Below are 288,358 nucleotides of genomic sequence, written 5' to 3' on the forward strand. Positions count from 1 at the left end.
AGACCATCCAGGATGAATACCGTCAGAGCCCCAGGAAGAGAGACCATTGGCATAGGAACAGGAAGACCCATCCAATTTTTGGTCTGAGTTGATTTAAAAATAAATCTTAAAAATTAATAACAAGCTTCCTTATCTGAATTTAAAGTTATAAGAATTACTGAAAAAAAATTAATACAAACTTTTATTGACTAAGTAAAATTCAAGGAAATCTGGGCTTAGGTAAGATTCTTATTATGAAACTCTAATTTATGCTGAAGTTCATCTACTTGAATGGAGATATCAAATTGATTAACTGGGAAAAGATCAGAACACCCTTCTTTTTTGACACTTTTTGGATATTTAATTCATTATTTAATCAAATTAACATCACAATATCAAGCTATTTTTAACTGCACAAAAGAAATTGGACGTACCTGAACATTAATTTTGTGCAATTTAAAAAATATTATATACAGAATATATAAATAGTGAGCAAAGAGCTACACTAAAGATTTTTTAATTAATCATTTTTTTTTCAGAAATCTGTCTTAGAAATGCAAACAGAGAGGCTAGTTTGTCGTTATGCCCAATGGACTCAAAAAGGTCACTGCCATCTGATGTCACTATGCTTCCTCTTTTGTGTTGTCCATGAACATAACTCCAGTGGTTGCTTAGGGTACTGAGAGGTTGACTTCCTTGATATGTTTAGAGTAACTTAAAATTATAAAGTCACACCACTATAATTTCTTGGACAAAGGGTATTAATATTCTGTGAAATTATGTATGAATTATTGTCTTCCTATTTTTCAATCTTTGAAATGATTTTCTTTAATTCTACCTGTTATTTATAAATGTTGAATACTATTCTTTTTCTTTAATTTATTTCTGATAAACGGTTAATGAGTTATATATACTTGTAGTAGACTTTTCCTAAAGCAGAGTTAAAGAGGCTGCTGACAGTACTATGAAACTATTTTTAAAAATGATACCTTATCTGACAGGAGCCTAAAGATGGCTAAGCATAATGGTTTGCTTTTATCTCATTTGTTTCTTTACAAGTGCTATAAACTTGATATATTTGTCTAAGAGTTGTACAGATTCTAACTGTATGTTTTCTGTATTGTGATAAATTGGGATTGCACCATTTAATTGGATCCAAAGTAGTTTAATTTATACACTCTGTTTGTACATTCCAATTTAATTCAGCTTTTTGGGTTCCAAATGATTGTCACACCCCTAATATGTCAATGCAGATATTAAAAACTCCTGAAGAGCATCTGTGCATTTCAACCAATCAATATGTTATTAATTAGCTTTATAGGCTGTGATCCTCACAACTTTCAAGTAGTTGTAGATGATAATGGAACCATCTAATGTCAGAATTTTTTTCTATATTCCACACTCTGTGCAATATACCACAAACTGTTTCTAAAAACATTAACAGATTCTGTTAAAAATCATTCAAAGTACAGGTTTCTCAATGCCCAAGATAATCAGAGAAGCCAAACTCACTGACTAAATGGTGATAATGAGTGGTGCTGACAATTTCAGCAATTATACATTTAATACAACAGCTTGAAATAACCAAAGCTAGTAGATATGTGTGCATTTTACAATTGGATATTTCAAGTGAACAAACATATTTCATTCTTGGTCACATAGCTGAATTGTACAATATGCTAAAGAATTGAAGGATAATTCCAATCTAATCATCACTTTTTGGTTTTCTTACTATAGCTCTTTTCTTTTCTGAAAAGTCTTCATATTGTGTAATATGATTTATTTTTAAAAATTTGTTTCTGCATTCTGAATAATAAAGACAAGACTTTCAGAAAGAATTCTAAAGTGTGTAGTTCTTTGGGCATACCTCACTTTGGAGCACTGCAGAACAAAAAGATTGACAGGTTCTTACATTCTGTGCCATGGCTATGATGCTCTGCATAGTCTTCTTCCCCTCCACCACCACACCATAGTTGACTTTTACCACTATGGATAGAAAATGTCTCAAATGTCTAATATAGAAATTTATTTTTTCATGTTTTAACAGCTTTAAGATATGAATCAACTATAATATAGAGCATATGTTCAAAGTATACATTTAAGTTTTTGAGAATCTGCAATTTTATGTTAATGCTGCTATGTTTAATATGTTCCACAAAGTTCATGTGCCAAAAGTGAATCATTGATGCAAGGATGTTAAGAAGTGGACCATAGGAGGTACTTAGGCCACAAGAGGTCCACACTCAGGCATGGGTGACCTTTATCATAGGAGTAGTTTTCACAGGGGAGGAGAATTCATTCTCTTCCTCTCTTTTCCACTCTCATTTTGACCTTCTGTCACAGGTTGAGGCATCAAGAAAGTTCTGGCCAGATGACAGTGCCTTAATCTTGGACTTTGCAGATTCCATAACAATGAACAAATAAATTTCTGTTCATTATAAATCAGCTGGTCTGAGACATCTTGTTATAGATGCACAGACTAGACTAAGACAACCTCCATTATCATAAGAGCATTCCAGGTGCTTCATATCCTCACTATTCAATATCTTCAGTTTTTTCAGTTTTAGAAATTTAAGTTGGTATATAGTGGTATCCAGTGCTTTTAATTTCCACTTATCTAAGTGCTGATGATCTGAAGAAATTTTCATGTGCATTTTTGCTATTCGAATTTTGGTACATGTCTGGGTCAATTATATGCTTCACCTTTTTTGTTTTTCTCTCTTAGAAATTGTCCCTCATTGCCTGATGTATGTGCTATTTTATATATTTTTTCCTGGATTTGTAGTTGAATCAAAGAGAGAATAAATCCAGTTTTTTTTTTAGTACCTCCTAGCCAGAAAATAAATTTGTATACACACAATTAAATGTTTTGTCTTCAATGAATGCATGTATATTTTGGCCACTTAGAAGTCATTTAGACCTAGGCATTTCAATGTTGTTTTTCTCCCTCCTTATGCCCTTCTATATATTATATTTTATTTTTATTCTATTTAATTTTCCCACACTTAAAATAACAATAAGTGATTTCATCTGGGCTTCCTACGTGTATTTTGAGTGATTTATTAGACTTATTGTTCTGTCACTAGGGGAGTCATGGGCTTTCATCTCTTATATTGCTATGGATATTATAGTGGTTTTTTGGTTTGTTTATTTTGTTGTTTGTTTGTTTGTTTTTTACTGTATCTTCACAATTTACCAAGATGCCAGCTTTGGTTTTCAAAACTGAACTATCATTAGCATCTGTTTCAAGCTGTTGATTATCTTCCTTAATTGCTGCAGTGAAACAGACTGATGCTTTCCAGAGTTGAATGTAATCCCATATGGACCAACCAAGTGATTAGTGTTAGTAATTGCCACCTATGGCCATCTCCTCATATGCTTCCCAACAAAGGAAGACAGTTGTGTTATGAATCTCCACATTTCCATTATCACCATATATCATTGTAAATCATGTTTTAAACTTCAGGAATGTATGAAGAGGTTGCTGTGTAATACCCTTGAAATTAACTCATAACTTTAGACTCAGACTACATAAACTATCACAAATAGAAGAAATTGAGCTAAAAATGGTAGAAAACAAACAAACGAATAGACAAACTACTGTAAGCTTTCCAATCACAAATGGCCCAGGGTTTTAAGTCATGTTCTCCATAATCCTACATATGTAGTATGCCTCAACCTAAGCATTTCTATTTTGAGTCTGGTTCCTGGGTAACTAACAATTTACCTATCATTAGATAAAATAAAATTTTCATTTTTCATTCTTGCTTTTGTTGAATCACAGATTTGGTTTTTATCATAATCTTACTACCCCAGAATTTACAAACAAAAATGACACACATTCACTTTAAAACAGTAAACTTGTAATACTTTCTTTAAATAATCATATATTTGTTCCAATGCACCACCAGTTTATGTTGGAACAAAGATAAACCAAGAAAGTCCTATTTTATCAGGTCACTCTATGGTAGTGAAGGTGAAATATGTATATATGGATATGGCTTACTGAACAACTTTATTTGGTCTGTATTCTATATTTTGCCATTTTCTGTCTCTCCAAAGGACTCATGCAAGAGGTCACAGAAGATTATAATATATCAGGTAGTAAAGTTAAAAAGGATCAGAAATGACTCAACTATAATAATAATTGTTATTTTTTTCTTGTTTATTAATTTTATCCCCATAATGGATAAATATTCAGAAGAATAAGTTGAATGTTCTGTTTGATATGTGGATGTTAACACACAATGTGGTGGAGGAGAATAGAAGTTCAATGGTTTAGTCAAAGGAGAATGACAGAAAGTGACTGGGGACAGGAACAGGAAAGACTGTGGAAAAAATCTGACACAACTTTCCTATGTCCCTGTGTGAATACACCACAATGAATTTTCTCATCATAGGCAACCACAAGACTGGAATCCCAACTAGAATAAGATATATTCCCTTTTTATATAAATACATCAAAATATACTCTACTGTCATATATATCTAAAAAGAACAAATAAAAACAAACAAAATACCAATAGAATACCACTTTGGTTTCTGAGTTTCATGCATTTTGATGTTTTAGACATGGTAGTACATTGGAAAAAATATATGTGGTTCTTTTTGTTTAAGTGAATTTCATCTAGTTTATACCAGAGAATCAACTCATGACCTGAAAAGACTATCTGCTAGAGAAGCTGGAATCAAAATGTTCAGCCCAAAGAAAGGATGGTGGGATCATATTATAAAATGTCATTGCCCACATGGGAAGAGTATAAAATAATTACATTGTGAAAGAGTTGGCAAAATTAAACATATTTTTAAGTATGAGATAAAAATTACCTTGTGCTCAATTCTGTCACCAAATATCTGGTGATATTTTCTGAAAGTACCCATACTCTGGAGGCTGAACACATTCAGTAGCTATATCTATATCTATGGTAGTGATTCTCAAAGAATGGTCAGTCAGTAGAAGCCTAGAAGCCTCTTTATTACCTGAGAACTTGTTAGAGATGCAAGTATCACTCCTGACCCTCTTACTTTGAATCTTGCTCCCAAATCTACTATATCAGAACCTCTTGTATGGGGCTCAGATATCTTTAAAAAATTCTCCAAGTGATTCTGAACAGAAGTTTGGGAACCCCTGCTATAAATAATCACACATTATTACTTTAAATACTTTAGTACTCTGAGACTGCTAAAAAATGAACTACTTGTAAAAATATTACTTAGTAACCACTTCTATTCAAATACTAGTCTAATGCATCTGTGAAACTGATGCCATATTCAAAACTTGTATCAAAACAATTTAAGGATCAAAGCAATTTAAAAATTGATGTAGAAACAAGTATAATAGTGAAAATTTTTGCATTCAAAATAGTACATATGCTATATATGTTCTAAGTGATGAAAATACATTAAAAATTTATTCAGTGATGGTGACCTATGTTAACTGTTCTATTTTTTTTTATTTTATGATAATAGCTTACACCAAAGTCACTTGAACAAGCTGTTCATCTTTTCTCTACCTATCTATCTGCAAGGCATAATTCATACTTCTTTCACTGTTTGTAGAACAAGATTCTCAAAGAATCTTATTTATTTTGCTATGATGAAATGAGTACAGTTGATTACAGTATCAGCTGCATTTCATAAGCTGAGAAGTAATAGCTATACAAACTGGAACTCAGTACAATTCACCTCTCTTGGTGTGTGGCATGAACAGGACTCTATCTACAAAGACAAGAAGAACTAAATTATATTTGAGGGACTTTAAGAATTTATCACTGTAAATTACTCATGGCAGCTGTCTAGTCATTTTCAAAGAATTGTGCAATATCTGAGTTTTCTCTTTCAATGTGCCCCTGTGATCTGCTATATAGATAACACAAGGCCCACTCAAAAAATCACTCATAGTGGCCCAAAGAAGCATTTCAAAAACAGTAGTACTTTATTTTCTTCTTTATCCCATTACCTCACCAATTCTGGAAAATATTACTGTGGATGCTTACATCACAGGTACTTAGATTTATGTCATATTCCATAGTGGACAGAATCTGGAGAACAGGACTCAGCTTCAGAAGGTGTCCAGGTGAGGTGAAGTGTTGTAGATGAGGCATCGAAAATATCTCATGCAGATGAAACTTTTTCAAATTAGATAAACTTGGTAAAAGTTACACTCATTCTGTGTTTAGGAACATTAACTTAACCTCTCTTAGTCTCAGTTTCTTCATCTGTAAAGTAACAGAATAATGCCTACTTTAAATGCCTGTTGTGAGATTTAGTGTTTATGTTCATTTTCTTCTTTCCAATAACACTCAATACCTCCTGTGGCAATTTGACCTGGTTGTCAATAAAAGCAGTTTAGTTGCAAGGCAATGAAGTACATTTTCTTTAGACATTGTTTCCTCAAGACAATTGTATTTATTTCTGATTCTCTGACTTTGCTATTCCTGCAATTCTTCAGTTTTAATAAGTCTTTGTTGTATTCTTTAGTACTATCCTCATAGAATAGAAGCTAACTTTTAACATCCCTTCAGTATTAAATATTTAATGATGTTTGAATAACAACTGCTTAAGGAGGTTTTAAATCATTCTGTAAATATACTGATATAAATCATAGAGGTTTAGACCTCTGCTAGACACTGAGAAAAACAAGGAATTAAATCCAGTACAACCTAAGTAAAATTGTATAGGAGATACTATATGGTAAGGAGGGCAAAGAATATATTTTCATTTATTTCCCTGGAGTGAGAAAATTTTTATGCTAATTACTAGTCAATGATCATAAAGTGCACTGGAAATATGTAAGTGCTGTATATAGTCCTTATAATGATGGAATCTTTATGACTCTTTCTAATTACATGATCATTTAACAACATTTGAAAACCCTTTATACTAATTGCTTCTTTTAGTCATTTACTTTGCAGGGTGACTGCTCCCATTCTAAAAGACAAATATTCCCATTCTCTGAGCACTCACCCCATTGCCAGTTCATGCCCCTTGGTTTTCACATTTGATTTTGACTCAAATATTCTTGAAACTACTAAAGCATACATATTGCATCAAGTGTGACATCTATATAATGTCAGTAGATTGAATTCTTCCTTTAATCTTTTGAGTGATGAATTAACTTTGTCTAAATTTGATTTTATGCATAAATCTCTAATATTCCAAATTTGTATTTTTATAATTAATCTCATACACACTTGATTTTGGCCAAGGGCCACATTTCCTGCCTCCTTTTCCTCTAAAGATACAAGTTCAATTCTATGTATGGGTTGGCAGAACATTTCATGTGCAGCTGCCTAAATACTGCTATAGCAACATAAAAAAAGATAACTTGTGCTCATGTGAACTCTCATGGATTGGAAAAAAATAAATGTTTGGCAAAACATCAAATACTTGTCAAGATTTGTTAGTTTTCTACTCTGGTATATATGAAAATCATGGACAGTTGGTTTCTTTTATCTTATCCACATATAGAGGTCCAAATTAGCTGCTATGATTCATACTGACCTTTAACATCACTTTGTAGGCATATTCTCTTGGTGTTCAATATCATGTCTGAACTGAACAACAATCAATTTAGCACTGAGCAGAGGAAAAAAAAATGGAGGGAAGCGAAGAGTGTGTTGTAGGAATGCATATGGCTTGTTATCTTTGTTGCTTTTTTTAAAAAAATAAGCCATAAGTACATAGTGTATCAAACTAAACAATAATTTATAACTAGCAATGACTGATAGCTGGTTATCAATACCATTCAGCCCATGGGATCAAAATATAAACCGAAAATACATGCCCCCATTGACTTACTACCTTCAACAGTGCCCCATTTGTCAACAGTTACCACCCAGTTACTATTCGAATTTTATATTATCCAGTGTATTACTACACTGCTCATGTTACACTCTCTTAATCTAACCATTTCACGTGTGAACATTGCTGCATTAATACAGGAGTTTTGAGGGAACATCTCATATCGAAATCGTAACTATCATGTTTAAACCCTTTTTAGAAGTGATTCAAAATTAGAACATGCTTTTCATAAATTTATTTTTGTGATCCCATACATTCCTAAAATTTAGTACTTAATGCTAACATTTATAGTTGTTCTCTAAATCAAATGTCAAAACAAATATGGATTTGCCTAAGCAAGGCATGTATAACTGGATATAGGTAGTACTTTGTATCCTCAGGTTCTGCATTATTGAATTCAACCAACTGTGGGTGGAGAATATTTTTTATAAATGGCATGTATGCTTAACATGGGAAGAATTTTTTCTTGTAATTATTCTCTAAACACTAGAATGTAACATCTATTCATATAGCATTTGCATCATATTAGGTATTATAAGTAATTAAGAGGTGATTTAAAGCATCTGGGAGGATATCCATATGTTTCATTCAAATCCTAGAGCATTTTATATAAGTAAAATTTGAGCATCTATGGATCTTGTAGTCACTGAGGAGGGTGGGTGTTCTGGAACTGATCCACCATGAAAACAAAGGACAAGTATACACATTTTGAGAATATATTAACATTCACAATATGTTCATATATGTGACCCCAATTACTGTGAACATTTGTACAGAGACAGACTGCCTGGCCCCTTGTGAACCAGAGTGCTCACAGCTTAAAGCACAACTCAATTACTATAACAAAGGACATTAAGAGAAGAAGACACCCTTCAGTTTTGTGAATACACAGATATCTACAAGACGGTCCCTAAGATATAAATAAACCAGACAAGTGCTATGAATTTTTTATCTTGTGATTTTAGCTATTTAGGGAATATTGAAGTGCATGAAAAGGTTGGATAAAGGGAAGAGAGAAGTATGGTCTGATCATGGTCTTACCTTTCCTCACTGCCAGCAGCCAGACCAAATTCTCTTTTGACCTTGCCACAAACCCTGGATTCATCCCTGTGTTCTTGTTCTTCAATCCAGAGAAGAATGGAAAAAAAAGTTTTTAGACCATAGAAAAGAAAAATGCACGTGGATAATAATGGTTTGAGAAATGTTCAGTACCTTCTAGGGTGTGAAAGACCGGAGGAGGCCTCTTATGAAGGACAGGGGCATGACGATGGGGTTGTACTGGGCAGGGAGGCATCGTAATGGGATACTGAAGTTCATTAAGGTGTGTTAAGTACCAGGCATCATGCTGAGTGCTTCACCTCACTAACCTCATTCACTCCCTACAACCTTCCACGGGTTAGATAATTATTTCAGGAATATGAGAATGTGTATTTATATAGATCATAGCATTTGGGGAGAATATGAGTAAGAAACGGATCTAAATTTGCAAAGCTCTTATTAATGAGGGCAACAAGTATGTGTTCTCCTATGATACCACTTAGAAGCAAAGAATATCCGAAGTTTAAGGAGTAAAATAAAGGGTTAATTAAATAAAGATAAATACAATTAGACCTTGCTGAATATGAGGAGAAGTCTGAGGGTAATATAAACCAAAGAGTCAGAAAGAGATAAGAAAATGTGAAAAGACATTGTATGTTTTGAGAACAGGAAGAATGCTAAGTAAAGAAAATGTCTCATAGTATATGGGGACAGGTAGTAGAGGTCTTTGTATGCTTACAAGGTCCTTCTGAATTTTACCCCCATGTACTCTGGGGCCTTAGGAATATTGTCTCTTCTGCTTGAAATCCATCTTGTGTGTCTCCTAACTCTCAAGTGTCAGTTTCACATGCTGAGATCTGTTCTGACTGCCCGGCTTCACCAGCACATGGGCATACTCCACTAGCACGCTCTTCTTCCTCATTTTGTACCTCCAGGAATTTGTAATTTCTTGTTCAGTGGCAGTGTACAAGTAACGGAAATGAAGATTCACGAAGGCATAGAAATTTAACTCTGACATAGTTCTGACATGTAGTCTTACCTCAATATATATTATAGGAATAAATAAAGGAACAAATTCCATGTCAAAAATCTTGCGATTGAAACTCTATATAAGCATTGAGTTGTCTAATCAGAAGAGTGGCAGATGTAATTTGGAAATATAATGTTGTAAGCACTTAGTTTATGTCATAGTCGTGCCAAAATCAAAAGAAAAGAGTGTATTATTAAATAAGTTGATAAAAACTAATTCGTCAAAAGGAAAAAGATTGAGCTTATACCTTGCTTTTCACACCAGATGGATTAAAAATCTGATTGTGAAAAGTATTACTATTCTTTGTGGAATAATACCATGGTGTTTTATATCATGAAGGGCTTACTAAACCAGTTTCAAAACAAACTATTAAACACCCAAATTATAATGATAAAAGTCAGTGTACAATCATCCCTCAACATCCATGGGGAATTATTTTTCTAGGATACCACCATTCTCTTATACAAAGGTGTAGTTTGGCATATGGCCTATGCATGCCCTCCCTATACTTTAAATTATATCTGGATTTCTTATACCTAATACAACATAATGCTACGTAAAAAGTTACTATATTGTATTGTTTAGAGGAAAATGGAAAGAAAAAAAGAAAATGACTGAGTTCATTTTAGACATGATTTTTTGAAATATTTTCCATCTGTTACTGGTTGAATCTGAGTATGCAGAATTCATGAATATGGAAGGCAGACTGTGCTTGATTGTATCAAAAGTAAAGTCTTCTCTGCAACAGGACAGTATAGCAAGGAAATGCCAGTGACTCTATGAAAAAGTGGATACATACATGCAAATTAAAATATCTAATATCTAAAATACAAAGCCAACTCCTATTAATTAACAAGAAGTGGAGCTCAATTGATAAATGGACCAAATTCAAATGATTGAAGAGAATATGAAGGTCATTCCAAGTTACTTTTCTATCAACAAATACTTAGTAATTCATTAACTCCAATTATTACCTTTCAGGTTGTTTGTAACAAAGATTGATATGCCAAGTACTGATACAGATGAGGGGAAAGTGAGCGTTCTGGGCTCCCAGGTGCTTAGGTGGAATGGTATAGGCATTTTAAGGAGAACGTTGGTGTGCTGGCAGTTCATCAATTTATTTTCCTACTTTCTCATTTTTCTCCTAGTAATAGAATTATACATTCATACTTAGTCCTGTGGTTTTGCAGTGACTTCCATTAAATAGGAGAACCTATATTAGGGAAAAATGGAAATAAATAAATATATATATATGTATTTCCATTTTCCCCGAATATTATTATATATATAATCTTTTATCATATATTATATATATATATATATATATATAAAATCTCTCCACAACCTAAAACCAGAGCTAATGCCTAGGTCTGCAGATTCTTCCTCAATAAGATCTGGAATATGTCTACTTTTTTTCTCTAGGACCACAAACACTACCTCAATTTAGTTTTTTACCTATTAAATTGTTATAACAGTCTCCACTAGTACTCCTACTTCCCATCTGTTCTCTTTCCCAAACCCCAGCCCAATCAATTCAGCTTAAAATCTGTTTCTATAATGATTTTCTAAGATGTGGATCTGGCCATGACCTTTTTCTGCATAAAATTCTTCAAAGGATTTTCATAAGCCCCATGAAAAAATGAAACTTCTCCCTAAACACAGGAGTAGATGCTTCTCTGCCCCTTCCTCCCCCACTGCCCACAGGCACACTTTGATCTCCAGGCTGGAGGCTGCATTGTTCCTGAGAATCATCCCTTCACTTCTAACCCAAATCAGATACCTCAGGTTCTAGAATCTACATTTCTCAACTCCAGTAATGTTCCAGTTTAGAGAGTGTCAGTGTATGCATTGATGTACGTTTAGGATAATAGAATACAAAGAGAAAGTGTCAATGTCCCCTGCAGATATCTGGCATTCAACAGACAATGGGCATGGATTGATTAGTGACTATAATATCACTTAGGGATCTCTGCTTCAGTGCTCCAATCACCTGAAATCATTGGTCATGTTTTTATGCAAATATTATAACATCCTGATTTCCTAAAATCACTAAAATCTTACCTGGCCTCATTGAAAGCTTTGACAATCCTTCTAAAACTTTTATTAAGTATTTTATTTTCCCTATTGAACAATGGTTTACCCCAAATCTCTAAAGTGCCTTATGTTTTCATGACCCTTGATGGAAACATCTACAAAGAGACTCGGTAATGAAACTTGAGATGATTGTGGTTATACAACAAGCTTGAAATTACACAACACCTGCTATCTGAATTATGAAGGAATAAATGATTCACATCACCAAATCGTAGTTTTTACATCTATAACACAGCATTGGTAATATTAGTAGTAGTCGCTTAAATTACAGGATTTAGTTAGAATTAAACGACACAAATTCTTTAATATAGTGTTTATGGGAAGTGCTCAGTAAAGTCTATTATTGTTATTGATATTTTTATTATTTTCATTTGTATTTCTAGAGGTCACTATTCAAATTCAGGGACCAAATAAAATTCTTTAATTTGTTCTTTCTAGATATGCATGACAGTAGAGTGTATTTTGACATATTATGTATACATGGAATATAACTTAATTAGGATCCCATTCTTGTGATTGCACATGATATAGGACAGACAGCAGAATGAAATGAACATTAATTTTCCTATGTTCATATACGAATAAACCATCAGTGAAGCTACACACCATGTACAACCAAATCAATTTTAACCCAAATTGCTTGATATCTTAAGCTCTTACTACTTGCTATCTGAATTTTAGGAATCAAATGGAGATATTAAAATAATATTCTTTATAATTAAAGGAAACTATCTGAAATTATTGTCAAAACATTGAAATGGAATTGATATGGATAATGGTGGTAAAATTTATGCACAATTACAGTGCTTGATTATAGTTGAGAATATTACAAAACAAAAAAAGTCTTGATATTAGGCTTTTTCAACTGGTGAATAACACACTTAGTCCTTCTTGAATACAATAAACTTTACAAAGCATGTATGTAAAATTTTGGAAGAATAAATTAATCTAGACAAACATAATGAGATTTCAGAAAAATAGAATATAGATTGCCAGTCTTCCCCCACACACAAATAAAAACTTGTTTGAGGTGATTCTCTTATACTTTGTTTTAATTTGCTAGATTATAATCACAGAATAGAATCCACATTAGGTAACTGGAATCATTTGAGAACAAATTAGATCATAAATGTCACATTAATAATCTATATGAGAAAGTGCCATTTGTTCTCAAGCAAAGAAGTTATACAACTTCCTAAAGCTGAAATCAAAATCTGAGCACTCTTTTCAAACTCTGTACAGTGTATCTTTTCATTGTGTTCATGTGTAAAAGGATTTTCAGAATACTTCACTTTTTTTCCTTTGAGTAGATTATAGAAAACAATTTATGAATGGTTCAATCCAAACACTTTTTGCTAAATAACACTTCCATATATTTTATAGCAATAATTTGAAGTATGAAGTTTGAGAGAGGTGCTTAGATAATGGCACTCTTACATTTATCATTTCTTTTTATGGTCTGAGTGCTAACATTAGTTAATTCAAGGCATTTTTACAACATGTTATCTGAAGATGCTGGACTCTGTGTGTGTGTGTGTGTGTGTGTGTATGTGTGTTTGTACTTGTTCATGAATACTGGTGTGTGTGTGTGTGTCTCTCTCTCTCCCTTCTTCTTCTCCTACCTCTCCCTATTCTGCTAAACTATTTGCCAGTGCTTTTTAATTAATTTTGAGACAGGGTCTCCTAAGTTGCCTAGGCTGGCCTCCAACTTATGATTCCTCTGTGTCAACATCCCAAGTAGCACAGCTAATGGAACCAGAGTGTGCAAATGCTCCTGGATTTGCACACTACTCTTCCTGAAGCTATAGGAGCATTTGGTATAACATGCTATGGTTTTAGTAAACTCATAGTTTGCAGATCTTAACTGAATTAAGAAGTTGTTATGTTGATGTCATAGAAAAGATATGGGTTATTGGCCCAAGTCTGCCAGACCACAGAACTTGCTAGTGATGGACACTTACTAACCCTAGAACAGTGTTTCTCAGAGTCTGTCTGTCTGCAAGCAGGCTCCAATCTTCGAGGAGAGCTGACTATGGCATGTCTTCCCAGAAATCTGTCCACTGTTAGCATGTGGAAAGCTTGAAATTGGCTCTGTGGAAGTGTTCATGCTGTGGGAATAGGTCAGTGTGGTGAACGAGGGCCTACTAACCGGGAGGCCACTTAATTCTCATGCCTCTGGCAATGACCATCCTGGTTGCAGGCCATCAAGTAGCCAAAGATAAATTATTTCTCTATTCTTTTGAATATATCTACAAAATATTCCTACAACATTTACCATGTTACTAAAGCTAAAACCAAGGATTTTAAAAGGATATGCAATTATTTATAATTTTAAACTGATGTACTACAAGTTTACTAAGAATTTTAATGCACTATTCTTTGAATTCTTGTTGTCATACAATAATTAGCAAGGTTTTAATGCTCTTGGTATGTGTGTGTGTGTGCGTGCGTGTGTGTGTGTGTGTGTGTGTGTGTGTGTGTGTTTATGTTTGGAGTTCCTGAGATTTTAAGGATTTTCTATCAGTATGCTGTAAACATAATTTCAATATGCTCCTTAAAATAATTTTGTTTTTGCTTTTCAAATTGCAAGTTACAATTAGTTAAATGTAAGCATTAAATTTTTGGTATCTTAATGGTCTTTAGTTTATTATTCCATGGTTATTTTTTTTAAGAGAGAGTGAGAGAGGAGGAGAGAGAGAGAGAGAGAGAGAGAGAGAGAGAGAGAGAGAGAGAGAGAGAGAGAGAATTTTTAATATTTATTTTTTAGTTCTCGGCAGACACAACATCTTTGTTGGTATGTGGTGCTGAGGATCGAACCCGGGCCGCAAGCATGCCAGACGAGTGAGCTACCGCTTGAGCCACATCCCCAGCCCTCCATGGTTATTAACTCATGTACACCATTAGTGTTTTAGGCTTAAACTTGTATGAACCATTTTATTTTATACATAATTATTAATTTAATTTTTTGAAAAAAATTGAGAATACTTTAAAAATAAAAAATTGTAAATAAATCATAAAAATGAATCTTTTGATATATGTATGCATTTATGAAATCATCAGATGGAGATGTGTTTGGCAAAGGACACAGTTTTATGTATGAAGATGATCAAATATTAGATTTTAATGCATATGTGAATAGATATTATAATATGGATCTATGTACCTGTATTTCTAAGGTTATTGCAAACAGAATCATGCTACTCCAAATCTACAGTGTAAAACCATCAGCAACACTAAATTATTTACTCTGCTAAACAATGAGAAACGGTGGTCTGTGTTCTGAATTATCTTTTTTGCATTATCTGATAGAATAAGAGGTAAAATAGCTCTAAGCGTGTATTAAGAGGATCATTATAAGAGCTGATGATTCATTATTGAAGAAAAATAATGACATAAAAAGAACTTTACCTGAATTAGAAGAAGGAAAGTCTCCAGAGGGTAGCTAAATCATTTCAGGTAATATGAAATAAATATCTTTTTTTTTAAGAAAAATGTTTTTTCACAAATTTCATGATAGAAATATAGTTGTATTTAGAAAGTGCATTAATAGATGCACATTGTCTCAAATGTAAGGGAGGAATCTGAGCTAGACAATTTTAAATGCTAGTTTAAAGGTTTTGTGCTCTGGTTATAGAGAAATTAACAAGATACCATGGATCACCTTTGGCTTAATTTCTTGAATACAACGATAGATAGTAGCTACTAGGGATTTAATAATTCCTGTCAGATGTTTTGCTTGTTGATTATGTCAAAATTCTAACAAGTGAAATGGAAACAAATGTTTTCATTAAATCCTGTGGCTATGATAATTTGTTGAATTTATATATATATATATATATATATATATATATATATATATATATTCACTTAAATTAAGTTAAAACTTTTAAAGAGACACAGTATTTGTATATATGTTGAGGTACACCATAGTAATTAAATACAAGTATATAATATATATTACTCATATGAGGGCAATAAACATTTCAACTCTGATAAATTCTAAATGACCAAATAATTAAAGCTGTCCTGAAAATTTTAAACACTACAAAATGATTAAATTTCATCAATTCATTCTAATTTTTTTAAATTAATTGCAAGCATGGTCAATAACACATTTTAGGACACCTAGTATGTATTTTCTTTGTATTCTTGGTACAGGGACCCACTGAAGATGTTTAAGTTTTGATCCCTGGTGACTAATTTAATGGGAGGTTTTCCTATATTATCTACTTCCTCACAAAGGTACTTAACAGCAGAGAGCTTTTCCCTGGCTGGAGTCCAGTGGAAGGAGAAATCAGAGACTTGAAGCCTAAGTAGACCCCACTATCTGCTGCTCACAGGGACCACAAGGAAAGATTTAGAAAAGACAGGATGGTGCCATCAGTGAAGACAGGCATCCATGTGGCAGCCAGCGATGATGAGGACCTCAGGTCTGCCTCCCAGGGGACTGAACCCAACCAGCCACCTGAATGATCTGAGAAATGGACTTTCCCAGGGAACCTGCAGTAAGTAAAGGTCCAACAATTTGATTTGGGCTTGTGAGACCCTAAACACAGACCCCACCCAAGTCCTGCAGAATTATAACCCTCAGAAGCAATGAGGTGGTAAATCTGCTGTGTTGGAGCCTCCAGGTTGGCAGACATTTAGGAATCACCATTGTTGCAATAAGATAGGTTCCGTACAGCACCTGGACAGCAGCAGGATCAGGTGCCCAGCTGGGAGGGTGAATAGGAATTGCAGAGGAAAGCAGAGAAATATTATTGCAATTATTTTCCTTTTTCAACTGGATGCATTGCTTCTGAATTCCCCGTGACACTGCAGCAACTGCAAAGCTAAAAATAAAACCAATTCAAAACTCTTAATTCAGTATGGAAAAGCGCCCTGTGTTTTTGATTCATCTATCATACTCCTCTGCCACCTGGCTCAGCCTGAACCTGGGCTGTGAAGTGCAACTTTGATATTCACAATTTTCTGTTGCCATGAAATATGTTAGAGGAGATGTTGAAAAATTATATGTTTTTTAATGCTGCCAGTTTCTGACAATTTTCCTTCCAACTCTGATCTCACTCCCAGTTGCTCCCTTAGCAGGGCTCCTCTTGATATTTTAAGTGATTTGGTTTTCCTTTGAGTAAATACTTGAATTAATATTTACGCAATTAGATTATGATGTTTCTTATAAGATAAATGTAAGAAATTTATTCATTTAAATATTTTATTAATTTTATTATTAATTTTATAATAAAAAAGTGCTATGTCTGAAGCACACATAGGGATGTCACTAGTTGGCTAACTTCTCCGAAAACTCTTCTTCACTTCCTTCCTTTGCTTTCAAACATCTGCCATAAATCTTCTGTATCTCTTCACATATATCCCTCCCTGATTTCCTTCGCCTGCCATGTTTCAGTTTAGTGTGCTCATTTAAATGAAAGTCACCTGTCCTTGTCACTAAATGGTACCCCATCTTAAGAATTTAAAGACCTCCAAGTAGCATATCAGAAAGGTTAATGACAAATGAAATGGTGCATTTCCGTGTTACTGTGGACTTCATTAAAATTTAGTATTCATTATTGGTCTTCTCTAAGATCCCGGGTTCCACAGAATCATTTGATTCTGCCCTTGTAGTTCTGTTAATAATTCAAAAACTTTGTCTTAAACATCTTCTATCAGCATCTTTCAGCATGGGACTAATGAATTAACACCACACAAATATCAAAGAAGGGAACCTCTGATAGAGGCAGAGGTGAATCTTGTCTCTCTTCCAAACAGCTTCAGGAGAGGAGGCAGTCTCCATTTGTGCCAGGAGACATGGCTGCTGTTGCCTAGGTCTGCTCTCTTCAGTAAAAGGACTTAAGTGGCTTGTGTGTCGTAATAGCTGTTGTCATCACCTTCTATTATTAATACATGGTCATTATAAAAAAAAAAAACCTGAAACATGGAAAATTAAAAGTAAAAAATTTAAAAAGTATGTGTTACCTTTTACCCATTTTGGATTAGTTGTCTCTAGTAGTTATACACAAATAAGAATGTATTGCATGTACATGGATTTTCCCTTTTCTTTTGTTCCACAATATATACTGCATAGTTTCTCTTTTCTTTCATGAGCCTTACAAGTTAGAATTTGTAATGACTATCATATAGTTATGGCACAAGGTACTTAACCATCTATGATTCAGTTCACCATGAGCAAAGATGTGCTATTATCATATATAACAACTTTAAATATTCAGTCTTGTGGGATGGGGTGTAGCTCAGTGGTCGTGTGTTTGCCTAGCATGTGGGAGGTATTTGTCTCATCCCCAGAATCACACAAAAAAAGTAAAAATAATAATCTTTACCTATATATAAATGTGTCTCTCCTTCTTGGCAGAATTCTAGAAGTGATATTATTAAGCAGGAGTTTATGAAGCTTCTAGAAGTTCTTTATACACACACTCAAACTCTGAGAACAGTATGAGTATTTCTCCAGCAATTAAAAATAACCTTCAATTTTCCAATTTGGTAAGTGAAATAGTACTTTCTTATTTCAATTTCATTGCTTTGATTTCTAATGAAGCTGTGCTTTGAATCTATGATAAATTATCTTGAAATTAGTTGATGATAATATCTCTGTACTTTCCTGATGGATTGATTAAAGTGATAAAACTCATTTTCTCTGACATAGGCCCTTATGATTCCCAAATCCCTCCAGTTCACTAGTATGGACTACACTTCGCTTTATGTGACTCTTTCCTTGGAACTATACCTCTGTTTTCTTTAAAGTATGAATCCTGGCAGTTTTTGTCATATAGGGTAGCAATAAGTTTTATGGGATCTCCTTAAGGCATTTTTTTTTTTAATTAGAAAGCTTACTAATGTCCAGGGCCATTACAATGACTTAGAAATGTTAGTGACTTTGTGACAAATAAATAAAAAGAGGAAGTGGAGAAAGTGGTCCAAATCTCTTTGCAAGTTAACTGTTTGCAAAACATACCTTTCATCATTTTGGTACACTTATAAAATTTCAGGCATCTTGGGCAGGGTTCATGCAAATGAGGGGGATCTGAAGTGTAAATTTTTCTAGTGTTGTGGTAAATCTGCCTCTACCTCACTGTCTCGGGACTACTGCAAATGAGGGTGGCTGGAACATTGGGGAGTTATGGAAAACAGGGAAGAAATTAATTGATTAGCATATTCAGAGATATTCTCTCTGAAGAGGTGACATTTCAGATGGGAAATGAAGAATGAAGAGTAAAGATACAGAAAACTTTCACCCATAAGAAGAAATCATACCAGGAAAGGACACCCATCAATCATAAACTTGATGACTCAAAGAAGATCAATGTCAGTTGAAAAAATCGAAATGGTAGATGTAAAGCCAAAAGGACACCGTGTCCTTGCAGGCAAAGTGAGAACCACAGATCGTGTTCAGGTAACTCATCATGTAGTGTCACGCGAGGGAGTAATGTGATGGGATGTTCATTTTATAATGACAACTCTGAGGGGCTGGGGAGGTAGCTCAGTGGTCAAGTGTGTGCTGGTTAGCTGGGAAGGCCAAGCTTTGATCCTCAGCAACACACACACACACACACACACACACACACACACACACGCACAAATAAAAATGAAATGAAAACACCTAATGGTACTCTGCTTGTACCATTAGGAATGATGTTAGGAAAAAGCAAGCCAGGGCTACAATTATTGCAAGAGTCCAGTTGAAATTAATGATATCTTGGAGATATGCTCAGGAGGCTTACAGGCTCATGTATTTTTTTTTTTAAAACCAAGTTCTCAACATTCTCAATGTGTACCTATAATTGCACATTTTCATCATATCAGAGGCTGGAATAGAATGAAGGGCATGTTAGGTATGTTTTCTAACATTATAGACTTACATTTTAGTGAGAAGGAAAAGTAACCAAGCAAGTCCAACCATTGTGAGAATTAAAAAAGATGTGTGATTTATTGTATTAAGGAAACAGAAGGAGTTCACTGTAGGGATTAACTAAGAAAGTCTGTTCCTTGAGATGGGTCCAGAAGGCATCTGTAGAAAGGAAACACGCACAGACAGGTGAAAGGAGCAGCTATGGGTCTCAGGAGTGTTCCAGACACAGGAGGCATGTGCTGCGCCCCTAGTCAAAGTTCCTGGGTATACTCTAACAGTGAAGTGAAGACTCCACTGAGACCAAAGGGCAGGCACTGAGGTATGAAGCAGGCAGATGGCAAGTGACACGGGGATTTTAAACCATTGTTATGGTTCGGATCTGGAATAACCCACAAAGCTCTTGTGTTAAAGGCTGTGAAGCCATGTCCAGAGGTGAGCCTTGGAGGAAGTGATAAATGACAAGGGCTCTAACTCATCAGTGGAGGACCCATTGGATGGATTAATCATTTTTAATGAACTGCTGTGAGGAGGTGGGAACTGCAGGCAAGAGAGGCATTGTTGGAGGAAGTAGGTCATTGAAGGCAAGCCCTGGAGGACTGTACCTTGTCCCCTGCCTCTTGCTCTCTGCTTCCTGGCTGCGGTGAGCTGACCCTCTCTTCTCCACCGTGAACCTCCACCATGATGCTCTGCTTCACCTAAGACCCACTCAAAGCAATTGAACCAACCAATCATAGATGGAAATCCTTGAAACTCTGCATTAAAGTAAACCTTTCTTCCTCTGACTTGTTTTGCCCAGGTATTTATCACAATGATAACAGCCACTGTAAGGGATTTGCTCTGAACATAATTGGAGCCACTCAAAGGGATTGTTACCTGAAATCTGTCCTTGTCGGTGTATGAATTGAATTCCAGATGTCCTTTAGTTGAATGAATAAAGGCTGTGTCTTTATTTCCACTAACCTGAGAAGAAAATTTAGAAGATCACTGTTGTATTTGAAAACCTTGGAACTTTGTCATGAAAATAAATCACTTACATTTTTACATCACTTTGTAGTTGTCACAAACATCTCTCAACATTAAATTTATGCTTGTCACCACCTCATACATGTGATTGTTATTTAACATGTGGTACTGGTTTTTGTTTAAGGTGTTAAAATAATTGTTTGTTATCTCACAAGTCAGCATATTTATTTATTTATGCAGTACTGGGGATTAAATATAGGGCCTTGTACATGCTAGGCAAATATTCTATCACTGAGCTACCTCCCCAGGCCCCAAGTTAGGCTAAGAAAAACACAATAGTTTGGAAGACATACTTTAACAGTTTTCTTTGTAATAGAAATATTTTATGTACTTAAAAGTTTTATTTTGAGAAGGGTCTCAGAGGCTTCTCCAGGCCATTTACAGTATGAGATAAACAAGTCAGATGCACTATGAGCCTCTGCTTTGTTTCAAACAGTGGAGTCACCAGCAGATCTAAGAATTTGTAAACTGATTTTGTTTCTATGTGGAGTGTAGATTGTAACCAAAAGGGAGGAAATGGTGAGTGACGGAAATTAGGAAGTTGATTGAGCTTAGGAAAATGCCAGAGGAAATACCCAGTTGCACAGATTGGAGATCCTAAAAGTGAATGAGGAACAGGGAGGAAGAGATAGGACTCAAGATGATTCAAGGTTTGACATTTATTCAATATAGAAATACACACAACTTTGTCTGGGAAGAAATCCGTGGAGAGAAAATTTCAAAACTTGTGAAAAATTCCTTAGTACCTTTCCTTTGAAATAGTGAGTGTGAAATTGTATTCACTATCTGACCGAAGATGTCAAGTAGAAATTAATTATAAACAAGTGACAGAGTTAAACCCATAAAAATATCTTGAAGAAAAACAAACAGGTCAGGTATAGATAGGTTTGTTAGATACAACACCAAAATCACAAGCAGAGAAGAAAGGCATAAGTATTTTGTCAACTTTTAAATTTTTTATTTTGAAGGCACCTTTAGCAAAGTGAAGTAGTAAGTCAGAGGCTGGGAAAAATATTTGAAAATTATGTATGTGATAAGGATCTATCAGAATTCAAAAATAATACAAATAAGCTCTAAAAATTTAGCACACTGTTTGAATATATTCATCACAGAAGTTCTACAAATAACCAAATAAGCACAGGGAAAGATGCAAATCAAAGTCCCAATAGGGACAACAACATACTCACAAGAATCACTAAAAAAAGACAGGAAATAGCACTTGTTGGTAAGATTGTAGAAAAATTAAATCCTTGTACAGTGTTGGTGGGAATGTAAAATGGTGCAGCCACTTTGAAAAATAGTTTGGGAGAGTCTTAAAATGTTAACATAGATTTAACATATGTTCCAAAATTTCCACTCCTAGGCACATATCCAAAAGAAATGAGAACATGTGTCCCTACAAAGATTCGTTTGTGAGTATTCAGAGCAGCACAATCCATAATGACCACAAACTGGGGAAAAATGTCCATCAATTGGTGAATCGATAAACAAAATATAGTATGCACAAAAATAGAATTATTTTTATAATAAAACATGAGTTGAGGTGTAGTGGTACATGCCTGTAATCCCAGCAATCTGGAGGCTGAAGCAGGATGATCCCAAGTTCAAGCCTAGCCTGGGAAATTTAATAAGACCACATCTCAGAAGGAAAAAGAAAACAATAAAGGCCCAGGCATAGTGGTGGTGCACACTTGTAATCCCAGTGGCTTGGAAGGCTGAGGCAGGAGAAGCATGAGTTCAAAGCCAGCCTCAGAAAAAGCAAGGGGCTAAGCAACTCAGTGAGACCCTGTCTCAAAATAAAAATACAAAATAGGGCTGGGGATGTGGCTCAGTGGTGAGTGTCTCTGAATCAATCTCCAGTACCCACCTCCCGCCCCCCCCAATAAAAAGGCTGGGAATGTGGCTCACTGGTAGAATGCCTTGGTCTCAATCCCTTGAATCATACACACACATAAAGAAATTTTAAAAACAATGAAATATTGACACATGGTAAGCTACGATGATAAATAAAAGAAACTACTCAAAAAAAGACCATATATTGTCTAATTCTGTTTATATGAAATGTCCTTAACAATGTAAATCATGGAAAAAGAAGGTAAATTAGTTGTTGCTTTGACTTCATGTGAGAAGTTGGCATGATTTGCAATTGGACTTGGGACGTTCTTTGTCGAAGGTCATGGAAAGTTTCTAAAATCAGTTGGTAGTGAGAAAGTCAAAGCTCTAAATGGGTGATTCGATTCTTCAGAATCCAGTCTGAATAATGGAATCAGAATGTGCAGGTTCAAACAGAGGGGATCTAATAGGTGACGATGGTGAAAGGAGACCTGGAAGAAACAGTTCCCTGCTGGTGGAGCTTAGATAAAATGAGATGGATTCTGAGGACTCAGTTCCTAGGACAACTGAATTTCTAGGGGGTTGTAATGGGTTAACAAATGTAAAACCTGAGGGTCTGGCAAAGAGTTGATTACAGTGAATTTCATGCCACTGACATGAAATGTAAATGTGTGACACAAGCCACATCACATTCTAAAGAGGGAGTCATGTTTTCATTTACCAAGACTCTGCCTTAGATTTAATTTGCTGACGCCACATTCCAGCCTACTACTGGAGATAGTATTTCTTCTACTCTCCTGTGACCATACATATGCAGATACACACACACACACACACACACACACACACACACAGTATTTTTATATCATCATTTATTCATTGCATATATAATATACAACATTATATATAAATATATATAAATATATTATACATACACACACACATACCGTGTGTGTGTGTGTGTGTGTGTGTGTGTGTGTGTGCGCATAACAGAGCTCTTTTGGGGCCTAACACTTTTCACCTAACATGTGGGATTTGCAGTACAAGGGGAGAGTTGCTAGAAAGACATGTAGGATTCAGCTTCATGTAATTTACTAAATCATCAAGTGCCTACCCGCTATAGATTAGTTTGTTTGCTTTTGTAATTTTCACTTATTACTGTGAAGAATATGTCATTAGTGGAAAGAATGATTTATGATGATAAGAGGCAAAGCAATTAATATGCATACATAGGATAAAGTAAATATTTGAGGCATTCTTGCTATCTCAATCAAGCTTAAGGAAATGAGCTATAATAGCCTTTTAATCAGTCTTGTCCATGACTTGACTATTGCTAAACGATACATTGCAACAAAAATGTCCAAGTATTTGCTTTAGAGCTTCCACAAAATATCGAGTCTAACTGTTGCCATATAGTTGAAGAGAGTGATTTTTATATTTTCTAATCTGTCTCATTTCTTATTATGAGAGATCTGACAAATGAGAGAAGGCTGCTACATGGTTGAATCTGTTCAAAGGATTTTATAAGAGAGACTGTGGAAGTCTTTGTATTCAGAAATATTAAGGTCAGCAATTTAAAATCTTTTGTGTCAGTTTGTAGAGTGACGGGCTAGCTTTTGAAAGGGGAGTAGTAAAATTTTCTTTCATTTGGAAGCTGTTTTACTTATTGGTGCCAAATTCAGTTGGTTTTAAAAGTTCTCCGTGAGAGGACAAGTTAATTACCGTGAAGAATTTCCCTGACAATTGAGGATGGTTGAATGGGAGATACCTGCTTCTAATTTTGATATCCATACCTGTTCCATTTCCCTTATCCTTACATATTGTTTTATTCAAGACCCCAAATGGAATCCTCTGTGCAGGATGATGGCAGGCCACCAAGGTGTATCTGTAGGAACAGAGAACATATTCCTCTGTTTTCTGGCAGTATGGGGGAACTGATCTTGGCCTCCATCTGCATTTGGTTGCCTCTGCTGAGTGAAGCAGCCTGTCAAGGATGGCATCTTCTACCAGAATCAGGCCAATCCAACAATGAGTTTCCACAGGGGATGAAGGCCAGAGGGCTCACCACTCTGTGGAGAATCCTAAATTGTCCACAGGTCCACTGGATCCCTCAATGAACTGCCTCTCAGCTTGGCTTCTCAGTCAGACCATCCTGCTTCCTGCCCCTCTGCTGAGCTTGAGGGTGTTGATCCGGAACACACCTCCACAATGAATGTCCTGAATGGTCATCTTCACTCAAACTCAGCTTCCCTAAATCCCAGCCTACAACACTCAGCTGTGTACTGTAGCACACACATTAACTTTCAGAGCTTTTGCCTTTTATTTTTTAAGTAAACATTTCCCTGAATAAATGCATACAGAAAAGTAAACCAGCTGAGGAATTCCACCACTGTTTTCCACGATGGGTGTACTAACCTACATTTGCACCAACCATGTGTCAGCATTCCCTTTTTTCTACATCTTCTTTAACTATGTTACCTTTTACTTCTTTCATGGCAGCTATTCAAGTAGGAAAAGTAGATAAGCTCATTGTCATTTTAATTTGTATTTCCCTGATGAGTGGCAGCACTGAGCTTTTTTTTTTCTTTTTTTTTTCATATAGTTTTTGGTCACTTGTATGGTGAGAAATATCCACATTCAAGTATTTTGTGTATTTTTACATTGGGTCATGTTTTTACTTGCTATTGAGTTGAGTTCCTTATATAATTAGGAGTTTAGGCCCTTAACAGATGTATTGTTTGGAAATATTTTCGTCCCAAGAATTATTTCTTAGACGGATGTTTTCTTTTAGTATTTTCTGGCACTATGTTTCAGTCTTTAATCCTATTTTTTTTTTTTTGTTAAATTGTGTGTGTCTTAAGAGATGGGTATCTGATTTTAGCCCTCTTGTCAATATCCAGATCTCCCAACGCCATTTAAGAGACTCTTCTTTTCCCATTGTGTGTACTTGGCCCCTTGGCTCACAATCAGCTGGCTGGAAATGCATGCACGTATTTCTGGATTTCTGTTCTGTTCCATTGTTCTGTATGTCTGTTTCACAGTACCCTGCCATTTTGGTTGATATAGCTTTGTAGTGCATTTTGAAGTCAGGTAGTATGATGATTCCAGCTTCGTTCTTTCAGTTTGGAGGTTCCCTGACATATTAAAATAGAACTACCACATGACCCAGGAAGTCCCACTCTTTGGTCTATATCAAAATGAAATGAAATCAATATGTTGAAGAGACGTCTGGATTCCCATGTTTACAGCAGGTCTAGTTACACCAGCCAAGTATCCTTCATGAAAAACTTACATATTCATCAGTGAATGAACTGATAAAAATGTGGTCTATGCATGCAATGTGATCCTATTTGTCTTTAAAAAAGAACAAAATCCTGTCATTTGTGACAACATAGATGAACTGGAGGACATTATTTAAGATAAAGGAGCTACATACATAAATCTGGGGTGACTAGAGGAGAGCAGAGAGAGGGAAATGTTCTTCAAAGGACATAGTTAGGAGAAATAGGTTCAAGAAATCTATGGTACAACACAGTGACGGCAGTTAATGGCAATATATATCCTATTTTTGAAAAAAATGATAAGAATTCTTACCATAATCTAGATAGATTTACCATTAATATATATATATATATATATATATATATATATATATATATATATATATATATATATTCTATACTCCACCTGCTAGTGGAGCTTAGATAAAATGAGATTGATTCTGAGGACTGAAAAATATATATATATATATTCTATACCTTGGTTATTGTGAACTGAGCTACTGTAAAGATTGATGTGGCTGCACACTGTAATATGCTGACTGCATGGTGATTTTAATTTGCATTGTACCAACAGCCATAAAGTGGACCATCATTTTGTGAAGTGCCTATGCAAAGGTTTTATAATCATATTTAAATTATGCTATACAATTTTTTTCTGTCTGATTTTAAGAATCAAATATTGTTCATTAAATTCTTTATTGATTGTTTCTAAAATACCTCCTCCTACATTGTGGCTTACAGTTTGACTCGGTGGTGACTTTGGTTGTGTGACCAATTGTTAACTTGAATGTATCCATTATTTTTCCCATCATGGTTAGTACTTTCTGTATTCCAATTAAGAAAATTTTGTAATCTAAAGAACATAAAAGTATTCTCCCAGGTTTTCTTCTATTTTTTTAAATTATTTAACCTTAGCACTTAAATCAATATGCCTTTGCTGTTGTTTTTGTTGTTGGTGTTGGTGGTAGGGTGTGTGTGTGTGTGTGTGTGTATGTGTGTGTGTGTGTGTGTGTGTGTATGTGTGTATGTGTTTATGTGTGAAGTTGAGTAATGTTTCTTTTTCAGTAATGTCATCAATCCATTAGTATATGAGAGTGAGTCTGTTTCCAGTTTCTTTCTGCTGTTTGATTAGTGTGGCTGTCACTCACAGTCACACTTCAACTATTTTTTTTGTAAAAAAGATATCTTATAAAGAAGACTCAGTGTAATATCCTATACATATTATAAAGACTCGGTATAATATCTATCATACTCCAAAAATATGATATCATACAAAGAAGACTTAGTATTATAAAGAAGTCACCCAGGAACAGCAGAATTCAGGTTAATATTACATTTCTATTTCATAAGTTTCATTCACTACCGATTATGAATACTATTTTTGGATGCGATCCTATGACTCCCTTGAGGAACCCCTTTGTATCCCTTTCACGTGCCTCTCCCTGTGCTCACAAATTGTTGTTTGGAAGGTCCTGTTTGGGTACAGCCAGTTGTCAGAAGTCCTTCAGGCTCCTCCACAGGTGCACTTTAGACAGGCGCCTGCCTGACTATAGACCTGTGACGTCCCTTCCCTTAGAACATTGTACAAAATTTGTCTTGGTTGATCATTTTTCTGCCTCTTTGAGATGTACATTTTTAAAGGGATCTTGCCAGTTTTATTACCCAGAGATCCTTCCTAAACACCTGGGAGCTATCCCCTTGTGCCGCAGTCCAGCTGCCGCAAAATAACCCTGGGGTGACGAGGAACTTGTGTACATGGACACAGCAGGAGTGGGAGCCCTTTATTGTAGGACAGGAAGGGTATATATACTCCACATAGCTTATCTTAATTAACATAAACTAGATACAGCAGTCAACCAATAAGGAATCTCCACACTTAATGGCTCACTGGCGTTACTTCACAAACCACTCCCCCTGGCAAAATGCCAGGCGCCATCCTGACTTGTTTACAGACTCTAACACCCTTGAAATAGAACCCATGGAAAATGGGGCCTCTCGCCCTAGTCTCTGTGGCAGAAAGGCAGGAACCCAACTTCTCTGGTACTTTGCCTCATATTGTAAAAGTTACTACTTCTCATGAAGATAGAAGAGAGTTTTATTTTCTTTTGAGTATAGCTAATCTGCAAATCTAGATCCTTCCACCCCATCTCTTAAAAATGTTCCAGTTCTGTTGCCCTTCATTTCAATGGTGTTGAGCTCAGGCTGAGTTCTGGTCTCTCTCCCCTACTGCCAATAGCCTTGAATAGACTGTCCTGCCTGTTTAACTGTCTGATGCAATTTTGCTTTGTAAGAGTGTTTCATAATAACAAATTTGCATATAAGCTGTATTTTCCATATTACTTCTCTATGCATGCTCTAAAATTCATCTTCCACATGGCTTGCAATTGGGTAGGAAAAGTTTTTTTTTTAATAACTGATTTTAAATATTTTTGGCTTACCAAGAACACAAAGGAAACTATGTCTCTCTGAGTCTTTGCCCTTTTATTCCTGGAGATGTTAAGCTTCTTGCACATATTAACTCATATAACTTCCCTGGAGCATGAGTCATTGAGCTGCTTCAGCATCAGTACCCTTAAGGAAACCAGATCTCAGCTCCGGAGAAGCAGCAGAGAGCATATTGTGAAGTATTTGGGGAATATTTTCTCCAGGGTTTTCCTTTTTGCATGCCAGGAATTTTAAAAGGAATAGATCAACATAGTGTTACAAGCTTTTTTTTTTTTTTTCTTCAAGGAAGAACATTGTAAAACAACTAACCACAAGTGTTATACCATTTGCTTCATAAAGGGAAGAACATTTTAAAGTCCTAAATTAGGGAGGGTGTTATCTGAGAGTTAGGATAGTTCTTTAATCTGATTAAATTTAAATTCATGGAGATAATCTTTTCATAGTTATGATTAGTTTAGAATGCATAATCACATGTGAACTTTGGAATGAGAACTGTCAAAGCCATGCTGGAAGGGATTATGAGAAAGGAAGTGATGGGATATGGGCCATTTCAAGAAGTATACCTTTCAGCTTTCAAGTCAGAGAACAATGACCATTAGAATTACTCAGATATGAATCAGGTGGCCCTTAATTTGTTCCATTGGCTCAACAGTATGTGAATTTTGCACTAATCAGAAAAGGTCATTTCCTCTCAGAAGATCTAAGCCCAGAGGTTAATCCACACAAATGGCTATGGTAATTTCTTAGGTAGCAATTCAAACTGGAAATGATCCCAGTGTCCCTTGAGAAGTGAATATATGAACAAATAGAATATTTATGCACACAGTCAGCCATAAAAAGAATGACTACTAACTCAACAGCATTGATAACTGTCAAAACTATTATGGTGATTAAAAGAAAACAGACTAGCCAGGCACAGTGGTGCACACCTGTAATCCCAGTGATTCAGGAGGCTGAGGCAGGAGGATTGCAAGTTCAAAGCCAGTCTCCGAAAAAGAGAGGCACTAAGAAACTCAGTGAGACCCTGTCTCTTAATAAAATGCAAAATAGGGATGGAGATGTGGCTCAGTGGTTGGGTGCCCCTGAGTTCAATTCCTGGTACTGCCCCCCCCCAAAAAAAACAGATAAGAAAAAAAAAAGATCATGCACAATATAATTTCACTTACACAAAATTGTAGAATGCAAACTATTATATAACTCCGTAGCTTCCTGAACGGGACATGAACAGGGGACAAGAGGGAGGGATTCTGTTAAGATGAACACTAATGCAATCAATTTCTATCTACCTATGTTCTAGCTACCCTATAAATTATGAAATCCTGTTGTTTAATTATCATTCATATTAAAATAACTTCTAATATCTATTATGGTTTTCTTTAAATACATAATTTATTTAGTAGTATTTGTAATTATGGGGATCTTTTCTGAATATCTTCTCTTCATTCCTTAATTTAATAGTATTGTGGTCAGAAGATACACTCTATGTTCTCATTACATTGGGCTTTATTTTATGACCAAATATCCTCTATCATATGTGAACTTGAAATAATACATACGTATTTTTCAGTTGTTTTGTCTAATCTTTTATGTTGTTTTGGACTTTATTGGTTTTTTAGTTATTAAAATGTCTACCTATTGTTATGAACTTCTCTTTTTCTAAATGCAGACTTTTGGGGTTTATGTCATATATTCTAAAATTCTGATCAATATGCATTTTTTAAGTTTTATTTATGAACTAATGCTTTTATCTTCATAAAACATAATTTTACCTCTGATAAGTTGTATTCCTTCAAAGTCCGCACTGCTTGATATTAATATGACTATACAAGCTTTGAAAGCAGAACATTTGCAGATCTTTTTCCATATTGTTAAATTAGATCTATATCTGTTTTTATTCTTAGTATGTATCTTTTATACAAAGCATGTAGTTGATTCTTGCTTTTTCAAAAGCAAGGCTAAGGGCTGGGGATGTGGCTCAAGCAGTAGTGCGCTAGCCTGGCACGCGTACGGCCCGGGTTCGATCCTCAGCACCACATACCAACAAAGATGTTGTGTCCGCCGAGAACTAGAAAATGAATATTAAAAATTCTCTCTCTCTCTCTCTCTCCCCTCTCTCTTCTCCTCTCCTCTCTCACTCTCTCTTAGAAAAAAAATCAAAAGCAAGGCTAAAATATCTTTTTTTGAATATTTTTTTCTTTATTGAAATTATGATATAATTCAGTTTATATCAATTATTCTTGTATTTTTTATGTATTGATCTTTTTTTTTTCCTTCTGTTGCTCAGTTTCTACTTTCCAATGCTGTAGTTGGATTTTTAAAATTTAATTTCTTTCTTCTTTGGTATTTTTGGTCACATCTACCTTTATCACTGTCAAAGTTTGTGCAAGTTTAATTATATTCAACATTAACTTATCAGATTACACAATTTCAAAATTTAATCACTTCACACTTTACACATGGCCCTAGATGATTTTCATTTCCCACATTATTCATGGTGTTCCTTTTCTTTTAAGAGTGGAACCATGACTGCTTTCAACTCATAGTGCTTTTGAATGATTTAAATGACATTTGATGCATTCTCTAACATGTATCATTATCTGCAGCAAATTTTTTTTCTGATATAGTCTACTTCACTTTTACAAGAAATGGAATTCTTCATTTCATTTTGTACATAGGTATCATGGGTTAGAAACTTTGGAATAAATAACACAATGGTATCAAATATCTATACCCCGATATTAAGAATAATTTGCAGAGATTTGTTTGTTTAATTTTCATCATGATGTTTATGCTGGATTTAGGTCTCACTGCTTCAATGCTTAGAATTGAAAGGATTATTATCAATTGCTCAGAATGTGTATTCAAATTATTTTCAGGACTGCACCTCTTTTTCTTTTGGTTTTATTGTTCAAAAAACTGTATTTTAGGTCTATGCTAGAGGCAAGTCAGAAGTAAGTCTTCATATTTTTTGTGTGGAAGGCATATTAAGAGAAGACATTTTCTGTTTTCTCAAGAAGTTCCTTACGTAAGTAAATACCACCAACATGTTAAACTAAATTCAGATTGTTTAACCTTGCAGTAAAGTGTATAATGAGAATATAAATTTATTGGTGATAAAGTTAAGGAAGGGGAATAATTTGTATTTTGAATGTATTAGTTTATATTCTCTTATCCTAAATTAGGTTTTTAAAGCTATAAATTTTCATAACCACTCATCGGTTAGAGTTTTGATAAAACAATTTATTGGAAATTGTTTAACATTACATTGATTTAACTTAATTTGCTTAATTTTACATTTCCCAAGAATTCTAGTAAAATATATACTTAGAAATTCTTTAGAAGCTGAGTTGGGTGTGGTGACACAAGCCTGTAATTCCAGTGACCTTGGATACTGAGGCAGGAGGATCATGAATTCAAGGCCAGCTTCAGTAACTTATTTAGGCCCTAAGCAACTTAGTATGACTCTACCTCAATATAAAAAAATTAAAATATCTGGGGAGGTGACTCAGTGATTAAGCATCTCTGGGTTTAATCCCTGGTACAAATCAATCATCAATCAATCAATCAATATTCTTTTTAAGTTGAAACAGGGATGGCAACTCTTCCACAGGAATCACTGAATAAGAGGTTCACACTGTTAGGCATGCTGCTTCTCCTTTTCTTTATCATATATGATCTTGATATATACACATTGGTGTGTTTTTGTAGACTGTGACACAGAGTATCATTTTCTGTGTTTCTGTTGCAGGTAGTTAATGATTATTGTCTGGCAGATTAATCTTGATAAAAAAAATAAGAAAAGTTCTCTGTACATTTACAATGTATAGATCTTCTGCACCATACATGGATAGTCAAACGTTATTCCATGCCTATTTTCAGAAAGTTAAAGCATTTACATGGACAAATAAAATTTAAAATAGTTCATCCAGAGTTGAAATATACAGCTCTAATGTAAAAATCTCAGTTCTTTCTCTTAAATAGTGAACTGTCTGGATTCTTCTGAATTGTTCATTTTACCATGTTCATTAGGTTCAGGTTAACATAGGTTTCTCCTACTACTGGATTTCTGTATACCATTACACCATAATATTGCAAGTGTAGTTTCAGGATATGATTTACAGGATGCATCAAACCCAGTTTTTCTTTAATACAATGTTTAACAGGGATACTCAACTTCTCTCAGATGATCTTAGCTCATCGCTGAGGTCAAAGGAAGAAAATCCCATATAAAATGTCAAATAACACAGAGAGCAAAAATATCAGTAGACACACAAAGATTATTATATCCCATGTTGCTTAAACGGGCAGGCAGCCTTGTAAAATGCTCAGGAACTGCTTAGTATTGCCCTCTAAGTTGTTTTTTCTAAAAAAAGTTTATATTTTATGCTTATTTTACAGTTCAAAAGAGCTGGATTTATTGGCTTGCTGAATACAGTGCATATTTTAGTTTCCTTTGCTCAACTTTACATTTTCCATCAGGCATTAAATTTAACAAATCTAAGTTAGCAGTTCTCAATTGACTGCAGACAATTGTCAACCCAACACTTTTCTGAGATGCTCAGAGGTTGCAGCGCATACTGTAGAATCATGACCCAGTGGCTATGTTACTCAGAATGTGCTTCTGTTGTTTCTAAATGATGTCCAATCAAAGAATGAAATCATTTTACTTTAGCTTTAAGTATAAAAGTTTGCAAAACACAAAAAACATTTTGAAATTGAAGGTTCAATAATATTAAGGATACCTGCCAAAATACTCAAAGAAATATATGAATAAATCTTATATAGCTCTGTTGTGTGAATGCCTGCATTATATCCTGTTGTTCCACATGAAAGTAATTGGTATACTACACAAAACAGCATGTACTTTATAAAGAGCAGGGATCTTAAAAAGTGAGAAATACAGCTTTAAAGCAAGCTTGACAAATAAAAATAGGGAGATTTCATATTCAAGTTATGAAGCACCCAGAGAAACATGTTCGTGTAAGATCTTTCCAACATAATGCAAAGCTTTATCTGTATAGTTATCAAAAATACTTAATAAAATCAAGTAAAGGTTCATGGATTCCACTAGATTTAACATCTTTTCTAGGACTAAAAATGATGTTCTCTTTAGGGATCTTTCAAAAAATCACTGTGTACATAAAGACCCTGACTCTCAGTGACCAGTTTCAGTCTAAAAGGGTGTTTATTTTTTCCTGAACTACAAGAAAATAAATTACCTACAAACTTTAAAAAGGTAAAAATCCTTCATTTTGCAAAATATTTCATTACTTGCTATTTTAGCTTGATTACATTCTGGGGAAAACCCATCCACAAGTATCCATGGGTATATTCTGTCAGTGAGATAGAAATGAGAAGTGAATTTCCCATGGATGTTCTGTACTTCTTCAGTGTTTTAACAAATACAACACAAGATACCTGAGTCAGGACTGACTCTTGCCATTCACCTTCAGTGTCATGGCAGAATGAAGTCATACTTATGCACACAGGTGTGATATGCTGGTAGCTACATTCACTCATGCACTTAAATGAGATGATATTTGACATCCAACTTCTTTTCGTTTATTAGTAATTCTGGTGATCCTTAATATGTTAAGAAATTTTATAGTGGATAACTTTATTAGAACATGTAAAATAATGCATTGACATTCAGTATCCACAGGCTGCAGAAATAAAACTGATCCTTAATACTAAATACTAAATACTAAAAATATTTTAGCTTAATTTCTATTTCTTTGTGCATGTATTATTTCTTATTTTAATATAATTATTGTCTTTCAGAAAGGTATTTTCTGTAGTTTACAAAATATTTTTTCTTATAGACAATATCCTCACCTCACATATTCTCAAATGGTTTCAAGCTATTCAATATTATATTTCCATATTTCAATTTACCTATCTAATGAATCTATAGTTTACAATATAAAAACAAATAAATGTACAAGCACTAGAAGTTTAAAATAATATCTTTTTTTTATCCCTTTATCATCATCCCTAGCCTTGGCAGGAAATATGTACGAGAAACCTAAACAGGCATCAAGCTTATGTTTATGCTTAGAAGATTAAAAAAGAGAAAGTTTTACTTCTTATATAATTCACAAGTTCTTACCATGTCCTTGAATGTAAAGTGTAATGTAACATCACACAATGTAACTTCAGTTTCTCTGTGGGTATTGTCTGTAAATCAAGGCAACATTCTTTGAGAAGGAAGAGAAAAGCTGTGCACAGCATTTTTTTTAAAGTGAAAAGGACTTATCAAGGATATTTCCTGTCAAATGCATCTCCAAAGAGAGTGGAGGATCAGTGCAGTGAAATGCCCTGTTATTTTAGTAGAAATGTATTTCTCCTGGGTGGGTCTGGTCTCCTCTTGTGAAGCTTCTAGGCAGTTTCCTGTCCTTTGTCTCAATGCTCTGCCTATGCAATAGGTGGGCTCTGATGACTTTAGATTATCACTCTCCTCCAAAACTTACTTTATTAACATAGTTGTCACACAACGCTTTACTTCTCTCAAGAAATTATGGATATTTAGAATGTCAGTCACTGAAATTCCTGAGAGGCCATATTTTTCTTATAAAGTCTCACATATTGAACTTCTGTAGATTTGAGAAAGAATTTTATAGACCTGATGTTTTCAAATTTTCATAGAATCTCTGAACATAGAGAGTTTGCAAATATTCAGATATATAAAAACAAGCACTTAAGCATAAAAGGCATTGCACAGATATAGCAGAACTTAAAATGTACTATTAAGCCTGGAACAGTCGGATAATGATGAGTATCCATATAAGCTTTACTAATGAGGCTGTCTGGATACCTCACAACAATTCTTAGGATCAAATCGGCTAAAAGGACACATTCAGAATAAGATGCTCTGTTTTTAAAGGGGCTTTTGAGGATCAGTCGTAGTATAGCAGGTTATCAGAAAATGTTGTCTTTGGATCTCTCTCTCTGATAAACAAAATAAAAATAAGAAAAAAAAAGTATAAAAGACTGCATTTTCATCCTCGAATTAGCCAAATTCAGTGTATTCATAACTGATTTTTTTTTTGTAATTAACTGGAACTAAAATTCTCTCTCATCTTTGAATTACCCTTCCTTGGCCCTATATTCTCGTCCAGAAACTTCCTCATCTGTACATCATCCTATGCAATACAAATACTGTGGACATATGTAGTCAGAAGGCACAATAATATATCTGTATTTCAACAAGGCTGGGGTTACTTGCTCATTTCAGCAAAGGAGGACACACAAAGCAGAATGCTTCCGCTTCTTAGTAAAATGGTATTAGAAAGACTGATATTATTGGAACTTGTCTTAGTGACTTGGGGAAAGATTCGAGAGAGCAGGGTTTTGATTTGAATTAGATGCTGTCAGGAAGTGAGGATAATTTGCTCATTGAATATCTTAAATCTTTTCTATAAGGCAGAATGACAGGAAGATAAAGCCACTGAGTACATTATATGCATTGATCATTTAAATAAGTGTTAAGAGATAATGTAAGCTTTTCCAGTGAAAGATATGTAAAGATATTAACAGCATTAATTACATACAAAATTGTAATTACATCTTATCTTTTGCCAGCCTTTGAAACAGATAAAATAAGCCCCTTTTTCATTTTATTGTTAAAAGCCTACTTGATCATTTTGAACTTTTGCTTATATATAATGATTTAAATTTCTTTAAAATGTTTTAATATAAAAATTCTTCTCTAATTGACTCTATTATAAGAGTTTCCACAACAAATAACTGAATGCTTACTTATCAATAACTTAAACCATTAAGGCTCATATTGTTTTCTTAATGAGTACATGAAAAATAAATAGACCACTTAAGAATACTTTATGATGACTGATAGAGCAGCCATAGTGCCACAGTTAATAGTATCTAAAGAAAATTTTTCATTTTAAAGCAATATATGAATTTTTACTAAGTGAATGTGTTACCAAATCAATTAAATATTCTGTCACTCACATCAAAGAAAAAAAGTACTAATATTTATTATGTTCTTTACTAAGCTTTATTTTGAAAACTACTTGGTTTATAAGAAAATTGATTATTGTCAATTCATATTTCATCAGTGAATTTGTCTATACCTAAAAAATAAAGTCTTAGAATTTTACAACAAAAAGTCCACTGTCTTAAGGAAAAAAGAAATAGTGATTAACAGCTCTTTGGAAATCACCATAGAAACTGCTTCCAAGTCAGCATTGTATGCATCCTCTCTGCCATGTGCAAGTCTTTTACTGGGTTTTATTTAATTACCTATTTTGATTTATCTTGGGAACTAAGATAATACTGACTCTAATATTCTATTTCCATTGTAATTAAAGATTCCATTAGTGAATCATTAAATACAAGAAAAAGGGATTTCTTCTCAGCAAAAACTATGTTGGCCTTCAGGTTGAAATTTCATAAAAACATTTTTTTTTTTAGAACTGCCTTCTCTATGCACAATAGGTTCACTGGATTTATTTCTCATTTTAGTTTCTTTGCATCTGGAACATTCCTTAGCTTTTCCTTCTGCTTCTTGATCTTGACATTTTTATTTTTTCAAATGCAGGCTCATTGTTCTGCGTAACATTCCCCAATTTGGGTTCATCCTATGTATCCCCCTGATGATAAACAGGCCACCCTAACCTGTCAGGCATAGCACAAATGTGATGTGGTATGTTTCTCAGTCCATCTTATCAGGGGCCATTTGGCAATAGATTTCTCTGATCCTAGAGACTGGCTCATTAATTGATCAAGATATGACTTTCAGATTTCTCCACTGTAAAGATAATTTTCTCTTTGTAATTAATAAATATCTTTTGAGAACCAATGATGCAAACCTAGAACCCCAGCTACTTGGGAGATTGAGACAGGAGGATTGCAAGTTCAAGCCAGCCTGGGCAACTCAGACTTTTTTCCAAAATCTAAAAGGGTTGAGGATGTAGCTCAGTGACTTCCAGACCTAGTATCCCCTGCCAAAAAATTGCATGTGGAAAGAAATCTTGAATGTATGTAAATAATTTGTTCATCACCAAACACTGCACACATTTTTTAATATCCCTTTATGTCTTCTCAGCTTCACTGTATCCTTAGTATTTACAGGATGGCACACTGGCATACTAATAAAAGGTAGTATTTTTATGAATCCATTCTTTTAGTTTTTCATTCATTTATAATGGGGTAGACATGGATTTTTTTTTACTTAATATTTTATAATTCATACTATTTGGGGAGTCAAATTGCAGAAGACAACTTTAAGTATTTCAGAATTTCTGATAAATAAATGATTTTCCTTATGGAGTGCTGTGACAGGTTGATCCCTGGATAGTTTTAGTATTAATGTATGAAGGATTTCACTTGTTCATCTCCATGGTAGAAAAATTGGACAGAGGCACCTGCTGGCATATCAGCAAAGGAAACTGCTGGTGATCAGGAGGAAGGAAATCCCATAAAATATCCCATAAAATACAGGGTCTCCCACTCAAGGACATTCTAATACCAGCATACAGAATGAAGTCTGTGAGAATAAACTTTCTTAACAATAATGTTATTACAGGGACTACTGTGGTTTGGCGATACAGGAACCATGTATAAAGAAGCATGTCAAGCAGGTGTGGAGTAAGAATGTCTGCCTAACACAGTTTGCATGACCAGGATATCTGGCAAGAACAACTTAGAGGGGGCAAAGTTTATTCTGGCCAATGGTTTCAGAGGTTTAGCCCATGGACAGATTCCATAGCTCGGGGGCCCGAGATAATACAGAAAACCATGGTAGAAAGATGTGGTGGAAGGAAGTAGCTCAGGACATGACAGCCAGGAGGCTGTCATTGTTCAATTGCAACCTCAGGACATAACAATTATCATAAGGAAACTATCTCTTACCTCTGTCTGGGAGGTGTATTGGTTTTTAAGTCAGTGTGTTCAACACTGAGTGTTCATTTAAAATCATACCTTCTAATTCTAGCACTCATCAGTCACTTCATTCTTCCATTCTTAAGCTTTATAATTGGCCAAATTTTGTATCAGAAGTTCTTGTCAGATTTGTATATACAAATATATAGTATGTTATAAATATAGTACAGATATTTGCTCTGTTATGATGGTGAACTAATACTTAGAAGTTAACAAATGTTTGCATACATAAACATGACCATAGTGGTATGTTTCTATGCATGTACACACTGTGCAATGATTGAATCAGGGTGATTTGTGCGTTTGTCACTTCAAATATTTATCCTTACTTAGTGGTGAATAGCTCAAAATACTAAGTATTCAAAGTATGCAAATAAATTTGTAAAATTAGTATGAGTTAATTAGCAATGAAATAAGACTTTTAAAAAAGAAAAAAAAAATTTTCTCATCTGGACACACTAAAGCTGGAAGGACCATCTTTTTAAGGATATTCTCTTCTCTCACCACATATTGACATTGGGAAAAACAATGAGACTCAATTCCTTATGCAGCCTACCTATAATGGCCAATTCATGCTCGTTAGTAGGTAAAATTATAGTATCATGACAGTAAGCTTCAAATTATGAGTGCTCATAATAATGTTTAGAAAATTGGACTTTGCCAGATTCAAGATCCTGTCTGTCACTTAGTGCTTGTGGACCAGTGACCAGTACATCAAATCTCTTTGAGGTTCAGTGTCCTCTTGGATGAAATACTGATAATAACATGTGTTCTTAGAAAATATTTGTAATAAAAGTGAAACATGATTCATCTAATTAGGATTCTTATATTTCAGTTAAGGAGTGATTATGAAATTTAAGCCTATTGTGAGCTAATTATACGTAACAAAAGTACCAAAGCATCTTGCATTTTCAGAATATGAAATCCTATCATTTAAAAAGTGTGCACACTATTTCACTTATTATCTTCATTTTGTTGGCTAGATATGTGTCTAAGTTTTCAGACTAAGGAAAGTAGAATATGCAGTTTTCAGGCTTATATGAGCATACTTTTTCTTTGACCTCTTGAACATGCTCATAAGCAGGGGCACATTTTACTGTGCCACCACAAACTAGGAGACTGTGTCCTATTTATCTGTTTATTACTTAGAATTAGGGAATGCCTTTAGGTGGAAAGGATATGTGCCCATCATAAAATGCTGGCCATGTTAACAATCTTTAAGAAAAGTTAGAAGGATCCACACTCAATAGAAACCCTATTTTGATAATTAAGAAGAAGTACAATAATCTTTACTTTGAACAAGAAATGAGAGAATCCTTCTACTACCAAACTATGAGACGGCAAACACAACTCATCCACCTTCATGAAATTTATAAAACAGGACATCTCAGATCACCTCCAAATGCTTTAGGTCCTCTCTGGTGACTGATGGGTCACCTGAAAGCTGATTGACTTGATTCTAAGCTGACTATACTTTCTGGCTACAGAACATATCCACAAAATAATATTAAGGGGCTCAGATGTGGGAAGAGACTACTTGGAAGAGAAAAAAAAAACTATTATGATTTTTGCTACATAATGTCCTTCTTTTATTTTATTCCTTCTGCCCAATCTAAATTAACTTCTCTTCTGTTAAGAGAAAAGACAAAACAAAACAAAACAGGGATTCACTTTGATCTTCAATATCCAAAGATGAAATCAGTCAAAACATACTTACAAGAAATAATATAACACAGAGCCTGTATTTAGCTATCTTGCTTTAATTTAAATTGCTGGGACATCCTGTCCACTTTTAATAATGCCACAAGATTTGATGAATGTACATAGTTTGTTTTTGCTGGAATGAAAATAATGCACTTTTAACAATATTTGTCAGATGGATCACTAAACTTAATAAATCAAACTGTGTGGTGCACAGTGGGTATAGCTTGATGTAAAGGAGGATCATAGTAGGCCTCCAGTCAAGGGAAACCATCCTTTAGAGATGGTAGTCAAACAAGGCACTGAACAGGGCTACAGTGTGGGGCTGCCACACTCCTCCTTGTTCTCTGTGTTCATGTAAATTATGTATGTTTTCTTTCTATGTGGCATCATATATAATTTCAACCAATCTGTCTTTCAGCCCACCAAGACTTTCTTGTCCTATGTGTAATGTAATATATGGATGTTCTTTCTATTAGATTTTTAGCTTCAAAAATTAAATTTTTCTTTACTAAGTATACAGTTTGGTTGTTTTGCAAAATATTTTATCATTGATAATCTTCTTTTCATTACTCCTGTTTTAATTTATTTTTATTTCTTTGAATATTATATATATTGCTTTATAGTTCTGGTAATCACCATGTTTTTTGTTCTTGGTGATTCTGTAGACTGCCTCCTTCGTGATGGTTTACCTTTGGTGTTTGTTGCTGTTGGATCAATCATTTCTATTTTATTTTAAATTATCTGTGGGCGCTAGGGGTGACGCTTCCTTAAATGCCTCAAACCATGTACCTTATACCCTCTACAGACCCAGTCATGGGATGTGATGGCTGTGTCTGTGGCCAATGTCAGTGGTTTTCTTTATTGACAGCTCAGCTTCATTTATAGGCTTCAGATTTTTCTATTGTTTTATGTTCCTCTATTTGATTCTTTTTTCTTTTTTACATTCTGAAATTGATTTTTGGTTCTTCCTTTTAATTTTTTACATTCTTTTAAGTCAAGAATTTAGGAGAAGTCTATGAACGTGCCCAATGTGTGACCCTCTGGCCTGCCACATTGCTGCCATATTGTCCATTCTTAGGATAATTCACCACCCCAAATAGACAACCGGAAATTGAGCATATGGATAAAATGCCAGGTTATTATTTTGAAACAAAAATTTAATGTTATTTTCCCGATTGGGATTTTTTAAATGAAGAACAGGAAAACAGTCTTTATAAAGAAACTAAATCCTTATTAAATTGCTGAATATACTTTTGTAATGGGTTTCATTTCCTTTCTTATCTACCCAAACCAGAACACTGTTTCCTGAAGGCCTATGATAACAGAAATATAGCAGGAAATGCCTAAATATTTTTTTCTTTTTTTCATTTCTACCATTTACATCACAAATTTCCTTGGATTAGACACCATTACTCTAGGTTTCAATTTTCTCCACTAAGAAAAAACAGTGCCACTTTTGCAGATACAGTGACTAACTGGTGCAATTCACAAGTCCATAAGAAAATTGATATCACATATTACAACAGGAATTCCTGGAACTTCAAGTTGCATGTATATGGAAAATTTTATTACGTTAATTTTTATAAAAACAAAGTACTTAGAATAAAACACAAAACTTTCATTACAACAATTCTCATTTTCTGCTTGACGTTGTCAAGATGTTTAAATGGGAAGTCAGGTAGGCATCACCTCAGAATTGAGAATGGCTACAACAGACGTCAACACTGCTCTCCCCATGTCAGGAGTTATCAGAAACTTGGGAAATTATTTTCTTCTATAAAATCTTGAACTAAGACAATGTTTTTCTCAATTTTAAAAAAAATCAATAAAACACACATCCTGGTTGATGTTCATTGATGTCTTTCTCAATTAAAAAAAAAAAAACAACTCTACAAAACACACATCTGGGTTGATGTTCACCATGTACACACCTCTACATCTCTGTGGTTCTGAACCTGCAATTCATTTCCTGTGGCTGCTTCAAAAATCTCAACTTTTTATTTGATTGGAACATAATGCTTGACCTGAACAACAATGATCTCTTTCTATTCTGACATACATTCCAACTTAGCCTAGAAATTCCTGTCTCATTTCCAATGCTAAGTAGAACTAGATTTTCAGGATGCATTCCGTGGTCAATTAAATTAGCATTTTTGAGGCTCTTTTGTGTCAATTTATTTGCCTCTAAAGCAAGCAGAATCATTGAAAAATATGGGTTAAATTATTTTTAAATTCTTAATATAATTATGGTGCAATCTCATAAATATGCAATAATAATTTCACTGAAAGCTATTCTGTATGTTTTACCTATATGAATTATAGATTTCTTTACATAATGAGAAAGAAATTCTGAAGCCTGAGTTAAGAGAAGCTTTACTAATGTGAAATGTATTTTTTTCCAATGAATCCAGGTAATCTCATTGTAGTGATTGGATCTGAAAGCCATAATTACCTTGAAAACTAACTAACTAACTAACTAAATAAATAAAGTTAAAATGCTAAAAACAATTTAATTTACAACTAAACATTTAGCCTCAAATTATGTGCATGTATATATGCATGTGCTCTCTTTTTCTCTCTCTCCATGTGTATATATACACACACATATGTATATATATAGTATATATGTGTATGTGTACATACTCAGATACAGACATATGTGTGTCTATAATTATAATTTGTATAATTTAGGGTTCTCATCATATATATGATGTTTTTAAAAAATCTGATAACTTAAAATACTGGTAATATACCACTTATAGTATATTCCTCATCTTGACATATAAAAACTATGTTTATACTCACAAAAATACAGCATGAAGCAGTAGGGTTGTAAATCATATAATTTGTGCTTATAAAAATATAAGTAAGCCTTTAGCATAATTACATTAAATGATGAAATTAAAATTCATCAATCAATGGATTTGAATGAGTGTATGTAGTCTTTCTTAACCTTCTCATTAGTTATATAGTTATTAATGTATGTGTTTATGTCTGATCATCTGAACAACAAATAGCCAATAACTATTAGTTGAGAAGATAATTTATTAGCTAATAATATTCTAGTGAGCAGAACATCACTGACAAACAGTAATCTCTAGTAAATATTATTAATTTGTTCCCCAGAGTTTCTTCATTATAAAAGGCTAAGATGTGTTAGATCTTGCAAGATATTGAAAGTGATTCTGAGTGGTCAAAACAAGAGAGTGTTGCATTTAGTGTGTTTATTATGTGAAGTCAATACTACTGTATTTTATTACTTAGAAGTGTATAAATTAATTATACATATACCACTATACCTGGAAAAAAATGATGAGCACTCTAGAATCTCACTTTATCTACCTCAGATGTCTGGAAGGTTCCTACATTCTGTGTGTGACTGCCTTTTGATGATCTTCTTTATTTGGATGTGCTAGTGTTCTGCCACAAGGCTGGGCTCCTCTGCATCCCTTTAACTCCCATTAGTGGTCACCATGACTGGATTTCTCTTTATCACTGCTTGTCTCTATTGACATCCTAAATCTTATAAATCATTGAATTAGTTTGATTTAGTCACTAATCTTAAAGACTTGTAACAGCTTTTCGAGACTATTAAAATTACTTATGACTTAATTATTACTTTCTTTTAAAAAATATTTTTGCAATTTAGGGTTCTTATTGAATGTATTTTTCCCTTAGTGCACATTTCAACAAACAGAAATTATCTGTGTTCATCATATAACAATAAATATAATCAACCTTTTCACATAATTTCCATAATTCCCCATATTAAAACTTTACATTTTTTCAGTAATTCACAGATTATACAGTATGTTTTGTTAATCATCTCAAAAGCATCTGAAGTACACAAGATTATCATTAACTCAATTGTAATCATGAACATAAAATATAGAGAGTGAGAATGGAATTTAGGACTCAGTAAAATCAAGCTCCAATTGAACCTCTGACTGATGTTACAACCACATACCAGGGGTAATTCCTTACATGCCACACTGATACCCCAGAAGCTGAAGGCCAGTGACATTCCACAATAAATAATTTACATTCCACATTCTGTGTTAACAGTGAACTCACAGCTATACAAAGAAATAAAATGTGGCAATTATACAGATGGTTTAGCTAAATGTTCATCCCCTAGCCACAAAAATCTTTCTTTTAATATAAATCAAATTAGATTGTTTAAAAAATTAGGTTTTTTTTGTCAGTATAGATTTTCTTGTCTTATTGCTTAAGAGTCATTTGGCAAATGACAATAACATAATAGCATTAGGCAGATGATGTTAGACTCATTTGTACTTCTCAATGTCTATCTCTCTCTCACAAGCACACACACACACACACACACACACACACACACACACACACACTGTGGCACTGCTTTTTTTAAACATAAATTCTGAGCATAGAAGATAGCATAACTATGACAAATCATTAGAATGTCACCCACATTGAGTCCTGTCCTTTGCCTTAAAAATCCTCCCCTGATTTGGCTTTACTATGCTTGCCCAACCTCAGCCTTAGATCCCTCACATTTTTCTCAAGAGCTTAGGCCACTTATGTGAAAAAAAAAAAAAGATCAATTACATTCAAATTACAAATGCTACCCTTTATTATATCAAGTTGGCTAATATTTTTGTATTAGCTTTCTTTGCTAATTTTGTATACATCATCACATATATAGACAATATGTAGTATTAATAACTTAAAAAAACTGGCAGTATATGTAAGATCAAATAAACACAGACTAATAAAATAAATTGGCTCATATATTAATTATCATAAAAATTCAACCTGTTTCCAGCCATCTCTGACCAGAAAGAATTAAGAGTCAGTGGAGGCTTTAATCAACTTTAATTAAATTAGATTGATTGTAAATAAACCTTCAAATTGTGTTAAAAAGAAATTAAGGTAATTAAAACAGTTTGTAAGTCAATAGATATCTAGAACTTAACATTGAAAATTTGAAGGTTAATATTTATAAATAATAGTTACAATTTTTTTAAATTTTGAAATTGTTTGGCCTCTTGAAGATTATTTAACTCCTTTTAATGTCCTTTAGATTTTGTATTTAAATATAAATGCTAATACCCCATCAACATTTGCATTTTTGGGAGCTTATAGGTCATATCACAAATACTGCTCATCTCTTGTATAAGTATCCTTTTTCCATGAGAATAATTACCTTGGCCTGCTCATGTCCCATATAGTAAATGTAATTGTGCATGAACTTAAAATAATTTAAAACATTTTCAGAGGGCAAAGTGAGAAGACAGGGGTCATCATGTGAATGTCATTTCTTCCTGTAATTTATATTCATCTGACCTCAACTGCCTTGCAGCAGCTTCATGGCAAAGAAGAAAGATTGCCAGGTCCATCTGGCAATTGCTGATATAATAATCTGCTCACTGCCTTCACAAGCCTAGTTTTATTCCTTAACATTTCCTCGCTGATTTTGGTCTATAGTTAGGGTTAACTGATCTTGGAATACTGCTTTAAAGGAGAAACTGAACTGTGAATCAGTACCATAATTTAGGCTTGACCTGTGCAACTCTGCTTTCTTAAAAAGATTTAATTTCTATACTTTAAAATTATGCAAAAAAATAATTTAGAATAGGCACCTTGGTGTATTTTATTGAAATGGACAGTAAAAAATATAATGTGATTAATTTTTAAGGAAGTTAAATTGTTCAAAATGCACATTACATATTACATTGCAAACTATGAATTTCTTCTTCTTCTTTTTTTTTGGTGCCATGGTATGGCTAATTGGAAAACATTATTATTTTTTTTTTACTCCCTGCACTATTGTCTGAATTTGATGTTATTAAGCCATTGCTTCCCAAGGTTTTGATATGAGGAAATCACTTCTTGCATCTATATTTAGTAATAGGTTGTAGCATAAAGTCTTGTCATGTCATGATTTCATGTTCTGTTCATTCACACTGTATCTATATTCATGATGTTTCTTTATATGAAATAATTTAATAAGCAGCTTGGTAAATATTTAACAACTGGAGATCCAGAAAAAGAGAAATGGCTTGCTCCCTGTCACAGTTGTCTAAACATTCCCACCATGGCTGACATCAGCCTAACAAAATAATACCACTGGAAGTGGACTTGAAGAGAGATGCACATAATTCTGTCTCGGGAGTTGATTCTCACTATTTCCAGTACAATGCTGAATTTAAATGACTAAATAATGAATGTTTACTGAAAAGATTATTGGAAAATCTCTTAATTACTTTTATGATTGATGTCGTCAATCAAGTGATCCAGTCTTTGTTTTTAACACAGAGCTTATCTTTCAAATATTATGTTAGATAATCATATGTAGTATTATATTTCAGAAGAAAAAATAAAGCTAAACAAATGCACCACACCACTCCAATTAACCTTAGAGTTCTTCATATAAATTTACCTATATGAAGGACTTTTCTTTCAGCTACCTCAAGAGTAATTCCTAAAAATAATATTAAACTAACTTCAATACTGTATTGATACTATATATATATATATATATATATATATATATATATATATATATATATAAAATACTTGCATATATGTAATAGTTTTCAACCATCATTTCCATTTGAACTTTTCCCAATCTGTAACTGGTAAATGCAAAAAAAAAAAAAGTAAAATATGTATATTTTAAAAGGAGAGAAGGCATGGTGCATGATGTTATATTCCTCTTCTAAAATATATACAAACCTTCATTTAGTGACAAGTGGAACAAGTAGCAGTTTTGACATCATAATCCAAATGTACAATAAACTATTTTTTTCTTCTTTCAAACAACAAGGGGATTGTTACAAAACTCTTTTCTCATCACTTTGCTGATTTAACATATGTATAATTCCTGGACCACACTCTGATTTTATTGGATTGGATAAATGTACCATTTTTTTTATTTGAAAACTTCACACATGTAAATAAAGGTTATCAGCAGTGTCTTTAACTCTGTTATGGATCTGTTTTATATATATACGCATATTAATACAGCAAGAAGCTTATCTATCTAGTGAATAAACAATATCTAAAAACTTTTACTCAAAGGACTGTTTACATATAATCAAATTTATTGAATAATTTATTTTTATGAAGCTGAAGGCCACTTTCACAAACGTCATTTCTAAATGTGGACTGCAAGTCTACAGAATCCTACATAGTTTCTTTTGTGTAATCAACATAGTAATATTCAGGGTTCCAGTGTCTGCTTTTCAGAAAGAAGCACTTTTAGAACACAATTTCCTACACAGTGTTCACTACCTGTAGATTTATTAGGAAGTGGACAATGGATTATTTTTCAAATGAGAAGGTAAGAAAAAAAAATAAATCCATTCTCACTTGGTTATATGCACATTGAACTAGTATTAATCTAGGAAAAATAAGTAGAAATATTATTTTGGTTAAAAAATTCTTCTTATTTTGAGACATTTATCTCAAAGTTAAACACATGTGGTTACTTGCAATTGCCCTCTTCACTTTGGCACATCTAAACCACCAGAGAAATGATATATCATTTAGTTCTTAAGGGACACATTTGCATCATAATTTAAAGATGGACTTGCAATTGATAACACTATATTGTTTAAAATATATTTAAAAATTCAGTCTTTTACTCAAAATGTTACAGCAACACAGGTTGAGAAACTGATTCTTGAAAGTCTTTGGAGCATATAGAACTCATGACCTTGGAAAATAAATCTTGCATCAAAGAAAATCTTCATTCTCTCTGAAGTCTGTCTAAAATACAATATGTTGTTTTGTTTTGTACATTCGAATGGCTCAGAAGAACAATTTGTATGTCCTTTTGCTGTGCTCCTCTTTGAGATGTGAACTGGAACAGGGCTCAATTGCTATACTATTAATTCTCCATTTCTATGCTTCATCTCTTGTAGCTCTGACTGGAGAAAAACCAGTAGGTTCTGATGAGTTCAATACTACGAGGCAGTAAAGATGAACCTGAATTTAGTGGAGATTGGTGCTCCAAAATAAACATAACACCATGTGTCAAATAAAAAACAAAAGGTATTCTCCTGTACAAATCAGAAGAGATAATAAAAATCAACAAATAGACAGCAACTTTTAAAAAAATCATACCTACATAAGCATCTCAAAACAATTGCAAACTTGAAGAATTATCTACCTTATTCTTATCTGAAACACTTCACAATTTATTGACTCAACCATGGTTTATGTTGCCTTATGTCAAATTTTAGTGACTATTATTTGAGGGTTTTCATTTGATAAGGATATTCTGAGAATTTGTATATTGCTAAATAAAATATTTTTTTTTTGCTAACCAACAGCAATAAAATTCTCTTGAATTCTATCTTATAGCAAGCTAGAAATCATCGCTGTGAATTAAATTTGTCCCAGGTTTTGATAAGCAAGGAGTTCCAGGATTTCTCAATGGCACGTCACGATCTACTCCTCTCACTGGCAGTACCATGAAGGTACACGCAGGACATTGCTGGCTCACTGACAACACGGGCCACCACTTACTCATAGAGGTTAGGTGCCTCTGCAGGTATATGAGAGTTGCTATCTATTTCACAAACCACTGAGCATTTCTTTTTATCAAAAAAAAAGAAAAAAAGAAAAGAAAACCTTCAAATGCTCAGAGTCTGTGGTCAGTGCAGTTCCTTGGATAAGTCTAAGGAAGATATGCTTCACCAAGGAGGAAATCTAAGCAGTTAAAAATGGAGAAATATTTACAACCATTTTTTTTTTCTCCAGCTAGTGGAGTTCTTGCTTTCTGAATGTAGTGGTTTTGTTCTTTTTCTTCAGTACATTTCAAGTAAAGGTTCCAAGGCTATGAGTACAAACTCTCTTGGCCAGTTCCATACATGTCCGCGAGGCGTTTAAAGCGAGGTCCCCAGTCACTTAGGTAGTCATAATTCTGATCAGAGTTTGAGCTGATGGAATCCAAAGAGCTGAGTGACTCAGCGACTGAGCCATTCCCTTCGAAGGCATAGGTCTGCAGAGAATCATAGGGGGGAGCCCCTGGGTCAACATCAGCTTCTTTCAGTCTCTCCCAAATAAATTCCCGAAAAATCACATTATCTGGGATGCTCTTAAAAGTCGGTCGACTCAAGAACTGGATTTCTGGAGTCACATCCCTACGGGTCTTGGTGTCACGGATGACGTTGAGGTTCCTCAGTGCAGCCATGTCAAAAGCCTCTGTGTCTTCCTCTCCCCCGCCCTCGTCATCGTACCTGACGATGTTTTCTCTAATATCTCTCTCTTCGTCAAAAATCAGGGGCTCTTTTTTCCGCCTTCTCATGGTTACGATAAGAAGGATCAGCACTGCAAGGAGGAGACAGCAAAGTGAGAATTTCAGCCAACTGCACGACTGTCCCTCATCAGGGTGACATCGGGCCGTGATGGTGACACAGATTGCTTGCCTTCACGGGGAAATGAATTGGCCTCTTACTTACCTGGGAATTCACAGTGGCTGATGTGCTAAAATTGCTAAAATGGCTTTAAAATAGAACACTTTCAGACATCAAGAAGCCCTTTTGCACACCTGTTCAGGATTGATGTCTTGCTCCAGCCTCTAAAGTGTTTGATAGAACAAATTGAAGGGCCAGCTCAGGATAAATACAATAATTTCAAAGCCATGCAACATGAAGGGATTTTTTTTTCTGAACTTGTTAATTGCTGGAAAGGCACAGTGACATTCATAAATGTTTTGTGTCTAATTTAACAACTGTAATTTCAGGAGGAAATGGATTATAGTATTTGGTCAGGTTCTTTGAAGACATGCCTAGTCCTTGTCTATGAAATTCAGCTATTAAATAAAATCCAGCATGTCAGGCCATATACAAAGATTAAAAGCTTCCCTATAATAAATTGAATTCCACTTTCATGTATGAAATTCTAAAGTTGGACTTACTTTGTGCATTATACCTAGAGACAGAATAGAGGTTGTAGATTTTCAGCATCAGCCAAACATGGGTTTAGGAAATAAATTGTCCCTTCTCCCTTCGATGTTGAACAGTTTTGTTCTTGTGTAAAAATTCATATTATATTAAATCATGAAGCATGTGGTTGTGCTGGAAAGCAAAGAAAATAACTCCACTGGATGTTCTTTTACCTTAAACAAACTGAATATGGACCATATTTTTCATGGGCATAAAATAATCATGGAAGCATTCTCTGGCTACAATTGATTAAATGCTTCCTGAACTAAGAATATGTTAGGTTTTATGCCTCTTTGAATTAATTTAGAATTAGGTGTAAAAACATGTTCTTGAACTTTTGAATTCAAAAATTACTTTAAAAAAGTATTTAATTATATTTAATTATCTAAAAATAAAGTATTTTATAACAATTTTTGTTGCATTAGTCTAAGTATTATTTGCAAGGTCTAGAAAGCCCAAAATCTACACTAAGTAGATTATTATTTGGAGTACATTTTTGAAGGGGGGCTTGAAGATCTAGGGGTGTGGCTCAATGGCATAGAACTTGCCTCTCGCATGTGCAAGGCTCTGGGTTCAAATCCCAAGTGTACTAAATATAAAAACTAATAAAAAGGGTGCTTGGAACATTTGTGCTTAAAGTAGTTTATAAAATTTACACTTTAGCATTAAGAATGCATTTGAAAATAAAAATATAAAACCAAGAAAGACATGCATGCAATCCAGCAAAGCTACATACCGTAACCAGGTAGGAAGCACACTTTAGCCCCCACCTCATCCTCTAGTACAGTCTACATGCACAAGTGAAAAAGCTAAGTACTTTCTAAATTTTCAGTAAAATCATTCACATCAACTAAAATCACGTATTTTCCTAAGTGTTTATTTGCTACTTGCTTTTCCAGCAACAGCAATGTGACCGATGAAGTTTTTATTGGAGTTCTTTGGAAATACTTGTAAACAACTATCATTTTTTCAGGTACCACTTTCCTTTCCTTTCCCATTTGACCTTGGACTACTGTTCATAAATTCTGCACTTTGTAGACAGCAGCATACAATTCAGCAGTTGAAAAGCATTTCCGAGCTTGAGCTTTCAGGGCCCGCCTCTTAGGACACATGTGTGTCTGTTCTCTTCTGGGCTCTATTTACCACATTTGAAGCCTCTCAGCGGGCTTCACAAAAGGGGAGATATACAGTTCAAAAGCTACTGCTTGATTCTCTTACTGTTCCCAAAAGATGCCTGGCTCTCACCTACATTCCTACTGTGTGCATTGGCCCTTTTTGTCTACTGAGAATTAGCATGTCTACCACTCCAGGGCCCTGTGGTTCTCCAGGTCTGTACCAGAATCCTGGAGCACAAGGAGCTTTGGCCTTGGTGTCATGCAGGCCTCGGGTAAAAGCTGAGCTTTGCACATGTCAGCTGGGGCAAGTAACTAAGACTAACTGATCTTAGCAATCTGTCATGGCTAACTTCAATTTTTATGGGGTGGATGAGGGAGAGAAGAAGACTTTGAAAGAATATTAGCAGAAGAAGAAGAGTTCCAAGTACTTTCCAAGTGTGCAACACGACAGTTCTCATTCTCATCATCTGGCCTGTCAGGAGCATTAATTTAAACTTCCAGGAAAATGGCAGGTGGAAATACTGTGTTTTCATGGAAGGAAAAACACAGAACAAGCTTAGATAATAGGCAAAGTAGGAGGTGTAACAATCCTGTGGGTAGGCATGTGTACTAAAGGCCAGTGGGAGACAGAAGAGCTGGTGAGGTGGGAAAGGAAGGTGGGCATGCAGGACATGCCCTTCGTCCTTGCTACAATTCCCTGGGGTATTTTCCCACTTGCTTGTTTTCTTAGACACAGGAAACAACCTGTCTGTAGTCAATGTTGGTCTGTAATTCCTATAACACTATAGAAAGTGTTAGTAATCTCATAGATGATAATTGACAGACAAAGCCCCCAATGACCACAACCAGAGCACAAATGGAAATTGTCACTCAAAGAAAAACAGGTCAGTAAGTGTTAATACGGATGCATGAGCAAAATTATTGTTTGAGATTTATATGCCACTTTAGTTTCTGAAACTTTTCACATGGTCCCCTCAGAATAAATGTAATTACAATCGAAAGAAAGTAAGACTCCGTGAGAATTTCTGGTGAGAAACCAGAGTGAAGCAGGGGAGCGAGAGGGGAGTGTCAGCAGAGGCAGAGCTGAGTGGAGAGGGGAGGCAGGTGAGAATGAGAACCCTGCTGCACAACCAGACAGCAAAACTGTGGGTGAATGTGGTAGCTAAAGGGTGAAAGAGTGGCTGAGCCTAAGCCCGAGGCAGTGCACAGAGAGGATAAGAGTTCAGGGACAAGGGACGCTCTTTAAATGTAGATCCACATCCAAACAGGCAGAAATTCCAAAATTCTCTGTCCTTTAATATTGTTACAGTTACTCTTGTCATCATATGTATTCATCAATTATTCACGTCTTGTCTATACTAATAAACTTGCCCACTGCCACTCAAGACTGTAGCTGGAGAGAAGCCATGGGGCATCAGCCATTGTGCAGGATGCCCTAAGATGTTAATACTTTTCAACATTTTCCTTATTCCCCATCTGACTGGAAGCTAAGAACAAATGTGAACTGTTTGGGAAGGTTAGATAGTTAAACATGTCAATGACTTTGGAGAATATTAATTTCTAACTACTTGAGCACATATAAAAATAAAATTTAACTTTTATAAAGAACAAGTATTAACTGCTTTTCAGGGACTATGGAGATAATCCCTGTATTAAGAAGAATATTTTCTGCCTATGTAAGCACAAGATTATACATGTTAAGAGTTTTATCAGTAATCTTTTTTTTTTTTATGTTATGGACCACATTTCTGAGTGGAGACAGAAGAAAAGAGTTAAGTCTAGCTTAAATCTAGCCATGTGAAACATATTGTGTTGGATGTTCATGAATTGATACTTCCATTTAAATGAACTGTATTAAACCATTTATAAGAATCACTAAAATTAATGACATAATGTTGCATGCAAAATCAGATGTAATACATCTCCTAGTGACCTTTACAGTTCAATTGGTTAAACAGTAATCAAATAATAAGAATAAACTTTAGAACTGTGATAATTATTTGAAAACAAGAAAATATGACCTTATAGTAAATGAATAAATAAATAAATAAAATACAAACAAGGCACTGTTTTTACAGATATACAGAAGGCTCCTGACATTAAGTTGAATATTTTATGTGCTAAAAAATATATTTTAACGCAGGTGTGGTAATGCATGCCATAATAACAGCATCTCAGGAGGCTGAGGAAGGAGGATCCCAAGTTCAAAGACAGCCTTAGCAGTATAGCAAGACCTTAAATAACCCTGACTCAAAATATAAAATTAAAAAAATGTTCTGAGGTTAAGTACCCCTGAGTTCAATCCCTGGTATAAATAAACAAATAAATAGTAATCTTAAAAAAATAATCCTTTAATTTATATGGCAATTTAAAATACACTAGGATGATATGTATAAGAAAGTGTTTATTTCTGTCCAGGATGCTCAGAAAAAGTGTCATGGAAGGAATGGCACTGGAACTATATGTACTTTTTTCCCTTTGGTCTCAGTAACAATCATACTTCTTATTAGCCATAAAAGAGTTGTCTAAATGATCACTGGTGGACATGGTAGTCACCAATAACATGTGGCTAGTCAGTACTTGAGGTGTGACTGTTCTGATGTGAGATGTTTACTAGGTATAAAATATACATGCAGGTTGAAGACTTGAGTTTTTTACAAAGTAAAATATTGATAATTTTCATGGATTTATGTTAAGTGACAGTAGTTGGGAGATACTATATTAAAAAAACACCAAAGGCTGAATGTTCTCTCTGATAAGTGGATGTTGATCCATAATAGGGAGCAGGGAAGCATGGGACAAATGGAGGAATTTTGATTGGGCAAAAGGGAGGGAGGGTAGGGAGAGTGCATGGGGCGGGGAATGATGGTGGAATGAGGTGGACATCATTACCCTAGGTACATGTATGACTGCCCATATGGTGTGATGCTAATAGAAATGTGAAGTTGTGCTGCAATTGTGCACAATGAATCAAAATGCATTCTGCTGTCACATATACCTAATTAAAGTAAATAAATAAATTTTTAAAAATATATATTGACAGCATTTATTTCAACTGTTTTACTTTTACTAAAGAACTTATTTGAAAATTTAAAATTAGACATGTTGTTCATATTGATGACTCACAATAAATTTAATTTAGATGGCTAATCTAAACAAAATAATTCAGAAATACTGGAAAAATATTAATTGCTTATGGTCCTAAGGTATTCTCTAAATTTTTATTGCCAATTGAAAATTTTAAAAATTCAGGAAAATGACTATTATCACTGTAGTTATTACTTCACCTAAAACATATACTTGAAAAATTAACCTAATTTAAATGAAAAATCTGCATAGTTTGTGAACAAGTTCAATAATTTATTGTAAAAAAATCATCCACATCAATGTGCAAGGAGAGTTTAGCCTTTCAATAATTTCTATTCTTTTTCTTTTTTGGGTACCAGGAATTGAACTCAGGGGCACGCCACCACTGAGCCACATCCCCAGCCCTATTTTGTATTTTATTAGAGACAGGGCCTCACTGAGTTGCTTAGTGCCTTGCTAAATTGCTGAGGCTGGTTTGAACCTAAGACCCTCCTGCCTCCACCTCCCAGGCTGCTGGAATTACAGGCGTGTGCCACCATGCCTAGCCTCTATTCTTTTTTAATTCTCCATTCTCCTTTGATTCTGTTAATTTATATACAACTTACTAAAAATCTGTCATACTTTTGTCATTGGGCGTTAATTAAATTTTAATAATTTGATTAACCTCTTTATGAAGTGAATTTTATTGGCAGTAATCAGAAACCACCATGAGGAAGAAAGGATACACTGCCACTCTCTTCTTTATCAATTCAAATCTTCTCTGTTCTCCCCACTTGTACTCTGCATCCTCAACAAAAACAGAGACCACTGACTGGTGACAATTTTCCTGAGATATTCAAACCAATAATTGTATTTCCTCTATACTCAGTTGTATTCATTTTTTATTAGTTTCAACGTTAGCTTCTTCCATAGCCCTACTTTCTTCTATCCTGATTGCTCTTAAGCCAGAACAATTTGGGTTTTCCTTGCTTTTTCCTGGAGATTCTGGTGACCCCTGCCTTTCCGATTTTACCAAGTCCAAAGGGTGTCACCCAACTTGGACTCATTCAATAGAACATAAGAGGGCTCCTTACACACTGTATAAAAGAAAAAAACAAAGAGAGGTTTTATTCTCTCCTCCTCAACCACAGTTGAATTGGAGGAATATCCTCAAATTCTATACTTGCTTTCTTCCTCTATGAGCCCAATGAAACCCAAGATCCTACCATGTCTCTGATGTCTCACTCCCATCTTTCTAGATAGCTATATTTAAAATCAACTACTCACAATTTTTACTTATAGTGAATATATAGGAACTTACAAAATGTAATAAATTTTAAAATATTGTGATTAGTGTTTTTTTTATTATTTATTACTATCACCTCTTTAATTAATGAAATTTTCTGCCCAAATTGCTCTCACACTTTTCAAAGCTTCTAGGTTGAAACTCATTAAGCTACCTCTAATTTGCTTCATATCTTGTATTCTTTTATCAAACAAGGGAATAACAAAACAGAAATTGCCAATTCATCCTTAACTTCATTTCCTCCTTATTTTCAACACTTGCTCATTGCATATTCCAGTCTCCAGCGCTTACATATTGTGGCCCATGAAATATGACTGGAATCCCTTCTCTAAGCCACTGCCCTTGCCTATCACTTAAGAGCTTTCAATTCCTGAAATTCCATTGATTGTGTGTTGTATTTATAGTGTTTAAACATATGGTAAGTACTATTTTTTTATGAAATAAATAATTATTCATATAATGCGAACTTGTACAATGTAGTTTCTGTTCATTTGGACCTTGTAAATGGGTGCACAGAAATAAACGCAGACTGTACTATCAACTTACATATAACTCCAATGACCCTACTTAATCAGATATTACTCTGTTCTATCTACTAGGTAGTAGAATAATGAATAATAGAGATACTGGGTCTTCTCTTGAGGGTCTTAACATATAAATCAGAGGCTGTAAAATAACAATTATGATAAGTGATACCCATGGGCTCATTAAAAGCTATGTTGCCTCCTAAGTGCCCTATGCTCCTGCTTGGAGAATATACTGTTGAGAGAAAGGGGAAGCCGGGTGGGAATCACTACTGCCAAGGTGCATTTTAATTTGTAAACACATATGTTTACAAACTGTGATAAGTACCACAAAAGAAACAGGTGTTAGGACAGAGAACTGTGAGTGTGAAGATTGCCTAATATAATCAGGTGGTGAGGACATTACTCTCCAGAACACAGTGATGCAGGGGCTTATGGATGAAGGGATGCAGGAAGAAAGTTTCAGGAAAAGGATGTTTTGTTTGAAAATAATGGAAATAAAGGCTGTGCAGCTCTTCTTACCGAGCAAGTGAATGACTAGAGAGTCTGATGCTCAGAGTGGCAAGCAGGTGGTAGATCATGCCCTGCTTTGTGGACCATGAGAAACAGTGGGGTTGTATTTAAGCATACTTGGTGATTTGGAAGTGTTTCAGGCAAAGAAATAAACCAGTTTGTTTTAAAAAGTGAAATGAGGCAGGTGTGATGGTGCATGCCTATAATCCCAGTAGCTCAGGAGGCTGAGGCAGGAGGATCTAGAATTCAAAGCCAGCCTCAACAAACATGAGGTGCTAAGCAACTCAATGTAACTCTGTCTGTAAATAAAGTACAAAATATGGCTGAGGATGTGGCTCAGTGGTCAAGTGTCCCTGAGTTCAATCTCTGGTACCTCCACCCCACCCCCCAAAAAGGGAAATGATACGGCATTGGTTATTATAAGGAAAATATGTCATCAGAAGTGACATCTGAAGCAAGTTCTGAAGGAGGAGTAGTCCATCTATACACTGTAAAATCAGAGATTCATGCAGAATCTCAAGAACAAGAGGCCAACATTTTAACTTGCACTTTTGAACCCATACTACCACTTCCATTCACAAAGAATAAATAAAAATGTGTAACTAAAATAGTTCAAATGAGTGATTGAGGCAAATTAAATATCAACTATAGCATTTTAAACTAATAAGAAAGAATCCTTGATATCTCCACTGAAATATTTCCATTATTTTTAGTTATAAGTTTCTGATTTTTTTTTCTTAAGCACACATACATTCCCCTGGCTATTAGCTGAAAATATAGTTTAAATACGTTTAACCTATAAAATAGCTATTTTCCAAAAATGTTAAAGAGACAGACTGAATCTCAGGAAAATTTCATAAATATGTAGAATATTAGGAAAAAAAGAAAATCCAGATCCATTGGAAATGTACCTATGAATAGTGATGAAAATGAAATCAAATGTTCTTTCCCATTACTGAGTACTTTCAAATCACTTATGGTTTATCCAGCAAGCATGTGTGGAATACCTTGTATATGTCAGATCTGCAATTTATGAAATGCCATGTGTAATGACAAAATAATGCTCAACCTTTGCCTTCAAAAGCAGGAGCCCAGTGGAGAGGACAGAAGAGGTGACAAGCCAATAAAGCAGTTAAATCATGGCTTGATGGATGCCGCTTGGCTGTGATGGATTCTCAAAGATGGCCAAACCCCAGTGCAATGGGGCTCTCCAGAGAGGCACCCAAGCTGAACTCAGAAGCCAAGAAAGTGAGTTTGAATACAAAGGAAAATTAAAACCCACTATGGATTCTGTATGGATGCTGGAGACAGGCAGGAGAAACAGAAGGAGCACAGCAGACTGGGGCATGGAAGAAAGCAGAGTGAGTTTGAGAAAACGCGATGTACATTCAGTTTGTCTAAAGTACACTGGGAGTGGAGAGAAATAAGTTTGAGCTGGGAGGGAGCAGTTTGCTTTTCAAGGGTCTGTGATTTCAGCACTTAGATGATGAGGAGTCATGGAAGTATTCTCTTAAAGCTGGGATGTGTCACAATCACATTTGCTTTTAGGAAGCTTTGTCTTCAGTTCTGATGGACTGCATCTGGCCGAGGGTGGGGAGGTCACTATAATTCAGGAGGGAAAAGATGGAACCTAGACAAAATCAGGTGCATCATCGGAGGAAAGAAATGAACTGACTCAAAAACTAACAAAGTAAAATCGAGGACTGATTAACTACGGAGATGGGGCAGAGAGAAGAGGGAATGCAGACAGAGTCCACTCAGAAAAACACAAAAATAGGTACCAACTAGGGAAAAGAAGCAGGAATGTAGGGAGAATATTCAGGATTTGATATTTCTATTGAGATTTCTATTTTCAGCTACCCCAAAGAACATGCCCATACATAGGTAGAGCCATTGCAAAAAGATCTGTGTAAAGGAGTCCATTCTGCCTGTGTCTCAAGTCAGGGTAACGATTAGTTAAACTGAAATAATATTTTATTTCCCATAAACAAGTATCACAAAGTTTTTCTTCTTTAAATGTGAGAGAATGAGTTCATTTGGGCTTAAGTTAAGAGAAATAAAAACGTTCTAAGGATGAGGACTATTTTATGCACAAGGTGATGCATATTGCATTGAGGTGGTGTTAAAATATAACCTCAGATTTTACGTGGACATTTCTAAGAGTGTTTTCTCAAGGTCAGAGGTCATTGGAAGATACTATAAATTAGGTAGAATTAACCAGGGATCCCTATGTGAAACATATCAAAGATATTATTGCCTCTAATTTGGCAGTGTCCAGGCTTGTGATACCTGGAGACCTGTAAGTATCTTCCAGAGATACACAGATCTTTCATATATGAAAACATTAAAAAAAGTCCCTAATCAAGAACATTTAGAAGGTAGTCTTGCCTGGTTTTGGGTTCTGACTCTGATACTCATTGACCCTGTAACTTTGTATACATTTCCTCTAAGCTATACTTTTCCCATTGAAAAACTGTGTATAATAATAATCATTGCCTAGTAACATTTTATGAGAGTTAAATTAGATACTGCTTGTAAAGTACTTAGGTTAATGCCTAGCTCATAGCATTCAGCTTATGAAATGTCTTTCGTTTTTCATTCATTCTCCCTCACGTTTGTTGGAATGAGGAATGCATTCGGTGCCCATTATTATCTCAAGAATGACCATGTGCATTAAATTCTCTCATTAGAGATTATGATGTAGATCAATATTTCGCATAGAGCTGCCACTGTTTTTCTCAGTAATATTATTTTATATTAGTAATGTTGACCACTAACAAAATAAGGAAAATACTTCACTGTTGAACAAAATCACAAACAAAAGTAATAACCAGAGGCCAAATATAGTTTAGCATTCAGTGGGTGAGGGAATAAAACTGACAAAGAGGCTTGAAAGCTAAATGTAAAGGTACCCACAGAAGACACACTGGAGGAGCTTGAACTCCATCCAGAGAACTGTGATTTTTACAAACTCCTCATTAAGCCTGAGTTTATGAAGCCAGGCTGGTTTAACTAATCCCAAAGCGTCTGATGAGCAAAGAGCTTCAAGAAATGCTCCAAGACTTCAATTACCTGGAACTTAAGCTCCAAATAGGGGAAAATCCCAAACTTCATTTAGTAAATTCAGTGGCACAAAGAGGCTTCTTTGTGCACAGTAAGAAACTAGCTGTAATATTCTCCAAATAGATGTGTGATATTTAACACTGAAACCTGTTTTAATCTGAAGCAGTTGAAATTCTTTCTCTTAATTTCTTAAAAAGTTACCAAGTTAATAATTTTATGTGTCAGTCATTCATAGAAAATTTTTCTTTAAAGCGCTTTTAGCCTCGTGGAAAAATAACTGTATATATATCAACAAATAAAAATGTAACTATGATAAAAATACATAAATAAATTGGTATTGTTGTTACTCATGTGACATGCTTCTTATTCAAGCTTTAGAATATCAGAGCATCTTGTCAGATATTGATGATAATTTTTTGCATTCAGAACATTTGATGACTTCATCATGAAATTTGAATCTGGTGATTTTGTCCCACATTCAAGTTGTACTCAATATAGACAAAGGAAACCCACATTCTATTGTTTTTTTAATCATCTCTTTCATTTAGAGAACTGAAGAGCAAATAAATTAGAGAGAGGTCAGAGTAAGGGAGTATTGGGGCAGGAAAGATGGTGGAATGAGATGGACATCATTACCCTAGATACATGTATAACTGTGCATATGGTGTAACTCTACACTGTGCACAACCAGAGAAATGAAATGTTGTGCTCCATTTGTGTACAATGAATTTATATGCATTCTGCTGTAATATATATACCTAATTAGAAAGCTTGCTGTAAAGAAAGATACTATCTTTATTTTCTTGGTGTAAACTCTGTCCAACCTCAGTATGTGGACAAAAAGTAACTGTTATAATCACACACTGAGTATAAATCTCAAAGAATTTCCAGACCCAAGTTCCAGAGAGTTTTCTGTGTTAGAGTCCTGGGGCTGCTGAAGCTTAAATAAACCTACTGCCCAATAAATAAATAAATAAGAAAGGAAGGAAGGAAGGAAGGAAGGAAGGAAGGAAGGAAGGAAGGAAGGAAGGAAGGAAGGAAGGAAGGAAGGAAGGAAGGAAGGAAGAAAGAGAAGTCAGAGAAAAATTCAGCCACAAAGTTAGAAAAATAGAGATGGACATGAAGACTGACAAGTCTAACTTCAAATAACATGCATTTCAAATCTCAAGAAAGAAAAGTCTATATTTGAGTAACAATTTTTGTATTTTCAGGGTTTATCTCCTTGGTGGTTTAATCCAAAAGCAGTGATTGAGAATAAGGAGACCTAGCATCTTATCCCATCATAGCCCTAACCTTGTTATATGAAATCTTGCAAATTCTCATCCTCATTATCCCTCAATTGCCCCCTATGTAAAATGCAGAAGTTTGGGCTGGAATCAATTTCAAGGATTCTTTCTAGTGCTAACATTCAGTATATCACCCTTGTCAGGCTACAGTCACGTTAATTTGTCACATAACTGAATCCAAACCTGACATGTAATAAAGTGTGTTTTTTAAAGTCTCCAAAAATGGTTTTTATATTTTCATCCTTAATTGAACTTGATGATCTAATTCTTCCTCACCATTCCCAATTCCTCCCCTTTATTTTTTTTCTTGGAACATTTGTTCAGAAATTTGAGTTACCAATCCTAAGACCTAGTGTCTAGAAATAAGATTCACACCACCTTTTCAAGTGTTGTAAAGAATGAGCCATTTGTACCCTAGAAATCAAGTGGCTGCCAGGCTGTGTACTCTATCTATACCCCCCTGAGGATACACAATTTCACTGGCTTCAGAGCCTGTTATATCAAAATCCAGACCATAATAGTGAAGACAGAGCCAAAAGAGTGCACAAGCCATGATTATTTGTTCCCACCAAGTTATGAGTATAAAGTGATTATGATTCTGAGCTGGCATTTGAAGAGACTGCTCATTGTACTGCATTACTACAGAAATGGAAAACCCTATTTCAAAACTGCTTTTCAGCAGAATAAGGCTCTGCTTTAACTTATATTTCATAGACTTGTAGAAATGAAAAAAAAAGCCAAAATTTAAAGTTTGATCCTTAAAAGTAGAAAAGGGCTTTCTAATTGCCTAACCCTTAAGTAATATGCTCGAATTTAACAGAAAGCTGAGCCACACTTGCCTACATTTTGAAGAAACCTCCCAATCCTATGTGTATGCCTATAGACACTAACACATATACAATATATCTAGGACTAAAATATAATAAAATTCTATTTTAGATATTTTTAGTAATAGCTCAATGATTCTCAACTAACTAAAATTTTCAAGCAACCTCAATTGCAAGAAACCACAAAGTCTTGTGTGAAAATATTTACTGAAAGTGCAGCAAGCTTCATCAGAGAGATAGCCTTTTAAAAAATCAAAAGTTGGGCTGGGGTTGTGGCTCAGTGGCAGAGCACTGGCTTAGCACTGGGTTTGATCCTTGGCACCACATAAAAGTAAACAAATAAAATAAAGGTATTGTATCCATTTATAACTAAAAGGAAAAAAATCAAAAGTCAATTCTCTACTTGTGAAAATTAATTTGGGGGCACGCAGCTTTATCTTATTCCTTTTAAGTGCAGTGGATCGTATGCTGTTTCTAACAAACTGGTTCAGTTTAAACAGCACTCCATGCACCATGTATATCCTCTTTTTTTTTTCTGACTGCACTTCAAGCTAAAGACATTGCCATTTTAACTATGACAGGGATTTAAAAAATATTCTTATGCAGTTATTCAGCTACTATAAGTAAATATGCAATTTACATCTTTATTATTACATTTTAGAACCCAGTAGAGCAATAAAAAATAGTCTGCAATGGCTTCGTTTTTTTTTTTTTTTTTTTTGCTGTTGTTTTCAAATTTACTTCAATGACTTATATTCTAATCAACTTTAACTGGGAATTACTTGCCATTTCTAATGAATTTCTAAAAGTTTTGCCACCTGTGTGAAACTCTGTGAAAAAAAACAAACTAATTATTTTCTTCCAGATTTTTTGTTTAGCTGAAGTTATTAAAGATAATAACTGCCATTTTTGTGAGACTGTTTGCAATGTATTAGTAACTAGGTCTTAGTTCGGTTAATAGAGTGAGGATGTTTGCTTCATCAATAATACTTAAAATAGATTGAATATTCACTGTGCTGTAGACACTCTATTCTTTACATGAATCATCTCATTTAGTCTCCACAACAACCTTGTGAGACTAGTTCTATTATGTCCTGCTTTTTGAATGGGAACCTTGCTACAGGGGAAGTAACATGGAGAAATCCCATATGATGGAGGAAAAAAATAGAAACTGGTTTTGCCTAACTCCACAAACATAGGTTTTTTTTTTTTTTTGCATTACACAATGCTGACTTCCATTATAAATGACGCTTTTGAAAAAACAGGCTATAAATGGATTTAGTAATTGTATTAAAACCCAAGAAAACACAAAGCACAATTTCGGGTGCAATGTTAAATGTTTGTTATCTTTGTTGTACGAAGTGATGTTGTAAAGAAGAGCTGTGTTGGAATGAACCCATTATACAATGGCCATGTTGGAAGTCTCCCAATTTTTAAAAGGATGCTGCACAATCTTTTATGCAACTGAAATTTTAATGTGAGTTATAAATCTAATTAAACCCAATAATAAAATATTCATGAAAAAGTACAATTAAATATGCTAATAATTCTTATAATATTTGAATTGCTGAAATATCAATCTTTTAAAAATTTGCAAACAATTTAACAAAGCCTCTTGGAATACCTTTAAAAAAGTAGCCTATAAGGACATAATTTCTAAAATAAGCATATTACAAAAACAATATAGAAATGTTCCTCTTGGTCTCCGTGTTTCTTCTGTGGAGTATTCTAAAGCATGTAAGTGGGATAAGGTGAATTTAAAACAAAAATCTTGAAAAATATCCATTTTAAGCATGAGGCATATATCTCCACTGTGGTTTTGAAAATGCAATTGATTTTTTCCCTGCATTATGCTTTAAACACACGGTGTCCAGTGCGGCCAGCTAGGGAGTTTCACTGAGTGAGTGAAACCCATCTGGTAGAGTGTTAGAATATGTGCTTGAGTGGACACTCTGAAGGGACAGAAAGGAGCAGAGCAACGCCCTGGCGTCGTGTCACTGCTGTGGCAGAGCAGGCACCGCGCAGAGCACCCACCTAGCAAGGTCAGGACGCAGGCCAGGATGGCCACCAGGGCCCCCGTGCTGAGGCCAGCAGGCAGGACGTAGGCCTCGGCGTTGCAGGTCTGGGCTACGCCATCGGAGTCGCAGTCACAGACGCGGATGGTGAGCGTGTTGGTGCTGCTGAGAGACGGGGACCCACTGTCCACGATGAAGATGGGCAGGTAGTACACCGACTGCTCTTGTCTCCGGAAGCCGTTCCTTCTGGTGAGGATGGAGGCCGTGTTGTCTAGGGAAAACAAGGTCAGACAGAGGTCAGGTGGCAGGTGAGACTGAGGCTCCCGGTGGAGTCCTTCTTCCCTAACCTTCGGTCCCTCTGCCTGTGTCAGTCCTCAAGTAGGGCAAGCTCCTGATTTCAGACCATTGCTCAAAGACTCTCTGAATTCGTTTGGACAGAGAGACATCCTTCCAGTATAACACCTTTAAGACATTGATGTTATCCCACACATATTCTGTTATTCTACACAATGAAAATCTACATACCATTGTGCAACATCTCAAACCATGTATTTTTAGAGTCGAGGTGGAAACCTCAACAGGTTAAATATTTTTTTTCAGCAGCATCATGAGGCATGACTGAAATTTCCAATCCATCCTTTCTTCACAAGTTCCAAGCTCAATATAGAAAAAAGTAAAATAAGCTACTGTGGCTTTATTAAAATTCAGTATAGAATAGTTCTTTGCTTCACACAGAATGTTTTCTAGGAAATACATCAGGTCATTCTATCCTTAGGGGAGCATCATGCCCTGCTCACCCAAACTGAGAAAGCTGCGACATCACTAGGGGACATTATAGGATGGGACCACTGTCACATAGCCATCATGGATATGGCCCACCACCAACTAAAATGTCAGCACACAGCACAGGACTACACATGGATATTCAGTAGGGAAATTATTGTACTGTTTTCTTTTTAAAATATTCATAGATACTTCTACCTCCTTAAACTGCATGTAATAAAATATGTTGTCAGTGATAACTTAAGTCATTTTTGTTTAATTTATATTCAGTATTCCATTTCATCTAAACATTATAGTAATTATAAATATTTAAAAAGTCATCAATATGTTTATATGACATGCTGTGATTTCTATATCAGAAATGGATTTTTTAATTTGTTAGCAATTTCTCCAGATAAATTGTCTTAATTAACTAATTATAGAATTTATGGGATTCTCAGAATTTATAGTGACTAATAAAAATTTAAAGCAAAAGAAGGGAAATCAGGACCATAGTTTTATCCAGTGTGTATATATATGTGTGTGTGTGTGTGTGTGCGTGTATACATATATATACACACACATAAATATATATTCACATATGTATGAAAGTATATAGACTATGTATATAAAGAATATATAGAGAAACATGTAAAAGGATGTACATATACAGTGTTATGTGTTTATCTGAGTGCTATATATATATTCTTCTAAAAAGTTAAATATATGTTTATCCAATGCTAACAGAAACCAATTAACAATAGTTGGGTTAGGTAAAGTGGCAGTCATCTATAATCCCAGCTACTTAAGAGGGTAAGAAAGGAAGATTGCAAGCTTGAGGCTAGCCTGTATAACTTAGCAAGACCTTGAATCAAAAATGCACACATACATAAATAAATAAAAAGAACTTAGGGTTGTAACTCGGTGGTAAAGTGCCTGGGATGAACCCTTAGTACTGCATGATTAGGTGCAAACACACACACACACACACACACACACACACACACACACACATTAATAATATTCAAGTGAAAGAGCAAGCTGATATCCTTTCTGTCTCAAACAGCACAAAACAATAGGCCCACCTTAAATTTCATAAAAGATATTTACTACAATTATAGATGATAAAGAAATAAAAAATATTTGATTATTATATTCTCTCTGGTGGTTTTTTATATAAACAAATCTATCATTTTAAAAGATATGGCCATAATTTTGAGACCATATATTTTTTTTTAAATAAATGTCTCAAAATAGAAACAAAAATTAAAAGGGCCGTGGGTATAGCTTGTCCCTGGGTGTTAAATCTCCAGTATTAGGAAACAAACAAACAAACAAACAAGAAAAAATTTTGATATGGTATTCCCTGAAAAGCTGAGGGATTTATATTGCAATGTCCTTATACACTTAACATATTAACACACAGGTCTTATTATAAATTTGACTCAGATGGTATTTGTGTTTAGCATTTGATACAGAAAAGTTTTACAAAGTTGTCGATTCGTAATCTGACACATCAAAATCACACAGGCACACATGCAGACGCACACATGCACACACAGACACAATTGATTAAGAAGCACAAGCTGAAATTTCTACCATGGGAGAAGAGAACCTATGTTCAGCATGCTCCCCAAGATGGAAAAGAACGTAAGGGCTGATTTCCTCTCCACTTGGATGTCTTTCTTTGTGATACAGGCTGCGGGATTCTGGGCTTGATGTAGTTAATGTGGGGACACTTTCAACTGTGTGGCATGATGTCCCATAAATCCAGTTATGTTTGTGTTTGAGCTCCACAGAATCTTGGTGGCATTGGATGGTGACACATGGGGGACGTGTTGGGGATGTGTTCACATTCTCCTTGTGGAGGCTGTGTTTTTCCCCATCTGCCTTTGTACTGGAAGGCTCCAAACCTGAGAATGAGGCTTTCCAATGATGATTAAGTCAGAGAGTTTGGGATTACAGAGAATGCTCTTTCCTTTACGACTAAAGGGAAATGGAGTGTTCTCATGAAATTGAGATTGGTGTCTGGAAAATTATTATTTTCAGATTGAATTTTTGAGGCTAAGTTTGGATTTTCTGCAGAAAAGGTTGTGGCTTGTTGCAAAAGTTCTCATAATATCCATCTTTTGAAAGTAAATCCTTCCAGTTTGACTAGCAAACCTGTTTCTTATATTTTCCCTCAGAAACCCAAGATATAAATATGTAATTAGATACCAGATAAGCATAATCACATGCCTCCTTTAAAAGTTCCTATAGTTGTCAAAATATATTATTAAGCAAAAGTCAGGTATTTGTAAAATATTTTTAAAATAACACTTATGAAATGGCTAAGAGTGGTGACCTCTGAAGCAAGGAAACATGATTTGTCATGGTAAGTTCTCTAATTTTTTTATGCTTTATGTGACTAGCATAATGAACATATTATTATCATTTTCATGGAACATCTTTATATTTATGTGAAAAAAAGAATAACAGACGTTATTGAAGAAAGCATTAAATCAAAATTGATCTGGGTGGAAATGTGCAAGGTCTGATTATTTTCCCCCGACTCAATTTGTATCTATGCTGCATAGTCCTTGTTAAGGCAGTAGGCTGGCCCTCAGTATATTAGATCATTTGGATAAAAGCATGATATACAAATAAGGAAGCACATGTCTACAAGAAAAGAAAGAAAAATAGATCTCACTTTTCCCCCTTGGCTTTAGGACCAAAATGATTTAAATAGCAGCTTCTCCCTTGTGGCAGCAGATCTATAGATAAAAATTACTGCAGGAGCTCATTGCCCTTTAATTAATGTCCTTGCTGTTAAAAAAAAAAAAATCCATGAATGCATTCCTGCGGGAGAAAAAAATCACTTGCTTAGTGAGTCTGCCACTACCTCTGCTAGCGACAATCACACCTTACCTTTGTTATCCTTCAGCGAAAAGTTGTGGTTATTTGTGGCATCCGTGGTTAAGCTGAAGTAAAACTGGTGTCCGTTGGATGGCTCGTCCTTGTCCACGGCACTGATCTTCTGGATAACCTAGAAATAGACAACGGAGGGCAGGGAAGCACACTGGTGTGCTCTGCTACATTTGTTGAGGCAGGACAGAGCAGTTTTCCAGATCCTAATAAATGTCATCTTCCCGAATGAGCTGGGGGAACCAGCAGATGTACCTGTGTGAACCCAATGTATAAAGGGCCCTGAAAGACAAACCACAGCCCTTTCCAAGTGCGTGTGGGAACTGCTTTTCCTAAACCTCAGCAATGAGCCGCACCAATTGATTAGACATCCCAGTAAACATCACAACGATGTGGACACAGAACATTGACTGTGACTGAACCGCACTCCACTCTCAGAACTTCAAGGTTCTTAAACTCTGCCGTGTCATGTGGGGGACAGCCCAATCTGGCTTAATATGCTACATTTCTCCTTAGAGGAGCTGAAGCCCTTAACCATTGAGCGGGGCTTTTTATAAAGTTTACCTTTTCTTCCTGAGGAACTACGGTCACCCAATTAAACCAGAATTTGAATGTTCCTTTCCTATTAGTTTATGCTGCACATCAAAGCATTAGTTTGGCCGAAACATGCGGATGATGTGTTATCTTAAAGCTGGGAGATTTCAAAGGCGCTGCTGCTGGGTGTTCCTACAGAAACCATAAACAAGAAGCACAGTCCTCGAGCCTCTTACCTGCCCTGGCTGGGCATTTTCACAGACGGTGGTTTCGTAGTCCATGGCGAATTCGGGGGCGTTGTCATTGATGTCTAGTATAGTGATGGCCACGTAGCCTCTTCCTACCTGGGATGGATTCTCTAGTAAATGAGAAAATTGTGTCACCATTTATTCTAAAAGAAAAGCTGCTATTCCCCTGCTAATTTTCTCAGGGAATGTCCACAGAAAACGAGCAAAAACACTTAACATTAAAAATCAGGCAAAAATATTTGCATCTCTGAAGCATAAGACTCCAATGAAATTTATACTTGTAATTCTACATTCTTTAAAGGGAGCCACAGATAATCTGATCCAAATATGTATGTGTTAATTTATGTATATGTATGTGTATATATATATATACCTTCAGGCATATATGCATATATGAATACATGCAAATGGGTGTGTGCATATATGTATGTGGTAATCTACGTATGTACACAATGTATATTTATATGGGGTGTATATATGTGCTTGCGTGTGTGTGTGTGTGTGTGTATGTGTGTAGTCACCAAAAAGGAAAATGTTGAAAGAAGAATGAAGAGAAAACCATGAAATTTGATCTTCTTTGAACCTAGAGATTATCTTTAATTGACTATAAATTTATATCACATACATAGTACAAAATGTGCATATGCATTAGCTAATATATATATAATATGGATATAGTTTTTAAATTTTTTTTCTGATCAGGAACTAAAATTAGTTAGTTGTCAAAATATTCAAATGTAGGTTTCTTGGTGTACAGATCAATTTACTATTATGGTAAGTTACTTCTCCAATTCCCTACCAGCATGAATGAAAAGTATGAACTGTGACCCCAAAGCAAGAGGACCTTTAAAGTTCATTCAGGCCCATTATCTTATGGTGCTGTCTTTTCACTAAATTTTTAAATATTAGAAAATATATGTCATTAATATTTTACATATTTGTAAGTATTAGCAAATGTCCCTAGTGAACACAAATGTTTTACAGCTTGAAAGTTTTGAATTTTCTCATTTTTGGTCAACTTGCTTAAGTAACTATGATGATTCAAGCTTGTGATGTAGTCTTCAGCAACCTGTCCTCCACCCTCATTCTCCTCTATCCTCAGTTAATTTTAGACATTACAACTTACGGCTCTCCATTGCAAGAACTGTGATGTTATGAATTGCATTTGTCTCTCGATCCAAAGATTTGGCAGTAGTAATAACTCCACTGTTGGCATCAATATTAAAGTATCTCTCCAAATCTGTGTTTCTGTCAATTGAATACCTAATTGGAAATTAAAAGCAAATAAGTAAATAAATAACATTTATGTTTGATGATACTTTGCTAAAATTATTTCATTAATTTCATAACTGATCACTAAATCCTGCTGACTCCATGATCATGCTACTTCATGTTAGTAACATAAATCTATGTCATCTTTAAAATTTCTCTCACATAGCCCTTGGCTCATGTCTTGTGTGTCTGTAATATTTTTGCTTTTCTAGCACAGAGTTTAAAACACACACCACAACTTCATGTACAATCACAAGATTGGGATCCTAATTAGAATAATTCATACTCCAGGTATGTATAATATGTCAAAATACAATCTACTGTCATGTATATCTAAAAAGAACAAATACAAAAATTAAAAAAAAATAATATCACAATATAATTATTTTCACAGTGGCTTTGGGTATATGGTTATAATTTTGAATTCATTATTTCTATTATTATGCTCTTGAAAAATATTGAAAAGAGATAGTGGCACTGGCCATGGCTCTAGGTCCCTCTGGAATACAACATATATAGACAACTTGCCATTTGCATATACTTATTAACATCTTTTCTTTTTAATAACAATAACCTGATCATAATTTATTTTATGTCTCTTGCCAGGGGTCTTGATCGGGGTGCCAAAGGCATTTCTAAGTAGAACCCCTAAAATTGCATCTGCAACCTAAATATTAATGAAAACCTACTGTTTCACTTGTATTCTTATTCCATGTTATTTTTTCCCTAAAAAAATAATGGTTGTCTCTATTCAACATCATTCTTGATAATCTAGCCAGAGAAATTAGAAGAAAGAAATTAAAGGGATACAAATAGATAAAGAAGAACTCAAACTATCACAATTTGCTGATGACATAATTCTATATCAAGAGAATCCAAAAAATTCCACCAGAAAACTTCTAGAATCAATAAACAAATTCAGCAAAGTAGTAGGATATAAAATCATCACCTATACATTAAATGTATTCCTATACATCAGTGATGAATCCACTGAAAGAGAAATTAGGAAAACCACCCCATTCACAAGAGCCTCAAAAAATATAAATATAATATCTGGGAATCAATCTAATAAAAGAGGTGAAAGACCTCTGCAATGAAAACTACAGAACACTAAAGAAAGAAATTGAAGAAAACCTCAGAAGATGGAAAGGTCTCCCATGTTCCTGGATAGGCAGAATTAATATTTTCAAAATAGCCATACTACCAAAAGTGTTTTACAGATTTAGTGCAATTCCTATTAAAATATTGAAGACATTTTTCATAGAAATAGAAAAATCAATCATAAAATGTATTTTAAAAAAGAAGAAACCCAGAATAGCCAAAGCAATCCGTAGCAAGAAAAGTGAAGCAGGAGGCATCACATAGCAGATCTTAAACTACAGAGGTATAGTAAGAAAAACACCATGGTATTGGCACCAAAATAGACTTGTAGACCAACTGTACAGAATAGAGGACACAGAGACAAACCCACATAAATATGGTTATGTCATACTAGACAAAGGTGCCAAAAACATTCACTGGAGAAAATATAGCCTGTTCAACAAATAGTGCTTGCAAAACTAGAAATCCATATTTAGCAAAATGACATTAAACCTCTACCTCTCACCCTGCACAAAAATCTACTCTAAATGGACCAAAGACTTAGGCACTAGAACAGAGACCCTGCACCTAATAGAAGTAAAAGTAGGCCCAAATCTTCACCATGTTCACCTAGGATCTGACTTCCTTAACAAGACTCCTAACGTGCAAGAAGTAAAATCAAGAATCAATAAATGTGATGAATTCAAATTAAAAAGCTTCTTCTCAGCAAAGGAAGCAATCAATAATGTGAGAAAAGAGACTACTGATTGGGAGAAAATCTTTACCATGTGCACCTCCAATAAAGCATTAATCTCTAGGATATATAAAAAACTCAAACAATTTAAAACCAAAAAAACAAATAACCCCATCAATGAATGGGCTAAGAAAATGAACAGACACTTCACAGAAGAAGAAATATAATCAATCAACAAATATATGAAAAAAAGTGTTCATCATCTCTAGTAGTTAAACAAATGCAAGTCAAAACACCAGTAAGCTTTCAACTCACTCCTTTCAGAATGGCAATCATCAAGAATACAGGCAACAATAAATGTTGGTGAGGATGTGGGGAAAAAGTACACTCATACGTTGCTGTGGGACTGCAAATTGGTACAACCACTATGGAAAGCAGTATGGAGATTCCTCAGAAAACTTGGAATGGAACAACCATTTGACTCAGCTATCCCACTCCTTGGTTTATACCCAAAGGACTTAAAATCAGCATACTACAGTGACACAGCCACATCAATATTTATAGCAGCTCAGTTCACAATAGCTAAACTATGGAACCAACCTAGATGTCTTTCAATAGATGAAAGGATAAATAAAATGTGGTATATATATTCAATGGAATATTACTCAGCTTTAAAGAAGAATTAAGTTATGGCATTTGCCCATAAATGGATGGAGTTGGAGAACATCATGCCAAGTGAAATAAGCCAATCCCCAAAAAACAAAGGCCAAATGTTTTCTCTAATATCTGGATGCTAATTCACAATAAGGCAGGGAGCACTAGAGAATAAAAGTGTTACCTTAGATTAGGTAGAGGGAAGTGAAGGGAGGGGAGGGGAGGTGATGTGGGGATAGGCAGGATAGTAGAATGAACAGACATATTGCTGTATGTATATATGTGACTGCATGACCAATATGATTTGCAACATATATACTCAGAAAAATGAGAAATTATGTCTCTATATAATATATCTATGTATGATATATCAAATGCATAAATGCATTCTACTGTAATGTATAACTAATTAAAACAAATAAAAAATTTAAAAAATATAATAATCATTTTCACAGTCCCCCAACAGTCTTTCTAGTTGGGAAAGACAAAAGTTCTCATTTCAAGACAATTAATTAAATAAACAAACTAAGAAAAAAAAAAACAGAAAAACACACATAGTGTAGGCATGATGATTAACAACTGACTCAACTACACCCTGAGCTGTCATTGTCTGGGTCTCCTTGACTCCTATGACATGTTCCTCTACCACAATTCAGGCATAGATTCTTAAGAGCATACCCATAGCTCGAGAGCTTTTACCATGCAGTACTATTGAAGCTGAAACTCAAGCATGTGGCTCCCTATTCCTGCTCCTGCCACTCCAGTACCCTGCCTCCTGCATCCTGATAAAGACGACATATTTTTAATACCAACACTTCTCCTTCAATCCCTCACTTCTTTCTCATTAGGTCACATATCCCTGGTCCTCATCACTATCACTCCCATGTATGTGTATGTACTTCCTGCAGTCAAAATTGCTGGATTAAAACAGGAAAGGCTATTTAACATCTCTTTTTTTTCTTTTTTATAGAGTCAGGAATTTGGGAGTGTGTTGGTAGGGCCACTTTCAGCTCTTGGTTTCTCAGGAGGTTGCAGTCAAATGTTGGTGGGCCTGCAGCCATCCAATGCCTGGCTATGCCTGGAAGATTCATTCCAAAGTCTCATTCACCTGGATGCAATGTGAATAGTAGGGAGGACACATGCACTAAGCAATCTTTCCAAAGTTCATTACTGATTCATGCTTTTTTGAAGCTAGGCTACCTAGAGTTATAGATTCCTACATCACTTCAAACAATTTGGAAAACGAATAGCACAAGCTACATTATGACTTTATCATTAATATTAAAGTAACAAGAAAAAAATTTGAGAGGGGTGTACAGTTCTGAGAATTTTACCACATGCATGGATCATGCAGTCACCACTTATCTTGCATCATCACCACAGTGTGGTGTCAATCACCACAAGGCTCCCTTGTGTTGTCTCTTTGTAGGTACATACCATCCCATTGGTATTCCATGGAGAACACCCATCACTATAATCTCATCCTTTTGAGAATATTGTATAATGCAATCATAGAAAGAAACCTTTTAGGACTGACTTCTCAGTGTAAAGATTGAGGTTCAAGAACATTGTGCCCATGGTTTGTGTTATTTATTTAAATGTCCATGCATTTTTAATGCTGGGCAGTAGTCCGTCAAATGAATGCATGCCAGCATGTTTACTCATTCATATACTGAAATATATTTGGGTTGGTATCAATGTGCAAACACAGCTACTGTAAGCATTCATGTGCAAGTTTTGTTTCAACACATTTTCTTTTCCCTAGGCATAGGATCACTGGGTCCTGTGTTTATAGGTAACTGCCAAAATGTTTTCCAACATACCTCTCTAATCTGCATTCATCCATCAGAAACTGATGAGAGTTCTAGTTATTCATCTCACCACATGGTACTTTGTAATTTACAATTTCTTAATGATAAATTACATTGACCACATTTTCTTGTGATTATCTGCCATATGCAAGCGCTCTTTGGGGAAATGTATGTTCAAATAGGTTGCCCATTATTAACCGGGTTATTTTTTTCTATTGTACAAAGTTTTGAGAGCTGTTTATGCATACTTAATTAATACAAGACCTTTGCTAGCAGTGTGATATACTTTCCCCAATAAATTGCTTTTCATTTTCTTAGAAATACTTTAATCCTGATAAAGTCATATATATTGATTTATTTATATAATGTGTATTGATATTTATTATATATTACATATATATCAATATGTATGATCATACAATATGCATATTACATACATTATTACATGTATTATGTCTATATACCTTTTCCTCCTCATTCCCCTTTTCCCTTTTCTTATTCCTCTTCCTTCCAAGGATGGTGCTCTGGTTGCCATGTTTAAGAGCTTTATGTCTACCCCTGTGTTATGAATATATTTTTTTCTTTCAATATTTGAATTATTTTTCAGTTTACATTAGAAATACAACCCATTGTGAGTTAAGTTTTGTGTAAGATGTAAAGTTAGGCCATATGCACATATGCTTATCCAGTTGTCATGTCATATCCTCAAACTCCATCATCTTCCCCTAAATTTCTCTGCACATTTGTCAAAAATCCAACTGATCATATTTATGTGTGTTACTTTCTAGAGTATCGATTTTGTCCCATTGATTGATATGTGCACCACCTCAATTTGCAGATACCACGGTTTTTTGGTTATTGGAGCTAGAATGAATCTTGAAATCTGATACACTGATTTTCCTGCCATTATGCATGATTTCTGGAATTATCTGAATATTCCAGATTCTTTGAATTTTCTGTGAACTTTAGGTTCAGTTTGTCTACAGTTATATCAATAACTTCTGGAATTTTGATCAACATTTACTTTATTAAGATTTTTAAAATTTTTCTTCGGATTGTTTTTTGTAGAACACAATGATATCTTTGGAATAAAGGTAGTTTTACTTCTTCCTTCTGTTGTTATGACATTTAATTCATGTCCTTCCCTTATTGTGCAGGAAAGCACTTCCCATATGATGACTATAAGGCTGAGTGGGCATTCTTGTTTCTGAATTGTGGGGGAAATATCACTTTTTTAAGCATTGATTCTAATATTAGGCATAAGTTATTTAGATGGTTTTTATTGTGATAAAGATATTTTATTATATTCCTAGTAACTAACATATTTTTGGGGGGAGATGGGGGTGTTAATGAGCATTAAACTCAAGGGCACTTGACCACTGAGCCACATCCCCAGCCCTATTTTGCATTTTATTTTGAGACAGGGTCTCACTGAGTTACTTAGTGCCTGGCTTTTGCTGAGGCTGGCTTTAAACTCATGATCCTTCTGCCTCAGCCTCCTGAGCTGCTGGGATCACAGGCGTGTGCAACCCTGCATGACTACTAACATTGTTTTTAACCAGAAATGATTGTTGAATTTCACTGAATATTTCTTGGTATCAAATGATATGATCATGTGATTATTGAGCATAATGCTGGACTCATGAAAAAGCTGGGATGCATCTCCTCTTCTATTTTGTAGAAAACATTGTGTAGACTAGATATTAATTATTCATTAAATGCTTAGTAGAATTTGACAGTGAAACCAGCTGGGTTGGATTATTTTTTTTTTAAGAAAGTGTTTAAATACAAATGCTATTTCAAGTTGGGTGGATTTTCAAAATTTACCCTATTTGATAAATCGGTTGGTTTAAACTGAACTGTTATATTTTCTCTACATTGTAAGATTTATGGGAGTGAAGTTGCTCATAGTGTTCTCATATCCTCTTTTTATGTTTTCAGGGTGTGTAATAATATCATTTTTGTTAGTCAGCTTTCTGTTGCTTGTACCCTGCAAGAAGAGTTTAGAGGGGCAAAAGTTTATTTTTGTCCATGATTTGGCCACTTCCATGACTCTGAGCTCAGGTGAGGTGGAACATCATGGCATAAGGGTTCAGGTGAAGGAAAGCTAATCAGCTCATGGTGGTAGGCAAGCAGAATGAGAGAAGGAGCAAGACATATAATTCTTAAGACATGCAATCAGTGACCCTTTCCTCTAGCCACAATTCATCTGCCTACAGTTACCACTGACTTAGTCCACTCACATTATCAATCCAGTTATTATGTTACAGGTATCATAATCTAATCATTTCATCCCTGAGAATGACTAGAGTAGGATTATTTGTGTGTGTGTATGTGTGTGTGTGTATGTATATATGTACACACACACATATACATATATATATATATACACACACACACAAACACACAAACATATACTACATATAGATAAACATGCAACCAAAATACACATATATATGCTTTCATGTACATTTTGTCCAGCAATAACAGTAGGATTGATACTGGTGTTTGATAAGAGGAGTCTACTAACTTCATACCTATGAAATTACGCATTGATTGAGGTAATACTAAAATCTTAGGTTGTGGATTCTGCTAAATTATGACATTGATCACTAGTACTTGTGCCTTCATGAAAAAAAAATAAGACTTTTTTGGGGGGACTGGGGATTGAACTGAAGGGCATTCAGCCACTGAGACATATCCCTAGCCCCATTTTGTATTTTATTTGGAGACAGGGTCTCACTGAGTTGTTTAGCACCTCACTATTGCTGAGGCTGGCTTTGAACTTGAAATTCTCCTGCCTCAGCCTTCCAAGCTGAAGCTGCTGGGATTACAGCTATGTGCCACTGTGCCTGGCAAAAATAAGTAAATAAATAAATAAAAGTGAGCTTTTTTATTCTTAAAGGCAGAAGACTTTGAATTTGACATATGTCTATTTAAATGAGTTCCTGTGATTCTTCATAGGACCAAAGCCATTAATAAAGCCTCAATTATCCATCATCTCCAAAATTCCCACATTAGAATAGCAGACATTTAAGTTGAAAATTCATTTAATATCCTAAAAGACTCAAATCACTATTCAACTCACAGAAAAATCACTATTGATTTAGGGATATAGAATTAACCCAGACCTCTATATATTTAAAAAAGTATGGGAAACCAAAGTTTCTATCATCCAAATGTTTATCATTATCATTTCTGAATTATAAACTCTGAAACTTCCATTTATAAATTATATTAGCTGTTAATCGCTCTAATCCTCATTTACAGCTCACTTAATAAGACAGCTGTGTGTGTGTGTGTGTGTGTGTGTGTATGTGTGATTTACATGTATGTGTATATATTTGGCAATTTGTGACATAATTTTTATATCTTCCTTTCATTCATTCATATATTCAGCCATTTTTTAAGCACCTGCAATAACACTATTTCAGGAAATCACTGCATAAACAAGTAATTTTTTAAAATAGTAATAAGTGATACCTATTTTGAATGCATCCGTAGAGTTGCTGTGGTGAAGTATAATGGAATGAATAAGGTGCAGGTGTGAGGGAAAGAATGAGGTACTGACTTGGGGAGAGATGGGAGACTTTGGAAAGACTCCAGAACAGTCCTGGTGCTCCTTAGGCAACGACAGGGCTAGGTATTTCTACCAATCCATCTATAGATGTAAAAAATTACAACTGAGGGATGAGGCATTATCTAAGATAGGAAGATGCCTGAGAAAACAATCCCTTTGTTAAGAGAAATCATAGGCCCTTTTCAGAACAAGAAATTTATCTTTGCCTTAGAATCTGGAAGAACAGGCTGAACCAAACCAGAAGACAGGCCCTCAAAAAATGTGTAGGACCACACCATTTGCAATTCTGCAACCATTGGCCTGGACACTGAGAAATGCTGTTTCCTAGTTAATTGGAGGCTGAGCTGAATGTGCGAAGACAGGTGCTTTCCTAGTCAGAAACCTAACTTCAATGCAAATTCTGGTGTTATAATGGTGTGTGGACTCACAATGATGCCTCTAGCTTCTACAGATTAACATCCTAAAATACTCAGCCCCCTTTAGTGTGCATTGGAGTGGCCAATTAGAGAGAACACTGTCCTAATTTTGCAGCAACAGCAGTTAAGCTGTCCTATCAACTCATTATTAGGCAGCTCTGTATCTGGATAACTACCCTCAAATCTCGTCCTGAAATTTTGTAAACGGCTCTATAAGCCCGCACCTTATCATGTGCATGCTCAATATATGTCAAAGCAGATCATCAGTCTTTCCCCTAAACTATTCTACCTTCTAAGAGTTCACATTAGCAGAATATATTGAGTATGTAGAACATAGTTCACCATTTTCCTTGTTTCCGACATACATATACATGGTCATGAGTGGAGAGACTTCTATGTGTATGCCTAATACCTTATCTTCCTTAATTCTTGCTAAAAGACCACACCTCTGTTGGAGTCAGTCATGTGACTAGCCAAAAAGCTACATTCACTAATCTCCCTTGTAGATACAGTGTCTTCTCCCTAAGATTTTATAAAATAAAATGTGAAATAAGTGGTTAGGTAGAACCTCAATGAAAAATAAGAATGGAAGACAGTTAATAGTTTTCATGGTATTTGAATTTTGTCCATTCCCACTTCTCTCACCTCAGACATAAATATAGTGGCATGAGATCTGGAAGCCATCTGGTAAGTGCAAGGTAAACAACAAAACAAAAAAAAAGTGTTTGACAAAAGAAGCCAAGGCCCTTATTGACTTTTTCTGGCCAATTTTCAGTCCTGGAGAGCACAGCTCCAGACTTCTCAGGATGCCATTAGTATTAAGCTTCATTGCTCCTTGCCAAACACAGTTTCTAACTAACACAAACTGGAACTCTTATTGTTGTACTTCAGTAGGGGACTCTGGTGTCTCTCCAGGGGTAGTTGGCAGAGCTAAGATTCAGAGACATGTCTATCTGGGCCATGTTTCCAGTATCCATTCCCAGGAAATGATCCTTTAATCCCTCCCACCTACAATCATTTCTTTCTCCACTCTGTTCTGCTATCTAAATTCCTAATGAACCGAAATTGTGATGATCCATGAATGAAACTGTGCATATCCCAAGGCCTGTGCCTTTCCTCATATTGCCATCCTGTACTGGGTTTCCTTCTCCCAATTATTTTCACCGTATTATTGCTTGATGACCAGCCACTAGCATTACAGAGCAGCCTTCCAATGACACTGGAAGCCATGTTTTTTTCAGGAACCCTGCAGAATGCCAGATCCATGGGCTTTAGCAAATACTTCTAAGGTACACCTCCTGGAATTCAAGGTCAGTATCTCCACCCATACCAGGAAACTATTCTACCGTTTAGGGGCTTTTATTCACCATTTGTAGTTTGGGATTCTTCATCTGTCAAATGAGGAAAGGTGGCAATCATTTCATATTTCCAGATTTAACACTGTATAGTTTATGAGTTTTCATACAGGGTCTCTTCTACAGCTAAATATCAGAAGGGACAGGAAAGCACCTTATGACTCCATGTGCCTTAAGTGTTCCGCACATCTGTTACAAAATGAATTCTAAGTAAATGCCTTCTACTGTTGTTGACGCTATTTGATAAGTCACCAAATCAATTAAAATGGTCTTCTTTATGTTCACAAGTAACACTCTAATCACCAGCTATTAATTTGGTGAGTGGGCTATGTTAGCACAAATGCCTCCTCCGTACACCAAAAATGGGAAAGAAAAATATAATAAGTGTGGCCAAATATGAACACGAGAAACAGCTGATTCATTTAAATGAAAACCTTAATCTATTTTGAGGCTGGTGTGTGTGGGCATGCATTTGGGTTTAATACAATAAGTTCTGTCCAGGTTTCGTATAGGTCTCACTAAAGTACTGGAACCATGTTTGTTAACTGTGACCACAAGCATGTTTATTTGTAGTGAAAAAATAATAATGTTTGCCTTAAAGTGATTTAATGAGAAGCAAATTGCTTCAAAATAAACTGAATGTCTGTACATAATACTAGCAGATATCCTGTTGGGATTCTCGCCCCTTCTTTTGACCACAGCAACCCAATTTTCCATTGAGGATATAAGCCTCAATCTCATACATTCTTGATACAACAATCAAGGTACCCAGAAGATTCTGTGTTAAAGTTGGCCACATATATCCTGATAGGCCAAAAAGCTCTTATTCAAGAATTGTGACTCTCAAACACAGGGCCACCAGAAAAAGATTAGGGTAATTCCTCCAGTTATTGCACCTTGAACCCAGATGCTGCTCATTCTTGCTACTTATATTTATAGAGCAACTTTTCTACTCAATTCTTCAAACATGGACCTTGTCCTTTGATTTTATGATTTTTACTCAATTATTTCAATATATTCCAATTTTTTAAAGTTCCTCATGAACAGTTTTTGTTGATTGCAATTAAACAATGCTAACAGAACAATAGAAAATAAATAAGTAGGAGCACCCTTCTTTCAACCTCATATATAATTCTTGATATACATGAAAACAATTATGGATTTCTCTATCCTTTTCCTAACCTGATGTTTCCACAGGTATTTTAGAACTGAAAATACCTTTCAGGACAAATCAGAAAACACCCAATTTTCAATGAATTCATTTATGTGGAGTCTTCCCAAAAGCTTACTCCAAAGTCTTTGCTGAGAGCACTATTTTGATTCTGAACAAAATAATGGAAAAAAGGACAAATGGCCCAAATAAATTAAACATTCCCTACTTAACACATTTTGAAAATTATCTCTGCATAATAAGTGCACTCATCTAACAAAAGCATATTTCTTTTTTGTTTTCACTATGCCTGAACATATACTCTCATTTTACATTTGTAGTGAGTGGTAATTGTGTTAAAATGAGGAACATTTTGAAATAGGGCACAACTTATATTATCTCACAGAATTGATTTCTGCTATTTTTTAAATTAGCTATTTTTTGTTAACCCTATTTTTCTATATATTACTAGCTCTCTGTATATCTTATAGAAAACCAAATATTCATAAATTATTTAGAATAATGAACATGTGCATTCATACAGACTACTTAAAAAATACACATTGAATTATTCAATGCCCCAAATGTGTTCATACTATCTGTACTTCATGTTGTCTTTTCTGGTGCAATTTTATGACTTTATCTGAGGACAGACAGTAGGCACCTATTGGTAAATATTATGTAACTATGTTTTGGATATTTAAATTGTTAGAAATGCTGAAATGATGACTGTTACTTTTCACTTGCCCTCTTTTGCATCTGGTTTTTTGTAATATGAATTTCAAATTCTTGGGTATTTTTATCAACAGTTCTCTGGGTTTTCTCTGTAGCCTATTGAAATTATTCTGCTGGTTTCATAATTGAGCACTGGGCTCTTAGGATATAGCTAAATAAAACATAAACATACTTTCCTCCAAGCTTGTCCAAACCCTGCCATCCCATAATGCCTTGCTCATGATATTTTGTGTCCAGTGAACACAAACCAGGTAATCAGGATTCATCTCACAATTTGCTATGCTATAGCACTGGTGTTTTTTTCCTCCTAAGATTGTTCAACTTTTATGGGATCTTGTTAGTTCATCCAGATTGTAAGTTCCTAGAGGTTGGAGGGAATGTTTAATTTATTTTTGTTTCCTATCAGCATTTTCCCTAGTGTCTCACACAGCTGTTATTAATGAATATATGCCAAGCCATTGATCAGTTGGCCAGTGTAGACATAAAGAATGAGTCTAGAGTCCCTAGTCTCCAGGCTGCTCTTAGAGTTCCTACCATGTTAGATGAGAAATAGGAGTAAAGTTTCTATCATTCAAAAAGATCAGAATAAACAGACCAAAATCTGTCTGCAAGCTGGATAGGTATAGCTTAATTTTAGTATTCAGGGCCCAAATTTACCTGAACTGGTAGACAACTACTTAAAAACTAAGCCAGAAACATGCTTGCCCTCAAATATCAACTTTTTTTTCAGTATGTAGGATATATATATAGACATATAAATGTATGTCTACATATATATATACACATACATGTATATACACATATATATATACATACACATGTATGTATATACATACATATATATAAATTTTTAAAAATTTGTTCTAATCAGTTTTAAATGACATTGGAATGCTTTTTGATACATTTTGCACAAATGGAGCAAATTTCTTATTCTCCTGGCAATACATGGTGCAGAGTCACAACTTAAATATCTACTTTTGCTTTTAATAAAGTAATTTCAAATTTCATATAATTTTCACCTTTGGATTTGACTTAGTTTTAGTTGCTGTTTGGGAAAAATGGAAAGCAAAGTGTACATGAAATAGGGGTCTAGAAAAGCTATGTAGATGGTGAAAAAACTATATTTATAAAAATGAAGGTATCATATTTTTCAGTGCTGTTATGTTCTGGCCAACAGCAGGCTCCAGGTTTATTTAATCTTTCCACCTATGACTATTGTACTTGCGAACAGTCAAAATGACAAGGTTACAGTGGTAAAGTGTGACAAGGTTATGGTGTAACTGGCGTAGAGTTCTTTCTCAGAAACAAGAGGTGCAGATGGAAGAGTCACATAAAGCTTTTGGCTGATTCCTAGTAAAGCAAATAGATTTTTAAATTCTGTGCAAGCAAGAATCATGTATAAAGAGTATCTCAATTTTGCCTTGATGGAGGCAAGTAAATATATTTCTACCTGCAATTCAAGTCTTTTGCCCCATGAAACAGTACATATTCCAGACTTAAGTGACATAAGCTGAATCTGTGTTATTCTACAAAGAATGCCAATAATTTCAAAACTAATCATCCAACAACCCAGACTGTTTTATACTTCAAACACTATTAGGCTAATTTTAATTAATTACAGTAAAACAAACATTGCTTTCCATTTGTCAAAGTACTACACTAATTCTGCAGGTGTAGGGAGCACAGAGTGCACAATTGCTAAGACACATGTTCCATCTCAATCTGTAAATAGCTTTTCTTGCACCTCAGAAGATTGTGCTGTACATGATTACACTCATCAAACTATGCAATATTGTCTGCATACTGGAATATATGTGAATACAAACAATCTTCAATATAAATGCCCAACACAGTTGCATATGAAATATGTCTCCTTTCATCGACTTTACTGACCTTAAAGTAAAACGGCATGAAAACACAGTATAATACTAGTGATGTATAGTTATAATACTTGCTAATGTTTGTCATGATTCACAATTTAGAAGCATCATTAACTTCCTCTTTATTATTTGATCATCTCAAAAACCTGGGATTATGCACATATCAAAGTTACTTTGCCTTTTTTGCTGGCTTATAGAGAAACTGGGGAAACTAAATGATATTTCTTGGCCACTCAAAAAAATGCCAGTGTAGGAAAGATAACCAGTTTTCAGAGACTGCACAAGTGTTAAGCACATCTTCATAAACTATAAAATGATGGGATGGGCTTCTTAAAGTGTTCATAATGGGATAAGGGAGGAGAAATACTTGAGATACAAATCCAAAACAAGAAATATTAGCTATGAATGCCTGCTATGCTGACCTTATGGAAGTAGGGTAAAATAAACAAGTATTTCAAGTATATTGGTATTGAACATATATGTCTAGAAATTAATTCCACAAAAAACAAGGAAATATACAACCCCCTACTAAGCCCCCCCCCACACACACACCCAATTCTAATTCATATGAGAAAAAAGTCTATCACTCTATCCGGGAGATAATGCTGTAAGCTAGTATTAACCTGAAATTTCATGTCACTTTTATTACTTAAAAAAATACAATAAAAACAAGATAAAAGACAGGACCAGTCAGATACTCTTTCACTGATAAAAGGCATGAAGATCTTGGCCTCCCAAACCAACAGTCTGGCTTTTTCTGTGCTACAAAGAACAGTCCTGGAGCTCACTTCATCTCAAATGTAAGTAACTATACAGTTGGGTCTATTCTTCCTTATTTTCCTCAATTTAATGTGCAATATTACTGTGAATTTTTCCCAAACAAAATATAACAAAAGAAGAATTTCTTGGAAGAGATACGACAGGGAGCTCCTACACAAGGGAGTGAGTAAAGAAAAATTAAGAAACAAGATGAGAAATATCAGTGTAATCAATCCACACATTAGTGTGCCTCTTTTATCAGACTCTCAAAAAAACTTTAGAAATGCCTATCTGTCTTTCTCTCCATTATATTAAGTGATTTGAACAGAAGTCACACAATCCTCTGGAGCTGTGTGGTACATTTGCGACTCACAGTTGTATCAGGGACAGACTATATTCTTAGATTGGTTAAAGATCACCACATGAAGGAGCACTGGCATCCCTTTGTCTCCAATTTACAGTACAAATAGGGACACTCTGGCTTCATAGCATTCAGTACTTGGCTCTATTAATGTGAAGGAAAGAGAAGAAAAGGAGCAAACTAATCTGTGACATACATAAAATGATCTCACAAGGGAGATGAGAGTGATGTAACTTATACATCATGCCGACTTTCAGTAATGTCCAGATTTAGCTCTAAAGCACTAACCATTGTTGAATATCAATGAAATCTAAATTTGATTTTTGTCTTGAAAAAATTACATTTTCATATTGAAAAGTTAAGTGTCTTACAAACTCAAGGTAATCAATACAGTACCTGTCTCTTTTCAACTGTGTTGTTTATAATATTCACCACCCCCCAAAATAAGAATCGTTTATCACATGCACACATACAAACACACCAACACAGAGACAGATCTTAGATTGTAAACTGTAGGTAAAAAGGGCAAAAAGGAATATTAAGATATTTTGAAATGCCTGAAGAGATTATTGGATTGTGACCATGTGCCTATTCTATATAAAAGAGAATTGGAAGGGTATTTAAAATAGTCTTTATGCATAGAAAAGCTATTGTCTTATTTTATAATTATAAACACTAAAATAATATTCAAATAGACCAATAGGAAAAAGACTTGTTCAAAACTCAATCCCTAATTTAAATACTTTCCACTGTACCTTTTCATATCCACCCTACAACTAGGACATGCTTGTCACAGCCACACACAGTTTGTTTTGAAAGAGGTTCAGGATATTTGAGTAAAAACACTGGCTATGATTTGTGGGTAACAACGGGTGCCTAAAAATACTGCTGCTGAACAATGGTCCTGGGTAGTCAGGTGACATTTTGGAATTGGTAAAATATTGGGTTGTTCTGATCCTGGTTCACTTCTGCTGCTATGGAACTGAACCAGGATCAGAACAGATCCCTACATTTAAATACTTAGTTTTTATTTACTGTGAAGAAAAAAGAATCATAACATGAGAACATGTGTCATGAATACAGGGACATTGATGGAAAATAGCAGAAAATGAGCTTTCACCTCACAGGGCTGTTGGAAGAATCTGGGTCATGAGCGGCTACAGTGCCAATGATATTGCCAACTTGGGTAGCTTCTGAGACCTCCATGGGGTACAAGGGCGAAGAAAACACGGGAGGCTCATCCACGTCTTCTACAATTATCTTCACGGTGGTTGTGTCACTGAATGGCCCCAAGCTTAGAAACCGGGGGTCGGCATCTTTATTTGCAGCTTCTATTCGTAGTGTGTAACTTGTTTTGGCTTCAAAATCCAGTTCCTGTAAAGAAAGGTATTAGAGAAATTAAATTACCAATTAGAGAGTCAGCAAAGCGGAGCCTTTTCATTTATGAATGTCAATAAGCATCGCAAGGACTCTGCCATGAATATGCACCATCAGCATTCACAAATAATAAGTCATAATGCCAATCAGTCCTTGTGCTCTCCTGGCTCCCAGACAATGGTAAGTGCTTTTGAGCTAACTTAATCACTCTGCTGCCGTGCGTCTCAGGGACAGACTCACGACTTGAGAACGTTACTTGTAAGACAGCCCACCTGATTCTAAACTATATTCCAATAGGACATCAATACAAACATGTTCCTCGACCATGTAATTCATCGGCACAACTCAAGGTACGTGTTAAAGAGGAAGAAAAACAGCTTTCCTTTCAATTTCTCATTGTTCATAAGGTCAGTGACTCAGGGTGACTATATTAGGATCCTGAGCTAGGCTGGACCAAGTATGCAGCCTCAGCAGCAGGTGGGAGTAAGTGAGGCTGACCAGGTTGCAAACACTGCTGATTTGATTCTTCTCCAGGAAGCACCTGTCATGTCTACCTTCATTATTTCTCTATTAACATACACTCTCGTTTTATTTATTTTTTTTTAGATGATTGACAGTTACATTCCAGAATCTTCACTCTGTATTTAAATTTATAAGAGGATTAGCATGCTAAAATGTTTCTTAAAGATGGTGAACGGGACAAAACATTAGGAGCTTAAAAGGACAGCAAGGGCTAGTAAGTGAAGCATCATCTGTGACTAAAATAATAACTCTCTATATAATATGTGACAATAACCTTGTCTTTCTCCAATGGACCCAGAAAACAGCAGCATTTTATGAGATTCTCAATCTCACCACCGAAAGACTGCTCCAAAATATATTTGATGAGGTAAAACAGAAATAATTAATAATAATAAAGAAATTGAAAGAAATACGGTTTAATGATATTTAATTATAGTCACTGGACAGAAATCATTGAAAAAAATGAGCCAATGTGCAATGCTGAGATTCGTAATCCAAATTTACCCACCATGTGTGGGCACATAGGTGGGCATGCATATTCCAACTTAGCCCTGAAACATATGATCTCAAGCAAAATATATTTTTAAATGTACCTAAAGAAATAAAAATGGGATATATAAATTATATTATGTATATAAGAGATACTATAGTATATAAACTATATACTTCTTTTACGTATAGTGATGCATTTATGTATTGATACACATTATACATGGGCATACAAATGATATCACAAATATTATATAAAGAGATTCCATGGCTCATCTCTCATTAATATAAAGGGAAAACACATAAATCAATACACAAAAAGTTTACAGTATACAGACCAGAGAGCACTTGCTGAAATGTGAATTTATCTCTCTTTCACTAGATTGTCAACCTGGCTGGTTTTGTTCATCCCTATTACCCCAAGCACCTGTTATGCTTTGGTGAACAGAGGAGGCTCAATAAATTCTTGTTGAATTGCCGGGGGGTCGGGGGGTGAGAACAGAATGCAGCATTCAGCCCACAAAAGCCTTAAAATTGAACTATACCTTTTGCCCAGAGAACCTAATAGTCAAGTGGGAAATGGGAGATGAAACAAAATCAAATGTATTTTAATTCTTGATCCCCCCCAAAATAATTTATAGAATTTCTCCAGAATGAAAACAAAGACAAAAATAAAAATGTTTAAAGTCTCATCTGAGGTTTTATATAGAAATGCTAGGGTACATGGTAAACAGAGTCATAAAGCAAATGCCATGATCTTCATGAAACACCCTTTGTTTTTTTGTTTATTGTCTGAACCTGGTTCTATCCAGAGGACTTTTATTCCTAACATGCCTAGCCCCTTCAAAGAGGGTTTTATTCCAGAACTAGAATGAGTCACAAGTATGCATTATAATGTTCATCAGATAATTCTGAGGCAAATCTTCTTTTGATAAACTGAACCCGGTCAGTGAAATTTTCTGGGGCCTATACATAAATTCAACATTTATTTTGGAAACTACTGTGGAGAAAGCAAAGCACTCCTAGTACTAGGGATTGAACCCAGGGCCTTGTGCTACTATTGAGCTACATCCACAGCGCTAAAGGAAAGCATTCTTACTTGGAAGGATTTACTGAGAAATCTAAACATTCTTTTTGGTAGTTTGCATAACAACCTCAGTTTGTTCTTTTATTATTCCTTATAAAATGACTAATTGAAGAAAAATTTCATATTCAAACATTATGTGTGTATATATAATAAGAAGTGTCTAAAAAATCCCATTTGCCATCTCTTTTAAATCAGTATGAAATGCAGAACAACCTTGAAGACATTCTTTCAGGCTTTCAGCAGTTTGAAAAAGGACAACAAGTCTTTCTATACTTAAGCAAAAGTTTGTCTCATTTATGAAAGAATAATTTAAAATTTACTACAGAAGAGAATGCAATTATTTTATAGAAACTAATTTTTTTTAAAACCTGTCTGAAAGGCAGCAATATGAGGCATAGACATCTGGATGCCACAAGCTCATGTAGAAACACAGTGTTTTGCACAATGATTGGTTGCCTAAAAGCTATTATGAAAATAGAGCAATAAAAGAATTCATATGAAAGGCTATGAATCAAGATTGCAGACAAAAGGAATTGCTACATAAAAGTATTTTCAAAGCATATCAGAATAAAACAGAGATAGAGTTTTCAGAAAGGGGAGTACTGTGATGGATAGGATTGTTAAACAAATTGAAGAAAATATTTTTAGTAATAAAATTTTAATTTGTGTATCTTTATCATTATTGATTTCCATGTGAGTAATACATTCCACAACTATCAGATTTAGTTAGCAGGCTTATGCAAAAACAATATCAACATCAAGAAGAAAAGACACTTGAGGAGAAAGAGGAAGGAGAAAGAAAGGTGCAGTCTCAACAGATCTCTCTAATGCTTCAAACTACATGGAGTTGGAGACTACATATGTATTTGGAAACTCAACCAAAGTCTATTGCTTTGCAGTCCACAATAGCAAACAATAACTAGGATTAATATGCCTGGAAATCAAACATGAATCCCAAAGGTCCAGACAGTGAAGCCACAGAGTGACTGTGGGACCTGTGGGTATCCCTTTCTCATCTGTCAGGAAATCAATGTCAGAGACATGAAGATAAGAAGCAGTATGTCCGCCATATTGTTAACCCAAACTAAAAAATAGCATTCTCTGAACTTGTAGTCACCAAAGATGATGAAATTTAGTATTAAAATAAGATTATATCTAAGGCTAGGGTCTGCAACATTTTCTGTACAGGGCTGGATTATACACACTGGGCCCTGTAGGCCATATGCTGTCAGTCACATGCAAAGGAATGAGTCCAGTGGTTGACAGTGATACTTCATGTATAAACCCGGACACCTAAATTCTCCATGACTTTCACATAGTCCCAAGACATTTATCCTTAGATTTATTTTTTTTCAGTTATTTAAAAATAGAAAACCATCCTTAGCTAATGGTTCAAACAGAAGCAGGCAGGCATAGTTCTGCCAACCCCTGGTTGAAGGAGACCACCTGAGTGGGGCTGACATTCAAGGCCTCCTTGATTGGCCACCTCTTCCTTCTATGCTTTATGATATAACTGGAATGATCTATTCACTATAAAAAGTACATGTTGTCTGTTTCTGCACATTACACCCATTGTTCCCTCTTTCTCATATAACTTTACCATTCCTCTTAGTGGACTCTTTTAGAGAATATCACCTTCTTTATGAATATGTCCATCATGTACTTATCTCAGTAATAGCAGAACACTGTAATAAGAGCTACATATGAACAAGTCACTTTGCACAACTGTTTAACATGAATTTCAGAAATGCAAAGTTAGTACTTTGGGATTGTTTAATATTTATGTCTCTCCCAAATTCTTATGCCCCTAAGGGGATGGTAGAGATGTGATTAGGTTTTGAGGATGGAGAGCTCACAAAAGGTAACATTGTCCTAATACGTGAGACCACAGAGAGTTCTGACTCTTTCTGCCATGGAAGGATGTGGTTAAGAAGGTGATGGCCATCTAGAATACAAGTAACAATAAATGTTAGCAAGGATGCGGGGGGGAGGAAGACTTGCACATTGCTGGTGGGACTATGAATTGATGCAACCATTCTGGAAAGCAGTGTGGAGATTCCTCAGAAAACTTAGAATAGAATCACCATTTGACTCAGTTATTCCATTGCTTGGTTTATACCCAAAGGACTTAAAATCTGTACAGTACAGTGACTCAGCATAATCAATGTTTATAGCAGCTCAATTCACAATAGCTAAACTATGGAATCAGCATAGGTTCTCTTCAACAGATGAATGGAAATGTGATGCATATTCACAATGGGATATTACTCAGCCATAAAGAAGAATGAAATTATGGCATTTGCCTGTCAATGATGGAACTGGAGAATACCATGCCAAGTGAAATAAATCAATCCCTAAAAACCAAAGGCCAAATATTCTCTCTGATATGTGAATGCTAACTCACAATAAGGGAATGAGGCTAGGGAAGAATAGCAGTACTTTGGATAAGACAAAGAAGAATGAAGGGTAGGGAGGGGAAATGGAAATAGGAAAGATACTAGAATGAATCAGACATTAATTTCTTGTATGCATATAGGAACACACGATCCATGTAATTCCACGTCTTGTATAACTAGAAGAATGTGGAGTTATACTCCATATATGTATAGTATGCCAAAGTACTTTCTACTGTCATATATAACTAATAAGAACAAATTAAAAAATTAACATTAAAAAAGTAAAGAAGATAGCCATCTATGATTCAGGAAGATCTCACAAGACCCTGAATCTAACTTGATTTTGGACTTCCCAGCTTACAGAGCTGTGAGGATCAGTTCTATTCTTTAAATGTCTAGTCTATGGTGTTTTTGTTATAGCAGCTTGAACGGACTAATAGGTTGATTTCAATTGATATGAAAATAAGACAGCCAACAGTTCTAGAGAAACCTCAAGAAGTCCATGTTTAGGGGCAGAGACACTAAATGAACTCATGGCCATGTACATGCAGCACCCATTTCCTTCCTGCTCTATCAAGCAGGCGTTCTTGAATCTCCGAGAGCAGTTAGGGCCTCAGACTATACCTCATCATGTCTGTGTACTTGACTAGCTCACCAGCAGCCTCAGAGGTCTGCAAATTGTTTGGAAATGTATAACAGCTAGCACAGTGGCGGACAGAGTGATCACTGCATACGTATTTGCTGTTACATATTTATTATGGTGTTATAATTGTTATTATTATTATAATTTCTGCTGAATTTGGGTAAATAGAAAATAAAGACAAATTCTCAGATGAAGAAGGTTCCCCCTGTTCCTATGCAGTATCCTGTGAATCCACAGCAATAGAGAAAATTTTAAAAGCTAGAAAACAAAAAGGATTTTTTTTAAATAAAATACTATATCTTTTTCATCTTTATTTCCTTTCTGACAACCCAGATCAATGTTTAGCAAAGTCATTTATAATATTAATTGGTGGGGAAAAAAACAAAAACCCTACCAGAAACTGCAGAGTCCCCAAAGTTCCCCTTGCCATTTTTAGCTTTTGCAATCCTACATAAACTTGAAATTGTTGAGTAAAATCATTGTACTGCATTTTCTTTCTTCATATAGCTTGGCTTCTGGTCTATAGCCAAATAAACTCCCATTAAGCTATATGACCTCCTTTTAGATCTGGTACCTTTGGGCAATGCTGCTGTCAATATTTAAGGAATCAGCCCAAGTTAAATCCCATGGAAATTCTTCATTTTGTTCTCTCTAACCCCTAGATTGGTACCATTAGGGCTGGTTAGTGTGCGTGCACATATCTACATGCCTTAAGTTTGTTGCCAAATTCGTACAAAGACTCAAGGTCTATCATCTTTAAAAGTATTATTTTCCCCACTGGAGGTTTCAGCTATCTTTTAGATTAAGCACATTCTGTAGCTTTCAATATCCTCCTGACTTCTAGATAAGATGATTATAAATATAAATATCGTTTTTTTCCTAGGTAAATGGTCATAAATGAGACCATACCTATAGAAAAAAAATGACCTTGTATTATAACTCGTTTTATGATAATTTTGGTCTAAATATATTGACTCTTCAGAATCCTAAAAGTGATCTACAATCTTGGATAAGATATCTCAGCAAAGATAATTCTGCACATTTACATGCTAAGATAACAGCTCCACATTTATCCCCAAGGACATTCCAAAAGCAAAGCACACCCTCTTTATTATGCACAACTGCAATACTGCTCTTGTGTTCTTCCTTCCCTCAGCTATGACAGAGAATGCCTTATGTTCCCCTAGTTTGGTAAGTTTAAACAGACTTCTTCTGACCTCCCTTTTTATAGAGAATTTACTTGAGAAAACTTGTCACTCTAAATTCTTTCTCTGTAAATTTTAAAAGAATTGACTTGCCATTTTTATAACCCAGGAGCGTCGCCTTCAGGGACCCAGAAGCAATCACCTTCAAATATAATCATCAAGGAGAGCAGAGCCCTGGCACCCCATTTCCATGGAAGGGTGGGTGCCTAAAAAGGGTTCCTGTTATCTTATAAAATTACTTCTTGTGTCAAGATGCAAAATTTACTTTCAATTTGGGTGAAGCCCAAAACACAAAATGTCCTTTGATCCTCCTCTCCAATTCCAACTCTTCAAAGCTCTCCAGTTCTTTGTCTAGCGGAGTTGAATTTGGACTGAGTCCGTCTGTCTCTCCATTGCCATAGCCTTGAATGAAGTCTTCCTCGTCTGTGTAATTTTATCCACTTTGTGCTATGCTTTGGCATCTTGAAGTGATTTTAATAACTAGAGGGTTTGTCCTGCAATTTTTGTATGTCATGAGACTTACATCCAGATGAGTATGAGAATTGTTTTTATAGAGAAGGGAAGGATAATATCTAAAGAAGAAATCCTACAACACTATTTTGGAGGTCTGGCCAGCTCTGTGTTGTCCATTTCAGTGGGGACTGATCCTTTCATATCTGTCCAAATCTCACTGGACAGATTCTTAAGACAGGACCCCCAAATTGTTATTCTCACATATCTGTAGTAGGTGAAAAGTGTCTTGAATATAAATGGATACACAGATTGCTTAATACAGCAACCAAAAAGTCTGAGGCCAAAAGAATTATCTAGAAAAAAAGTTAAAATAAAATATAAGAAAATTTATACTGAGCAAAATATGTTACTAATGTCTCCATGTCTATTTTACATTTATAAGAAAATCATTATTTTAACATTTTTAAGAACTATACTTTAACACAACTGATTATCAGGACAATATATAAACAAACACACACATTTTGCAAACAAACTACTGCTAGTACTTAAAGAGTGCCGGGTGCTATTAACAAATCGGTACAAAAGCATTTTGAACAACTGCAGAGATTTTTTTTCTTTTTATTCTAAAGCATTAAATTATCTCAAGGTTTTACAAATAAAACAAGTGTATAAATATTAGTAATTATTCTTTTCATTACCTAGAGCTAGTATCCATCACAAATATTATTTATGAGTATTCAAATTAGCATTTTAACCTAGATATTTGAGCCCCAAATATTTTTAAAAGCATTCAAATTGATATCAAAACACGATATCCCATTTTTTCCCAAAGTCTATGTATACCAACTTAAATGTTAAGCATGTTTCATATTTTTATTTGGACTTATTTCAAAGAGGTTGCATCCAAACTGCTAAATATATTTTTCATTAATCACACATATTTTCATAGTTCTTACCATTTGCAGACTTTGTTGTGGGGGTTTTTACAGTTATTAGCCCATTAACTACTCATGACTCACTGACTCATGACAACTTATAAAATCCTATATTTTTTTTTTTTTTAGAGAGAGTGAGAGAGGGGAGAGAGAGAGAGACAGAGAGAGAGAGAGAGAGAGAGAGAGAGAGAGAGAATTTTTAATATTTATTTCTTAGTTCTCGGCGGACACAACATTTTTGTTGGTATGTGGTGCTGAGGATCGAACCCAGGCCGCACGCATGCCAGTCAAGTGCGCTACCGCCTGAGCCACATTCCCAGCCCAAAATCCTATATGTTGATACGGGTTTGGACAGATCTTTTGGACAGATCTGGCAACAGAGTCAGGGGGAGTTTGAATTTCTTACTCATAGTCAGGCAGCCAGTAACCTTGGCAGTGAGTTTCAGCAGGTGTGTTTCCCCAGATCAGTTAGAGTAATCAGAACAAATGGGGAGCGTGAAGCAGGTTATCTAAGGTCCGTCGAGCAGAAGGGGATACAGGAGGTCAACAGAGGAACAAGGTGGAAACAGCAATGTAGACCCCAGGTAGAAACAAGCCAGCTCTTTCGAACGGTGAGCCCAAGAGGGAAATGCTGGGCTGTGATTACCGAGGTGTCTCCTGTCATAATTCACTATTATCAAATGAGTACAGGATGCTGGGCTCGACCTGTCCAGATTCTTCCCCATATTTAGTGAAATGGACGTCTTTCAATCTCTTTTATGTCCTGTTTTCTGGATAAGCTTCCACCCCTACGGAAATGTCCCAGTTTGTCTTCTGTACCAAGTTCCTATGGCTATGGTGACAAATTGCCACAAACTTAGTGGCTCAACAATGATAGATGTGTCGTTTTAAAGTCTGGGAGGGTGGAAATTGAAGACGAAAGCATTGGCAGGGCTGTTTTCCTCTAGAATCAGGGAGAATCCTCCAACATCCACAGGCAGCAAGGATTTGTGACTCATGGCCCCTTCCTGCATCTTCAAAGTTCAGCACTTCAGCCCCTGGATCTGGTACCATGCCTTCTTTTTCTGACTCAGATCCATCCCGCATCCCTCTTATGAGGACCTTTGTGATTAAATATTGAGGCAAATCACACGATCCAGGATAATACCCGTATCTGGAGATCCTTAACTTAATCACACCTGAAGATTTCCTTTTGCCTTGTGAAGTAAAATATTCACAGGTTCCCGGTGTGTTCTAGGGAGGTCAGTATTTTATTTACCTTAAGCTCCTAAAGTGAATTTAGCTAGTCTGTTTTGATTCTGTAACACAAAATAGAAAGCAAGCCTTGAAAATCACCATATATTTCCACCCCAAATTGAAAACCTGATTGGCACTTCCTTATTAAGCTGAGGTCTGGATTTCCTAGCACGCCCTATTGACTGTGCCCAGTGCCTTACACACAAGGGCTCACTTCAGGGAAGCTGAATTCAGATTATGACCTAAAGCTTACCATATGCTTTCCTGGGAATTTTCACCAACAGTGACAGATATTAATTGATCTTGATCTAAACAATTACCCTTTAAGTTAGGATGACAGAGGAGGAAGGACAATTGTGGAAATTTGCAGACCTGAAATGCAGCCTTCCCTTTGCCATTCCATATAAGTGTAACCTGAATGTCATTTCATCTCTCTGGAGCATAGCTGAGACTCAAAATGTTTTTTTTTTTTTTTCTGAAATGAGACTTCTAGTATAAAGACAGAGGATCAGAGGAGGAGAGCAGAGAAGACAATGGGAGGTAAGGGGGAATTAATTTGATCAAATATGTCCTACTTATGCATGAAGATGCCACAATGAAACCCATTTATTTTCTTTAACTAGCATTCCTGTGTCCACAGAGTTTGTAGCTTCTTTTGCATCTAGTACCCTCTTTGAATCTGGGATGTCCCTTTTCTAGCTTTGAATGAGGTAAAGTGGCAGAAATAGTGATGTATGGATTTTGGATACCAGGTTCCAGACACCAAGTGCCTTCTGTTCTTGCCATTCATGGAACAAGCCCAGGTTAGCCACTTCCTGATGAGAGGAAGATGTCCAGCACCCCTTGATGCTCTGCCAGGTAGACCACCACCTATACAGAGGCAGAGCCAACAAGCTGACCAGTAGTTGGGGAGCCCACCCAAGACCAACAGAAAAATCACTCTACTGAGTAAAGCAAACTGTTGACTCACAGAATCATGAACTAAAGAAAGGTTGTCAGGTTAACACACTGGTTTTCAGCATAATTTATTAAGGAGCCACACATAACTGATATGGAGTATTGGTAACTTCTGCATTTGGCATGGACGATAATATACCCAAAGGAAATGCACTAAATATTCTTGAAATGGCTAAGAGGAGAGGTCGGATCTGCACACGGCTTTGAATTTACCAAGAGCTTGAATCACTGAATTCTTCTAATTGTTTTTCCTTAAAGTTATTTCTCATCTTTATTATTTGTTAGCTTTGTTATCAGTTATATTTAACTTCTCTTAAAAAACCTTAATCCTGGAAGAATAAAAAAAAAATTGCCTTCTTCGAGGCTTTTTCTGCTCTGCAACTTAAATTTTTTACTTTGACCAAGAAATCTATAGCCTTCTTTTCCTCACTGTATGCATCTGTTCCGCTGATATTCTAGGTTGTTCCTGCAGTGTTGATGCCTTGCATGTGCAAGTGACTCCTAGGCATGAGTTGTACTTTGGACTCATCCTTGAGCTTCTCACATTTCTTCATGACCTAATATGTCAAAGGTAACATGTTGCAAGCCATACTGACGATTTTCATATTTAAGGGAAAAAAACATTGGTCTAGTTACTTAAACTCGAACATTGGTTTTGCCATTAAATTCTCCCTTTGACCTTCCTTACGTTGTCACTAATCCTTTCAAATCTATTTCTTAAATATCTCTTTCTTGGGATTCTAACCCATTGAAACTGATCTAGGAATCAATATGCCATCGCAGGAGACAGAAGTAAGGACAATTTTATGTTATCTGTGGCTTGCATTAGGTCAAATAAATTTTATAATGGGCTCACTGGAAACATCTTTGACACACGCATACTGTGAGAACACCTCTATGATAACTGTCAAAATCGAAGAAAGTAGAAAATACTTCTAAGTGAGCAAAGTCTTTGTGTCTTTTGATCATGCCTATCAAGTGTTAAAATTTAGATTAATGTCAACTTACTTCAAAGAATGTTCATTCTTTTTTTTTTTTACAAAAGCTGAATTGTATCTCTAAACTTGAATATTCTAGCATAGTTAAGTTTACATTGTAATAAGCAGATTATAAGCCTGTGCACATGAGCATACATGCATAATGATGATGTGAATGTGGGGTTGTACCTACATATATATAGTAAAAGTGATCTGCATAAGATGGAAAACACAGTCAAAAATTCAGCAGTCCACCAAGTTAGAATAAGTGTACTAATCTTATATTTCAGCCTTTAAATAATCCAAAATTTATGCTTTTTCTGCTGTCAGAAGGGAGCAATATTTTGATCCACTTTGAGAAATATGCATCTTCAGCAACTGAATTAATTGAATAAAAGCTTTGAAAGAAAAAAATTTAATGAGAGGAAGAAAAGTACACTGGAAATGTCAGTGGTTTGATTTTCCTCCACCACACATCAGAAGCAGTTTTGAAAATAGTGAAACATACACCTGACTTTGAAAAGCAGCCCCTCATTATTGCAAGTAGCATGAGAAAGACAAATTTCAATACGGGCGGGTCAACCCCAAGTATTAGAGATCCCTGCAGCTCAGCTGAGGGTGAAGGGACATTGCAATTCAAGACTTTTCTTCACCCACAACAGTGGGAGTTGCTAGCATTATCAATATGTTAATAAGAGTGTTTCCTTATTTTGACTCCATTCATTCCTCTTTAGGGTATGGATGTCAAGAGATTACAAAGACAGCAGAGAAGAATTATCTTAAGGAAACTTAAGCATGTTATCTTGATAGTGTGACTATACAAGGCTTAAACCAGGCTATCATGAGCTAGAGACTGGTTAGTGGTTATCCTTCAGAGAAAATACAATTTGAAAATGCTCATTTTTTACTGTACCCTAGCTCTATAGTAATGCATTTTGTAGGAGAATAATTCCATATTTAATCCCAACTGAGGTTTTATATTGAAAACTGAAGTACATTAAAGGAAGAATTGCTACATCTCAAAGGAAAAACATGAAAGACTAAAGTTCCTAAGTTGTAAATTATGACACAGAAATGTAAAATGAAAGAATTCTAGGTGGAATGGAAAACATTGTTTTCACTCAGGAGGGATAATATTTATGTTTACACTTTGTGAATTTTGAATCCCTATGTTACTGGTTGTAAATTTTATCATAGACTCATTCATAAATTGCCAAGTTATAACATACTGTTGAATACTGCAGTTTAATTATCATTTTTCACATTTATACTACATAGTCATTTATTCTTAATGAATAGTGTGGTGATTAGATCATGAAAAACTTATTCATAGGACTATGTGTACAAATCTTTATCTTTGAGATTTCTGCACATTTGATCTTAGGAAAGCTTTTCTAGAAAACATAGTAAAGCATATTTAAAGGTAATCATTCACAATCATCTATTTTTGTTTGTTTGTTTGTTTGAAAATCTTTACAAAAAAGATTGCTTCTCTGTTGTTCTTCCCTACTCTCCTGAGTTCACCCTATATTTAAAGGTAGTATGCATAAATGTTTCAAAATCTGATAATAATTTGCTCAAAATAGAATGATTTCATTATACCTACGGTGACATATTGCTAATGAAAAATTTGGACTAAAGATTTTTATTATACTATGTAGAAAAATAAGTCCAAGTGGTTATCAAGCATGTACCACAGGTAAAACCACAATCCCATTAAAATTTACTGCATCCAAATGGACATCGAAACTCTCTAATACAAATGTGAAGTAATACTTACACTGTCAGAACCATCTGAACAGACAAATGAGAGTCTTTCACAAAGATCTTGTCAACATCCTCTCAGCCTAGTCATAAACGTCTGCCTACACCCTGAAGGGTGTATCTTGGTGGGCCGCCCACACTATCCTATTGCTAGGGTATATTGTAGATCCAAAGTTTATCAAAATCTTGATGAAAAGAATTGAAAATTAAAATCCTGACGTTTTAGAGCCACAAAGAGTTGTTACTTCAGACAGAAGATCTGAAGGACAGACTTCTCTAATTTTAAGAAGATCACTCCAAAGAAAGCTTAATGACAAAATTTTAAGCAGAGAATAGATATACCATTGGGTCCATGCACTGGGTTGAAGGAGGAAACTCGCCTTGGTTAGAAATGCAGGCACCTTTCTTTAGGATCCAGGATTCAGGGATGTGAAACAGGGAGGGGTGTTCTTTACATAGCTCCCGGTGTCATAAAGTGAGTACAGCGAAGAAATTGATTCTAACTTACTTTATAGCTGTTATTAATGAAAACTCTCTTTAATTTGAACAAATTTTAATAAATTATCCTAGGATCTTGAAAGTATGATCTCATTTTCTATAATAACTGTCTTCCTGTCTCTTGGTTGTATCACTTTTATTTCTACAGTGTAAGTAGATTCTTTTACAACTAGATGAAATCATAAAAATAAATAATGTTGAGTTTTGAACAGTCCCTCCCACCCCCACCAAAGGAGGGATTTAGGGCTTGAGAAGCTGGAAGCAGGTCGTGAGCTAAGGATCTGTGGAAGTTATTTAGAAGTGGAGCAATGATAACCAAGCTTAGGATAATGTCAGAGAGAAAGAAAACATACAAGTATCAGATGCTATGGATCAGGAAGGGCAAAAACAGAAATAAAAATGACTTAGGTTTTTCAATGTGAGAGAAATGCAAGAGAGAAAAAGGCAGAAGGAGAAAGAAGGAGTATGCTATTTGTCTGGGACCAGGCAAGTGACATTTTACAGAAACATTGATGCTTATTATAATACAGTCCTTTGAAATGAAGTGAAATATTTGAAATGAATAACGGTTATCACAAACAGTTCCAAGAATAAAGGTGAAGAGAAATTAGCAAATGTACTAATCGTCTACTCATCATGTAATATATTGACGCTGCTCCTTAAAGTTCCTTATCATCTTTATTATCAATGGTCTTGCAGAGCATGGTGCCTGCCCCTCTGCTAGCAAGCAGCAGCTTTGAGACAGAGGCATGAGGAGCCTGGTAGCTTACCCTGCCTCGCCTGGAGTCGATGTTTCCTTTCACATTTTCTCCAGTTACAATGTCCTGGTTTTGGTTCTCTGTATGCCGCATGCTAACTCATATAGTGAATCTGCACTCTGACTACCTCTGGAAGCAATGCTCCTTTCCTTGTCCACCTGAGGAACCCTGCTGTGCATCCCCTTGTCAACACCATCTCCAGGACATCTCCACATTTCTAGAGCCTGGGTGGGACTGACCCGGTGACTGGCACTTGGAGCCTGAGCTCTCTTGGACACTTCTACAAAGCCCTAGACATTGACCCAGATCCTTGCAGTCACAGCTAAATCTGTAAAAAAATAAATCATGGTATCTGTAGAAGTGAGATATTAACATCACATTATTAGAGCAATTCCCATGATGGAAGGGGCACGCATGTATGGGAAAAGCAAACGTCTGAAGAGATAGAAAAACATCACTATTACTTCCAGGAATCTAAATAGTTTAGTGTTCACCACTCCAGGTGTTTGAATGTAACGGGAGAACAGTGGGATATGTACCTGGTAAATACCATTCTGAATTTTCCTAGGAGTCAAGTGGATCTGCGAAGTCCAGGTAAGGAGTTGGAATATGAATCTTACTTCAAGTTTATAAACAGGATGAACCCTGGATTATTGTGGACTGAGTACAGTGCTAGACATAGTCATAAACTTAGCATGAATGATTTTTTCCAAGTAAAAAATTTCCAACTATAGCAAAAGTATATTTGTGATTTCTACTATTTTAAACCCCTCTTCTAGGAACTACTTATTTATGTTTATTTCAGTATAGGTGAGAGTTCTTAGTTAAATAGTTGAGCTTAGGCATTACAAGATATAAGCATTGGCAGAAAATAAAAAAAAATTATAATTTTTATAAATGAGTTTCGAGTCAGAGTGGGCTTTGGAAACAAGTCAGGCTGATGTATGCAAAGTAATAGCCCTAGTACTGTTATTTACTCAGAATCACATGAAAACGTGAAGGGAAGAAGGAATGTGTAAAGTTAACAATGCTAAGACCAAAGAGTTTTAGCATGCAAAAAAATAACATCCCTGAGATTCTGTTCCCATTCGTTCCCATGCTGAAATAATCTGCACTTCCAACGGACCGTGCGGGTCTCTGTCCTGCTGGTGGTAGCAGTTTCCCACATTTCTAACAGTAAAGATTCCGACACCTGGCTCAATATGCTGCACCCTGCACTCAGAAGATGATGATCATCAAACCTGGCAGGCTGCAAGTCTCAGGCTCATGCTATCCGTAGCAGCAGATGGCTTAACTTTCAGAATCTAAAGGTTTTGCCCCAATATAGTAAATGTATCTCTAGTCTTAAGATAAAACAGAAACCAGATCAATCTTTCACCAGAGCAAAGTTAAAGCAAGTTTCAGGAACTGTATTTGAAAGAAATTAATCATTGCTAATTTCTTAGTCTAAGTTACTATTTTTGTTCCATTAATAATTAACATTTTTATTGGCTATTTATGCTATAATAGTAAAATTATAAAAATTTTTCTTTCTTCTTTCTTTCCTTCCTTCCTTCCTTTCTTTTCTTTTCTGTGTACTGGGGACAAGTCCTAGGGTCTTACACATGTTAGGCATTCATAGCTACTTAAGATTCTATACACTGGTGTACTTAATTATTCCCAAAAAAATCATTGACATTATATAAACAAGAAAGAACAATTAGAGGTAATTCATCTGTTAGGAAACACTGGAGAAAATAAGTTATTTTTAATTGTGAAGAATCTTATATTGTATTCAGAAAAATAAATTATCAAAACAAATAATGGCAATGTGTCTTCAATAAACAATTATTCAGTCTTATTTTGTAAAGCACCATTTGATTGGTATATATGAGTGGGGAATCTCTAGTATCAAGTATAAGAATTTTATTAACATAAATGTTTATGGAATGTGGAGTGTTTTTGAGACACAGGAAGATGTCCTTTTCAATACTCAAGAGAATTCCCAGTATACACCAACGTGGAGACCCTGATCAACATCTCTACCCCTTATTTGTGCATTTGCAAAGAAGTTCTATGCTCAATGGTAGTCAAAGTGATAAACTGCTAATGTTATATATTTAGGTTTGGCCATTTAGAAACATTTTATATACTTAATAAATTTTCATTATAACAAAATGTAATGCATATTATATGTTATTGAAAAATAATAAAGCTAAGTTCCAGAAATCATGGTATTAACATTTTAATGTTTATACTGTGATCCTTTATTCTGAAGGAATAACATTTTTAAAAAATTTAAACATAGGTTTGTAAAATTTTGAATCTGCTCTTTTTACATGATTTATATAAACATTTCCCATTGACTTAATATGCTAACAACATCACATCACTTTGGTGAAGTGCAAAAATTCCTTAATATCATAAGTCATGTAACAATTTATTTTATGTCAGATATTTTACAAGTCCATGTTTTTACTGTACTCCTGAAACCTCTCTGAGATCAAAAAGAAAATTATATATGATAAGGCATTTAAATAATTCAGATATCTGCCTGATATTAATCATCACTTATAATAATAATTACTTGTGTTATTTGATGTTATTATAAGTTAGAATCAAATTTCATCAATTTTCATGGATTTTATGCTTTAAGATTTAATGATTTTTTGTCTTCTTTTTTCTGGTTTGCTTTTTAACAGTTTTCTAAAATTTAAATGATAATAAGGAATGAGAATATATTTTTATTTTTCTATTACTGAATATCTCATACCAAATATATACTTTTCGATGATTCATAACATCTTCATCAAAATATATAAAATATGTGTGCATGCAGTAAAAATAATTCCAATATGTATTAAAAATCCTTAAATATGAGCAGATTGATTTCACATGCACCTTTGAAATCTTTGAGCAACAGTGTACCTGATTGCATTCCTTTTATTTTAGACAACAAAACAAAACATTTGTTTTTTACCAACAGTTGGCCTGTTCTACTTATTAAAACTTGTACAAAGATTGTTACCAGCTGAGCTAAAACAGCAGCTGTCCACTGGAAATAATTGCAGAAATATTTTGCCCATTGGCCTGAAATCAAACATATGTCTTACTACAAAACTAAAATTTAACTTTCTTTACCGATGTGATAGTTATTGAGGATTGTTAATTACAGAGTTATGCACCTGGATTGTCAGGCTGGCAAAACATCTCAGTTTGGGAAGTGATCTGATTTTATGTTTTTAAATTTTTTTTCTAATATTTAATATAAAAAGCCCATATTCCCATATAATATCTTTTGGCCTTTTTTTCTTAATTGAATATTTGTCAAAGATTGTGCACATGTATTGAAGAGGAGCTGAAGAGTTCATGTTTTTGTTTCCCTTGTCTTTATTTAAAGGATTATAATATGTTCCAGAGCTATCCATGCTCTTCTAATACAAATTGTTCAAGTTATGTAAATTTTTAAATTATTATAAATTTTCCAAGTACACTATGCATGTGTGTAAATCCTGAGGTAGGAGGTCTACAAGTTCAAAGCCAGCCTCAGCAACTTAGCAAGCCCCTAAGAAACTTAGCGAGACCCTGTCTCAAAATAAAAAATGTAAAAAAGGCTGGGAATATGGCTCAGTGGTTAAGCACCCTGGGTTCAATTTCTGTACCAAACAAATAAATGTAAAGATAGATAGATAGATAAAACTACTGTATCTTTAATAAAGGAGTATAGCAATTATTCTAAAAATTTAAAAAGAATAATTGCTGTAAATTTTAAAAGAAAATAATAGCTAATATAGCAAGTCTTTATTATTTTGCTGTCTACTTCCATTTTTTCTATAATATTTTCATGTGTACAGAAAACAATAGCCTTTATCTAGTTTACATAAAAGGTTTTATGTAAGGTTGGGGATTTTTAGTGGAATAGTCAAAGAAACATGCAGCACATTTGTCAGTGTGCTTAATTGTCAGCAGTGCTATACAAAGTACTATGGTTTTACACAGACAACAGAATTGACAAGCATTATTCAAACGCCATTCAAGTTTCCTGAAGATTCTGCCACCTGCAAGTAAGTGCATAACTTTTCTTAGGATAAATGAAAATGGCATTACTTCCACGTGGCTATACAGTTTGTCTACTCTATCCTTGCAGGAAGGCAGACATGACTTCTCAGTAGTCTGTGTGACATTTCCCTCATAGAAAATAAAAATAAAGAAAACATTACCTTCTGTATTGTAATGATGCCTTCCTGTGTATCTTTGTCAACAGATATCTTGAAAATCCCCAGTCCATCACCATCCACAATTTTGTATTCCATTTCTGCATTAACGCCTATGTCTGCATCAGCAGCTTTGATTCTGGCCACAACTGAGGCTACAGGCAATGATTCTGGGACATTGTATTGATAAGATCCTGTGAAAGTCAAGGCAAGAAATGAATAAAACCTAACACAAAGCTAACCAAAATAATAATAACACCTATTTTGGTTTGTTTTTGCATAAACTTGACTTCATTTGTTTTTGCTTTTCAATAAATATGTTAAGACAATATGAAATAAATGAGTTTTCATATAGCCTCAAGAAACTTATAGTCATGAGTCAATCAAGACAACCATGTGTGAGAGAACAGACACAGATGGTCTAAGGAAAGGCAGAAGAAATATGTTATTGTTAATAAAAATAAATTTCAAATAATTAAAACATGATTCATGCATAACTGTTACATTTAAGCAATTGAACATAATAATTATTGTAACTAATATAAACATTAATAAATAAAAACCGAATAGCTTTGGTTTCTAATAGGCAAATACAGGACTCACTATTTCTACCACCTGAAGATTGGAATTTATTTAATATCTTTTCCTGAAAAAGTTTTTTTCAGAAAAGTGGACAAGGAAGTGTGTGATCATTTTTATTGTAGCTTGTAAATTTACTGAGGATAAGAATGATTTTTGTGGGGTTTATGTGCAACTGATTTGGGGATTAGTAGTACAAGAGAAAAAAACAATATTATTCATACAGTTATAAGAAGTAAAAAAGAAAGAATAACTTTAAAAAGTGTTTAGTGTTTATAATAAATTCTTTTAAACATCCTACAACTAAAAAAAATAATTAATAGAGGAAGAAAGGAAACTGCTCAGAACCAGATGTTTCTTCACCATTTCTCTGGAAACATTGACTTCTCTTGCCCCCGGTCGGTCCCTTGTTCCATTCCCCTTGGGTTGTTAAATTGTGGTGCATTTGTACTTAAATGAAGAGAAGAGGACGAGTTCCCTTGGAGAGGACTTCAGAAAGGAAGACGTGTCCACATGAAGAGACTACATTCTATTTCTGGCTGAGACTTGTTTGGAGTTTTCAAAAGATTGTGACAGTTACCATTTTTTTAAAAAGACTTCAATATCTGCTTATGATTTTTGAGAGTGACTTATTTCACACATCTAGCAATGTCCTTAGTAAAATTCAAGAATTTCAAGGTTAGAATAGTAATTAAACTGTAGAAAAGATCCCAGCAAAAAATGAAAATCTCACTGGCATATCCTGGGCTTTCCTGACTCTAATAAGTAGCAGAGCATCTAATAAGCTGTAGAACCCGTGCTTGCTCTTGGCAAAGCATGACAACTAATGCTACTAAAAGTCCAAGTATCAATGCTTCTCATCCCAGGTTTAAAGGAAAGAGTAGCAGTTAATTTTATTTTGAGCCCAAGATAACTACATTATTACTTTCATTTTCTAAAACTCCTTCCTTCTCCCTCATGATAAGCTGTCAAGACCACAATTAAAGACAGGCTCATTAAAAAAAAAAAAATATATATATATATATATATATATATATAAATCTGGGATCACTTTTTAAATTACCAGGTGGTATTATAATGTTTCTTGCACAATAATATAAACATCAAAATATGAACACTGAAATTGTATTAGCTAAAGAAGTATTATTTAAAGAAAAAAAAAACCTGGTTTTTATAGTTGCTCCTAAAGCTTCCTTGTTTAATATTATTTGCTTCCACTGTTGGTTGGCAATCTAGTTCTGCATTTTAGAGATACTGCATAGATGTTGTAGCCTGCATATCTTTTTTTTTTCTTTATCATTCTAAAGAAATCCCACATGTGAACAAGAAAAATAGGAAACTAAAAAGAGTCAAGATGAAATGTTTTTCACATACACAATACTTCTACCTGGAGAACATTCTTTTTTTTTTTCCCCTCCATTTTCTACTGGATAAAAGCTGCATTGGTCAAAAAAGCTGAATTGAGGGCATGTGGTTCTATTCCTTTTGACTGATTTATTCTGAAACACTGAATGTTTGCACAAGACAGATATGGTAGAACCGCCAAAGGAGTGTTTAGTATGCATGAACTGCTTAGAACTAAGAAATGAAAAAAAAATTCTTATTGCCTTTTCTTGATCTTAAAAATAAAGCAGTATTTTTATGTGCAGAATTGATGAAGTATATTAATAATTGGCAACAATCCCATAACTTACAAAATATTTAAAAAGAATAGTTTTAGAAAAAAAGAAAAACACAAAATTTGTCTGGAATTTCAAACGTGAGTGAAAGAAAACTTGTATTTATGATAGCATTGATACAAAGACATGATTTGTCTTCTGGACTCTTATAATCCCATCTTACTGGGTTAAAATTGTGTTCCTGGTAAAATAAAATGTGAGGAGGATGCAATAAAGAGGTAGAGAGAGAAAGAGAGAGTAAAAGAGAGCAAGAGCGACTTACAAGGAAATTTAGTCAAAAAACAGTGGCTTACTTCGAGGAAAACGAGGTGGATTATCATTGACATCAGTCAGGGTCACGGTGACTGATGTAGTTCCTGACAGTCCGCCATTTTGACCAACCATATCCTTTGCCTGAATGACAAGCAAATACTGGTCTTTAGCCTCTCTATCCATGTTTGGAAGGGCAGTCTTGATGACTCCTGTAAGATTTCAAATCCCAGTAAAATGCATGATGAATTGTACCACACGTATACTAACAACAACGAGCAATAACACAAGGAGCTAGTCATTCTTTGGCTGTTCCTTTTCCATTCTGTTTACTTTAACCATTTTAATGTACACTAAATACCAAAGAAATATTTCAGATACATACAATATAAAAAAAGAAAAAATGCAGTCTTTTCAATATCAGATGCAGAGAATTATCTAATTTTCATGGAAATAGTTAAGAAAATAACAATTAAAATACACAAAACGGGTCTCTATAGAATAATGAGAAGTTATCTATTCAAGTACATAGAAGTGAACTTATCCTATCCTTCTATTTTATCCCTTGTGAAAACTTAGAATAATTTACAAAAAAAATATTATCAATTACCAAGATTCCAAGTTAAATAATGTTCTTATCTTAAGCAACCATATCTTATTTAGGTCTGAGCACTATCAAACACACACACACACACACACATACACCAGCAACACATTGATATTTTAAGCATTTAAGTTACACTTATTTGAGCAAGTTGAAGTTTTTGGACAGTTACTTACTCAAATACACAAGTACATTTTGGGTCTGTTGCTGCAAACACAGCAATACACAACGACTTTATTTTTTTATATTTTTTTATTGGTTGTTCAAAACATTACAAAGCTCATGACATATCATCTTCCATACATTTGATTCAAGTGGGTTATGAACTCCCATTTTTTACCCCAAATACAAGTTGCAGAATCACATCGGTTACACATCCACATTTTTACATAATACCATATTAATGACTGTTGTATTCTGCTACCTTTCCTATCCCCTACTATCCCCCCTCCCCTTCCCTCTCATCTTCCCTCTCTACCAGAAAGGGAGAGAGAAGGGAAACTGTATGGAAATGAAAGGAGACCCTCATTGTTACACAAAATTACATATAAGAGTTTATGAGGGGAAAGGGGGAAAAAAAAACAAGGGAGAGAATTACACAATGACTTTAGCTACCTCCTTTGAATCTTGTGACAATCTATGAACTACTTACAATTAATCTTTGAAATATCACAATTAAAATGAAAACAACATAGATGTATAATCTCTAAGTCCCAGGGACTAGTGTTTAGTTCATAAATATTCTTATCTGTATGCTAATAATCCTGGGAATATTTCCTGTTCCTTCTTCAATATTTCTAACTCTATGGCAAAACAAAACTCCAATATCTCCAAACACACAGTCTTTACCTAGAAGTTCTGTAATTCTAGAACTTACTGCCGCAGTCCGGCTGCAGCAAAACAACCGGGAGGTGATGAGCGACTTGTGTACATTGATACAGCAGGAGTGGGAGCCATTTATTGTAGGACAGGAGGGGTATATACATTCCACACAGCTTATCTTAATTAACATAAACTAGATCCAGCAGTCAACCAATAAGGAATCTCCACACTTAATAGCTTGCTGGGGTTACTTCACAAACCACTCCCTCTGGCAAAATGCCAGGTGCCATCTTAACTTGTTTACAGACTCTAACACTTACAGAGCTCTATCTTTAAGTTTTATCTTCTTTTAATTAATTAATTAATTAATTAATGCTGTTAATCATGTTCTTTGTGTAGACAATGTTTTCTATTAAACGCTGATAATCTTCATTACTTGACCAATAAATGTACTTCCCTCATCTTTGTGAAAAAATACTAGGATGAATTATTTTTGAACATGTACTACTCATCATTTTAGTGGTTTTTAAAAAATTTCTCTTCATCCCCAATTTTTCCTTTCAATACTATTATGTGTCAGTGAATTATTATTTTGAAAATTTCATAGGATGAAGAGAAATCTATGCATCTCAACTAACTAGTGAAGCAAACACTACAGACTTAGTCTCTTTTAGTTTTGCTTGGTGACACTATTTTTTTTAAAGAAAAAAAAAGCATCTTTAGGATAGCAGTCTGGTAGTCCAAGTTATTTGCTTATTTTTCACACCTTTAATTTTATCTTTATAAGAGACCCTAAAAATAACATTTTCAAAAGCTAAAATCATCTTAAAGTTTTCAGATTAATTCATGTGGCAAAGGCAATTTCCAAATGCCTTGGCTACTAAACATAGTTTGAACAATAATAAAATAATGGGGAAAAAACAAATTTAAATAAAGGCATTTAATAATTGTATATTTCTAGTTACATAAATTTTTATGTCTTTTACTATTAAGTGCAAGCTTTCTACATTCAGAAAACAATTATACATTAGATTTTTTTTTCATTTGTAATATATTACATGGGTACACACACACACAGACATACACATACACAGAGAAAATTATTATTACAATGTCTCTGAACTGGTAAATGTGAGTTTTGACTAACTGGATGTCTATAATCTGTGAGATTTTCAAGAAAGTTAAAAATATTGTAATATGTCATTAATAAATATTACATTAAAAATCAAATAATAATATTTTCAGTAAATTTAAACTCTTTTTAATGAGAAAAAAAGCTATCCATTAGCTTTTCTGGAGAGACTGGCTCCGATTTTAGGCTTTCTGAATAATAAGTTTTCTATAGATGTATCATCTGACTCAGTAATGTGGAAATTTCCACTTACTTGTGATCCAGGTTAATGCATATAAAACATAAACAGACTTACAGTGTTTGACAATTGTCTGGATATTTTTTTTTCTCTTAGTCTAGGAAAATTTCTGATTGTTCTCTAATGTTCTATAAGTCATTCATGGGTTTTCAAGGCCTATTCTGTTACCATGGCATCTTCTGAAATTTTCAGTGTGTGTACAGTGAGACATAGACAAGAGCCACTTCTGCAATCTGCCACAGTTTAGAAAAACACTCATCAGAGCCCAGATGCTGCATACACAGCCAAGGACATTAGCCTCAGATTTCTAATGAGCCTAGCAAACAAAGACTAGGGGTTCTCAAACTGTAGGGATTCAACCATTGGAATTTCCTCACTAGAGCTAAGTCATCGTTTTTGGATACCACCCTGAGTGAATTAATATTTCAAAGAGAATCTTAGTATTGAAAACTCAGCTTTCTCAGGGATCTGATTAACCAAGGAAGACTTCCTTACTATAACTAGAACCTAGGCCATCTGCACTCACAACTCCCAGAACCATCTGTGTTCCCCACTCTCTTCAATATAACCTTCATTCTCTATACTCATGCCAAGAGTTCTAGAACTGTAGCATTAACCGAGGCATCAGCTTCCTCATGCTTCTGTCCTGTAGGTGTTGAATGTCAAGAGGTAAGCACTAGGAATGAACTGAAGCTATTTGGTGCAGCCTTGGTCAAAAGTGAAGAGTCAACCCCTGCAAGAGCACCACCAAGACGGACAAGAGGCTGGCCATGCACAAACATCAAATTGTGAAAAACTGCCAGGAGCCGTGGTGCATGCTTCTAATCCCATTGGCTAAGGAGTCTGAGACAGGGGTACCCAGAGTTCAAAGCCAGCCTCTTGAGGTACTAAGCAACTCATGAGACCCTGGCTCTAAATAAAATACAAAATCAGGCTGGGGTATGACTCAGTGGTTGACTGACCCTGAGTTCAATCCCCGGTACCAAAAAAAAAAAAAAAAAAAAAATATTGTGAAAAATCCACATCACTTGCTGTTTGACTGTTTGCTTTTAACAAGAATTCTTGGATATCATGTCAGTTTTCTTGGTAACTACTTTTAAGATGATAGTTTTTGTATGACTGAGCACCTGTGAATGATAATAAATGTAACTGGTATTAAGGTGAAGATATATCTATTAACTATGTGCAATTTCTTTCAGCATTCATTATTGAGGTTTTAAAATAGCCCAGTGATGGTCATTACAAACATTAGCCTCTTTGGCCTTATGTTATGTCAATAAGAGTTATGTTACATGACATTAACAAACATAGCACATATCCAGGAAAGTACTGCAATACAACAATTTGCTTTTTTTTTTTTTTTTTTTTTTTTTAAAGAGAGAGTGAGAGACAGAGGGGGACAGAGAGAGAGAGAGAATTTTAACATTTATTTATTTTTTCTTAGTTCTTGGCGGACACAACATCTTTGTTGGTATGTGGTGCTGCTGAGGATCGAACCCGGTCCGCACGCATGCTAGGCAAGCGCGCTACTGCATGAGCCACATCCCCAGCCCCAACAATTTGCTTTTAAAGACACATCTACAAATTTTAATACAAAACCATCAGTTGTTATATTATAGGTGAGAAGCATTACTCTATGCACATTCTGATTGGGTAACAACAGTCATTTAAAAAAAAATCCATTCAGAGTCCTATATGCTACTTTCTTTCATGAGGAAAGCACCTGTTTGAACACTTCATTAAGCATAGTAAACCCAACAACTCATTCTGTGATATGACCTATTGATAAGCACTGATTGTTTTAAAATTATATAAGCTAAAACCTTAGAGTATAAAGGATATCTAGAGAATGTGAAGGACAAATATTCTTGTTGGGTAGATCTTTTACACTTCATTTGCATTGGAAAAATAAATATACCCACATATATATATGTAGGTATATTTAGTTTATGTGTGTGTGTGTATCTATATATAGATATATAAATACATGTATGCTTATAATAATACCTTCAGAATAACTTGTTACACATATGTAGATTTACAAAAATGAATATGGACTGGGGTCAAGCAACATTTTTTCTTACAAATGTATAAACTGAGGCATGATGAAATAGATCCTGGACAAAGCAATGTCAACTTTTGAAAAAAATAAACATTTAAGAATCTTGAAAATTAATTTTCACAGGAAATTAGAAAGTAGAATGAACCTAGATGTTTAAGATCTGCTTTCTGTTTTTAAAAATACTCCTTCGATGAAAAATTGTAAACAGTAGAGCACTAATTATAAATGAATTTACTAAATTAGGCAATAAAATAAGTATGCTACTTTTATGACTGATAGTTATCAATAGACTTTATCAAATATGAAGTGTAATACACAGCCCCAGCTATGATATAGTATGGTTTGTACAATACAAACTTTCAGTGCATAATATTCAGAAATATTTAAATTAGATATTAACTAATCATATGTTTTAAAAAACACCAATAAGCCCCTAGGACAGTTTAATCTTTGCCAGAAGAACATATATAAATGTGGAAAGTCCATTTATTTGCAAATATTTGCAAATAAGTATGTTCACCTGGATTGATTATATATCATCTGAAACTTGATTGATGATGAATCTCTTCCTAAAAAGTTTTGATTTCTTTCTAAATTTTTTGTATTACCCTTTGTATTATCTGCTTTGCACATAAGTTAGCGTAGCATAGAACAAAGTCATAAAAAGACAAGAGAACCGTCAACAGAATTGCAGAACTGGAACCAAATGACGAGTCACCGGGCAGGGCCTTCTCTCACAATCATGAGGGGTGACCTCGGCAAACTTTGATACAAGCTGAGGCCCATCCACATCAAGATACCCCACAGCATGGGATGTGAGTGAATGACATATTTGGAAACTAGGGGGTTGATTTTTGGTGATGATACTATTCACATAAAACTACGATAAAGCAAGTGATATGCAAGGGATAACTGGGGAACCACAGAGTCCCCAATCACATGTTTAAGAAAGAACTTCTAAATAACAAGTGATGTTCAACAGTCCATCCTTCTTCCAGAGCTGGCTTCAGGACTCTAGGGTCTGATCTGTCAGACTCACCCCAAGCTTGGTTTAAAGTTCTGCTGAGGACATTTCAATCCTTAAAATGTTTAAAGCAAGGTGTCTGCTTTTCATTGTCGGCTGAAGATTGTTTCACCAGTCCCGCCACAGCCACATGATCAAAGAGAACCACACATGGGATCTATTGTTTCACAGGTCACAGAATAAATGGACCTTGCAACAGTGCTGTCTCCCAATCACTTAGTGAACATCATGCAGACAGGGATAAGAATCGTGATCTTTGCTGTACTGCAGTATCTTGTTTCTGGTACCATTTTATTGGCTTATAAAAGTAAGTTGTCAATACTGTTAACAATTTTGCAGCTACTTAAATTCTGGTTTTGCAAAGAAAAAAGTTAAAGTGAAAAATACAATTGACTCCTAGTCACAGGGCCAGTGAGCACAGCTTGGGGTCTTAGGTACTTGCTACTTTCTTCTTAACAGTTAAACAAACTTATGGGAAGGTATTGCCTGGGCCTATTTTTGACAATCTTTATTTAGCATATATTCAACATTTTTCTTGTCAAAAATTAACTTTCTTTTCCAAAACCCTTAGGTTTTGAGAAGTGGAAAATAATGTTATTTCTCACATAGATAAGAAGCAGATTGACACCCCATAAGGAAGGCTAACTAAAATTTGATTTACAGCTCTCCATGCCCTAAAGGACTGAAAAATTTCCATTTTTGTCATAAAAAAGATGCAACTTTTTTTCCCCAAAAAAAGTGCCTTCTGTGTGGCATGAATTAGCTGAGAGGGCAAAAATGCTCACAATATCTCTGTATTAACGACCGTAAAAAGAGAAATCCCAATGATTACCATGATTGCTACATTAAAAATAGACTTTCTTCTTCTTCTGTAAATGGGATTTCTTTGGATTCTGAAACTAAAATTGAGTTTACTTACTTAAGGACTGATATCATGGCATGTGATATTGTTCTGTTGATTAATTGGTGAGGTATTTATCTCATAGGACTACTGGAAAATTCTGTCATCTTGCAGCAGAACTAAAAATCCCAAGCCATTCATTAGTAGCAGGAAAATATTTAACCCTTGGGATTAGTACATGCTATTTTGGGGAAGGTTACATAATGAAAGAGTATATAATTTGTGAGAAAATTGTCAGAAACTTGTCAATGTCTTTCTAGTCTAGATTGGAAAAAAAAAAACAGATATATAAGGGAAGGGGTAGGTGTTCAAATTGAAGTTTCTAAGATCCACCACTGAGTCAAACATCAGTACACTTTCTACATTCACCGAATTCCTATCATGAATTCAGTACTTTCATTACTTTTCCTAGAATACTTCCTTAACTATAAATGTTTCTCCCCTCTTAGACTTTCCAGGAGGTTCCCAAACTATGCCATTATACTGATATAAAACATGCATTGTAGTCTTTATAAAAGCTCCAATGAATGGGCCAGAAATAAATTTACCTCTCTGTTCATGTTATTTCCAAAAGATGTTTAAATTATTTCCCCATGTGGAGATTTGAGAATGAATTAATATTGCTATTTTTGTAAATACACAAGACAGGATCAGTTCCATTAAAATATTCATTTAGGATCATAGGTACTATTAATATTTATTACCATAAATTTAGATATGTAAAGAATTCTACTCCATTGTAAAGGTGGAATTGTTTATAACAGTGAATTCCTAGGGCTGGGGCTGCAGCTCAGTGGCAGAGTGCTTGCCTATCAACGCGTGAGGCACTGGGTTCCATCCTCAGCACCACATAAAAATAAATAGATAAAATAAAGTCATTCTGCCCATCCACAACTACATTTTTTTTCTAAAAGTAGAGAATTTCCACATTTTCATGGTTATAAAAATAATCAATGGCACAAACCAACCATATGGACAGCTATCTTTCCACAGAATCAGATATCCTAACACACTAAATAATAATTTTATAACTGAGATAACAACCCCTCTTGTTATAGTCTTATTTAATAAAAACTATTTCAGCTTAAAGCAAAACATAATAAACCAGTCATATAAATGTTCTAGTCATGCAATTTTGCACCTCATCAAAAAAGTTTCTCTAAAGCTAAAAAGAAAAATTAACTTCATTTATCAGATCAACTAATTGTTTCAACTAATTTCCCGGAGAAAACCAGCCTCTAGAATGACAAACTGAACTTACATACTATCTGTTCAATTGCTAGGCAGAGATCTTTCTGCTTGAGTTTTTAATTTTACTGCATATAATAACCCAATGTGAATTAACCAAAGGAAACAAACAAGAATACACTTAAATTTAAATAATCAAAATTTTCTTATAGACAGCAGATAGCAGTTGAAATACTTTTGAATAAATAGCATTTGTTTTATTTTTCAGGGAATTCAGATAAATGTCACAAACTATTCTTGAAAAGGCTATAACTCCTTTATGAATAATATTCTACTTTTTAAATCAAAGTCAATATATTTGGAAAAACATAATATAGTGTCTATAATCCACCCTATTTAATAAAAACAGCTTATGTTAATTCTAAGCCATGATATAAATGATAACCAAAAATTGTGCTAAGTTTCAGTTTTTACCTGTCTTGGGCTCAACGGAAAAGTACGGCTGCCCCTGCAGAATACTGTAGACCACTCGGGCGCTGTTCCCATATGTAGGGTCATCAGCATCCGTTGCTGTCACTTGTACCACTGAAGTCCCTAAGTGACAATCCAGAAACCCTCAAATTAAAAACTGTCATATGCAGCAACACAGAAAAACTCACAAAATATTGCAGATTCTACGTTAAGTTTATTTGTATTTTTTTTTCTTTTAAAAAAATTTTTATTTATTTTTGACAGCGGAATGCATTACAATTCTTATTACACATATAGAGCACAATTTCTCATATCTCTAGTTGTATCCATAGTATATTCACCCAATTTGTGTCTTCATACCTGTACTTTGGATAATAATGATCCTCACATTCCACCATCATTTATAAACCCATGCCCCTCCCTTCCCCTCCTACCTCTTTGCCTTATCTGGAATTTGTCTATTCCTCCCATGCTCCCCGTCCCTAGTCCCTAACCCACTATGAACCAGCCTCCTTATACCAAAGAAAACATTCAGCATTTGTTTTTTTGGGATTATCTTCTCTAACTTAGCATTATCTTCTCTAACTCCATCCACTGACCTGCAAATGCCATGATTTTATTCTCTTTTACTGCTGAGTATATTCCATTGTGTATATATGCCGAATTTTTAAAATCTATTCATCTATTGAAGGGCATCTAAGTTGGCCCCACCATTTAGCTTTTGTGAATTGTGCTGCTATAAACAATGATGTCCCTGTGTCCCTGTAGTATGCTCTTTTTAAGTCTTTTGGGTATAGACCCAGGAGAGGGATTGCTGGGTCAAATGGTGTAGAGATTTATTTGTAATTTTTAATTCATCCTCTTTCAAGTCATGTGAAACACTGATTTTTTAATTAATATAAACCTAGAGAGATAATAAATTCTAATAAAAACTTTGAAATCATGAAGGGATATGAAAATAGTCTGGCATAAAAATACCATTGAGGATGCATTTTACCATGGGAAAGCAAGAACAAATGGGGCTGTAATTGTACGCATCTTATCCATTAAGGGCAGGTAGCAAGTTTCCATCCAGAACAAACTCTACTAGTTTCAATTGCTGTCCAAAGGGCAGTCTGAGATGTTGATAGATGCTGGAATCTTTGTGGATACCTTAACGATGTAAGTGGGTAGAGTCAGCAGAAACCACACTTTCATTAATTACACAAAGAATGTTTGATAGATTTAATTGGATATTATATGGCTACCTTCTCTCCTTGATAATTGTTTTATTTTAAATTGTTTTTACTAAGAGATTTTAAAACAAAACATTCAACTTAAAAACTACCAAAACTCTTCCAAAAAGGAAATGCATGGTAACTTGAAAGTGGCATTACTAGTTGTTTTTCCATATTGCATGTCAAGTTTCTTCATTTTTTCATGCTGTAACTAATGTAATATGAAGAGCATTTATTCTGAACTGTTCCTTTTTTTCCCACTTGGAAAGCAACTTTCAAAATTTTAGAGAGACACACACTTACTTAGTTTATATCTTTATGTATAGATTGTTATATAATCTATACATGACAGAGAAGAAAAAGGTCCTTTATGTATTCTTTAAGGGTTTTGTTGCTGATAATTTCTAAAATACATAATTTAAATGTTTCATCTTCTTTAAATGTGTTTCTCACAGTTGTCTTTTAAAATGCTTTATAAAAGTCATTAATGCTCATTTTTACAAATACACTCCATTTTTTCATATTATAATTTACTTTATCTATTTTGTTTCAAATTGTATAGAATCTATTTAGTTATGTGTATGGAAGCATTTTTAGAAATTCAATAAAAAATTTTAAACAAAGTAATGAAAACCTGAACTTCAGTAAACTGTACTTAGAATAATAATACATTTATTTCTGAAATTTTAATTAATTTGATACATAATACATGATAGATTATATTTAATAAACACAAGCAAACATACACATTCACAAATATTTGCAAACAAATATACTTTCTATATTTATATAAGCTCTTCTGGAAAACACTGAACTGTGCTAGGGGCTTATTAGTGTTTTTTAAAAATATATAATTAGTTAATATCTAATTAATATATTTCTGATTAAGCTCTAAAAGTTTGTATTGTACAAACCATACCACTTAGTGGCTGCTATAAATGCTTAGTGAGAATTAGAAACTGCATTAAACTATGACTTGTTATACATTTATAAAACATATTTAATGTTGGTATCCATTATTCTGTGTTTGAATTTTCATATTAATCAGGTAATTTAAATTGGTTTTCAAGAGAATTCTAAAGATGTTTGAAAATAATCTTCTACAAAGAGGGGAACTTCTTTGACTCAAGCAAGTAAATAAAATAACTTGTCTCTGTGTGTAATAAGCATGCCATTTGATATTAAAATAGGCCATCATAATCAAAACCAGAAGGCAGCTTCTAACACATAAGTTCACATACCCTGAATGTACACAGCTATATTCTATAAGGAGAAGAAAATTTCAGTAAGCCACTAACACCAAAAATGCCCCAAAGAACTAGAACTGCTAAGCTGAGTCACATCCCTCAAACTCTCAAACTTTTCTGTCTTCCTAGACATTAATAATCTGAGAAAATGTGGTTCTCTTTACTCCAAAACCCCTGGAATCCTACTGCCACTCCTGTTGCTGCTGCTGTAAAGAAACAGTGGGCAGGAATCTCTTTAAAGTATGGTTTGGGCACTGAAATGCTTCTACATGTGCTAGCTCTGGTGAGATTCTGCCTCTGTGGTTCAGAATTTCTCAGGACGATTCTTCTTTCTCATTCCTTTAGCAGCTGGAGCTGGGGTGCCTCAAAAAATCTTCCCTTTCTGACAAGAATAGAAATTTAGAATCACTAAATCATGACCCTCGAAGAAAACACAGAACATCTATGCAATCTCTTTCCCCACTGTATAGTTGATGTGTCCTCTGAATGAGTGAGTGAATGAAATGATCTCTTTAAAGAACAAAACAGATCACATTGGCTAAAATGTGTTATACAAGCTCCTGTAACATATTAAATAAACATCCTCCTTAAATACCCCAAACAAGAGGACAGATATAACTCTACTGGCCTTTTGTCCATTTTCATTTTTTTTTATTTGTAAGATTGTCCACACTTAAATGACACCTTACTGAAACCAATTCCACAAGTAGCTGAATAATGGGAATTTAAGCCAGAATTTATACTATTTGCTATAGAGTACATGCTGGAAGCCCTTAAATTGCTACTTTTCCAGTAAGGAAGAACTTCCAAAAGGCCTTTGCCACAGCCCTCATTGCTCTTCTATGTATCTCTAGCTGAAGATCATTTTATCATTATTATATACTCACTATTCAATTTTCACTTGGAGAAACTAAGAAGAGTTAGTGGTGTCACACGACGGTATAGGAGGGTCCAACCACAGGCAGCACACACAGGCACTACAGACAGCTGATCCAAGTGTGAGCCTGGGCAGCCCCTGAGGGAGTCACAGTCTGGTCAGTGAACCCTGTCCTATCACCATACAAGTGTCATGGTGCTGTGTCGGCAAGGATTTTGCTTTTAACTTCTTAAGCATAATTTTAATTGCATTTTTAAAATAAATTAGCATTAAATGAAAAAGGAACTATAACTCTAAGTAGTTCTTAAAGACACAGAGATGGCTATGTAAAATGAAATATGTAAAATTCAAAAGTGTAAACAGTACTTCCTAATATTCCATACAAATAAAATAATGTATAGAATTATGAATTTCTGGTTACTAGCATGACTCAATTTTTCCCTTCATTGCAACTGATGATTGTCCTACATACACTAATGTGCTTTTATCTCTGCACCTAATAACAACTTAGTTTTCAAGACAAACTTCCTAACACCACACAGCAAAACAGTGTAGTCTTCACTTACCTACAGGAGACATTTCAGGAACTCCTGCTGTGTAAGGCCCATCCAAAAACTTGGGTTCGTTGTCATTGATATCCTGGATTTTGATGACAAACTCTGATTCAGGCTCCACGGGTTTGTTGGTGAGCCTGTCCAGCGCTTGAGCTCGGAGAGTGTAGTAGGCCTGCTCCTCGCGATCAAGTCTCTTGGTAGCATGAATATCCCCAGTGTTCTCATCAATAATGAAAATGGAACTTGCCCCTTCGCCTGACAAGATGTATTTGATGGAACCATCTCCTTTATCAACATCAGAGTGAAGCTGGTGAAAAATTCATGTGAGATGAGATTAACTTACAAGAGAGTCAGCGATATGGAGATATGTAAAAATAATTCTTATGTCAGGCAGCTGTACATGAAATTTTATTGTTCTTGGAAAGATAAGCTGAACGCTTATTGTGCACAGCAGAAAGGCTATTAGAATGTGTCATCTTGCACTTGAGAGCAAGACAATTTCATTTCTTCCTGTAAACAGTCTCATTTCCAAAGGTATTTTATAGCATTCCCACAGAACTTGTTGTAGTGTTATTTTTTATTTGATCTGTCCTTGCCAGTTTTAGCCATCTTCTTTGAACACAGCAGACATTCAGTAAACATGTATAACTAGTTGATCCCTATTCCAAGCAAAGGGATTTTTCTAGAGAACATTGGTCAATTCAATTCTAAGGCATCATTTAATATGCTTTTTAGAAAACCCCACATTCTTTGTGGGTCCCTGTCTCCCTTCCCAACCCCACACCCACACACATCCCTTTCCATGATTAACCAATGTAGATGGATGTCCAGTTACTAAATCTGTCTCCAAATCCTGTTCTGTATTTTAGAATTTGAAACTAAAAAAAAAAAAAAAAATTACACTGCTCTCTAAAGTAGGAATTTTAAATCAATACGTGCATGGGACTTCAACTAAAACCTTTCTTGAAATACCAAGAACTGCATTAGATTTGCATGATTAACCCCAGCCTTGGCAGCAGGGGCAGCACCTACTGATTTGCATTTTCTATCTGAAACTGTCCCTGCTGTATGTCGGAACATTATGTTGAACAGAGGAACCTTAGGAAACTCAGAAATAATTACACATTTTCCTGAACTCCATAACCTGAGAAACACACTACTCAATCTGTCATTTCAACAATCTTTCATCTCCTATAACTGCCATCATCCAGGACTTTTGTTAATATGAATGTAAAAACCCGATATACCAAATAACAAGGCTTTTCAGTGCCCTACAGACTCCATTTGCATTTTTCAAAAGATGAGCTTCTAAAAATATAAAATATGGGAAACCACTTAGGCAAGTGTGGGCACATTTTCTTCCCTGGTATCCATGGAAGACACTGATTTTGGCATCATGGATCTCTGTGACTTTCCCACTCCACTGTAACTGTTGTATTTATACTCTCTTTAGGATACTTAAATACCCAATTTATCCCTTGGTTTCTGTGATTTTGAGTCAGAACTAAATAATAAAATAATAAGTTTCTGTCAAGAGTTATAAACTTCTCAGGGTGGAGTCATCTGGTGGATTGTCTTGCGAAGTATCTGCTTGACATAGAGGGTAGTCATATTCTTGAAGTGCTGTGAATTAATTTCCTTAAGTCTCTCTCAGGATTACTATTATATATGTGTCTTTCTCCAATTTAAGAAGAAAGAAACATGAGAATTGTTATAGATTGGGTCATGAGAACTTAACTAGGTGTCAGGCTCTGTTCTTACTATTCTTCGTATAGTATAACATGATCCTTGGAAAAGAGAGGGACATCAAATTCTGTTATGGTTTGGATGTGACATAGATGTCCCCCCAAAGCTCATGCATGAGACAATGTAAGAAGGTTTAGAGGAAAAATGACTGGGCTATGAGAGCCTTAATCCAATCAGTGAATTAATCCCCTGTGGGATTAACTGGGTAGGATGTGGCTGGAGGAGGTAGATCCTTAAGGATGTGCCCTTTGGGGTATATATTTTGTATCTGGCAAGTGGAGTCTCTCTGTGCTTTCTGATCATCATGTGAGCTCCTTCCCTTCTCTACACTCTTCTGCCATGATGTTCTGCCTCATCTTGAGCCCCAAGAAATGCAGCTAGCTGTCTATGGACTGAAATCTCTGAGACGATAAGCCCTCAAATAAGCTTTTCCTCCTCTACAATTATTCTGGCTAGGTCTTTTAGTCATAGCAGTGAAAAAGCTCACTAGAACAAATACCATGTCCCTGACATGCCCTATTCCATTCCCAAAACTCTAATCAAGTCAAGAGGACAGTGAATGTGGACCCAGGATGGAATGTCCTGTTAGTATTATCTAAGGGATACTCAGGAATGTGTACTGGGAATCTGGAAGCAGATATCATCTGTGAGAAGTGTTCTTTTCTGAAGTTATCCTAAAGGCAATTGCTCCCTGAAATGCTGGTCAAATAAACAAAACTAACCATGTCATCAATTCATACATACATTAGACTGTAAAGGTCCTCCCTCCGTAGTAGTGACAGGAGTCAGAGCACTACCCATGTAGCTGGTGGTTACAGGCGGCCGTAGCTGGTAGCCTGTTAGTAGGTGTCAATAAACCCTGTGTTCCCCGTGCCAGCTCGGGGTACTGCCTTTGATCTCTCAGCAACACATCCCACAGGCAGCCCAAGAGCTGCTGTGGACAGCACAGCATTTCATTTAATATTCAAAACTACCCACACGATGCTACTTATAGATTTGGAAAAGCTAAGGATGTTGCCTGGGCTCATCTAGCCAGCTTTCTCCCAGCACGGGGATTATGAAAACGGGCAGGCTCCTACAAGGTCCAAGTCGCCCCTCGCCACAATGAGCTTCTGTCTGAGAGGTAGACTGTTGCCCTGGGTGGCAAGGACGTCAAGACTCTCTGCAAAGAGGAACTTAAGGACAGGGATCCTGCAGCCAGCTCTCACCTGATCACTCTCACACTGGTTTCCATCAACACACTTTTTGACTTACCAGAGGAGTCCTTTCTTGCACTACGTAAACAACAGTAAATGCAACAACCCACAGCAGCATAAGTGAGTCCTCAGACAAGTGTGAAGACAGACAAATTATTTTTAAGTTGATATGAATGTGTTCCACAACTCAGTCTCAACACCATTCTCCTAACACTGCCCCCATCTCGGCTCCTGCATCGCTGGTGACTCTCCAGTGGCTACTGATAATGGCAGTGTGAAACCTCAGGGGACTTCCAGATGACTGTAGGAATATTAGTAATACATCTTCAATCAAAGTTTCTCTACATCTCTCTCTCACCTTCAGGAATCCCACTCATAGAACCAGTCTTTAAGATTCATTAAATAATTCCTGTCAAACGACTGCTGTCTTCAAAGCAGGATGATATAATGCCCCTGTGGTTTTCCAGGTATGGGACACCCCCCCCAGAAATTACTTTCAATATAAAGCACACCTTAATCCTGTATATGAGCTTTACCCCAGACTCTCAGGTGGCATTTTTGGATGATGGTGGTATTGGTTGATCTCCATTACTGACACAGAAGAGTTTAAAAGTAGAAGCTTCAGACTGCTTATTTCACCTATCATTCAAGGATCACATAACTTTTCTATTACTTACCCTGCTCTAACACACACACACACACACACACACACACACACACACACACACACACACGACAAATCCTTTTCCAGGTGCCCTCAACTTTACCTTTTCCCCCATCACTGACAATTTTTTTCCCAGCTGGTTCAATCACCAGGCTAGTAATCACTGCCAAAATTCACAAGCAGAAAATTTCTTGGAGTCTAAACTGTGTCCTTGCAAGGTGAATGCAAGCATCTGTGGTTACAAGTGATGACCAACTTTGGAATGTTCAAATGGACGCACAGTTACCGGATATACTCAGACAGTTCATCTGTGGGACTACGACCATCCGACTACTCTTAATAGGTGGAATCAAATCCATGCTGCTAGTGAAAAGCTGCTCTCTCCCCTTGATGAAGAAGAATGCTTACCAAAGAAGAAAAGTGTAGTAACTTAGAAATATCAATGAGATTTTCAAGCCAACTCAGATGTCCCCATAGAGGCACATACATACACACACACACACACACACACACACACACACACAAACACCACACACCTTACACATCTTTGTCAATATCAGCTCTTACAAACAAAACTGAAACGTGTAACTCCACGTGGTAAAAACTTATGAACAGGAAAACAAAAATCTATAGTCCCATAATCCGTAAATGAATGGATAAACCAATGAAAAGCACAACCCCCCAAAAATATTTGAACTCTATTTGGTGCAGAGTGAGATCCACAATATTATACCTTTTTCCACATGCAGATAGTTTTTGTAAATGTTATCCTGAACTTAGTCTACAAAATAACCAAAAACCAAAAAACAAACAAACAAAATACAAAAAACTCCACTACTCTACTCATTAATCATCAGACAAAACTCAGCTTTTCTAAATTCTCTGAAAAATATTTGTCGTGACTCCAAAATAAATATTTTTATAATCTAGTAACTTTTTTTCCCAAATGAATCAACAATTGAGGATCACAGAACCACTTAGTTGATAAGGCAGAAGACAAGCAGAGGTGGAGACACAATTGGTGTGTGACTCTGACATGTCACTGTAAGCACTGTGAACAGTGAAATGCAGGAATACCAAACTGGGTGGGACTCTCCCAATCTATACAGGAAGGAATGCAGAGGAACCTTTATATGTGGCTTCAAATGTTTTTCCTAATAACCCACAAAGGTTATATCTCCTCCTGCTTGACAGAGAACTCCTCCCAATTTTCTCCACTATATCTGGTCCTTTATTCATTCTCTCTGAGCTAAGGTCCTAGTTCAATATTTTGAAAACTGACACTTGGCCTATTGGAAAAGCTATCAATTATCCTCTACTCTTAATGACTCGCATTGTCTAGGCTGTCATAATGCTTGTAAGAAAATATTTTGTTTAAATATAACAATATTCTATAATGTCCCTCACTGAATATGCTTTTTAAAAATATCAATAGTATCTTCACCGATGAGTAACAAAACATGATACTGAGGATGACAGCAACTCCCAGTTGCTCCTGAGGTTGGCTCAAGAGGACTTTAGGGGTGGACACAGAACATGGGCCTGACGGGGGGGCTGCCCAGTGGTCCTGCCCCTTGGGTCTGCCCATTTCAGGGAGCATCTGTTGCAGTGTTTAAGATCATTTTAGAACTTGTGGGAAGCAAATCTTTGCTGAGAAACTAGTTGTTTGGGGGTTATTACAAAGTAACTGGACCATTTGATCTCTTGATCTTCATTCTTTTGGATTTTGAGCATACTCATCAAATACGCTTCACTGCTCCCATGGTCAATGGGTTTCTAAGCATGGAACCCAACCTCCTGGACAGCATCTCTCTAACCCGGCTTGTCCACCACATCTCACAGTGCATTCTTTGCTCGAAGTGTCTTGGACTAGTCCCTGTGGCCTGAGCATATCAACCATGTGCATCCTTTCCAACACATGCCCCTCGTTGTCTGGCCCACTCACTGAAATCCAACTCAGCCAAATGCAAGTTCCTTCTCACTCAAGCTTTACAATCCAATCTTTTTATAGCATCTCGTTTGAATTTCTGTGACAGAATTCATTTAATTATGCTTCATATAGCAAGTCTTAACTTTAGTTGTTTTCATAGCAAATTCCTTCCATAATTTATAAACTCCTTAAGAATTATCCTTTTTATCATCATATTCCACCTTCTCCATAAACAGTGTGCTGGTATTAAATCTGGTAAGTCTATAATCCACTTTGTAAGATGGTAATTGTTGATTTATTTCAATTTCTAACATTTAGTGTTTTAATACGGCTAGGTAAAACAAAGCAAAAATGAATAAATAAAATCAAAACATCCTATATCCCTAAATTGTTCCCCTTAATCCTCTAAACTGCCTAGATGGAGCTCAGAGACCTGGTGCTGTACGCTCATAGTCACACTTGCGTGCTGTGTTTCACATTTACAAGGCTACATTCCCCAGGAGGCAGAGCCCTCATGGAGGAAGACTTGTGTTCTCATTCCTCTGTTTGTCCAGCTCTTATACAACACACACACACACACACACACACACACACACACACCCTACATACAAAGACATTGAAAGATATATGTATGTCCTTGGATGCCAGACTCCCCATGCCCTTCATTACAATTTTACCCAACGTTTATTTTGTAATTTATGATTATAAAACCAACACCAAAGAATACAGCACTGCACTGCTGCTCTCATTATTTTCTTATATCTCTTTAATCAAACATAGGCTGATATAAATGACCTGGCGTAGCACTTTTTAGTCCATTTGCCTAAAGAAAATCTGAAAATGGGAAATATTCCTCAGTCTACCAGACTGAGGTAAAACATCAATTGAATAAATGAATACAGTGTCTTGCTCACTTGCCCAGACTGGCCTGGAACTTGCAAAAGCTAGCCTCAAAACTGCCATCCTCCTGCTTTAGGCTCCTAAGTTACTGGGATTCCACGTGTGCACCAAGATTTCCAGCAATTATTTGAGTCTTTACTCTTAGCCTCCTTCTCTTCAAAAAAAGATGTAAATACATTTACCGTTGGACTTCACTAAACAATTGTGACTACTACTTAAGATAGTATGACAAAATGTAATTCATAAAAATAAATTATTATAATATTGAAATTTTAAAATTTTAAAAATATTTTTGCCTTTTTAAAACATTCTAAATTTTCATGTCACAAAGAACAATCCTGGTCATAAGATGAAAGTATTGGAAAAGGATCATACTTATAAATTTTTTAACACTAAAAATAAAACTACATTAGACTGTAGCCTTTGTCATTCTCCTCTATGACCTATGGATGACAAGGGTGGCAATAATTAGTTTTGCATTCATTTTTTTTCTTTAAGTGAGCATTGGAATAAGAAAAATGCATGCTATATAAATAAAGCTTTGCACTTCTGGTGTATTTGTGGACAAAAATTGAGAAACAATGTCAGACCAAAAATTAGTCCACTGAGCAATAACTTGATCAGTCTGAGAAAGGTTTATATTAAACCTATCAGCCAAGGCATCTAAATTGAAAGTTCTGCCATAGGTTCGCTGATTACAGGTTATTGATCCTTAAAGTTTAAAATTGTATTCCACATGTTAAAACCTTTTTAACTCACTTTTTTCAAACTTTTACAAGATTATCATCACAAGCAAAGAAGGTGGATTTAAAGAGTAATTGGCAGAAATGAAATTGCTTAAATATACACATACCAGTTTTCTTTTCTCATTATGCCTTTAATAAATATTTTCCACATGCCACTGGATGCCTTGTAATTATCAAGCTGCTGAGGAAATAATGCAGATGAAAACAAGTGTAGGAAGCATTTGTTTCCGGCTGAAGTGTTCCTAATTTATAATCATCATTGTGGTCCAGGATAATGGAATACCATTTACTTGTGAAGCATCTTCAATGAAGATGTATGGTTTCAGAAGCTTAGATATTAATTATTATACAGCATAAAAAAGAACAGAAGTATGATTGAGGAAATGCATTGGTAATTAAAAATTGTCAAGAAAATCTCATTCACCCCTTCTTTTTTTCAAAAACCAGCAACAAATAAAAAGGAAGAACTATTCAAATTTTTCTCATTCTCAGAAAAAAGTTCATAGTAATTCACTTGTGGTAGGTATTCAGACTGGGGTAGCAGTCATTCATGTAGCAGAACAGTGCAACTTCAAGGTCACTTACCAAGGAGCGGCAGGTATAACTTGACACTACACTCTGCTCCTTCCTGTGCTGTCTTGATCACCCTCAAATCCCAATTTATTCACCTGTTATAGATCCATATCTGTCAATGTACACTTGAGCTTGAATACTGAAGTGAGGATAAAATGAAATAATGCCTTTGGAAGTACTTTTGTGAAGTGAAACTTTCTATCCATATTTATAAGCTTACACATAGTGGTACAATAGATTTATCTGGATTCCTTACAGAAAACGATCTTACTTTTGTCTGAAAAGGTTGCACATCTGTGCCCTTGGTAGGCTAGCTCAGGGTGGCCCATTCAGACCAAGAGACAGAAATTCAGAAAAGCATTTACCTCCCTGAAGGAAACTCCATAGCACTGATCTCATCCGATCTCTGCCTCCTGTCTACAAGACATATGCAGCCTGTCCACCTGGCCTCAGAAGTCTGCCTGGAGTCAAATCCCAAAGGATAAAATAGAGCCTAGGCCTCCTGCTCACACCATGTGATTGGGAAACTCTAGTTGGCTACTTCAGAGCTTCTGGGCAGCACCTGACCTTAGTGATAAATTCCATGTAGTGCACCCAAATCAAGTCCCTAGAACAGCTAAGTCACCCCCCCCGCCCCCGCCCAAGGGAATAACTGTTAATTTTATCTTTGAAAATGGGCAGGTGAAACAGAAAACCTTCATTGAAAGGCTATGCAGCACCACTGAAAGTGCTGTCTGAGGACAGCATCATTTGCCCAAGTGGAAATGATCAGAAATTGAAGCACCTGTTACAGCAATTTCAAAGAACTCAAGGTCTGCCAAACCCCAAACCAATAATGAAAATCACAGGGATTGATTTTTTTTATCTCAGCAATTCATCTTCATTGCATTTTACATTATTAGAAGGTCACAATGAAGTGTCCTCTGTATTCTCAAAAAAAAAAAAAGTGTAAACATGAAAAAAAAAAATAAAAATCTACCAACAACAGAAAATTTGACCCTTTCTCACAGATCAATGAGCAGCATTGGGCTACTGCATAAACCCTATCTGAAAATTCATTTGAATGCTTCTAGGCAATAATCCTCTAGTCTTTTCCTGTCATAGCATCAGAAATAAACTAGAAGATGCTTGACACAGGAAGCAGAAGACAATCTGCAGAGGGCATCTGTAAGACCACCACAGATTTCTCCTACCTGACCCTGTGCAGAAGACAGGCACTCACATCTTTCAGAAAGCAGTGGAACAATGTTCTTGTAGTATATTCCCTGTCTTTTACATCATATTTTCTTGTGCGTTAGAAAATAGAAATGGTAATAGTGCAAATGGAAACATAATTTTGGAATCTGCATTTCGGGAAGAAAACTTAAACACTTGGGTAATCTAAAGAAAGAATTCTCTCAAGGAACTTTCAATTCTACCGTAAGGATAACTGGTCCAATCTGACCTAATTGATGCCAACATGTGGGCAAAGGGCCTGAAGAGCCTTCTCAACTCTATAGCTCCACAGAAGATCAGCCATGCCCTCTGCTGCCTGCTGGACTTCCTCACCTGTCCATTCCTACCTCCTCCTCTTCTCCCTCACAAGTGCTTGTTCCAGAATGCACTCCAATAAATTCCCAAAGGCAAATACTTGCCTCGGAGTCAGTTTCCTGTGGAAATTGCCCAGCAATGTGCACACACTGAGTGACTGATTAGTTCAGAGTCTCTCTGGGCACACTCGTGCTCACACACACCAAACTCTCTCTTCCAGAGGATGGTGACTGAGAGCAACATTTATATAATTTGGTTAGAGGTGTGTGGATCAGAGCAGCAGCAGCTAACATAGGCACCGCAGGGTGGCAAAACTCATAACAGTCACTACCCCAGGCAGACTGCTGATATTCCTTTCAGTAGACACCTGATATATTGCAATTTTACACATGTTCCTGAATGTTTTCTTATAGAGAAACTTCAACCTGTAAAGGAACCCATCCCAAGAGTGGGGGAAGATTCTCTGTGGTGTTTATCATTCAGAAAAAAGAAAAAGCAAAATTGCCTTAGCTCAGTGAACCCAGGGATTCACCTTCATGAATTCCCCCTCAGATCTGTACCCCCAGGCTGAGCATTTTATGTTACGGGGCATGATGCTCAGATTATTTCTGGGCCTTTGGAAATAATGTGTTCTGAATATTTTTAATATGTAAAAGTTCCCTGGGTCAAACCATGATATACTCAAGATAAGAACTTCTGGACTAAAAGAAGAAAAAGAAAACACAGGGTATCTCAGGAAAATGTTCCTTCACTGTACTGGTAAGATCATTTTGAAAAACAGAGAAGTAGGTTTATTAACTCGGTACAAAGGACAGAAAATGTACATGTCTTCTGACTTCTGGCAACAATGTGCTAAGAAGGTGCAAATCTTTAAAAGCATATTTCAGAAAATCTCTGGCATAATTTCAATGAACATAAAAGCTTCCTAAATGAAATGTAAACCTGGTTCACATGCCAGGGACCCTTGGTGGGGGTCTCATCTAAAAGATGGCAGGTGTAGTTAGACCATACTTCCTAGGTCATCCAGGGGGACCTAGGAAGACCTGAGAGGTGCTTTTCCTCTAAGCAAGTTATAAGAATAAATGGCAACAGTCTTTCCTGAACCCTTTTAGCCCCCAATTTCTACAACTATATTGACCTCAATTTCCTGCTTTTTTGCACATTAACAATTTTGATAGCGGTGTTTTGTTCCCTAAGGATAGAGTTTTCTATAAACCAATGTAATAAATGTACTAAAGCAACAGGAAGAAAAAAGGAGAAAGATAGTGGGGTGGGATGGACAGGCAATAACCACCATGGAACAAAGTCAACAATTAAGCCAATGCAAGCATGGATATTGTAAAAAAAAAAAAAATGTTATAATAGACATGGGATGATACCATTGGGTTTCCTGGGAGAAACTGGCTAAGGGATTCTGCCTTTGCATACATACTTCTGGATATTAACAGAAGTCCACTAGTACCCACTAGAGAACTGGCTGCATCACGGTACAGAGGAACAGGTTGAGGGAGAATGAAAAACATTGTTGGTGATTAAGATTGAGTTTTGCAAATTTGCATTTAACTTTTCAACTGATGAAGTTCTGTCAGATTCTGAAAATGTAATAGAGTTTTTGATTATTTTCTTAATAGCCATATTTATTTAACTGTAAGGCCTTTACCCCTTCTTTCCAAATGAGTACCAAACATTAGAGCTCTAATCTGCTTTCCCTTAATCCACAATACTGGGATTCAAGGTGAGTAAAACAAACATAATCATGGTTACTTAGGAGACAGAATAATCATGAAAGCATCATGTCTATATTACATAATGTGACACACCATGAGAGTCAAACAATTAGGGTCTTGTGCCCCGTGCTATCCAGTGATGGACAGCCTGAGGCTGTCACCCACAAACACAGGTGAATGGTATTATCCACTCAGTTGATAAACACATGCTCAGATCCTCACACATAATGTGGGTTATAGGAACTGCATAGGACACAGGCCGTGTGTGGAGTGCTAAGTTCCAGTTTATGGTATTGATTTAGTATAAAATAACTTCTAAAATTATAGTACAGGATTTGCATAGTCATGACAGCTTGTGAAAATCATGAGTGACTTAGAAAATGTTCAGAATGTTCTATCCTCAGGAAATCCTAAAGATGCATGTTGTAAGATTCCTTTCTTGATTTCAAAATGTCGGCTTCATAATGACTTGGGAAAGACATTTATTTCTGGGCCTTTGGAAATGAGGATCTGTGTTTGCAATTTGGTTAACATAATTCAACAGAAGAAATTAGCTTCTGATTTAAAAATCTAGGTCAAGAACAAAATATCTTTAAAGGGCATGTCAATATAATATGTTACCTAAACACACAAGAGTCAGGACAAGTACACCTACTGAAAAGGCCATATTATGAAAGGTACTTACTTATAATTTAGCTCATATCTTACACGGAAATCTAATTAGGACCACTTACAAAAGTACACACTAAGAAAACCCATATTCTTTCTCTGAAATTTACAATAACATACATTTTCTCTCTACTTCATCCTATCACTTTATGGATAGGTGGTTTAGATATACTATTCTATTTCAACTTGACCTACCCCAAACTCCTTTTTAGTAGTGTAGGGATGATAATGGTTTCCTGGTAGAGTCCTGCCATGGAGGCCTATTAATACAGAAAAATTTTCCTGGAGGGCATGAGTAAGGGCAGGTGCTTCCACTGCTGTTATAAGTGTTGCTTCCATTAAGTAAAACATTATTTGCTGTGGACTAAAAAGGTGTCAACTGATTCATCTATTTTTTACATTGCTTATGATCATAAAAAAACTGTTACTACATGGGCATGTGTTACAATATGTCATATATACAATGTAATAATCATTATAGCTGTTTAACCCTGGATAATACTGTATGAAATTATCACAGAAAATTTCCCTGACTACTTGATCAAGTCTGAATTGAAATATGACCCCTACTGATTAAAAAAGGGAGTTCCTCTATTCCTTTCTTTAACTTCATAGTTCTTTTCTGCATATTGACAATGCTTATCTAATGTTCATATTACTTTTATGTGACGGGTTAATAGTAACATCTAATAATTATTGACTATAAATACATGTCAGGCACTGTGATGAAGAGGCTTCTTATTCTTCTAATCAACTTCTGAGGTAGGCATTACTGTCCTTATATTGTACACGGAAAAATTAGGATTTAAGAGGAATTGTGTTTTTCCCCAATCTCTTAATAACTTCTAAGACACCAATTTAGGTCTTGCCAACAAGGCCGTATTTTTCACCATATTAACCTGGGTGCTCCCATTCCCTCTCCCGCCATGTCTCCTAAAAGATAACCTGGAAGATCTTGCATTCTTGCTCCTCCATATGAAAGTACTCAACAGTTAGTAAAGCAAAGCGTGAACTGAGAGCTACCAAATTTTCAGGGTTTTGTGTCTGCTGCTTCTTTGACCTCCACCCCAATCATTTGCCAATTCTCAATGTTCCCCTGTCCACCAACTCCATGCCTCTCTGTCTCCCCTTCACCTATCACTGACCTCAATCAACGTTTATTTATTTCAGACATAGATTGGCAGCATAGCAATGTGTGCTTCACAAGAAACTTGGAGTTCTTTAACGGGTGTTTCATCAGGAACATCTGTAACACACAGTGTCACAAGCTTTTCATACACTTCTCTTACACAACTACAATAATTCTATCCCTCTAAAGCTCGAAATCATGGACTGCTCCTTACTATATTCCATACTAAAGAGCAGCTTGGTATTTCATGCACCCAATGGTATGAGCTCATTGGCTATAATGTGCACCATATTATTATATACTGCAGTGAAAGAAAGATCACAGTCCTGTGTATTATAATTTGAAATGTCATTCAAACAGCGATCCTGCTTACGTAGGGTAAAGTGTGGTAAAAGACGCAATGCATAACTGATAGAATGTGCTTTTTTTTTTTTTTTGGTTCTTATCTCCTATTTCTGTCCCTAGTACTTCTTTACTCTCCCACATTCCCCCTTTTGTCCCAAGAATTCAACAGGTATGGCAAAGTGACAACACAATGCCCAGGGCTTTCCTACAATCACATCTAACATATTCCTTACTGTAATTATTCATGCTTCATATTTATCTAAAATAAAAATGAAGAAGAAATAAAAGTGTAAAGAATATACGGAGCAATAAATATTACAGGTTGCTCAAAGAAACATGACAATTGTTTCAATAAATACTAGCATTTTGTTTAGCACCATGACTGCATGTGTTTTCTTCAGAACACCTTTTCAGATTATGTTATTCTTATTTTCTTTACAAAATCTTATCTCCGTTGCAATCACACTGAGTCATAACTACTTTGGTTGTAAGTATAATGTGATGAGTTGTAAGCCATTTATCATTATCACCGTGAACAAAAACAAAAATCCTTGGCTACTTATAGCCTGGGTTGCAACACTGTAGTTTACAGGCTTTTTGTGCAACGAGAAATATTTCTGTTTTTAATGAAATGTAAGTAAGTGTATTCCTTGATATTCTTTATAGGTCTATTTCTGTAGAAGAAATGTTTATGGAATGGAGAGTGAGACACCCACACATGTCAAATGAATACTCAGCTCATAGAAGATTATTGTTAAATCCTTCAGCAGGGGCTGGGGTTGTGGTTCAGCGGTAGAGTGCTCACCTCACATGCGCAAGGCCCTGAGTTCGATCCTCCGTATCACATACAAATCATAAAAATAAATAAAAAATAAAGTTAAAAAAATTGTTAAAAAAAATCCTTTAGCACAAGTAAAGGGCTGTGTTCTTTCTTTTACTGTAGTATGTAATAATATGGTGCACATTACAGCCAATGATCTCATACCAATGAGAGAGAGAGAGAGAGAGAGAGAGAGAGAGAGAGAGAGAGAGGCAAGACAGACATGAAACGGGTGCTCTAGAGGAAGGGTAAAGGAAAAGCAACCTTTAAATCTTCAAGGTAGCATATCAGAGGTGGAATGGCCAAGGAAAAAATAGGCTTTTGCTAAGGGAAACAGTATATTGCATTCTCGGATGCTGTCCTTATATTTAATAATGCTTTTTAAAATATTGCAAAATGCTTGATGTGATCGGGTTTTCTTATGGAAATCCAGGGGGTGAGTTGTGGTGCAGGTGGAATAGTTTTCAAAGTTTAATATCTAAATGGAGTATAAACAAATTAGCGTGCTTGGAAGGATAAACTTATTCAGTCAAATGTCATGTGATTAAAAGGCAGAGCAACATTTTAAAACAAAAACTCGAAGAGAAATAGATGAAGGACTAGGAGGATTAGAGAATATAACCACAAGGGTGGAAGGGAGCTGAACTAGTTGCAATGATTCTCTAATCATTCAGTCATATTACAAATACATTAGGAAACTAGAGATGTGATTTATTGAGTAGATTCTAGAACAAACATCCAACTACTATATACATCCTATCATGTAACATGGCTGTTAAGAATTCTTTAAGACATTTTCCACATTTGTGTAGAACAGAAAGCAGTTCTTTACATAGCCCTACTGCACTGCCATGTTACCAGGGTGATTCAAACAGTGAGAGGCACAGGATGTTTGTCACCAGACTGAACAGAGAGTGGCCCAGGGAGTGGAGAACATGGTCTGGAGCCAGGGTGCTTGGGGTCTAAGGTGGGGTGCTCCTGGTAGTTAGCTAAGCTTTCTCTCCGCTTACTTTTTCATATGTAGCACAAACTCATGATAATAAGGTCCCTTCAACTTCAAAGATTAAGAGACTTTAAGAGAACATGGCTTGCAAAGCACATAATAGTAAATAAGAGGTGATTTACATAATGTTGGTTCTATTAGATGAAGAACATCATATAAAAAGGAGTGCTTCCAGATCAAACTATTTTACTAATTTGTACATAGAAATACATGAAAAGATATAGCTCTTTAGATTCATAATATTGAAATATATATACAAATATGCATATGTACATATATACAGACACATATACAAACACCCATGCATGCACACTTAAGCGTTTCATGTTTCAAATATGTACAAGTGTCATAGTATTCAGATTAAATCCTTTTTAAAATATTAAAAATGTACAGAAAAGTCATTTCATGAGACCATAAATGAAAATCCTTTAGTCAAATAATTGGAATTTCTTATGTCCGTATGTCTAAATAATATACTATTACATGCACAGTGACTGACAGTCCATATTCCAGACCTCATTGGTGCCTGTTCAACTCACCGATGCCCTCTCAAAAACAGCCCATAGCAATAAGTTTCCTACACACTCCTAAGACTATTTAATGCAAGTTTCTAAAACGGCATTTCTGACTACTTGAGTGGACAGGAAAAGAGAAGAAAGAAGAGAAAGAGAACATACAAACCAGTATATAGTAGGGAATTTGCTCTTATTTTTCACTCCCACACCTAAGATGCCAGTTCTCCATGGAGAGGCGTCAAATATTACCTGCTCACCACCAACCAGGTTCGATTACTTGTTTTCCCACCTCCTCCCATATTTAGAGGTTTGAATAGTCCATGGATGTACATCTCCGTATGGATATCCCTCAGGACACTTCAAATTCAACAGGATCAAATTGCCAGTCAAACAATGTCTCCTCTCCAGAGCCACAAACATTGGCTTTATCATTAGCTGTGTGGAGGCTACTTTGGCTGACCCTGTGATCACAACAAAGAACAAGAGACAACCTCTTTCCCCCTCCACAATCTCTCCCAACATACTCACCTCCACATTTAATTGTTAAACATCTCACAACTACTCCATTTTTCAAATGATTTTAATTCTTAATTTTAATTTTAATTCTTCTTATCCTTTTATCCTCATCCCATTACCATATTTCATGGGGAATTGGGTTTTAGCACCTAGTCATACCCCTTTAATACCAGAAGTCACGTGAAACCTGGCAAGCACCCTGAACTCTCATGACAGGGCAGGGCCTTGCCTCATGGCTCCTTCTGATCCTCTTTTGTATATTCTTTGTTACCTAAATCCTTACAGACCACTAAACAAATTATATTTCTATGTCTCCATGGCTTTACATGAGCTTCTTTCTGGGATAAGAATACTCCTACCTCCTGGGGTAGGGGACACTTGTTCATCCTTCAAGGATCACTGAAATATTATCTTTTCTTTAAAGTATCCCCTCATGTCCCCAAACCTGTCTTGATGCTCTTTTCTTAATCACACACTGCACATTTATAAAATCCACTATCAGGCAATGTGAGGATTATTTGTGTTTTCTCATTGTTTTGGAAGAACAAGAACATCTCTTTGCATAGAATCCATGATATGTCATCATAAATTATGGCATCATAATACCATACTTTCATACCACTACAGATACTAATTGTTGTCTTTCTTGTACTTCCTTTATCCTATGTTTGATTCAACCAGGCAAACTGAGTTAGGTACAGGTCAAATCTAAACATGAATAGGGAAGAACTATCCAGCGCATATCATTAGTGAGAACTCGGACTCTCACTAACTGGCTAAAAATCTGGGGGCTTCCAACTTGTGAAAGTAGGGACATCTCCACTCCCCTTTCTGCCCATGGAGGACCCAGAGAAGTAGCATTCAGGATTCTATGCTCTGGGTTGTCTGGGCAGTGGCACAAAAGGTCTATCTGGCTCTTGACGTGGTGGCTTCAGAAGGCTACGAGTAACCACTGACTGGAGCTTTGTTTATTAGTTGAAATAAACCAGCAGATGGTCCCCATAACCTCTAAGCTGCAAATGTTACCCAAAACATACCTGCTCACACTACCCAGCCTGCTTCAGCTACCATCACGAACATTACACATAACCTGACAATTAGGCCTTCCTTCTTTCCTCCATTCCCCTTCTCTCCTCCTTTCCCCTTCCTTCCACACAAACCTCATTCTTCGTTTCTCCATTGAACTGATGCCCTAGTCGCCTGAATGGCCCCCAGCAGCAGCCGTGGGAGCAACAGAAGCAACAATTTGAAGCAGTTGATAACATGCTTCCATCACAGTTTAATAATCCTTCTTACACCTATGAATTTCTAAATGCATGTTGTATAAATAAATTTAAGACATTAGATAAAATATTTTACCAGAAAAAAGCTCTTTATACATACGTAAAATCTCTACTAAATTTTTTTAAATACACAATTTTTATATTTTGCAAGTACTTTATGCCTGACTGTCGGCCTGCATGTGTCAGTAAATGTTGCTAATTATTATGATCCTTAATTCGTTTTGGTTCAAACACATAAAAATGTGACAATCTTTGTCAGAAATAATGAGTTTTCATCGATGGTCATGAAACCAAAGAAATCATCTGACCCAGAGAGTTATCACCCTTAAAACTCTCATTTTACAAGATCATTTGAACAAGAACCCAATCCCATCACAGACATTATATTAATATATTCAATTAAACATTTTCAGGGTAGATTTATGACTTTCTAGGCAGAGATGGATTTATTCTGAAGCTAATGCAGTTTATGATGTAGAGCCTCATACTTTAATGGGTCATTTCTAAGACCCAGAAACTAAGGGGGAGGTGGTAGGCTTAAGCAGTATAATCATGATTTTATAAAATATTCAAAAGAATTTTTATATATTCAAAGCTATAGAAACCACACATTTTACATCAGTCAGAGGCCTCACAAACGCATCTCTGTCTCTGATTATCACTTTATATGTTAGGTATGCTTCTGATTTCATATGTCAAACAGACTGGCTTAAAGTATTTCCTTATTTTCCATTAAAAAAAATCAGGCAATTCACTGTAGAAACAGTAGCTGAATATGTGTCAAATGTGACAATGGAGACTGCACATTACCAATTTGTGCTATACCTCACTAATAGACAGCTTTAACTCTGCTGAACTGCCACCATGACCCCTACTCAAGTGACATCTCAGGGCCATGGCAGGGACTCTACAGACCAATCAACATACAAGAAACACATGGTGCAGTGAACACTACAGGTGTTTATAATATGCGTAATATAATATACTTAATGTAATTTAAGATTTAGTCTATTAGGATAACATATTTCTTAAAAATTGTGTCAGTATTTTGTAATCATAAGTTTGATTACTTATACTTATGATTACAAACTTTATTTCCTGTATTGAAAAGTTTAATTTTGTAGTAATTGTGTTTTATTCTCTTGTATAGAATGAAACTCCTTCTAAGTGAAAGTATTTTACAAAATGTTCATACTTTTTTCTTTTTTCATCAAAACCAGAATATAGTTAATATGTACTGCCAACACAATGTATTCAATAAGGTATAAAATTTTAATGCTACTAGAAAAATAACACATAATAGTTTGGAAAAAATGTATCTAATGTTGGTTCCTAAACATCATTAGATAGTTTTTTTTTCCATTGACTTTGTCATTTTGATTCTTTTTCTCCCCAAGAATTTTGGATTGTCTGCTATCTTGCATAAAGTTGTTTTATATGACTGGCTAAGAATTCATCCCTAATATACCTCTACCAATGAATGATCTGAGTTAGAGAATATGATTGTTGAATGAAAAGATTTTGCCTCAACTATGGCCCAATTAATTCCATGCTTCCATTTTAAAAAGACATACTTTTACACAAAACATTATCTTCTCCATCATATTATCAGTATATTCTAAGGAGATGACCTAGGTTTCATTCTTTCTTTTATAGAAGACTATATTTATTTATGTGAGCAGTTAATCATAAAATGCATTTTTACATGCCACGTTACATATGCTTGCTTCATATGCAGCATGGTTCTCTAACAATCAGTTTCATAAAAATTACATTGGAAGCCACATACTGGATTCAACCGAATCTTAATTAAATGTATTGCCTTCCAAGTGGGCTGTTACAATAAATTAACCAAGATCTAGTTAACTGATGATCAATCCAAAACCACTGATCAAACTTGCAGTTGTTGCACAATTTTCCCCTATCTACTGAGCACTTTTTTCCAGAGGGGAGTAATGATGGCCTATAAGGATATTACTCAAAACAAGACAGTACAGCAAGGGCACATTAGAAAAGCAAATCCAGACAGAATTTAGTAATAAGAAGTCAAAAGATGCTACAGAGGACTTCTTTACACATGTTGTTGATGTTGTACAATACATTAAGTTCTAAGCATTCTGGTTAAAAACAAGAATAACAACAGAATTTTGAAGATATAAAGACTAACCGTTAAGATTTAAAACAATAATTCTGGAAATTGATTGCCTAATTACTTTTACGAACAAACTCCTAAAATAATACTGTGGAATGGAATTGACGAGGCTATTGGTAACACCTCTACAGCACACACGTAAATGTATGTTATATACTTCATTTTCTTATAGCATATTTTGATAGCACTTATAGCATATTTGAATGGCACTGCATTAATAGGAATTACAATGGATTATAAAATTCACCTGCTTGTTGATCTTTGCCTCCCAACTCTCCACCACTCCTCACTTCAAACCAGACTCATCGATCTTTGATTTCCTCAAACATAATAGGCAATTCCTGCCTTAGAGTCTCCATTTCCTCTGCCTAGAATTCCCATTTCCCTGTGCCAACTTTCTTCAGGTCTGCACCTCTCTCTAGACTTTTTAAAAATACAATTTGAAGTGAGCTTACCAGGCTTTTGCATACTATTAATTACAAGATATACAAGTATTTATTACTCCCTTGATTTTTATTTGTTTTCACCCGTGTCTCCCACTAAATGTCAAATTCTTTGCATCCTTGGAGTCCCTATTCATCATCGGTTTCAACTATGATGGCTGATCCTTAACTGGTCATCCTTAATCCTAGCCAGGGTGTCCATCAGTAAAGCCAGACTGTCAATATATGGCATCAGGCACTTATGAACACTGCAAAATGAGTGCTCCTCAAAGTGCTTCTCCAGTCCCATCAAGGTCCTCACAATTTCCAAAGACATTCTTGCATCACTGAATTTTCCACAGAAAAGATTGGTGGCACTTGGGGATTTGTTACTGAAAGTACCTGACTGAATTTGGAATATTAGCTTAACTTTGTCATAATGACCAATGACAAAGTCTAACTCAACTTCTACGAGAAACATGGCTACCACGCAACTGTGTTTCATATTGTACCTGCGATAAGTTGAAAACCTTGATTTGTTTTTAGTAAACCTGCTGGATTATCAGTGATGTTTTAGAATTCTGCAGAATTTTCAGCTATCAATATAATTGGCTCAAAATTATCTTCCTGATAATTCATTTTCATCATTTTGAGTTTTCTTTTATCTTGTTTGTTTTTATCTTTTATTTTTAATTTGGGGGATTGATTTCCTAATACCTGGATGTTAAAGTGCTCATGGTCCAAATGTGACTCATGGCTACTCTGTTTGCTAAACAGACACACAGTTAATCTTCATTACTCTTGGATTCTCTATTTGAGAAATCACCTGTTCAATAAAATGCATGTGTCCATGGCCATTTGAGAACTTCCATGGAGTTGGAAATGAGCATCCTGCTTCACACATTCCCAGGTAAGGTGAACAAGGCTCTTGTTTCAGCTCTCACACCATAAACTATTATCCTTTTGAAGTCTCAGTGACACATTTTTCTTTTTATTTGCTTTTTGTTCTTGGTTTTGCTGTGTTAAATGGTCCCCAGGTGTACCCCAAAATTCTGTCGATTGCACTTCAGCACAAAAAGGCTGTGATACACCTTGGGGAGAAAACACAGTGCTAAATCAGCTTTGTGACTTCAATATTGATGAAGGAACAATCTGCACTAAATCAGCCATCTTTAAGCAGCAATGAGAATAGAAGAGGCTAAGGGTTAGTGAGTTCACTGAAACCTTGGGACTGAAGGCTCATGGGAATCTAACCCTGTACTTTCCTGGAATTTCAGATTTAATATCACCCACTTCAAGGTGCACAGTGTCTTCACAGAATAATGCCATATACAATTGCAGTCAACACCACATTACCACTCCCTCAGCCAACAGAAAATTCAGATCAAATTTAACACTGGGGTTACCCCTGTTCCCCTCTGCTAAAAGTAAAAAATCAACCCACAGGGTAAAAGATAGCAAACCCATTTGCACTATTTGTTAGATAACTACTTAGGTGTGATGATAGAACAACCAGGTAAAAAAAAAAAAAAAAGATAGATGGAAGAAAAAGGAAGTGTGGAAGGGCAATTGAAAATGAGTTTGAACTGAACATATTCTGCTTTGTTTCTTGCTTTCTGATAACATCATCTTTTAAAATTGTCTAAAATGTTGACTCAGAAGCACAACATCGTTTCTTTCCTCAGGTAAAATGGCCCCCAGTTTGCACTAAAAAGCCACATTTAAGTACATAAAATGTTTAGAATAAAAAGAGTTTTATACATTTTCACATATTTGTATATAATGTATCTGTGTTGTATGGTCACATTGTATTTGTGCTCTTTTAAAATTTTTTTAGTTGTAGATGGCCAGTATACCTTTATTTTATCTGTTTATTTTTATGTGTTGCTGAGGATCGAATCCATCGCCTTATACATGCTAGGTAAGCGCTCTGCCGCTGAGCTACAGCCCCTATATTTGTGCTCTTTAAAATATAAAATTTAAAGGGAATCTGAGTCAGGGGCTGGGGAGGAAAATCCTCTTACCACTCCTCTGCCAAAAAGCCAGGGTGAGAGTGGGGCAAATAAGGCAGGTTAGGGCGCAGAATATGAGGAGAAACTCCATAACTCAGTGTCAGTTCTGTGCTTGTGCCTCCCTGAAAGAGAGAGCTTCGTAAGAATGAGCTTCCTAGGGTATAAAACTCTAGGGTCTCATTCTCAGATTCATACCAGTTTTGATGGAAAAAAAAAAGAACAATTGTGTTTACCCCTGAGGAAATAATAAATTCAGTTTCATCTGTGTGGTTTTTCATGTTTTGGTTTTGTAAGTTAGCCCATCATTTCATATAATTCTCTGTCAATTCAGGGTCACATGCTTTTGAGAACTATTGTGGCCCTAGTTCTTCATAAAAAATTATGAAAAAGACACTTAGGTACAATTGTCATTTTGTTGTAGATTAGCATAAAGTAAAACAAAGCAAAACTCATTGAGTTCTTGAAAAATGCACATTAGCGTTACTCAGTGGCTCATTATGCCACTCAGTAAGGAATAATCAGGGCTGAGACAAGTGTGAGGCCAGAATTCAGCTTCTCTAAGTAGACTTTGTCACAAAGGCCAGCCAAGGTGACAGTTGCAATGGCTATGTTGTAATATATGCTTTAGTTACACTTTGGTAAATACTAGTGATGCAGGAGAGAACCATACACTCACTAGAATTCTCACTCTAGACTTAGCAGAATGTATGGGAAAAGGGAATCACGTGAGTTGGTGGCAAATGTCTTGTAATGTGGGAATATACATTTTCTCCATTCAACCCAATATTTCTATTTAGATGCTAAAACACAAATGCAGCCTTTGGATGGCAATAATGGCTGCAAAGACAAAGAACTCTGCTTGGTTCTTGTAGGATGTCCCTACTACAGATATCATATAACAAGTTTACTAAACTTTGGGTGTTGTTAAGACCTGTAAACAAGTCAAAATAACACCTGGTATTTTGCCAGGGGAATGTTAGAGTTCGTAAACAAGTCTGGATGGTGCCTGGCAAAATGCCAGAGGGAGTGGTTTGAGAAGTAACAAAAGCGAGCCATTAAGTGTGGAGATTCCCTTTTGGTTGACTGATGTATCTAATTTATGCTAATTAAGCTAAGCTGTGCAAAATGTATAAATACCTCTGTTGTCCTACAATAAACGGCTCCTACACCTGCTGTGTCAACGTGCACAAGTTATTCGTCACCCCCCCCCCCCATTCTGCTGCAGCCGGAACCGGCAGATAGTGGCCAGTACCGGGAGCCCCGGGACACTCTGGGGTAAGTGACGAAAAAAGCTGCCCGTCCATAGATAGGACGGGAGCAATCTGCTCGTCCCTAGGCAGATAGGGCGAGAGGAAAAATGGCCATTTCGAGAAAATGGAGAAGATTGATGCAGTATGTTTGTGTCTTGTTTTGTCTCAGTGTATTGTATTGTCTTTATGATGAAAATATGGAAGGGGTGAGAAGTAAATTGATAAGGGAAAGATACACCCCAGTGGAACCAAGAATAGTTAGGGCATGTGTTAATAAAAGCCCAGGAACTCTAGTCAGAAAGAAAAAGAAAGTTCAGAAGAAGAAGGATTATCAGGAAAAATGTTGCAGCAAAAGGCTATTACTGAATACTTTTCGTTACTGGAGGGTGCGTGAATCAGTGCAGCAGCTGCCATGTGCACGAGCCAGTCATGGCGAAGCAAGGGCTTTCCAAGCGGTGGCAGCTGGCTCTTCCACTGCCGAGAGCCCAAATCTAGACCTGACCTGGAGGCACAGTCTCGCAGGCTCTTGCTCCCTGTGCCCAGTAGCAGTTTGAGTCCGGGACACTCCCCAGGACCATCTGGGGCTGCCCGGGATGCTACAGCCGGCAGAAGACGCTACCAGCGTCCCTGATGTTTGGTCATTTCCAAGGCCAGGAACTACAAAGGTTCTCCCACACCTGGAAGCTAATGAGTAATGAGCACTATTAAGGCTTATTTCAAATGTAAAAAACCTTGAGATAATGTACTAAATTGTTCAGAAGGTTGTTTTCTTAGTAGAATGCTACAAGATTTTCTTAGCCATCCGGAGTTCCTGCCTTTATACCAGTGCCAGTAAAGACGAGGGTGGAAGAATTTCCAGTGTTGCAGAGAACCAAACGAAACTTCTGCTGAGAACTGGATAAGACTTTCGGATCAAGCTAGCTGCCTGCAGAACTTACCTGGACTGTGATTTAAGCTAGCTGCCTGCAGAACTTGCCTGGACTGTGATTTAAGCTAGCTGCCTGCAGAACCGGACTGTGATTTACCGGGACTGTGAGTTAATCTATTGAGACACTGCTTTATCTGGACTGATTAAACAAACTGTAATCTACAACAAATTGTAAATTGGTATCTTTGCAAATGGTGTTATTGCTGGTATAATTTTTCCAAGGGCTTCTTGCATGGAGCCATCAAGTGGCTTGGTATTGTTACATTTTGTATCCTCCCTTTCTGCTTGTAGCAGATTATTTATGGTGTTTGTGTAAAAACCACTATGGTCATTATTTAAATTAAACAAAAGGGGGAAATGTTAAGGTCTGTAAACAAGTCAAAATAACACCTGTATTTTGCCAGGGGAATGTTAGAGTTCCCAAACAAGTCTGGATGGTGTCTGGCAAAATGCCAGAGGGAGTGGTTTGAGAAGTAACAAAAGCTAGCCATTAAGTGTGGAGATTCCTTATTGGTTGACTGATGTATCTAGTTTATGCTAATTAAGATAAGCTGTGCAAAATGTATAAATACCTCTGTTGTCCTACAATAAACGGCTCCCTCTCCTGCTGTATCAAAGTACAGAAGTTATTCGTCACCCCCCCTCCCCTGGCTATTTTGCTGCAGCTGGACTGTGGCAGGGTGGGACTAACATTCCTTTCTTCAAACAACCTTGAAGATTTTCATGAAAAAAAAAAAAAAAAAAAAAAAAACAGAACTTGCCCTAAACTCATGAGGTTTTCATATGGATACAATCCATCCGTTGACATGATTATTTTCCTACATAAACAAAGAGCCTGGGCTTGTAGCACAGTGGTAGAATACTTGTCTTGCATGTGCAAGGCACTGGGTTTGATCCTCAACCCCACATAAAAATAAAATAAAGGTACAGTATCCATCTACAACATATATATATATATATATATATATATATATATATATATATATTATATATAGTAATGTGGGAATATATATGTTAATATATATAATATATATTTTGTTGTGTGTGTATATATATATATATATATATACATATATATATATATATATATATATATATATATATATATAAACAAATACTCAGCATTACCTTCATTTTTAATCCTATAGAATTGCATTTCAAGGAGTCCTCACCCACTCCATATCCAGATAATTAATTTCAGTGTCATGTCTTTCATTTTACTTAAATTTTAAGAAAATGAGAAAAATTACTTCTGATTTTCATTCTCCTTGTTTGTTGCTGATTATATTGTAGAAAACCTACTCATACAAACTGGCCTTTGCAATGGCAATTCTTAGAAACCTGACAATATTTCCCCTTTTGAAGACCCTAGGCCTCTCCTTCAATATGTTGATGTGGCTATTGAAATTTAAAAATATTTGGTTTCTATTTAACTTTTTGAAAACACGGAAAACAAATCCTACTTATTCAAATACTTAAATTTTATCAAGATATTTTGTACCTTCTTCCCATCAAAAAGTCTGAATTTCATTATTCTAAAATGCTATCAGTATTGATTTTGAATACTTAACTGAAGAGGTTTGAATGCTACCTATCATTTGTAAAATTCAAATATGAATAGGTCACACTCAGTTCTGAGTTCAGAATTTAATGAAGTACAGGATCAGCCAACCAGACCAATACATTTGAGTCAAAGTTCAGACTAAATAAGTTATGATCTAAGGCATAATCTTAAAAAAAAAGAAAGAAAGAAAATTACCTGAAAAACTGAGAGATTATAAAGCAAGCCCATTTATCTAGTTTCATTCACCATCACATTTCTTCAGTGGATTCCTAATGGCACAGGCATCTCGTGCCTCCTGGGAAACTCCCAAATAGTTCACTATCTTTTCAGATTTGAAAAGTATCTGAAAATCTGAAAATGGAACAGTCCTGTATGTTGTTTTTTGTTTGTTTGTTTGTTTTATTTGAATGTGTGTGTGTAGTCCTTTCTTCAAATGTTGTGATTTGAAAAACTGTCCTGGGTGATTTTAAATCTGATAAGTCTGAATATATAAGCTAATACATGGCAGGTAAATCCTGGAAATGTTTCTGATATACATGCAAATATGTATCAGTTGTGATATATACATATACATGTTACTCATCAATAATTACCAAAGTATATTGTACAAGTATTCTTCATCAATAATCACAAAAAGAATTATATAGGGCAAAATCTCTTTCTAGCCTAATATTTTACAAATATAACTATTATCTGATCTTCCCATGAATAACAACCTATTTAACACTTATACATTGCAAAGCACTTCGGCAAATATTATCTGATTGTGGTTTGACTCTAACTTTGTGGATGAGGGAGATGTGGTGTTTTACCCCTTTGTGATAGATGAGTGAACAAGGAAAGGTAAGGTAAAGAACTTGTCTGTGCTCAGGAAGTGTGCCAATGTGATGAATCTTGCTTGGGTTCTCCTTAGACTTTAGGTTGTTTTTAAAATATGCTTTAAAAAGAAAACACCTAAATCAGTTCAGTTATGGAAACTGGCCGAGAAGACAGTGCAAAAATATAGACCACTATTATTAATGATAAAAGTAAATTTTTAATATATGCTTTCTATCGATCAAACATGAGAGGCTTTGCACATACTATCATATTTATCCTAATAAGAACTCTGTTGTATAAGACTTGTTTTTCAACCCATTTTACAGAGATTAAACTAAAACTTAAGTCATTTCGAAGTAAGTGATCATGCTGAGATTCACAATGGTCTCCCTGATTTAAAAACTTGACTTGGAAGTTAACAATGAAGCTAAAATTCTTCTTAATTCACTGCATAACCTATTAACTCATTGCTACTATAGCCTCTGAATTAGGTAACCATCCAAAGTCGGTCAAGTGACATGGAAATTGCTACATTGTTTCCAAGTCCCTATGAGAAAATAAAACTAAGCTTTCATTTTACTTTTCTGAAGCTCTTACTTCCTTAGGGCCAACCTCTATTTCCTCCTCGTAACTGATATTTATCAACCAGCCAGCTGAAGTCTTCTCACAATCTTTTGCTTTGAGGGAAGTGGGTGATTAATACATTGACTTTCCCATGAAGCACAACAGAACCCACTAATCTTTTCCCCGTCTCTTTTCCTTTTATTTCCCTGTGCTTTCATAGGGATGACTTTAAAACATGGCCAGAAACATCACAGGAATTATCGGGAAGCTAAATTTTGTTTCCCTGCATTGTCTGGGTGGTGTCACCCTTTAGTCAAGACCCCTTTGGCCCTTGAATTCACATGTTTCAATTAGACTGGACTGTCCTAGACCAACAGACCCAACGTGACTGGAGACGTGGAACAGCTGCTGGAACCCTAGTGCCAGCCCTGACCTATCAGGCTCAGGTGAGATGCAGGAACATGGGAAATGTCCTTCCTGGCCCGACAGAGGTCCAAGGTGTCAGCAGTATAATGGGCCCTCTCTGCTTGGAGGTGGGAGAAGACCATTCATGAAAAAAATATATTTTTTTAATCTTTTATATGGACCTTTATTTTTACCATTTTCAGTGTTTTTTTTTAATTCATACATTTTTTTAACTTGCAAAACAAAAGGGAGAAGCTCAAAGACCTGAGGAGAAAGTCAACAAATGCAAACAGTAGCTAGTATAGAGAAGTTTTCAAAGTGAGCTATGAAAGAAGACACTCTAGACTCGATGTTTAATATTTTTCTGGAGAAAATAATTTTTGGAGAAATTGATTTTGACTTTCATAATTAATACTTAATTTCACTATAGCTTCTTTTTACTTATGATTTTGTCTAATTAGACTCACACCCTAATTTTTCATTGGCTGTGTTGTTTTTCTTTAGACATGATAACAATTTTAGTTATGCAGTCATGGCTTGTGGTGTGAATAGGAATGTCGAATTTACATCAAATACCAAGAGAAACAAAAAATACTAGATTATTTATTTATTTTATTATTTATCCATAGATTACAGTTTTGGAAATTTAATCCTGATTGTCATATTTTAGGATATTGAGAAACAAGCATATGTGGACAGTTCTGGAAATCATGTCCTATATAAAATGCTTGAGATCATAAATTGCTCCCACTTTACAAGGAATCATTTAAAATTGCAGGGGTGCAAAATTGTTGCCTTCTAGCATTTTTACAAATACGTATAACTCAAATTCCTCAAAATGGGAGGGAGTTGTCCTGAAGCTTCATATGCCCTCACAAGACTATTCATGGTGCTCAAAGCTCTATGAGCTCCTGGTGCATTTAGTCCCCACCACAGAGTCCACACAGGCACTTGAGTGAACATCATTCCTGTCCACATGGGAGCCCCTGCCTTTCAGAAATACATTCCCGTCCCTTTACGCTTCATTTTAGGTTTTCATGCTCATTCATTCTTTCCTTTGTGTTTACACCAACCTTGTGAGCTTATTTATTTGAAATCCCACCATTTGTAAGTAGTGGAATCAGCATGGAAACCCAGGTCATGTAACTGTGAGATGAACTCCTGCCCCACTAAGACCTGGACCTGAGGCTGCCTTATCACCCACCCAGAATATTGTGCAAAATATTATTGATTTCGAGAAACTAGAGCAAATGAGATTTAAAGCCAAAGCAATTCTAATATAAAAATAAAATAATGAGATTATATTATCTTCAACTTGATAATAGTATAACATTCAGATTCAATATTAGAGGTACTTCTATAATTTTTATAAATCATTATGTTATTTATGAGCATTTTATGAAAAAAATAATATGATAGGCATTGTGTCTTCTGCTAAATTCTAAGACAGCAAATTGCTTGGCAAAATAATATGAAAAGGAACTGAACAGTGATTGAAGTCTTTGAAGAAGTTAAGATGCTTGACTCCTTAAAAGTTACTCCTTCTTCTTAGTAGTACAGATGCTATTAATGTGCTCAGAGTTTACAAGGAAATCAAAGTTCAACTTCAATCAAAATCCAAAGAGAGTGTAAAGAAAGCAGCACTCAGAAAATATATAATATATAATTTATACATATGTAGACACACATACACACACACACACACAACAATAACAACACAGTAATCATTCAAATATTTGTTTTCATCATAACTATCCACAGGGACATTGACATTCGATCTGAAACAGAATGGAATGCACTCCCTCCTCTGACTCTGGCCTACAATCCGATTCATTCATGACAATTTTTCATCATAAATTGTGCTCAGGTTTCACACAAATGGTCTAATCAATGGGGAAAACAGTCTTGTTTCAGGTCATTACATCCCACAACTGTTGTACCACAGTCATTGAACAGAGCTGTTCTGCCACAGGTAAAAATCTGTTTTCCGGAGTTATCATGATGAGAGAGATCACTTCTCCTCACTAATAAAGTTGGTTTATAATTTCATTGTCAAGCTGAAACTGTGTTCCATCCTTCCGATACCAACCTCATAAAACTACTTCCCCCGCATTGTACCTGTGGCCTGCAATGGAGTCTTACTTTTTATTGAAGTCATGGCTCTCTATTTCTTTATAGACTCTGTACAAATAAGGTCATGCTGCCTGCTGTAGAAATGTGATAATTCTCATTTCTTTAATAATCATTTTCAAGTGACTGATACGAATTGCAAATTTTTATGGGCTTCACTTTCTTAGGTATATGAAAGTGAATTCCATAAATTGAATCCCAAAGACTAGAGCTCACCAGTATCTGCTTCTCCTGAACAAGTAAGATATAGGAGTTAAATATCTAAAATCAGCTCTGTTATGATTCAGTCGACAAAATTATGTAAACTATGTTGGTAATAGAGTAGATGTGAGATACAGAACATAGTTTCTTAGATATGTTATGGGAAAGAAAATGCCAGTTTTTATCTTATTTCTTCTTCATTCCAAAGAACCAAGTGCAGAATGTGTAATCTTTCCCTTTCCATACATATTCGGCTCCAACGTGGACCCTTAAATGACTCACAAATCAGAAAAAATCTAATTTAAGCATGGTTTGACTAATTTCACTAGTGATCATCACAAATCTTTCAAACTCACATCTGTTGAACATTATGTATGTGTTGGCCAAATTTTGTTTGTGTGTTTTCAGCTAAATACCTTAAAACATGTCAGCATTTTAACTAAGGAGATAAGTAAACATTCTAAGGGAAGCATTCTTATCAGATAATTGTGCACTGTTTACACACACAACTTGCTGCAATGATTCTCATCATTTTGGTTTTGGTGCTATAATTACCATTCCCATAATGCAGCACCATCTTGAGAAATTACCCTTGTGCATTTATCTCACAGAAGGCAAGGATTCCAACCTAACTGCCAACATAAATGGCCTCAGCACTTGTGTGTTTTAATCTTCCATATGCTTGGCTTTCCCTTTCCTTCATGTGGTGACAGGGCAGGAGATAATTCTCTGGCTCTTGGCCTGACACCTACAACTGGGTGAAGCAAACTTGAATAAAATTTTCAAACCCCCAGAGAAGATATTTTCCAACATCTATTTGGAAAATGTGGTGTGAACATCGATTTACTACAACTGAACAATGGAATAGGTGGTTATCCCTGTAATATGTAAAATAATAGTGTTCTGCTTAAATTGTATTCGAGGGAAATTTGATCGTAGGAATCCTATAGACACCAAAATCAGTGGATCCTCAAATTCCTTATAAAAAGTGATAAGGTTTTTACATATAAACAAACCTCCAAATACTTTAAATCATCTCTACATGACTTATAATACCTAATAACATGGAAATGTGATGGAAGACAGGGTTAGACTATATTGCTTAGGGGATAATGATGTCAAAAAGGTCTGTATTTGTTCAGTACAGATGTAGTTAATAGATTTGATTCGCGGTTGGTTAGCTCTGCAGATGCCCAACCCACAGATACAGAGAGCCAAATAAATTAACTATTGCCAAATGTGACTTTCTCTTCATTTCTCTACTTTTTTTGTGTGTGTGCGAAATGAAATAAGTTTGTATAACTTGGACAGACTTATGACTCTCCTCACTATTCACATGCTGAAGGCCAAACTGCTAAAGTCACTCAATCTGTGAACAGGGACTCCAGGAGGTGACCAAGCTTGGAGGGGGTCCTGACATGGAGGCCCTAATCCCACAGCTCTGGCAGCCTTTGTGGAAGAGGAAGAGACCTCTCCCATGCCATGTGAGGACACGTGGAGAAAGGGGGCTGCCTGCAAGCCAGGCAAAGAGCCCTCCCCAGAGTCTCACCCTTCTGGCATCTGCCCTTGGCCTCCCCACCGCCCAGAAATGGAAGAAATGGATCACTGTGATTTATGCCATTTTTTCACAACAGGCTGAAGAAACCAACGTAGCACCGAAGATACTTTCAGCTTTCTTCAAAATATGGTTGGTCTTTAGACAAATTAGAGTTAATTTTGATTTGAATTGTTAGAAAATTATAGTATTTGAAGATAAGGGAATTATTTGGCATAAACATCCTGATAGGCTCACCAGCTCTTCTCAATGATAGTTTTAATGATCGTTCCTACTCATCTTACTTCCACATGTATCTATTACCTATTTATCTTATTTAAAAAGTATCTATTACTTCATCTCTAATAAAAACACCTTTTTTCTTAACTCATAAAGCTTTCTGAAGATCTATTTAATATTGACAATGAAACAGAAATATCATAGACTCTGAAAAGGAATCACTAGAAGAAACTGTCATTACTAAATCTTTTCAACATGAAATGTAATTGTATTTGCTGTTCAGATTCAACTCTGTGAATATACTAAGTTTGAGACATTAGGTTGTATTATCTTCTGTTACTTCCTCTAACTTATAGAATCCTAAATGCCTATTATTCAATAAAATAAATAAAGTAAAATAAATAAATAAAATAAAAATGCCTATTATTTAATAATGCTTTATTTATAACTATAATGGTTACGTATTTGGGACCCAACATTACAATGCATTAAAGTTTTTATATGTTACAAATAATTGGGGGAAAGCTCTTCTTTTAAACTCTAGACCAGTAGAAAATGTTCTTGGAATCCTGGACTGTAAAGAATATTACTGTATAGTTCAGAAAAAATCAAAAACCAAATCAATTTTTCTGAGACATCCTACATTGATGTGCTTTAGAGAAAAGATATCAATTTATACAGAAAGTCATGGACATTCCTAACAACATTACAGATTTAAATTTGGCCCATGTTTCAGATGAACCCATTTCCCATCCTAAACCTGGACAAGAGACAGTTTTGAACCATCCTGTACTTCCATCAGGTTAAATGGTAGTGTTTATTCCCATATGTAAGGACAACTTGGGTGATTTTATACCCTTTTCAATATTTCAAAACCTCTAGATTATGCTTTTTACAGTGGAGAAAATTGGCAGACATCACCTTATCCAAGTGATCCAAGTCAACATTGTTACAAGTGAGTCAATAAACAGCATCTCTCCAAACCCCAGGGTGAGAAGGGAAGAGCAGTACTTCTGTAATATTCTTACCAGGAATACAGGTAAAATGTATTCATTAAGGAGACATAAGACAGATCCACACTGTGAGATATTCTAACAAATTACTCACCAAGAACTACAAGAAAAGACAAAAGAACTCTTCTAATTTCGAAAAGACTAAGGAGAAAAGACAATGAAAAGCTGTGATGTTGGTCTGGCTCCCAGCAGGAAAAGTATAATACTGGGACAACTGGAAAATTTGAATACAACCTACTGAGAAGTAAATAGCATTATACCAATGTCAATTTTCTAGTTTCAATTATTGCCATTGTCACATATGACTGTCAACATTTGGGGAACATAAATTTAGGAATAGTACTTTCCATTTTGTAAGTCTGAAGTCACTAAAATGAAATGTTTTAGAGTTTTACATATTTGATCTTCATTTGACAGATAAGAAAATCAAGACTCACCCTCCCAGAGCTCTGCTCAAAATAATGAGAAAACTGTAGCTGTAATCGAAGGGTTTCTATTAACTGACCACCCTGCAATATGAAGCTTTCCTGAGAGAAGTTTTAGAAGACTCTGCCCTACTTTTCTAAGAAGATAATCTCCCTCCCTTCCCCTCTCTTCCTCTCCCTCCCCACTTTTCCTTTGCTTTTATTCAAAGACTGTATATAAGAGATAAAAAGGAATCACAGAGGTAGACACCCTCAGGCTCACATTTGCTCAGAGACCCATGAGTGGATCCCTCTGTTTTTACCCACCTCACAGCTGTAGTTTAGCATCAAAATTTACTGCTCCTCTTTGCCCTCTGGTTGCCTGCTTGACTTATCAATTGGACTACAAATTCTATAAAAAGTATCTTTATTTCTAACTTTTCACTCTAGCACAAAATATCCATAAAGTAGCTATTTCACAATTATTTGAAGAAGAAAGGAATGAGGGAAAGTAGAAGAAAGAAAATACAAAGGCAGGTTTAACAGCATGCCAAGAATTTTTTTTTTATGAAATGTTAAGCATATTTATGCAAACTAGTATTTCTCCCTGGTAATGATCCTAAGATGTATAAATAATACAAATCATGCAAAGTGATGAAGACAAAAATTCTCTCTCAATATATTTCTTGCCTACATGTGCTTAAGCCAGCAAAGACTGGGCAACTGTCCAGCTGTTATCTAATTCTGTCATTTTCCTTGGGGAGTCACAAGGACTGCACCAGGTTCTCGGGCTCTGTATCATTGGGCCCTGCACATAAAACTTGTCAAAGCAATTCTACTTCACTTCTAGGGCAAATCCTAAGTCACCAGAACTGTTTATGTCTTGGTTTTATAGCTAAACATTTAACATCAATATAATGTACAAATATAATTGGTACATACTGGAATTTATTCTCTATTTTTGGAGCATATATATTAGCATCGACATGAAAAAGGGTAGTTTTTAAGTGACTTTTATCAACACAAATACAACTGGAAATTTAGAGCCTAATCTAAACTATCTAGCTTGGCTACAATTAGGCATATAACTCTAAGTTCCCCACTTCCTCCAAATTCTCTATGTGGCTCATTCTGATCAAGTCTTTGGGACTCATAATTTTTATTTGTAATTTAAGATAACACTGAATGTATTTAGCTATATTAAACTTGAAATGAGTATGGGTTTTTCATTTTAGAGGTACTATGTGACATATTCTATCTTCTATATGGAAATAAAGGAAACAAAACAAAAATCTTGAATTATTTGCTGGAGAAAATGCATTTAATATCTTACAGTTACACTGGACTATTCTAAGAGCTAAAAATAACTGCCAGAAAGTATGTCTAAAAAGCTGAACTTATTTGCATCCCACAGAGCTGATCCATGTCCAAATTCCTTTTGAAACCACCAGGAGTTCCACACTTCTATCAGCAAGCTAACAAGAAGGTAAGAACAAGGACCTTGGCAAATTAACTCAAGTTATAAAGATATTATGGGTGTGGGTTTTCTAGACTTTCCTTAAACACACATGCACACACAGCCTGGCTTTGTCTCCTCTTCAGATCTGATCTGACTGTAGGCAATACACATATTTGCAGGACACTTGTTTCATTTTGTTTGTTTGTTTTCCAACAGAATGCATAAAATGTAGATTTTATTATAACAAATTTGTTTTTCCCTAAGTAATTAATACTTGGGATTTATTATTTTCTTTTTGAGCATCTAATATAACATTTGCCAGCTAAGGAATCTAATCTGTAATTCAATTTTTTAACACAGCCTATTTTCATGATGAAGATTTCTTTTCCGGAACACTGAACACAGCTTCAGATATCAGGAGATAGAGAACCTCTTGGTGAGAGATACTGCTGGCTTGTAATGAAATGCATTGAAAACGCTCACCAACGTTTTCAGGCAAGCTTCGATTTAAAAGAAAGTAAACCCTGAACATTGCATTTCTGTGTATTTGATTTCTGCTGTAGTAATAGATATAAATTCTCCTTGAATGAGTAGGGAAGAAAGGGAAATAGAAAAAAAAAAGGCAAGAATGATATTAATGGGGAGGAAAGCAGACTGCAGAAGACGCACAGAGCACACATCTCAGTGAAAGTAATGGCCTCGGGCGCAGCCATGGGCTGGAAGCCCATTATGGTGAACAAAGATGAAAACTACTTCATACCTGGAACAGAGGCTGGGTGGTTTTGGAGATAGATAGTTGTGTCAGATGCTTAGGGGACGCTAAGTGAGAAATGCCAAGATGAGGGAAAGACTAGGATGGGAAAGGGCACACTCATGCAATGAGGTGGGTGGAAACTGTGGCCTCTTGGACTGCAAATAGCAGATCAGAGACAATGGACACACTCCCAGCCAGATAAGAGGCACCTTGGTTCCCTATCCCCAGGTAAAAACAGGAGAACAAGCAAGACAGTCATTAAGAATTGAGCAAATGGGGCTCTGCTGATCATTCTGTTTGAATGGGAACTTGTAAAACTCTTTCCTGTAGTCTGTACATTTAGGGTCAACAGTTTACCAGTCTATAGCGAAAGAAAGGGTGGAAGGCTAAAGGAAAGATCACATCATAGAGTCTAACTCAGTCCATAAGTCTCTGCCAAGGCTGGTTCTCACTTTGTATTTCTGGCCCCATTCAATGGATTGTTCTGCTTTGGGCTTGGGTTATCACGTGTCATGCCAACTCAGGACATTAGATAAAATAATAAACTCAAAATGCATATTGTGATCTCATTGACCTCAATACCTTAATGACCCAGCTTTATTAACTGTACAGTCATTTATCTGATCTTGTTTGCCACAATATTAATTGTCTCCAAATTTGAAGATCTAAAAATACACAAATAAATAAACACTTGATTACTGCATTCCTTAGCACAACCAAAACAGACCATTCTTCTAATTAGCTGGAATAAGTACAAATGCTACTTAATACCTCAAATCATGCCTGCATTCACTGAAGGGATCACACATTTAACAACTGACACATGACAGACTGAATTATCCGTAACTGTTAATTTATAATCAATATTTAGTAAAGTAGAAAATATAATATCTAGATTAGTTGGATGCATATTTCACATATTTTACTTCAGTTATTAAGTAACAACTGAATAGTAGATATGAACATCCTCACTTTAGAACTGAGGAAATTAAAATTCAGTAATATTAGGCAACTTAGGCAAAGTTATACAATAGTAGGAAGTGGCAGAGCCAGCAATAACACTTTATCAATTCAATTTACATTGTAAATATATGTAATGTCATCAAATTGAACTATAAGACATATAGTTGATATGTCTTATTAAAGTTAGTACTAACATCATCCAAAGCACCTAAATAGATAGATCTTGTCTGGATGACCAAGTGGGCGGCCATCTAATTAGCTTAGGTTAAATGTACATCAGTGGAAAGTACCACTTAGGTTTCCTCTTTAGTTTCCATGATGCTCTGCCTGGCTCCTGCTCCACATCTTGATCTACAATACTTAGTTTTCTGTCCTATAAACACTGGTCATAGCCACCACCTCCCTCAGCCAAACAAACAACAGAAACATACCCATTTTATATAAACAAGTGATCAGAGCTGTCCCTCTGATGATTCAGACCACCAACCTCAAAAGAACTCCTTTATTTTCTTAGCTTCTTCTTTTGGGATACTGTGTAAGTATTGCTCATACTTGCGTTAACGCTTCTAAAGTACTCAAGTTCTATGTCACCATTTCATAAGAAAATAGAAACTGTCACTGTAAGGCCCTGTATTCGTCTCACTGGTCTATAAAAGCTCTCTCCATCTCCAATTATTCTGTTCCCCTTTTTCTGCATTTTAGTCAATGAAGAAAATTGTTTTTATTTTGCCCATTTCCATCCTAAACATTTCACTGTGAATGGCAGTACTGAACTCCCCATACAAAGCATAAACACAATCCTAATTTTCTGTCAGATAAAATCTGTTAAGGTTGGGCTGGGGATGTGTCTCAAGTGGTAACGTGCTCGCCTGGCATGCAAGGGGCGCTGGGTTCGATCCTCAGCACCACATAAAATAAAATAAAGATGTTGTGTCCACCGAAAACTGAAAAAATAAATATAAATATTAAAAAAATTTTCTCTCTCTCTCTCTCTCTCTCTTTATAAAAAAAAATCTGTTAAGGCATCTTCTCTGATTACCTAACTAAAGAATCATACAATTTCTTTTTAAAAAATAACAAATGAATTGCTCCATAACTTCATGTACATTTGGAACTTAAACCAAGATGTTTATTAAATTGGCTTCTAGATATTATTTGGATATAAACACTCTGAATTATTATGCATAAATGCAAAATTTAAAAAGACACTTTAAAATTTTAAAAATTGTGTTGAGTTTTAAATGTTGGCCTAGCCCAAACAACTCCATTTAGACCAAATTAATGGACATACTTTTTCTGTTTTAAAATTTTTAAGTTGTCAAAAAACATGGCTTCATTCACCTAATAGCTACTGACACTTTATAAATGAGCTAAATATTTCAGATCTATCCATTGACGAAAGCTTGATGAATTGGTTAAATTCCATTAAAGTGAATGAGATTAAGATCTGGATTCTTTGTCAGTCACATGGCATTATAACTTCTCTCTCCTTTTAAATAATAAAATGAGTTAAAAGATAATAGAGTGAGGAAACTTAGCACATATACAATATAGATGACAGTGCCATTGATAAAGGAGAATGGATACAAAAAAAAAAGATAAGTGCATTTACACATGCTTTCATAGCATAGGAAAACGTTACTGCTGATCCTCAATAATCCTAATCCACAAACCTAGAAACCATTAATCTATTTAAATCCTTCTGCTTACAATGTGTACCAATCAGTATTGGTAATACAAAGGCACTGCAAGAAAAATTTGTGTGTGTGTGTGTGTGTGTGTGTGTGTGTGTGTATGTGCGCACGCACGCGCGCACGCATAAAATAAGGAATACCTTTAATTTTGTGGATGACCATCAATAAAAATATTTTAACCCTTTCTTAAGGTATACACAAGTGGAAAATAACCCAAAAAATAAATAACCAAGATTCCTCCTCAATCTTTTAAAGTTGAGAAATTGATTTATAGAAAAGTTCATCCATCATCTGTGCTTCCTTTTATGAGGAACAGAATCATATAACTGACAAAGTGAAGAGTAGAAACACAGAGGTATAGATTTCTTGCTGATATGCCCTACTTAGAAGCCTTTCATCAGTGCTAAACATCAAACTCAGAAATCTTGACAAACTTGAAAAGACTGGGAACTATGATCTGAGGATGCTTAGGGAAAGGTCATGCTCTCTTGGAGGGCTTTCCAGTTCAGTAGGTCCCCAAAGAAAAGTCTCCTACCTAAAATTAAGATGGAAGGAAGCTGTGGGGGAAAAAAATCCTAGAACCATGAAGACAAGATTATTAATGAAAATGGCCTTGAGTTGCTCATAATTTGGAGTAACTAGGTTTGATCATGGTACTTTTCAGTTTCTGAACTGCAGGTACCAGGAATTCGATAGAAGCATTAATGCAAGTATGTGCAATATTTACACAGTATCCCAAAAGAAGCAGCTAGAAAATCACTTGGCAAAAGAACACAGTGCTCTTCATTGAATACTGAATGTTCTTGTTCTGACATTGGCAATGAGTTTAGCATCAGGGTAAACCAGGCCTCTGGCACTCCTCATCTGTATTTAGGAACAGTGCATCAAACCTTAAATTATGGCTTCACTGAACTTAATAACCCTGATTACACCTCATAGTTGCTAATAACAAAATTTCATAAACTGTCTCATAAAAGTAATGATTTGTGTTGGCCTTTCCAAAATCAAAAAACTAGGAGTTATTACTCAAACCATAGCCATTGACAATAATCCTTTAAAATTTTGAAAGTTAGATACCCTACCTTTCCTACATAGAGAGGGTCCGAACCCATATACTCTTCCAGCACAAAGAACTGATTCCACACCCAGCTGCGCTTGGTCCTGGAGCGCCCTGATTGGAAGTAGGGTTTGGATCTTGACCTTGAGAGTTCTGCTTGACTCATCCCAGAAAAACACAGGAAAAGAGCTATGAGCTGCAGGAAATGGCAGAACTCCACTTTACCCAACTTCATCTTTTTTTTTTTCTTTCTTTTTCCTGTGTAAGAAAAAAACCTTGACAAGAGAAGAGGCACAGTTCCAGTTGGCTTAGGAGCTCTTGCCTCCGGCAGGGTGTCAGCTGGGAGTCCAGAGATAATAATTTGTAGAGTGTTGGATTGGAAGAGGTCACCGCTGCTGAAAAGTCTTTGCCAAGGAATGGTGTAATAGGTACCTGTCGGGACAAAGAGAAGAGTCTGTGTCAAAACCAAGAGACATTGAACTTTCATTCACTAACTCAATATTGAAGTCCCATGATATTATCATGTGTAGAATATTAAAATATTAACTGGATGCTTAGAAAATTATTATAACTCTTGCCATATCTGTCACATAAATATTGCTGATGCAGAATTATCTTCATTCCAAAACGCGACCTTAAAATTTCATGTTTATTCTAGGGCATTTTACTTGAGCATATGGTTTAATTTACACAAATGTAGCAGCAGCAGCATTTTAGAAATCATTTTAATATTAGCCTTTTCTTCTTTTTCTTCTTCTTCTTTTTTTTTTCTAATACTGCAGTCAGTTTCAGTATTAGAATGTGAAAGCAAAGAGGCTCAGAGCAGGGATCTAACCAAATGGGAAGGACATATGCTGGTTTAAACCTCTCAGTGAAACTGTAAAGAGAAATAAAGGAAGACGAGGTGATTCGAAACTGGTTGATTGATTCTGAGTCACAGAACACCAGCTGTTTTGATGTGTTCTGATTTGATTGTGATCAGCTGAAAAACTCAGCCGTTTCCATTTTCCACCCTCAGACCCATTGTCATGTATGCTGCAGAGCATATGAAGTCAGGCGGCCTCACTGTAGTCATCTGCAATTATACACATATTTATTGAACATTGGGCAGCATGCTACGTGCACAGTAGGGCCTTCTCCATAATCATTTATGGATCTTATTGTATTCATCAATGGATGTTTTAGAAAACCCAACTGGACTGTGAGACCCATCCATCACTGCCTTGCACCCAGAAGGTTCCACAGTGGGGCCTGGAAAAGTCTGTTTATTCTGATGTATACGAATTACAGTCACAGAATTCTGATTATGTGAGGGACACAAAATCACTTATAAACTTCCATACATTCCCTCAAAATACAACACACTTTATTTATTTATTGTATACTGCAAAATAGCTGGAAGAGAGGGTTTTGAATATTCTAAATACAAAGGAATGATAAAAGTTTAAGTTGGTACTATGTTAATCATGATAATTCCATCATTACACAAATTAAATCATTATGTTTCACCTTGGTTTGTGAACTCATTTTACTTTCTAAAAATAAGTCCACAGTGAGGTGATTAAAGCAAAGGAATATCATGTGTGTGTGTGTGTGTGTGTGTGTGTGTGTGTGTGTGTGCACGCACACACATAGGCATGCATGGTTTGAGAGAGAAAATACAGTCTTAAGAAAATGAAGCCAACAGGGTGCAGTGGCACATAACTACAATCACATAAAATAGGAAGGCTGAGGCAAGAGGACTGCAAATTCGAGGCCAGCCTCAATAACTTAGCAAGGCTCTCATCAGATTAGTGAGACACTGTCTTAAAACAAAACAATCAAAAGGGATGGAGATGTAGCTCAATGGTAAACTGCCATTGGGTTCAATCCCCAGTAGCCCTTCTTCCCCATTAAAAAAAAAAATGAATATGAAGCCAAAAGGTATCTTCCTCTTACAGCAGAGAACAGCCTACCCTAACACTGTAAGTTTTCCACAGCTCAACCTCACTTCCTTGTAACTTCACTGTTACTCAGTGAACAAATAATTCTGGTAGTCTGCTTAACAAAATCCTGCATATAGAAGAAATGTGAAAGAAAAAAATATATATACACACATTTATTAAATATGTTAAATAGTCCACACAAGTGGAAGAAACAGACTGCATTGGCTTTGCACTCCATGAAAATGAACACATACATTTACAGGTATGGAAAGTGAAGGGGAGAAGCGGACAGAGAGGATTGAATAATAGGTACAAAATGCAGTCAGGGAAGATTATATTCTGGCACCCAACCACAGTAGAATGACTCTACTTAATAATTTATTGTATAATGCAAAATAGCTGGAAGAGAAGGCTTTGAGTATTCTAAATACAAAGGAATGATAAAAATTTAAGGTGATAATATGTTAATCATGGTAATTCCATCATGACACAATGTACACATGCATGCAAATATCTGGCTGTACTTCATGAATATGTACAGTTATTATGCATCAGGTAAAAAATTTTAAGAGAGAATAAAAAGAAGTTGTTCTTTATAGAAATGATTCTAAAAGTGCTGGCTGTTCTAGAATTAGAATTATAAAGAACAAGTAACTTGGGGTCATGCCTGAAGGGCGCTTCACAGGTCCTTAATTAAGTTGGAAGCTAATAATGGGGAAGTCTGAGAAATAGGCTGGGCCTATTACAGAAGACAAGCAGGCAATTAAGCTAGGAACCTGTACAGTAGCATATGGATTAGTCCAGTGGTGGGACAGGAGTCCTGTCTCATGCCATGTGGTGGTGTGGCTGTCAGCATGGGTAGGGTAAGTTTATGTAGCTCCTTTCATCATATGGCAAGCCAGGCTCTTGGAGATGAGGACAAAGTGTTCAGAATTGTGATTAGAGGACTGGGATGAGCTAAAAAAAAATGACAGCCACATATAGTTCCAGTTTTACCACTTTCATTTCAGTTAAAAATAATGACATAAATGCTTTGGTTCCTAAGATTTGTAAAAATGCAATATGCCAAACTATATGACCTAGGCTACTGTATGGATCAATAGACTTCGTACCATTTCTCATTGTGTACATGTATCTAATAAAACAACTAAACAGCAAATAAGCTTTTGGAATTCAAAATTGGGGATGGTCGTATGATCACGTATTGATGCAGACTTTTTATTTGCACCAGGTGGAGATTCAATTTCTGAGTCTGTAATGTCTCAACTATGCTACAATCTTGGATAAGAAAAGTTCCAAGAAGTGAAATTCCAGGATGAAACCTCAAGCCTGTCCCCTTGGAAATAAAATGATGACGTCTACCTCACAGGATTAAACAAGAATGCCTGGAACACCCCACAGGGCTTGGCACATCCCAAGGCAGTTGAACAGAGTTGTTGAGATTATTACTCTCATCGTATTTCTCAACTTCTATCTGGTTAGGATAAAATTAAAGTTGGTTTGTTAAGTGAAGCTGGGCTTTGTGCTAATGTTATCAATAAAATATTTTAGAAAATTCTTATTGTAAATGAAAACATTCTTGAAAGATAGATCTATTTGATGCCAGAGAATTATATGTTTATGAATTTAAAGACCCACATGGATACACAGAGGGGCACCAAAATATTTTTAAAAACAGTATGACTCTTCCTTAGAGGCATGTCCTGTGTAATTTATTTTTGGTACACAAAGTATCTGAATTGGAAAAGTTTGTTTGAGTTCCCTTATCGCATCCACTGATGGGAAACCAAAGAGAAACCTGGGGCACGGGATAAGACCATAGGGGTCTTCATCCTATAACCTTGATCACTAGCTAACCATGACCTTGGAACCCTCTGGGATTTCATTTTCCACATTTACAAAACCACAGAGCTGTAATAAATCATCTTATGAATTCTGGATTTTTTTCCATGTCATACTTCTGGGATTTTTACAATTATATAAAACCGACTTTGTTGGCTCTCTTAAAGCTGCGATGAAGTGCGTATTGCTAATAATTAAGGGTAGAGAAGTTCAAGAATGCGATAGGAATGTAAAAGAGGAGTTTGGCCTGCCTGTGAAATGTAGCAGACTCTTTATTAAGAGATGTTTAATTTACTTTTCTTGCCTCATGAAGATTATTTCTCTTCCATATAACAGGACTGTAGATACGTCAAATTAATTAGGATGTATAAAATGAAAGGAGTTGCAGAAAGTGCCATGGGTGACAACTTTTGAGATGATAATTTTGAAGGGGAGATAACTGAGAATCCTGTATTATGCCATTTACATCCTTCAACTAGGATGAACATGAACCTCCATGAACAGATGCACCAACTCTACCTTTGTATCTATAGCACCTAGAAAAAAGGTAGGCTCTTAATTGACATTTAGGAAATATTTGAAATATATTTGTATTCATTATGATCTACTACCCTTAAATGGAAAATTAGCCACATCATAAATCAATGTATTAATTCCTTTGAAACTCTACCACGCTTATGACTCACAAATAATTTGAAAATAGTCCTATTGAACTTCTCTGTAGCATTTGAAGGAAGTATTTGCCAGGTTTATGAGCCAAAGTTTCTTCATTTTGCTTCATGTTCTACAAGATTGTATCAGGAATTTTTAAATAACTCTATGTACATGATTAAAAAACAAACAAACCAAAAAAAAAAAAAAAACCACTTCTCTCATGAGGCAGATAAATACCTCTGTGATACCCTTTGCTTTGGGGAACTAGAAAATGTATCTGTACAATTGTGATACGCAGTGAGTGCATCTGATAACATGTTCACCAATATTTGTGGTAGTTACCAACTCTGCCTAGAATGTACACCCCACTCAGTATGGTAACAATCGTCTGGCCTCAGGAGGGCTGTCCTCTTCACTCTTCCTCACACCCCTGATTCCTTTTAAATAACCTCTGATTCTCAAGGTAAAGGCCAGTAGAACAGGTCAACCCAACTCATCCTTCCTTGAGCTGGGTAATCACATAAGGAAAGCCCTGAAGAATTATTAAAACCTTCACATTCTTTGTGTGTGGTTGTTAACCAGAAGTAGCTAAAACTTGAACTTGAATTTTCCTCATGTGTTGCATAACCTTTCCAAACAGGTTTCCTATCCCTTTATAGATGCCAACATACATAAGAGACCATAAAAACATTGTTTTACTTGTAAATGAATTGTGGCCACAGAGCCAGTCACAATCAGCAGTATTGCACAATGGGTTAAATATTCCCTCACAAATCCATGTTATAAAGACAAAGCACTGCATCTGGCCTTGGACTTCAACAGGAGCTCATCTCCTCCCTTTCTTCTGTGCCTGAGCTTCACATAGAGGAGTTAATAATAGGAGACACATCAGAAATGGCAGAGTCCCCTGTGCTGTGCTGTGTTGTGTTTGCCATCACTATAGGAAGGTTTAGCAGAATGACCTGCAGGAGATATGGATGCTAACCTCCTCACCATGGCTAGTTCAGAAAAAAATTTGCAAAAGTATGTGTTGGTATACAGCTGAGGTAACTCCCCCTGATCTCTGTCAACTTCTGGACAGTTACAAATGGTGAGCATTGGAACCCTGGGAAGACAGAGAAGAAAAATTGGTTATATCTGAACAGAGAACTGAATAGGGGTCAACCAAAGATGTTTGCAAGAGTACTGGTGAGGGATACTGGACTAAAGACTAACCTAACATAAAAAATGATCAAAGGAAGATTTAAAATGATTTTTTTTTGCTGTGACATTATAAGGCTAAGACTTGTACTTTTTAAATTTATAATATCTTCCAGATTTTTTCCAAATTAAAATTAAATGAAAACCAGTGCAAGTAATCCTGTGAACAGCAAAACACACCTTAATCTAGCAGCATACAAAACAGAACCTTAAACAGGAGATTTTAAGTGAACTGAAGTAAAAAGAAAACCAGAAAGTAGTAAGAATTAGGCATTATTTGCTAAATCAACATCATTTATCTGAGATAAAATCACTTATCATACTACCACTTTGTTTCAATTATTTTTGTTCAACAAAGTAGCAAAGAGTAATTTTAAATTATTTATTATTCATTTAACTTTAATAGGTAATATTATTTATCAAAATAAAAATCAGTTTTAGAGAATTTTTCTGAATTTTCTAGTTCCCTAAATATGTCTATGAAACCTCTTTTAAAAATCATATCAAGTCATCATCATTCTCTTAATTAAGTGCTTTTTCAAATTTAAAAGGAATGACTGAAAGTTTCTTAGTTACAAAAAGAAAATTTTATGCATCAGCATATCAACTGTTAATCAGCTGAAGTGCAAATCTTCCAGAACCTGTTCTATCTAAATTAAAGTCAGCATGATAAAAAAATGACAATAGTATAAATGTATCACATTCAGCCACTACATATTAACACATAGCCAAAGGAGTAGTTTTTAAAACATGCCTAATTGACAATTAATTTTCATATGCTAGACTGCTTTTTAAAAAGGCACACAGTGGTATATGCTATCTAGACATAATCTGTGTTATAATATATAACTACTAATTATGTTAAAAGGGTGGTATATTACTATTTTTGATTTTGTGACACTATAGTTGGGATATTTTTATTTCAATTCACTCTAAATATGTAATGCCTTATCACAATTGAAAACCTTATACCCTCCAAGTTTCTCTAAATTCTAGACAAGAAGCTGCCTGAATATCACATCAGATGTAGATATAAAACTGCTTAAGATACACTTAGAGTATACCACACTAACACATAGCTTAGTTTCCATTGGTAATATTGATTTAAAGAAGTTATATCTTCCTTTTAAAAATGCTTACAGTTCACAATTAGTTGGAATGTCCAAAAACAAATTTAACAATCTGCATTTTCTAGGAAAGCAATTGCAGGAATGACATTTGAGGGCTGTCAGTGTATTCAACAGAAGAAGCCATGAGAATCAGAAAAATCCATAGTAGCTGACTGCTGAACACTTGCAGAACCTAACTGATACTCTCAGAGATATTTTGTTGGCTCAGTTATGAGATACACTAGTACAAGAAACCATGGTCATAAAAATAACCACAAAATGGGGGAAAAAATCTCGTTGTTGGCCTATTGGGAAGAAACTGTCATTTCCAAGACTGCATTAAGGTTAAACAACATTTCAACAAGCAGCATGGTATTAACGAATCTGTGTGAAGGGTGAACAACACATTTGTGTAAAGATGGAAGTGATCTATTCCTCAGCAGAGTTTAGAGGGCACTTTGCAAAATGTTATCATTACCTGAGAGTAACCTTCTCACTAGTTCTTGGTATGGTCTAAGAAAAGTCTTTACCTTTTTCAATATTCCTTGGGTATTCAGTGCCTCTACCTAAATTCAGCAAAGAGATTGTCTCTTAGTTCAATCTAATGTCTTCTTTAAAGAACTTCTTTTGCCTTTGTTTCCCCTGGGCAGCAGCAACCTGTGACCACTGAAGTCCTCACTGTGAATAATCTCTCGGAAAAGCAGAGTAGGGTGCTTTGAAGAATTGATGCTCCTCAATTGATTTTGCTTTCACATACTCTACTAGAACTACTTAAAAATTTTGGAAACGCCAAAATGATATATTCTAATCTCCTTCTATGCATGACAGGATATGTCATATTTCAATTCTGGAGAAGACTGGACCAGAACAAGGAGACTTTTAAGAACTGTACCCACACTTTATTTCCAACTATGACATTACAAGCCAAGCTATTAAAGATATTGTCTATGAAATAGGTAAAGAGAACTCTGAAGAATGAAATAGTTTGATTCCCATAAATGTTCATGTTAGAGAAAACACACAAAGAACAGCTCACTTCTGCTGCTATGTTTGAACATTTGTGAAATGAAACAAAAGATGAATAAAAAATTTAAGTGGAGAAAGACTTTATTAAAAACCTAATCTGTCCCCTTCCTTCTTTAAAAGAAAAAAAAAAGAAAAGAAATCTGCAGAATTCTAATGGTATGTCCAAGGTCACACAGTGAGTTACTGATGCAGTTGATCAATAGTTGGATGCAATAAGTGAAGTGTTAAAAGTTACTTATTCTGGTAATGGATCGCTTTTCCATGTGTGAGGTTTAGATTGTATCATCTTTTCCCCAAACCAAGAAAAGTAGATGTGATATTTGAATTTTTAGAAGACCATGAGTTTTAATTTTCAAAGTAGGAGCTCATCATGATTCTACTCAAGAGGACAAGGAGTTCAGAGTAAAAATAAAGAGTAGAAAGATCTACTATCTAGGGACTTATTTTTCCTTTTATTACAAAAATTGGAGAATGAGCAGTATCCAAATTTAAAATTGCCTACTCCATTCTGATTTACACTGTCAATTGAAAAATAACTTGCAACTACATATGACCCCAAGAAGTTAACTATTTCCACTGAAAGTTAAACAGTATCCCAGTGAATGTTTCAGAAATAGGTCAACTAAAGAAAATATCTGAGAATATACAGTGGATTTCTAGGGCCATTTTGTTCAACAAAATAGTAACTATCCTACCATTTGTGCTATTTGGGTTGGTACTATAAATCCTAACTTTTGAGATGATTGCCTCTACCTATTATTGTCCTTATAATTGTTCTAGATTTAATTTTGCCACCTTCAGTTTCTAGCATAGCAATATACTACTATTTAATCTATGGCATCTGCATAACATTTAAAGATTTCATTACTTCAGTTGTTTTTATTGTTTTTGTTATTTTTGTGGCACTGAGGATAGAACCCAAGGCCTCACACATGCTGGGAAAATATTTAATAATTTTAATGCTGATGAAAAGCCCTCTCCTTTGTACTTAAAATGTTTAATTTTTTACATTTTAATTAGTGAGACTTGGGACTCTCTGTGATGTGTGACTTCTCATGTAAAGAAACTGTGATCAAAATCATTAGCTCCCTGGGCCAGATAACATTACAACCACAGACCACAACCTCCCATAGTTAACTGGCCTAAACATGCAGGCAGGGGCCCTGGAAATGAACCACATAGCCTGTTGTGTGCATCTGGTTACAAACATGGAAAGAAAACTTCTCTGCCTGGATCACAGATCAATATCAACCAAGAACAAACAACCTCTGCCATGAGTGAAGAAGACAGTAGAGAAAAAACAAAAGAGGAAGGGAACATTGTTTTACCATTAAATGTAAATTGTGAAGTAAACAAAGTGACAAAGAGCAATACTAAATTATTCATATAACAGCAAAATGGCAAAATTGTATTTAAAGGGCTTTTTCTGTATACTTTGCTCTTTCAAGAACTCTTAGCTGTATCCATTTTAAATTTTAATTTGCCCTCATATTTACCTTGTGTCAGGTGTGATTTATGTGAGTCAATAAAAGGCATCATGTTTCAATAAACACTATGCAAAATAGCAGAAAATAAATTCTACCAGAATGAAAATCTATACTATTATCTGAAATGAATGTATGGACAGATGTCTGCATATTCATTTGCACTGGTAATTTTATCAGAGAGGAGGTTTGCAGAATGATGAGGGGAAGTGTTTGCAGGGGTATCTTTCTGCAGAACCAGCAAATTCCCAGAGGAGGCACTCGTGTATTGCTGGTTATAGCTAAATCTGCTTTGCTTGTCAGAGGCTGGGAGATGGTCACACACAGGACTATCCGGTCACATGTCTTCTTTCCTTGTCCTTAGCTCCCCTTTATCATCCCATGAAGAGAGATCTGATTCCTTCATCCAATGAAGAAAAGCTTTCACCACAGTCCCTCTGCGATTAACTAATGCAAGCTAGTCATTTCGAAGTTTCTGAAACTCCCAAATTAAGCTAAGCCTTTGAAGCCTTCAAATCAAGTAAAAACATTTTTTTCTGATAAGAGAACCATGATGTGATATAAGCTGTTAAAGCAAGAAGTATAGAACATTGCGAAATTCAGGAAGATAGGAATCATTCAGCAATAAATATTCACAACACTGAACAATTTATGGGCTTAGTACTTTACAAAGAATTTCCAAAAGGTTTGATAGTCTTTAACTCAACACAAAGATGTATTCACTTCTTTATATCTGAATGCATTCTGAGAAGTTTATAGCAGATTTGCCATTAAAAGCCCAAAAATGCTGAATAATGGGGAGACTGGCAAAGAAATCATGCCTAAGAAGAGACAGTGGTTTGATTTTTTAACCAAGGAAGGCTGAACAGTGGCCAAGTCAGCATGCTCCCAACCCTCTGATCCTCATTGGATATTAAAATCTAGAGTCAATTCAAGGGTAAATTGCAGTAATATAGGTGCTTTACAAGAACCTTTTTATAAGAAAGGGAAAAGCTCTGTGCTATTAAATCAATAAAAGTAGACTTAAGAAGAGTTGTGAGTCTGTCAACTGATTGTTAACACAATTCTAATGACCTATTGCAGTCCTTAATTACAATAATATCTCACGTTGTAAATGCACAATGCCCTTTTATTAAAGCTGCAAACCTTAATGGTTTTTAACAGGGTGATGGGCTGTTCTACTGATTATTGTTTTCTTTATTTTTCTTTCCACAGGCAGACTTTCAGCTAGCTCTGCCAGATAAAACTATTAACAGTGAATACCACCTAATTGCCTCCAGCAACCAGTCCATATTAAATAGTAACATATAAGCAAGACTTCTATAAAGTTGCCTGCTTGACTACCTGCCTTCATGCCTTCCCAGTTTAATTCATACTTTTCCAAATAGAACTAGAAATAAAGAAAATGAATCTTAGTGAATTTCTCCTTTACATAGAGAAACAAGAAAAGAGCTTTGGTCAACACAAGTCAAACTAGTTCTTTCAGAAAGAAATGATTTTGATGAGTTACTGAAAGCAACTATTTTTTTTTCCTTAACTCTTTTTTACTCCTTAACAACCTGTATTTATAAAGATATGCTTAAAATTATTTTGATACTGCTGGCAGTATGTCTATGAAAACTTTCCTTTAAAAGAAAAAGGTTGCCACTGATCCTAAACTCTTGATATAAGTTTAGATATATACTGCTGTTTATCTGTTAATATTTTTAAAATGCATATAATGCACAGTGTCACTTAGCAGGGGCCATATATTGATGATACATTTTCTTTTTCCTTTAATATAAAGTTGTGTTCATCTACTTCTGTATGAAAATAATCTGGACACCTGTCTGGTTACAGAAATAATGAAAGGCAGAATCTTCCTTATAGAAACTACCCTTAATAAATGAACTAATAAAGACAAAATATTTCTTGGAAAATAAAACAGCTTTTAAGAATATCCATGTTTCAGGATGCATATCTCCAAAATCTTGAGACACTCAATCCTTGATGGTTTCTCAACAATTCCTCATTCTCCCAGTACTAGGTGAACTCATTACTAGTCTTTACTCACCTGAACTATGACATCTAAGAAATCCGTAGTGGTTAACGATCTAAGGCATGAAGAAATACAGAACAAAGGTCCTTTTGCATTAATCCACACTGGAGGGTTGAATACCAACAACTAGCCGCCGTGAACCATGTGCACCCATGAAGAAATCCACCATGCATTCAGAGAAGCAGGGCACCCTTTTCCCAGCGCACACCTAAGGCACAGCCAGGCATAAGGGAAGCTGGATGCGAAGCCAAGGCAAAACCTGCAGATGCACCATATCAGCAGAATACTAATTACAGGAAAAAGCAAAGCAACCTTAGGTGAGTTCCACCTTCACAAAAAGCAGAAGGTGTCTAGCGCAGATGGTTCAAAGGACTCCTGAAATCGAAGGCACACACCCCCTTCCAGCCTCAGACCTCTGCAGAATCTGGCGGCATAAGCAGCGCGGAGTTGTGCCCCCATCAATCCGAGGTCAAGGGAGAGGCCCGTTTGGGTTCCTCTTTGAGGACAGCGGTCCAGACTGCCTGCGTTTGCCTCTGCGTCCGGAGAGTGACGGGATTTGCTATTACCCTGAACTACTTCTCGCGTCGCACCTGGTGTCTGTCAACAACGCTTTCAAGGCCGAGCGCCCCCAGTTCGGTCCACACGCCTGTCCTGCCTTGCAGAACAGCGTCTCACGGCAACACGCAGTAACTTGGGAACGCCAGGGAAAACTCCATATGGATGCCCCCGCCCGCTTTCTGCTCACTGATTAGTCCCGCTTCTAAACGCTCACAGCAAAGGCGCATATATGCCCAGAGGCGCCTCTCCCAGCCCCTGACAGGCAATCGCACTCACCTGGGGCCTCGCTGACCTCCCGGCGGCGTCAGGCGCCAGGAACCTGGGCGTTTGCATCCGAAAGGACACGCGCTCGGTGGCCCGGCGCCCGCGGGCGCTTCGGGACCCAGTGCGCGCAGCTCGGCGCGCGGGGCAGACCCGAGCCACCCGTTTGGCACCTGCACGGGCCGCACCGGCACAGGCTCTTCCTCCAATCACAGGCCACTCCGCAGGGCGCGGGGACCCTGCCCCGGCCTCGGGTTCCCGGGTGCGTCTGCCTCAGCCGGTTGCGAGCCGCCCCGCGGGTTGTTAGCCCAGGCGGCTCAGACTCCAGGTCCGGAACCAACACGGGAGCGCGCGTCCCTGGAGAGGGCGAGAGGGCAGCGCGGGAGAGGAGAGAGCGCGCGGGACCCAGGCCGGGAGGGGAGCGGAAGAGGGTGATGCTGATCCAGTCGGGCGCCGGCTGTCAGAACAGTCCGAGGCCGGCTCGGGGAGCCACTGAGACTTCAGTACCTCCTGGAGACCCAGTGAGGGCTGTTGGCAAAGAAGGCGAAGAGGAAGCCAGCCGCTCAGCCGGCACGCGCGCGCACACACACACTCACACACACACACGCGCGCACACACGGGCACCCTCCTCCACCTCCCTCCCGACAGATCCGTACAGATGGATTCCTTCGCAGGAAAATAAAGAAGAGGGATGAAAGTAGGAGGGGCTGAAGTCCATCCATCTCTCCGCGAATTATTTGCATCTGAAAACACGAAGCTGGAGAGAGTTTTGAGAATTTTTTTCAAGCTTCATCCCTCCCACTCCGCTTTGCCTGTCGTGGAAGCCCTTGATCAATTGAGCTCCCGAGGCATGAAGGCAAAGTCATAAAACTAATCAGAACTTACAGTTTTCTTGCTTGATAGTTTTGCCCTTTCAATCTCTTCGGACTGCCCTAGTTCTACTTTCTTTACTTGCGGAAAATGTCCTTCCCTGCTGGGCTCTCTAATGCAAAACTTGCAAGATGTATGATTTACACCCAGGGTGGGACAGAGGACCCGCGTGAGGCCGGGAAAGAAAGAAGAGTGCCTGATATTTTATTTACAATGCGCCGCGGCCAGTTGAGTAGAGCAGGCTTTGTTTTCCCCTGCTCTGGCACTTGGTTTAACCCCACGACTAGGTGTTCTGTCACAGGGGCTGGAAAGGTGAATAGATCATTTCCAAGTATGTTCGTTTTCATTTTTTCGCTTACTGACAATGTTACTTGCCCTCCTCTTCCCTTAATGGTGATTCCTTGTATACTGGTTATAAGGGCACAGGCTTGTTTGCGTCAGCATCTCAGGTTTCTTGTGCACTCAGACACGTTTGCTCTTCACCCAATCCAGCTTCTCCTGGTCATTTCATTGCATTCTCCACCCTACCCCCACCTACTCAGTATTGAATTCCATGCTAATAATTCCAACACCAGACATTTTAAACTCCATGTAAATTCCAGTTATCATCCTAATCTACTTACTTAACATGAATGCTTCATTTAAAAATTTACATTTCCAACTCCAAACTTCCCTTGATTCTGGTCTGCCTGCCTGGTCTTCTCCCATCCAACTCTCAGGATCACCCAGTATCAGGATGCTTACAGCCAACAATGGCTTGGTTTTCCCAAGTATGTACTTCTCTGCCAGGGGCACTATCTTTCTCCAGATACCCAAGTATTGAATTTTGGCTTTATTCCTGAGTTCTTTGAAGTATTTGTGTGAAAATCCTCATAGCAAGATCATAGCAAGTCATTTAAAAAAATGTTTAAATACATTTTTCTGTTTTTGCCTGATGGGGTGGTCTCTGGAATGAGAACTGTTCTTATGATTGTTCTGTACTAAAAATCTCAAGAGCATAAAGACTAGTATTCAGGATGACCAAGACACATTTGGCCCATAGTAAATGTTTTTGAATAAAGAAGTGAAAGCTGGCATTCCAGCCAGCATTACCCTCGGGGCAGGGTATTTGTAAACTGCTCATTGACTGGGCCACTCCCGCTGGAGAAGATGATAATGTGATGGATAATCTCATACCATCTTTGTTTACAAGCTTATTTTAAAGAAAATATTTGGATACCATTAAAAGGTATTTCAGTGGTGCCTTTCCTCAAGTTTTCCTTTCTTTAATTTAATGATTCTATGTAACAATTCAACTCAAATTCAGAATTTCATCCTGAACCATGCATCTCCATTCCTCTGTCTTCCTGTTTTAAACAGTTTCCTTAAACAATACTTTCTACAGTTTCTAAAAGGCATGAGGAAAGCTCATTAACCAAAATGCTGACTCTGGTTCTCACACTGACCAGCTGTCATCCAATTGTCCAAGACTGAGGAAGTTCTGGGTTTCTCTTGGCAAAAAGATGCAACTAATAGGGTCATGGTAGGGATGGGGAATAATACAGGCAGTTCATGAGAGACACCCTTTCTATGGGTTGGCCAAGAATGGTCCCTATATGAGAGGATAGCACTTTCACTGAAATAGCATTAATGAGGATGAGTAAACTTTGTGCAGATCTGAAGGAACAATGGTTGATGAAGAGTGAGCAAGGTACAGGTTTGCAAAAGGAAAGGGTAAGCTATGTGTGGAAAGCATAAGTAGCACACAAAGCGAGAAAAACAGAGATGCACATTACTGTGGTGATTGCCATAAGGCCAGTCTTGCAGGGCCTTCTAGCACCTGGGAGTCATTCATATTTTATTCTTAGCAGGAAGCCATACATTAGCAACAACAAATAAAGGAAGAGCTCCATAGGTTTAAGGTGTGGTCAGGTGAGGGTGAAGATGAGCTTTATTAGGTTATCTCTGTTCTGCTTTCCCCATGATTTTGGTTGATTAGAAAAACCTGATTTTATGAGAAAAACAAAAAAAAAAAAGTTTTACAGTTAACAGAAAATTTCAAAGATGCTTCCCATTGTTTGGAAATCCAATCCAAAAAACACAAATGTAAACCATTATTACAAATGGATATTTATAAAATCCATATTTCCTTATTAAATTAATTTTATAATATTTATACATGTATATATATATGGTGGTCAGTTGAAGACTATTTTTTTCTGTGCCATCTGCCATCTATAAGCTTATAGATGCTAGTCTCTCATGCTTTTCTGAGTGTAGAAAACATTTCCATAGATAATTTATCTTCCAAAGAAGATTTGATGCAATTTAGAAGTTTCTGATGGGATTATTTATTAGATTAAAATCATATTCACTAGATCCCAATCTTCCTTTAATACCAAAGATACCAATCAAGTATTTGATAGCTATGAACAGAAAAGAGATTAGTATTCAAAAAACTTCTGGGCGCCATAGGCAGGAAAACTTAGATGTGGCAGAAAAAAAATAAACTCTCAAAAAGGTTGAGATTCTCACTCAACACAGCTATTCATTAACTTGATAAATCTTTCCTGCCCCCTTGCTGTATGATCTTGAAAAAGGAAGGTATGGATACCATGAAGTTCTTCTGGAACCTCCTAATCTACCTTGAAAACACAGAGGTCTCTGATACATTTCCACACACCTGACATTGCCTCACCTACACAATGTCAAGTGTGGGAGCACAAATAGGGAACACATGATAAAAGGTCTTGAAGGCACATGTGTAATGCTCCTCTGAGGTGTTTTATCAAGGAAAATAATCATGTTTCCATTAGAATAAGAACCCCCTAGCTTCTCCATTAAGTCTGGCTTGATGAGGGAAATGTTAAGAATATTTCAGAAATAAGGGTTACAAAATTCTCTATTTGTGGCATTGACAGTATATGAAAATCCCTTGTGTATAATTAGAAAAATTAATCAGATTCAAAGATTTCTTGATGAGAGTTACCAATGTAGCATCATGGAATCTACTTTCAATAGGATCTCACTGGTCGCCATGGTCCTACCTAGAATTCTTAATTAAGAAGAATCCAACATCTAAACTAACACAGCTTTGCTTCTTAGATGTACTTAAGGACTCCTCTTTTATAATCTAAAAATCCAAACTTTGTACAAAAATGAATAATTACATGGAAAGGATAACACTTAAAGAAAATATACACAGAATAAAGGGATAGACTAAACACAACATAAGTATTTTTAAAATGTAGGATAATTAATAAAATTGAAAAAAATATTTTCCTTAAAAGTTCCTCTGGGTAAGTAACAGGTAATGCCCACATGTGAGTGGTGAGAACATGAGGTTAATGGGATAATTCTCTAAACTGGGCTCACTGTACTAACCCCCACATATTTTCATTTTTAAAAAGTGATTAACTGCAACTCTGCTTGGCTTTCCTCAATAGGATAGGTTACATTACCTGCAGAAGAGATGCAGACCTGAAAGGCCCATATAAAGAACATAAGTTATCCTCAAGGAAGGGGGTTGCTTTTCTGACCCTTATACAGATTAGGTCCTGGAACTCAGGGAAGTAAGGATAATCCATCCTAACTATAAAATCTCTAAGAACAGGATCCAGTTAGAATCAGCCAGCATGGATCAAAGTGACCAGGACTTGTTATACATAGTGCAGACTTGAAAGTCTGGTATCCTCCTGCTGTCAGTCAGAGGTCAAGAGGTTGACTTTGCCAGGACCCTTGGGAACATCCCTGGGACCCCCAACAAAACTGGTAGACAGGAGGGTGTACCATCCTTCTCCTGAGACCCTCTCCTTTGAGAGTGTGCCCTTTCCCCCTTTTCTACCTCTTCTAATATCCTCACATGTCTGAAATCCTCCTGGCATGATGGCAAGAACTGGTGAGAAAGGACAGATGTGGCTGCCTCAGCTCTAAGAGGCCAGTTCATGCCTTGTAACATAAAGAAGGGGACAACAGGCCTTTTAAGGAGTCCCAGTGCTTAAGAGCACTGGACACACTCATGAAGAAAGGTAAGTGAAAACCCTCAGGGAAGATCTCTCAGAGGCTTTTGGTCTGTGTTGTCAAAGATGCTGTTCCAGCTCTGAGCTTGCAAGTAACATATTTTTCTCTGAACCACTTATAAAAATACCAAAGAAATGAAATAGTGCAGGGTAGGGATGGGAATCAGAGGTAAAGAATCCATTTTAGCTCTGCCCAGCAAATGAGGCTGCTCCTAATATTCCAACCTCCTCCATACATTCAGGGCTCTTCCCTGGGCTTGAATATTCTCAGACGTTGAGGGTCATTGGTTAACATTTTAAAATAGAAATTTAATTTTCTGCTGCGACATATCAAATTCCTCAACATTTTCTTTCTGAAGAACAAACTCAAACAGATAAACATTTGATTTGGATTTGGTATTAAATGCCAAAGCAAGAGAACACTTACTTATTTAAATAGCATATGATACTACTGATGTGCAATTGTATCTCTGAATCCAGAATAGTTGGAACACAAATTACTTTTTAAAAAGCAACTCAAATCAAAATTGTCAGAAATAATACAGCTAGGCTGATGCTGTCTATTGAATTATAGTTGTTCTATAAAAGCCTTCTAAAACCTTCAAAGAGAAAAGCAATAATGCAAATTTCTGCTACACATTGCTCTATCTATCACTTTGTGATAAGTCATAGAATCTTTTGGAAAAAAAAGTGGAATTTTACAATAATGCAACTTATCTCCAAACATATATTGAGTGCATGCTCTATGGCAGGTTTAATGCCACACATTGAAGGAGCTTCAAAGGAAAGCAATGTTAAGACCTCAGGGAAGTGTTTGTGCATCTGTAACTATGTAAAAGAGAGAAATCAGGTTACAATCAGTAAAAGAATAGCAGGCAGGGAGGTTCAGGATTTACTATTGCAGAGTCCTAAAAGCATCAACCAACAGGACATTTATTGTGCACCTTGGGACATGAATAGGATGTAGATAGGAGGAGGTAGCAGAAAATCAGGAAAATATTTGGATAACTTTAATTTCCAAGAAGAAATAACTATTTAATAAAAATTTAAAAGCAAAGGAAGATTCTCATATAATTCTCTACTCACCTAAACAGAAAGAGGGCTCCCTAAGCTTGCGCTCACTTACTCCACTTGAGTTTGTATTTGGGACATACTTTCCCCTTCTTCCACCCCCACTGCATTGCTCTCAGCAGCACAAACCTGATTGCTCCCTGCATGTAGATCTAGGGAGCTGGCTGGCCCTGGGTTCTGCAGGTTTTATAGCCAGTGCCACTCAATTATATTTAGTGGTCTCCTAACACACATAAAATGTGCATGTAGGAATGACCCTACTTCCAGCAGCTGCATGGAGCCAAGAGTACAGCTCCCTGGTGTATGCAACTTTGGGGCTAAACTCATATTCAAACGGAAATTCCAGAAGGAAAAAAATGTGAGAGGAAACTGTCTACCTTTGGAAGAAAGCTTTGATGAAATGAGCAAGTTTCTTCGAAGGTGAATTTTTTAGAAAGATAAGCAAGCTTAATAAAATATTGAACTCTCACTGTCCTGGAAGATACTTATGGTGAAGAAGAGCAGTCCTCTTTTTATGAACTTGAACTACTTCATGCACAAAGGTGAATTCTGAAGCAGTCATTATCCTTGTGAATTATAAGTGTCTCCACTTTCCACTTTGAGATATGAAAGATTGGAAAGGAATGTAACAAGTATATCTCCTTCATGCCATTCCCACCCAGAAAAACAGTCATTCTAATCCTATAGTCAAGTGTGTGGTGTGTGTGTGTGTGTGTGTGTGTGTGCGCGCCTGTGTGGAGGTCTCCTCCTTATAAAAGGCTAAATAAAAATGAACATAATTCAGATTGATGCTGTATAAGGGACATCCTAAACAAATAGGCCTCATTAACAAAATAAAGCACAATATTTCTTAATGTATTTGTGTGAGAATAGGTTTGGGTAGAAATGAATAATCCTCATGCCATGTTTATTCGGTTTAGACATTTAACAATGTCTGAAACAAGTTATAGTGTGTAGTGTAAAGATTTCTTTCAAAACATAATTGTGAGTACAAATAATGGTCTAAAAGGGTTAATGAGCTTCATTAAGAAACTAAATTTGCAGGAAGCCACAGTCACTGAGGATAATTGGGCTCAATGCCTTATGCATGAATTGACCTAAATAAGACATCTTTGAAGATACTTAAGCTTGTTCCCTCATTTTATCAGTGATAAAAGTGAGGTTCAGAAAAAGGTAAAGGGATTGGTTCTTAATCTCATGACAAACTCCATGTATGCAAATAAGAATCAAAACCCAGCTATAAAAGCCAGGTGTGTCCATACTGCAATATTCAAAGCAGGATTCCAACAGATGTAGATATTCAGATATAATTATTTGTTATTTTGCACTTCAAATACCAAGAAAGACTTTTGTTTACATTTCCTAACTTCTCTAGGAATTAGAATATGAATATGATTAAGGTCTTTCTTATCTTTAACTTGATATACCTTATAGCTTGTTCTATAATGAATTCATAATTGTAACAATGGAACATATTTTCATAAATAATTCTGTAAACATGGTTTTCCATCACACCTAAAATTTTAATTGAAAGACTAAAATAGATCATAATTTATATTGTTAGGAAAATAAGAATTGTATGAGTCATCTTCTATGGAGTAAACATTATAAACATTGGAGTACTATAAAATCTAAAGAATACACCTTAAGAAGGTCAGCTGGTACTAGAATCCATATTGAGTCACAATTCAGTTCATTTCTAGTATGAAATATCTAGTTTCTACCCAGAAGTTAAATACTTAATAAAACTGTGTTTATTAAAACACAGCAATGAAAAATTGCTGTATTATCGCTAGAAAAATTTTGGTTCCCTTCAACACCTCGTTATTTCCCGATAGATTAAGAGCATTAAATTATATCTTTTGTAATTGCTTAAAGTCAGCTCATTAACTGATCTTGAAAATGTGCTTAGATCTTTGGCTTGAGTGAATACCAAAAGGAACATGGCAAATAAGATCTGTGTGGGTTTTAGTCTGATTTAATCAAGAGGTGCCAACACCTTCTTTGGTTATTCCAAACCTGCAGATAAATTTAGCCCACAAGGTATCTTGGGGCACTTGATTGTTTGCTTTTATTTTTTAATGTTTTAAATGGCTTCCATTCTTTATTATTAAAGATGATGCAGGCAAGATTCTCCTTCTAACATCTGTAAAGTGTGGTGAATATATGACCATACAGAGGCCTCATTTTCCTAGTGTACACAAGGACTGAACTTGCAGATTGTTTATTCCCTGGAAATGGGCCAGATAAGCTCCTGCTCACTGCAGTCACCTTCCTTTTTAATTTACCTATCAGGTTACTGTAGTCATGTGAGTTTAGAGTCTCTAATATTGAAGGTAAGATATTCAAGTAGGCAGATTCCAAAGTCTAAAGATTTGTTTATTTTTACTTAACTATCAGAAATAATTAATTTCATCATTCTTGTGCACAGTGGTATCTGCACCATGTATCTGAAGTGACTAGAGCCCTAGCACTGGCCCTTGTGCATCTCTCCATACCTGGAGCTCTTAATCCCATTCAGGGGAACACATCTACTTTATTATAGGTGAGTTTAAAATGCGATCATTTCTCCATTTTACTTTTGCCATCAAAGTCTTCCAGGATTGGCATTTCTATGGATTTGCAAAGTGTCTCAACATTTCATAAATTTATTAGACGCAAGAAAAACAAAAACAAGAATCGCCTCATTTTACGAAAACTAGTTGTGAAACTCTTAATTCTAGCCTCCCAAGTCCTAATAGGATGAGCTAGAGGTTAATCAATACCAGTTTGGAAGGATTTATTTCTTTAAAGAATACAATTCTTTTTCAATTAGGCTCAGAATATTCTTCCATGTTTACCGCACAAGATCTTGTTGTATTTCTCCACTTCTTATAACTGAGCTGGTTTGATATTGCTACTTTTAGTTTAAATACTTGAAAGTTTGAAAATCACTAATGATAACCACAGGAATGAATATATATATAATATTGAAATTTTATATTTTTAATTGCATATATTTAATTAGCACTGGAGATGTAATAATGTAGTTAAAGTAAAAGAAATATTTTTATACTTTAAGGCATTGTGATTTGAATTTTGGAATAAAATTCATTATATGCACTTTAATAAATATAAAGAGAATCAAAACTAATTCTTAAACATGTGCTAATATACAATGTAGGTAGATCCATTTATGCTTTTTAAAGAAAATTGTATAAACTTAAAATATTTTCAAGAGCTTTTATACGTCTTTCTTATAACAGTATGAGGGCCATGAATATTAAAAATCTATACAAACCTGTCAGGCTCCTGATATATAAACGTATACCCTCAGATTTTCTCTCTAAGCATTTTTAAATATAAATTTTAAAAAAATTTATTTGTTGATGGAACATTTATTTATATGTAGTGCTGAGAATGGAACCCAGTGCCTCATGCATGTGAAGCAAGTGCTCTACTACTGAGCCACACGACCCCATCCCTCTCTACATCTATTTCTATATTATATGAAGAATTATGAAACTACATAAATGTAAAACGCCAATAGAATTATGGATATTGCAGTGGACTTTTGTTTGTCTTTTTTGTTTGTCTCCAAACGCCAACATGAAATGCAGCCACATGCACAGGCACACACACACAAAGATGCATCATCTCTCATTCATGCAAATAATGTCATGGTTAGAGCGAACAAAACTGCTCACAAAACACTTCTTGAAAAAAAAAGTAATTAGTCCTAAATAAATATCTAAGTATTTTGTATCTTATCTTACATATAAGTAGGGTAAGAGAAACAGACCAAATTCATGGAAAAATTAATCAATGTGAAATGTTCATCTTACAAAAAAAAAGAAAGAAAGAAAAGAAAAGAAATAATAAAGGATGGAAGGAAGGAAAATAATGTGAAGGAAAAAAAAATAAAAGAACCTAAACAAAAGAAACTAACAATTGCTTTTAACATTTCTGGCTATAGTATAACTGAATAACTGAATAAGGAAAGTGAAGCTTAAATTCCTTCATACTTCTGATGTAACCGAGTCTAAGATCTACCTCTTACGAATAATAGCAAGGAGGAGTGAAATGTAACTCTTCTATAATTCTTGAGTTCATTAGTCATTAATTGGGAAAACATCTTTTTTTCTGACAATTTCTTTAAAGAAAAAGAAGAAAACACTTTCTTTTCACCTAGCCTGAGAGAACACACAAAAGAACTCCACTGTGTGCTGGGCTCTGGGGCCATGCTTCCCTCACTTGAGATCATTTATTTTGCCCCTTTTGAAAAGTTATTGTCCTTAGCCAAGACCCTTGTGAAAGGCAACAGATGCTGCTAAGATTATACAAGCCTGTCCACTATCCCCTTTCATTTTTAAAGGAAGAAAGAGAGAGAGGGAAGGAGAAGAGACCAAGCCTTGCTTTAAATCATTGGACCATTTTACACTTCAGCAAATCTGTTTGCACATGCTCTGCTGGCCTGGCAGAAAGGGCTGAGCCTTTTACATTCAGCTTGAGGTCAATCGTAATGTGATGTTCAGTGGTCCTCACACTTTTCACATGAAGCAGCTGCCTCTGATTGCCAGAACAAATTGAGGTGATTCAAGCCACCAGCAGGGCATAAGTATAACTTCCATTCACTGGGAAGGAAGGAAAAAGCTGAGAGCAGAGTGATTGGGGTTACCTACAATAAACTGGAGGATTAGATTGGATACACTCGATATTAAGACATGGTCATTTTGAAAAGCAGGCCATAATGACATAAGGGACTACAAGATGGTTATATGAAAGACAATGGGAAAAATAGCGATTGGGTCTTTATTAAGTTACACCTAATTATCAAATGCCCTGGAGGCTGTGTGTGTACCCTCATAGCACCTGAGGAATTCTCAGGGCTGCTGAGACACATAACTCCAGATGTGGCACACAGGGAAGAGTCAGCTGAAGACATTTATAGAGGAAAACCATCAGGAAAGCAAGAGGTGAATTTCAGCTAAGTGAGGTTGGGCAAAGCTTGATAGATTTTTTTTCTGATTTTTAGTTTAAAACTAATAAGCTAGATTTATACTAGAAACAACCAGTAAAAGAGAATACGTCCAAATAGTGAGAGAAACTAATTAAATGAAGAGGAGCATAAGTTGATCGACATAACACTATTGTTTTGATTCAGGGTTTTTGAAATTAGACCAAAAAAAATTAAATGTATGTGCTTCAATTCAAAGGTCTCATATTTGGGGCAGGGATTGTGGCTCAGAGGTAGAGTGCTTGCCTAGCATGTGTGAAGCACTGGGTTTGATTCTCAGCACCACATACAAATAAATCAATAAAAATTTTAAAAGTCATCAACAACTAATAATAATATTTTTATAAAAGGTCTCCCATTTACTTTTAAAATAAATAAAATACAATGTCCATATTCTATTACTTGAGATAAGAATATTTAGAAAATATTATCAATGAATACATGAGATCCATTTTCTTCTTTGATGACATTGTATTTCGTGAATTTATAGCATTGAAGTTGCATTTTTCAGTACTCAATATTTACTTAAAGTCCAGGATAATTATTCCATGAAACCTGTAAAATTCCAAATCTTCCATTTATGGGCAGCAATGAGATTTTTATGTACAGAGCTTTTGCTTCAGAATCTTTCTCTTTTTATCCCCAGTGGAACTGCAGGTTATAGCATCTCTTGTCCATGTTGGTACAGCTGCATAGAGAGTCTTCCATACTATATATATTTAGTCAATACATTAATTATGTTTGAGTGATGATAGAAGTGGTAATGGGTATGTAATAGCAACACGTGCAGACATATGAAAGATACTGCACATTTCCCCACTGTCATTAAGCACTCAGCACATGTTTTTATCAAGTTTGTCACCTTGAAAAGTACAAGGGGGAAACTGCTCTGGCAATGGGAACCACTGGCCTTTGTTTTACTGAGTGAAAGCTGACCTTTAACTGAAGTGCATGGTCATTTACATAGGAATTGGCTCTGCTATTTCTGAAAGGATGATGATCTAAAATCTCCATAGTATTTAAAATTGAGATCTTTCTTCCATTCCTCCTTTAGATTTTTTTTCTCCTATTCATAGCCCTTTCGATGACTGACAATTAAAGTGTTCTTTAATTTGCTGTTTTATATATCTTAAAATTATTTTATGCTTAGAAATCATGTCCCTAAATTCTGGAATTTACAGATACCTTGGAATTTATCCACAGTTCCTTTGGATGTGTGTTAGATAAAAGTAGAAGTAGCTCTTCAAGATATATACACAATTAATAGTGAAACATGGTATCTCTGTTTAGGAAGTTAATTACCCTGCTGATACTACTGCTAAGAGCTCCAAACCAGATATAAATTCAGGGTATTGATCTGTTAAGATAGAGTTAAGAGGGCGTATGGCAGCACAATGAAACCTGTAGTGAAACTAGTAGCAAGAAAGTTAGTTCATGTCTAAAATCGTCACGGAAAATAAACAAAGTTATTTGACATAGGGAAAATGCAGCCAGTGATAAATATTGAGGAAAAAAATCAGTTTTTCAATGCATTTTCAGACTACTGGGGGCGGGAGAGGAATATAAAATAAAAAAGGAACAGATTGTCAAAATAAATTGACCTGTAGCTAATAAAACAAAATGCATTAAATACCCACAAGTAGTTTTTAGAATAACATTCCAGGATTAAAAAGAGTTTTTCACCCATGTGACTCTAAGCAACAGGATGTGAAGGAGAGAAAATGATCCTAAAGATAATTCAACATTCGTATGAGGAAGACTAGCATCTGCAGTTACAGTACACTAGCTGGGATGGATTGCTCCAGCTATAAATCTTCATGCTTCAGGGCAGAAGCTGCTCACCAGATGGGTCAGGAAGATATTCTCCCCTATGGTACACTATTGTGAAATTAAGTGTATTATGGGAGGTTTATTCCTCTTAGTGAAACATCTGGCACGGCCACCAATCGAGATCTACCCTCTGTCACTATTATCTCTCACAAAATCAGTTATACCAAAATCTTTTGTATGATTCTTACTTTATGTCATATCTAACCCTTTTGTCCTTAAAGAATTTAAAACTTTCATTGAACTTCCAAGGAAAACAATGGGAAATTATTTGGAAATAGTTTTCAATTCTAACTGAATTTTCATTGGTCTTTAACTGAATAAATTGTAATAGTAATAAAGATACAGAAGGAAAAATATCCATAATGTGTAAGGTGGCCAAAGACTGGCATTGATCCATCAATACAGATCTTTCTCTTTTTTGCAAATGACATTTTTCAGTCTCCTTTCAGTTGAACAAGAGAAGAATCTGTGTCTCCTAATGGAATGTGAGTACAGTGATCTGCGCAACCTCTATTCACATGGTTATGAGAAATTCCACACCTCCACTGTCTTTTCTACCCCCTTCCCAGTGTCTGAAAAGCTCAGGTCCACAGCAATCTTAGATGCTACCTGCTACATATGACAGAGACTCTGTCAGCCTAGGCCACTGAAAAGTTTGGTGCTCAGGGACTACTCTATTCATCTCCAAAATATTATCAGGGAGCCAAATAACCTTTTATCTTTTTGATCCGTTGTCTTTGGGGTTTTCTCTATTATCATAGTGTGTCTATCTTAATGCATCAACAATTTTCATTTTTATATGTATTAATTCTCTTTTCCAGAAATTTAAAATCTCTAAACAACAAAATTATAGAGTAGGTAGAAATATTATTATAATCTAATAAAATGTTTCACATACATAAAAATTTAAATTTAAACACATGAAACATTTTTGTATCTTTCCAATACTCATGAATATGGTTTAATGATGTACATTAAGGCTGATGCACCATAATTATGTGGCAGTTCTTCTCATTTTATATGTTATATTTAGCCTTATTTTAAAAGGTGGGGATTCTGAAAAAAAGATTTCTTGAGTTAGAATTCTGGTTGTACTACTGACTCATGACTTTGAGTTCCTGAGCCTTAATCTTCTTATCTGTATATTGAAATTATCACAATATCTACATGGTCAGTACAACAAGAATATTACATAGGATAAGGTATGTTTAATTTTTAAAAGATTCCCTACTGTTTTGAAAGCACTCAATAAATTTGAGTTGCCAATTAAATATTAATATCCAAATATTTTGCTGTTATAATCTGCAATTAATATCTTCATATACACAAAAATATTCTCCCCTATGACAATTTCCTTTGAAGCACTTAATACTTCATTATTAGTCTGAAGACATTTAAATGAATGTGGTCCTATGGATATGTTGCTAGATTTTCATTCTATGAGAAATTGGTTACATTTTCCATTTGGTTTCCCTGAGAAAGAATCCCATGTGCATGAACGTTGGATTCTTTCAATCATCCATTTGAAGGTTAATCATTTCTTGTGTCCTTCATCTCAATGTCTTCTAGGCTTGTCTAAGTTTCCTAAACGTGTTATATTAAAGGCATCATGTGCCAAATGGTAATCACACTACAAAACAAGTGTCTTTGTTTCCTCCTCAATTTGTTTTATTTTTAAAAGTTCTTCCCTTTATTATTTGTTACTACTTGACCATCATGCCCTAAATCTCATGAAACTACTTAGGTTTAGGATTATCCTAGAGATTGGATGACCCCCATCTTTCTAAATTTTAGTTTTTGGAGAAAATGTAGTATCTCCATATCAAGTCAAGATGGCATGTGTGTAATGTCTCATTTCTTGGATATAATTCCTATGGTCCACATGGATCTATCGTTGTTGGAATCACTTATACTTGAGAGTCTCTCTTTGGAACAGATCTTAACAATATTTTTATACAACCATCAGCATTATAACTGACAACAACCTCAAACATGGAGATTGTTTTAAGCTACAAGAATTTGATATTGAGTTTAGAATTGTTTTTCTATGTTTATTCACACACTTGTTATGCTTTAGTTTTAAGAAATTTGAAATAAAACATTTAATTTTACAAGATTTATTGCACCTGCCTTCTTCTGTAAAGTTTGCTCAGAGGAACTGTTTTCAGCAAATGAATTCTACACTCAGACATCTCTGTTGGCATACCATGGGGACTTTAGATTGACTGTTTTCAAATAAACTTCAACAAAGTATAATCAGGAGAGAAAGAGAATACATAGAAGAATAACCCTCTAGGAAGCAAGGACCCTGATAACACACACACACACACACACACACAAAAAAATTATGGTGTCACATATTTTTTTCTTTACTAGTGTGTAAGCCCTTGATAGAGCTCAAAATTCTGATATCTCTACTCTGCTCAGATGATGGTCGATCAAGAGTGTCTTCTTCATATGACTGCACAAGTTAGCAAGAAGTTAGACAAGGGTAAAGTGACTTTAAAAAAAGAATATCCATAAAAAGCCAATGAATGCATGAAAAAATCAAATAGTACAAAAAACAATAAATTAAATATTTCCTTAGTTAAGGCACAGCAAATACTAGCAAAGTCGAGCACAGCTGGACCACCACGCCTGGATTTCATCCCACAGAGCAGAGTGTGTGCTACGGCATCTCAAGTATAGGAGCCCCAGAGAGCTGTGCCATGCAGTTCTGAGAAAAGCCTGTATCCATATGACAGAGGAGAAACTGTCTTGCAGAACTAGGGACTCACATTAGTTCACAAAAGAATCATGAGGGAAATACCTACTTCTGCCTCCAGACTGGTCCAACAACCTGAGTTTAAGGAGGATGACTGTCTGCCCTGGCTGTCATTGGGACAATCCTTGTTTACATCTCCTGTCCCCCAAAAAGATCAGTGCAGCATTCTACTCATAAATATGATCTGGCATTGAACTCTGGATTTTCCACTCACTTTGGCAGTAGGACAGTACAAGGTCACCATGCTGCCTTGTATTTTATCTCATCCTGACATCCACTCTGCCAATACAGGCAATTGCTATAATGCAATACATACAAGCTGCAATCAATGAATTGTTGGAAGGCTGAAGGAAAGACATTCTATTCATCTCTCCACCAACTTCATAGGGCGGCACCCTCAAATTCATCATGGCTCAAGGGTTGGCTCTAAACCTATGATGCTTAGAAAGCTGGTTTTTCAAAATACAGGAAAAAGGAGTGGTCTCACCTTAACCCAGTTCAAAAAGAATGATCTACCCCAGTATGTCAATTTATAATGAGCACTCTAATTGGAGAGGCAACTAGGCATTCCATCTGCTGGCATACCACATGGGAAGACACACGGTAATCAGCCCTCTACTTGGTGAGCCTGAAATCACAATGAGGATTGTTAGTAATGTGATTTAAAAGTGCAAAGGTGTCAGGCTAAAATAGGCTCTTGCATATCTTGACAAATGGCTTATTATTTAGGAGGGTGTTTCCATATCTTACTGTTATCTCTTTCTTATTATTACTTTACTTCTCTAGATATGTTAATCAGCGCCCCCCCCTCTCCCCCCAAGCTCTGTCTTATCATGAGCTGTTTCCTTCAATTCACTGGATTTCTATTCAGTTCCTCCAGGGACATAAGGGGCTCTGTCCAGTTATAAAATCTTTCTTTCTCTACTGTCACCTCTTCCATACTCATATATGCACAGTAGTGCAAGAATCTCCAGCAGAAACATCTCCCAGTAGTTTTGAGAATGAGAGATAGTGGATCATGGTTTATATAAAAGCCCATGGATTATCGTAATGTATTTTCATAGTGCATTCGAATTAGGCTGTCACATACAAACAGCTTTTGTTTCTGAGTGAAGAGCCCATGATATGCTTTTGTGAAATAACAGCAAAAACAAATAAATACCCCCCTGCCAAAGAGAGAGAGAGAGAGAGAGAGAGAGAGAGAGAGAGAGAGAGAGAGAGAGAGAGAGAGAGAAAGGAGAAAATATTAGCATTTGCTGAAAGACCTTATGAAAGATTGGTATCCTCAGAGTCTACAAGAACAAGTGACTTCTTAGAATTGGTTTGGGGAATGTGCGTGCATATAAATGCCTGCTCAAGTTTCAACTGGCTCCTCTGCAGAACATCCTATCAAGTCACATCCTAAGTCAAATTAAGTAGTATAAACAGCTGTGTGTTATTGGCAGGGGATGCACACAATACATTTTTGAAAAATTGTAGTGTTCATTTGAGAACTTTCTCTTTGTGTCTGCTGATGAAGCTTGCCTACCATATTGATGCTTTTGTGCTCCAATTACTTTTGAAAAGAGAAACCTGATGGGACCTCCTTTATGTTTGGAATGGCTGTGTTAATAAGCCAGCCTCTGTTACACCAGGGAGACAGCTGATATTCACAGGTTAGTACTGGTTTTTGGCAGTTGATCTGCATTTAGTGTTGGTATTACCTTTAGTGAGAGAAAAGTTACTGCTGGGATTCCAGGTGCATTCATTGTCCTCTCCCTCAATGCCTAGTCTGTGGGTGTAAATCTTCCCCCATTCAGTCACCCGTGTGCGGAGCCCTGGAGTTGCCTTTCCTGTCCCCACATTCTGCACTTCATACTGAGGACTGACACAGATGCCCTTTCCTCTCCTCCCTGTCTGCCTCCTTTCCATCTGCCTTCAGTCTTGAGTGGTCATCAGCTGGCTGGACTCTGAAGGAGCTCCTAGTTAGTCTCCCTGCTTGAACACTCTTCTTTTTGTTGTCACTCATTGTTTATTCTTCACACTGCAGACAGACATTTTCTTAAACTACTGTGAATCAAGCCAATATCCCAAAGCCTGCAGCGCCCCCCCCCCCTTGTTGTCTAAGGAAACATCAGAATGTCGTAGGTGGCCTTGCAAGACAGCCCAAGGTGCGGCCACATGCAGCCTTTCCCTTCCATCTGGGAGAGCACCTTATGCTCATATCCATGGCTTATTATTTCCTGAACACAGAACGATTTTTATACCAATTAACTTTGCTTATACTGTTTCTTCTCCTACTATATCAAAGCCCTCTTCGAACTTGAAGCCTCTGTTCCGATGTTATTTCTTTCATAAAACATATTCTGATCACCCTCATAAGAATTGCTTCTCTTTTTGCAGCTCTACAGCATATTGATCATTTCTAATACAAATCCATGCCTCTATGCTTTACATTTGGTTGTCTCTTCCTACCCTGCCATTAATAAGCACAACCTTGCATTCCTCTAGCATGTGTGAGGCACTGGGTTTGATTCTCAGTACCACATATAAATAAATAAAATAAAGGTCTATCAACAACTAAAAAAAATTCTTTTCTTTTGACTGCCATTGCACCTTTTTTATTTTATTTTTAAATTGATTTAATTTTCAAATACATGAGAGCAGAATACATTACAATTCTCATTACATATATAGAGCACAATTTTTCATTTCTCTCTATATAAAGTATGTTCACATCAATTTGTATCTTCATACATGTACTTTGGATATGATGTCCATTACATTCCAACATCATTGCTAACCCCCTGCCCCTTCTCTTCTCCTCTCAGCCCTCTGCCCTATCTAGAGTTTGTCTATTCCTTCCATGCTCCCTCTCCCTACCCCACTATGAGTCAGCCTCCTTATATCAGAGAAAACATTCAGCATTTGTCTTCTTGGGAATGGCTAACTTCACTTAGCATTATCTTCTCCAACTCGATCCAATTACCTGCAAATGCCATGATTTTATTCTCTTTTATTGTTGAGTAATATTCCATTGTGTATATATGCCATATTTTTTTTTATCCATTCCTCTACTGAAGGGCATCTTGGTTGATTCTACAGTTTAGCTATTGTGAATTGTGCTGCTATGAACATTGATGTGGCTGTGTCCCTGTAGTATGTTGTTTTTAAGTCCTTTGGGTATAGATCAAGGAAAGGGACAGCTGGGTGAAATGGTGGTTCCAATCCCAGTTTTCCAAAGAATCTCCATACTGTGTGTGTGTCTGTGTGTGTGTGTGTGTGTGTGTGTGTGTGTATACTAGCCAAGCAGATGGTCATAGGAGTTGCAAAGGTAGCAATGCTGTTTCTATTTATTTTATTTATTTATTTATTTATTTATTTATTTATTTATTTCCCACGTGCTTCTAAATCTTATGGGAATAAATAAAATATTGATGGTGGTCTAATACTAGACATTTAGGCTTGGTTAATCATGAATATTAAAGAAACAATGAAGTTAAGGGAAACATTGTCACACCCAATAGGAAAGGAAGCAAATAATTAATATTGTGACTAATTTTTTAACCATTGAGAAAGACCCCTATCTGATCCAATGATTTCTTTCAAAATAAGTATTGTGTTGTGATCATTTCGCACCCTAAAATGGAAATTTTAAATCCACCTATATACTCACAATAACAAAAATTGTTAATGGCGTGTCCCAACAGGAAGATAAGTAAGAGATTAAAAAGGAAAAAACATATAGTACAACGAGATGTGTTTCCACATATAAATGCTTGTGGGGAAGTCGGGCAGCAAACTTCCTCAACCAATGTCCAAAACACCTAAAATTCCTTGAGTTGGATGCATTTTGGAAAAGCAGTAGCATTATCTTTTGGGGGTCTAGAAATCCTATCCCTGGTGCTCTGAGGCATTCAGAAGAAACAAAGTGGATAGTTTCCAAGGCTGAGTGGCCTCTCTGTGCTGTCACAGGCAAGAGCAAAGAAGGAGCTGATCGGGGCTGGAGTGGAGAGTGGAGAGTGGAGAGTGGAGCGTGGAGAGTGGAGAGGAGTGGAGAGTGGAGAGTGGAGAGTGGAGAGCGGAGAGTGGAGAGTGGAGAGTGGAGAGTGGAGAGTGGAGAGTGGAGAGGAGTGGAGAGTGGAGAGTGGAGAGAGAGTGGAGAGTGGAGAGTGGAGAATGGAGAGTGGAGAGTGGAGAGTGGAGAGGAGTGGAGAGTGGAGAGTGGAGAGTGGAGAGGAGTGGAGAGTGGAGAGTGGAGCGTGGAGAGTGGAGAGGAGTGGAGAGTGGAGAGTGGAGAGTGGAGAGTGGAGAGTGGAGAGTGGAGCGTGGAGAGTGGAGCGTGGAGAGTGGAGAGTGGAGAGTGGAGAGTGGAGCGTGGAGAGTGGAGAGTGGAGAGTGGAGAGTGGAGAGTGGAGAGTGGAGAGTTGAGAGTGGAGAGTGGAGAGGAGTGGAGAGTGGTCTGGAGGAAGGGCACCGACAAGCAGGGAGAGCCTAGGCCTCTGGAATCAAGTGGATCCCATGCAAAACATGCCCTTTACAGTTTATTTCTTCAAATCTGTAGTTTAGTGCCAAGGAGTCCAGCAGATAACCCTCTTCTCGGGGGTTAGAAAATCAAAAGGAATCTTTGTTTCTTACTTTTTTTTTTCTTTGATCTCTTGATATTTCCGCCTGAGTTAATAATTCAAGGAAGACAGATAGGGGAAACACAGCAGGCGCCCACTGCTGCCCGTTTTGATGTTGAGCATTAGGTACAGATGCTAAGCAGGTGCGTGGCCTGGGACTTCTTCCTTCCTTGGAGAGTCCTCTGTTGTTCCTTGATCCATGTGGGCTTCCTAATAAGGCTTGCAATATGTTCAGCCTCTAGGGCCATAACTTTTTAGAGTTGGTGAGTTCAGTGGACATCATATAATCCAGTCCACTCTCTTTACTAGTGGGGAAAATAAGTTCCCAATGGGTGAGGCGACTCTGAGACCTCTGGGCTTGTTAAACTCAAAGCCTGGCCTCAAACCCATGCCGGCTGCCTTCAGGCCCAGAGCTGGTCTCATAAGTCACTGCCTCCCTTCCCTGATGGGAGATTCAGCTCCTCCAGGTCTCTGCAGGCACAGGAGGCCTTTGTAAGCCATCTTTATTTCCTCAAGTCATTTTTCTTCCATGATTCCCCACCAGGCACATTCTTTTAGTAACCACTAAAACAAGGATAAATATAAAAATCCATAAATCCTCATCTGAATCGGCCTCCAGGATGTATATCTTTCCTATATATCTGTATTCTTTACTTTCCATCAGTCCTCGAGCCAGCTGGTGTGACTTGATAGAGCCCAGAGCTCCTTTCCCGCCTTAGCTCCTGTGCTTTATTAAGCACGTGACTCTTGCTATGTATCCATTCATGTGTCCATACTCCAGGGCGAGCAGGAATCCGTATCTCCTAGCATCACAGAGGAATTAACCCAGGAGCCAAAACCCTCTCTGAACTGTAGGCATTAAACAAATGTAAACCACGTTTCCTCACCTTCAATTTATCATCATAATAGTGCATCTTGGAACCCCCCCTCTCTCAGCCACTCCTTCTTCTGGTTAACCTTGGGCAACCTGCATCTCCCCACTTGACTGCTTCCACCTCTGCTATGTGAAATAAGTTTATTTTTATTGCTAAACTATAGGGATTGGACTTAAGGAATACATATCTCTTAGAGGACTTGGCATACAGTCCAGTGAATTGGATTTGTACTATTATGATTAATAGTTATTATTATCATCATTGTTGTCTAGTATTGTTATTTCTCCAAGGCCTATCTATTCTCTGGTTTACCTATCCGATACCTTCATACCCCTGCTATTTCCATGACATATGTGAATGGGGTATTTTGTTCATATTTTAAAGTCGCATCAACTCTTCATCCACAGAATTGTTATTGAGCCATCAGCTAAGATTAATCAGTGGTCACAAATGTGGCAGAGGAATGTTAATGTTAAGTGTTGCCTGATCCATTTGGTCACAATCGAATAGTAGAAACATTGACTATCTCACATTTTATTGTGGTATGAAAATTTCAGCTATTACCCAGAGCTTTTATAACAACACTTAAACAAAATGAGATTGTACGCAGCAAAGCTGAATGTATCGAGTCCTTACTGTATATTGTTATGGACAAATCTCTATACCATGAAACGGAAACTAAGGGACTTTCTTCTAAAATGCTTCATCTTAGAGCTGACGGTAAACAAATGGGAAGGACATTTCTTGGCAATAAACAAAACAGAAGGAAAATTGAAAAGTAAAAGTATCGCTCAACATTGAGTTCTTTTCTGTTTTCTAAATTGGTTACGCCAACAGCCCCGCACCATTCTCTCTACATGTAAAGACAGCGAGAATGTTGCCTCTCTGACAAAGAGGAAAACACACAATAAAAAAAAAATCTACAAACATCACTAACTGCATTAATTTCAATTTAATGTTGGTGTGTTCCTGGCATTGTCCCTTTCTGTTGTTATCTCCACTCTTGCAACAAAGGCCCAGGGGGCAGCAGTCTCCTGTGAGATGATTCCATAAAGTCAACACTTTCACATCACCCATAGATGTCCAAAGGGATGGAATTTACACACTGAAATTTCAGCCACTGGGTCCCCTAAACATTGCGACATAATTGCATATTCCCCCCGACTCTAACATCTGTATAATGTGCTTATTTAAATTCTTCATCCATACAAGCGATTTTCCCAATCTAAAGAAAATCAGACTAGGCACAAATTCTGCAAGAAACTTGAAGGTAGAAAATGGCTCATCTGTTTTTAAACACTAAAGCTCGCTCTTCCCTCTTTAAACACTCCAAGAAGGGCTAATTCCCACTCATTCTCTGTAAGTGATTATGGACCCTAAACGACTACAATTACGTTGCTGCATATGAATGTGGTGTTTGATGAATGTAACTACAACAATCACAGAGCAATAGAACTAAGGAGAAAAATGAGATAAACTATCATTTTTTAAAATTGCCACACTGAAGCAAAATTATAACATACATACTCAGAAATACAAAAATGCACAGCCGATGAGATCTGTTAGAGAGAAAATTGTATTATAAATGAGAATAATGTGGTATTTTGCTTTCTTTTGTACAAATTAATGATTGTGTTCAGACCTAGACTCTATGTGTGTGTGTGTTTGTGTGTGTGTGTGTGTGTGTGTGTGTGTGTGTGTGAGAGAGAGAGAGAGAGAGAGAGAGAGAGAGAGATGCTAAGGAGATTCCCTAAAATGCATATAAAGATATATGCAATTATTTCAATTATAAAAGAGAAATACTACTATGAAAACTCAGAACTTACTTAGAATTATACTTGAGTCTTCAACTTTGTTTTCAACAATGAACCTGGGAAACACTTTGAATGAACCTTCATTAATGCTTGTCGGTTGGTTCTGTGTTACTGTAAAGTGTGCACTTTCACCCCACCCAGAGGTTGCTTCTTTAAAAGCCACCCGTCCCTGACAGAATTCATTCCCTAGTTGGGTTTGCCACTGGTAACACAAGGACAAAAGCTGTCCTTGTGTTTTGTGTTGTACATTGAGGTTATGGTTTCTAGCAATCATTCCGCCATCTGCACTGAGCTAGTGGGCAGGCAGACCAACAAGAGTATCGGCACCTTCAGGGATACCACTAAGTACTCACCAGGCAGGAAGATCCACAGTCAACCAAACATCAAAAAGAAGTGGAGGCACACATGGAAGGTAAGAAGAAAGAACTGTGAGGGGAAGAGGAAGGAGATAAAGTAATACAATGACAAAGTTAACAAAGCCAGAAGTAATCACCCTGTGCTACCCTTTGAATGTGGTCTATTAAATTAACCTTTGCTTCTCTTTCCTGAAAACATGGGTAGTCATTGTCTTTGCCTATACCCAACATACAACTGGCATATTACCACATATTACCAAATATTTTGCTTCAATAATATTGTTTTACATAAAGTACTTATGTCCTCAGCTGTTTCTAAAAATTCAAAATGGTTCCTGTCCCCAGAGTTCACAAATGTATATATAATAAAATAACTGGGAAAAGGTAAACTCTCTCCTCTAGAGGCTCAGGGCCAGCATGAAGGGATGTGGCTTTCCCACCTCTCATTTGCAAGTCTTCTGACAACTACAGTGCTTCTGTTATGTCCAAGTCTCACAAGGAGATGTAGAATCCTTTATAAATCGCATATTAAATATTGACCGCACCTGTCACCCAACTAACTATCCAGCAGCCTTTCAAGAGTGGTTCATCCTGCTCCTGACTTGTGACAGAGTCCTCAGCAACAAGAGCCCTATATCTAGAAGAACAGGCAGTGCCAGGAGAGGGACATGTAACACCAGTGTGATGTGGTCACAGCAGAGACAAGGCACAGTTTTGTGGGAAAGCACAAAAGAAGAACCTGTCTCCCCCCCAAAAAAAAAAAAAAAGAAAAAGAAAAGAAATGTGTCTTTCATTTATTTCTGGAAAACAGCTCCAGTCTGCATTATATAAATCATGTCTTTTTGGTAGTTAGGTTTATGGACAAATCCATGTTTCATGAGTGTGGCTTAAAGTGTCTTGGGGTCTCTGAGAGGTTTCCAGGGGTCTGCTAGACCATTCCTTCTGAATATGCATCTGTGAGGATGTATTTTTTTCTGTTTTTCAACCAAAGCGAAAAAAGCTGAATGCCATTCTTTAATCCATGTGGCATTAGATTTGAAAATATGTAAAACCATGACACATATTACCAAATATTTTGCTTCAATAATATTGTTTTACATAAAGTACTTATGTTCTCAGCTACTTCTAAAAATACAAAATGGTTCCTGTCCCAAGAGTTCACTGTCCAATGTAAATTATTTTAATCACTTATAACTTTGTTCTATTAATGCTTTTAAAAGTTACAACTATGGGCTGGGGTATAGCTCAGTGCCAGCCTCATACGTGTGAGGCACTGGATTCGTCAGAATCACATAAAAATAAATACATAGAATAAAGTCATTGTGTTCATCTACAACTAAAGAAAAAATATATTTTTTTAAATTTCAACTAAAAAACACAGAATTTAATGGAAGGGAATATTGCTTCATTTGGAATATTACATTAAATGAAAGAATTTGTTGAACAAGTGTTAATAGGGACATTTCTATAAATCAAAGATTTCTAATGTTGCACCTAATTTGGAGATTGCATGTCTGCTGTTTCTGTTTCTTTTGTTTGCTTATTTTATATTTTGGTGGACAGTGCAGTTTTTAAAATATTTTGTACATAACAAAATTTGTCATTTTAAGCAGATGATGCAATTGCATTCTAGCATTGACAATATTAAGCAAATATCACCAGTATTTCCAAAACTCTGTTTAAACAACATACACACACAGTCTCTGTGAACTTTATCCGGTGATTTCTCTCTCCTTGGCACCTGGTAACCCCTAATTTACTTTCTTGCTGTATGAATTCACCTAATTTTTTCATATAAATGAAATTTTATAATATTTTTCTTTGTGTCTCTGGATTATTTCTCTTAGCATGATGTTTTCAAGGTTTCTCCACAGTATAGCCGTTATCAGATTTTCATTCAGTTTTAAGAATGAATACTACTTTTTGTATGTACTGCAAATTTTTTTCATCTGCTTATTTGATTTTGGGGACTTTGGTGGTTTCCACAATTTGGCTCTTGTGAATACTTCTGCAAAAAAAAAAAAACATTATTGTACAAGTAACAGAGTTTCTGTATCTAATTTTTTGGTAGTACGCCTAAGACTGGGATTGCTAGGTCATTGGTAATTCTCTTTAGTGTTTTGAGGAGCTATCAAACTCTTCTCTATAGCATTTGCTCCATTTTTCATTCCCACCAACAATGTCCATGAGTTTCAATTTTTCTAAATCATGGCTGATATATGTCTTTCCCCTTTGCTGCAGTTGCTGTTGGTATTAGAGCAATCCTGGTACTGGTGTGAAGTGCCTCTTGTGCTTTTGATTGGCATCCATCATAACTGATAATATTGAGTATATTTGCTTGTGCTTATTGGCTAATAGGGTGTATGCTCTTCAGACACAAATCTGTACTATTAAAAACTTCGTGTAATTATTTCTTTTGTAGTTGAGTTTTAGGAGTTCTATTTATATTCTGGATATAAATCTTTTTTGAATAAATGATAAGGAAATATTTTCTCTGATTATGTAGCTTTTCTTTTTAGTTTCTTGATAATGTGCTTTGATTAAATGCTTTTCATTTCGATGAAGTTAAATGTATCTATTTCCTTTCTTTTCTGTCATGTATTTGGTGTCATAGCTAAGATTTCATTGTCAAATTCAAAGTCATGAAGATTTATCCCTGTGTTTTCTCCTAAGAGTTATGGCTTTATTTCTTATTTTGTATTTAGTGATTCATTTTGAGTTAGTTTTATACTTGGTATGATATAGCTATTCAACTTATTATCTTTTATGTAGAAATTAATTGTGCCATCCTATTTTTAAAGAGTATATTTTTTCTTTATTAAATGAACAGGAGTACTTTGTAGATAATAAATTGGCATAACTACAAAGTCTTATTTTTTACTCTCAAATCTATCCCATTGGATTATGTATATCCTATGCCAAAGTAAAATATATACATATATATATATACATATATAATAGAGAGAGAGATAGATAGATAGATAGAGCTTGTAGTAACTTTTAAAATTATAAAACGTGAGTTCTATAAATTTGTTCTTTCTTTTTCAATATTGTTTTTGCTATTTAATTTCCCTTAAAATGCCATATGAACTTGAATACCAGCTCTTCATTTTTACAAAAAAAAGATTGTGGAAGACAGTAGTTCTTTAATCCATATTTTCATTTTCTGTGGTTTTTGTTACCCACAGTAAATCATAGTCAGAAAATATTTAATAAAAAATTACAGAAATTAATAATCATAAGCTTTAAATTGAGCACCATAGTAAGCAGGATGATCACATCTTTGCCAATCTACTCTGTCAGACAAAGGAGTCACCCCTGCTCCAGTAACTCTCTGCACATGGCTCACCCATTCGCCTTTTAGCAGTCTTCCTGGTTATGAGATTAACTACAGTTGTCTATCAGTGCTTGTGTTCAAGCCACCTTTTTTTTTTAATTTAATAAGACTACCAAAGCACAAGATTAGTGATGTTAGCAAATCAGCAGCCACAAAACCCATGCTTTAAGTATTATTTCATATTAACAAGAAGGGTGAGTTGAGAATAATAAGACATATTTTAAAACAGAGGCATATCAACCTAAATTTTATTACAATGTGTGACTATAATTATTGTTTTAGTCAGGTTTCTTTGCTGCTGTGACTATAGGACACGACCAAAACAACTGTACAGGAGGAAAAGTTTATTTGGAGGCTTATGGTTTCAGGAGTCTGAATCCATAGACAGCAGGCTCCATTCCTCAGGGAGTAAGGTGGGGTAGAACACCATGGTGGAAGAATATGGCAAAGAAGAACGACTCAGTGGTGATCAGAGAGCAGAGAGAAAGGGAGACTCCACCGGCTAGATGCAAATATATACCCCAAGTCAAGCCCAATACCACTTCTCTAGCCACACCTACCACTTCAGTTACCACTCAGCTAATCCCCATCAGGAGATTAATCCACTGATTGGTTAAAGACTCTTACAACCCAATCATTTCTACTGTAAACCTTCTTTTTTTTTTTTTTTTTGGACGGGGGTACCTGGATTAAACTCAGGAGCACTGGACCATTGAGCCACATCCCCAACCCTAATTTGTATTTTATTTAGACAGAAGGTCTCAATGAGCTGCTTAGCATCTCACCTTACTGAGGCTGGCTTTGGACTCAGGATCCTCCTGAGCGGCTGAGATTACAGGCTGGCTGAACCTTCTTGCCTTGTCTTACACATGAGTTTTTGATGGATAGCACATCTAAACCATAACAATTGTTCTATTTCATCATTAGTTATTATTGTTAATATCTTACTATGCCTAATTTATATGATATATATATATACATATATATATATACACGTATATATACGTATATATATATATGAGATATATATATGTGTGTATATATGTATACACACACACACACACACACACACACACACACATATATATATATATATATATATATATATATATATATAGAGAGAGAGAGAGAGAGAGAGAGAGAATGAATACATGGTTTTCAGTAATATCTGTTGTTGTATATCCACTGTGAATCTTGGAATTCATCTCCCATAGATTAAATGAGACTTCGGTAGTGACAGATTTTGCATTGCATTTATAAATTACTTTGGATATTATTGACATCTTAATAATATTGAGTCTTCCTATTGATTAACAAAGGATGGATTTTCTTTTCTAAATAAAAGATCTTTAATATCAATATTTTTATGTAGCTTTCAATATACAAGTCTTTCACCTCCTGGCTTAGATATATTAAATATTTTACTATTTTAAATGCTATGGTAAATTTCCTTTTAGATTTGGTAATTTTCAGCCTAAAAATATGCACTCAGTTTTTGAGGGTTGATTTTCGATCCTGTGACTTTTCTGCAATTGTCCATTAGTAGTAATGTGTTTGTGTGTGTGTATGTGTGTGTGTATGTGTGTGCGCGTGCGTGTGTGATCTTAATTTTGTATAAACCTATATAAGATATGCTGTTTTCATTTTCATATTTATTTGTCTTTAAATATGTAAATATTTAATTCTTCTCATCATTTCATCTTTGAACCACCAACTTTATAAACATGTTGTTTAATATCTATGAACTATGAATTTTCTATTTTCTCTGTTATTGATATTTAGTTTCATTGCATTGTGGTTAAAAAAGAGAAATTGTTTGCTTTCAGAATTTTTAATTTATTGCAGCTTGTTTGGTGGCTTGACATGGATCTACTCTAGAGAATGTTGCCTTTGCACTTAGACATGAAATGCATGTGGCAGGTGCCCACTGGAGTGTTTTCCATGTGTCTGTTAGGTCTGCTGATTGATAAGGGCCTTGGAGTCATCTATTTCCTCTGTCTCCACGCTCTGAGTTTCATCTTGGGAGAGTTTTTTGTTTGAAGAATTGAAACTTTTTTCAGTATATACAGTTCTTCTTAACTGTTGGAACCCTTTTCCCTTAAAGAGTATTTTGTCTAATATTAACACAACTCTCTTAACTCATCTTTGGTTACTATCTGTATCTGAGGTTTTTTCCCTATTCTTTTTCTACCAATCTACTATTATCTTTGGAAGTGTAATGAGTCTGTTATGGAGAGCATGCAGGGAATTATGTTTTCTTTCTTTAACCAGTGTATTATTATTATTTTTTTAACCAGAGAGTGTTTTTGTCAGCTTTTTCACTGCTGTCACTAAAATATCTGACCGGTGCAATCTAGGGAAAGAAAAGTTTTATTTAAGGGCTCATAATTTCAGAAATCTCTATTCTTCCACTCAAGGTGAGGCAGGATGTCATGTTAGAAGAGGGTGGCAAGAAGCAGGTCACATGATGATCAGAGAGCAGACAGAGAGACTCCACTCACCATATTCAAAATATATACCTCAAAGGCATGTCCCCAACGACTCTCCTCCTTTAGCCACACCCCACCTACCTTCAGTTACCACTCAATTAATCCCAGGAGGTGACCAATTCACTGATTGGTTTAAGTTCTCAAAACCCAATGATTTCTTCTTTGAACCTTCTTGCATTGTCTCACATGTGAGCTTTTAGGGGACACCTCACATCCAAACCATAACAGAGAATTTAACCCATTTCTACTTAAAGCAATGTTTGATAACAAAGAATTTACTATGATATTGTTTGTTTTTGTTTGACTTGTTAGGGTTTCTTTTATTCCTCATGTTCCCTGTTATTGTCTTCTTTTGTATTTATTAATGTTATTAGTAAATTATTTTTATTTTCTTTTCACTTCTGTGTACATTTTGAAAATTCTTATTTTTGGTTACCATGGGAATTACATTTAACACATTAAATTTTTAACAACCTAATTCAAATTGATAACATCAATGGCACACAAGTTCACACACTTTTACAGTTCCAAACTTAAGTCATTGCTGTGACAAATTTTATCTTTATACATTTGTGCCTAATCACATATATTTACACTTTTTTGTACTTGTCTTCTAAGTTGCACAGGTATTTAAAGAATATTTTTTCTTACTTCCATTGGGATTGTGGTGTCCTGTAATTTCACATAATCTGTTTTTATAAAAATGCTTCAGAAATTGAGGAAAATCAGGCATTTGGGAGTGTTTTAGTCATTTTTTTTCACTGCTGTGACTGAAGGACTCAACCAGATCAAATGTAGAAGAGAAAAAATTTATTAGAGGGCTCGTGGTTTTAGAGGTCTCAGTCCATAGACAACTGGCTCCATTCCTTGGAGCTGGAGATGAGGAAGAACAACATGGCAGAAAAGTATGGCAGAGGAAAGCAGTTCACATGATGATCAGGAGCAGAGACAAAGAGACTCCACTTGCTGGATACAAATATATACCCCAAAGCCATGTCCCCAATGCCCAAACTCCTCCAGCCACAATCTCCTGCCTTCAGTAACTACTCTGTTAATCTCAGTGGGAGATGAATTCACTGATTGGGTTGAGGCTTGCATTTCTCCTCCAAACCTTCTTTCATTGACTCACACATAAGCTTTTGGGGTATAACTCACATCCAAACTATAACAAGGAGTTTACTGTGAACTAAATCTGTAAAGCTTTTGTCATTTTTTTCATAAAATCAAGGTGTAAACCTGAACTGATCATGAAGTATGCTTTTCTCAGCTTATTGGCTATTAAATATAATCTCATGTCTATTTCCAACATCCCTGTATTATATACAGAGATTGAATTCCATTGTCAGACATAATAAAAATTGAAGTATCAGCAAATATTAGTTTTCTATTTAAAAAACATTTGTAGGGGCCCTGTGGATTTAACCCAGGGGTATTTAACCTCTGAACCACATCCTCAGGTTTTTTTTTTTTAATTTATTTTGAGACAGGGTCCCACTAAATTGTTTATGGCTTCACTAAGTTCCTGAGTCTGACCTCAAACGTGATTCTTCTTCCTCAGCCTCTCAAGTTGCTGGGATTCAGGAGTATACCACTGTGCTCAGCCTACAAAAAAAGTTTGAATTTATTTTCACAAATTGTTAAATACATGCAATGTTGAAATAAGAAGAGTTGTACTAGGTCACAATGACAACTCAATTTGAAAACTGAGTTTTCAAATGCTGAAGTGTTTTATGACTGGTCTCTAGATTCAAATTAATAATAAAATTCAAATTATAATTGTTATCTAAAAGGGAAGTTGACATCATGTCTATGCTAAGATCATCTTTCTGAGTCTTTTGAAATATAGTTCATAATTTAATAATACTCAAGCATTATTTTTGTACTAAAATCATATTAAAATATTGTATTTATACACCATAAAAAGTTTAGTCAACATTTGTTATTATTTGATTTTTTTAATTGTAGATGGACACAATACTTTTACTTTATTTTATTTTTATGTGGTGAGGAGGAGTGAATCCAGTGCCTCACTTGTGCGAGGCAAGCACTCCACCTCTGAGCCACAACCCCAGCCTCTAGTGTCATTTTTAATATATAAATCTTTTGTTTTTGTTTTTAAACACCAAAAGCAACTTTAAGTGGTTTTGAGACCAAGGCAATGGTGGTTCCCATGAGTTTTATAAACATGAACAGCAGTTTGCTCTCAGGCAGCACCTTTATCAGTTAGCATCTTCCCCACAAGTATCTTATTTCAATCTTATAGTTATTTCTTTAAATTTGTTAATAAACATGGAACCAGTTCATGGAAAGCCTTCTGATAAAAGACCGCTTAACTAATTTGGTGAGTTTTTCGGGGTAGGGGCTATCTTGTGTTGTTCTTTATTGGTTAATTAGTATTGGTTATGTAAAGTTGGTTACAGGTGCATAAAAAGATTTTGCTTGAACAACCAAGTTGTGCTATTATCAGTTAATACCACTGTCTAATGGCAACAATATTAGACATCTAATTATATTAGATCTTCACATTTTTTATTGTATAAGAGATACATATATATACCTGCATATCCCTACAATGAAGGTAACTGTAAAAACATTGTTAGCTTTCTAAAAGAAAAATTTAACTTTTTGTACATGCAAATGTAATCTTTAAAATGTTCAGCATTTTAGAAGTATTAATATTATTAACAACACCATTAATAAGTATTATGGAAGGAAAGTAGGAAACTTTCATATTCAGTTAAACCAATGAACTTGATCTAGCAGAAGTTATGTGTATGCGCCTATGAATACAGGTGCTCCAGTCTTTGTGGAAGCTGGGCACCTGGAAGTGATGTGCTGGAGAACCATGGCAGAAACAGGTGAGCCCACCACCAGGGTCTAGTATTCAGACCCTTACCACTTGCTCCATCCTGCCTGTGTTTCTGATGATTAAATCCTCTTTCTCTATCACTCTCCTCCTCCTCTTTTTCCTCCTCCTCTTCCTCCCTCTCTCCCTCTCTCTTTCTTTTCAATTGCCAAGTGCTGGTCAAAGAAAGGAGAGACTAACACTGGTTGCAGAAACCACAAAGCTGTTGGGAATAACCATTTAAAAAAAAACCTTCATAGAAATTAATATCTGTTTGACTGTTTAGAATTGTATTCAAGATTATTGAGGTTCCACAAGATGTATGTTCTGGTACATGTCTGTGATCCCAGCTCCTTGGGTGGCTGAGGCAGGAGGATGGCAAGTTCAAGGCCAGCCTGGGCAACTTAGCAAGACCCTCCCCCCCAAAAAAAAAATCAAAGGGTTTGAGGTATAACTCAGTGGTACAATGAGCCTTCATCCAATCTCCAATACTGCAGTGTTCACACACCCACACACACCCTCCCACACACATCTAATTTCTACTACATGATAGATATTAGATAAGGTGTGGTTGGAATTTGCTATCTAAGCTTTTTTAACTCTCTTTAAAAAAATAATAACTACTGTTTCAAACAGTACATATATTTAAAACAGTTAAAGTACAGATTCCTCTAATTCTACTACTTTGGGCCAGCATTTTGTTTCATATTTAATTAGGTTTGACACAAAGACTGTGTTCAAAGTGGTAGATCACCATGCAACTTATTAAATTATTAAGTTTCCTATATTTTGTAATGAAGTAGTGCCAAGTTAGTGAATTAATTGACTTTCTTGTCTTTATTTAGCCAGTTTGGGAGTATACGAAAAACTCTAAAACAAGTAGTAACTTTGTTCTATTCCTTGGAATAAAGCAAATCCAATAATAAAAATGATTGCAATATCATGTTCTTTCACATGGTATTTTATCTATTTTTGAAGTTAACTTCTCTTTTTTCAGCATCCATTCAACCCTTTTAATCATTATTTTCCTTTAAAGTGTTTCTTCTTTTGTATGTGTGGAAAAGTTGAATTCTGTGGATGCTCTGTTAAATGAATCAAAGAGAGAGATTTCCTGTGAAGTAAACTGAGAACCGTTAGTTGGATCTTTTAATATTTAGATTTTTAATTACATTGTAATAATACTTATTATAGCAATAGTGTATAAAACCTCATAATTTTATAGTAAACCAATTCCAAATACGCTCTTCTAATTTGAAACCAACTTATGCTCATCCTAGAGTGTCAGACTTTAATAATTAATATAGACATTCATTTTAGGTAAATATTATTATATCAGTATTATCTTATATTTAAAGTCATATATATTGTAACTGAAGAAAATTTAATATACAGTCCAGTTATTTCCAAAAATATATATTCATTTATTTTATAAAATAATAATTAGTAATTATTAAAATCCTCTAAAAATGACAACAGGAATGTTGTGTGTGTCTATTTAAAATTAATGTGAAAACTTCTTAAAAATATTCTGAACGTGTCTTCATCAGTATCTGAAATTTACATACTAAAAATTCTATCTTTGTGGGTTTAGTTGGCTTAGAGCTTATTCTACAATGATATCTAAAATAGGAGTTAATTCGGTGAACACAAAAGATTGAAAATTCAAACAAAAGGTGTGAATTAACTGTTGTCTAAGTTTCCACCCAAATAGTATGTTATTGTAAACATACTCCAAGTTTCAGATTCCTCTGTGTTAATACGGACACTGTGGACTCATTCAACTAAGTCTCTGTCTCTGTTCAGTCTGAAGTATACCATTCCTCTAGAAACTGCCTCAAATACTTTGAAAGCTTATCTCCACTTGGAAGCTACATGATTTGTGAAATGATATGACTATAAGCCATTAATTATTCTCTTATTCTAAAAAGATTTTATCAAAATAAGTGCACTTGCTAACTGAACTTATAATTAATAATGTAAATCAAATAAACAACTAAATATATTTTAACAATAAAGTAATTATATTCATGTATTATAATATATATATATATATGTTCATTGTAAGTATATACAGAATAAAATAACATGATAATGAAATACTTTGGAAAAATATAAATACTTAGAAAAAATTTAAATTCAAATTTGTAGATAATATTCACAGTACAGTATCATTCAAATTATTCACCAATTTAGACAAGCTTTAGGTAAGAGTAAAATATTTTTTTTTAAAGAGAGAGTGAGAGAGGAGAGAGAGAGAATTTTTAATATTTATTTTTTAGTTCTCGGCGGACACAACATCTTTGTTGGTATGTGGTGCTGAGGATCGAACCCGGGCGGCACGCATGCCAGGCGAGCGCGCTACTGCTTGAGCCACATCCCCAGCCCAAGCTTTAGGTAAGAGTAAAATATTTAAGCAAAAAAGTGTAACAACTTTAGGTACTGTGCTCATATCTACTCTATAAATTTCCAAACCACTATATTTTCAGTCATTTAATTGAGAAATAGGATGTTCTTTAGATGATTTGTATAGGATTAACATACTCAAAGTGAATAGAGTTAAATTTTTATTCTAAAATAAATAATGTTGAGTTGAATGAATAAAATTATTAATTTCATTTCAGTTATAAATAAACCTGCCACTTTATTCCACATTTTTTAAAAAAGGATCTTGGCTTCCAATTAATAGGCAATGAAAAAAATTACCTATATCTCTGATTCTCAGGAGTTCTTAGCATTGTTTTCTTAAAAAAATATCCTGCATCAATTAAAAAAAGATATTACTCATATTGGTGACCCCCTTGCAGTGTATTATATAATAGACAATTGAACTTGTTTTTTCATTTTGAATTTTATTATTTTTTTTCAATAATTCTCCACTTTGATTGAGATCTTGTTCACAAAAAGTTTCAGTATGTTGTGTACCCACTCATTCCATTTGTGAATATTTATATTTGGTTTTGTGAATGACATTCACTTTAAGTAGCACAGACATCTTTTGAGAAGTTTTTACAATGCTTACAAACATTTAACCGATGGGTAAAAAACAATCTTCGCCAGAGCAGATGGGACTCCCACTTCTGACTTTTCAGACTTCAAAGCTGGGAGCATTATTCCCACTCCTCATGTCTCCACTCAGCACACACGCCATCAATTAACACAAATTCTAAACCAAAGTTCAATCTTCAAAAATGCAGAATTTATAGCATATGCAGGCTTTTCTCTAATTGGCAAACATATAGGTCTGCACATTTATGAGTATGTATCCATTTATTTTTTTAAAAAATACTTTAATAGGAATAATCTCATAATAAAAACATCAACAGTGTGTTCATGAGCATTTCTTCTCACAAATGCTGGTTCTTACATACTGAGTTTAAGAAATAAAATGTAATAATAATATTTAATAATCAGATTAAAATAAACCATGGTACTATGAAGTTAAATAAAAATATTTGAATTTAAATTATAGATAAAAATTCCAATTTAACAAAATCATTTAAAACAAGAGAGTAAAATTATAGCTATATTATCAGGTATTATATTTTATATCTTTGTTGGGCTTTTACATCCTACTCAGGTGCGCTTCCCCTGAACTGCATTCCAAGCCCTAAATTTTGAAAGTTTGTTTAGAAGTATTTGATTACTGCCTTTTATATCCAAATATTTCTTTACAAAAAAAAAAAGTTACTGGAATTTATATTTTAATTATTCAAATTTATTAAATAATTTTGAGTACAACAATCATAAATGTTTCATAATTTTAGATGAGCATTTAGATTGCTCTCAACTTTTCATTATTAAGATCTATTTTGTGGCTAAACTTGAATTACACATGATTTCAGATAAATCACATTTCCTCTGACGTAGAATTTCTTTTTAGAAAATCACTATTTTCGCACTAAGACTATATTTAATTGTTTATTTATTTTGGAATGAAGAGTTGTCTAGCACATTTGTTGTTTCTGGGGGAAAAAAAGGTGTTACACAGTGCCCAGCGTTTCCTCACTGTCATAGAGTTGGTGTCTCAGCATTCAAAACAAGATTTTGCTGGAGTAAAGCCTTATTCTTTCATATTCAAGCAGCACTTTGGCAGAGTTTGTTATGGTTCAAGTCAATGGAATATGAAAGACCATTTCAATACAAGCCACTTTACAATATATGTTTGCTTTCTAAACACAAAATCCAAACACCAGCCTGTTAAGTGGAGAAGAAAGAAGCATGCCAACTTCACCTTCTTAATTTGTGTATGTGAAGTTGATCCTAGAGTTCCTAGACCCATTTCTTGGCCTCGGGAATATTTAGATTAAGAAATGCTACTTGACTCAGGTATGGTGGTCTCAAAAAGTAAAAAAAAAAAAAAAAAAAAAAAAAAAAAGTCATCTTCTTGTGACACCATGCTAAGAGAATTTTGAAGAAACCATAATCTTCAGCAGATGTGACTAGTGATATTCCTCTGGCTGACCTTGTCTACAAAATCTAACATGTTTGGGCAACATCTTGCAGCGCACAGTGTACCATCATTCCATCTTTTAGAATCTTACACTATCTATTATGAGAGATTCTTAACATCAGAGTAACAACAGAAAAGAAGCTAGACTATAAGCCCCTAAAAAATCTCATATCTGTGCAGTAGGAGGGCAGCTTCCAACTTTTCTCTTGGCACGGATTCTGGTCTTTCACCAGGGGGAGGTGGTGGCACAGAACCAAAGCATATATACACCATCTGCTCCAATTGGCACAGCTCATGTCAGCTGCCAATTGTAATTCTCAACTCAGCCCCAGAGGTCTTGTACTTCTTTTCAGGTTATTATATATATTAAAGCTTTCAGTGTTCTTGTGAGATTTGGTGTATCTGAATCATCTTAGGTGTTTTTTTTTAAAAAAGTGGTAGAAGCTTAATATATTGGAAACTAAAATATACTGGTATAAATATTTCAATTAAGTGTTACATTTTCTTTAAGACTCCTTTGGTTATTCTTATACATGGATGCTATCAAGTTTTTTGAAAAAAAAAAAACAATGTTTTTCTCAATTTAGTTTCCTTCTAATGCTTTCAAATTTGGAAAATTTTCTCAACCCCCAAATCAATAACTATTTATCACTCCTTTACCTTATTTTTGTTCATTTAGATTTTTTATCTCATAAATGCAATGTTCAAGATTAAGGAATCAAATAAACTTGGCAAAAATTATATTTCCCAATTTATTGGCTGTGTGATCTTGGACAGGTTAGCTTAAATGATTTCAACTCCATCTAGTGTTGACTACAAAATCAAATACTCCTGAGCTGTGGATTATAGTCTCATGTCAGCTTTCAAATTACTTGGCCTATCTTAAATATTTAATAAAATAAAAGATCTCATCTTTTGCAACCTAGTTTTTGGACTTTTTATTTTTTTGCTGTCTATAATTTCAATATTAATGTTCCCCTGGATTTTCTGTCCTTATTTATCTTTTTCCTCTCCTTGTTCTCCTGAATAATTTCAACTGCTTGATGGATATAATTTACAATTATTCTTAACTCTACATTTCACCTTGGGTTTCTCATAAGCATCACAGTCCAAATATATCCCACGTTGAACTTGTCTAATCCCCAAAGCCTGTCCTTTCTCTGATCTTATTCTGAGATGACACCATTATTGAAACAAACGCTAACCTGAGAGCCACCTTTGACTCCTTTCTTCCCAAGAACCCAATTAGCCAGGAAATCATCTCTTAAAACACAGTTTAATCTGGTTTACTTCACTTCTATTTCTGGGACTTTCTCAATTTTCAGCTAGACTACTGTAATAATGAGTTTGCAGGCATCTGAGTGTGCAGGTACAACCTCATAATTCTTTCTGCATAGCTGATTCTGAAAAAAAATCTAGTCATATTATTACACTGCTTACACCCTGTTGAAATGGCTTCTTCCCAAGTGAGAATAGCTTTTGGATGTTTTTCTAGAACCTACGCATGAAAGAGAGAGAATCATTATATAACTGAGAAAACGGTGCTATTATTGATAGAAAGTACTGTTTTCATCTTCTTTGGCGAGGTCTATAAAATGCTGAGCTATGACATAAAACAAATCAATGATAAAATGGAAGAAAAAAAACAATTGAAATTATGAAAAAAGATGAGAAAAGAATACACATAAATTATTTTATATACATATATAAATTATAAAATCTAAATCAAAAAATTATAAAAGTAAACATTTCTATAAATAGGCTACATTTGTTGTATATGGCCCATTAAATATTATTTTCAGGTTAATTAAGACATAAGTTCGGTTAATACAGACAGAATTGCATGGCAAAACAATGAAGATATAAAAAGAAATTCTTGTGAAAAATACTAATGAAATCGAATCATTTCTTATTCTGAAGCAAAAAAAAAATACTTACAATGAAATTATGAAAAACACATTTCAAGTAAAACTTTGTCAATTTCTAGAATAATCTATGGTTTTTATGTCAGAGTATTAAAACTATAACTATGTCTTCCTGGAAAGATGCAGTCAGCCCTTAGTATTCATGGAAAATTGGCTCCATTTCTTCCATGGACACCAATATTCACAGGTGATTATTTCTCTTATACAAAATGTCATGATATTTGCTTCTAACACATGTCCTCTCATATAATTTTAACCATCTCTATTTTGTTTATAATACAAAATACAATATAAATTCTGTGGGAATTGTTGTTATGTTCTATAGTTTAGGAAACAATGACATGAAAAATATGTGTACATCTTCAGTGCAGATGCATCCACCGTTGGCCTAATTTTACTTTGAATTTCACTTCGTGGATCCTACCCATGAACAGGAGAAACCAACTAACTGCACATGATTAGAACACACAGAAACATCATAAAATGCAGAATAATGGTTCATAAAATTGTCCATATTTTAAAAGCTGTGAGCATTTTAGTTATACTAGGAAGAAAGAATTAAGTTTTCAGAGAGAATTAAGGAAATAAGCACTGCTACTGTTTAGGCTTTGGTCTTGAAATACCATTTACCATCAAAGAATTTAAACATCCTGAATTAAGGCTAAATTCAAATACGGGTCAAGAAGAGAATAAGGTTAGATTTGAACATCTTGTCATACTAGATGGCTAAATTCACATCATAATCATTCCAAAACAAATTTGAGAAAACTCCTTCTGACCAAAAATGAAACATATGTCTTCAATAAGAATTAAATTATATTGATTAGATCATTTTAATATATTTGAATCCATTATTTCATCATAACATACAAATAAGCTAATTGATCAACTGTGGATGATCAATTCATTTATTTTGAACACTTACAAATAAAAAAATGAATCAAACACGTATTGGGCCATTATTGTGGAAAATGAAACACTGGGTAACTAAGAAGCAACATACCAAGTCTTATTTCTAATAAATTATAAGGAGTTTTTGAGGTAGATAGAGCCATTATACAACTATATAAATTGAGAGATCTAGAGAGAAAGCATCGATGGCTACTATGTCACAAAAATGATGACCAAATATTTTGTGTGTCATAATGAAAGAAGAGAACTCATCTGTTAATTTGTTTTTACGAAATATCATACTTGAGGCAGAGAAAACCTGGTTTGATCTTTCCATCAGGGGTCATGTGGGGAGAACATGTTATATTATACCAAAAGGATGTAGTAACTCTGCAGCAGTAATGGTGCGAATGTTCCATGGACAGTTTTTATTGGTATATGATAATATAGAACTCAAAAAATATCTATAACCTATTGATAGCAATTTGACAGAATAATGTTGCATTGGTGAATCAAATATTAAAAAGGGGGTGCTCATAGTTTTCCTGTATCTTATTTCATTTTCTTTTACTAAAGTGTTCGCTTATACAAACGGTCCTTAATTTTTCTCAATTTGGTATAAAATGTAATTTTACAGATCCTTCCATGAGGAAATTAAAATCATTTAATTTTAATCAAGGCCATGTGACGTGACATGGCAAATGGAGCATTAGCAAACCTGATTAAAGATATAAGAATGCTGGCACATTAGGTCTTCCCCTCTATTGTTTATTGCAACCCTGAGACAGTTGTTTAAAGAAATCCATATGACAGATGACATGAAACAGAGTTGAGCTGTACCTAGACCAAAGCATCTGCCACATTTGATAGAGGTAAGTAAGGATGTCCTAAATCACCCAGCCCCAGCCTAGATTAGGGAAAGACTCAGAAGACACAGAGAATCATGGGGAAAATATGAGCTTCTGATTTCAACCAATAAATATTTTCAACACACCAAAATTAATTGAAACAAAAATTACCACCAAAAGAGGATAAACCTGGTTAAGTGGCAAAAGTGGCTGCAAATTATGTTGATTACCAAACCACAAAGAGAAACAATACTTCATGTGTATTTTAAACCATTAATTGAACTGTGTTTCTATAGTAGGATACATCCTAAGGAAGAAGTGGGATGGATTGACATGTTGGTAGGTAGATAGACAGATGATAGGTACTTCTAGATAAAGCAAATAAGTCATCAATTTCTCTAGAAACTTGTCTAAGGGTAAGAAGCTATTTATCAACACAAAATTAAAATAGGTTTAAAAAGTTATCATTTTTAGTTTAACATCCAGGTCCCTCCTCAGGATTCATGCACCCATCACTGGTGACAACTCACAGCTGTGTTCCTCAATGGAACTTGCCCTCCACTAAAGAGGAACTCACAAAGATTTTGTTTCCTTCCCGGGAAGGGAGGGGGTAGCAGTTACTATATTCAATGACTGTTACTATATTCAATGACTGCTTGATACAAGGATGAAAAGGGACATTTGGGGACAGATCTGTACAAACTGCCAAGCTTTGCATGTCCAAGTAGACCTAAGTGAATGTGAAGTGCGTGTGCTCAGTGAGTCGGCTTACCTTGCCTGGTCCTGCAACTATTCTTATAATACATCTTATAAGAGTTATTATTATTATTATTATTATTATTATTATTATTATTATTATTTCAGTAAATGTTCTGTGTACAGTTTCCTGTCTTAAATTGTATCTTCAAGGGCATTCCAATCTAGGACAGTTGGTACCAGGAACAGGCTTAGCAAACAACTTCTAAAATGGGATGCAAAGGATGAATCACTAGCTAGGCAGCTGCAATGCAGACACTGCAAGGTAGAAATGAAGACTCTATTGTATCTATTACATTTTATATTGGTGTGATTGCTAAAATGTTCACCAGGGATGTACTGGGATGGAATTCTGATGAAACAAGGTGTTCTAGAAGATTCAATACCGATGAAACTTTAAAGGTCTGAAGAAAAATGACCAAGAATGTAGAACTGGATCTCTGCTACATATTCATTGAAAGAGTGACTGTTACTATGAGGGGTGATTAATCATGAATTCAGAACAAACTGTGAGAGCCAGAGGCCTCCACTACAGCATGTAAGAAAATGTCATCTACAGCCTCAAAGTAAACCAAGGAGGAGTCCAGTTTCTGAATTCATCAAAAGAGTAGGGGAGCTTCTCTGGGCCCCATGGCGTATGCCTGTAATCATAGCTAATACGGAGGCTGAGACAAAAGGATGGCAAACTCAAGGCCAGGATGGGTAACTCTCTCTCAAAATAAAATAAAAAGGGCTGAAGTTGTTGCTTAGTGGCTGACTGACCCTGGGTTTAATCCCCAGTATCTACACACACACACACACACACACACACACACACACACACAGAGAGAGAGAGAGAGAGAGAGAGAGAGAGAGAGAGAGAGAGAGAGAAAGAGAGAGCACTTCAGAAATGGCTGAGTCATCATCTCCTGCAAGTCTCTGGGGTAGGGAGAAAGTTGGACCTTAAATTTTGTGAAGAAAATATCTAGGCAGATGTCATTGAGAAACTTCCATTCATAAATTTCCCTGATTTCCCTGGGACTTCAGAAGTGGCTGTGATATGTGGAAAGTTAGAGAAAAGGAAAAAGACAAAAGAGAGAGATTTCATGTATGTAGGAGGGAGACTCAAAGAGTATGGGACAGTACCAAGTGGAGGGAGAAGAAGGAAAAGATAGGCACTGAGGAATGAAACTGGTCAAATTATATTGTTATTTGTTTGCCTGGGCAAATAAGTAGTAACAAAGATACCCATTATTATGTATAATTATAATGCACTAATAATGTCAACAATATGGCCTCCACCTTGCCAGAGATCATGGGAGAAGCCAAGGAGCAGGTACCTTGACAAGGTGGTGCATTGCCCAGAGGATCCAATCAGATCCACTCCTGGAAATGAAAATTTAAAAAAGGATTAAATTTCAATAAAGTCCCATTGAAGATGGGCTGGACCTACAAAAAAAAAAGGAATTAAATGCACCAAAAGAAGCCTCACATTTGGGTAATCTTCCTGCAGGAGCTTGGAGGAAATGCACAGGACTAGAACGAGATTCTGAGTCTCATGGGGCAGACGGAAAGGCCAAGGACCAACTTCGTCTCTCCACAAGGCTAAGGAGAATAGAACATAGTACAACTTTGTAAAATTAGTTTGGAAGTTTCTTAAATGCTTAAAATTATACCTAACCATATTTATTCATTTCACTCCTAGGCACTTACCCAAAATTAATAAAAGCATATTATACTAGACTCTTAGGATCACCATAAAATCACTACAAGCTCAATGGCTTAAAACAACAGAAATTTATTCTTTCACAGTTGAGGATAGGTTATTCTCAGCTACTGCACTGGAAAAGGTCAGGGGTAAGTATCCCTGATCAAAGCAGTAAATTAAAAACAATACTGCATCACAAGGAGAATATCAGAAATTAAAGGACACTCAATAAATTCAAAACTCAGTTCTGGTAGTCCTAGTCATGCCCCTTAATTTTCAAACTTGGCCTCTACATAAAACATATGGATAAAGCAGATAGTAGGAACTGTCACAAATATAAGCAAAAGTAGCCCCAATTGTACTTGCTGTGCCAAATGTGGTATCTTCGATACATCACAGCCTCTAGCATATGTCAGCTTTTGATCTGATGAATTAATTCTTTCCTTTCCCTCAGACATAAGGATGAAAGCAGTTTGCATTTATGAGTAACAAAGATCCCCAAATGCAGTCTTTCCTCAGTGGTACCTAAACTTGCTACTATTTGTGCTCTGGATATTTTTAAAGATATCAGTTCACCATAAAAGCGATATCATGTCATTCAAATCAATGAGCATATGATGGGGACTATACTTGCACCCCAAGAAGTTTGAGAAAAATGCTACAGAAATTTAAGGACCTAACACTCCAGGGAAGTTTTTAGGAGCCCAGTGGTCTGATGAATTCAACTTGCAATTTCTAATGCTAAGAATAAAACAAATGCTTGGTAGGACTTTTTGGGTCCAGAAGGCACCAGGTTCTGTGCATACAGTTTGAAATCTGCTTCAAGCAATAATAATTACACAACAGCCTTCCCATTTTGAATGGGCCTGTAGGAAAGGAGAGAATGCTTTAAAATGTCCAGGCCACAGGACCAGCAACCTGGCAGACATTGTGGTGCTACTGTGGGAAAAGAATCTACATGTCATGTAGTTTTACTCTTTAGTAGGAGAACAATCCTGCAGATTCTTAAATCTCTGGAGCAAGGTTATATCATCTACAATAAATAAACATATATCATTCTAAAAACAGCAGCACATGGCATAATACTAAATCTAGTCTAAATGGGTTCTGTGATGACGAGGCATCAGATAATCACACTTCTAAAGCTGATCTTCAGAGCTATAATTTCTGAGACCCACTATGTTAATGGGGTTGGAAGGCTAACAACAACCCTAAAAATATAGAAGAGAAAGTTTTAGAAAAGCAGGAGCAGGACTAGTCAGTGCAGTAAATATCACAACTGAGTGGCTCTATTCTTCATGCCCTCCATCATTATTATACCAGTCCCTGTCCCTCTAGTCACTGCTGGAACCACAGCTGGAGGTCTCCCACCTGACAGAGAAGAGGAAAACCAAATGTAAAACACCAGCCTTGGCTTAGTGCATTGCAAGATGAAGGTAGACTGTTACTGAACTCCAGTTAGAATTAGAAAAAAAAAAAGATCCTGCTTGAAAAAATTCTGGGTGGAGTTCATCATATTCCATCACATAATTTGTGAAAGAGAATAGATAGTAGAGTAAATATTAATTTATGTAAGAAAAAATTATCTGGTGGATTAATCAGGCATTTAGAATGAGAAAGATTATAAAACTGGAGATAAAGAGGACTGTATAAAAGTCATATGGATGGAACTATTGGAATTGGAAATAAAGCTATCAGAAAATATGTGACATGGATCACACACACACAAGATTTTGTAAAGAATGGCCAAGTTGAAATCAAACATCTTTGTTATTGGCTATCTCTTTGCCAGCTCAAAGGCCCATGAATATGGTAGCAGTGAGAAGTCCATAGACTTTTCAGTGTATATTATAAGCACGCATACACATGGAAAAATAAGTTAGGTGTAGGGATAGGAATGCTCATTAGCTTGATTGTGATAATCATTTGATTACATATATATATATATATACACATATGTATATATATACACACACACACATATGTATATATATACACACACACATATTTATATGCATGGGCCCACCACTAAGCATTCTAAATATTGACAACTTTCTAGCCACTGAGACCAAGACTGTACGTGGTCACATAGCATCATTCCCTGAGTATATTAACCTGGGTGACAGTTTGAGATTATGAGAGTGGTTCTTTCAGGAAAATGAAATGCTTCATCTTGACCTGGAATTGCACATGACCTAGACATGGATTTGCCTTCCTACTGTGAAAACTTGACCCGCCTTCTACATGTAGAATAATCAGTTCTCATAACATTCCCTCAGAGCAACACACCTCTTTTATAGCAAAATGGTTGTGTCAATGACCACTTGAACATGGAATCACCTGATTCTGTTGAAAAGCACACCACCCAGAAATTTTTGTCTATAATGTAAAAGGTAATGTGCCAACTCAATGTGTAACCTTTGAGGATAAGGCACCACCTGCCCACATGTGATAAAAAACTTCAGATTAACTACCATCAAGAGGTAGTGTGCCATTAATAGGCAGAATATGTGGATTGTGGCCCTGAGAATCCAACTTTGGAAGGATTAGATATATTTACAATCCTTTTTATCAACTGGTTTATAATTAGACTTCCTTTCAATGCATCTTTCGGTTTTGTTTATTCAGAGGTCCAGGTTTGCATAGTTTAGAGAATTATATAATGGAAGAATTTAAAAGTCCCAGGGAGATTTGTGCTCTGAAGTTCATGTAATAAATATTTTCTCCCACTCTGTGGGCTCTCTCTTCATGTTATTGATTGTTTCTTTGCTGAGAAGAAGATTTTTAGTTTGAATTCATCTCATTTATTGATGCTTGATTTTATTTCTTGTGCTTTAATGGTCTGGTTATGGAAGTCAGGACCTAAACTGACATGATGAAGATTTGGACTCATTTTTTTTCTTCTATTAGGTGCAGGGTCTCTGGTCTAATTCTTAGGCCCTTGATCCACTTTGAGTTGAGTTTTGAGCATGGTAAGAGATAGTGATTTAATTTTATTTTTCTGCATATCAATTTCTAGTTTTCCCAGAACCATGGTTAAAGAGACTATCTTTTTGCCAATGTATATTTTCTATTTTATTGGAATATATATTTTCAAATAGTTTCTAATTATCTTCTGTATTTCAGTGATATCTGTCATGATATCTTTTTCTTTCTCATCATGAATTTTAATAATTTGAAGTTTCTCTCTCTTTTCATTAAGTTGGCTAAGGGTTTAAAACTCAACACCAAAAAAAAAAAAGTAACCCAATCAATAAATGGGTTAAGGAACTGATTCTGTGAGCTCAAAGATGAGCCATTTGAAATTATCTAGTCATAGGGGAATAAAAGAAAAAAAAAACAAGGATACAAACTTCCAGTAATAAAATGAATAAATCACAAAAATCTAATGCAGAGTATTGTGACTATAGTTAATTACATTGTTTGACATACTTGAAGTCTTCAGTGTGTATTATAAGCATGCATACAAACGGAAAAATAAGTGTAGTGATAGGCATGCTCATTAGCTTGATTGTGATAATCATTTGATTATATATATATATGTATATATGCACACACATATATTTATATGTGTATATATTGATGTCTATATCTGTATATATTTATTTTTCTTGTGTGTATGTATGTATATATATATATATATACATACATACATATCCTCACTCACATACAAACACACACACACAATTGCATGAAGTAAAGATAGGAATACATTCTGAGAAATATATTATTAAGTGATTTTGTCATTATGCAAACTTTGCAGTATATACATACACAAACAAACAGGTTCACGGGGACTCTTGACACAATCAAGAAGCATTGTAAACATGAGATGTATGAGGCTGCTGCTAGTGTAGTGAGGCCATTTCATAGTAAACACTTTTATAAAAAGATGTCAATCTAAAACAATGATTATAAACTATAGTACAGTAAGTATGTAAATCAGCACCATAGTTGCTTATTATATCAAGCATTATGTTGTGTGCATATCATATGTACTATACTTTAATTTTTTTACTTGTAAATGGAAACAATACTTTATTTTATTTATTTATCTTATGTGGTGCTGAGGATCAAACCCAGTGCCTCACACATGAGAAGCATGTGCTCTACCACTGAGCTATAATCCTAGCCCCTAATGGCAGCACATACATATATACACCAGCAACACCATCAGTTTCTGAGCTAAGTGTTACAGTATAATATAATAGGAGCCACAACATCACTTGGTGAAAAGAAATTTTTAGTTTATACCACAATTGCATATGCAGTGTATAATTGACCAAAATAACTGTATGCAGTCTGTGATTTTATATCAATAATTATCTTGTACGCTGTAAATATATGCAATTTATTAGTCAACTATAACTTCAGTTATAAAAAAATACTGCTTTGGATCTGGTATTTCCCTACCATAACTAGAAGTTGTGCATGTAGTACTATGAAATTACTCACCTACTTAATTTATACAATAATCCTACCTTCAGTATTAATGCATTGAAGTTTTCAAGGTCTAAGTGAATTTCTGCAGAAAGAAAGAACCCTCAGGACCTCTTTAGAGTTTCAGAGTTTACTTCTTCTATGAAAGTCTAGTTGAACTTTCCTTTCATGCTGGTACATTTGTTTCAGGAATGATGTCTATTTTCTGTAGGTTTGGGAGTGATCTGTACTGTTTCTCAATGTTCTTTGTTCCTTTTGTTCCAGATGTTATGGTATATAGAAGTTTCATATCATAACTTATGTTCAGAGTTATGGTGATATTATTGTATTCTTATGTATTGAAGAATTATTTTCTATATTCAACTATTTTTATTGTTTTTATTGAAGTCAAAAAGAATAATGAAGTAAGTATAAATATATATATATATAAAATTATCTTAGTCAGAAATCTACAAATACTATTATTATTTAAATTAGTATTTTACAAAGTAAAATAGATCAATATTTGTTTTCTTTTTATAATTCTCTCTATATCAACTTGCATTTATAAGTGCGAATTAATAAGACACGCTTTTCTATATCTACTTCTCCTCCCCAAGCTTTCTTGAACAAATATTAGCAGTAGTTTATGAGAGGAAATAAAGTTAAGTCTTCACTGACAAGTTTTGTATATACATATAAATATTCTTGCCAGAATTAGCCCTGTCACAATGGATGCATCAGTGCTGTTTCACTGTTTCATATATATAATACACGTATATAAAATAATTATATCTATGTACATATATGTATATGTGTGTGTGTGTGTGTGTGTGTATTTGATTCCTTGGAGTCAAAGACAATGTAACTATTAACTGTTGAGTGTACTCTCTCTCTCCCTCTCTTTCTCTTATTTAATTCCTCAAGGTGAATCCTAAAAAGCCAAAACTGAATTTTTCTCTCCATGAAGAGAACACTTCTGCATTATATTCTCAGCAAAATAATTATGAAATTTGAAAAAATCAGCATTCATGTGAAATTTGAGCTAATTTCAAATAGGAATATTTTTATAATACAAATGCTAATCCTGATTCTTTAAAAAAAGAAAAACCACTTCTAATTTGCCAGAGTCCGCCAGCTCATCCTCATCTATGTCCTCAGTTGGCATCAGTTTTTCTCCACCGATGGAGGCAGTGCAGCCTATCAGAAATCCCTGTGATTTCACCCACTGTTAAAATGCTGCCTAATTCAGCTTTAAAAAGAGAAGAGCTGGCTCCCTCATTTGAATAAGTCCTAGTTTATTACAGGCAACAAGACGATCAAATAAAAGCCCAGCTGAATCTCAGCAGAAGAGGTCTATTCATTTTTTCTGTGCACTTACATGAAAGCAGTGTCAGCACATGATCGTCATTTAATAATACTAATCTCAATAGAATCTTATTTTTCATAACAATTCTGTTTTTTCTGCCAGACATATTTTTTTCTGTTAATCTTTGCTTGACTTAAAAAAAAACATTTTTTCTTTCCAAAACCATTAATAAATGTGCCCTTACTAGTTTTATAATTAAAAGAGAAAATATCAGGTCCTGTAAATCAGATAAGGACAAACTTCTGCCTAATTCAAGTCTATAGAAACACAATTCATCCCCCGCCTTCATTTAAGGTTGTTGGCCAGCAATTTAACTTCTGTTTGTTGACTAAGACAGAGATATTGGTCAAGGAGGACTAGATTTCCTAGTCCTAATGGACTTTATTTATTTGACTAAAGCAAATTTAATAATTCTTTATTGCAATATGTGAGAAAGAATGAGTAACATTGCTTTCTACATCTGTCATTTTCTTTATGATCAAATGATAGTCCCAGTACTCCTTATTGATCAGTATCTAATCAGTACCTGAAAGTTCATTATTCAATGATTTTTTTCAGATATGCTATTAATTCTGTGAGTAGTGAAATGATACTTATCAACTCTGTACAAAAACCCTGAATTTCTTCATGAACTTTGCTTTTATAGATAGATTAAACAGGTTCTGCTGTCATTTATAACTAAAAGAACTAATTTAAACAAACAAACAAGTAAATAAATAAACAAGTAAATAAATAAACAAAAAAACCAGATAAATAGCCCAGAGAATCAGGTGCGGTGACACAGGCCTGTAATCCCAGCAACACATGAGACTGAGGCAGGAGGGTCATGAGTTCAAAGCCAGCCTCATCAAAAAGCATGGTTGTAAGCAATTCAGTGAGACCCTGTCTCTAAATAAAACACAAAATGTGATAGGGAACATGTCTCGGTGTTGGAGTGGCCGTGGGTTCAATCTCTGGTACAAAAAAAAAAAAAGAAAAAAATATGGTCCAGAGATGTACATGACCTGGGGAAAAGAAGAAGAAAACAAACAAAAAAACCAAGCTGATACTAGAAGGCTGAAATATCAATATCATTTTATTAAAATTAAGAGCATATGCTCTTGTGAAAATCATGTTCACTAACAGGATTGTGTATGTATTTATTTTTTTTGCATAACCTAAAATTTCAACTAAAATTTTGTCATGCTGTATTCACGACTACTCACCATTGCTTTGCCTCTGAACAACCATGAGTATCTGAATGAATACCTTAGGTTTAGATCTGCATCAGCACAGAATCTGTCCGGGAGATCTAAGGTGTATTTAATTATGTGAGACTGAGGTGTTCAGACAATTCCTTAACACTTTGGAAATCAGCCAAAGGGGGAAAAAAGAGTAAAAAGAAATTGCAAGCCACTTTCCCCTTTCTCTGATCTCAGTTGTGATATTTTTCTTTCAAGACTGACTGCCTCCTGGATCCAAACACTTTTGTCAACCCTTCCTTGAGTCAGTAACATCTTCATCAGCACTCAATCAGACATTGCTTAGGATGTGCTGTGAGGATTGTAAAGGCAATTTGACAGAAAAAGTTGCAATGATCACGTGAGAGAAAGGGAAAGGAAAAGTCCACTTCTATATCATCTCCATAAATCAATAACTTCTCAATACATCACTAAATTAAAAAGTAAATAAAGTTTTGAAGTGTTGTCTATTATAGAAGAGTGCTTGCTATTTGTAAAAATTTCTTCTTGTAAATTTCCTGAAAGTTAAATAGTTTCCTTTACCAATTGGGATGTATCATACTAGATAATAGGCAGTGTACTCCCCAATTTTTTAAAGACCTTGGAGATTCTATGTACCTTATGTTTCCTTTTTAATTTGCACTCCAGAACAGGGTGAGTCTATCTTTGTATCTTGAGACACTTAAGTTTATATATATATATATATATATATATATATATAGAGAGAGAGAGAGAGAGAGAGAGAGAGAGAGAGAACTATATATATATATATAGTACTGTCTGATATGACCAGAAAGAAATGCGATTTATTTCCAAAGAGTACTGTTTTGTGTCACATTAGAACATTTTCTTTGCAGTCCTTTTTATGCCAGAAGCATTAAGCTTCTGTTACTCCAGAAACTGCTGCCAGCCTCTGTTTCCAGGACAGTGGGGTGCAGCCTCACTTTCTGAGCAAATGACATCACCTGCTATCTTCAAATTATATCGTCATGAATGATTCTTAAATCTCCCATCTTGAGTATGCTTTGGAAATCAGTCCCCCAAAGCATCCCTTTGCTCTATAACTTATTTTTCTCCAATGCCTTCTGCTAAATCAACAAGATTCTCAATTGTGTTCATGCAGACTATGGATTTTCAATCATCTATAAAGGTGTTTATCTAGTATTTCAAAAATATTACACAGTGCTCAAACATTCTGATAAGACCACCATGCCCTATAAAACTGACATAAAATGGGCCTGTAACTAAGTGGATGGTTTTCTGACAAATATATATATGACTGATGTGTCTCTTTACCAAGTAAAGACTTTGGGGGAACTTTGTGGGATCATCTATTTTTTTCTCAGGGCTCTCGTTTTTGTATGATTTTTGGTTTTTCTTACTTTAGAATGAAGAGCCTGTAAAGATAATAGTGAACAATCACAAATACAAAACGCCATCTTGTTGTGAGCGAAGCCTCGACCTGGCTGTGGTGAACACAGACTCGCTCACTTGGACTCACACTTTTGCACAGTTTACACTCGCATGAACAAGCTAATTCATTGGTTTGGGGCAAGTTTCACAAGTTATGGCAACTGGGCAGGGAGAGTTAAAGTTGTGGTAAGTTCCTACCCATTTAATTTTAAGGGTTTCTAAGAAATTTTTGAAAACAAGACAAAAAAATATTTGGAAGAAGAAAATTTGAATCCTCCAAAAATTCAAGCAACTATTTTGAATCCATAACATGCCAGAAAAACAAAACAAAACAAAAGCACTCAGAAGTCAAATGGTCCACTCTTGGTTCAGCCCTAAAGAAGTTTTCAGCAACAGGATGGGGAGTGACTCCATAACCTGCATGTTTTCTTCCAAACCTGGTACTTTCCAATACACTCGTTTTTCACTTCTGAGAAGCCATGGAGTCTGGGAATTTTAAAATGTAAGAATGGATCACATTATAAAATCTCTGATATTTTTTCAGTTCTTATTTTTTTAGTAACCAAGACCTCCATAAAATATTCCTTCACATAAGAATCTCTATGTCCTAACTTCTCAAAAATCAAATGCAGGATTGTTGTGAAAAAATTTTGCTACATCTGCCACTCATGTTTCTGTACATAGAATGTATATTACTTAAAATTCTTTGTTTATGGTACTTACTCATTTTGCCATGATTATATCTGTTCTTTTTAATATTTTTTATTTGTTTTAATTAGTTATACATGGCAGTAGAATGCATTTATGTACTTTGATACATCATACATAGATGGGATATAATTCCATTTTTCTGAGTGTACATGTTGCAGAAACATATTGGTCATGTAGTCACATATATACATATAGTAATAATTTTTCTGTTTCATTCTACTATCTTTACTATTGCCACATCCCCTCCGCTACCCTCCCATCACCTCCCTCTACCTAATCTAAGATAATGCTATTCTTTCCTAGTGCTCCCTGATTTATTGTGAATTAGCATCTGGATATTAGATAAAACATTCAGTCTTTGGTTTTGTGGAATTGGCTTAATTCATTTGACATGATTTCTCCAACTCCAACCGAATGCCATTATTTCACTTTTTGTTAAAGCTGAGTAATATTCCATTGAGTATACATACCATATGTTCTTTATCCATTCATCTACTGAGGGACACCTAGGTTGTTCCCATAGTTTAGCTATTGTGAATTGAGCTGCTATGAACATTGATGTGGCTGTGTCACTGTAGTATGCTGATTTTAAGTTCTTTGGGTGTAAACCAAGGAGTGGGATAGCTAGGTCAAATGGTGGTTCCATTTCCAGTTTTCTGAGGAATCTCCATACTGCTTTCTATAGTGGTTCCACCAATTTGCAGTCCCACCAGCAATGTATGAGTGTACCTTTCTTTCTTTTTTTTTTTTTTACCACATCCTTGCCAACATTTATTGTTGCCTGTATTCTTGATGATTGTCATTCTGACAGGAGTGAGATGAAATATTAAGAGTAGTTTTGATTTGCATTTCTCTAACTTCTAGGGATGTTGAATACTTTTCCACATACTTATTGATCAATGGTATTTCTTCTTCTGTGAAGGGTCTGCTCAGTTCCTTAGTACATTTATTGATTGGGTTATTTGGTTTTTTTTGTGTCAAGTTTTTTGAGTTCTTTATATATCTTAGACATTAATGATTTATCAAAGGTGCATGTGGTAAAAATTTTCTCCCAATCTGTAGGCTCTCTCCTCACGTTGTTTATGCTGTGCTTCCTCCTCCTCCTGCTCTTCTTCTCCCCTTCCCCTTCCCTCCCCCTCCCTCCTCCTCCTCCTCCTCCTCCTCCTCCTCCTCCTCCTCCTCCTCCTCCTCCTCCTTCTTCTTCTTCTTTCTTCTTCTTTCTTCTTCTTCTTCTTCCAGGGATAGAACCCAGGGGCACTTAACTGATGATCCACATACCCAGCCCTTGTTATGTTTTATTTTCAGGGAGGATTTCACTAAGTTGCTGTGGATGGCTTTGAACTCACAAGGCTCCTGCCTCAGCCTCTTAAACTGCTGGAATTAAAGGCATGCACCATGGTGCTGAGATGTAGATCTGTCCTATTTTTTTTTCACCTAATTATATCCTTTATTTTGCATAGATTATGAACTCCTAAAAATTATTATTTAAATTATTATTAAAATTCACCTTCGCATTTCTCATAGCACCAACTTGATGTTCAACTGGTAGTTAAACAGCTATAATATTTATTTATTTCATTAAAAAAAGAAATGTGTTGCTTAGGCTACACTTGCTAAAGTCTCCATATAGCTAAAATTCTGATTCTAAAAAATTCTTAAATAATTTTTTTAATGATTTTTTAAAAGCTGGACTAGAAGGATGCTTGGTATTATGTAATGTGGAAAGCCATAAATGGATGCCAAGTTTAAACATTTGTCTTATTTCTCAATGGCAAAAGCAAACTGCTATTTTATATTCATCTTACATTTACTAGAAATGTTCTACATAAATCTGTTAAAGTGATTCAGTTTTGGTAGTTAAAGAACACTGTTATTTTGTGTTCTATTCAGAGGGAAGACAATTATTTAAAAGAATTAGGTATTTTTAAGTGCTTTATAAACCACATGCCATACTGCTGGTCATTTGATAACTGATGATAAATATCATTGAAAAATCTTCACAATTGGATTATTCTATCCAAACCAATTCTCTGTAGAAAATAATACCAAACAATAACACCATTAAATATGATGGAATTCTTTCTTAGTGCGCCTATTCAGGAATGGTATTTTCGTTCTTTACAATTGAATATAGCAGAAATTGATTGAATTTTTCTCAATGCTTACAGTGCAACAGCTCAGAAATAATTTGCTAAAGGTCTACTGTGGCTCTTAAGAAGGCATTTTATTTAACAATAAATGTGTAAACTTGATGTTATTCTGTATGTTTTCTGTGGCTTTAAACTATGCCAATAGGAAAACTGGGAGAGAGGGAAATGATTTTAAAAAAAATACTACATGAGATTTTCAACCTTGTAAGTTAAATATTATGTTCTTGAGTTAGCCAGTGAAACTTTTTACCCTTACACTATTCGAGCAATTAGTTTATTTTCCATTTCATGTTTCTTATGAATTATCCCAATCTATTTGATTTAAGAAAAATTATATTGGCTAAAAATTGTCCTTTTCAAGATTCCTACCCCCCAGTATCTCAAAATATTAGCTTATTTAGAAGAGGAATCTTTCAACAGTTCATTAAATTAAAATGAATTCATTAGGATGACTCCTAATCCAATATGAGCAGCATCCCTATAAAGAAAGGAAATTCAGGAGCAGAGAAAGACCATGTGGATAATCAGGAAGCAGGACGCTGTCTAGACACCATGGAGAGAGCTGTGGAGCAGACATACCCTCAGGACTCTCAGAAGGAGCAAATCCTGCCATCATTGCCGTTGGCTTTTCAGCATCCAGAACCAGATTTCTAGGTTTAGGTCACCTAGATTTTTATACTCTGTTATGACAATCATAAACAGCTAATTTAGAAGGTAAAGCAATTTTGAATAATTTTTAAAAAATTAACATTGATGTACGAATGGCAGAAATCTAAGTGAAAGGGCTAATGTCTAAAACATAAAGGAAAAAGAGTGTGGCAAAAAGTATCTCTGGAGTTGAGTTGGAAGATGTTGATAAGGAGTAGATTATCAAATAGGAAAAAGGAAGACCAAGTAAGACAGAGAATAAAAAATATAGGGACATTAGGGAAAATGAGATATTGAAATTGAACTTAAAATGAATAGCATTTTTTTTTTTGGCTCATATGAGAATATAACGATGCTTAGGTTGAAGAGAAAGCAAGAATGTGATTGTGGGCACACAGTGTGAGGGAGTATTGAGTTGGAAAGCACAGAGCAGAAGTAAGGTTGGAGAAGATGGAGAAGGTAGATAAGCCAGGGGATTAGAAATGTGCCAAACTACTTACACTTAATTTTGAAGGCAGCAGGAACACCTCAACAATGTTGATTGAATTCACTAAATCTGGTATTAAGGAACATGATTCTATTGGCACTTTGGGCAGAGCTGTAATGAAGGCGATACAAACTGCAGATATGTTCCTGGATTCTTATCTTTCGAAGTATAGAATCTATGAAATGGAATATTTTTTACTTATAAAGTTTACTCACCAGCCTTTTTTAAAAAAATGTTTTGAATGTCAAAAATATGAATGAACCTCAGTTTTCCATGTGTTCCTTAATATATGGGCTTTGTCTAGCTAGGGATGGAGAAAGAAGGAAAAACACATTACATTCCTCAGCCCTGTTTAACTCTGTATGGGGCTTGAATTCCTTGGATGAAAACAGATAAACACAAAGAGACTGATGAAGACATAAAGATCTTTTGGGTGTGAGTAGTGGCTTTTAGTGTGCATTGTTGTCTTCTGAAAGACATGCTAAGAAAAAATAAATCAATAAATTAAAACAACAACCAAAGTTACTCTGTCACTCATTGCTTAGCCTGAGCTTCTCATTCAGGTGGCCTGAGGTGGGAATCTGGAGACCCTGAGGTTTTTTTCTTTTCCTTTCCTCCTTCCCTTCCTCCTCCTCCTCCTCCTCCTCCTCCTCCTCCTCCTCCTCCTCCTCCTCCTTCTTTTTCTTTTTTTTTTTTGGTTAAACAAATGGGGATTTATTTTGCTGAGGAAGGTTAAGTCTGGAAGTGAGTGATGACTAGCTGGTGGGATTGAAAATTGGTGCAAACACTAAAGAAAGTAGTATGGAATTCCCTTAGGAATCCTTAGGAATCCTGGATTAGAGAAATGGAATTAAGAATGGAGGGTGAAGTGGGTGAGAACTGGTTATTTCTAAAGAATTAAATTGAAATGCAATTTCTTAATATAGTGGTTTATAAATCAACAAGCAATAATGGTTCAGCAGCTCAATGAGGTAAAGCCTCTGAGTTGGTGTCTGTGATTTTTTATTTTTAGATATTAGATATTAATGACAGTAGTGTGTACTTTGACATATCTTGCACACCTGGAGCATAACTCATTCCAATTAGAATCCCATTCTTGTGGTTGTACGAGATGGGGAACTTTCACTGATCCTGTATTCATGTACCAACATAGGGAAGTTCTATCCAATTTATTCTACTATCTTTCCTATACCCACCCCCCTTCTCTTCATTCTCCTTTGCCTAATCCAATGAACTTCTATTCTCCCCCTACCCCTTTGTGTGTTAGCATCTGCATATCAGAGAGAATATTCAACCTTCAGTTTTGTGGGATTGATTTATTTCACTTAGCATGATAGTCTCCATTTCCATCCATTTACTGGCAAATGCCATAATTTTATTCTTCTTTATAATTGAGTTATAAACAAATGTCTTTCAACAGATGAATGGATTAAGAAAATATAGTATATATACTATATTATATATACTATATAATACATATATATTTTTTCTTAATCCATTCATCTGTTGAAAGACATCTAGTTTAGCTCCTAGTTTAGCTGTTGTGAATTGAGCTGCTGTCAACATTGATGTGACTGTGATACTGTAGTATGCTGTTTCAAAGTCCTTTGGGTAAAAACCTAGGAGTCGGGTAGCTGGGTCAAATAGTGGTTCCACTCCAAGTTTCCTGAGGAATGTCCATACTGCTTTCCATAGTATTGCACTAACTGCAGTCCCACCAGCCATGTGTAAGTGAACATTTACCCCCACATCCTCACCAACTGTTATAGTTACTTGTATTCTTGATACTTACCATTCTGACTGGAGTAAGTTGGAATTTCAGTGTAGTTTTAATGTGCATTTCTCTAATTGCTAGAGTTGTTGAACATTTTGTTCATATATTTTTTGGCTATTTTCACTTCTTCTGTGAAGTGCCTGTTTAGTTCTTTTTCCCATACATAACTGGTTTTTTATGGGGGGGGGTAGTTATTGGTGTTCAATATTTTGAGTTCTTTGTATGTCCTAAGACTCTGCAGTTCTAACATGCACCAGGTCATGCAGTTGCTACTGGTCCCAGACAGCACTTAGAAAATTCTGGGTTACAGAAATGGGACGGCTGAGTGAGGTGCAGTGGTGTACTCCTGTAATTCCAGGAGCTCTGGAGGCTGAGGCCAGAGGATCATGAGTTCAAACCCAGCCTCAGCAAAAATGAAGCACTAAGCAATGGACTCTACTCACCACAAGTTTAGAAATTTTTATTTCCTTCTTAATGTTTCTTGTTAATCACTCCAGCTTTCTCTTTCTTTACTTTCTGTCTATGTTACTTCCCCCTTCCTCTTCCTTATGAAGTTCTCACATCCAGACCTCTTTTTTAAAATCAATTTTCTGAATTTATAATAACCAAAAGAAAATGCCTGAAAAAACAACAAGTCTATAAGACACAAAATTTTGTATAAATGCACATTTCCTACTCTGTGTTTCAGAAAAGAAAATTGGCATATTATTCATACCTACTTTGAACTTAGTAATGATTACATTAGTTAATATGGATAAGCATTCTTAGTGATTACTCTCATTAGCTTAAAAGATGCATACTTCTAAATGTGTTTTTAAGAAATTGATATGTAATTAGAAACACTTTATTTCAATCAAGGAAAATTATGTCTTCATGTATTAGAATAACAATGCAGATTCAGGTACATATTTAACATCGATTATTAGGTATTACTTTATTTCCTGGGTACCTAGAAGTTCACTATTTTATAAACTTGTGAAGATACTCACTCAAAGGTGGTTAGAAAGTTCTAGCAATTTTCACTGCACTGTATTTGATTTATGTGATTTTAAAGGGACGTATTGCACTGTTCACTGGTAGTATAAAGTACAAGAAGACACTCTATTTCCAGCGAATTTCTGTCCTAAATTATAGAGAAAAAAATAATTAACAACTTAAAAATTGCCTATGTTAGGAATTTACAAAGTAATGCTACAAATTCTATGTGTTTATTCTTCTATAATATAATCTCTTGAAGGGGAATCCTTTTTGAAAAAAAATCATATATTATTTATGATTTTTTAAAAATGTGTTGAATTTGAATAACTTCAAATCAACAATTAAAAAAAAATCCATATCCTACTTGCATTGTATTTCCAGGATAGTTCTAATGTGTCCTTGCTTGTTCCATATTAATGCTTGATGGAAACATAATACCATTTCTGAGCATGCTGAGCCAATTGCAATTCGATTGAGTTCTATTAGTCATAATGATCCATATGTTCTTCAAACAGGTAACCAAAAATGAAACCTAAAGAAAACGTTATAAAATCTGTGTCTTTTCTGAAAAGAAATTGAAGGAAGCAAGAAAATATAGATGCCTACATTAGATGCATAGTTCTTTCCCTGAAATTTTTACATATGTGTGCTAAAATATTTGTCTGTTTGAACTACCTGCATTATCTGATATCAAACAGCAGGAAAGTAGACTTTTCCTTGTCTTCATGTTTGATGCTTGAGATGCATGGGAACATGAATAACTACAGGTGTGGCCAGTTTCCAGTTATTACTTCTAAGCCACCACAGACAGATGTAATTTGTGCTGTGAAAAGATAGCTGATTAAATTGGAAACACCTGTGGCTACCTAATGGATAAACTGGTTAAATTGTGTTTTAGCATTTCTTAAGTAGGATTTATTTTTTTTTAAATTTGTTGATTTGAAGTTATTCAAATTCAACACTTTTTTTTTTTAAAAAAAAAAAGTATGCTTGCTATTGATGGCAAATTCATTCAAATCTATTTTATTCACTATAATTTATTATCTTTAGGATAGAAATGATGCATTGGGAAATTTAACAGGAATTTATAGTTATTATAGATCCACTGGTGAGGTGTAATTTTGAATAAGAAAATACAACATTATAGGGTCATTTGGAAACTTTTACTATCAAATAATATTTGGGTTCATGTGGATGCAATTATTAGATTTTGGAAAACAAAGAAGGGAACAAATAATGATATAAGTGTTAGTGAATGATCCTTCATACCATTTAGATTTATAACTAAAAATATATATACTGAAGGACTGGGGAAGAAGGTTCTAATGGAGAATCCATCCCCAGCACTCTCTGTGCGTCAGTGTCTAACACTTTTTGTCTCTTATGAACTTTGCTCATTAGATTTAGGGTTCACCCTGAACTACATTAATCTCATCCTGGGACCTTTAACTTCATCTTCAAAGACCATTATTTCAAATAATTCTTCATCCTTCAGGGGTTTATAACAAGTCATGGCAAAAAGGGACATTGCAAATTTCAGTAAATTAAGGCTCTTGCAGTGGGTGAGATTGACCCAGATTTTGTGAGTTTTATGAGTGGGTAAAACCCAGGGGTCAGAAAAGAAGGTGTGAAAGTGGAAGCAAATGGTAGGAGGGAGGAGAGGAGAAGGTGCAGGATCAACTAGAGCCTGCCACACTGCTGGCTTTGAACCTCGAAGGAGCATCTTTAGAAGCTGGCAAACAAGGAAACTGATGGAACATATTCTTATGACACTTGATTTTAGGACCCTTGACCTGCCTGACTGTAAACTAACACATTGGTGTGATTATAGTCCTCTACATTTGTGGTAATTTTTTACCTGCTGCAACAGAAAAAAAATACGCATCCTTTCACAAAGCCACATATTCAAGAAATATCTATATCCTACCTTCCTATAGAAAGAGTTCTTATTAAGATTCATGTGTAGAAGCTACAGGGATGATAATTTGTTTAAAAATGATTAAAAATTAGTGACTGAACACAAATTAGTGACAAATCATTTAAAAATGATTACAAATTAGTAATATCATTACTGCTAATTATTATTAATAGTATATTTTCATAATTTATATTTGTTTCTGATACAAAATAAGTGCAGAACTATGAACTATAAAACATTTTAAATGCTTACTAAGGACAAACTTCATGTGAAGAAAGCATCCTATCTTCACTTAATAGTTACTGCAGAACACCTGATGAATTGTCTCTGGATAGCACTAATGTTTCATCAGATTATGGAGCTAACTTAATACTATTTTTTCTGTTTACCTCCCTGTTATTTTTTAATGCAATGAAACTTTGCAACTAGAAAAAATCCATTAGCATTTCTAATATCGATTTTTGTTAAAAAATATTCAGTGTATCTGAGTAATGCCATTGTAGCTAGCAACAATTATAGAAAGTTTATAGCTAATTCAAAAAAAAAAAAGAAAAAAAAGAAAGAAAGAAAAGGAAAAAGAAAAGAAAGAAAATACTCTTTCAAAATTTACTGCAATTGTTTGCTTTCTGAAAATGAGCACTAAAGCATTTGCATAACATCTGCAGTGCTTGGAGGGCTGAATCACTGGAGCAATTAGCTCTGTGTTCTATAATACATGCTGCAGCTCAAGCAATGCAGTCGTTCAGCTAACTTCATATTTCGTTAGAAGAGATAAGGCACTTTATTTGCCCTTTACTATTAGTGCTTCCTTAAAAAAGTGATCATGGTAAATGTGTAAAGATGTTGTTTTCAAGACAGCTCTAGGAAACATTTTTGAAGAAAATAAATTCGAAGTGATGTTCATTTAGTCTTTCTAATATGCGTTTGTTTACATCTAACTTATTCACTGGAGTACTACAGATTTTACACACCCATTATTTATGTTCTACATAGATGCAATTCTATTTCTGTAAATTACACAAAGTAATTTATAATAATCATATGTTGGAGTAACTATGGTTTTGTAGAGTAGATGTTCAGATTGATATGTCTCAAATTCCACACAAGCATTTGAATTGGCATTTCTATTTTTAAGAGAATATGTTATGACTAGAGTAATCATGTCTTGTTTTGCTTGGGAATAATCATAACATCGACAACGTTGCTTTATTAGTTGCCAATATGTTTAGGTTTACAATTTTATTTTATTTCTATCATTCTATCACATTAAATTTTGTATTAAAATTTCTCTGGCAGCATGTATTGTACTTTAACTCTAGATACATAATCACTATGAAGCTATATATAATAGGGAAACCTTAATCATTCTCCTAAAATATAGATGGACTTTAACAAGTTTTGCTATATTAGAAACAGTCATCTCACAGCCTACCATTGTAACAAACTATTCTGGGGATTTCCTTCAGAATGCCAACTTAATATTATACAAAGGTCACAAAATATAGTTCTATGTAGAGTTATGCTTGCCAGAGGCAAGGAAATTTCACCAGGTAACAGAATAGAGAAGGCACCTTGGTAGTTTCTCCAGTGGAGGAGCAGGCAGGTGGTCCTCCGTGGGTGGGAAGGGGCAGGACATGTGGAAGTGATAGCTGGGCTTTAAAACACATTCCAGAGAGAAGAAAAAAGACAAGCATTCCAGGTTGCCAGGCAGGAAGTTAGAATTGAAATCTTTCCCCAAACATGGAACCTTGGGAGGACTCTATATCCAATGAAGACAAATCCAGCACATTCATCTACCTGGGAAAAGTATTCTTTCTTGAGAAAATTGTGGGTCAGTGACCAAAGTGAGTAAAATAAATCACATTCCCTTGAGAAGCTAAAACTACACTCACTCCCTCTGTTATGGATTACATAGGAGGAGTCCCCCAAAACGCTCATGTGTGAGACAAAGCGAGCAAGTCTAGAGGTGAAATGGATCATGAGAGCCTTAACATAATCAGTGCATTGATCCACTCAAATAGATTAACAGGTAACTGTAGGCAGGTCCTGTGTGGCTGGAGGAGGCAGGTCATAGGGGTGTGTTTTGAGGATAATGTTTTGCTCTTGTTGAGAGGAGTGCACCCTTGCCCCTCTCCCTCCTCTCTCTCTCTCTCTCTCTCTCTCTCTCTCTCTCTCTCTCTCTCTCTTTCTCTCTCTCTCCTTCCTGGATTGCCATGCCCTCACATGATTTCCTCAGCCACACTCTTCCATCGAGATGTTCTGCCTTACCTTGGACCCAGAGCAACAGAGTCAGCCGTCTCTGGACTCGGACCTCTGAAACCATGAGTACCAAAAAAACTTTTCCTCCTCTAGAATGGTTCTTTTCAGTTCTTTTGGTTATAACATTGAAAAAGCTGACCCAAACAGCATCTCTGTCAGGTTTCAGGTTTGAACATATATTTACCATATGGTGGAAAATAAAAGTGACGTAAAAATAAAACAACTCGAAAAACTGAGGAGGAAGCAGGTTACCCTAAGTCAGATAATAAATTTGACTCAGTATCATGCACTTCCTCCATGAATGGGGACTTTGAAAGGGCACTCAGACCAGATACCTGCAATATCATGTTTGTGAGTATGTTGATGTGCTGTTTCCTAAAGTTGCTTGTTACCAGTAATCTTATTGCATTACAAGTCCCTGACCTTGCAACCCAAATCGTTCAACATTGTCTATATCTTGCTCAGGCCATCTCTCTTTCTAGGCACAGTGAATAAGTAGATGGACTACACAAGACTGATCATCTCTCACTGTTGTTGTACTGAAACTGGTGCATTCCATGAGATGAAGCCATCTATAAACTAGGTTCACATGTTTTCTAGTACACAGGTCCCGGGGAAATCCCTTAGAGGCAGAAGGAAACAAGTAGGGAGTTCTATTTTGTTTAGCTTTAGGAATTACTTGTAATTTATGCTGTAGAGATCATTTTCAAATACCATATGGGCTTGCCATGCACACCCAAATCTGTAACTAACTGGGTCAAAAGACAAGCAATTGATGTTGAGCAGATTTGGAGGAAAGATACCTGGAGTTCCAAGCATTGGCGTTTAATCGTTTTGGAGCCCCAAGAGAAAAGCAAGCAATGTCCTCAAAATTAGAAAAGTTCTTGGCAAGGAAGCTATGGCTTTGGTCTAAACTCTGAGTGCAAGCATTCTGGCTGAGATATAGACAACAAACTAAAGTTCCACATAATATCTTTTCCACCAAGACTCAGAGTAACCAACAGTGAGGGATTGCTGATAGGGGAGGGTTGGATGGGGATGGTAAAGCTGTTAATTCTTATTTGAATGAGCTGGGAGATGCTTCCAACCTTTGTTTAGGGTATATTTGAAATAGTGCTTTGCACTACAAAATAAATGCAAAAAAATATTTATTTTAGGATCTATTTCTCTCCCAATAATCCTAAAATGTTCAACAAAAGATGGATACCTTTGAAAGCGGTAGGAAGAATTCTTTCCTTAAGATGTGAAAAAAATACCCAAATATGTCCCATACTTTAATAACTTGCTTCTTCAGAGGACATTATATGTGGCTCCTATATTGTCAAGGAATTCAAACCTAACCTTTATGTTTCTGATGTTTTTTAATATATTCTATATATGTCTCTGATATTTTCTATTTTATATATCCCATCAATGAGATTTCATCTACAAAATGATTTGACTTGAAATCACTTTAATGAAGAAAATAAATGAAGTCCCTTTGGCTAAATCGATCAGTCACAAACTGAGGTGAGCTTAGATAGTAGCACTTTGCTGGTGAGCTGCTAGACTTGCTATGTGTAGATCTTAGAAAACTTCTAATATTTTTGATTTGCTAAGAAAGAAGACAAAAATAAAATTCACCAGATCACTGGCTGCACATCAGATGTCAAGGGATATTTTATTTGCTAGTAAAAACAGACCACTTCGAGAGCATTAGCTTTACTTGGAGTCACCAGTTAATTAAGCATAGAAAATCCACCAGTTTACAATACTTCCATCTTTTGCACTTACAAAAATTAGCAGTTAAATGGAAATGTAAGAAATGTGACAACCTCTGAATCACTGGAAGCCTTGGTGGTAGTAATAAGAGGGCTGATGCTGGTGGGAATACTCTTTCTTTCCTAAGAGAGGATTTAAGGAACTTAGGAACTGGGGAATTACTGGGGTGGGCAGGGACCCACTGAGAATGTTTACCAGTTATAACTTGAAAACCTCATTTCATTTCTGGCACCAATTAGCATCCATTATGACAGGTGAATTGAGTTATTTTTGGTTGCAGAACATTAATGTCATTTCAGAATAACAAATATATAACAATCCCAGCAACAAATGTCTAATAATCTGTCCATGTATCCATTCCCCATTGATTGTTCTCATGTGTTCTATTAACAAATGACTGTTGGTACATTGACAGATGCTGGAAGAAAGACTTAGAGCACCTTTGAATTTTCCTTATTGTCTTTGCAAACAGGAGAAACATTAGGATGGGTGCACACTTGCAGACACGGGCAGCCCCTGAACAACTTATGGTGCAGGATGGAAGGGTGGAAAACCATTTACTGGCAAAAAGTTTGCTTCAGGCAGCAGTAAGAATAAGGGGCTAAACAAGGGAAGTTGAATGTGTGTGCATGTACAAGTGTGTATTTGTGTGAATATTTATGTGTCAGTATGTGTATTTTTGTGTTTTTGTATATATGTTTGTGTGTATGAGGTTGTATATGAATACACATGCACAGTAATACAGGAACTCCAACACACATATGAACACACAAAATACCCATGTGTGCAAATATATATTCAAGCACACATGTACACATATTTACACAAACACTTCTCACACAGATGCATATGTAGAGATACACTAACCCACAAGTGCACATGCATGCACAGAAACCTATAAACACATGTGTGTATTCAAAGACAGAAATATAAAGATACATGTACAGAGGAAAACACCCACATACACAGAAACACACAAACACACTCATACAAACAAACAAATGTGCCCATATTCAAATGCAAACACACACAAACAGATACACAGAAAATAGACATACACACTCTTGAACACATTAACACAGAATTACATGAATATACACATACACAAACATACAAACAATGGTGTACACACAGACACAAAAAACACACTCATACACACAAACATATATGTATATAAACACAAAAATACACATACTGACACATAAATGTTCACACAAATACACACTTGTACATGCACACACATTCATATACACCTGTACACACAAACACATGTACTCATTCAAACCTACAGAAACACAAGAACACGTATATACACCTAAACACTAACACCCACCAACCTATACACAACTACAAAAATACAAACACACAGACATCCCTACACAAAAACACAAATTCAAACACAAACAGATAGAAACACAAATATATAGACCCCTAAACCATTACACAACATTAAAACTCACACCCCAAAACATACCCTTACACATGCACACACAGAAGCATATAAATATACACATAAACACACATGGGTATACACACTAACAATTTGCACACAAGCACACAAACACACACAGAAACAAACACAGAAACACACATACACATATAATATATAATCTCAGAAACACAGGAACACATATGTGCACACAAGTGCACAGAAGTAAATATCCAAAAAACACATATACACAGATGTATACATGTACCTGAATAGTATACCAGACACACACCAAATACAAAAAAAACACATAGAAAAACAAGCACAAACACATAAGCTTTAACATACATGGACACACATTCACACAAACTCAAATGCACACATGAGCCCAAGCATAGATCAATATAATGAGATAATCAAAATCTTACTCAACTCGATTTTCCAAGCCAACTAGTTCTTCCCAATAAGTTTAAGGCAATTTTTAAAGAGCATTAACTTTTTTCTTGTCACTGGGAAATATGCCTGCATTGGACAAATGATATACTCATCCCTGGTGGACTAGATGTGTTGGTGTGCTTTTTAAAATGCCACATTTGTTGCACTAGAACAAAAAAGGCACTAGGAGAATTAGAAATGTAAAGAGCTTCTTTGGATAAAGAGAAAACCAGTGCCTTTAGATGCTTTTAAGACCCAAATGTACATTCAGTTGCACGCAAAACCACTTTGGTAATTGTATTCATTTTATGTAAACATGGTGCAACATCTTTTAAATAGTATACCTTTTAAAATTTTGCAAGATCTTTGGGTGAAATATTGTTCACATATATTAATGTGTTTCCTTTTAGCAACTGCTAAATATGCAATAGACATTTTATATAACTTTGATAGAGAATGAAATTTTAGTGTCATACAACTAAAAGAGATTCAGTGACTGCATCTTAGTATGGTTTTTCTATAAAGGTAATTCTCAGGGTATACTTAATAAAGTCATTATTACTAGACTCAAAAGGTTAACCTTTGTAGTTTCTAAGCAAACCGAAAACAAAATTTATAAATTTATAACAATGTCAATAGTGATGAAATATTCATGTATAAAAATTTTTAAACCTGAAGAATTCTTCAAAGTTGCTAGTATCAGTCTCCTTAATAGATAACTAATCTCAAAACTAAATATTAATAACTAATCAAAAAATTGATTTCTCAAAACTATTGTGATATTTTTCACAATAAAACTAAAATTTATTGTTAATGAAGCAGAGATTAATCCATTAATTTTTCATTAGCCTAAAAGAATTGTTAATTTGAGACTATAACTGTTTATATCTGTTCAAATTATATATACCCAAATTTTATATAAAAAACTTCAAGAATAAATTAAGGGTAATATAATATTAAAAATTTTAAGATAGATCATTTTTAAATAGCTCTATATTATAATAACTTGAAATTCATGCCTCAAATATAATATTTATATATGTACTAAACTGAATACTTCAAATTGTTTTAAAATTAAAACATAAACCTGAAATTGTGTTACATAATGTATTTTTGATTTTTTTGAGGAGGTGACAAACTTTAACTATAACTTCCTTCCAAAAGTTTTTTTAAATACTGAATTTTATCAAGTAGATATACTATTTTGCTCTGAATAAGTGTGATTACCACTATGTAAACAGAGCTCAACACTTTAATATAGTCTTGCAAAATAAAAGAATGCAATGAGATTTCTCAAGCAACTTAGCTTCTGAAAACACAGAAAGTATTCTTAGGAACTCCAGTTATAAATGGCCAATGGTGGAGGCCATTTGCTGATACATACAACAGTATTAGGTCATGTTATCAAATGTTTTTTGTTTTCAGGTCAACAGCTTCATGTTTTGCTTTATCTAATTTCTTTCTGATTATAAATCTGTGCAGTTAGGAAAAAAAAGGAAATTCTTAAATAACTTATCAATTTAAAATCACATACAGATGTACTGCTGTTGTAAACAAAACTATAATGAATCAATACAATACTACAGAGAAACATGGTCTTTCAGTGAGTACTAAGTAATAAAATGAAATTTATTGTTAGTCATTTAATTATTTTAAGTTGATAAAGTATGTTATCAGTCAATTTTAGGTTAATTTTTTTTACATTCCTATATTTAAGTATACAACACTAATCTTACTTTTCAAAATCATTATTTTTTGGTATACATGACATAGCTAACATTATAGAGATGGTAAAACACATACCATGAGGTTTCTTTCTCATTATCTTCTATCCTTTACATTACCTCATCAGCAGGTTTATTAGAGTAATATTAGGTGGAGCACTTCCACTAAGCCCAAAGACTAAGGGGAAGTAGAAGAAGAAAAAACAGACTTCTTAACCATTCTTGATAGTGGAAGGACTCCATCGCTCCCAAAGGTAGAAGGAGAAACATCTTCAGTCATTCATGAACGTCAAGACCACAAAAATCAGGTGTTCTGTGGAACAAATGGAACAACCTTCCAGGACAGACTAAAGTCAAGCTATAAAAACTGAAGAGCATGTCACTCATTTTCCATAAGAAAAATTTTAAAGTTCTTATGACTTTTTGCCTTAACTATCTTTAACTTCACAGTAAAATACCCTTGGAAAACAGATCATTCATCTTTACATGTATTTATAGCTCAAATATGTATTTGGTATTTTCTATTAAGAATAATATACTATTCTTACTTTGCCTGAATTCACACAGGAGTAATTCTCTATAGGACTACACTTCATTTACTTTTTAAGTGTGTAACTCTGGATATGATTTGAATATAATGAAAGTGCTGTTAAATGTACTTTTGTTGAACAGCATAATAAACCTCACTTTAATAACCAAAATGTAATCCAGTCATTTGTCTTTCTGGAGAATGCTGTATGCCTGGTATGAAAGGCGAACGAGTTCTAAGTGTGCCATTTCTCATATTTTAATGTCTAACCAAAGACAAAGAATAATTATAAGTTATGACACGTGCACTGTTTGTTAAAACCAAACTCATAGCACTATATTTATGCTCTGGGTGGGAGAAAAGCTAAAGGGTGCCTTTATTTTACAACTTTACTGGTAAGAACTGCATAAAGGGCTTGTAAAATGGGGGAAATTCTAAGACATCCAAGAGAATTATAAAGAAAAGTACATAAAATTACAGTGTGAGGAAATTTAAGAAAAGTGTTCTATGTTACTGAACACCAGCAAAACTGTGATTGAAAGATCGTACTCATTTGAACCTCTTCAATTACAAAATAATAATTACTTTTATTTTGCTTTTTTTTTTTCCTTTTGAAGTTCCCATACAGGTATGCTTGGGAACAAATTTTCAGATTGTTTAAAAAAAATGATTTGACCATTCTATGATCTAGAGTTAATCTTTCCAAAATGAAGAGATCTTTAAATTCTCTTAATCTGAATATCATCAGTTAGAAATATTGGCCCTCACTAGAGGTGGTCTTTTTCTTTCGGCATGGTCAAAGATTCCCTCATTTGAACAAAGCTTCTGTGAGGGTCCTCTGAATTTTCCACTTGCCTAGAACTGACCTGGGGTTTTCTTCTCTAAGCTTGTAGAATCCTGTTGGAGCAATTTCCATGCTCAATTTATTGAAAATCCCCCACTCGTGGTATCTGGTAACCATCAGTAACATATCACCCTGCTCTGCATCAATAATAATCCCCGTAAGTCAGTTAATTTATTATTTTGATCATCTTTTCATTTCTATATCCAAAATACTTGATAAGAAAAACTAAGGAGAGGAGAAGTTTATTGGGGCTCATGGCTTCACAGGTTCAAGCCCATGGTCAGTTGGGTCCATGGCTGTGGGCCTAAGGTAAGGGAGAACATCATAGCAGAACATGGCAGCGGGTAAGGGGTGGGGAGTGGAGAGAAAGAAAGAGAAAAATAGAGTAGGAGCCCCCAAAGTCAACACTTAATCCCTGAGGCCATGCCCCCAGTGATCCAAGTCTTCCAGCCATACACCACTTGCCTACAGTTACCACTCAGTTAATCCATTCAAGTTTTTAACCCACGAAATGGATAAATCTACTAATTACATTAAAGCTCTCATAATCTAAAAAATTCACTTCTGAATACTCCTGAATTGACTCTAGAGCTTTGAGGGGCTCCTCATATCCAAACTTTAACCTCTTATTCTTGATGCTTTTTATAATTTTCCATTCACTGACCTTCATCCTGTGCCTTGATTTTCAATTCTCTCTTGTCCTTGTTAGAGGACCCGTCTCACTCCTCTCAATGCAAATCTCTGCTGCTGTGTTTCCTCTACCTATTGCAACAGTCCTCTTTGAAAAAACGGTCTAAGTGTCATAAATATTTCTTATTTATAACATCATGTGTACTGTGCTTTCATTTCAAAAATAATATAATTAATTTCAACTAATTTAAAATGTTAGGTTCCTTAAAATATGTGGCCTCTCTCATGTGAAAACTTCAAAGTCCTTTACTTATAATAAACTTATTATAGATGATAGGCAATTAGCTTCAGTCAGATGTAGAGGACAGAAATCTAAAAATGCATGCAAACTTTCTCTATTGCTCCTAAATTTAATTCCCTCCCTGAATTCCTTTCTAAATGAAGACTGCAGCCTCCACCACCTGTCTAAATCAGAAAAATACAGGAGCATCTCTGGTCCTTCCCAGTTTCAAATATGTAAGATTTTCTTTCTTACTTGTTTACATGCAGAATGTCTACAAATTTATTGTGGATGGCCTGGGAGGAGCCATGAATTCAAGCTTTTGATGGAAATCATGCTGGAGTGACAAGAAGTCATGCTTCGAATTAAGACTATGTTTCATTTTCCTGAATGCTTGGAGGCGGTGATAGTTAACTTTGCTTGCATGTTAGAACAAGAGAGTTATAAAAAAATACTGATGTCTGGATACTACCCGGAGATTCTGGTTTTATTGATCTGGAGTGTGACCTGGGCAAAGGGCTTTTTCAAAAGTTCCCTGATTCTTATGTGTAGCCAGCTTAGAAAACTATTTCTTTTAGATTATAGATTACTGTCTTATAGAGAGGAACGGAAACTCTTGGATTTTGAGGGTGGATATAGGTGAGAAAGGGGAGAGTTCAGAGAACACTAGGCAGTTTTGCTGTATTGATTTGCCGTGGTTTTTTGCTCTCAGACTCAGTAAACTACATAGTGTCAGTTACTTGGGGGATGGCTGTATATTGGCTGAGATACTGTTCTATTGCTACCAACACCCCATCTGCAAGTCAGAAGCACCTGTAACAAATCCCCAGTTAATTATCAAGCTCCTGCTTTCATTTGAATGTATTAGAAAGTTTTAAAAATCTTTCACATCTCTATTTTCAAACGTTCTAGCATGCCTGGCTGATAGCCAAAATTCCCTAAATGTTTGTGGCATCAGTACTGCACACTGGCCAATTTTATTGAAGTATTTAAGACTGTGCACAAATACTGTCTCTGCCCCTTCTTGTTTTCGAATTTTTTAAAAATCAAGATTATTTTCGAAACTCTCTGCTGTATTCTGGGACTCATGGTTTTTTGCTCAGCTAGAGCCTCCTTGACCTCCTCTGTGCCTATAAAAGAAGCTTCTGAAGTCAACTATGAAAGTTGAATCTCAGAAGCAGCTGCCTCCATGGAGCTTCTCAGGCTCCAGCTGATCATATTGGCCTCCCGAGAGCTGTTAGCCGGGATTCCCTTCACCTTGATGTCGGGAGATGAGGGTACATTTTTGGCACCTCGGTATTGATGCGCAATGAAAGAGTCATGTATTCTGATTTAACTGGGTCCTTTACAGGCAAGTCTTGTTCTCCCAGAATGGGAGACAGGGGCATGTCCTGGCTGCCCCAGTTGCCTGCTTTCTGTGGTTTCCCATTTCGTATCCTCTTGCTGCTCACTCTCTCCATCACGTTAGTGAATTTCCTTAATCATCGCTAGAACCCACATTAACAGTGTTAAGGGATTTATTTCATCCTGGTGCTAAAGCCTTCTATTTGGGGTTGCAAGGATTCCTCCAGCACCCTCTGGGCTCTACTGCTGTCACCTCTTGCTCAGAGAGTCCCTCACCTTCTCTGAGGGCTCTGGCAACAGTCTTACGGTTCACTCAAAGGCTGTCATTTTCCAAGACTATTGTCGCTACTTAATAGAGTGTTCGCCTATAATGACTTTCACCACCATCTCATGCTTCCACTGATCACAACTTTCTATTCATCAAAATGTTGTCTCCCTTAATCTCACTGGATGTGTCCATTCATACAGCTTAGAACTTCATTCATGGTGCACGTCCCTGTCCTTTCCCCCTCTGATGCAACTGGCTTCATGTTATATCATTTCAGCAATTGTCTTATTATCACACTCAATTTCCTCCAGATCATATATTTTTTTTTTATTTGAAAGCCATCCATTTCAAACTCTATATTTATCTAGAGCTATACTGTCTGAGATACTAGCCACTAGCCACATGGTCTGCTGAGCACACAAAATGCAACCAATATGAATTGAAATATGCTGTATGTATGAAATACACACCAGAGTTCTATTACTAGTATGAGGAAATATAAATTCTCACTAACACTACCATTTCATATTGATTGCTTATTGAAATGAAACTATTTTGGATAAATGAGTTAAGTAGAATATCCTTTTAAAGTTAATCTCTCTTTGCCTTTCTAGTTATTTTCATATTATTACTAAAATGCTTACAATTGCCTGTGTGGCTTGCATTTGTGGTCTACGTTGTATTTTTGCTAGGCAGTGTTGATTTACACATGTCAACCTTTTTTGAATGTGTCCTTTCTCGTCAACTCCTAAGTGTTGAACTTGGTGGCAGAAATCATACAAATATGTGTATTTCTAACCTAATGTGCCCATTTCCAGCCTAAAATGAGTATCACCATTTCAACAATAACCTTAATTTTTCCCTAGCAGACTCCAACCCTCTATGACCTATCATGACATGTTTAAACAATGTGCACTGGGTGTCGACCAAACCAATGACTTGAGTCACATAAAAAATATAGCATGTTATAAGATTCAAGTAGCTTGTCTACATTGAAAATGCAATTCAGGGAATGCACATAGGCAATGTCAAGAGCAACGCTGTGGAATTTTCAAAGAAAATAGTTTGTAAATGTCCTACTGAGTTGTGGCATTGAAGGAGAGAAGAAGAAAAGGTGCAGCACATTTTAGGAAAGAGCCTTCCAAAGTCGAGAGAACACGAAGTTCAGAGCCCTGAACAACCCTGGACTATGCCAAGGAGGCACAAGCCAGGCAACTTTGGCTCACCTAGACAGACAGAGAGGCAGAAGCATAGGGGTCAGAGAATTTGGGAGTGAGGGGTTGTGTATGTGCAGAATGCAGGCTGATAAGAGGAGACAGTATGTGTGTTCTAGCTTCACCTATTTATGGGGCTTTGTTCAAGGGGTGATGCAGTCAGGCAGAAGGGTAACGTCCTTCTGAACAAACATGGAGAAAAGAGTGAACAGAGATGAGGTAAGATTAAGCCTGTTGGTGTGACCCAGCTGCCACACTGCAGGTGGAGGTGGCAGTGGCCTAGAGATGAGAGCACAGGGGTCCTCTCCTAGACACACAGCCCTCTGGCAGATGATTCCTGCCCAGGCTCAAGTTTTGCCTATTCTCAGTGAAGGAGCTACTCCATTTCCTATTTTAGGTTAATCCCTTCGCTATTTTTCTGGATCCAGTTCACTTCCTGCTTATCAATATTTATTCTCTCTCTCTCTCTCTCTCTCTCTCTCTCTCTCTCTCTCTCTCTCTCTCTCTCTCTCTTTTTTTTTTGCTATCCTTAGTTTATCTTCTCCTATTGCCTCTGTCACTATAGACTTAGGAAAATTAAGTCAACTTCAAGTACCCATTGTCTCTTTGTCCCACTGTTAGAGGAAATCTTTTCTTCCAGTGTCCTGCTTCTTGAGGTGCAATCTAAAATTCCTGTATCCGGATTCTCACCTAATCCTCTAGCCAAGGAGAAATGGCTTTAGTCACCATAACTGCAGGAAAATCCCATTTACTTTCTAATCTGGAACTTTTAATATAATTTTAATCCCCCTTTTTTTGAAACTTTTGTGGAATTTGAAGTTGTTGATTATTCCTTTCTATTATTCCCCTCTTTATAATTATGTCTCCCTTGGCCTGTTTAACACTGGAAAGGAAGATTTGTGTTCTATTTAACTCTAGTTCAATAGCAAAATATTTAACTCTATTTAACATTATTTGTTTAACATATAAAATATGTACTTGTACAAGAATATTCAAACTGATTCCATATAGAAAGGACTCTTTCTTTCTCTTCTTTCATATTTGAAAGAATCGGCCTTCTCCCAAGGTCGGCGACTCCTCTATCCACAAAGATAAGTGAATTGTTTATCCTTGTTTATAAATAGTTTTTGAAGACAAAGCCCTCTGTGTTCTCAAGAAAAGAGGATTCGTGTTTTTAGTTGCATGATTTTGATCAGTAGCCCTTCAGGGTCTATTGCAAAATAAGGGAAGATCAACTTTTTTCTCTTGCTTTTGTGTACTGGAATAAAATGTTCTATGTTAGAAGCCATGAAGCAGATTGGGGAGAGGGTTGGTGGGAGAGGGGTTGACTGGGGAGTGATGGGTTATTGGATCAGGACACTGGCCATTGAGTGAGGTTCCCAGAACAATGGTCCCAGGTCCTCTGATCAGCTCATTGCCACCTTCAGCTTTCCTCTGAGTAAAAGCCCCCAACCTATGGCCATTTTATTCTAACCAGTGTCCAACAGTTGGCTTCCATGGGGTCTGGTCCCAGTCTGGAGACTTTGAGCAGCTCTGCTGAAATACCTAGGATATCTTCCGAGTCTGGGAAGGGCTGGGTGTTGGAGCACGGTGGCGAGTGTGCGTGTGGGGATGAAGGGGAGGGAGGCTCCCCCAGGGCCAGTCAGGACCTGAACTGGGAAAGCCTGGCAGGGTCCTGGGTGTGGGTAATAGAGGGGACTGCAGGGACCTCCTCTCATTGTCACTGTTCTGGCTAATCCGAGGTCAACTTTCATCGGTGTTCAGAATAACATTCCAAACGATTAAGATTTTTTACATAATATGGAAAACAGAAACCATTTTAAGAAAGAGGATTTTGATCCAGAATAAAAGATTGAAACAGACACTGTGGCTATAACATTTATAGTGCTTAGCATTAATTTAATTAAAATCAAAATCCGTGAGTCTCACGTCAAGGGAGAGTTTAATCCAGGGAATACGGAACAAAGAAACAAATGTAGAGGATCATGGCTGTAACTACCACACACTCAGGGTAGGAAGTTATAGCATAAATACTTTTAAGTGTTTTTGTACCACAGAGAATAGTTTTCCCTTTAATGGAGATATAAGCACAAGATTTTTCTCTGGATTGCTCTAATTTAACTGTTTCTGTGGCATTTCCCTAATGACCCCTGATTCCCTGTAGGCAGTTTCCCATGAGGCTCTGCTTACAGGTAAGAAGATGATAATGCCAATGTGACTGTTTCGATCCCTGTGAGAGCCACAGAAATTTTACTCATTGCTACTTTTTAAATAATTTTGAAAACATTAATTTGACTCAACAGCTGGAAAAAAGAGGTGGCTCGGATAGGTTAACAAAATTGGATATTTTTGAGTCCACAAGGCTTGAGGGCTTAATACCGTCATTTCCACACTGCAAACCTAAGGTCTGAATCCAGCCTATTTTGATTAAAATTCCTGCTGAGTTTTTTTTTTTTTTAATTTTAACCAAGATGTAAATATCTAGGTATCTCTGATGAAATCTGGATTTATTGCTTCTTTTGAAAAATTGACCTGACAGCCTGTCTTCCCACATGAAAATAACTGGCTGGAACTGAGTAGAGGGTGGTAACTTGGTAACTTCAAAATCCATGAGGATGTTCTATGTAGATGACCTTTTTGTTGCTTGATGACTCCTTAGTGATTGTCAACTATCAGAGTCATATTCAGGTTTTTAAGTGTATCAGTGCCTCATCCCTGTCTTAAGAATTTCTCACTTCTTCTGCTATGGAATTTGAAATGCTTTAAAAGCATCCCAAGGAATTTTCATACGCAATTAGAACTGAAAATCACTATTCTAGACAAGGGTTTCTTAGACAGTGTGCATTAGAATCACCAAAAGAACTTGTTTAAATTCAGCTGAGATTCCACATTTAATAAAATCACCCAGGTGATCCAGGTGATGCTAGCCCTGAGAAGCATAATGAGTAGTAAGATTATAGACCACCATTCATAATATGAGGATCTGCAAAATCTTTTGGTGAGTATTGAAATCCAAGAGATTTCTTAGCATCAACTCACCCTAAAATCTTTACATATCTCTCTGTATCCCCCAATGGAAAGTCCATAATCAGTTATCCTAGTTAACACTTTGAATCTACCTTGTGATACTGATGCTTTCTAAATATGCCTTGTACATCTCCATCTCTGGTGAGAGATAATGTTCTTCTTGTAACTGAAAAGCTGACAATGGGGTAAACATCTACCATGCTAATTGGCTTGAAGTGTAATGGGACAAATCTTAATGGATGATCAGCTGGGCAAATCTATCTTGCTAATAATAGAGTCACTCTCCCACTTTATGTGGTAACTTTCCTCAATGTACCTACATGGTTAATAGGCCCCACCTTGCTTTCCATTATTGCATTAACCAGAAAAGTATTGATAACAACATAATGAAGCTATTTTCCTGTCCCACACATAAGATAATTATCCATTGGTCTTTTCTTTTCCTGTCTTTTTTTTTCCTCAGTGCCAGAGGCTAGAAGAGAAAGGGAGACATGAAATTTTAGATCCAAAACCTTCCCTACCACAGGTGAGATCAGATGAGAGCATGTGGCTTTTGCCTGTACCTTGGAGAGGAGAAAGCTTTTGATCTAGCTATGACACTAGTTTTAACACGAACATAACTATATGTCTTAAATACAAGAACAGTAGAATGACAATGATATACTTGGCAGAAAAGTAATGCAATCTGGCAAAGGCACCCTGAAGGGGACAGGGTTACTGTAGGTCAGAGGGAAGCAGAGAAATTGGGAAAACATAGAGCCATTTCCCATTGAGATTCCTCAGTTGACCCATGACATTGAACATTTCTTCTCTGCTCTGGTCATCCATTAGTCTTCTGACATGATATGAGCTGTAAGGCTCAGTCTAATCACCCTGCCTCAGCATGGGATCTCTTGATTGGAAACTGCACCACTTTCATATCATTGTCCTTCTGGAATCTGAAAGTGATATTTAAGTTGAAATTAATCATTGCTGTGTAGACATTTTATTTCCCATTTCAATTTTTCTTAATTGGGAGAATATTTTTCCTTTTATACATGTCATCTGATTATATCTTTCCATTAAATATTAGATTTCTAGAGTCTTATTTCAAAAATTTTTTTAATTCTTTCATTCATGTGTTTAATCACAAATGTCTATAGAGTTCCATCTGCATGCTGGGTGCTAAGAATGAGGAATAATGAAACCAGTTTCTTCAAGGCGTTCATTGTCTACTATAAAATGTTTTAGTATTTCTCACATTCAGCTTCATTGTTCATGAAAGTCATGTCCATTTTTAATACATTGATTTTTAATGATATTTTAAGAAAACAGAATTACTTTCAAAGAGTTATATAGAAGTTTCTCTCTGGTTTGTTTATAAAATAATTATAGATCTAAACTTTTGAGTGTTTCTCATCTTCCTTGGAGACAAGCATTGACAGTGTACACCTGTCCATCAAATATACTCACAGAGAAGACACATGACACAAAACTAGTGAAGCTGAATGAAGCTCCTCACTTTCAGTGTCCTTAGAGATACCTATTGCTGTGTTCACGTGGTCATAGGCATTTGTTGGATTTTCAAAAATTGCACTTCAATAAACATTAGTGAAGATGCTGATTTTTTTCCCACTATGATTTTCCTTAGCCTTATTCCTTATTTGGGATTTAATGGGGTGCTCCTAGATTTTATGAAAAGAAACATAGGCTGGGAAACCAACAATTTTGGAAAAATAAATTGGGGGAGTTTCAATAAAATAAATAAGAAACTGCCAACTCCTGAATTGAAAACTCACATGAATATTAAATTTATTGAGGAAAGACCTGACTGAAAATGTAGATAAATTAATGGAGCACAACACAAAAGTAATAATAAATTGAAATAATCTGACACTCAGATGCTAATGGTAATGAAAAATGATTTCAGATCACACCAAAGCAGTAACTCATGTAAAGGAAGAGATAAATTTTGAATACAAGTAATTAATAGGCTTTTGTATTGTTTCAGAATCCAATTAATGAAGTGGAGTGAATCATATAAACATGGCAGGAAAATACTTAAATGTCTTGACAATAAATACCGATATGGACAAGAAAAACAGAAATTTCTCAGTGCTAGAAGCAGAGCCTCAGTGACAAATTGGCTTCTGACATTTGTCACTGAGTGTTTGAGATCAGGTAAGTCAGAAGGACACTCAAAGTGCCCTCAAATCCTTCATCTCACATATGAAAATACTCTTAGCAATTTTTCTTAAATATGAAAATAGTGTTACATATTCTTGAACCTTAATAACAAACTGTTAAGAAATTATAAGTACTAATAAAATTTTTATACATTGCTAAAGAAAATACTGAATTACTATTTTCTTCTTTCTATAAAACTGTTACAAAATTGTTGTCAAATGAGGAGAAATTCGAGACTATTGAGTCAAATGTTAGAGGAGGACATATAAAAATATACCAGAGAGTTATTGATAACTTACATTGTTAAGAACACATATTCTTTTCAGATGTTTATAATATTTGCTAGCATTCACTTTTAACCTGTTGTTATAGGACTTCACAAGTCTAAATAGCTGCTTGTTTTGTGACTGATTCTGAGTTTATAATTTTCTGTTTTCTTTATTTAGAGTTACCTACCCCTGAATTGGTATAAGCTTCATTGCTCACAAAAGTGAATCTGCTTTTTTTTTCTTTTGCCTACCTTTCAGGCTTAACAGAGCATATTGAAAACAAGAAGAATGCAGAGGGAATATATAAATATACTAAAAACCCCATCTTGCTTGAAAATTATGTAAGATGTATTCAGACATGAAATTTCACAAGCAATAATGATTGATGGCTAGAATTAATTTATGAATTGCCATTTTCTAAAATTCATAGGAGGTTTTTCTTTCAGACAGGGCATTTAGTGTATCCTATGGCTGTTTTAAAAATTATCTATACTAGTATGCAGCAAAACAAAATCTGACTAAATTTTCTAAAAAGACCACCTCTATTCCAGGCACTCTTAAAGGCCTGTGAGTACAGTGCTCAAACATATCTCCTTTAGCCTTCTTTCAGGGTTACTTGGAAAGAAAATAAAAGAAAATTATATTATTGATTTTTGTAATAGAAGAAATATGGTTTTGTTAGGGAATAATGGAAAAGAGGAATGCTGTGGTAGGTAAGATGGCAACAGAACTTGCCCAAGAATGTGAATCCAGTGTTACCCCTGAAAAATGGAAAGGAGGCATCCACAAAGCCATCCCAGGGAAGAGCAAGGAGAATCCAAGTCAATGTTTAGATGCTTAAAGCTCATGACTTCCTCTTAACATGTGTACCTTCTCCTTTCTTGCGTAGTTTTAATTAAGATGATTTTTAAAAATAATATTTCCTCTACTCAATTCAGTGTTCTTTCTGAAAGAGTTTGAAGGGGTTGAGAAATACCTAGTCCACATCAGTTTTGCTCCCTGTCAATCAACATCAATTAATAGCTCTCAAAGTTAACCATTAGGGTTGAAATCATTAAAAAAAGTCAAATCCTGTACAACAAGAACTTCCTTGGAACTAGATATTTGTCTCAAATTAATTATGCAAACAACACATGAGGAGACCTGGCAGCTAACTGCATCACGGCAGTTAGGACTGCCACAAGACAAACTATAACTGTGACCTTTGTGCTTTTTGAAGAAATTTTATACATGACAGCTTGCTGCAACAGCCCTTTGAAAAGTAATGCAGCAATTCATCACCTTCATAATTGATAATATATCCTATAAAATGTTTTCATTTAAGGACAGACAAATAAAGGATATCATTTGGATTTGAGACAAAGCCCATTAATGTGTACTTTATCTGGTCTTGGGATCCAGGGCAAGGTCTCGCAGTCATTCTGAGTTAAAATACTGGCTTTTCTACTCATTACTCAACCTAGGGCCAGAAACTCATTCCCTGGAATAAACATTGTCTGAGGAATGAGTTTTGGGGAGCAAGAAAGACTTTATTCATTGACCAAAGTCTGGAGACGGGGCTTTGTGAACTAATCAGCTTCTCCAATCCAGGGGATTGGGGGGCTGCAGATACAGGACTGGGATACTGAGAGAGACCTGCAGGCTGGTAAAGGGGAGGCTATTTATGTCTTTTCTGGACATAGATGGAGATCTTCCAAGACCTCAGGTGCCACCTCTTTTCACTCCCTTCATGATCTGGTGTTTCCCCTCATGGCAGCTGATAGGTGTCTTTAGCCTTGAAGGGGAGAGGAGAGAGGCCAGGCAAGTTCAGAAAAAGATAACCCTCTATTATTAGTTCCAGTGACTAATCATTTAAATTCTCTATGCTCCAACAATTGTTGTTTCTCAACAATGATAACAAGAACATTTATCTGTATAGATTTATTGCAAACACCTAATACAGCTTGCAAATAACAGCTAACTGTAAATATTGCTTTGAGTAATTTTTTTTTTTTTGTCATGCTGGGAATGGAGCCCCGGGCCTTTTGACATGCTAGGCTAGGTAAGTGCTCCACCACTGAGCTCTACCTTCAGATCTTTAACGGATTTTTAAAAATATATTAAATTTCTTAAATTTCTGGCAATTTTAGACAACTCCAAAATATGAAAATACATTACCTGCTGGCTGCTTGGTACCTCGGGCTCTGAAATTAAATTAGGATTCTCACGAGAACCAGAATCTACAGGAGGGAAACTTACATACACATATATGTATGTATACGGACACTATAAATGTATGTGCAGTATTATATATAATTTGTGTATAACATTATTAAAGAGATTGATTATAAAGTATTGGTCCATGTGATCAGGAAGGCTGAACAGTTTCACAATCTCCCATTTGCAAGCTGGACAACCAGGAAAGCCCATGCCATAGTTTGAAGGTCTGACAGCTGGAAGACTTAGATGCAGATTCCAGGTAGGCCTGAAATACTTCCTGAGCCCCAGGAGCAGTGGCGGCAGAACAGGATGTCCCAGCTCAAGCCATCCCCAAAAAGGAATTCAACGTCTCTGTGCCTTTTGTTCTTTCTACTCAGGACCTCAAGGAGCTGGATGAGGCACACATTAGGCAGGGTCTTCTTCTTCACGCGGTCAACCAATTCAAATGCTGATGTCTTCCTAGGATCCCTCAGACACACCCAGAAATCATGTTTACCCAATGATTTGGGCACCTGCAACTCACAGAAGTGGACCTAAAATTAAGCATCTTAGGTCTTAGCTGTGATCTCTTTCATCTGATTTTCTTTGGTTGTACGTAAATATTTAGAGTGATCTAAATATAATACAATGAACTTTAAGTATAAAACAACATGGAGTCTGCATCTTCAATTAAAAATGATTTTCAGTGAGCCAATGAAGTGAAAGGTACCACCTGGCACCTACACTACACCTACTTCAGTGATAATTCTCGATGATGTAAAGTATACGTGTGTGATTTGTCTAATACCCGTGGCCCCTGGCGAGTCTCAACTCCTTAACTTCAAGGGGCTTGTCCTCCACCCAGCCCCTCCACCCAGCTCAGAGCTTAGATCTTATCATTACCTGTAACTGCGACCACTTCAGAATTTCATTTTAAAGCATCATACCCTCTCATCTTGTCCGATTATATTCCAGAACTTTCCTGCTAGTTCCAGTACTAACAGAGCTCTAGAATTCATCAGAATTTAGGACTCACTCTCTCCCACCCTCCGACTCCTTCAGTTTCTCGCTCTTTTATTTTCCAAGGTTGAAGTTCAGTTACTAAGCAAGTTCCTTCCATGCAACCTCAGCCCTCCTGCCCCCTCTAGCTTTGTTCCAGTGTAGCCAAACCGCATCCCCCAGTACATCTAACTTTCCACTTACTCTGCACCTGTGCCTGACATTGTGCAGCTGAATGTGATGGTCAGAAGCACAGTTAGGGGAATGCTCTTATTAAATATAGGATCCTCCCAATGGTCAATTCAGTCTTTTATGTTTCCTGGTCATCATACAATGTTTTACTTGTTCACGTACCTCAAATACTTCTCCCTGGTGTCTCCTCTCTCTTTAAATTTTTCATACCTCTTCTCTCTGATGATGACTTACCTTACCCTTTCATTGAGAAAATGAAGCCCATACAGACTCCATAAACCTCATAAAGAAAATATGATCTCCACGCTTGTCTGTAATTGTGTTAATATGATCAACATTTGTGTCCTAATACTAGGATGTACTCCCTATGCTTCTAGAAAAGACCAACACTCATTTCTGGGAATTTGACTTTATTCCTCTTTAATCACTCAAGGATGTGACTCCAGAAAAGTCTCCTCTTTTCAGCCATTGAGGATGCCTTCTCCCCTTTCTGGATCTCCTCCAGAAAGCACTCAGTTGTGTTTCTGTCACCTTAAATATCGACTGACCTCATCATAACCCCTAGTTGTCACCCTTTGCAGTAAAATAAAGGAAAAAACACCTTTGGTAGCTAAGTTTTGAAAATGTCCCATGGGGCTTTAAAACTCACTAATTAGCTAGTGGGAGGATCAGCAATCACCTCCACTTCTTAAAACCCAGTGTTCTTGTTCTCTCTGAACTTACCAGCCCTGAATACTCCCTCCTCTTATATAACCTGAGGACATGACAATTTGGCCTTCACCTCCTACTTCTTGGCTTTTACCTCACTATATTCTTTTTCTTTTGTATCTTGTCATTTCTGTGACTCCTGCATGTTGGACACTTCAATAAAGATCCACGTGCTCAGGACGGCTTCACGTTGGTTTGCAGGCTCTCTCACCATTACAGATCTGTCTCACTACATCCTTCACGGCTCTCTCTGCTCTGGCCACATCTGCTGCATGGATTTCCAGAAAACAAACCAATAAACAACAAAAGTAAAAACCCCGCTTTTAGCTCTGGGTATTTTCATTTACTCTTCCTTTTCCTGGAGAGATTCCTCCGCACATGTTGGACAAGCCAGACCCTCATTTCTTTCAGATTTTCACTCAAAATGCCTCATTTCTTCATCTCTCTTCAGTTATCCACCCTTTTGTCTCTAAAATTCAGTCCGGATTTTTGTCATTGTAGACCTTCTGGCTACTGATTCTCTCTAGTTGTGTTCAATCTTCCTTTAAAGTCATATGCTGTGATCTTGATGTAAGCTATTGTGATGTTCAGTTATAGAATTTCTCTGATTTCCTCATAGCTTTCCTGTCTTACCAAGTTTTTAATTCCAGATTCTTATTTCCTTGACTATATTAAGAAGAGATTATTTAAAGTCTGAGCTTCAGATTTAGATTTCACTTGGCGAAAACTGGTAAATCTGCTTCTATGATGATACTCTCTCTCTTCATCCTTTCTTATTCCTTCACACAGTCTTTTTTTAAAAATCACTCTGAAAATTATTTTTATTTGTTTATATATATAAATATATTTTATTTGTTTATATGACAGTAGAGTGTATTTTGACATATAATACATATATTGAGAATAAGTTATTCTAATTAGGATCCCATTCTTGTGGTTAGACATGATGTGGAGTTATACTGGTTGTATATTTATATATGAACATAGGAAAGAAATGCCCCATTCATTCTATTGTTTTTCCTGTTCAATCCACTTCCCTTCCTTTCATTCCCCTTTGTCTAATCCAATGACCTTCTTCCCTCCTCCCTCCCCTTTATTGTGTGTTAGCATCTGCTTATCAGAGAGAACAGTCAGCCTTTGGTTTTTTGGACTAATTTATTTCACTTTGCATGATAGTCTCCAGTTTCACCCATTTACCAGCAAATGCAATAATTTTATTCTTCTTTATGATTGAGTAATATTCTATCATGTATATATACTAATTTTCCTTTATCCATTCATCTGTTGAAAGACACTTATGTAAGTTCCCTAGCTTAGATCCTGCATGCAATCTTGTCTCCTCACATACATACATAATTTTACAAGAATGCTGCGTATTACTATGCAAAATTTAGGAAGTGACTTTAGGCCTGTCTATCAAAGAATGACTATGAACTACATAATCGTCTTAATCCAATTTCAGAGATTAAGGTGATTTGAAGCTGAAAAGATCAGCTGTCTTGCAGATCAATCTTAAGTTTTAAGTGAACACCTCTAGGGTCTTAACCTAAAATAAAATTGGTTGAGACACTCTCCTTTGATGCGCTTGACCCAGAACTATGTACCCTTATCCCATAAGATTTTTAAATATGCTGCTTAACTTCTTAGATTAGTTGCCTCCTTTTCCAGAACAAGCATATACTTAGTGGAAAATCCTATCCACATATTGGACTCTCCTGCCTACATTTTTTTCTTTCTATTTTTTCTAGTTTTTTTCTCACCTAAATTCTTCAAAGGCTTGCTAAGTTTTTTTAACAGTATTATGCAGATTTTTTAAAATGTGTTGATAAACCTTTCTAAATGTACTCAGCAGGAGTTTGCCTTAGATTATATATGATTTTCTATTCTGTATTTATCTCTTATTTATCTGTCCTTGTCAATTTTAGGATGGACTCCCAAAATTTCAGACCAAAATATTCTTCACATGTAATGGCAGTATAAATGAGGTTAAGGTTTTAGCAATTAAACACTTTTAAGAAAGCAAAAATGAATCTATCTCTGAATTAACATATTAGGCATTAAACAATTGATAAAATGGAAAAATTTGAAAAATTTATCTGCAATATTTTTTGGACCTAAAATTAATATACAGGCTTTCCACCATTTTTAAAATTTCTGACTTTATCTTATTCAACATGCTTTATTGTTAGGAAATAATTGCAATTTTTTATATTTTTTGGGTGAGGTCATGCTGTGGTCTGTCACCCAGGCTGACTTCAAACTTCTAGACTCAAGAAATCTTCTCCTGACTCAGCCTCCAAAGGAGCTGGGACCATGGTTGTGCACAGTCGTACATGGCAGTAATTGTGAATTTTACATGCAAAAATAATAATTGAAAGAACTATAGCTAGCTATAACAAGACTTCTGGCATGAAGAAATGAATTATATCAAGGAAAGTTAAATCAGAAGTTCCATGGCTCTATTGCACAGGACTCTGTCCCAAATGCATTTCCAAAGAGTAAAAACAAGGGTTTTTGCTATTGATTCTTCAGTTATTGTTATTCTATTTTCTTCTTTCCTATTGAATATCTTGTTTCTGATAGTCCATAATATGAATAGCAGCCAAACATCTCTATTTATGGCCTACTTGCTAATATCTGGATAAAGTTCCAGGTAGACGGTCACTCAGATAACTATGGGTGGAGACAGAGAAATTTGGTCAAGGAATTCAAGTTCGAATCTGATACTCACTGGAGAGACTAGTGTTTTTGATTGACTAATATAATTGTATGGAAAATAATTCCACATATTAGATATCTCTTTTGAAAAACTTTATTTGTTAAGTTTATCATTCACATCATGAATGTGTGTATAATGATGGTATTTCTTACCAATAGTAAAGATGAACATTGCTTTCAAAAGCAAAATCAGAATTCAAAAGGGAAGAAGGACAGTCTAAAAATCTTTGTTATGAATTAATGTACTTATTCCCTAGAATCGTTGATAATGTTTAAGACTGAGTCTTCATTGCTCTCAGTAATGAAGAGACCTGGGTATATGAGAATAATAATGAATACTGTCAACTAAGACTCATGTACCTGAAAAATTAACATCATAGACTAAAATTTTATGCATTCTAGTTCTTCCTTAAGGAAAAACAAAGAGAAAACCCATCTGTTTCTACCTGTTTTTGCATTCTTCTTATGAATATGGAAAAGAGAAAAGGAGAACACCTGATCCTCTGGTCTTGTTTGACTGCATTTAATAGAAGAATTGAGAGAGGATGAGGTGGGGTGTGTTGGAGACTGAGGATATCTGCACACTTCCTACTGGGGTGGAGTTTGTGCATTTCATGCCTTTTATGAACATTGCTCCATCAAAGCTGTCTTCTCTGAAGCATCATTCTTTGTTGGCTTCCTCTTTATTAGCCTCTGCCACATGCATCGGGCAAGATGAATTCCATTCTTTCTCTTTAGGTACTGGGAATTCAACCCAGAAGTGCTTTACCCCTCAACCACATTCTCAGTCTTTTTGATTTATTTGTTTATTTATTTACTTTTAATTTAGAGACAAGGTCTGGCTGACTGCTGAGGACTTCACTATGTTGTCATCGAGGCTGGCCTCAAACTTGAGATCCTCCTGCCTCTGCCTCTGAAGTCACTGGAGAATTCAGTGAATTTCTTATCAAAACTGAAAAAAAAAATAATTGTCTGCGTGGAGAAGAGACAATTGATTGTTTTGGTTTGGGTATGAAAGACAACAATATATTAAGAAAAAGAGGCTTTAAGACAGAGGTATTACAATCTCTGTATGGTTCCCAAATACTGTGACAACATAGCCAAATTTAAAATACATTTGGGCTTCGTTGCTTCTTAATTTGCACAACTCTTTTCCCAGTTGTGAATCTTCCTATGGTTGTTTTTTCTTCTGATAATTTTAAAAGTTGATAACCATTAATATAAAAATCAATTATTATAGATGATTAAATTTATTCTGAAAATTTCATATAAGTACCTATTGGTTCATGGCTGAGTTTGATATGTTCAGCAGCTAGTCTGGTGCCCAGTCCCTAAGTTTTAATCAAACATGAAACTAGGTGATGTTGTAAATGAACTTTGTAACCATAGTTAAAGTCTCTGAAGTTCTGGTTTTAAAATCAGAAAGAATATCCTGGATGAGCCATGATTAGTCAGGAGAGAGGCCCTGATGAAGGAACTGGCCTCTGGCTGATTGTGGGTCCATGCATCTGGGGTTCCCTTTGGTTCTGCATTTTCCTGTTGTCTTCTTCTCAGACAAGATGGACATGTGACTTTGGACTTCCCTACCCTCTCTACAAGTGTGTCAGCCATTGTTTTTTTTTTTTTTTCCTTATTCTCTCTCTTCTCCTTTCTGTTTCTGCTTTTCTGGTTGAACCTTTACTGCTTATTAGTATTGTGCTTATAATTGAAAAAAAATCCCTTGTTTCAAAGGAAAACATATCCCTGGACTCTAACGCAGAGCCTAAGCACCGATAAAGATTTTTAAATGGATGTTTCCATTGTGTTTCATCAAGACAAGAGAAAATAATTTCCTTTACATCTTAGGTTGTGACCAAGATATTTCCAAACATTTTTTAAGGATGTAGAGGTAGGGAATTATTCTTACCTTGATCTCAGGCCTGCCTCATAATGCAATCCATTTCTCTATTAGAACGTGCTAAGTGGCATAAAACATATGAAAATAACTAAAAGTTCTTCAACAAATAATTTTCCCAATGCTACAGAAAATATGATTGAAATTCTTTTCCATCTTACACTTCTATATGGGTTTCATAGTTGGCAGATTAAGCATTGTCTAACAAATTTACTACAAATTATACACAGATGATAGATACTTTAGTATTTCATGTAGTATCAGAGCAAGTTTTTCATGGAATAAAATTAAGATACAACATTTTGGGGAAAGGGATTGATAATGGCAGTGGGTTTTTGGCACGCTGCATAATGTTATGTACAAACAGGTTTTGGCCGCAAGATTTTTCTCACCCACCAAATCATGTTCTCAATGAAGCAAGTTTTTGGCCTCAATTTTTTTTTCTGTCACTCAGTCTGATACTCTTGTGGACCACAAGAATATCTCATGCATAATGCATATTTTAATGAACCTCTGATTCCAATCTTAGAAAATTGATTTCCTCTTCCTGTTTCATAATAGTATATATTGCCTAAAGGAATTTAATACTGACTATTCTCATCTCAGAACACGGTAAGATTGAGTGTTATGGTTTCATAAAGTAAATTATGTTACTACATCACAACTATATCAAGTTCCAATAGTTGTATATTAGATTTTTGAAATAATGAGCATCTGTACCATACAACATACAGGGCACCTAGTCAGTGTATGATTTTCAATATAGTATTTTCTCAATTGTCAAAAAGTAGTTTTATTTTGGGTTACTCTGTATGTTAAGAAAACAAACATAACCTCTCTACTTAAAGAAAAATGGATTGTCTTAATAATTTGTCAATTATTCATTGTAATTATCTTAGAAATACTAATATAAATTAAAAATGACCATATATGGGAGATGGTATATATGCTTTGTTATTATATGGATTAGTTATTTAAAAATAACAATGTCATAGCATATTAGAATAGTTGTCTTTCTATTTAGAACAATAAATCTGTTGTAATTTTATTATACAAGGATGGATTTGTCTGTATTTAACAGAAAATGCAAACAAAGATTGTTTGAAAAAAAATAGCAACTTATTTATCTCATATAAAGAGGAGCCAAGGGCTGATTTGGTCATTTTCCTATGCCTTCAGAGATTCATGCTCTTTATAACTTTTGTCTATTCCACACAAGTAAGTAGAACCCTGCCACCATGGTGTCAATTCATGGACATGAGATATCTTCTATTCATGTGCTTGTTCTAAAAAGAAAGAATAGGAAAATTCAAAGGGTAAACATCTTTCCCCATTGGAAACCTTCCCATTTGTTTATTTAATTATTATTTTGATTTGAGAAGATGTTTTCTATTAGTAAACTTCCATATTTACCTCATTGGACATCTTTGCATTTAGCAAGGCCTTTTGTTGGAAGGTATGCTATTAGATGATTATAATTTAATATGCTACTCCTTACATTAGGAAAAAAAACTGAGAAGAAAACTAGCAATATATATTATCAAGTAAAATAATGTGGCCGACTCCTTTATAATGCCCCCCCATCTTACTTTGTAACAAACTACCTCAAAATTTATTAATTTAAAATGCATTTCCTTGATTTTTAAATTTGTAGGTCAAGAATTTGTAAAGAGATCAATTGTTTCATCTCTGATGCACACAGCATCATCTGCTGACTGAAAGCAGGTCAGATCACTAATGATGGATGAGCCATCAGATTCTGGCAATGCCATGAGGTTCAAGAGACACACTTTGAATGTGAGAATGCCAAGCAATCCCAGACCTGGAGAGCCAAATCCCAGAGAGAACAGAGGTTCAGAGAAGCAAAGCTGACGTCCCAGTTGTACCATGAAAGCGCACGCTGACTTCTTAACCTGCGTCCAACAAAAAGATAAAAAGGTAATCACAAGGACACGTAAAGCAGAGGAGAGAATTTATCAGTCTTAGAGGGTAGGAGGACAAAACATTCATGATGGAATCTGCCAACACCACCGCCAACAACAACAACAATCCACAAATAAATAGGAAGAAAAAAATGAAAGGACAGAAAAAGAATCTAGTAACGTCCAGCTTTCAGAAGAGAGCTCTGATGGAATAATGTGTTGGTAAAGGCATTAATCTGGAGAGACAATCATTATACTCAAACTTATCTCAATTCCTGTTCTATATGCCTGACCAGTAAAAAGACTGAACTAATTCTAGAGGAAAACAATATTTTTGCAAATCACAAAATATTCTATACACACTTTTTAGTGGTAGTGAGTTATGTCCCTGGGAAAAAAAATATACTCAAGTCTGAAACCCAGGATCTATGAATGTAAATTCTTTACAAATAAGGCATGAAGTTATAATCAAACTAAGATAAATAAACTCACAAGTTTAAACTTTCTAGCCAAGAAAATAAAAAAAATAAAAAGATGGTATCAGGAACTGAAGTGATTCAGCTATGAGCCAAGGAAGACAAAAGACTGAGAGTCGCCACCCAAAGCTGAAAGATGCTGGGAGGGAGAGATGCCTCCTTACAGCCTTGAGTGGGATATAGCTTTGCCCTGAGCATCTTAGTTTTAGGTCTGGGAAGGAATAATTTTTCTCTGTTCAAGTCATCCAGTTTGTGGCACTGCATTATAGCTGCCTTAGGAAATGAATGCACAGTGTTTAATTACATATTGCCAGGGACATCAAAAGATAGACCAGGAGAAACATCAATACTAAGTTGCAACAGAGAATAAATGACCAACAAATGACACAGTTGTAATTATCAGAATAACATAAAAATACATTCAAGAAAATATATGAGACGTTGGAAACTTTTGTCAGAACTAATATACATAAAAATGGTCAGAAAGAAAGTCTAGGGACGTATACATACATAGTAAATGTAATGACACAAGTATATAATAAAGTTATAATCCAAATATAAGTAAGTTTAACAACATATTGGAATGAACTGAAGAGAAAATTAATGAACCACGAGAAAGCAGAAAGCATTCAACTTGAACCATGAAGTAGTAAGTGTATGGAAATGCAAAGAACGAAAAAAGAAAGAAAGCCCAAGTTTTAAAAATTGTCCAAGTCCTTGAATAGCACTTGAAAAAGAGAATAAGCACACATGTTCAATCCGTGTGTATTACAGCTGTTGCCCTCACCAGTAAGAAAAATGAAAACCAAACCACAATGTGATACCAACTGATAGTAACCCCAAGAGTGAAGAGGAGAAGGCAGTTGAGACAACCCTGGTTAAGGACAGGGAGCCAGCAGTCACTGCTGCAGTTCATGTCACTTTGAAGGATTTTGTCCCGTAATCTGATTCAGCAATTTGCATTGTTAGGTATATATCCACCAGAATTGTTTACCAAAAAATGTACAAGGATTTTCATAGCAGTGTTATTCATACACAAAAATCGCAACTAAATGTTCATCAACATGACGGATAAAATGGATTACGATGGAGTACCACAAGAGCAAGAGGAGGATGAATGAACAATGGCTTCACTCACAGTCTGAATTTCATTTACAATGAAGATGACCCACACATAAACTGGATAGATCTATTCATAAGAAAATAACAAAACTCAAAAGACCAGCAATGGATCCAGAATGTTGGGATTCAAGATAATGGCTGGGTTTATGTGTGGCTTCATCTCGGCGAGGGAGGGACAAGAGCTGGGGATTTTGAGTCATAATCATCTGGTTCTTTGGTCAGGGTGAGTAATTCCTGTGGTCTCAAAAAAGTACTTAATATGTCTTGGCACTCCATTTAATCATTAAAAGAGAAATAGTAGTATTAATCTGCGGCATGTCTTTCTACCCATTTTCTTTTTTGCAGCGACAGAATTTACACTGTGTTGGGGACAACAGTGTACTTATCTTTTAGAACAAGCAAACAAATAAACAAAAAATTATTTTTCATTTCAAATCACTAACTATACTTTTCTTGATCTATTGTTTCTGATGAACCCCTAAACTATGTTAAATTCTGAGATATGAAATTAAATAATTCACATCTCTCTCATGTAAAGAAATGGTAACTTCTTACCCTTAAAGATGTAAGCTCTTTGACAATAAGAATCAAACTGTTTTGTCCCAAGACCTTTCATAAAAGTGTTCATTATATTGAGTCACAATCAACAAGTATTTGTGGAATGAACACACAATAAAACGTGTGAATACAAAGTTCTTACAGAAGACCTTCATGTGTTGGTGTTAGAATGAAGACATTGTGTGCACCTTTAACTAGGAAGGTTTTTGGATTAAAGCTTAAAGATATCTAGGTGTTCATCTGCCTGGCTTGGTGGGTGAGAAAATTGACAGCAACGAAGACTTTTAAGCAAAGGAAAAATCAAGTGCTGAGTTCTTTTTCACTTGCTAAACAGAGTAGAAAATCGGAGAAAATTGAAGTACAAATAATTGAAGAAGCAGAGTTTCTCTGATACTCTAGATTCTCTTTGACTCTTTTCTAGAATCGCAATGCATGGGACCACAGTTTTGGACTACCTTGGTCTGCTTTTCTGGGTAAGCCTCCAAGAGCAGTTTCCTTCCAGATTTCAAATCCTATTTGCCTTGTTCCTCATTCCTCTCTGGGCTCTATAACGTGGCTGAGCAATCTGATAAATTAACCACAGTAATAAAAGCTTACTTAATATTTCAAATCTATGTCGTATTTACTTACCTTGAGGAATATGTATTTTGAGGATCCTAACCTCAATGGGGGGTGTTTTGGGGTATTCAAGACCCCTTCCAGGATGACTGTCTCAAGTTGCACAGTAGCTTACCTGGTGCCTCCTGGGTTCTGCTGCCTGATACCCAAGCACAGACTTTATTCCTGGATTCTAGAAATGCACCTCTGGGTAACGACTCTCCACAAGACTGTTTCTCTGTATTTCCTTTAATCTATTAGTCCATTGCAGTCAATGACTTTATTTCCTGATTTTAGCCTTTCTACCAATTGCATTCTTCAAAACCAGAGTTCCCTTGATAAATATTTGTTGAATGAGTGAATGAATACAGAATTGACGTTACCTATCCTCATTCCTTAGGTCCCAATATTTCAATTCAGTGAATATTTGAATAAAATTGACCCAAGTGCATAACATAGGTTGAAGTCATAATCTATAGTTTATATATCCTTTATAATCACTAAAAGTAAAAGTACAAATTATCCTTTAAGAAGGACACTTAATATAATAACTTTTTACATATGAAAGTTATCCTATTAATAGAACATTTGACAAATATGCTATCTGGGGGCTGAGGTTGTGGCTCAGTGGTAGAGTGCTTGCCTAGTGAAGCACTGGGTTTGATCCTTAGCACCACATACAAAATAAACAAACAAATAAAATAAATGTCCGGTGTCCATCTACAACTAAAAATATTTTTTTAAAAAAATATGCTATCTGAAATGCTTAACAAAATGGATTATGTGACTTGATTTTATAACAATATATGATTTCTTCACTTTGACTATACATTGGCTTGTTCTAAAGTTCCCAGTTTGTGGCAGACTTAAGGATTCAAGTTGCAGAAGGAAATCATCCTTTATTTAGAGGGTTTATTTTTTTTTTGGTAATTTTTTATTGTGATTTCCAACTTACTGCTGAACTTGCCCATGGCACCAGAAGATCCAGGATGCTAACACAGGCCTTAGGCAGCAAGGTCATTATGAATATGTGACCCAGGTGGGAAGGTTTCTGGTGTCATGCCTTGTCCTTGGTGAATGCACTTTCTATAGTTTGGATCTGGTGTATCTCCCAGAAGCCTATGTGTTCAAGGATTTTTCCTGAGCCCATGCATTATTATGAGTTGGTAGAACCTTGAGAAGTTGGGACTTAGAGATAGGCAGTTACGTCACTGGGAGCATTCCTTTGAAGTGATGTACTGTGCTACCACAGGCCCAAAGCAACATGTGCAAGTGTCCATGGACTGAAATCTCTGGAACTGTGCCAGAATAAATCTTTCCACTATGTAAGTTGCTTATTATAGATATTTTGTTACAGTGACAGAAAGCTGACTAATGCAATTTGTCAACAGATTGATTCTATGCAAGATGGAGTTAATGTCCAAGAGGAAACTCATCTACTCCCTAGCAGCATCTAGAGGGCCACAGTTAGAATAGACGTTGTGAATGTGCCATTTCAGTACACAATATCATTATAATACTTTATCAATGCATTATGAAAGCATGCTAAATATTAATAATGAATGCACTGTCACTTAGTTTCTAAGGACTAGTTCATCACTTAGTCTTATTGTAATCTTATTATTTGGATGAGACTGAACCTTACCTCCACTGCTAGGGTGGATCTGATTGGAATTATACATGAAATGCAATCTTCCTCTTCCAAGAAACTGTCCATGACTTACAGTCTTATATCAGTCATTAGATTGTGACAATGCTCCAGTCACAGAGGTAAGTTCATATCATAGAAACAGCATAAAACACTTTAAATTTTATGAGTATAATTTATTTGTAAAGTAATGTTTGCTCACAGATATGTAACTGTATTTCTGCCATCACCAAAACGATATGTTAAAATGCATGTATAATAAAATAAAAATTGCTCTGCGTTCAGGAATGTGAAATTTACAGAGTGGCACTGACCCTTTTTGATCAAGTGTGAGCTGCCGTTCTGGGTATTATGCATTCTCCATAGGGGTGATGCTGTCCATAATGAAGTGAAAATTGTTGTGGGAGTGAAAAATAAACTTAGCTATTACAACAATATGTGGCCCTCGATAGGATACCACATACACAGTTTTATCTGTGATACTGACCTTCATAGGGAAAAGGAAATTTGGAAAGAACAACCTATCTAAAAAGCAACTGAAAAGGGTGATAGTTAAAAACAAAAGTCTGGCAAACGATTCCTTAGATCACACACTGCAGAAACTTCTCTTCTAGATTATGATAGTGCCTCCCCCTTCTTTTCTCCAGCAGGGGTTGTAGCCCAAAGTGCTTGCCTACCATGTACAAGGCCCCGGGTACCATCCCCAAAATGATGAGAAAACAAAACCAAACAAAGAAAACATGTCTCTGGGCTCACTCATATGATGAGGTGGGTACAGCTTCCAGGACCAGAGTTCCTGGGAGTTTGCTGGTGTTGGTAGCACCAGTGCTGCCTGGAGCTCCTGTTGGATAGGCTGGCACTGCAAGGTAACATGGGCAGGATTATCTATCTCACAACCTCATTTTAGTGGTGTACGTCACTCTGAAAGTCAACCAGAAGTAAACTTCGGCAATAAATCTGGTCCTATCCCGGGGTTCATATCTCTGTACAGAAAACTGTTTTCACTTGGATGGAAGGAAACTGGTCCTTGACCCCTTCATAGATCTTCATTATTCATTCCCCTGATTCTAGTTCCTAAATATCTCTTGATTTTATTTTCCCACTTTTCCATCTCTAACCTCATCCCTCCTCGAGTTCAAGTTCATTTTTCACCTGGGCTATGACAATTGCCTCCCAGCGTATGTCTGTATCCGTCCCTGCCATTTCCCTTCCCTCATCAGTTTGTCACACTGCAGCTAAGTTCTCATAAACCTGAATTGATTACTGACCTGCTTAAAAAGCCCTTTGGTAGCTCTTCACTCTTCTTAGTATAAGTTCAAGGCTTCAATGTTAGTTATCTCTTCAGGTGTAATAAATTCAACCAACACCAGGAGCTGAAGACAGCACACATTTATTACCCACATGTCCTCGGGTCTGGATTTGGCTTAGGGTTGCCAACTGCTGTCAGTGCTTTGGACGGCACTCCAGTCGTCCTCAGACTTGACAGGGGGCAGTTTGTATCCAAGTTCATCCACGTGGCTGTTGTCAGACTTCCCATTCCCACCGCCAACTGAACAGAGATATTGGTTACTCATTACATGATAGATGACCTGAAAGAGAGACAGAGGTGGTGCCAGAGAGAGATGAAAGTCACACTTTTTGTGGCCTAATATGGAAAATGACCTGCTCTCACTCTTACCATTGAATCATTAGTCAAATTCAATGGTGTGAATATAAGGAGGCAAGAATTACAGAGGTTCTCTTAGAGGGTCCCTACTGCACTCCTGTCATGCACGGATGGTGAGCACACCCCCCACACACTCTCCTGTCTGTATTCATCTTAGGAAACACACTCTCACTCTTTCCACACCTCTGAACCCTTTGCAAGTTCCTTCTGCTCACCAAGCTTTGTGCCAGCATCACTGTTCACATTTTTATCTTTCTGTTTTTTTAGGAAAGTTTCCCAACTTCTTATACTTAATTCTTCCTCATCATTTAGATTTTACAATCATTTTTGCAAATAAAACAAAGAATTCCAGTTACATTTGACTTCATACAAAGAATGAACAGCATTTTTTACTATGAGCTTTTCATATAATTCATGAGACATACATACAACAGAAAATATGTTTGTTCTTTATTCAGAATTCAAATTTAACCATGCATCCTGTGTTAAATATGAATGACATAATGAATTTCCATTTTCAAGGTTACCATTTGGCCTATGGGAGACAGTTTATAAATATTAGTTGGATCAATGAGCGATAATAATTTTTATTCTTGTAGTTTTTCACAAGAAATGGATTATATAATCAATAATATAATATTTATTAGTTGTTATAGTAGCCAGGGTTCTCTGGAGGAACAGAACCAAGAGAAAAAAAAGATATATATACACAAATATATACCATTGCTGTATGCTATTGTAGAAGGGGATTTGTACATTGACTTACATGGTCAAAGGGGGATAAGGCCACATAGCCATCTGCAAGATGGAACCAGTAGCTGCTTCTTCCAAGAGGTTGAAAGCCTCAGAAAAAGAGGGACCAATGATGCAGCCCAAGTCCCCAAGTCCCAGGTCTCCCTGGAGAGTCACAGGTGGGAATCAGATTTCAAAAGCTGAAGAAGTTGGAACCTGATGTCCACAGGCCATGGCACCAGCAAAACATCCTCAGTTGTTCAAGAAAAATTAATCTTCCACACACTGTGAACTTTCTCCTGCTTTTTGTTACATCTGGGATCCCCTTTCCCTGTTGGACAGTGTTTCCTACATTCAATGCAGGTCTTCCTACTTCTGCATGCTGATCCACATTCAGTTGTCTCTGGGAACGCCCTCACACCCAGACTCAGAAGTGTACTTTGCCAGTTTTCTAAGTGTCTCTTAATCTAGTCAAGTTGAAGACAAAGATTTTTCAGAGAGTTGCCTAATGGCTCATGATCAGTTAGAAAGATCCCATCTCATACTGTAGTTAGGTTTTTATTTTCAGTGGGATAATGTCTACCACTTATAGTGAAATTTTAATTTTTGTCCAATGTCACATCATCTAACAAATTCTGGTATTATCATTTATTACCTAGTAAAGAAAGCAAACATGTTTTAAAGTCATTTGAGAGAAAAAAAATGTAAAACTGAAAAACTTGGGATTTTTAGCTAGTAATATGTTTGTATTCACACTGACTTTGAGCTTCATTTTTCATGAAGTTTACAATCTGCACAGGGTTGATGTGAGGATTAAATAGGTCAATGAGAAAATGGTACCAGAGAGCACATGGCACTTAAAAGGCACTTAAAGAATTTTCTCTTGAGACTTTCTCAATACACTGTCACATATATATTTTTACTTAGCCAAGAAAAAAATATATATTGACCAAAGTGAAAATATATTTCACCTCAAAAAATGAAAGACATAAAAAAGAAAAGAATGTACTTTGCATTTCTGACCCAGTTAGGGAATTATAAATAAATGTAGTAGAGAATTGAATATGATTCTTGGTTTATTTCACTTCTGTTTTTCTATTTATATGGAATCATGAAAAAAATAATTGGAGTATAGAGCATAAAGATGTTCTACCTAATGACTTAAACCTTTAGCTCTGGCAAGAATTAATAACAGGTTTAAACAATTTCACATTAGGGCATAAAGAATGAGAAGGATCACTGAGAAGGATAAGCACATTTGCAGGGTGCCCGCTCCCCACAAGGATCGTGTTGCTTCTCCGCTGGTTCAGTGCTAGGTTAATTATTACTATCAACTGTCACATTCACTAAGACTTCTCTGAGATGATATTAACAGGACATTGGCAGTGCAGAGCTTGCATTTCTATTGAGACAGTGTACCAGGGCCGAAAGCTGATGTAGGGGACAGCATTATTAGTATACAGGCAACCGAAGATTTACTGCAGCAGCCCAGCCAGTTTGGTTAGTATAAATCATGTCTAAAAACCTCATAAAAATCTGTAATTTCTCACATTTTATGTCTCCTTACTGAAATCTGGTGGGGAATAAAATAGGTTAGAAAGACAGTCCATCAAGATAGCCAATGTGTACCATATCTAAAGATTAAATGGAAGGGACTAATTTCTAAAAACAATCTAGAGATTATTTTTATTAATATTCTGAATCATCACACTTAAATGATACTTAAATAATGTTAATTAATATTTTTAAAAGATGTCTGGGAAATACTTAAAATCAATGTAAAATGATGTGCTTTGTTTTATAGAAGGAGGTAATCTTGAATGTATAGATTTCAATTTTGTTAAATAATTGAAGTCAGGCAGTACACTACCCAAAAAAATTCATCTTTCCATTGATTGACTAGGAAAAACTCAGGCTTTTTATTCACATCTTTACTATCATTTAAATGTCTTAATTCAAGAAGGCATTAATGCCCAAATATGTCAGTATTTTTTTATCAGAATACAGAAGAAGTAAAAGTCAAATTTAGTGGAAAAATAGATATTTGACATAGAGGGGATATAAATTATATCACAACAATTTTACCATACCTTTTTTCTTGTACCTGAGCATTTCATTTGGGAAAGTAATGCTATAAAATGTTAGACACTTAATAGGAGTTTATTTTTCTTTTCCTGTAAAATTTACTTCTTTGTAAACCAGACAAATAGACTAATTATGACTATCAACTGTCACATTCACTTAAGATTTAAAAATATTTGTACTTCAGATGTTAGAATTGACTGCTTATTATTTGAGTTAAAAAGGACTGTATTAATATTTTACCACATTAGCTGTATCTTCATAATCTCCTTTGTTTATTTCCGTCGTTGTCGATTATCTGCTTTGAAATATGGCTCACCACTTTCCTTTTTCATTCTCTCTTCTGGATGATGGAAAGTCCTGGAGCCAGGGACACCAAGTCCAAAGACCAGCCATGCTCTCTCACGGATATAAACTGGACTTTCCGCTGGGACTCCCATTTGGCTGTCAAACAGGTGTCTCCTGTCACCATTACCTCAAGCGTACCCGTGATTCCTCCACTCCTTTCCACAGAAAATCACTTGATCCAAGTCAGTCCCACTTCCTCAGTTATAGGCTAAGCATTAATAGGATTTTCTCCCTCATATTCCATTTTCAGCAAGTCTTGTCACATTGACCTCTAAACTAGAGCCCATGCTGGCCACACGTCTCCATGTCCAAAGCTGATATTTTGCTGTGATTCTTGAGGATCTGATGCGTGCTTGGGTGACTTCCTCCTCAATGCTCCATATGCCTACATTCTTACCTCTTCTTTAGTCTGTCCTGCACTGAACATCCAGAATGGTCTTTCATAAACAAACAAGAGGATGCCATTTCTTTATGGAAATGGATTTTCATCTCATACAGAGAAAGGATTGACTGTCCAACTCGTGGCTTCAAAATCTGCCTTCCCTAACCTGCATGTCTTACACTACACCTGCTGTTCCCTCTGCTTACGTTCACTGCACTGAATCTATGCTCTTCTTAAAATGCACCAAGTCCACTCTTGCTTCAGGGAATACTTGCTTTGCACTCTGCCTTGAATACACTCCCTGATATTTTATAATAGCTCAGCGCTTACCTTAGCGTTTGTCTACTCAAATGTCACCTTCTCAGGGAAAGTCTTCCCGACTAGTTCATCCAAAGCAGTATGGTCCCTGCCAAAGACCAAATTTGTGCCACACAACAAGTTGAACTGACAGCGAGGATGTTATTAGAGCTTCTGAAACAGAGGAGCCAGGCCCCAACTGAGTCTGAGCTCAACTTCACTGAAATAAATTGGAGAGTCGTGAAGACTGGGTAGGGGAGACATCCTTGGCCGACTTTGCTGCATTAATTGGCTTTACCTGGAGGAAAGCTAAACTCTCTGCTGTCTCATTACAAGAAGTTGTTTTACAGACTGGAGCCAGGATCCCTCTTTTTTTAGACTCTGGCCTTTCCATAGATACCGGGCAGGGGCAGGGCCTCTATTATCCAGGAGGATCCTGTTAAAAAGGGGGGTGGTTCCTGGGTCATTGAGAATGAACATCCTGGGACATAAAACTGACAAGCACATTTTAAAAATATTTACATATAAAAGGCACTGATAGTTTACAAGTTTTCTAAAATGCTTTAAGAACGGAAGTTCTGGACCCTTGAGTCAACAGGAACCTCTTTAAGTTGAGGTGAGGGCCCAGTGCAGGCTGTTGGATCGCCGTTATTTCCTTAACACTTTATCTCCTTACTCAGATTCATTTTATTTTTTGAACTTTATTTTTCCCCCCATAGGCTGTAAACGCCATCATGGTGATGATTTCCTCTATGGGTTCAGAGCCATATTCCCAGAATCAAGATCTGTTCCTCTTTGTACATTGGGAAAATATTTGATCATTTACAAAAGTAATTAATAATGATATCAAACTATCACCTTATTATAGAATATTAAAGATTTGGGAAAACATGAAATGTTAAGATTATATAAATTGTACATTAAAATCTACTTTAACTCTATTTCAGTTTGGGGGTTCAAAAAATGAACAAAGGTGTTTTACTGCTACGTTCCTTCCGTCTATACTTACAGTGAAATCTGACCTAATGCTAGTTTTCCAGAATAAATCATCCCTTTGCTTCAGTATCTCTAAGTCTCAATTATAGGATTTCAAAAAGGTTATGATAATACCAGTCTTTGAACCTATCTAGAGGGAAAAGTGAAACAGTGGAAAATCCCTGTCATAGCTCTGGGTTATTCTAAAGCAGAGCCTGAGGCACATTTGTGATGCGCTAATTGCCCCTTCTAGCTACCTGTCTTCATAGAGGCTCCAGGAAGCCAGGGCACCTCTGAACTGCATCTTGGCAGAGGGAAAGCTTCCATGGTGTGGCTGACATCTTGTGAACCATGTGAAGGACACCCAGCTGCTTTACTCTCTAGAGGTGCTGGGTTCCTTGTCTCTGTTCAGAATTGAAGAGCAGGACACAGAGATAGCTGGCAAGCAGCGGGTTTATTGCAAAAATGACAGAGATAGACTTCTCCAAAGAGAAGAGGCCTTGGGGCTGGGAATCACGTGGGGAGTTTTGGCCTGTTCTTATTATGGTCTCTGGAATCTCCTCCTTTGCGTATTTCCTCCCCTGTCTACATGCTCCTCACTATTATTGATGGATTCCCCCTCTGCCCACCCGTCTATTTTAGTTTTTCTATTGGATCCTCCACTTAGGAGCATTGAGGAAGTGTCTGTCTGATTGTGTCCCCGGCTTGTGTGGATGAACAATTTTGTCAAGCAGAAAGCTGACCTTATCAGAAGACCCTCTGCATGCTCTTTGTTCTGACCCTGTCCCCAACCGCCTCACTAGCCATCTTGCCTGGCTGCTTGAGCCCTTCTATATCTATCTCCCTTGTTGTAGAAAGAAATGCCTGACTTTCTACAACAGCAAAAGCAGTGATGTATGGAATGACAGAAGCACTGTTGCTAGGGAATCCAGAACCTGAAATCAAGGGAATTGCAGAGATCCATGAATTTGGTACTGTCTATCCTCTGGGCCACTCAGATCAGTTTGCATCTTTTCCTTTATGAAATCTAAATTTTGAATGGAATCAAAGTGACTTTTTTTTTTTCCTAGAAGGGGACATGGGGGAGGGTGGTAAATCCCTTAAAGTGATATAAAATGGCTGTCTCCTAAAAAGAACTAGGAAGTGTTTCGCATGACCAGCTGTTTCCTCCTCTGCCACCAAATCTCACTTTCCTTCTACCCTGGACTGTGTGTCTCTCAGCTGGTGTGGTCTGCCCATCTGATTGGTGATCAGGAACTTCATCCCTGAGGGATCTGAGGCCCTAGTTTTCCTGACTTTGTTGAGTCATGGTTGCTGCAAGGAACAATTTATAGCTATTGGTGGGCACAAGTGAACCAAGATTAACCCAGAGGATCCACGTAAGTTCAGACATACCCCTCTCCTTTCCCATGTGTCAGCAACTCTGGAGGATCATGTTGCTCAGGGTTGATTGTCTTTACTAGTCTTGTAACTTCTTCCATCACCTTCTGGAATACTTGGAAGAGGGTACTAAATTGATCACATGGCACCCACAGCTTCTAGTTCCATGGAATTTGACAGAAGTGTTCTCTGCCTGGAAATCAGGAATTAAAGAGCAGAGTCTTTAAGTTTGAGGACAGGGAAGAAAAATTCCATAGCTGGGTGCCCAAGCATGTGATGGGGTCTAAATCTACATTCATCCATATTTCAGATATTGAACATACAGTACAGGGTATCAGCCACATACCTTCTGAGAGTGTTAGTCATAACAACGTCCCGCAGAATAGGTGGCTTATCCCACAGAAATTTATTTTACCCAGCACAGCATGCTGGGAAATCCAAAATCCTATCAACACTTTAGCTGATTCTGTTCTTGATGAGAGTTTTCTCTCTGACTTGCAGATGGCTCCCTTCTTGTCATGTCCTCACATTTCAGAAATAATGATAAGATTGCACTCACATTTTATTATAAGAATAATAATCCTATCATATTAGAATCTTACACTTTTGATTTCATTTAACCTTAACTAATTCTTTATTTTTCTCCAAATATAGTCATAGTGGGGAGTTAGAGCTTCAACATTATGAATTTGGGGGTCACATGGTTCAGTCTATAGCAAATAGTGTCTTCAATCCACAAGCTTAGAGTTGACACTTCAGGGGGACCTGTAGTCTAGTTGCTTGTATTTCATAGAGCACAAGGTGAGACAAGTGAATCTCATTGTCATTTGTCAAAAAAAGAAAAAAAAAGGAAAAAAAAGGGTTTGGGGTCTGAGGGAATATGTGTGGAAAACCTAGTCCATCATTTGGAATTTTGAATAGCTTTGTGAACAGAGGAGCAAAATTTAACCTAGGCCCTGTATTAATCTAGGGAATGAAAAAATCACTGCTTCCTCTGAGAGACAAAGGAGACTGTGTTACTGAACTGCCACCAGATGGCTGGTAATTGCATGAAGAGCTGCACTGAGGATTCAGCATTTCGACTTGCTGCTGTCAAGGTAGACTTCCCAGATGACCAACAGGCCTGAGGAAGGGAAGCCATGCTATTTGACACACATATAGCTGTCACCAGCAGACTAGAGCAGGAGGCCAAGGATTGAGGCCAGCTGACATCCAAGTTCAAGTCATTCCACCTGCTAACTGAGGCTTCCTCTTGGGTGGATTCCCCTGGTGGTCATTAATGTAAGTCCTAACCACTCTGTGCCCATCCCCACAAGGCCACCACAGGGCTCTACCCAGACTACTTTGCTCTAAAATTTTCAGCTTTGGAAAATACAGTTATAAGAAGTATCAAAAAGATCAAAATCCTTACAGATTATGCCAATAGAGAGCAGTATTGTTGATATAACCTCGGGGCCAGTGACAGCATTTTATTGTTATCATATAAAAGAGACCTGATTTGAGACCTTACTGAAAGGACTGAGCAAAACCCGTTTTCCAGATTAAGAGCTCTACAGCAAGAGCAGAGACTGCATTAAAGCAGACAGGAGCTGAGCACTCACCAACAGTGGCCCCATCCATCACCAGGATCTACCTCTTATTTAAAACTGAGATAAGTCTCATGAATTGAAAGATTGAAAAGGAGATATTTGAGGATGACCACCCTTATGTCTTTCAAATATTTTATAGTGGCATTACTACCTGAAATTCCTCCTCAGGTAAGGTATTACTTCTGCTTTATACTCTTGGGTAGAGATGTGAGGTGAGCTGTACGGGGGCTTCTGCTTTACTTTTCTTTAGTAATGCCACTGAATTCACCTATCAGAGAAACAACATGGAAGCTCTGCCAGCTGCTAAGTACATTCAACCAAATGAAACAGATCAGAAGTGTATTCATAAACCCGCTTGGCTTCATGGAAGTACAGGATCCACTGTAAGATGGACTTGGGCAACCATATCCACACCTTGGCCTCCATATTTTCCCTTTAATCAAAGACTCTGTCGGCATTTGGGGATCCTGATTTCAATCCACACATTGTATCAAAAAGTCTTCAAAACATCTTGAGTTCCCCATTTTTTCAGTGCACAGTACCCTGATAAAGCAGCTCTAGGTCCCTTGGGGCCTGATTAAAAGAAAACTGGCCATATGTAGTCATGACCTTGGATGGTTTTCCAACAAGGTGACCTTCCTTCCCTTCTAATAAATACATTGCAGGACCATGAACTCAGGCATGGAAACAAGGAAATTGTTAAACAGTTTACATTGTGAGTGAGTGAAAGTTCACAAACTCTCAAGTATTTGTAGTCATTTATACAAATAGAAGAACCTCCCTGTTGATTGCCCACTGCTCTTAGCTGTAGGAAAACTGACATAATTGTGATTGGGAGATGAGGACATCCTTATTGCCAATTTGCCAAACCCACGGGGTAACTGCCTGGCCTCTGACATTCCAGATTCCTATTACCCCCATTGATCTCAAACAATTCCCTGGCAAGCTCTCTAACTTTCAATTTTGCCTTATAATTGGACACCTATCACTGGTAAGTGCTCCCAAACCTCTTAGCCTAGGAGTCTTAGAAAACTGAGCTTCAAGTCAAAGTTTATGGGCTGTCAACCCTTCATTGGAGTGCAGAATACAAGGGATGGGGTGAGGAAGAGGTTTGAGGCAATCAAGAAGTTAACGTAAGAAAATATATTACTGAATTTCATGAACCAGTGAAATTCTTGATTTGGATAGATGTCTTCAAAGAGCCCAAATAAAACTTTTGCATCTTAGAACCACAGCTTGTGGGGAGCTTAGTAGAATAGAAAAGTGACATTGTGTAATGCTCACACTTGAGGACAGTGACAGTCTAGACTCTCAGAAGACACAGAGCTGTCCAGATAGGAGGTGAAGAGTGGGTGTGTAGCAGTGACCAAGGTGCCAGGATCCTGTCACAAAGATCCTAGTGACACAGTCAGCCTTTGTCAGTCTGTTCCACCCAGAAAATATAGCAAATGCACAAACTGTGACCTTTGTAGCCTGGAACCCACGTAGACATATTTGTGAATACCCTAAAACTATTACTTAGGTCTTGATGTATAATATTGTATAAATAGTGTATAAATTTTATAGTTGATTTCTAATTTAGAACTTCCATCAAAATTTGCAGGCAGCTTTAATTTGAGAGAGAAAAGTGAGCATAAGGACAAAGAAATAAGAATTGTCTTAGACAGATGCATTTACAGCAAAAAGCAAGAGATTATAACATGGGTCTGTAAAAGACCAAGCTACAAAAAGGTTCATAATTTTATTTATTTGAAATTATTCTAATATCCAGCAATATTCATCCTTTGTATATTTTACAGCCCTCCCAAAGAGGAAGTTCAGCCACTATTTGGAATGAACCTGCAATAGTTTTTATAATAGCTATTTTACAAAATATGCTATGCAAATCAACAATACAAAACATGTGTAATAATAATTAAAATCAGTTATCTGCAGGATATCATCATTGTTCTCAGTCTAAGAGGCTTTAAATAATATGAAAATAGCATTTTTAATCTATCAGATAATGTTTTCCTATTTCAAATAACAATGTTATCTACTAATTCTGAATATATAAATAAGAGTAACATTTCTTTTCCATATTAGGAATTAAATTGTAAATTAATACTGTTTACTGAGTACACACTATATGTGATGTTGTGTAACAGAGGTAACAGAAAAAGCTTTTTAAAAGATTAAGGTGAAGATTTGTAAATTATACACACACACAAACACAAACCACACAACCAACGTTCATGCAATGTGGCAATGTGTACAAATGATAGTGTTTCTAATTTTAGCAACTGCAATCAGATCCCAATTAAACAAAATTAAAATGTTTATGGATGAAGTACAAATGAATTTAAAGTTTTAAATTCAAACCATATTTTCAGCTCTAACATAGATGTCTCCCCAGGCCTTAAAGCAACTTTCGGAGGTTTAAGTCATAAGCATATTCAAGGACACTGCCTTTTGTCCTTCAGGATGCTGAATGAGTGTCACCTGAGATTTCACTGCTTCTCTTTATGTGTATGTTTTGGGTGTGGAGAAGAAGATAAAAGTTTACATCTAAGTTTTTAACTGGAACTTTTCCCTCTAGTTTTAACACAATATCTATCAATCACATGCCAAAAGCACTTTATAAGGAGACTAAAGAAAAGAAACTAGTCTGAATTATTTAGTTCCTGTCACTCTGTATCTGACAGTATCTTTATATTCCCCCACATTGTATAATTTGTGCATATAGAAGTTACTTTGTCCTCAGATATTAGAAGACGATAGGCCAGTAAGAATATATACATCCCACACAACTGCCGTAGGAATTAAAGAAAGAACAGAAGGATGCATTTTTTTTTTCTTTTCCCTGCAGTTTTACTTGGGTTTTCACTCTTTGTCAAGCGATTCATTTCCACCCTAAAACTTCAATGCTTGTTCATAGAGCAGACATTTGATAAAACTAATGGCAAGGCTGCCATCCCCTGTGATGTGTGTGACACTGTAGGATGCCCATGTCTCTGGTGCAGCCCACAGTGGGCTCCTGTGAGCCCAGGTACACCTGCTGTGTCTGGGCTTCTGTCAAGTCCTATGCTCCCTACAAGGGATCACTGGGTGGTCTAGTTCTCTGAACACTCTCCTGAGGTAGAAAATCCCCAACCTAGAAACCTATACCCCACTAGGCTATGGGGGATCAACCAGCAAATGCAAATCAATATTCAAGTCATATTTTATCATGACTTTTTACTTATTTCATAGGGACAAGTGAAATAATTAAGAATTATGTCAAAAAGGTATGATGCTTTTACATCAGTAAATACTTAAGCCCTATTCACTTAAGCATTCCTAAATAATTATTTGCCATCCATATTTATCCATAACACAAATACCTTTTCACATCTACATGTATAACTGAATCCTATCCATATTTATCCATAACACAAATACCTTTTCATATCTACATGTATAACTGAATCAACACATCTATAATGGAACAAAACATCTCTGCAGTAAAAATATAGGTGAAAACCATCTTTCTTCAGTCTTTTCAATGAAGTGTGCCCATCAGGGACCTATTTCCTCTAAAATTCCTAATTTAGATTGTGGAGGATATCTCTGTTTCATAAAGTATCTAAGGAGGTTTTGCTGTCAACACAAAATAATTTCCCCCTTGACATGGCTTATAGACAATAATGAGCTACAAAATTTCACAACTCATCAAAATGGCATGCACTGGGGAACATACAGAAACCCCAAGATCTTTGTTGGGGAAGTTGGAGCCCAAACATATCAGCATTCCTAGACTCCTTGCCATTCAGCATATTCTGGTTCTCTTGCAAAAGAAAATTCTGATAAGAAAGATCTCTGGAGACCCTCTCAGAAAATTGTAAAAGCCCCAAAGACTGGGCTAATTCTACCTTCCTTCTCTTGAGCATTAATGAAGTCCTTTTCTTTTAAGGAGATGGAGTTATTAATTTTATTTTGATAATGAAGAAAGATATTCTACCTGATTCTGAGAGGTAAATACTTAAGAAAAGGAGACAGTATTTTTTGATGGGTTTTTCTTTGTTTGTTTTTGTTTTTTGCGTCTTGCAAATGCATGGTAGAGAGAAATCTGGCAAGATTTCCTTCATCTCTAAAATGGTTATGAAATAAACTGCCATTTGTAGAAACAAAAACCATAAACTCCCTTGAGCATGCAAAATGTAAAAAATAAAAAAAACCCACTTTTTTTCCGATTTTGGTCATTTTCAGCTTGCAGTCTTGCTCTAAATAGCAAGCACAGCATGTGTTTCCCAGTGTTAACATTTTAAACTGCACACTTCCAAATCAGATTAAAGAGTTACACATGGTAAGATGGTTTTAGCAATTGGAAAATTCTTTGGCTTGAAATTTCTTTCTGCACTGAAAACGTTGGTGAACAAAATGAAAATTAAAGAGTTTTGTTTTATTCATTGAGGGAGCAGAAACACCAAATTAGCACTTGAATATTTTTAAGTATAATCTGATTATTTTAATGATATGAAACTACCATTTCAGCAACACTCTACTCCTGATACTCTGGGAAGGTTTTGTCAATGCAATTTTGGGACTAACAACACTTCAATTTCTTATTCTATTTTCATTTTTTTCCAATTTTTTTAATGTGTCAAATAAATCTTCCAAGGATTCAATTTCTATTATATATAGAACAGTACACAAGGATATGAAAATGCACATATTGTAGGGTAAAAGGACGTGTATCTGCTCATGTGAGTGTGTCTCATGTCTGTGTGGAGCTGGACAGATTCTGGGCACATTCACATGGCTAAGTAGCCACAGAACCCCCATGGCTAAATGCAGACAGCGAGATGGTCTTTCTCAATAGGGTAGAGGTGAAAGAAGATGGTTTGATAGCCAGGTTATTTGAATCAGTGCTATTATTATTATTATTAAACTTCTCCATGACAAAAGTATAAGAAATGTGGGATGCATGAAGGAAGGGGCTGCTTAGAGATTTTGTTTGCATTGCTTTTAAATGATGTGTTTACCTCCTTGTTTACTGAGCTACAATCACATTTTCGGTGGTGAGTGAGTTTGTCCCTTTTCTTTGAATCAATAGTACTTAGCAATGTTTGATACATGATAGAGTTTTAATGAATTAGTGACATAACACAAATTACTTTGGAGATGGAAATATATAAATTGTGCCACATGAATGAATACATGAATAGTAAATATTATTTTTTGTTAGCATTTATGGATGCTTTGGGGTTTGATTTTTTAATAGAATCCCTATTGTATTTAATTATAGCACTATTGCTGTCATATCAGCATAACAATTTTTTATATAATAATCTTCTGGATGAACCCATAAAAGGCTATTTTTACTGGTATAATTATACATAATAATGGGATTCATTATGTCATAATTGTGCATACAAATAACATAATGTCCTTTCTTTCTTTTTCCCTTCCACCTTCTTTCTTCCGGAACCGCTTGTTCTATTCTACTGATCTCTATTCTTTTACTGCTACTATTATTATAATCGTAGTAATAATAGTAGTATTTTAATAAGTCCATTAAAATTATATCTACATAAGATGGATTTATTAGAGTATATTTGTATGTGGTCATAGCATTATTTGATGACTTACATTCATCAGTTCTTACTCACGCCCCACTGTTGCTCCCTCCCTCTCAATCCTCTTGCCCTATTATACTGGTCTTCCTTTTATTTTTATGAGGTCCCCCCTTGCTTTTATTTCTTTCACTCTTCTCTCTCTACTTTCTACCTATATGAGAAGCATTAGAACCTTGATTTTCTGAATCTGGCTTATTTCACTTAGTGCAATGTTCTCTGATTCTATCTATTTACTAGCAAAAGACATAATTTAATTCTTCTGTATGGCTCAATCGAACTTCATTGTGTATAGATACCACATTTTATTTATCCATCTGTCTGTTGATGAGCACCGGGGACTGGTTTCATAACTCTGTAATTGTAAATTGTGCCGCTATAAACATTGGTATGCATGTATCACTATATTGTACTGATTTTATTTTATTTTGTATATTTTTTGGATAATTACCAAGAAGTAGGATAGCTGGGTTATATGCTGGTTCTATTCTTAGTCTATAAAAGTCTATCTAAGTGAATACTTTAGTTTCTCTAATAAAAACAAATTAATAAAGGTGAGCTATTTCTTACTAGGTTAGGAAGCTTTCTTCCTCGCAGAATCTCATGGTCTAGGAGTGGGCACAGCGAATTCTTTGCTTCTGTGACACCTGAGACTTTAGCGTACATCTACTCTCCATCTTTCTAGCTATTTATAAAAAATTAAGCTGTGGCAGTGAAGACTTTAGAAGCTGTCATTCTCATTCTTGCTACAAGAACAAAAAGCAGATCAAACAGGGATCAACTCTCCTTGAGCTCCTCAGAACACTGAGGTGGCAGGAAAAGCTTAATAATTTTTTTAAAAACATTTACACCCAGGCACATCATGTTGAGATCAAAGGAAACCAAAGATAGAAAAAACCTTGAATGCAGTAGGTTGTGTGGGTCCAGGGGATCCTACCTGTAGAACAAGGTCAGAGGAGTGCATCAGAATTCTCATCACAAACTACACAGGGAAGGAAAGAGTGAAGTGAATATTGAATACGTTGAATGACAAAACTATCAATGTAGAATTTCTTATCCAGAGAAAATATCCTTTAAGATGAAGGGAAATAGACTTCCGGACAAACAAAAGCTGAATGAATTAATCCCAGTAGTTTTGTCCTATAAAATTTGTTAAAAATTCTTCACCGAGAAGGAAAATGATGAAGACAAAGAGTGAGGACCAAATATGAGAACAGCACTGAAGAAGAAGTAGACCATGCTACAATGCAATCATTTATGTCACCTATTCTTCCTTGATCTGAAAGATGATAGCTCCTTGCTGAAAGTAATTATATCAATAATGTGTTCCATCGTTAGATGATCGCAGGGGAATGAATAGCAGAAACGCAGTGAGGAATGAGAAGGAGAAACTGGAAATACTGTGATTTGCCACCTGAACTGTGTTTAAAGCAGTATTGGTGTTATTAGGAGGCAGAACCGGTAAGTTTAAACATGCATCATGATATCTAGGGTCTCTGTTGAATTTTTAAATTGTAATTAATGAGCTAAAAAGAAAGATAAAAGTGAGTCTTATGAAATTCTTGATTAAAACCAAAGATGAAAATAAACAAAAACAATGAATAGAAAATACGGCACATATTGACACAAATCAATTCTTTCATTGTGAAGGGCCTGCATATGCTAATTAAGAATTTGCCTAATAACACCCAATTATGTGTTGTCTACAAGAAACCTAACTGAGATGTAGAGGACTTAGTTGTGTCAACCACTGGAGAAATCCATATGAAGCTGCTTTAGGCTGCTGGATGGCCATAACCACACACTACAGACTGCAGGGCTTAAACAGCACACATTTATTTTCTCCAAAACCTGGAATCTGGCAAGTCCAGAACAAGGTCATGCTGGACCTTATTTTTGGTGTGAATTCTCTGTTTCTCCTGCAGACCACCACCATCTCCATCTATCCGTGCTCACCCGGCCTTCCCTTGGAATATTCTAACAGACAGATAGCTCTCTCTCTCTCTCTCTCTCTCTCTCTTCCTCCCTCTCCCACAAACACTCTCTAAGTGCACTAATTTCATCATGTGGGCTCTACCCTCATGATCAAATCTCAAATCTAAACTTTATTAATTTTCAAAGGTCCTACTTCCAATTGTCATCCCAGTGTGTGTTAGAGCCTCAGCATCTGAAGTACTCAGTCGATGACATATGCTTCCATTAGTCAAAGAAAAGCCTGATTAGCTATCATAATTCTGACGAAGCTGATGTTAGCAGAAGCAATATTTTAGGCAGTAAATAAGGGCCATCATAAAATAAAAGATTTGATTTTCCAATAAGACATAACAATCCCCAGCACGTATGATCCAACTACCAGTGAACTGCAAGGAGAAACAGGCACACCCCACTATAACTGGATCCTTAAAACCCTTCCTTCAGTAACAGATCAATTAAACAGGCAGGAGAATAGACATGTCAATGAGACAGAAACACCCCTCTTATAAAGCAGGTATTCTGAGGGATGAGACAAAATGTAAGTATATAAATACACAATACATTAAGCATATCAAATAATGATGAATGACAGAGATAAAAGCTGTGACAAGGCAATAGAGCATGAAGAGGTGAGTGACATGATGCAAATGTAAGTCAAAAACATCAGAGGAAGCCTTCGAGGGAAATGGCAGATTAGAAGACACCTGGCAAGTGGGTGACTGAAGTCAGGTAGGTGGATATTTAGGGAAAAAATTGTCGATCCTCGAGAAAGCAGCTGCTGGTTAGCGGTGGCTGGTGAGCTCACCTGGTCTCCCTCTTCTCAGTAACTGCACCTTCTTCACAGTAGCTGTTCCTTCTTGCGTGCTTACTGTATGCTGTGCAAATAAATAAATAAATAAATGCCAGCCACATCATATTGTTACAAGATTTAATCATGAATATAACCTTGAGAACATGACACAATTCTGCTTGTTGAAAAGGTCAGTGTGTCTGGAGACATCCATGGCTCTCCCTGCAGTCTGGTCTGTATTGCTGGTAATTCAAACCAATAGTTTAACTCTGTTTCCTGCCTTGAGTGCTCACTGTGTTCTGATTTATCAACATGGCTTTCCTTTCTTAAATGGAATCATTGGACAATGACTGTATATACTCACTCCTTGATTCTCAGTCACCTTGAAAGACTTGATAACATGTGTCGTAGTTTGGTATAAGGCAGATCAGTTAATGAAGCACAAATAAGGTTTCTATAAAATGGGCCTGAAACAGATTTGGGTCCTGCAAACTTACTGCTCCAAGTACCTTCAATAGTGGGAAGTAAATAGCCATGACTTGCCTTTCTACCTAATTCCACAATTTGAGACTATCATTACATGATTCTTCAGCGTATCATAAAAGTCTGGACCAGAGGTTTATCACCTTTGACCAGCTCTCATTTATTCTATAAGAATTTAAACACAAAACTGTTTCATGTTCATCTTGAATATAAATCAGAGATTATAGAAGAATTAAGTTTGAGTCTGCACTATATTACCATTAGAGAAGGTCTTTGCAAAGTTGCGAGTAGAAATATAACTCATCTACCAACTTCTCTTGAACAACTTTCAAGAATAGCAGTGAGAGTAAAGAAATTGTGAGACAATTAAGAATAATAAACACTTCTATCAAAACAAGTAAGATAAAGTCTACTGAATGTACAATTTATCACCTGTGCTAAAAAAAAATCGACATTAGAATGCTTACACTTTTACACCAAATGAACACAATTTTTAATTTAAAATGTGTAATAAAGTTATAATTTTAATTAGGAATTTGCAAACTGCCAATTTCTAGTGACAGGTTCAAGTAAAAATTGACTAAGGAACATTGTTCAGTGACATTTTTTTTCTAAGGTTGTATTTTCTCCTCTAATAGATATTATTTGTTATTATTCACAGAACCATGTCTACTAAATTAAGAAAAACATTAATATGATTTGACAGATGAATGGATGAACTCCTGAAAAAATTTATTGATTTACTGGCCATTAAACCACATGTTGCTTGATAGAATGTAATCTTTCACGGGTCACAGGCATACATTTTGAAATTTAATTTTTCTGTGTTAAGCAAATAGTCTCTATATTTTTCTCAATTTGGCAAAGTTAAACTTGGCTAGTGACCAAAGTCTTAGATTTGCTGCTGTTAAATCATTTAATATTCAAGATGTTCAATATCCCTCTAAAAGGAAGACCTCCATTAGTGTGAGGCTTGGGAACTTGACCTTTCTTCAATGTGTGGTTATTATTCAGGTTAGATCATATATGTTAACCTTATATTTAAGAAAACAAATCTTTGTAACTAATTTTCTGAACTATAGACTTATTGAATTATTTCTCTTCATAAGGAAATCCAAATCTTATGGATAAAACAGATATTGAATGTGGTACTTAGCTTTCTAGATCATATTTAACACACACATCTATATGGAAATATATGATATCATCCACTACATCACACGTGATATACATCACACACACATATACATTGTCACATCCATATAATGACATCATGGCACTTTTTACAAGGTTGCATTAGAAACCAGTACAATGTATGCATGTTTGGATTGTGATTGGTGCCTAAAACTTTGAAGGCTTATTATTAACTTATGTGAAAGGGACAGTGGCATCATACAAAGTTAAATGATCTGCTGTGGGAGCCTGTTACAACCCGCAGACGGAAGAGCAAAACTGTGTTTGATCAAGGTCACACCAGGATTAGCCCTTTCTCTGTAAAGCAGTTCCCAGGGATGCTTAATATCCACACAAAGCAGACAGGACCTTGGCTTTATGTCTCACCTGACAGACCCTCACATACTCTACTCTATAATTAATTTACCTCAAAAAGGATGAAGGTTAACACAGCTGGGATTTGAAAGGAAGTTTAGATTCTTCAGTGGTACACTCAGGAAAACTCAGTATGTTCTCATTTATGCTCCATTTTAGCCATGATTCTTATCCTACTGGAAGCGATTATTAGTATAATGCATCTGATTTTTTAAAACTTTCATTTGTTCATCTTTCATTGTCTACCTTCTACCATTTCTTTTTTTTCCATCCATTTCCTCTTTCCTCCTTCCCTTCTTTTCTCATTCTCTCTGTTTTTCTCTTTGTTTTGTTCTTTTTATTCAGTTGAACCTTATGATTATACTGAGCTAATGTTTTCTGGAATCTAAACTACACCTAGTGGTTCAAGTTAGAAGGATTTATTAACCTTTGTTATATTTTGGATTTCATTCCTAGAAGTAGTTTTGCATAGGGAGATGAAACATGTATTAATTCTCTGAATAGCTCAACTCAAATATCAATTTTTCAGGGTCAAATCATAAGGTTTAAAGCCATGAGAAAGTATCCCAATTATCCTTATAAGTTTTGGTTCTCCAAAAATCTACAATAGCAAATTGAGACACCTCCAAAAATATAACTGATAATGATATGATACTTGTTATTTATGTGTCATTCTGTTATTTTCCTTTCTCTGATATAGTCAACACTCCTTCATTTTTTTGTACACAGTAAATTTTACCAGAAAGCACTCCTACTTTACTTGTTCAATACACTTCTTTCCATCCTCAACTCCTGCATACTAAAATGCTCAAAACTGCAAAGATAAAAACATCATTCTGTACAGAGACACCCTCATCATCAGGGCTACCTAAATAAAATTATTGTACATGATACAATCTTCTTACAGATCCACAATAGAAATACAAATATGGAGGAATTATATCTTCAGGAAATTCTTTGAGTCATGTAAAATATTGTCATTTTGTCTATTTATTTCATTGAAATTGTTGGCTACATGTTGAGATTGTGCATATGCAACACTTTTAGTAAAATTGCCAGCAAATTGGAAAAAGATGGTGGTTTTCTGAATTTTAGAATCATACAAAGAAGGATACTCAGATGTTTGGGACATAATGTAATACCAGCTTCTGAGCAGTTGAGAATCTGAGTATTGATATTTAAACTAATCTTTTGAGTTTTGCTAGAACGCACCGATATGCCAATTAAATTGTTTCATATATATTACAAATAGCATTACATAGCTATTCTTAGACATGTCTCTATGTCTTGGTGTGAAATAAAATTTCAAGAACATTTGACAAATTGTTAATATCTGCAAAATTGAGATTTTCTTCTGAATTATTTTCAGTGGCTTTTACAAGCAATCAAACTTAGTACTCCTATCTACCATGTTTGATTACTTCAGCCAATCTGATTTACTCCACAGAATATTCTATTTTATTAAGGAAATTATTTGTCTTCAATATACAATCTTTTATGGTTTGTTCCTATGAAAGAATCACTGTGTTGGATGTTGGAAAGATGGTCAAGTTGATCCCAACCTTCATGAATGGCATCATCTAGAAGGCACAACGTGTTTGAAGATATACTGTTGTGTTTTACATGGAAAAAATATGCAATGGTATCATAAACAATGCAACCTAATTCCAGGAAAAGATTGCTTCTCTGGGGAATTACATTTATAATGTTATTTGAAGGATGAATGTTGATGATAACATACCAATGGGCCAAATGTTCAGGGCAGAGACAGAAGCATGTACAATAATGCTGAGATAGAAAAGAGATGAGTCACTGGGTAATTTCCAAGGTAAATCACAGGACTGGAACATAGAACATGGAGGAAATGAATGGCTTGGGATGCAACTGTCCAAGGAAGAGAAATTGTGTTATGTATGGCCTTATAGGTCAGGGGAAAATTTGGAGACTTGATCTAAAGAAGCATTGGAAGCCTCAGTCAAGTTTTGATCATGGGAGTGTCATAATCAGGCAAACACTGCATTAGGAAAATTCACTTATAAACAAACTCTCCTCCCCAAATCTCTCCTCAAATTAGAAGAGAATGAAACCCTATTTTTTAATTAAATGAGCATTGAACCAGAATGCAGTGTACATCAAAAGCAATCTGTTAAAATATTGCAAAGACTGAATTCTCTGTGTTTTATTTGGCCAAGCAGATACAACCCATTACATGCATGTTCTTATGATAAATGATAACTAGTCCTCAAGTAAGAGGACCTGACAGCCCCATTTGTCACATATACTTCTTCCTAAACTCACTCAGTAATTAGTGACCATCTGTTTGATCTAATTGGTTTAGCCAAAAAAAAAAAAAATAGACTTCTCATATTTTTATGAAAGGATAAGTTTTAGAATAAGGTCTCAATCAAAATTAGGCTTTGAACTACCCCAGAACCCAATGATTGTTAAAAAGGGAGTGACACAGCCTTTGAGAGACAGAATTCTGAGATTGCTGAACTCACAAGTCTATAGTAGCCGTCATAAAGATTTAAGACATTTTAAGATATAGAGAAATAACTTATAGTTGCAAAGGTCCTAATGCACATGCTTTGAGAAATGGGAATGGGTAGAAGTATCTTCCCTTATTTTCAACAGAGAGAATTAAAAAAATTTATATTTTTGTCTGTCTTTAGAGTTTTGTCTTGTTTTTCTCTTTCTTGCTGAAGTATACATCTCATTGATTTTTCTACCTATTCTTATACCAGATTTCAACATGTTCAGTCTCCAGATTTCTTCACATTTTGAGAATATCTTGAAACTAGGTAATACATATCTTCAAATTTTCTTTATTTTAAAAGGTTGTTTCAATTATTATATCCCTTTGATTTCCCTATTAATTTTTAATATACTTATCAGTTTTTTTCAAAATATTCCTGGGGAGACTTTGATTGGATTTGCACTAAAACTGTCATTAATTTGGAAAGTATAGTTAACCTAACAACTTTAAGTCATCCAATCATACATGTGACGTGATTTCATCCATTTGTATTTAATTTGTCTTTCAATGTTTGTCTTCAATGCTTTTTTCACACTGTAGGTTTTATGAAACTAATTTAAATTATTATTTGTTATATTTTCCATCTGCTTATTGTTATTAAATAGAAACACAATGTTTCACTCTTCAATCTGAAGTTGTAATAATTAGTATATTATTCCCATTTTGTTTTCTTTTTTAGCATTTGCTACAATCACAAATGTGTTATCTGTGAACAAAGACAGTTATAAACTATTTTGCCAAAACTCATGACTTTTTTTCCTTGGTTTCTTCCAAAAGCTTTGATTTCCAGCTCCAAGTGGTATACTACCAGTACCATGTCAGGTTGGTAGGGTAGGAAGGGGTACAGGGTGTCAAAGCTTAAGGAAGCTCTTGATGTTCTCAAGTGCAGCTCCTGTTCTTATAAGACCCTCACATTGAGTGCTTCCTTAAGAGGGAGGCAACTATTATCTAGCAGTGAAAGTCTTTATACCAAAAGTGCAGCCTTGCCTACAATTTAGTATTATTTGTGTTATTTAAAATAGATACACAAATTTTAAATTTGATAATTATAAAATTAATATTACTTTAGTCAGCTTGTATTATGCTTGACTAAAATTATAATCGTGTTATATTTTTTGAGGAGCACTTCATCATTTCTGTCTAAATTTATTTATGTTACATAAGAAGTTTTAGGATCATTTTCTCATTTGAATGCACAGCTTGATTCTACTTGGAAGAGTTTGAAGAGAACATAAAATCATAGAAAAATTTTAAAAGTTATAAGTGAAACCTGTTACCATTTACTGAGTTTCTCTTTTGCCAAGCACAATACTATTTGCTTCTTATGTATATGCATAAAATTATATATTATATATAATATATAATTTTGTTTAAGCCAATAATTATAAAAATAGCTGTTATTGATGACTATTTTAAAAATAAGGGAGCTGAGGCTTCCAAAGATAGAAATAGCCTTTACCTACAACTTAATTATCAGGTTTTTGGTGAAGTCAATTCTTGAGAGGAGGTATTTTTAATAATACTAATTATGATCAAGTTGTTTGTTCATTGTTATATCCCAAAGCCTAGAATAGTGTCTGGCAAATATTTATCATCCAACAATAGTTTAATGGGTAAAATAACATTTATGCATAATTCTCTTTCATTTCCACTGATCCCTGAACTTGTTATATTAGTAAGTATCTAAAAATAAATTATACCTAAAAATAATCTCCATAATTTTAAACTGTATCTGAAACATTGCTGTTTCCCCACCACAAGGCAAGGCATGACAGTGGCTCAGGAATGCCCCTTAGATCTTCCTCCTTCATCGGGTCATTCTGGGACTCTGGTGTGCTGACCTTCCACTCCTGTTCATAAGACAGAAGTTCCAGTCCTACAGTTTGAACCATCACAAAGCAAACAAGTGTCACAGGAGGTAAGTGAACTTCAGGGTGTGTGTCATACACATGATGCAAGAACATGAGTATTCTAGAATATCTTCCCAAGAGACTCGATTACAGAATAGGGCTTCAGACCCAAAGAAGACAAAATAATGAAAAAATAACACAGATTCTGAGACTAGAGACGAGAAGAGAATCTAGCATAAGCAACAATTGACCCAAGTACAGAGTACAGAAGAAGTCCACGTCCCGAGGAAAGAAACTGAAACAAATGAGCAGTGGTTCCAGTGCCCTCATGGGGCCTGATGAGGCAGAAGCCGAATCTTCTTGGAGGAAATTATTGATAAAGTATTGAATACTCAAGCAAGTCCTGCAAGTGGGAAAAGACAGTCTACAGAATGGGAAATTATGGGTTTACTGAAATAATCAAGTAGTTTTAGACGTGGCCGTAGGACGGCTCCACACAGAGTATGTTTATGTGTAGCATCAGGAAACCCAAAGCGCCCCTTGGCCTCAAACTGATGTCTCTGAGTTCCATTCAATATGTGGCATACAAATTATATGTGCCCTGCTCTCAGGGAGCTTATAGCCTATTTAATAATAGTATTGTAATCATCAATGAATGACATGAGTCTTCAGATCTGAGATGAGTACTCTGAAGGAAAGCAGTGGGTGTAAGAGCATGTGCATGAAGCTCAGAGATTAGCTGGGGCCTCTAGGAAGCTCTCCTGAAAAAACGGAAGTTGAAGTAACCTTGAAGTCATGGGTGATCAGATGGTTCAGGATCTGTGACCGGATTGCTCAGAATGTGTGTTGAAGGAAAAGGGCAAAACTGGACTCAAATTTAAGTCCCACCATCCTTTCCCTTGGAAAGTGGAAAAAAAAAATCAGACAACAGATAGACAGGATGCGGAGGACAAGAGAGTCAGTTCAAGGAAGTTAAGGAAAGAGACTCCGCCGAGGAATTCTGTCCTTGTGTGATGTCCCCTGGAGCCATGGGCGTCAGGGTGAAGGCTTGTCACAACAAAGGTGCTACTGTTTCCACACAAAGGCTCTGTCTTCTCGCTGCACAGCAGAAGCCAAATGGTCAAGAGGCAGGGAGATGGGAGTTCTATAAAGAACTCTCATGGGCCAGCTGATCAGAAAAATGGCTGAACTGTTATCCCCATAAACTTCAGAGTTAACAGCAAGCAAAGAGCTTACATAGGAAACATAAGGAAGTGAGTCAAGTCACAGACGGTGGGCATCGGAGAACTCTTTAATCCTGCAGTGAGAGGTCTGTTTCTTTGATGCACATTTTGAATTTATCTTCTCAACTCCAAATGTTCTGGGTTCTATAAATCTAAAGAAACATCAGTCACAAGACCTCCTGATCAGAGGTCTTGTGACTAATGATTCTGTTGGTCTTCTTCCTGGAATAGCTCACTCTGGTAGTTAATATCTTAATTATTTAGGTTCAAGTTTTCTTCACAACTTGAAATGTAGGGCAAAAGAACCAGAACCATTAGGTGGTTTCGCTACTATCCTCTATTGGGAAGAGCCCAGAGTTGTTCCTGAATGTCCTACAATGTGAAGAAAACCTCTCATAACAGACAGTGATCCACTCAAATGTCAGTGCTACTAAAGATGGAACCAAGTGCTAGTGTGACAGGATAATGTAAGAGGAAGTGCCTGGGATTCTACAAGTATCACCCCCATACTCCCGACAGTCACTGATACCAAGAGCTGCTGATGAGAACTGGTTGGTAAGGGAAGGTGAGCTCAGAGTTCTAATTTGAGCTGCCATTGATGAGAACAGGTAGAGGTAGCCATTGGTACCAGCAAGAGTTGACACAAAGGATTTGAGAGCAACTCTGGGAAGAACAGAGATAAACTATTAAGAAATTGTGGGAACACAATTAATCCTTTAATGTTGAATGAGAAGAGTTTTCTTCTAGAACCTGTCATTTGCTCTTACATCATTTTATCTGTTGACAGTGTAGGAAATGGTAGGTATCCTTGGATTATTAATTTATTTATAATCCTCTTTATCAAGTTAAAAAAACTTACAAATGATAAATTAGCACTAAAGGCCCTGATATTCAAGAATAAAACTTGACTTTATTTCATGAGAAAATATTCCGACTAATATTAAATTATTGGGTTTCTTCATTAAATAATTACTGAGCCCATTCTATCTATTGGGATCAGCAATATCAACAATGGTCTTCTCATGATTTATATGTTCCATTTGGGAAGAAAGGGAAAGGAAATAAAAGTAAATTAATTAGTAATCAAATTTCAGA

The 288,358-nt window shown here is 35.7% G+C and overlaps 1 protein-coding gene across 2 annotated transcripts; it reads right to left on the minus strand.

Moving 5' to 3' along the window:
* Positions 1 to 41,536: 41,536 nt before the first annotated feature.
* Positions 41,537 to 169,868, minus strand: Cdh7 (cadherin 7). Of its 2 annotated transcripts, none has more exons than XM_078029908.1 (12): positions 169,146 to 169,868; positions 157,059 to 157,465; positions 118,189 to 118,483; positions 114,285 to 114,404; positions 105,884 to 106,051; positions 103,339 to 103,526; positions 84,960 to 85,213; positions 69,219 to 69,355; positions 68,081 to 68,202; positions 67,314 to 67,431; positions 63,664 to 63,915; positions 41,537 to 49,312 (listed from the first exon to the last, which is right to left on the minus strand). In XM_078029908.1, the coding sequence occupies exons 2-12, from the start codon at positions 157,266 to 157,268 to the stop codon at positions 48,819 to 48,821; spliced, it is 2,358 nt and encodes a 785-aa protein (XP_077886034.1). In that variant the 5' UTR covers positions 157,269 to 157,465; positions 169,146 to 169,868; the 3' UTR covers positions 41,537 to 48,818. The 2 variants fall into 2 exon arrangements, with proteins under 2 accessions (XP_077886034.1, XP_077886035.1); XM_078029909.1 differs by lacking the exon at positions 169,146 to 169,868 and adding an exon at positions 168,327 to 169,020.
* Positions 169,869 to 288,358: the final 118,490 nt, after the last annotated feature.

The sequence above is a fragment of the Ictidomys tridecemlineatus genome, chromosome 13 (genome assembly GCF_052094955.1).
Source record: "Ictidomys tridecemlineatus isolate mIctTri1 chromosome 13, mIctTri1.hap1, whole genome shotgun sequence".
Classification (NCBI taxonomy): domain Eukaryota; kingdom Metazoa; phylum Chordata; class Mammalia; order Rodentia; family Sciuridae; genus Ictidomys; species Ictidomys tridecemlineatus.

What these genes read in the sequence shown, in the direction of transcription:
- Cdh7 (XM_078029908.1), bottom strand. Translation starts at nt 157,268, where the DNA reads ATGAAGTTGGGTAAAGTGGAGTTCTGCCATTTCCTGCAGCTCATAGCT. An exon ending in ACCCTCTCTATGTAGGAAAG is followed by an intron (nt 118,484 to 157,058) that starts GTAGGGTATCTA and finishes ATTTTTCACCAG; the next exon opens with CTTCACTCTGATGTTGATAA. An exon ending in TTCGCTGAAGGATAACAAAG is followed by an intron (nt 63,916 to 67,313) that starts GTAAGGTGTGAT and finishes TGTTTTCCCTAG; the next exon opens with ACAACACGGCCTCCATCCTC.